At 31.4% G+C, this 240,803-nt stretch overlaps 7 protein-coding genes across 14 annotated transcripts; 2 read left to right on the forward strand and 5 right to left on the reverse strand.

The window, feature by feature from the left end:
• Positions 1-4,541: 4,541 nt before the first annotated feature.
• On the reverse strand, positions 4,542-26,527 carry LOC132737749 (protein bark beetle-like). The gene is made up of 18 exons (XM_060725086.1): positions 26,473-26,527; positions 25,882-26,334; positions 24,201-24,382; positions 23,409-23,599; positions 22,581-22,931; positions 21,965-22,218; positions 20,639-20,936; positions 18,836-20,158; positions 18,186-18,346; positions 17,677-17,914; positions 16,649-17,392; positions 13,115-15,616; positions 11,964-12,636; positions 11,453-11,625; positions 10,871-10,965; positions 9,836-10,043; positions 8,510-8,817; positions 4,542-8,110 (listed from the first exon to the last, which is right to left on the reverse strand). The coding sequence occupies exons 2-18, from the start codon at positions 26,254-26,256 to the stop codon at positions 6,428-6,430; spliced, it is 9,759 nt and encodes a 3,252-aa protein (XP_060581069.1). The 5' UTR covers positions 26,257-26,334; positions 26,473-26,527; the 3' UTR covers positions 4,542-6,427.
• A 1,382-nt stretch (positions 26,528-27,909) lies between these two features.
• LOC132737751 (calcium-independent protein kinase C-like) lies at positions 27,910-47,632 on the forward strand. The gene is made up of 15 exons (XM_060725087.1): positions 27,910-28,478; positions 28,742-28,805; positions 32,961-33,120; positions 38,083-38,114; positions 38,466-38,557; positions 39,156-39,285; positions 39,675-39,808; positions 40,252-40,327; positions 41,804-41,979; positions 42,352-42,525; positions 44,169-44,323; positions 44,878-45,016; positions 45,238-45,426; positions 46,154-46,303; positions 46,863-47,632. Exons 1-15 carry the CDS (start codon positions 28,134-28,136, stop codon positions 47,046-47,048), a joined length of 2,202 nt encoding a protein of 733 aa, XP_060581070.1. The 5' UTR covers positions 27,910-28,133; the 3' UTR covers positions 47,049-47,632.
• An 18,807-nt stretch (positions 47,633-66,439) lies between these two features.
• Positions 66,440-80,396, reverse strand: LOC132737752 (F-box only protein 28-like). The gene is made up of 4 exons (XM_060725088.1): positions 80,232-80,396; positions 72,197-72,445; positions 71,637-71,826; positions 66,440-70,300 (listed from the first exon to the last, which is right to left on the reverse strand). The coding sequence occupies exons 1-4, from the start codon at positions 80,331-80,333 to the stop codon at positions 69,831-69,833; spliced, it is 1,011 nt and encodes a 336-aa protein (XP_060581071.1). The 5' UTR covers positions 80,334-80,396; the 3' UTR covers positions 66,440-69,830.
• A 1,679-nt stretch (positions 80,397-82,075) lies between these two features.
• LOC132737753 (dynein axonemal heavy chain 6-like) lies at positions 82,076-223,759 on the forward strand. The gene is given in 95 exon segments (XM_060725089.1): positions 82,076-82,230; positions 90,148-90,315; positions 90,668-90,712; positions 93,125-93,268; positions 93,800-93,898; positions 94,190-94,362; positions 95,781-95,914; positions 96,610-96,969; positions 99,878-100,014; positions 100,560-100,727; positions 101,154-101,335; positions 101,697-101,964; positions 102,412-102,583; positions 102,868-103,052; positions 105,189-105,248; positions 108,412-108,476; positions 109,708-109,843; positions 110,386-110,602; positions 111,571-111,685; positions 112,748-112,845; positions 113,140-113,372; positions 113,691-113,813; positions 114,232-114,405; positions 114,765-114,983; positions 115,391-115,677; positions 116,060-116,295; positions 116,680-116,870; positions 118,017-118,097; positions 119,349-119,507; positions 119,848-119,969; positions 120,191-120,362; positions 122,005-122,109; positions 124,025-124,143; positions 124,575-124,649; positions 124,981-125,068; positions 125,669-125,919; positions 126,498-126,729; positions 127,048-127,316; positions 127,807-128,073; positions 131,499-131,676; positions 133,927-134,160; positions 134,705-134,929; positions 138,252-138,536; positions 138,940-139,195; positions 141,679-141,717; positions 143,844-144,018; positions 146,279-146,446; positions 147,490-147,731; positions 148,137-148,271; positions 150,581-150,721; positions 151,059-151,414; positions 151,645-151,773; positions 152,529-152,617; positions 153,243-153,462; positions 155,107-155,277; positions 155,696-155,863; positions 158,702-158,728; positions 161,985-162,005; positions 163,447-163,536; positions 166,192-166,389; positions 166,845-167,052; positions 168,948-169,105; positions 169,730-169,911; positions 170,349-170,457; positions 171,592-171,717; positions 172,213-172,467; positions 172,823-172,954; positions 173,545-173,645; positions 174,101-174,185; positions 174,187-174,216; positions 174,218-174,244; positions 174,838-175,039; positions 175,624-175,783; positions 176,189-176,300; positions 191,003-191,124; positions 191,519-191,648; positions 194,747-194,861; positions 197,339-197,475; positions 197,915-198,183; positions 198,854-198,976; positions 201,483-201,700; positions 203,437-203,691; positions 204,127-204,369; positions 204,960-205,170; positions 211,001-211,106; positions 212,333-212,560; positions 214,818-215,015; positions 215,848-215,859; positions 217,862-218,055; positions 218,787-218,980; positions 219,604-219,815; positions 220,275-220,497; positions 220,855-221,009; positions 222,028-222,174; positions 223,166-223,759. Coding segments are annotated over 94 exon segments (15,474 nt in total). The 5' UTR covers positions 82,076-82,230; positions 90,148-90,177; the 3' UTR covers positions 223,415-223,759.
• LOC132737756 (adenosine receptor A2b-like) lies at positions 178,077-179,478 on the reverse strand. Its single transcript, XM_060725098.1, has one exon. It carries the CDS (start codon positions 178,992-178,994, stop codon positions 178,077-178,079), a length of 918 nt encoding a protein of 305 aa, XP_060581081.1. The 5' UTR covers positions 178,995-179,478.
• Positions 185,762-187,640, reverse strand: LOC132737742 (adenosine receptor A3-like). Its single transcript, XM_060725076.1, has 2 exons — positions 186,682-187,640; positions 185,762-186,400 (listed from the first exon to the last, which is right to left on the reverse strand). The coding sequence occupies exons 1-2, from the start codon at positions 187,571-187,573 to the stop codon at positions 186,108-186,110; spliced, it is 1,185 nt and encodes a 394-aa protein (XP_060581059.1). The 5' UTR covers positions 187,574-187,640; the 3' UTR covers positions 185,762-186,107.
• A 5,593-nt stretch (positions 223,760-229,352) lies between the features above and the next one.
• On the reverse strand, positions 229,353-240,221 carry LOC132737754 (uncharacterized). Of its 8 annotated transcripts, none has more exons than XM_060725096.1 (6): positions 240,079-240,221; positions 239,348-239,531; positions 238,718-238,863; positions 236,725-236,763; positions 233,518-233,563; positions 229,902-230,041 (listed from the first exon to the last, which is right to left on the reverse strand). In XM_060725096.1, exons 1-5 carry the CDS (start codon positions 240,118-240,120, stop codon positions 233,528-233,530), a joined length of 447 nt encoding a protein of 148 aa, XP_060581079.1. In that variant the 5' UTR covers positions 240,121-240,221; the 3' UTR covers positions 229,902-230,041; positions 233,518-233,527. The 8 variants fall into 8 exon arrangements, 7 of the variants coding, with proteins under 7 accessions (XP_060581074.1, XP_060581073.1, XP_060581076.1 ...); XM_060725097.1 differs by lacking the exons at positions 233,518-233,563; positions 236,725-236,763 and adding exons at positions 231,734-231,749; positions 233,005-233,034 and having other exon boundaries at positions 229,905-230,041; XR_009626775.1 differs by lacking the exon at positions 236,725-236,763 and adding an exon at positions 237,872-238,065 and having other exon boundaries at positions 229,962-230,041.
• Positions 240,222-240,803: the final 582 nt, after the last annotated feature.

Here is a 240,803-nt window from a genome sequence, read left to right on the forward strand (position 1 = left end):
TGGAAATATTTTTTGGACATTTGTGTACAAATTGATGATGGTCTGGACCAATATTTTTGTGCACAATTTTCAGAATATTCCCTCCCAACGTTATAATAATAATTTTTATTGTGCTTTTATTGTGCAAAATGGCCTAATAATAAAAAAGCCTTGCAACATTTTTCACTCAAATTTTTATATTTATCGGCTAAGAGTCAGACACACAATAAAGCGATTTTTAATTTTACTATAGTATATTTCTTTGTAATCATTTGCAAAGTTTTTTATTTTAAGTGTTTCACTTAATTTTTTTTTAATTTTCAGATTTTATGTTTTAGGCCTTTGGACCTAAGTGAAGTTCGGACCTCAGTGGAGTTCCTTTAACACGGTTAGGATAACATTTTCTTCAAATACTTGCTCTAGTTTTTTTTAAATATGTTTTTGTAAGCACCATGTTATTTTTTATAAGACAATTATATGATCTACTTCTAAATAAATTTATTTGTATTAAGCGATGGCAGTCGGTTTTTGGTAATCTTATTTATAAACTAGATAACAAACATGGAAAATATACCAAATCTGTTATATACTCTTCTTGGATATACCTGCAATGAGACAGAACCAAATTTATTAACACTCACGTAGAAAAAGTCCGGTAGCCTCATGAGCCGCTTGGTTTTGAGAAGTAAATAAATAGCAAACTTTGCGTTGACTTACGACCCATTACTGAAGAACTTGGACTTACTAACATGACTTGTAAGGACAACAATATGCCGATGCAACAACAACATGGTTATTGTCAAAGTTCATTTTATATGTCGATATATTTAAAAAAGTGGAGCACTTTTAGAATCTGTCCGCAGCAAAAGCCATGTTTTAAAATCCTAAAAATCTGGAAACAAAGTGATCCCTCGGAAGCATTAATCACAACAAAATCACAAGAGAATTGCAGACTCGGTTTGATTGAGTCTGTACATGAGGGATAATGAATACGTGCAACATCCCTCACGCCCCCTAGCACCGGCTTGAGCGGTACTCAATTCTCAACACTTAATAGTGCTGGCATCAATGATCCCGAAGGACCAGAAAAATATAACAACACTGAAGTGAAGTACGGGGCAACTTTTTACAGCTGCCACACAGCACTTGACACCTGCTGTTGTGAAGTATAAAAATCTGGAAACAAAGTGATCCCTCGGAAGCATTAATCACAACAAAATCACAAGAGAATTGCAGACTCGGTTTGATTGAGTCTGTACATGAGGGATAATGAATACGTGCAACATCCCTCACGCCCCCTAGCACCGGCTTGAGCGGTACTCAATTCTCAACACTTAATAGTGCTGGCATCAATGATCCCGAAGCCTAACCCATAACCCTCTAACCAAAACACTAACCGCTAACCATATCCATAGAAGTAATCTGAGTGATTTTGTAGAGGAACAAAAATATTTAAAAAATAATATTGGGTAAAATCATAATGTTAAAATAGCTGCGGTTTTTGTATGGTTCTTGGCTGGATACAACGTAACAAGCAATGACTATAAACCGATGTATACTTAACATAGGAATCTTAAAACTCTTTGTCTTTCTTAATGCAAATCTCAAAATGTATCTGTTGTTCTTGCATATCAATACCCCGAAGGACATTATTTTAAACTCACAGGATTCTGAAACTCGGCCTAGCCCTTATGAATAAGCGATTGCCTTGTGTTTGCACTCAACACATCAGGTTGCATAAAATCTGGCACGTCCTAATTTTATATCTTTAAATGCTAAACTTAAGGTGTGTCATACACATGGTGTTTCCCACAGTATTATTCTCACGAAACAGCAGTAGTGTCTCATAAGTGCATATTGTTATGAATATATGACAGAATGTAGTCATGAACTTTAAATAAACCTATGAAACAAAACTAGAATTTAGTCCGTATGACATTGATGTCCCCACATTCCACTGTTTCGTCAGTCTACGGACAGAGACGGACAAAGGCAAATGTATATCCCCTCCCACTTCTGTTGTGGCATAAAATGGCGAGAATAAATGTTTAATTGGTTCCGAAAATGAGTTTGGCAAAGTTGTTTTCAAGTTAAAACGATAAGAATAAAATATTAAGTGATAAATCCATTTTAGCCCTCAAAGCTGCTGAATTGGAGCAAGCTTAAAAACCACTTAACGACGCTATAGAGACCAAGCCTACTGATTGTTCATTCATTGGTCTAAGATTAATGATTAATGACTGATGAATTAAGCTGAAAAAGTTGAGGGATTGTAATTATATTACGGCCAAATTGATATTGTATGACCATATTGCATTTTATCATATACCTGTGCCGCTTTTTAAGCGCATCAATGAAAAGTGAATCTTTTCCACTTTGTTTTGGGTATGTGATAAATAGAATATTATATTCGTAGTTTCATTACTGAATTTTATTGAACTAATTGAATAAAATAATATTATGCTCGCCAGAGGTTCGCATAATATAATTTTATTAAACTCGTTCAATAAATTTAGTATTGAACTTACACACATTCAGTATGTCCTCTATTTCTATCACGGGGAACATTTAAGTAAATGTAAGAAGTTCGGTTTACGTTGAACGCCGAAACATACTGTTTGGTTGTTGTATGCCATATATTGTTCAAACAACGATTTGCCAAAATTAATTAATTATAAAGCTATGCAACCTCTAACATAGTGAAATGAGCTTTCGCACTGGTCAGTCTTGTATATTCATGCAGTCTGACCAAGCTCTGTATTATATTTTAATATTGAAATCCCTTAAACCTTAAAGAGATATTTCCATATTCAAATATAACACAAGTTAGTAGGTTCAGAGTAAATACTACCTAGATCAGAGTTAAACAAGTTAACCATACTTTAATGGTGAAATTTGGTTGAATTACGACACTAGTACTGGGCACACTGTGTTCCAAGTCATGCGCATTTAATTAAAATCACTAAACCAGCAAAATTTAAAAGAAAAAATAGCTTATTCGTGCTGTTAACTGATTTCCACATGAACGCCTATGTCATACTAACATAAATGACAACAGAAGGAAGCTAAAACGTACCATTAAAACTTAAATAAATTTATTTATTTACAAGAAAAGTGCATACTGTTAAATGTATAATAGATTTGAAAACAAGAGCTACACAATGTCAATGACAGGTATTTAATAATGTTTTCAAACGAACAAGTGCAGATAATCTTTGTATATTAAAGAAAGATAAAACTAGTACATTGATAAGGAAATGAATGGATCTCTTAAAGGTCTGCTCGTCCAAATAATTGAACCAGTACATTTCCGTAATTTGAAATTCAGGTGGTTGTTCCCACACATATTTAGCTGCCACACCAGTCACACAGGTCAGTTGATACAGTAACCTTTTGATCACATTAAAATGTCTGTAGAATCCTATGATATATGAATGACAAATTGTTGAAAAATATACAAACTACTAGTAGACATATTAATCTTTAATATTTGTCATGTTGCTTATATGTGTATGTACTGTAGAACCTGATTGTAAATAAAAGTATCTGTATGTCTGTCTGTCTGTCTCATAGTTGTAACCAGAGCCACGCCTGCTGTTTCATTCATTGATCATTCAGGTGTCACTGTTACTAATTTCGGTTGTTATTAAGTGACCTTTTTATCCGCAAGGAGAGCACAGTCAGATACTCATGGGATGTGGAGCTCCAACCACCTTAAATTCGTATAAATTGTATATTTGTCACACATAAACATAATAAAGTCATATACTAATAAAACTCAATATACGCCGTTTTTAATGACAAAACTCATATTTCAACGTCTGTAAGAACGATTATGGATCTGCAGATTATATAATAAGAATCTTACACTGGCTGCCGGTATCTGGAAAATCTAGCTAGAGGGTCGCTGTTTACGGCAGTCAGCGTAAGATTCTTATAATCAAACGCAGGTCTGATATTAAAACTACCTATGCCATATTTTATTTTCAAAGATTTTGTCATTTCCACACAAGGCATGCGTTCATATGAAATGTGAATAATTATTTTTCTAGAACAATCTTACTATGTAGGCAAGGTTATAGAATTTATATTCTTTGTTGATGCTGTCGAGGTGAAAAAGCTGGTCATCATGTTGTACATGTCCTGATGTCAGAAGATAATCCATGTCATAAACCACTTTTGCCATGCAGGTGGATAAAACGATAAACGTAAAAACATTGAAGGAGATTTAATCAAAATGCCGAAGACTCCGATATTGCTGGTGACACTCCATGCTTCTTGGCACAGAATTACATTTAAACTAAAATCATCCGCAGATGCGCTCATACAGTAGTGTGATCTGCCAATCCCCGGAATGTTGTGAGTTAAGTAACGAGTGTAATATAAATGAGAAATAAACGAGACATACATGAAGGGTATGAAGTCTTAAACATATCATTAACCTTGATAAATATGCTAAATAAATATGATCTTCGCATGGAACAATTCAGTGTCCTCAGCAAGATTTAAACTAAAACAGGTTGCCATATGCTATTAAGACAAAGAAAATAACACATAATAAGAATTTTTCAATTTTCATTTATTATTATTGGTAAGAATAAAGTATAAAAATGGAATTTGTATACATAAAACAGGAATGAATGGCGAAGACAGAATGGAATGTAAAAAAAAATATAGACAGAATAAAAATTATACCTATATACAAATATACCTGTACACTATCTGATTATATACATTTAAATCTACTAATTTAATTTACATAATTGCTTGAATCATTAGTTTTATCAAACATTTTCAATAAAAAACCCTAACATTATAATACAATATGTTTATATGAACTTTTAATATATTCAGTGCTTTTTAAGCTACATGTGGTAAAAGGAATGAATAATTATGAACCTATTTTAAAAGCTCTGATATATATAGCATAGAGTATATACTTAAATTGAAACGTTTATTATATACTGAGATATTTCAGTAAAATAAAGCCTATCAACTACTAGTGTATTACATATTGGTTAGAGACTGTTCTTAAGCTGACTTAAGTTCAGATCTACTTACTTACTATAACAGCCTAGTATGGTAAAATGTCAATCAGGCGCCGATTTTAATCACATTGAGTCAAAGCATTTTTTTAACCATGAAAATAATAATATTCATCACATTTCTTCTTTAAAAATCTTTGTACGAATTACTTACATAAAATAAGCAGTTTTATGTTAATTAAAGCTATTTAATAACTCCCTGGATTCAACTTATTTATTTTATAAAATAAACAGATTATGATACATGCATTTCGTTTCAGGCACAAAGCTCAACGTGCATGCATATGCTATGTACATACATAGCACTATTTATAATCTATGATGAAATGTATAATTACAGTACCACAAATAAAACCACGTTACATATATGTAAAATAAATAATTTAACCCGTTGAAGCGGAATATTTTCAATTATTTAAACAATTTTTAGAAAAATATTCTGACAACATCATTTTTAGAAAACAAACTTTCACTAGATGAGTTCCCCTTTTTTCTAAAGAAACAGTTCATGAACAAGATCAACCTTTAAAAAGACAGAGAAAATAAAAAGACAAGGGAAATAAACATGTCAAAATAGTCAAGTAAATATACAGGTTATACACTAAACTGCCCTGTTTTCTCATTAAAACATATATAAAGCTTAAATATATACATCGCAGGAACATTCACATAGTCTGTTTTAACACTGATTATTTTATATCATTATTAATTATTTTATATAATTATTTTATATACATTGATAGCAAGACTTATGGTTAGTGTATGTATGATGTGTAAATAGCTGTACTTTATGATATTCTGATAATGAAGCTACATGTATATTTACTTATGCATTTTTATTGCACATTAATTATTGAGAGAAAAAAAAATAGTTAAAAATAATCTGAAAATTTCAAGTAAATATGGGATACATGTATTTCAAATAACATCAAATACAACTTAACAAAAATATAATAGAAACATGTATTATATTGTAGTCCCCATATGTAAAACAAACACTTGACAAAAGAAGAAAGTTTTTCAATTTGTAATACACAGTGACTGTGAGAGTGACATAAGCAAAACCCGCCAGTCAAATCTAAGGAAAAAAATGAAGATTTTATTTCTTTCAATAATAAAAAGTCATTAAAAGTCACCTAAACTGAGCCCTTTGAACTAAATTTACACATGAATCACCAGTTTGTATAAATAAATCATAAATACATGTATGTGCTACACTACTTACATCACAACCTTGTGTCACAACTGTCTGCTTTAAAACATATATATAGTTTCTATTTACATAAAAAAAATATGTATTAACAAAATGGATCTATAAATATAAAAAATCGCATTTATAAACAAAAATATTAGTTGATATGTAAAAATTTGATATGTTATTATGTCTAACCTGATATAATATTTTAGATTTCTGTTTCTATTGATTTCTGTTGCTTTGGTTTCACAACATCAGTAGAATTTTCTCGCAAATCATTATCATATGACCTTTGACCTGCATTTAAGTACTCCCTGGATCGACTTAAATTTTCTCTAGAACGAGACAGATTTTCCCTTGACCGTGAAATATTTTCACGTGACTTTGACCTATCACCCATTTGTGAGGAAGGACTAAAGTTATTTCTAGGTAAGTAGTCTATTCCACTGCCAAATGACGGGGGAGGAGGCATACTTTCGCTTGCACTGGATGAAGGATAACGAGGTTTGTACGAGTCTGGCTCGTACCTAGCACTGTTGTCATGGTAACTAGGTTTATAAGCTGATGGACTGTGCTGATAACCAGGATCCTGTGTCTGATATGGAGTGTAGGATTGTGGCTGATTGTCTGTATTGTGTTGAGGCACACCCATCATAAACCGACTTTTCATCGGAGTTCTCGTGTCCCTAGGTAAATAGTCAATCCCTGTTGCATCACTGTAATCTGTGTTCTGTGGAGTTTGCCGTCCCATATACTCCACCCCTGGATCAGTTCCCTGATATTGATATGGTCGTCCTGTACCAGAATTTGGTGCCTGATTATACAGATCAGGTTGGTAGATATTTTCACGACTCCTATTTAAGTTTGGGGGTCGATAACTGTCACTGTCTTTTCGTTTAGGAAGCAAATTTTCGCGACTTGTATGAAGAGGGGAGTCCCTTCCTTCATCTACATCTCTTACATTTCTATTATGGCGTGGCAATAAATCCACACCAACACCTAATCCAGTGTCAGTTAAATCTTCACGACTTCTGTTACTTGACTGTTTGTATGGCTCATTAAATGTGTTCAAATTCTCCCTGCTTGGAGCTTTTCTACCACTAAAAACATCATCAAGTCTCTCTCTACTTCCACGGAAATCACTTGCCTCATCTTGACTTAAGTTATTCATTTTTATTTCCCCTAAGTTTTCCTTACTACCAAATGATCTTGCAGAAGGTAATGGTTTCGGTCTTGGTGCCGGAACTGGTTTAGGTTGTGGACGGGTTGCGATGCTTGGTTTAGTTGGGATGTTCATAGGTAATGGAGGTGTTGGTAAATCTCTTCTGTCTATCCCACTACCCTGACTGCTTGCAGTAGAACCTTTATCTTGTGAATCATGAGCACTAAAACTGGACATTGACCTCTGAAGTTGTCTCCCACTCAGATCAACACTGCCAGAGTCATCTTGACGTCTAAACTGTATTGATCCATTGGCATTCATCTGTATGGAATCTAACTCTTTTTCAACATTAGGTTTAAATTTCACTGGTGTAAAACTGCTCCTATTGTCATCCTCGTCATCACTATCTGTCAGTGGTTTCTTCACACAATCATCATCCTCACTGTCACGCTCCGTATAGTCATGACTTTCATCAGAGTTTTTATAGCCTCCATTTGTATGATGTTTATCAGGTCGACCTCTAGCAATGGGTTCATCATCACTGACATCTTCACTATATTCCCGACCTCTCCTACCACCAGCGTTACCATTTCGGAAGTCATGACGATCATATCTAGGTGATTCATTATCTCTCCTTCCACGAGCCATTTCAGCACGCTGCCTCAACTTACGCCGTGCTTCTCTGGGATCAGTTGTTGTTTCATCCTCGGTCACACCACCAAGACTCATCTAAAAACAAAATTTCAAAGCATTAATAATAAGGGTAAAGAATATCATTGCTTTTTAAATAATTAATGACATTACAAGTTATATTTCAAAACATCAATATTATTTTAAATGCCCAAATTAACTCATATTTATGCGCTTTTATTTCTTGGTTTAACAAGAAATGAGAAAAGCTGAAAGGTGTTTAAACAATTTTGATCCAAGGGAGACAACTTGCATTTTATAAACAGAACTAAGCTGTGACATGTTTATAATTAATATTATCTTATCTCTTTTTTCAGTCATTGATATTTTTATCAATACAAAATTAAATTTAAGATGAAACTAAACTGTGAGAAAATATTTTCTTGAATTAAATAGTTAAGATATCAACACAGGTAATTTAATCATTTAATAACATACCTGCGAGGCTCCCAGTGATTTCTGATCATACAAATATTTTGATGACGACAAAGACAACTGATCAAGTCTACGTTTTGAATGACCTTCAGATAACATGCTCATTGTTGACCTTGACTTTATAGTTGACCCTTTAATGGATGACCTTATTGAAGACTGTCGTTCAAATCTTTCCCTCTTGCGGCGCTTGGATTTGACGCACCACATGCAGGCCAGGATTATTATAATAACGACAGCCACACCAAATACTCCAGCTGCTATACCTATTACTGCTGCATATATAGACGAATCTGGAGGAGTGATGTATGGATCTGTAATAATACACATATAACATGTTAAAGTTATACATGTACATGTATATATCAATGCTGATAAAATACCAGAAACATAATGTTCAAGTTCAAAGCATCATACGTATGTTAGAATTTATTATACAGAGTTAGATAACATTATGTATGTACAGTCAACAATGTGGTTTTCATGATCTTAAAAATATGTAGCATTATATTATAAGCAGAGAGTTTCCAAAAAAAACTTTTCAAGCTTCCTACTCAATCCGTACAATTTATTATTTGGCAATTATCATGTTAATGCAATGTTTACAAATAAAATATTGTTTAAACTAAACTAAGAATATTATAAAAACGTTACATTGCCTCTATGTAGGACATTTAACAATTTTTAATCTATCAAACCTGCGATATGAATGCATGTATTTTCTTGACACTCATATCTCAAAAATCAAAAAGGTTGCACTGATCAATCACTTATTCATTTTTTTTACACTTTTTATCTTAAATTGAAATGATATACATTTTTTTCATTTTGATGTTTAATTTCCTGGATGTAACATTTTCTTTCCTTTCCCATATTTATTATGATGCAAGACTTTCTTCCCTTTTCACTAATATGAACATTTTCTCACCTTTCTCACAAATAAAAGACACTCATATTTTCATGTTTCTCACATATAAATAATGTAACATTTTCCCTACTTTTCTCACATATAAAAAGCTGTTATATTTTCTTACATATATATGAAATGATGTCGGATTTCCTTGACTTCACATTATGACATATGAAAAGATGTAACAATTCTTACCTTTTTCACATGTGAAATGATGCAAAATATTTTTACCTTTCTGATATATAAAAGGCTGTTGTATTTGCTCACCTTTCTCACATATGAAATAATGTAATATTGTCTTTACCTTTCTCACAGATGAAAAAAGTGTAACTGTAAACATTGTCTCACTTTTCTCATACAAAAAAAAGGATATGATATTTGCTTACCTTTCTCACATATAAAAGGATATAACATTTGCTTACCTTTCTCACATATAAAAGGATGTAAGACATTATAGCAGTCATATTCCTCTGTGATGTAATTCTTCTCGATGGCACTACACCGTCCAGATGTCACCTCCGAGTATACCCAGACACGCTTATTCTCATTATATACATTCATTGTAAGACGTAATAAATACTTCAAGAATTCAACTCTTCCCTTTGCTTCTGCTAAGAAACCATCATTCTCCTGAAGGAAAAAAAGTACACAATTTGTAATAAAATAAGGTAACTTTTGTTTCATTTTATTGGTTTAAACATATTTTATCCATCACATAAGGACACATTAACATACATGACACTTACAATCAATACAAAAAAGATTAGAAAGGAAGCAACCTAATGCAACCAAACCAGTTTCATTTTATTGATTTTGAATATAAGCTCTTATTCTGCTTGACCTGTAAAATGGACTTACTCGGTTTTATTTTTGAAACTTATCATTGTGTCCGTCAAGAGTTTTAATTTCAAGATGTTACTCTGTATTATTTGCAATGGCAAGTCATTATCAACATAAGCATTTAACTCTTGTCCTGCTGGCAGCATCAGATTGTGCCCATGCAACCAGTGCAAGGCAAAATCAGACATCACATCTATGGCAACTGATCTTGGCTTGCACTGTTAACTATTCAGTCACTTCATATTTTGAATTTTTTCTTAAAAAATTATTAATAATTTTATCCAACCATATTGAAATATGGACAATTACCTTAAAGATATTAGTTTACTCAAATTCATTTTAAGTTAGATTGTGTTAGAAGCTATAAGCTTATTGAAACACTCTCGAATCCGTTCCTGGAACCAACCAGTACTGAACAAAGAATGTAAAGTTTCTTGCTCAAGAAAACAACGGCTTGCCCCTGAAGGGATTTGAACCCATGTGGTCATCAATCCTTAGATTACTAATCTGACGTTTAAACCACTCCGCCACGCCACCAAGATATTAAGTATGGTATGGGTAAAATATAGAAATTAAAGCTTCACTGGACAACAATCATGAGAATGTAGTTTCCTTACTTTACAGAACTGGTTGGCCTCAGCATATGGTAATGCTGCCCCCATGTATTTATAGCATCTATTGTCCTCCAGGAACCATCCTGGTGCACACTTTCCTGAAAAATAAATTGTATTACCTCACAATTAATAATCACACTACAAGTATATCATGGTGTCAAATGGTTAATAGACAAGGATGTTTTGATTTATCACAATCTTTGTTAGTTCAAGACACCAATGCAATTATGAAAAAGTTAAGCGGATCTCTAAACAAAAGTATATCACTCACTTTTTACAATATGTAAACATATTTAAACACACACTATGTTACTTATTGTTTGGAAATAAGACGATGGCTTTTGGATTATCCCTCATGTACAGACTCAATTAAACCGAGTCTGCAATTCTTATGTAATTTTGTTGTAATTAATGCTTCCGAGGGATCACTTTGTTTCCAGATTTTTTTAATCCTTTTGATAGAGAATGAAACTGAAAATCATTGAGAATTTGCAATACCACTATTTCATGTTAATTTATATTTCAAAACCATTAAATTTTATTAAGATAAATCTTCTTTAACTGAAAAAAATAACTGGTACTCACCATAAATAAGTGACTCATTGTTGATTTTCACAGGCATATAGTCTACAGCTACTAGAGAATTATTATCTAATTTGTCCCAGATTTTCCCGTTAACATAGCCAGTACTTTCAGATCCCCACCAGTTCTTTGTGGCATCTATTGGAGAACTGTAAGCTGGTTGACCATTTGACAGTCTAAAATAAAATATGTCAGTGGGACTCATTTCTTATACCCATAGCAACATCTGTTATAAGTTAGTTTTCAATTCATGAAGTTCCTTACATTGTTCAGTTGACCCTATATTTAAACCATAGGAATGTGTTGCAAAATATTAACACCACTTACCGCTCAGAAATCTGATTCAATAGCACAATTCACATTTAAAACATTAATGTCATTTTACAATAGTTCGTGAAAAAAACACGCACATGCATACACACATGGACCATAGTTTAAATAGGAAACAATTAAAGCATGAAGTGTGAAAAAACTTAATAGTTTGCATAAATTGATTAATAGTTATAATAATTACCTATTGACTGGATTTGATTCCAGTTCAAAGTCACATTCTTGATTAACCATGTAGTTATGATTAATTTTTGGGTTTCCACTGCCAACATGAAACAATGCTCTATACAGGGCTGTGGCATTGTTTTTGTTAAACAAGTTACGTGTGTACTCCTGTGTGGCTTCTGTCTGTTCTGTGTTATATAATCGCACAATATAATGTCCCGTGTTTCTGGTGACAGTGTTAAACGTGAAGTTAACGACAACATTTTGAACGTGTATAATGTCACGATAGTCTCCAGCCGTGTTATTATATATGTAGTTTTCATACAGCATAATTTTTTCATAATGGTGTCCTGTCAAATTTAATACTTCGCCATTGGTACCATAGGCAAATACATTATTTGTTATGTTCGCAAGTAGTTTTGTAGCAGCAGACAAAGTTCTTGCTTCAACATACATCCCACCTTTATTTCTACTGACAAAGCTGTTTTGAAAGTTGAACTTCTTAGTAGATTGGAGACCAACATTGATAACTGGAGGAGAGGTAAGATTCAGTATTGCCACACCATTTCCTTCGATCCAACAATGATCTACAAACAGCGATGGGGTAATTTCACCAACATTGTTATACAGTATAGCGCCATCCTGGTTACCTTTCATTATGGTATGCTTAATGTTATGGAAAATAGTGTCATCTGCAAAAGAAAATGTGTGCATAAAGATAATATCACTTTATGATAACATTAGGTTAGAAGTAACAAGAACACTGTTATGGTCACTTGACATTTTTTTAGGTTACCTGGTGAAAATCAACCAAAGGTGCACCTCCATACCTTATTTCGTACAAAAATGTTGAGCCACAAGTCATTGGATAAACTAATAGGATGTTAATTATGACAAGTAACAAGACAGTTTGACTAACATTAATATAGACCATAAACCTAAACAATCACTTTTATTAATGAATGATAAGCAGCCATGTCATCTGAATAAGGCTGAAACAAAGGTACTGCATATATTCTTTCCCTTATACACTACTAAAATCATATAATGATTTGAAATTCTTATGACTATAACAAATTTTTTTCGTTAAGTGAAAACCCAGAAACTTGTTATATTTACCTCATAAAAAACACAAAACATTTAATATGAAATAAAGAGGGTGATAAATACCTGGATATGTGAGTCCTGACAATGGTATAGTGACAACTTCAGCGATGAAACCATAGAAACCATAAGAAGGTGAAGCGTGTACATGTACAGTCAGATAATCGCTACTACTTGTGTACTTCAACTTTATCTGATCCTGTGCACTGTTGGCAGTAAGCTGTGCCAGCATATTATCATCAGAGATATCTTTTCCGTCAAATATCTCGACCATGTTTCTGTAAAAGTCATCGTGGAAAAGACTGAATTGCAAGAAACGTAGAGCAACTGATTTGGCCCCAACACTGCTAAGTCCTCTGATGATTTTTACACAGTCCACAGCTGATTGGGAATATTTGTAAAATAAAATCAACCTGTTGTTGAGTGTTATCTCTTTTTCTCTGCGGCAAATATCTACTAATCCATACAAGTTGTATGGAACTGTGTTTGTGCTCAATGGTATAAATGATGATGTCATCGAAGGCGTTGAATCTCCGTTTAAAACAAGAATGTTGATGGCATAACCTAGATTTCCTGATATGTTTTGGTTTATTATATCAACAGTATGTCTAGGAGCAATGATGTCCATACCATTTAAAATACTTCGCGTAATGTTATTATTGTTCATTATTGGACTGACATATGTTGTCTGGATAGCTCCCACCTTTTCACCATGAAGCATACCAGCGCCATCAATGTCCACGTACTGCAGACGTGAACGATCTTTCTCTCTTATAAATGGATTCAATTCTTCTTCATAATTTGAAGGAGCAAACCTTATATTACCCCAATAGTCCATCGTTTGAGGTAAATTTCTCTCCCCACAATGTATATAGGTATAGTTAGCGGCAAAGATGCAAGAGTTGATATTGTAGTTAATCCTTTTCATACATAAATCAAGATTTTCTTCATTACCTTTGCAATAATATGCATATCCCCAGAATTCCTTTAAGAAATACATAGCTTTTCCATAAACATAATAATCATATAATGTTGTGAATCTGACATCAACATTAACAGTCTCGAGCCCTAAAGAACGGCACACAACTTCAGCTGTTTTCTCATTAAACTGGTTATCACACATAATATTCCATGACTTTGAAGTTGAATTATACAGCTCCAAAAATCCTTCATTATCCTTCTGTCCACTTAACCTTATATCAGAGGCTGCCATGAAATCTGAAGAAGATGAAATCTGTCGCTTCTGTCTCCCAGTGTCAACTGGACCGAACTTGATTCTTGCATTCGGAATCCCACTAGCAACAAGCTGTCCTAAAACAAGAATACCAACATTTGGATAAAACTGGAGCTCAGTACCAGCTTGGAGTGTAAACTTAACTTCAGGCATCACTGTTAGGTCTGAATACACAATGTAAGGCATTCCACGAGCAGGTAAAGTCAAATCTTTCCAAATACGTCCACCCAGGTGATTTAAATCTAACTCGATCTTTATTTCTTGATCATTAGAAATATCGCCGGAAGGGTTTGCTATGGACAGAAAAGGGAAATATTCAGCAATAGCAAAATTATTCCAATCATCAAAGTCAAAAATCCTTTCTTTTATCATATACTGATCTGTGGTGCCCCAGTAATTTTCTCTAACGTCCAAAGTACTGTCTAAAGTAAGTGAAGTTATTCCTGCTACCAGTTCATATTGAAGTTCACGATTTTCAAAAACATTTCTTCGTGCTGTAATATTTTGGACACCTTGAATAGCAACAGCAAATGTTACTGGGGTGTTTGTTGTCCCTAACCCTTGTGTAACATAATTATACCTATTGTTGATAATCACATTATTCCTGAAAAATCCTTCCACATTCTCAGAGTATTCTGAATGGCTCTTCAAATCAAAATCAACGACATACTTGCAGTTATTATTTTCCATCCTGTTGTCATTAAAATTCAAAGATTTCTCCATTCCATCCAATGTCATTAAGCCTTTTCTGCAAATATTATCATAAAAATTGTTGTTGGATATATTAACGACTGCATAGTAACCAAGCACTCCAAACGCAAAATTCTGATTATTAAAAGCTTTAGACTGAGTGAATGAAACAGAGTGAAATTGCCTCTCATACATGTCGTTCACCCTCGGCAGTTCAATCTCAAAGCCGCCACTTTGACACCCGATGATTTCTAAATATGTCACATTCCATTTCCAAACATTGTTCGCAAAATCCACGTGATTATGTTCACCATGAATTCCTTTCTTGTTGTTAATAAATTTTGAAAATTTGATGTTATAAGTGATTGCACCAACTCTCTCAGGCCTCGTCATTTCCTCAAAGGTTGGTATGAAATTTGAATGGTACTTTGTCAAACTTGGTATGAACATTGCTTCTTCTTTACTGTTTTCAATTTTTATAGAATCAAATGATATCTCCTCATGTTTGGCTCGGTGAAATATTTCCATTTTTTCGTTGGATGGGTTATTGTAATGTTTTGTTACAACACCTCGCTCATTGTTTCTTATAGTTGCATTGTATATATGTATCATTGAATGCATTTTCAAAGCTTCTAATGAACCACCTGAAAAAGAAAAAAAAGAAAAACCTGACTATCAATTGTGACAAATAAAATGTAATAATATCTAAGAATTTTTTCTTTTCCTGTGTTGAATTTAAAATCTTTGACTGACTAAAAAATCTCCAAATCAAATTTAGGAAAAATTAGATTTATCAAAATGAAATCTGAATCAGGGCGGGCAAAATGATGGTATTTATGTTCATTTACCATATCGACAGCATTTATTGGTACATTGTATTTACTGGCACTTACTTACCAAGTAAGAGAACAAGTTTATGATATATCCTTGAAAAAAAATCACCAATAATACAGTAGAACTTCTATGTTAGTCAATTTTCTCGATGTGTCAAAGTATAATGAAAGTCCCGATTTTTCCCCCTATATATTCCTTATTAAAACCTATATATGATTCGAAATATTACGTGTCGAATTTTTCGATGTGTCGAACTTTTTGAGAGGTCCTTATAGAATAAATCAAGTACAATTTACCACAAATAAGTCGAAGTCCTTTGCTTATTTTGACAACTTCGATCTCGAGACTTTTTTCACACCTTTTCTAGCTGCGAAGATGATTTCCGATCAACTTGTATGACAGGTGTTAATTACATAGCCTTGTGTTCTAACAGCCTTTGTTTGCGTTTAAATGTGTGATAAAGTGCTTTAATTGTTACCATTCAAATTGCTGTAGTGGTATTTGAAAGTAAACAATAAGAACTACTTTCATTTGAAAACTTCCGTGACCCGGTGTCGCATGATAATCATACGGGGATATTTTTACAATAAGCTGGGATAGTTATCTCCCTTTTGTTTTGTTACGCCTTTTGTAACTTGTTTGTATACATAAACAGCTCGAAATTTTGTCATCAAATTGAGACCTATTTATGAGTCGAAGTTCTGATGTGTCGAAGTTTTTACGCAAGTCCCTTCAACTTTGACTAACCTAAGTTCTACTGAACTATACATTGACAATATTTCACAATAATTTACCATACTTTTTAATAAATTTAGTGTCTCATTCTTTAACAAACTACTTACTTGAAATAACAGCCAGTGCCAAACGTCCTGACCTCAGTCCCCTGACAGTGACCTTCATTGTGATAAATTGACCTTGAGAAACTATAGGGAAGTCAACAAGGTCCTCCTCTATTGTCCATGACTTCAGCTGTTGCCATTCTGACCTTCTCCCATCATAGAAAGTAACTTTTTCAATACTTGTTTGAGGATTATAGTCAAATACTTGCACAACTACTCTGAATGTGTTTGTTTCTGCAAAAATTTCAACCCAGTATGTTGCTTCTTCTTCAGTCTGACTTGCTGGGCAAGTCAGAAACTGCATTTCTCGATTGCCTAGTTTAATCTGAGATACTTGGGTTATAGGCACTGTTCTGTTCCTATATATAAAATTCCTCACACTCAATGCCTCATATTCTGTGAACATCGGATCATAAATGAAACCAGCTTTACCATTGTTTGTTAAAGTTAAATGAGAAAGCTTCAAAAACGGACTTCTGGTTAAAATTCCATTGCCAAGGTTGTTTTCAATAGTAATATGCTCAAACTGGTTTCTGCTGAATGGGTTACTATATTTTATGTTGATCCCGTCCGACACACAGTCTTTCACTGTTATATGAGACATAGAATAGAAATTGTAGTCAATACGGAAACCAGGGGAGTAAGTCATGTCAACGAAGTCTAGAAGACCAGCTTTTTCAATTGTTAGATGGTTGATCCTCGACTCAGCTGTAAGACCGTACCTGGGAATAGCCGGTATTGTTAACCCTGAAAAATGAAATTCTGGTAGTTAAAACTGCATTATGGGAGTTTTTACAACTGGTAATTTCTTATCAATCCTTGAAAGACAAAATATTCCTGAAAAACAAACAATATCAAAGTTCCAAATAAAAAAACTGTCACCTTAGTAATTCTTTGAAACCAGAGTTTAAGTTTAATAAAAGATTTAATGAGATAAAAACTTTGTAACAGATAAAAGAGATCAATATCTTAGTCCATAGAAAGTAGTTCATTTGGGTCTAAAACTGAATATGTTCAAAAAAACTGTTTACCTGACCATGAAGGAGATTGACAGCGTATGAATACATCCATAGTGTGATCACATTCAAACTCGCCAACCTTCCGTGCTTTGCACTCAAATATGTCTACATCTAGGTCATCACAGTCAACGTGACTCAGCAAAATTGTTTGAGAAAGTCCGAACATTTTCTTCAAAGGAACGCCAAAGTTTGGATTGTAGGTCAGTCCCAACTGTTGACAAACTAAAGCTGAGTTCTGAATGCTCCATCCCTGCAAAAAAATCTTTTATCTTACAAGACTGTAAAAAAAGATGAATCGAGTGTCTGTAAATGCTGAACAGTTACAAGAAAACAAACTTATCTTGTGAAAGCATTGATTTTTTTATATCTTACTCTTATTTGTGCAGTAAAAACCAGAGTTCTTTTAAAATTCTTTTTAAATTCAGTCTGTCATTAAAGTTGTAGGCAGCAGGGAAATTCAAGGTCAGCAGAATATCATAGTCAAAAACAAGGTTATCAAATAGAAAAGAAAAATATCAAACCTTATTACAGACTGTGCCAAATTCACCAGTCATGTTGAGTTCAAGTCTACCTTCAAATTCTGTCAAACCTTCAACCAGTCTAATTTTCTCATAGATTGAACGATTTGCGAGCGGAAGGATTTCATCCTCATACAGTTTAAATTTGATTGGAAAAACTGCTCCTGTAAATGATTAAACATTGTGCTGACATGTATTTGCATAAACATTATACTTGTAAAGGTATAGTTTCACTTCAAACAATCGTCAAACACTATAATAATAGTAAAGATTCAATGTTTGAAAATAACACTTGAAAAGTAAAGAGAAATGTTTTACCTACACAATATTTAATAACCAAAAAATTCTAAAAACACATCAAGTCAAAATTGAAATGAAATAATTAAAGAATTTTTAAGTTATAAAGTAATTTGATACACTAAATTTTAACACTCACTGATACTGATGGTTAGGAAACCATATAAATGGTGATTACAAATAAAATACATTATAAAATACTATCTTAAAATATTTGGCCATCATTACCTGAGTTAAGACATTTAAAATTATTGTACAAGTAAGGTAAAATCACTAAAAGGTGATTCAACTGATGTGCAATTGAAATTTTATCAGAATGGTAGAGCAAAATATAAAAACCCATCTTTTTTCCTTACCATCAGCATTCAATCTGCCATGGACAACCATACCGATGGAGGACTCAAATTCAAATATTGTCCCTGGCTCTATATTGAGCACTGCATCTTGCAGCACAAATATATCTCTATCAACAGTGTATCGTTTTATTCTACTATCTGTTGTAAACACACCATCTAAAACACCACCTATCTTCGAACCTCTCTGAAACGTCCATCTATGTTTCGGTTCATCACTTGTATCGTATGTCCCATATAGCCATTCATCTTTAAGGACTGGATAGTATTCCAGTTCAGCTAAATTAAAACGATTCTTTTGGTCGAAAAGTCTTCGATAAATTATTCCATGATCTCTTGTGTTCCACCAATTATAATTTGCTTTTATGATAACTGATGGATCTACCAAATGGGTTGCTATATCACGCACTGATCCCGGATTATATATCCAGTTCCGCTGTACTTCGATGTTACCAGACGATGCAACTATCACTGCGTCTGCCTTACTACGGGGATTCAGATACATAAATGGATCTGTTATATAATTGTCAACTAATTTGTTAAACTTAAAATCCAAAAAGTGATGTGGTCCTGGCTGACTTAAGCGAAAGTTTACGACGTAACGGCCACTATTATCATAAAATAGATTGCCAAATATCTTATACTGAACATCAAACTCTTTATACCAGCGATTCTCAATAAAATCGTAGCCATTATTCATTCTCAGAACTCCTAGTGTATGATTTCTAAATGTGTTATTCGTAAAAGTTCCAACAGTGTTCACAACAGGTGACATAAGGACTGCATGTCGCTTATTATTTTCAAATACATTGAAAGCCATACTGAAGTTAGTATTGTGTAAAGTTGAAATGTTACACGACAGGTACTCAATAGTTTCATGCTTGTTGTGACCAAAATACGTTAAATTGAACAAATATTCCCCGCCACGACAGTAATTACCTATTCTAAATGCTGTCCATTCATTCATTTTAAAAATTGATTTAACTACTTCAATTTTTTGCATAAGTTCAATACGAGTCCTATTTAATCTCAAATATTCAGTAATCACTCCGTAACCATAGTTATTTGAAATTGTTGACATGTTAAACAACTGGTATCCGCCAGAGTACGTAATATTTACACCACACTGTTCATTATATTCTATAATCGTATTATTCACAGCAATTTCTGCTGCTCCTTGGTAAATACGTAAACCGGCACCGTAACGATTATTTGATATAACAGATGCATTGAGAGCAACTTTTGATCTCACATCCTGAACATTTACACCATATCCAGTATTATTGGCCACAGTAGTGTTAATAATCCTAAGCTCAGTGTCTGGACCTACAAAGATATGTAAACATTGTCATTTATATGCTGTTAAGGAATTAATCTAACATGATCATAGCTGTTTAAGTACTAGAATATAAAACTGAAAGAAAAAACTTGAATCTAGAAGGTTCTTGCAACACTGTTTAGGAACAAACAAAAATTAGTGAAGCAATTTACCAACAATGTATCAAGAAATGTTTACTTCTCTGATTTAATAAAATGAATTTTCCTGCTGTCAATATGGAATACTCCATATTATAAGTATAAATAACTGAGCAGCTATCAGCATAAAGTTTCACAATTTATTCTTATTGTCTGAATTATATTCAAGTAAAGCATGCAAAATTAATGATTATCAATTTATTGTTTCTTAGTGATTTCTATATATCTACCCATTCTCAGAAGTGTATAGCTCATTTTAATAACCACATAAAATATACAGTCAAAGAATATTTTAATCAGAAAATAATAATGTTACATTCAATACATTACCAAAATCAGTTGTAAGTTCGAGCATAAATCTAATACAGGCTCTAAGGTGTTTGCATCTTTTTGTCGGATCAACACCACTTGGCGGAGTTGGTGGCAAGGAGTATTCCATTCGGATGAACATTATATTTGTCTTTGTAGTAATAGACTGTGGGAATGTTCCATTATCTATGGGAAAATCTTGGATGATTTTCGAATCTTGTCCGCCATCTCGAATGATGATTCTGCCGGAAGCTTCCGGATCCCTCTCATTTATGATAGTGTGAAGGGTTATCATTTTACCAGGTACTGTTGTATATATCTGAAAAAAACGTTCAAATACATGTATATGACCATCAAAATACTAAGGATATAATTTTGTGTCACATTGACATGGTATAGATATTGTAACAATTTCAATCATACTTTAAGAGAATTAAGAAGATTCAGTTAGCCACTCTCTATCACATGTCAATAAACATAAAGCACCTTTGTAGAACCACCAATCAACAGTAAGCCAGCTTGAATTGCAAAAGTTCCATATTTAACATGAAATTCAAACATGTACATGAAGTTTGAGAGCAAAGAGCATGATTACAGTTCAACTATTATTATTACTATACATGTATATGCAAATACATGGTTATAAATATCATAAGAGTTAGTATCATTCCAATAAAGTGTTTTATAACCACTACTATTTAATGCAATGTAATGGTTTTCACTGTTTAAAGCAGCATGCCCCCAGATTCATGCTCATTTTCATGAAAATTTGAAAATGTATTTAAAAGTAAAATACTGTGAAGTCAACAAAGAAAGTTATATACACATTGCAAACGGCAATTACAATCCACGTAAATAACCAAAGAGGTCAAAATATACATAAATAACTCTTACAGCGTTAGTAATGCAGTAGAATTATATTGATTGATACTGCAAAATCAGCCATTAATCGCACAAAACGTGTAAGTAATTAATTAAATGTTGAATCTTTTTACTTTTCTTAAGATTTTAATACATTTTTCCAAAGATTGAATTTCTTGAACTATTTTGGCTATTCTGGAGGCATGCAGCTTTAAAAAAAAATTCTTTAAAGAAACAAGTTTACATTCAATTGATTTAGCTGGCCTAAAAATTCCAACAATTTATTATCAGTCAGTGTTCCATGTTCCCAGAAGATAAAACTAACCAGCATAAACCAAAATTGAGAAGATTTTCTGCATCAATTATCATACCTCCAAACATATGCGAAAGTGTACAATGCAAAAAGTACAACACAAAAAAGCCATATGCAAAATGACTTTTTATGATTAATTTGATTTTTGTTATACAATAAGGTGCATTAATTACCTTATTACAGTAAGTCCCAAAAGGTTTTTCCCCAGTAGGTGTAATAACATCCTCATACAATATGGCAGGAAACTGCGAGAGAGAAATTGAGGATGGGGTTCTACAGAACGATTCAGACGACGGATAATCCCGATTAAATTCATTAATTGTGTAGTTAGTGATGTACATCTTTACACCATCGCCCCAGTTTTCGAGCACATTTGTCATATTGATCAGGGTTCGTCCAACATGTGACTTGATAAACATTCCGTAACCTGAAATGAGTTGATAAACAGTTAAATAACTGAAACAAATACAGCTAGTAAATAATGCAAAAGAAGATTAGAAAGAAAATTTTACACTCTATAAAAAATGATAAAAAATTTAGGAAGTATTTTCCTTGTAGCCATACTTTACCACACCTTAATAAAATGCAAAAAAAAAAAGTCAAGAAAATGAAATTTAAGAAAATCGTTTCCCAAATATCATATAATAAATATAATTTTAACATTGGCTATACAGGCAGTGTCTGAGAGAGTTTTAGTTTTTTAGTTTATTACATTTTTTTATTATAGGTGTATTCAATATTAAGTATTTAATGCGTTCTTATCTACTTATGATAAGAGACAAACAATACCTCTATTCTTTGCAATGGTAGAGTTGGCTATATGAATCTCCCCTCGAATATCTGTCAGATTCAGACCGTCATAGGCACCATTGGTAATGGTGATATTGTTCATGATTGGCACATATGGGCTCGCGCTGATGCTTCCCATGCCATGGTGAAAACCATCAACCTTGTAAATATCCAGACCAGCATATGAAATATCAAGGTATTCGAGGAAGGAAATTGACGAATTATAGAAAAGGTTTTTCTGATCAAAGATTGTGTCGACTGTAGCATTATAAAACTCTATCCCTCTCCAATGATCTTTGGCAAGATCCGGCCGAAGACCAGCACATTGAAATCCAACAACTTGCTGTCCATCTAATAAAATAAAAGAAGAGAAATATGTAACATTTGCCATTAGAGCCAATAATCTTATACACCATATTTTCAATACAACATGCTTATCATTACTATTTTTATAATAATATGTCATATAACTAGTAACGTCAGAATACAAGGAAATTTATCATAACTGTTTTATATCATTTATTAACATCCAATCGCTGGTCTTTAAATTGTACCATGTGACAATCGAATATATTTCCATATTGGATGCTGCAGAATCAAATATACATGTACTATATAGTTATCCTGTTACTGTATTGGACAATTAAAAGTGTTTGAACTTTTCAATGTTACAATGTCAATGATAAAAGCCATTTACAACAAAATAATCTCAATAAATTGAAAGAATCTTGTTTCATTTCAATGTAATTTAGATATAGAATAAACAGGTTGTTAAACATTGAAAAGGTATAATATGGGAATATATTTGGACATGTATACTATACTTACCACAAACAGTAGGTCCAGATTTTATGTTTATCCTGCCAGGACATTCAAATAAACTGTTTTCTGAACCAAGACAAGCTGGCTTTTCATACACCATATAATCCGTCTCATTCCTTGCAAACGAATGGTAAGTAAAATTGCCATATGCAAAACCAAGGTGCCGACAAGTGACATTCAAATCTATTTCCGTAAAACTGAAAAGAAAGAATAGAAAGATTAATCATCTGGACAAATGTCCTTAGAAAAATAATCAACAGAAAAAGCACAAGAAATATATATATATATTTATTAATATATGTACATAATATAAGTTTAAGAATCCTTATAATGTTACCCTTGGTAAATTGAGGCATTATCATGTTCTTCCGTAATCATGAAGTGAAATTTCGTAATTGATTGCATTTCTTCATAATTCTATTGGACAATTAATGCATAATTATTTTTCTATATGAAAAACCTATCGAACAAGAAACAAAAAGCAATTTTATGTTGAATGCATGACATTCAGTGCAGAAATATTATTATTTTCCAAAGAATGAAAGGATTCAGGCATCGAAAAATATATTTTCAGAGATACTTTTCCTGCAGGATGAATAGCTTCTAAATCTAATGTGCAGGCACCATTATTTTACTTGTCCTGCATCGAGTTCTCTTATATTCTACTCGTAATAACGAGCGAATGAGTGGAATTTTCTATGTCTGGGATTGTTCCAAATATAAAGGCCAGGCCAAATTCATTAAACAAAATCAGCTGAATAATCAGCTGTCTAACTCTAAAAGTAAACAGAAACATACTTGTTATAGTTGGTGCATACACCTCTCCATTTTCCATTATACAGGAGGTCTAGTCTACCATCCCTGGTAGTGTTTCCATCAACCAACCTTGCATCATCCGGCCAAACACCATTAGGACCAACAGAATGAGTGGTATTGGGATGTTTTGTCATCAATATTCTCCCACCTTGTAAATAGCTTCCCTGAAAAAAATATCTCAAATTCTAAATTTTTGACACACATACATAATTACAGTTGAGTTCACACTAAACTTCCCACCCTTGTATATACACTTACACACTTCAAACAGGAAAATGATGAATTTATCCAAAAATAAAAGATGCTTTAAAGCAAGGTAACTCAGTGGGTTACCAGTGTATATAACTCAAATGAAATTGATATTCTGAGCAATTTGTTTAAAGGCAAGGCAAAATCTACACATTAATGTCAAATTTTTAGGGATCAAGATTTACTGCATTTTTAACTGGCACTAAAAGACTATTTCCTGGGTTAAATAACTAGATATTGCACTTGTGTGGATTGGGGAAGCTTTTGATTTTGTTAATTAAATGCATTGGATATTAAATATAAAAAGTACAGATTTAGCACAGCTCTGATTTGAGTAAAATTGCAATAAACCAATGAATAGTGCAAAATGTGGGAATGGCTTAATCTAATGTTGTAACAACTTGTTGCCCAACACTTTTGCATTTTGATATATACTCATTATTTGTATAATATGTTTGTAATCATGTATTTTAAAATGCAATAAAATATGTTTAAACTATAATAGTGCAAAATGGCATTTAAATCAGAACAAGAGCGATCAGTAATCACATGTGTCGCCTCATGATGGCCTGACAGACAAACAGACAGACGGAAAGTGCACAACTAGACTTGGTACTGATCATTCCTGTAAAGTTTGGATAAAATTGCACTAGTAGTTTATGAGGAGTAGTCCGGACAAGCTTTTGCGTATCTGGCAACACACAGAAAAAACACCTTTTATCAAAGGGCCATAACTCGGCCAAAAATCATTCAAACGGAAAACCCGTGCAATATGCGCAAGGACTTGAGCTACAGATCAATCCTGTAAAGTTTCATTGAAATTGCTTTAGTGGTATAAGAGAAGTAGTCCGGACAAACTTTAAAAATAAAAATTATTAAAGGGCCATAACTCTGACAAAAATCATTGAACCGGAAAATGCTGACAATATGCACAACTAGACTTGGTACTGATCATTCCTGTAAAGTTTGGATGAAATTGCACCAGTAGTTTATGAGGAGTAGTCCGTACAAGTTTTGTGATGGACAGACGGACAGACAGACGGACGGACAGACGACGGAGAAGTGATCCCTATATGTCGCCACTACTCCGTAGAGGCGACACAAAAAATAGTCTGAAAGTGATCCATGTCAATCTATTTTATTCTTAAATCTAACAGACATGTTTCTATTTCCAAATTATGAAGCCAACTGTCATTTGTTAATTTGATAATTTCAAGAGTGTCTCTCTCAAAATGCTTACTATGCAACTTTTCACAGACATTTCTGATACAAACCAATCAAATTTAATACTCCTATACTGATTTCAAGTATTCTAAATTTTATGGCAAGACCTCGAGTAATTCTAACTTTATGGTATAAATTTTTTAAAGCACATGTAACTTATTACATATAAAATGGACTGAAATCTACTCACTCTAGCTATTAATGTTCCATTTACAAGGATACCATATCCAGGTCCAAAATACATCTTAGTGCCTGGCATGATTACCAGACATCCCGATGGCGCTATTTCAATATTTCCTTGAATAAAGTAGGGTCCATATTTTTCCATCAGAACCTTTTGGTTTTTTATTACTACTCCTCCACCGCCAAATTCAGATTGTGCCAGCAGATAGGGGTCCACACATTTTGATGGCACATAGTGGAGGTTATACAGTCTCCCGTTGGCTTCTATAGGGTCCCTACCTGGCACAGGTGGTGTTATCAATCCTTGTGAAACTACATTTGTCACAAAATATGACAGAATTACCACTACAATATACGTATACAGTAGTGCACCCATTTTCATTGTTTTTCAACCTAATTAGTCACTTCCGTATCTCCCATATTAAATTTCAGCAACTTCTGAAATTTACCTGTAATTTACCTGTAATACAAAATGATGGGCGAAATCAAATTAACAGTCAAATTCATAGATTCATAATTTAACATATTACATAGAACCTCAAATGTGATAGTGTGAATGAAATACAACAAATACCAAACATAAACGAAGTCAATCTACCTCCTACATTCAAAATGGTTGACTATCATTAAGTCACCTGGTTTGCGACCGGCTTTCTATACAATTTATTGTATAAGGCCAGGTACCAATAAACGGTTGACCTACCTGGGAATACCTTACTGCTGTGTCAACGATATGCGTGTTACTTAAAATAGGACAAGCTGGGAGCTCGGCGCGCCAGCGAGATCTAGGTCTACTGAAAGGATCAAATCCTAGAGTAATTTAAATATTATATTTTACACTAGCTTCTTGTATGAAATAAACAGTATATAAGTTTATTAAACGAAATTTAATGACATACATTTGACTAGGTTTAACTTTGACCTTCCTGCACGTAAACCCTGAGGGCATTAAAATTAGGTAGTGATTTAATTACTGTCAAGTGAAAGGAATGTACAGGTATTCATTTTCGGGAGCGGAGTGTGCAGCGTACTCTTCAATCGTATATATGCAGGCCCGTCGTCACGATTTTGGTATTCGTGCGGCCAATATGGTGGTTCTAGGGGGTATGGGGGCATGCTCCCCCGGATTTTTTTTATTCTACGGATGCTCTCAAGAGCGTTTTCCCGCGACATAGTTTACAGTCTGTCGCAAGTACATATTATTTTGTCATATGTCAATGATTTTTTTCAAAGATCTGTGCGTAGTCAGTTTAAAGAGTGAAAGGTTGACTATCGATGGCATAACGTACATAAAATACGAATATTATATTGAAACACATAACATTTTAAAAGTTTTGCTTGATCTGTACAATTGGTGCATTTAATTATTAACCCTATTATTTTCAATCTAAGGAATACTGTAATGTTTGCATTATTCTTATACTAAAGGTTTATAAGATTAAAGTTTATTTTGCAATTCTGTAGACCTATATAGGTACTAGCTCTAGGCAGAGACGTGATTTAAAATGCATGTATAAAAAGTATATATGCCTCTGCTCTAGGTAGTCACTTAAAGAAAATGTGGATTTATAAAAATCTATAATGGGTGCTTCCCTGGAAGCAATGAAAAACATCAATATGCTATTATATGAAAATTGCAGTCTCGGTTTGATTGAGTCTATGTATAGACAACGTTACTAATTTGAACATTAATTAGTCTGCTGACAATTCATACACAACTTTTTAAATGAAAGTCTTGGTCAATTCTTCGAATAAGAAACGATCTTTATAAGACATTGGCCTAATAGTATTGATATAATTTTAACCTTATATTGCGTTTTCATTGCATTACGCTTGAACTGATAAAAACTAACCGCTAATATGCACTAGTTTACAGTAATAAATAAAATCTATATAAACTAAGTTTCTGGTTAAATTTTTACTGATCGGATAGTGATTCAAGCGATGAATTTACATTTTCTGTTGTTTTTCAACAATTTATACTTAACAAACGGTTTAAGAATATATTGAAATATATAAATATTGAGCGTTTTAAATTCTATGATAATTTGGCCTAAGAAATGACCTTGCCCCAGCCATTGCGCATGCGCAATATGCACTAGACTCTGTTCGACATTGCGACTTCCGCGATTGTTTTCACGATCGTCGATGACTAGTTTGGAGAATTTAGTGCCATAAATAGACGTGATCAGGGGATATACAAGATGAAATGTGATCTTTAATATATCTACGCATTCCATTCCATCATTTAAAGCGATCATGGTGTTCTTTAACGGCTCGATGAAGCTTAAAATCTGCGAGGCAATTGACCTGCGTCCGACGGACTATTCGGCCCGTTTTACTAAGGGGTCCTCAAAGAAAGGAGAGATTGAGCCCGCTTTAGACCCATATATTGCATTTGACGTTGACGAATCACATGTTGCACGAACTACAACCAAAGTAAAAACATCGAAACCTGTTTGGAACGAAGATTTTACAGCAGAAATTCATAATGGACAGTCATTCGGGTTGACCGTTTTTCACGATGCGGCCATTCCCCCAGACGATTTCGTCGCTAATTGTTCACTTTCATTCCAAGACTTGAAGTCTCAGTCGGATATATGGGTAAGTGTTACGAATTTTACGCTTCGCCGCACCCTATTAGCGCCTAATTAGGCCACTAACGTTTGTTGTCGGCGAGATCACAGAACAAGTCGAAAGTAGGACACGCACTATGATGGCGCCTGTATTCGCCAATACATTAACATTTTATACATTTGTAATATTCTGGTTGGTCTATGAATTATTTTTGACTAGAGAATGCCACATTTGCTAAGAGGTTTCCAAATTTTACTGAAAATCAGTCATGCATTTTTTTATATCCTCAGATTGACTTAGAGCCCAGCGGAAAACTGCATGTGATAGTAGAACTCAATGGATCTGCATCGGAGGGTAAGAGTTGTCTATTCATTATCATATTTTTGACCAAAACACATTTTGACAGTTTATGTATGACTATAACCTTAGATTATGCATATTACCATCTCATAATAGGTTCTTGATCTTTGTGCATATGTATTTGACAGTTGATTATCTGGTGTATTGAAAATTAGGTCACACATTCTTATACTAATTAATGGTGGAAATGGTCATACTAGTGGCAAAAATAACTCGCATTATAGCACTCTTATGTTAATGAGATTGTTTTCAGCATTATCTTTTTATACAAGTTGAAAGTAAAATTCACATTCAAATACAAATACCTGTAATGGTTTATCTTGTTTTAAAAATGTTTTTCCATAAGATTCTATGAAAAATATTGTGTCTATTTAAATTTTATTTGAGAAATGTGACAAGTATTGTCAACCATTATTTTACCAAGTCTTAATAATCTTGTAAAGGACTTTTGGTTTCCTTTTCTGATACCTATTTTTTTTAATGCTATTTGATGTATTGTATAATCAATAATCAATGTTTTAACATTTGATATTAATAAAACATAATTTAAATTTATTATAGCAGATAGACTTAATTTATGAAAACATCATCAGAAAGAAACATTTGTCACTAAAATAATTTTTAAACTACTGAGTTGCATTTATTGAATCCAGTACTAGTGATACTAAATAATAATGTTTGATAAAATGTGAAAAGCTCATTTCTGTGAGTATAACTTATCTTAACAATATTGCTAATATAGGGATTATTTATTTGATATACATGTGCTTTTTGATGCTGAATAGTTTCAAAATCTTGCCACATAGCCATTTTTTGTGACTGCTGAAATATATTCAATAACCAAGTGGAACCAAAGTTAATAATTATGGTCAACAGAACATAAGTTCAATATTCATATTTTTATACCACATGATAAATATATTAAATTTGATTGATTATATAAAGACCTTTAACCCTGAAGACAGTAGACTTTTTATTGCAAAATATAAATGGTCCTTACACTTGTGTGTGTATTCTAGGTTTAATAAGGGTCTATCCTCCCTTTCAGGCACTGAGAGTACTATGGACATCGGTCTTTACACTTTATTTTCTTAATTTCTTAAGGCTTCCATTTTTGGAACTGGCCATTATCAATTTTGGAAATATCAGAATTAAATTTCAATTGATCAGCCAACAATATAGAACCTAGTCAGACTGCATGGAACAAAACAGTACAAATACATAATTTGGAATGACACAAATTACAATGTACAAAGATAATGAAATAACATGTGAACAAAGTCAGTAAAGTAAAATCAAATAAAATTGAATGGATGGCAAAAGCTAATAATCACTTTAAATTCCAGCTTAACATGTCGTAAAACTGTATTTCATGTATATTTTTATTTTATTTTTTCTACCCGAATAGCATCTTAAGTTCATTATAATAAGTATTTCAAGTAATTTTTTATGATACTTGTTTGCCTTTTGTCACTTATAAGAGATTTACGTGATATTTTGACAGGAAATATTTCTATTATCAGTGATTATATTCCATAATATTTAACCTGAATAAAAAGTTAACTGGATTATATTATACATAATTGGATAGTTCTATATAATTAATGACAGATTATTATTCTTATTTAAATATTGAATAATAAATATCGAATATGCTATGATGTTTAAATAGAAGTCATTGTATGATCAGACCTTATCGTCACTATACATCACATGATACGATCTGTTACTGAAGATGGACATTGGTCAAAATACGTTAAATGATGCTGTAGGCAGAATTGGACACAAGGATAGTTCAGTTGACTAAAACAAATTGATATTTATCTTAAAGTTATAATTGGAAAGTAATAGTAGATATTCATAATATAAATCCCAAACTCCCTTGTTTATCCATTAATTGTAATAGCGTTATCCCAGAGTGTATGTCTTGAGGCATTTATACATTAATAGTTTTACGTCAATGTATTTGAAAAATTTGCATGTTTATCAGTTTGTTTACACATTTTCAAATAAAGCAACATGTCTACAGATTAAAGTAAAATCAATCTTTCAAAATCTCAAAAAAATCAAACTTTAAGAAAAATATATTTACATTTAAAGGAATGATTAAATATTCACACAAAAAATTAATCCAGGTGCAATATTTTATTTTGAATTTTATGATTTTTTTTCTATTTTACCACTAAATTGACACAAGAACCATAACTAAATTAATAGTGGATAACAAGTGCCTTAGTAACTCACAAGATTTGTACTTATTCATTTAGAACAAATTTTAAATTATCATGAATTTTTGGAGTTGTGTTGCCTGTAGTTATAATACTCCCTAAACTTCTAATATTATAATTACAAGTTGCAGCATATTATTTATGAATACTACAATAATAATGTCCAGAAACTTTACTGTCCTGTTGATACCCTCATAGTTAGATTTTAATATCAAATTTTATAATATTTTGTTATATTAAACACAATCACAGATCAGGAAGAAAAGTTTAATTTTGTCAGTACATATCCAGCTAATCATCTATTTGCAACAACATGTAGTCAGATGATAAATATTATAAAAAAACAAAACTTTTACATAAATTTTGAAAACTTGTTGATATATAAAATGTTAAAGTCTTGCTTTAAACATTCTTTCTTACTTTAAATTTTATTGTACTGAAATGTCAGGTTTATGCAAGTCATTTTAAAAGCGATGTACATTGTAGCATCTTGCTAATTAACGCCAGTTTTTTTTAGCCATTTAAGTAAAGTTAAGCAAATACCGTATAGTGGATCTTTTTGTGAGTACAAAAGATCAAGAAATACACATTTCAATTCATGTGTGAAAATTTCCCTTGCTCTGAAAATCACTTATCCTGGAAGTAAAGTCGTATATTGTTTCTGATTATCTATGTAATATATCGGGTTTTTTTAATTACATCGTTGAACTATTATTGAATTCTTATTATCATTGAATTATTATTATTATTATTATTAGTGCTGATTTGAAAACTGAAATCTGTTATTGAAAGTTAATAGCAATTATCTGTGTATTGGTGTTTGTTTTGACACCTTTCATTAAAAGTAAATATGTCTAATTTAGGGGTTAGAATGATGACATTTTCAATGTATACAGTAAAAAGAGCTGAATTAGGACCTTGAATGAGGAAATTTTTGCTGGCTAATACTGTAGCAATGTTTATGACCATTTCCACCTTACAAACTTTACCACTTGAACAGTATTTGTTTGAATATTGACATTTAAACCTGCTAATGGAAGTAATTACTCAGTAAGAAGGTCTGTTTATTATATGACATGATACTGCATATTGCAGTTTGCAGAACAGTAACTGTTGTTTTGTCTGAAAAAGTTATATTTCATTTCTGTTTTACATTGAGATAGAGAACTACATCTGGCTCCCAAAAACTCCCAATGACAAGATATGTATAGAAAATGTTTATTTTTGTTATGAAGTTGTTCTTTAAGTAATAGTTATAGTATATGAAACGAGCTAGTTACGAGGGTATAACACTGGCTGGGGCAACATCAAGGGGTGTTTCTGCTAAAAAACGGCGAGGCCGTAAGGCCGAGACAATTTTTTTTTTTGCAGAAACATCCCGAGATGATGAACATGATATGCATGAAACAAAGAGAGTTATGACTGCAATTGTTTATGATATTCTTCTAAACAAAATTGGACATTGTTAAGTAATAACTAAATGCAGTGTCTTGTATAACAATAATTTACATTGACAAAAGGCTAGTTCCAGCATGCAAATGATAATAATTCTTAAATTTATATCAATGCTTAATATGTTAAGACTAAGAGCTGCCTTTGTATGTTACTGTTAATAACCAAGTCAAGTTTATTGGGTAACATGCCTTCCTTGATATCTATCTGTTTTGTTTATGTTGCTTTGATATTAGCCTATGATTTACACCTTGTAAAACATAGCGTCAAAAAATAACTTTCTTATGAAACCAGTATAGAGCTTGGCTAACCTTTACTGCTGGTTAGTCTTGCTACCAAGCTTAGTATTTTGAACATTGTATCCCAATGGACAGTATTGAAGTCCACCAAACTTATTTTGTTACTTAAAGGTTTACATGAAACTCATTCAAACAATTAGATTAAAAGTAAAAATTTATTCTGTTTACAGAACAGCCGAAGGAACCGAGAGTGTTCCGGGAGAAGGAGGGACTACTCAACCGTCGACGGGGTGCTATGCGCCGTCGTGTTCACCAAGTTAACGGACATAAGTTTATGGCCACCATGCTTCGTCAACCAACATTTTGCTCATTATGTCGTGATTTTATATGGTAAGATTATTGTCTATAAATCAGATGGCAAAACTTTTAGTTTACACTTTCTGCCCTTAAAACAATCTTTACTTTGGTTACATCAAAATTCTTAAACTTCCCCAATTTTGTGACCTTGAAGTAGACAAGGCCCCCAACGCTTTGGGTCCGAATCCTTACAGGGACTTTGGATTCTTTCATGTGAGGAAGCAATAAGCAATGTACAGAACATCAGGGGTTATATTCTGGTGCCCGTTCGTGCCAGAAAGAATGCATGGAAGGGCACAGGTCTGCCTCCACCAGTAAAGCTGGAAAGTTGCCGTATGATTTAAACATGTATATTGTGCTTGTGTGACGTAAAACCCAACCAAAAAAAAACACAGAAGTAGACTGGACTATAGGGTTAAAAAAAGTATGATGTCCATGTACAGCTGTCTGGTGATGTATATAAAGTTAACTCCCAATATTCTGAAACTTCCCACCTGTATATATTATTGTTGGATGTGTGATATTACATTTTCACAAATCTGTTGACTATGCTCAGTAATTTACAATGGTTGTCATATGAAGCAATCTAGGAAGTATTTAAATGTCATTGTATGATTACAAATAATAATAGTAAAGCCTGATAATGTATTTGTAACAATTATATTATTCCATTATGTATACTTCACAATCAAAAGTTAGCTTGTTATGAAATTGAGTTCAGTTCTACAGTATTGTGTTAACCCTTAAACTGCTGGAACCAAAATTGATTTGCCTGTGTTACCATTATAGAGCCAGGCCAGTGTAGTTTGGCCATGACCTTTTGGTGCTCACTAGGGGAAATATATTCCCATCTTACACTGAACTTAACAAATATTATGCAGAGAAACGTTTAAAAAGACATTTTAAGCTAATACTAAATGAAAACCGCGAACTTCATATACGGTCACGTTATCAAGTTGGTTTCCAGTACTGTGCAAGCTTTTATTTCACTTAAACAACTTCTTGGGCTTAAATTCAAAACAGTGAAAATATCAGTTTTATATTTCACTGATGTATTTCTATAAACCACCTGAAAGCATGTAATAAAAAAAGTTATGTTAAATAAATTGTTTTTAATAAAAACTTTTCTTGTCCGGGACATAACTTTGAAACAACAAGAGGTATCAACATGAAACTTTGTAGGTAGGTAGATCTCATTAAGTAGGTGTGCAGTGCACAAGAACCGTAACTCTGCCTTGCCTAATTTTTGAATAATTCCCCTTTGTTTATTTTTACACTTTGAACTTTGTCCTGGACATAACTCTAAAAGTATAAGAGGTATCAACATGAAACTTTGTAGGTAGATAGATCTCATTGAGTAGAAGTGCAGTTCACAAGAACCGTAACTCTGCCTTGCCTAATTTTTGAATTATTCCCCTTTGTTTATTTTACACTTTGAACTTTGTCCGGGACATAACTCTAAAAGTATAAGAGGTATCAACATGAAACTTTGTAGGTAGATAGATCTCATTGAGTAGAAGTGCAGTGCACAAGAACAGTAACTCTGCCTTGCCTAATTTTTGAATTACCCCCCTTTGTTTATTTTACACTTTGAAATTTGTCCGGGACATAACTCTAAAAGTATAAGAGGTATTAACATGAAACTTTGTAGGTAGATAGATCTCATTGAGTAGAAGTGCAGTGCACAAGAACCGTAACTCTGCCTTGCCTTATTTTTGAATTATCCCCCTTTGTTTATTTTACACTTTGAACTTTGTCAGGGACATAACTCTAAAAGTATAAGAGGTATCAACATGAAACCTTGTAGGTAGATAGATCTCATTGAGTAGGTGTGCAGTGCACAAGAACCGTAACTCTGCCTTGTCTAATTTTTGAATTATCCCCCTTTGTTTATTTTACACTTTGAAATTTGTCCGGGACATAACTCTAAAAGTATAAGAGGTATCAACATGAAACTTTGTAGGTAGATAGATCTCATTGAGTAGGTGTGCAATGCACAAGAACCGTAACTCTGCCTTGTCTAATTTTTGAATTATCCCCCATTGTTTATTTTACACTTTGAACTTTGTCCGGGACATAACTCTAAAAGTATAAGAGGTATCAACATGAAACTTTGTAGGTAGGTAGATCTCATTGAGTAGGTGTGCAGTGAACAAGAACCTTAACTCTGCCTTGCCTAATTTTTGAATTATCCCGATTTGTTTATTTTTACACTTTGAACTTTGTCCGGGACATATTTCTTAACCCTTTACCACATATATACGTGAAACAACGCACTTTCGACCCCCCCCCCTTTTTGGGGCCTCAAATAGTGACAAAAGTCCTATTTTGGGCCCCTTTAAAATAATTTTGGTTTTAGATATGTGCTAAAAAAAATTTACACTTTTTTCGGCGCCCCCCCCCATCCAAAAACATAAAAAACCCCAAGAAGGGGAAAGCCCAAAAAAAAAACCCTGAAAAACTTTTTACCTATCTCAATCCCCTTTAGAAGTTTAGCACTTTTAAATAAAAAATTTTATGGAAAAAAAATTTTGAGCAAAAAGTGATTTTGGCAATTTTGAGATTTCCCCCGTTGCCATGGTAAAGAAATTTTTAAAACACATGTCGTTACAAAGATGGTCCCGTCAAATTTGTGCCAAGTTTTTAGTTTTTGAAGCAAATTTTCAAAAATTTCATAGCAGTTTTAAAATTGTAACAGGAGGGTTTTCAAAATGAAAAAGGGATTTTTACAATATGCTCATGGGGGAAAGGTTAATGTATAAGAGATATCAACATGAAACTTTGTAGGTAGATAGATCTCATTGAGTAAGTTTGCAGTGCACAAGAACTGTAACACTGTCTTGCCTACTTTTGGAGTTATTGCCTTTGTTCATTTTGACACTTTGAACTTTGTCTGGGACATTACTCTAAAATTATAAGAGATATTAACATGAAACTTTGTAGATAGATAGGTCTCATTGGGTGGAAGTGCAGTGCTTAAGAATCATTACTCTGCCTTGCCTTATTTTGAAGTAATTGCCCTTTGTTTATTTTTACTTTTTGACTTTTGTCCTGGACATTACTTTAAAACTATTAGAGATATCAACATGAAACTTTGTAGGTAGCTAGATGTAATTGGATAGAACTGCAACGCTTCAAGAACCTAAACAAAGCCTGGTCTAATTTTGGAGTTATTGCCCTTTGTTCATTTTTTTTATACTTTCCTGTGTCCAGAACCTTCTCGGGGAGCATCACCCGGTTCAACCGGTTCTTGTTTAAAAAAAATTAGAAGGATATACTGTAAATTTTACATTTATATCTGTTTTCTTTTTGTCTAGGATGTTTAAATAAAATAGTCAGTGGTTATGTGGTTTAGATGTTAAGACGGACATTTATACATTTATCTTATTTTAGACCTTTAAGTGGCTAGAAAATCTTTTTTTTCCGTACAATTCTTGTTTTTATGTTGTAAAATGTTCATTTTTCCCAGGACTGGTATTCATGGAATGTAGATAATTATTTATGTGTTTATTGTACATATTTATCAAATATACCCTCAAAAATGTATTAATGGTTACTACATTAATGTTAAGTAGTATAGATTTTGATATTCTGTGGTGTCAATCACTTGTCAATTACATACATGGTCAGCAATTTACATAGGCACTTTATCTTTATAAATATAGATAATGAGATTGATATAGATATTTCTGCATTATTAGTGATAATTATATCTACGTCATTATACTTATATGACCAATATGAAACCTACTTTACTTTAGTAACCAGGTAATTTTTGCCATCTGTTAAAAATTACCATTTACCATATGTCTTTATGGAAATAAATATCTTTTTTTAAGGAAATAATAGACTTTGTCTTCAGTTTTTTTAATTAAATGCCAAAGCACTTAGCTAAGAACTTTAACTTTGTGCCCCTTTCATTGGTCTCACACTGGCTTTGCAAAAATAATAGCATTATAAAAAGTCCATTGGTTATTTAATGATTTGTTGATTAAGCACATAATTGATTCAATAACTAGACATTTTTTTATTTACTTTTTTCCAGTGAATAACAATACTTTTACAAATAATTATATTCTTACATTGTACACAGGTCAAACTTAGCCTTAAAATTAGAGCTTTACATGCAATTCAAGTACCTTTTAGTTTGTAATTTTTCTCCATGCTAGACTGTTTAATGACAATTGTAATCATTAATAATTAGCCATTAATGAATTATGTTTTATTTTGTTGGATCTTCAAAGAAAGTAAGAAAGTATTATCTTTCCATGTAAATATGTTTTTCAACGGAACCTTAAAAATCTCTGAGGGTTTATTTAATTTGTAACTTTTTTCCTATAAGGAGTGTTTAGTTGTAAACAATTTTTTTTTGTTATTTCTAATTTACATATTATGCTAAACAGTTCATTATTAAAGGTGTTTACCAGATTATAGGCTTGTTAATGATGAGAAAGACAACAACAAAAAAATTATACTAACCTTGAAATAACTTTAAAATGTTTAAAAATGTTGAAGAAAGTGTGAAATTTGTTTCTTTCTTATATTTTCCTCAAAATTGTACTAATTTTTAAAGAATGAATTTTTCTTCATGTAAAATTATTACAGGACTTTGATGAAATATTTTTGTAAGCATAGATAAACTGTAATTATATGTCCTTTTTATGATCCACCACTGACTGCATTGAATTTAAGTATATGTTAAAGTTTATTAGTATTAAATTGGTCAGATGCAGCACGGCCACACGACCAATTTTATTTTGTAAATGGGTTCTAATAATTTTAACCAACTTAGTGTTTTAAATTATTTTTATAAACAGTTAATTTACTAGACTGATTAACACTTTGTCTATTTACCAAAGAAAATGTGTTACAATTCATTTGAAATACTGCGATCCTATTGGACAAAAAATAATTTCAAAAACTAATGATGGTTTGGCCCAAAATATTTGTTTCTGTACTAACCAAGCATTGAATTTTATCTTTTATTATTTTCAGGGGTTTGGGAAAGCAAGGGTATCAGTGTCAAGGTAAGATTATTGAAACGTCTTTTTTCTCGCACTTTTCGACTGCCAGTAACTTTATTATGTCTGATAAAAAAGCATCTTTTTGTTTCCCTGAATTTATTCAAAGAAATACAGATAATAATTAATTACTCTATCCCATTTGCATATTTTGCCATAATATTTTCGAAATTCCATTCACAATAAGTTTATATTGCAGAAAAATGTAAATTTCAGTGATATTGAAATGTGAGTTAAACCTCAAATAAATAATTACATTTGTACAAGATGCAGATCTAAATGTTCTTGTAATTAATTTTTCCATTAACTGAGGATTGTTTTAAAGAATGTTTGTATTTAACAATGTTTGTATTATAGTATGTACATGTGTGGTTCACAAGAGGTGCCATCAGCATGTGGTGACAAAATGTCCTGGTATAAAAGACAAGTCAACAGAAGAGACAGAAGAAGTAAGATTTTACAACATATATACTTGAAATAAAATAATAATTAATGTACTAATTCAGGTAGGCATACAATATCGACATTTACACCGTAAGTCTGTGTAACGGTGCGGATATACTGTACCATTTAAGAAAAGAAATGTTTAGTGATAATGGTGTATGTTTCTCCTATCAGGAACTATGTATTAAAAGTTTACAGTCGCAAACAAATTGTACAAACAACATTAAATTTCAGTTATCCTTGTAGGATATTCAGACCATCTTTTCAATTTAATTCAGGATGCTTTGAGTATTATTTACCAAATTTTAAAAAGTTTTATATTGTAATATCCTTATTCACTTAGTTGAATAAAAAAAATTGTACTAGGCTAGAGGAATGCTTTAAAGGGACAGAGTTGGAAATGTTGCAAGTTTGCATTTAACAAGAGGAATTTTTATGCCTTGTGTTATGCTATTGTTCAGAATGTAGATATGAGTGTAATCTATATCTATCTTTGACTCCTGTACAAACAATACCATAATTCTTGGTTAAAAGTCGAGAGATACTTTCATTGGTTTGTAAAATTGATAATTTCTAACCCACTGTAAATGATTTATCTTTCAGGGTGCAGGTACAAGATTTAATATCAATGTTCCACATCGATTTTCTGTTCATAATTGCAAACGGCCAACATTTTGTGACCATTGTGGGTCATTATTGTATGGAATAATTCGACAGGGGCTTCAGTGTGAAGGTAAGTTGGACATTATAAAACCAAAACATTTTTAAACATTCATGAGATTTAAGATTCAGTCTAAATGATTGATAAAGTTTTGAGAACTAGTTCGGAAATAATGCATAAAATATTCTGTTTAAAACAGCTCTTTAAAGACTCTATGGTTTAGTAAGTTGTGAAACTAATATTACAAGTTTCACTGGCTTGTTCATGGTTTATCATATTTTATGAATATTTAGCTGCTTTACATAGCATTATTAGAATGCATTAGAAATTTAAAAAAAAGTATTTAACAGATTTCTATGGTCACGTAACTTATTTCAGTAAAAACAACATATTTCTTTACATTTCAAGTAAAAAGTTTGGTAATAATTGAGTGAATTTGAATGTTGTTTTTTTTTCTCCAGCTTGCAAGATGAATGTACATAAACGTTGTCAGAAAAATGTAGCAAACAATTGTGGAATTAACACACGTGACATGGCACAGATCCTGCAAGAGATTGGTTTAACCACCGATAAACTCACCAAAGGCAGAAAAAAGGTATGTTTTGTACATTTCATCAGAGAGAAAAGAGAAAATAGCTGACATTGTTTTTCCTATTCCACCTTAAAAAGTTAGAAAAAATACTATTAGCCTTAAAAAATTGCAACTTACCAGATAACAAATTATCTGAAGGGAACAAGTTAGTAAAAAGCACAGGTATTAAAAAGCATATACATTCATCTCTGACTGAGATTTGTGTTTGATTAACAAAAACAACCTTTTTGTTTGATACTTAGAATATAAAGTAGCGACAGTTTTCAATCTATATGAGGCGCGTCGCTATCAGTTTCTCTACTTGTTATAGGGTTTGTAAGCGAACAGCATGGATCCTGATCAGACTGCGCGGATGCGCAGGCTGGTCTGGATCCATGTTGGTCGCAAACCCATTATGTTGGTTTTGTCGTGACGCGGCTCATATCTTCTCTATGTTTTTCTTTCAGCCATCAATAAGTGAGAATGATACTACTCAAAAATCTTCGGGCAATGATTTAAACAGATTAGGCCAAATGATACCAGGTAAGTGCGGATATTATATTCTTGTTTCCAATAGATTTTAGCTGATTATCATGATTACATAATGAACAGTGAAAGTAACCAGGTACATAATTGTAAAATCATTATTAGTCCCCTACCGGTTTAACCGGAGGGGACTTTAGGTTTACCCTCCGTCCGTCTGTCTGTCAGTCCGTCAGTCCGTCCGTCCACAAAACTGGATCCCGCGATAACGCAAAAAGTACTGAAAATATTTTTATGAAACTTGATATATGGATAGATGGCAGTATGGAGATTATGCACGTCTTTTTTTTTTCTTCCTATGTTGAAAATTCTGGTTGCTATGGCAACAAATAGTCTGAAAATATGGCAAATTTAACACATAAACTGGATCCAGTGATAACTCAAAAAGTACTGAAAATATTTTTATGAAACTTGAAATATGGGTAGATGGCAGTCTGGAGATTATGCACATCTTTTTCTTTTCTTCCTTTGTTGAAAATTCTGGTTGCTATGGCAACAAATAGCCTGAATTTCAAGATTTCTGATTTAAATTTTTCAGCTTTTTTCACTATATGTTCTTTATTTCTTAACGTGTTTACTTCAAACTTCAAATATAAGTTTCTGGTCATCAACCACATCATATGTGACAAGGTTTATAACTCTAGCACAAAAAATATCAGTATTACCTCCCTTGAACTTAGATTTTTTAGGGGAAAAAATGTTGTCTTTTTTAAATAACTTCTTTATTTCCTAATGTATCTACTTCAAACTTCATATATATGTTTCTTATTATCACTCAACATTTTTGAGAAGGTTAAATACTCTAGCAAGACTATTTCCAGAATTATGTCCCCCTTGAACTTAGATTTTTTTCGAGAAACTGGTATTTCACTCCAACTTCTTCATTCTTTATAGGATTTACTTTAAAATCCCACATCGTAATAATATGACAAGGTTGTATAAACATAATTTCCTTACTAAGCATGGAAACTAAACACATTACTGTGATTTAGACAAACTTATTTTATTATGTTTTGTGGTTGATATTTTCAAATACAGACTTCATCCTCAAATTCATTATAAATGGCAATACACAGGAGTGTATGACAATTAAAGAACTTTTTGAGGGACCGGTAGGGGACTACTGTATTGCCCGCAATACTATCAAATGCTTGTTTAAATGGGTTTTCTTTGTTTGAAAACTTCATTAAAAATTTGCTGATTTTCATAATTACTTATTAAGCAGTGAAATTAAATATTGTTTACTTTGTGATAACTTTGTTATAATAAACCTTATTTGCTTGCTGATAACTCACTTTTGACAGTTTTTAGCAGACAGCTTTATTTATGAGGGGGCATGATTTCAGCATATCTTTTCATCTGGCTAAAACAATTTTAAGTTGTAAATTTATAAATTTGTAAAGTTACTTTACATATGAAAACATATCATTTTTTTTTATTAGACTTATAATTTGTTTCTGTATATTATTTTTGTAGATCAAGATTACTGCCTTGGTGGTAATAGTCCCAACAATAGCTTGACCGTCGGTTCAAGTGAAGATCATGATAGACGTGCACGCAGTCCCTCACAGGAACGGTCACGGAGAAAAGATAAATACACCATACACGATTATAATTTTATAAAAGTTTTAGGAAAAGGAAGTTTTGGCAAGGTAAGTAGAGTTTTTGTCAAACCTAAAAGTTAAAAGTAGATGGACAAATTAGTGTGGGGGCACCCATATCCTATTGACACATTTCTTGTTTTGCTTGATTTGCAATTCTGTAGGTTTTGAAGGATGGTATGAACTATGAAGTACTGTGGTAGCTATATGATATTAATTATGATCCGGCTGAAATTGTTAAATGAACTTTCCATGCCTATAATTTAGAACTCTTACTTATAAATCTAAGAAATTTCAATATGGAAAAACAAAAAATTTAGTCACTAACAGCATATTGGTTGGCGTGATTCTGTAACAGTGACATTAGTTATTACAGATGGCAGCTATCAAGAACAGTAAAATTTATAATGTGTGCACTTCCAGGTAATGATGGCAGAGAGAAAGGGTCATGATGAAGTTTATGCAGTTAAAGTTTTAAAGAAAGATGTTATTATACAAGATGATGATGTAGATTGTACCATGACGGAAAAAAGAATTCTAGCTTTGTCAGCTAAACATCCGTTTTTGACAGCACTTCATTCCTGTTTCCAAACTAAGGTAAGAACTTCAACTTGCTTTACAGTGAAGATTTATAATAAAAATGTTAAGTCAATGGATTTAAGCATTGCACCAATATTTGTTTTGGTTTGTTTTTGTGCCATTTAAACTAATGAACTGTTTTTAGCTCGACTATACGAAGTATATGGAGAGCTGTCCTACTCGCCCCGGCGTCGGCGTCCGCGTCCACGTCCAGATTTTAGATTAAAGTTTTGGTGCAGTAAAATATTTTTCACTATAACTTTGTCATTTCTTAAGGTATCAACTTCAAACTTCAAATATATGTTCCTTATCATCAACCACATCTTATGTGACAAGGTTCATAACTCTAGCACCAATATTTTCAGACTTATCTCCCATTGAACTTAGAATTTTCCTTAAAAAATACTATTTTTTACTGATACTTCTTTATTTCTTAAGGGATCAACCTCATACTTCAAATATATGTACCTTATCATCATCCCCATCTTATGTGATAAGGTTCATAACTAGCACCAATATTTTCAGATTTATCTCCCCTTGAACATAGAATTTTCCTCAAAAAATACTATTTCTTCTTTATTTCTTAAGGGATCAACCTCATACTTCAAATATATTTACGTTATCATCATCCCCATATTATGTGACAAGGTTCATAACTCTAGCACCAATATTTTCAGATTTATCTCCCTTTGAACTTAGAATTTTCCATACAAAATATTATTTTTTACTCTAACTTATTTATTTCTAAAGGGATCAACTTCATACTTCAAATATATTTACGTTATCATCATCCACATCTTATGTGACAAGGTTCATAACTCTAGCACCAATATTGCAAGAATTATCTCCCCATAAACTTAGATTAATTTACTAGAAAAATGTTATTTTTTATTTTAACTTTTATTATTTTTAAAGGTATCTACCTCAAACTTCAAATACTTATTCCTTATCATCAATTACATTTTATGTGACAATGTTCATAACTCTTGAAGCAATATTTACAGATTTATCTCTCTTTGAACTTAGGATTTTCTTTAAGAAATATAATAACTTCTTTATTTTTTAAGGTATCTACTTCAAACTTCAAATATATATTTCTTATCATTACACAAATGTTGTGTGGCAAGGTCCATAACTCTAGCATGACTATTTCTAGAATTATTCCCCTTGATCTTGGAATTTATGTTAACAAATGTTATTTTTTACTATAACTTAATACATAATTATACATAATTGATTTTTCTTTCATAGTTTTGTCCTCCTTACTGCGTCCAGTATTTTATTAGTCGAGCTTCGCTGTCTCCTGTGACAGCTCTTGTTATTGGAAGTTCTTGTAGGAGATAAGGGCATTCTGTATTACTTGTGTAAAATAAACACAGACTTTAAATTTCATATTACGTTTTAGCTAAATTAAGACTCTGTTAATTGAAAATGCAACTTTAAAATATTTATTTTAATCATTATTATCAGTAAAAGAAACATTTGTCTTATTGAACCCTCCAGTGGCAAAACATCAATTAGATTAATAATGTTATCATTCCATTGTAGTTTCCTTTCACATTAGTGAAATAACGATAAATTTGGGAAAACAAAGGTAGTGAATTATTATCAAGTGCATTTCTATTTGTTGAAATAATAATAGAATATATGTTGGATTTCAGGATCGTTTATTTTTTGTGATGGAGTATGTAAACGGCGGTGATCTAATGTTCCAAATTCAACGAGCAAGAAAGTTTGATGAGCCTCGGGCCAGGTTCTACGCTGCTGAAGTCACACTAGCATTAATGTTTCTCCATAAGCACGGTATCATATACAGGTATGAGGTCACACTTGTTATTGTCCTCTTGTACAACATATTTTGGAAAAAAGTGTATAGTTACCAGTTTATTCTTATTTCATGTATCTATGCAATATCAAGTTGTGTAATTTGAAATCCTGAATTGTAGTTTAACACTTATGCCATAATTTGGTGGTCTGATGCCGTAGGGAAGTAAATTCATTATACTTTATAGTTAGTACCCTTTATCATGATACCATTCAACCATTGTCAGGGCCTTTAGGTGAACATATGACCTGAGCCATTTAAAGTTGTGTCTCCTTTTTCTTAAGACTTTAAAAAAGTTAGCATACATGATTTTCACTTTTCCTTCATGTCTGTTCCTTTTATTCATCACAAGATTTCTCTATCCTGAAATATAGTTGAGAAATAATTTAGAAAAAAACTATGTGAAATATTAATGAAGATAGCTGTTACAGTTTGACCGATAGGAATACATCAGATTTAAATAGGAATACCAATTGTACCTTTATACTTTAGACTTTGTTATACTTTACTTGCAGTGTTGTAAAAGTTGTGTTTGTATATTTCAGAGATTTGAAATTAGACAATATTCTACTAGATAGTGAAGGACATTGTAAGATAGCAGACTTTGGTATGTGTAAAGAAGGAATGTATGAAGGCAAGCTTACTCAAACATTCTGTGGCACTCCAGATTATATAGCTCCTGAGGTAAGTGTGTTGGAAACTTTCTATCACATTTATTTGAAACTTTAAAATTTTAGAACTTGAAAAGTTCTATTAAATATGCATTCTTTGATTCTTAATGTTTATTTAAAACAAAGAGAAACATATCAAAACTATCAGTTTTGTCAAACTTGTAAGTTTGTATAAATGTTGTCCAATATTCTAAAAGAATTTTACTAACAATATGAAACATATGATATTTACAGATTCTACAGGAGTTAGAATATGATGCATCCGTAGATTGGTGGGCACTAGGTGTTCTAATGTATGAAATGATGGCAGGTCAGCCTCCATTTGAAGCTGAGAATGAAGATGATTTGTTTGAGTCAATTCTCCACGATGATGTTTTATATCCAGTCTGGCTTAGTAAGGAAGCTGTGTCAGCACTTAAAGGGGTAATTGTATTTATTATCACTGATTCTTTAAACATAATCTATCCTTTCTAGGTTTTGACAGTGTCTTAAATTTTTATCTTCAACAGTGTCTAATATTGCTAATCATATCATTCCTGTGCAACCTTTACGACTTCATAAAAATGGTATAGCATGGCTTTTTGAACAACAACATTTGCATTATTAAATACTGGGCGTAAAATTGTGCTTAATGTGGGAGTTACTTTGAAAAAAATGGTTGTTTTTACTGAAAACAGTTATTAAGATATGTGATAAATAGAGTATTATAATCATGCAAGTTCATTACTAAATTTATGTAAGTTGTGGAATATATAATATCTAGCAGTATATAGCATATAAGAGCGAGCAGTATCATGTTCCATACATTCAGTATTGAATATACACTAATTCAATATCTAAACTGATGTGGCATGTTAAAGGGTCAACAATGTCTATTTTCACTTATCACTTACTATGTTTAAGTTGGTTTTATATAAAAAGGCTAAAACAAAAATGATTTTGATCATTAGGTATCATATATGTTTAGATGTCATAGCAGAAGAGTAAAGTTTTCATTTGCGACTTGTTTGTTGTTTTAAATTTAGAAGGAAACAAAAATGAGAATGAAGTTTTTAAATAATTTTTTACATCATTTTAAAGAGAATAAGCCAATTTTTTTTCAAATGAAAAATTATCAATCAGATATATAGTTTTATGTTGTGTATTACAGTTTATGACTAAAAATCCTGTAAAGCGACTAGGATGTGTAAAGAACCATGGAGCAGAAAAGGCTATACTAGTTCATCCTTTCTTCCATGAAAAAATCAACTGGGAACTTCTTGAACAAAAAGCTGTTAAGCCACCTTTTAAACCAAAAATAGTAAGTGTATTATTCATAGTTGTACACTAAAGTTAAAATATATTATGCAAAATGCAAGAGACCATTTAACAATTTGATTGCATTGACTTAATGTATCATCATCATCAACAACAACAAAATTTTATCTGATATAAGGCCTCTGGCCTAAGCAATGAATATATACAATTTCAAAACATGAACCAAAAATGTATGATTTACAATTTTATTTATAACTTTATTTGTATGGATTGTTTTCTTTTTTCATATGTATAATATAAATACATTGCAACAGACTTTATAAGTTCTTTATTTCTAGTTGACATGGTAATGTTAAATTTTTGTATCTATTTCTATTTAAAAAAAAAATAAACGATTTTGATTGAAGGTATTTACATTGTAAATTAATTTATGAAACTTTTGAATAATTAGTAATGTATTAAAAATAGAAAGAATGTAGACTTTAACAAAGATTTTAAACAGTATAAAGAATTTATGTTTGTTTGTTTTTTTTTGCTTTCTTTTTTGTCAGACTGAAAGTCATTGACTAAAAAAATTGACATTTTTTTTATTGTTGTTACAGAAATCAAAGACAGATGCCAACAATTTTGACAAAGATTTTACAACAGAAGAGCCAACATTAACTCCTATAGATATAACAGTTGTAAAGGCAATTAACCAGGAAGAGTTTAGAGGTTTCTCATTCATAAATCCAGACTATGGCAAGCTTGACCAAAGCGGCGGAGCCACCGGAGCATCGTATCAATGATGAATACCCATATTTTAACACACACACACACAAAAATCCCCCGTCTGCAAATTTAAGATTTTTTAAAACAGCTTCAATTTTTCATAGTTTATTTCATCAATGTGTATTGTGACATGTGACATGTTTTTCTTTTGTAAGTGTTTGTAATCACGAGAGGGGAGAGAGGTAAAAAGAAGACAAACAAAAGAATACCCCCAAAAGTAGAAGAACTGTTGTTTAGCTGCGGAATTCCAGATTGTTTTGATTTTTTTTGGAGGATATTCGTGAAAATACGTGTTTAGATACAGTCTTTCAATTATATTTCATCATCTTAAGGAACATGGATGGAGCAAAGTGAATCTGAGTTTTATATATTATATGATCTTTGAAAAATGTTTTTTTATGAAAGGACGGAAGATTCATGTAGCCGAGCATTTTATTTTTTTTTCGTCATTGTGACTTAGGAAGCAGTTTTTGACTAAGACTTTAATGGTTATAATGCTATTACATCATCAAATGTACAAAGTGAAAGAAAAAGCACTTATTTTCTTCTGAGACGTTGGTGCTTATAGAATATTTTGGATGGACATTTTTTGTTTATAAGGATGTTCTATAGTGTAATGGGAAGACGGACAAAACCCCACCAGTTAAAACCCCACCACTCAAAATTTTATAGAGTGGACAAAACCCCACCACTAAAATTTATAGAGTGGACAAAACCCCACCACTACATTTTACAGAGTGGACAAAACCCCACCACTTCAGTTTTATAGAGTGGACATAACTCCACACTTACCAATTATTGGGCAAGATTTGATGAATTAAAATATATATAATATACACATTTTTTTCACATTTTATTTTTTAATTTCAATATAACATTTGTGTAATATAAGAATGAACAATTTTATTAACAATGCATGTACATCTTGCATGTGCAATATGCAAAAAAGGTGTTACAAACTGTACACAAAAAACTTAATCCAATTCCCTGAAGAACAAAACAGATTATTTATTGATGTTTTGATTGCAAAAAAGGTGTTACAAATTGTACACAAAAAACATCCAAATCCCTAAAGAACAAAACATGATAATTATAGCATATAGCATTTATTCTTTTCAGTTTCTGCTGATGCACAATTGTTTGTTTTTTAACATGTTTACAAGAAAGTTTTGTCCACTCTATAAAACTGAAGTGATGGGGTTTTGTCCACTCTGATAAATATAGTGGTGGGGTTTTGTCCACTCTATAAAATTTAATGGTGGGGTTTTGTCCACTCTATAAAATTTTGAGTGGTGGGGTTTTAACTGGTGGGGTTTTGTCCTACATTCAGTGTAATGGTCTAAAATCTTTCTGACTTACATTGATGAAAAAAAAATTGAATCATTTTATTGTCTGTTCAAGATTTCTTAAAACTTTTTTTCCATTGTTGTTTAATTAAGCTTTTAAACTTTAATTTAAATATAAACTATCCAATTATTGTTTTTGAAACACAAAAATTTTTTAAATTTATGTGAAGGATATGAGATAAGGTATCTGTCTCTGTTTTTGAATCATGAATTTTAGTGCTATATAGATAACAACCAAATTTCCTCATATCTAACCAGTATTGTTATAGTCCAGGAATATAAGGGCAGTCCTGACAACCTGCAGCCTTGATGGACTTTTTGTCAGAATTGTGGAAACAAGAACCTCATTGAACTTTTTTTTATCAAATTTTGCCAAAATAAGTGAGGAAGTCTTGAACAGACTGGCTTACTAGTTTGCATAGTTTTATCATTAATTGTCATTCATAATTTTTAATGAAATAATTTTGAATGTTTACTACAAGTTGTACATTTCATGCTTGTATAGAAAACTTGTCATGGAATTGTTGTTACTATTAATAGATCATGTTATTTCAATTGATATATATGTGACATTTTACATTATTTTAGGTCTGGTCATTTTTTATGTATTTGTTCTCTCAGTGAGACAGGGTGTTTGTCTAGATTTAAAATGAGCCGTGTCATGACAAAACCAACATAGTGCGTTTGAGACCAGCATGGATCCAGACCAGCCTGCGCATCCGCGCAGTCTGATCAGGATCCATGCTGTTCGCTTACAAACTCTATGACAAGTAGAGAATCTGATAGCGAACAGCATGGATCCTGGTCTAGATCCATGCTGGTCGCAAACCCATTATGTTGGTTTTGTCGTGACACGGCTCAAATGTTCCGCTTGATTGTACATAAGTCCTTATACATGGTGAATTTGTCGAACAGAAAATTGAGTAGCTAAATTTTTATTGAAATAGCTTTGTAGGTTGACTTTGTTGGTGACTTTGTTTTAAAATGGCTATTTAATTCAACTTATAAATAGTATTGAAATTCTATAAATATAGTTTATCCTGATGATTTCAGGGTTTATACCAACACTGCCGTAACTAGTTTAATATGTTCATTCAGTTAGGACAGTGTGGTGTTTAACCCTTGGTTTGCTTAAGTTGATGAATTTAGATGGATCTTACAATGAAAATAATTCAAAACTTGTAAAAGTCAATTAATTAAGGTAGCAAGTCAATAGATATGAAAATATTTATTGAGCTTTTTTTTTCAACCTAAAGACATAATTGAAATTTGATTAGGAAAGAAATAAAAGGCATATTTCAAATTTTGATATATATTTTTTGCATGCAAGCTAACGAGGAGATTTTTCTAGTCAGAATATATCTTACATCAAACTATTGCAACTGAATGTGTTCTAAAACTAAAAGCAGAAAATCAAGATTTGAAATAGGGTTAGTTTTTATATCCACTGTTTTATAATTAGTCACAGGGTGTATTTGGAGAATATTTGATATTTTTGAAGAGAATACTTCACTGAGCTAGAGAAGTGAAAAAGTAGAAATTTAATGAAGATAATATGAAGAAAGGGAGTACATGTACACAGAGTATTGAAAAGTTTTTGGAATTGAATTTCCAAAATATATGAATCTAATTTAGATCTTGAATAATAAGAATAATAATTTCTGTGCAACCTGCCATATAGAACTTGGCAACCTGCCAGACTATCACATAGGACTTGGCAACCTGCCAGACTGTCATATAGAACTTGGCAACCTACCAGACTGTCATATAGAACTTGGCAACCTTCCAGACTGTCATATAGAACTTGGCAACCTACCAGACTGTCATATAGAACTTGGCAACCTGCCAGACTGCCAGAACTTGGCAACCTGCCAGACTCATATAGAACTTGGCAACCTGCCAGACTGTCATATAGAACTTGGCAACCTGCCAGACTGTCAGAAAGAACTTGGCAACCTGCCAGACAAATACCTCTTTAACCCATACCATACTAAGTACCTGAAATTGACTTGTTTCAAAACACATATTGACTGAGTAGTTATCCGTGCAGACCATGATCAGATTACATGGACATGCTGGCTGATGTTGGTCTGCACGGGTCACATGGCTTTATTCAGTTGCTGCAAGCAGGCTAAAGGTTTTTAAATGAAATATAAAAATTGAGCCGCCTCACGACAAAACCAACATAATGTGTTTGCGACCAGCATGGATCCGCGCAGTCTGATCAGGATCCATGCTGAGTTTCTCTACTTGTTATAGGGTTTGTAAGCGAACAGCATGGATCCTGATCAGACTGCGCAGATGCGCAGGCTGGTCTGGATCCATGCTGGTCGCAAACCCACTATGTTGGTTTTTGTCGTGACACAGCTCAAATATTTTCTTTGAAATGAAAATTTGTATACTTGTCAAGATTGTTACAACTGGATTTGTTTTTTTACATAAAATGTGTGACAATAAGCTTATATCTCCTCATATTTAATTGGTGACTGTCTGATTTTGTGTATGTGTGCTCATTCCTACAATATTTAAATGTGAAAACAAACAACTTGTGTTTGAATGAAATGTACCTACCTGAAAGAATATAAAAGGAATTTGCAATATTGATGTATTGATGGGAAAAAAAGTTTAAACATGCAAAACTATAATATACATGTGGTTCACACTTCAAAAAAGTTGTTTCTTAAAAAATTGTTTTTGAAATTTAAAATTTTATCATTTCTTTGTATTATTGTTTGAGTTTTGTAACACAATTCTTTTATACTTAAATTTGAACCTGAAGTCTTTTGAAAATTGACAAAAAATGAAACAAGTTTTAAGCTTCATTTTTGATTTTGTAACTTTTTCAGGGGAACAGGGTGTGTTGATTTAGATCTGAAATCTATGTAAGAATTATATTCCAAATGTAATTAGTTGAACAGGGTTATGTAAATTGTCGAAGTTCATAGTACAATTAGGTACGTTTTTGTACTTTTTTCATTGAACTTGTTTTTGTTGTTTTTTTAAGTGGATATTCTTTGAAAAATAAAATCTGATTTTTATTAAATCCCTAGAATAATTTCCTGTCATTTGAATTTGTTAAAATGAATTTAGTCATATTTAAAGTACATGTTATTTGATAGCAGATGATAACTATAGCCTATCATTTATTTGTATATTTATTATGTGTGTTCTTGTGTGTATTTCTTTGTCAAAACAACAATGCAATGTTGTATGAAGATTTAAATGAAATGTTTAAATGTTACTAGGCGTATGTGAACTGACTAATTGTGTGAATTGAAAGGTATCAAGTAGATATTTCAGCTGATCATAAGAAAACCGTCTATTTTTTTGCCCTGTTCTAACATTTCAGTATTTTGGTCTGCAGTCTTTAGTAAATGTAGAATATCTTATTGGAATAACTTGTCTTTTGTGTTCTGGAAGCCTTGGAGCAGAGAAATATCTGTGGCGTGATAATAGGAATACTTTGTCTGCCATACGTCAACATTTTAACACTTAATCTAAAAATAAAATTTCTTTCCAAATTTCATGACAAACTTTTTAGGGAGTTTTTATTTAACTTTTTTTTATACTTTTTAGGGAATTTTTATTTAGCTTTTTTTTTTAATGACAATCTTTGCTAAATTGTATGGAAACATATTATTGTATTTATTTAAAATATGGTAATTGAAGAGCTCCTTTCTGACCTTGTATAAAAAGGTTTAGTCAGTCAGACTTTTACACATAAATTACTGCAAAGATTCATTAAAATTAGTTACCTTCTTTTAACTTGTCAGCTTAAAGTAGGTATGATATATCAAAGATTTCCCTATGAGCAACTACAGGGCCACAATGAGCCTCCTGTTTTTAGCATATGAAACAGATTTATTAAGCCTATTGAAAAGGTCATATGACTATACCTGTAGTACATGTATATAGTTTTTCTTATAAGCAATTACAAGTATAACAACCCTTTAATTTATTGCATTTCAGAAGAAAAACACAAAAACATTCCATAAAATCATTATTCTTGTTTTTTCTGCTTTTTTTGCATTTGAGTTTATAGACTATAGACCATTCTCCTTTACCCTGTATTTCAATGAATGATTGAACATTATTATAGTAAATTCAAGCTTTGAAGTATTTGTTTCAACCAAATATACATAATTATAAGATTGATATCCTTAAAGTTAAAATTTGGCTCGGACTAGCTAATGGTTTGTATATGAAATATAATCATGGTGTTTAATGCTTGTCGGTAGTGCTATGGTTGCAATGCTTTCCTCAATTAATTTATTAATTTATTAGAGCCCTTTTAATAAGGACAGCTTAGTTTATACAAATTTATTTCAGTTTGAAGAGCTTATTGAAACACTCTCGATTCTGTTGCTGGAACTAACCAGTACTTAGCAATGAGTGTAAAGTTTCTTACTTAAGGAAACAATGACTTGCCCCTGACTGGGTTTGAACCACGCGGGCAGCAATCATAAGATTATTAGTGCTACATGTTAACCACTCGGCTTGTTAGGGGACGTCTACAATAGCTTGAAGAGATATGTTTTGTAGAGATTCCTGAAATTATTTCTGAGGTTTGCCACTTATCTCAGCAAATATCTCTCACTTAAATCATGTCAGACGTTAAGGTATTCCTAAACCGAAAAATAAAACCGAATTGGATCTGTTTTATGGATAACATGCATTAAGAGTTAAGATTTAAAAATAATATTTTGGAATGTATGTATAGTAGAAATGATGTTTTCTTTAAGACATAATTAGACCAAGTGATTTATTAAGCAAAACTTTTTATTTTAAAAATAAGAATTGTGCAGTTTAAAGAAAATTATACCGGTCTTGAATCTCAGAAGTTCCTACTACGTGTACATTCAGATGTTTAGTTAATGCTTACTAAAGTTGAATATTTTTGTTTATTGGATGCTATTTCCATTAGTCTGCATGGTTATTTTTTATGTTTATTCAATTATACATTATTTAATAGTTTATTTCTTGACTTGATGGATATATTGTTATTATTTCTTATATTGATCTGTTGATGAACTCTAGTCATGTTAGATTTATTTTTTAATTATATAATCTAGAATGCATTAAAGTAAATATATTGGTCCTTTTATTCTATGTAAATCAATGAAATATTGGATTTTATCAGTGAAAAAATATATGTTTTTATCAGTCGCTGTATATCATCCATTGTGGATAAATATTGTTTTCATGGATTTACATAAAATAAAAAAATCCGTTTGCTTTCAGTGTAATATGGAATATATCTCATTTTAAAGTTATTTTTGTTATATTTAACTTGGGTCTCATGATGGTGAGGATATAAGAAATATCTCACTTCTTGGTGAGAAGTCTATATTTACAGTAAATAAAGAACTACCCGTCATGTTCTGTGTATTGCTTCTTATTTATTTTATAAACCTGACATTTAGTTATTTTTTAATCCGGTGTAGAAAATATTTTATAGATATCATTTAAATATCATTGAAGGCGTGGAATTATTAGTTGCTGGCTGTGGCACATGATTAAATAAAAGCTTGTAACCACAGTATCGGTCAATATCTACAGTTTATAACATTGTATTTGAATGATCAGTTATAGAGGCAAAACATGGCTTAAAAACGACAACCTGCTAAAATGATTGTTGAGATTTTAACTAAGATGAAGTAAATTTCTCTTTCTATCAAAGTCAGATCAATTTTGCTAGATTTTTTGTGGGTTTTATTTGTTGTTTCTTTTCTGTTTTATTCAAAAATTAACCATGGCCATTGCATTTATTTGTTATTTTTTATATTGTTTGTACTTTTTTTGAAGTTTTACTTTAGCCTGTCTCATGTGGGAATTTTGAAGTCATGTACATGTATATCATTATGTTTGTGTTAGTAAGGGTTGTTTTAAAATACAAATTTTAAAACAAATAAAGATAGGTTTGTTACCTATAAAAGAAAATGCATAAGGGATAAGGCAGTCTTTTGTTTTCAATATTTATAATGATATCATGTTTTCATGGATAGTACATTCGCAATTGTGATAAGTGGTGCAAATTTGAAATTGATCGAAAATTTTACAATTCATATATTCATATCAGCTTAAAGTTATTGAGAAGAAGAGATAGAAGTTGTTTTTTCTTGGATGACATAAAGTCATATATAGGAACCTTCTTTGTATATTTTATATTAATATAACATAACAATGTATAGATGAATATTAATTATTTATCAACAATATGTACTAATTATTATCAGGCTTGTATTGTACCTAAAGTAACTGCTTTGCCAAAATGATATTTAAACGTTTTTAGTAAATTGTATTGTAAACAATAGAAATTTTTCTAGACAGATATAAAATGAAGTAATGCTGATGAAATTTAGGGTTAAAGGTTATAGGGAGTTAGATGGAAATTAAGCTTTGACACAATCACATGTTGAATTTTTTAAAGCTTTAAACTTGAATATTTTATTTGCTAATTATTTTTATCAGTCATTGAAAACCCCAATGTAAAAGGTTGTAAGCCACCAATATTTACATATGCTAAAAAATGTAATACTGTATATTGCTTTTCTGTTATAAAATTAGAGAACAATAGAAGTCAGTTTTGATTTCTTCTTTTAATATTTCGTTCTACTGCATATGTGCAATTTATCACTAAGGTTAATCCTTCCATAATATGAATGCATAATTAGTAAAGTCAAGGTCATTCATTAAGGTCATCAAGTGCATATATGTGTAATAGCTTATTTTGAATGTGTTCAAATCATGTAATATTTTTACAAACTACTCTAGGAATGAATTGTTCAGATACCAAAACTGGAATCTCAAGCATAGGTGTGAACCATATTTTAATGCATATTTTTTCATATTTTATATGCCAGATGTCTCGGACTCTTTATCAGATTTTTATGCTTAAAAAAAAATGTTGATGAAGCATATAGTGGCCGGTTTGTCCATCCTTTCATTTGTTCATCTATAAAAATAAATTTTTTATCTTATAGCACCCTCCAATATTTACCAATATTTTACAGATTTGGTGTATTGTTACTCCTGTGGACCTCTATCATGAGGGCCCAGACCAATTGGGTCAAGGTCACTGCGGCTGAAAATAGTTCTCCTATTAATTTTATCTTGTTTTTAGCTTTGTCAAAGTGACATAGGGAGTGTCCATTGGTGTTATTCAATATTCTTATAATATAATCAACAGTTACCCTGCAGAAATAGAAAATGATTAGCCTTTGACGTCAGACCAGAGCCAGACTAACCTACACTTCTTTACAGTGTTAAAGACAAAATAACTCCACAGGTCAAGGGTTGGTCATCCCTATAAATATGAGCACTTATGTTTATATACTTAATATCACAAAAAAAGTATTTTTCACCTTTTTTTAGGCAGCTGTTTGTACTTTCATATTATTTTTTTGTGTCCAACTTTTTGTTTTGTTTTAATATTGATTTTTGACTTTGTATTGAAAGAGGGATTGTGACATTATGCTTTTATTTATAGACTTTAATGAATTAATTAAAAAAGCTCTTAAATTTTTACTTAGATAAAATTTATTCTAAAGCATTTATTATTTTTAAGAAAAAATCCAAATATTAAGACTTTTATTCAGAAATTTATCGTATTAGCTCCAATTCTCATATTAGGTGTTTCTTATTTTTAATGTGACTGAAAAATGATTCATCATTGTAAAGCAAGACTCTTGAGTCAGTTAAACCACTTCCTATGTTGGTTTTAAGTTTTATTTTTAGCTCACCTGAGCATATGCTCAGGGTGAGCTATTAGGATCACTCTTCGTCCGTCGTCTGTCGTCCGTCGTACGTTGTCCGTTCACACTTTTCAAACGACATCTCCTCTGAAACCATAAGGCAGATCATAATGAAACTTCACAGGGATGTTCCTTGTGTGAAGCCTTAACAAAGTTGTTCAAAGAATTCCATTCCATGCAGAACTCTGGTTGCCATGGCAACCAAAAGAAAAAACTTTAAACATCTTCTTCTAAAAAACCCAAAGAGCTAGAGCTTAGATATTTGGCATGAAACATCTTCTAGTGAGTGTCTACCAAGTTTGTTCAAATAAAAGCCCTGGGGTCAAAATTGGCCCCGCCCCAGGGGGTCATTGATTTTCCCTATATGCATATAGTAAAAACTTAAAAAAATCTTCTTTTAAAGAACCCAAAGAGCTAGAGCTAAGATATTTAGCATGAAACATCTTCTAATGGGTGTCTACCAAGTTTGTTCAAATAAAAGCCCTGGGGTCAAAATTGGCCCCGCCCCAGGGGGTCATTGATTTTCCCTATATGCATATAGTAAAAACTTAAAAAATCTTCTTCTAAAAAACCCAAAGAGCTAGAGCTTAGATATTTGGCATGAAACATGTTCTAATGGATGTCTACCAAGTTTGTTCAAATAAAAGCCCTGGGGTCAAAATTGGCCCCGCCCCAGGGGGTCATTGATTTTCCCTATATGCATATAGTAAAAACTTAAAAAAAATTCTTTTAAAGAACCCAAAGAGCTAGAGCTAAGATATTTAGCATGAAACATCTTCTAATGGGTGTCTACCAAGTTTGTTCAAATAAAAGCCCTGGGGTCAAAATTGGCCCCGCCCCGGGGGTCATTGATTTTCCCTATATGCATATAGTAAAAACTTAAACAATTTTCTTTTAAAGAACCCAAAGAGCTAGAGCTAAGATATTTAGCATGAAACATGTTCTAATGGATGTTTACCAAGTTTGTTCAAATAAGAGCCATGGGGTCAAAACTGGCCCTGCCCCAGGTGTGTCATTGTTTTTAACTATATGTGTAAAGAAAAAAACTTGACCAGCTAGACCTTAGATGTTAAGCATGAAATATCTTCTAATGGGTGTCTTTATATGTGTATAGCAAAAACTTAAAAGTATTCTTTGAAAAAACCCAAATAGCTAGAGTTTAGATATTAAGCATGAAACATTTTCTAGTAAGTGTCTACAAAGATTGTTCAAATAAAAGCCCTTGGGTCAAAACTGGCCCTGCCCCAGGTGTGTCATTGTTTTTAACTATATGTGTAAAGAAAAAAACTTGACCAGCTAGACCTTAGATGTTAAGCATGAAATATCTTCTAATGGGTGTCTACCAAGTTTGTTCAAATAAAAGCCTTTGGGTTTAAACTGGCCCCGCTCCGGGGGCCTATATACAGGTGAGCGACTTCAGGGCCATCATGGCCCTCTTGTTTATGGTTTTTATTAACCTGATTTATAGCATATGGTTCAGTATAATGCAAAGTCAGTATTTTTTGTGACGAAGATTGTCAAAACTTTTTTGTCAAAATAAATTATGAAAAAAATTAATCTTAATATTTTAACTTGGAAAAAAATGTTATTTGTTGGAAAAAGGGATTTTATTAATTTCTATGGAATCCAAGAGAGTTTAATGTGATTCAGATTTTTATATCAAAGTTCAGGTTTCTGGTATCATTAGTCAATGCTTTTCTAAAGTTCTTTATTCAAATTAATAAAAAAAAATCTACTTTTATTGTTTCATGAATAGGATTTTTATAGTTTTTAGCTTGACTATTCGATAAGAATAAGTAGAGCTATTGTAGTCACCCGAGCGTCGGCGTCGGCGTAACCACTTATGTTAAAGTTTTTGTAATAGTTTAAATATTTTCAAAGTCCATTGACATATGGCTTTGAAACTTTGCACACTTGTTCACCATCATGACCCCGACCTGTAGACAGGAGGAGGTAACTGTATCAAGCATTTTGACAGAATTATGCCCCTTTTTCGACTTAGAATTTACGTTAAAGTTTTTGTAATAGTTCAAATATTTTCAAAGTCCATTGACATATGGCTTTGAAACTTTGCACACTTGTTCACCATCATGACCCCGACCTGTAGACAGGAGGAGGTAACTGTATCAAGCATTTTGACAGAATTATGCCCCTTTTTCGACTTAGAATTTACGTTAAAGTTTTTGTAATAGTTCAAATATTTTCAAAGTCCATTGACATATGGCTTTGAAACTTTGCACACTTGTTCACCATCATGACCCCAACCTGTAGACAGGAGGAGGTAACTGTATCAAGCATTTTGACAGAATTATGCCCCTTTTTCGACTTAGAATTTACATTAAAGTTTTTGTCATAGTTCAAATATTTTCAAAGTCCATTGACATATGGCTTTGAAACTTTGCACACTTGTTCACCATCATGACCCCAACCTGTAAACAGGAGGAGGTAACTGTATCAAGCATTTTTTTTTTACTATCAAGCACTAAGAATAGTCGAGCGTTGCTGTCCTACCGACAGCTCTTGTTATACGTAAAATAAAAAGGTAAATTTATGGTCACATGAATTGATTTATTATTTTTAAGTACTAGCTCCTGTTGTAGTTACATTTAAAATAAACCTGTAGAAAGGTTTTATTTTAATTTTATTAACAACATTATCTGTTTTTAAAGATATTCATAGTGAAAAACAAAAGAGTTTCTGGCATCCAATATTATCCTCAAGGTGTTGCCTGATTGACAACATTGTATGTTGATGTTAAGTTACGACCTTTGCCAATCATATATAAAGAAATTACTGTAAAGCAAGACTCTTGAGTCAGTTAAACCACTAACTATGTTTTATCAAAGGATGATATACATGTATATATAGCATAGATTACTATAAGTTCATATGAAAAAGGTCTAGGATTGTATGAGAATAAGGCACTTATGCTCTACATATAACTAAACTTGCTGATATTATATCACTTTACTGTTCTAATATCCAAAGATAGATTATGTTTGTACTCAATAATAATAAATGCTGATGTCATTTATAGAAATAGTATCAGAAGATAAGAAGTGATAAATTTAATAAAGTACATGTTATGATGTATATGTTTAGATATCACCTTTTATATCTACCTATGATTATTTCTGCATATTTTGCTGGAAATTGACATGCCATCATTTGTGGATATCATATCAACTCCTGTACAGATATGATGTTATGTTGTCTCCTTTGTGCAGTAACGGGTTAAGTCCTTCTGAATTTAATACCAGTTAACCAGTTATTGCACTAACGTGACAATATGTACAAATATTAGATATTATGTTACATGTGAGATGCAGATTTTTGCACTGTATTGATGTACTATGTTATGGGTTTTTATAAACCATGGTTTCTATGTTATAATTCATGTGGCATTATTCTGAAATTTTTGTGACAATCTTTATTTTTGTAGTATTTAATGTTATGAAGTAGACAATATTTACTTTATATGACAGTTAAAAAATCCATTTTGATATTTTTCAACTCCGTTATAAATAAGATAAAAAATTCTGTTAAAACTGTACTTCTCCTGACTGCTACAAACAAATGACTCATGCCATTTTTGCTGAGTGGAAAATTAGAATGTAAATTTGCAAATCATTATCCGAGATTTTATAAGTTAGATATCTGAAGCCCGCTACAAAAGAAAATTTGCAGGATGATATTTCTCATATGATCATCTTACAATTTTTAGCGTTTCCTAGCATTACACAGCAGATTTTCAAAGTTGTTACTAAAAATAGCTCCCAATTGATTTCTCGGCTGCAAGACGATCAGTGAAATGCTAGAAGTTTCATCTTGGGAATATTTTCAAATTAGCAAATAGTGATTTTTTAGTGATTTTAATTTGTTGTACGACTCTTTGGTAAAAAAGAAGATAACTGACCTTTCTGTCCATAAAGGAAGTGTTGTGTTCTGTATGTGGTTTTTTCCCCGCTTTTTTTTGTTAAAGAGTCAAAAGAAAATAGGTACATGTAAGGGGAAGATAATAGAAACTTGAAGATTCTTTGCATTTTTTTGTTGGTTTAAGAAAATGTCATAAGGTATATTTACAGACTATCAATCTGTTAATATAAGGTGGATAGTAAAGCAGACACAGCTTGTTGTGCTGACAATACTGTGTTATGCTGAAACCTTGAACTTGTTCAGATCATTTCACATTGTAGATTCTCTGCAAAACCTGGCTGCTAAATTGGATTATTTAGGGTTATGGAACTCTGCAGTGCCCCTAATTTATTTAATGGGTTTCAGAATTTAAAAATTAAAATTGGGCTGTCAACAGTATAGAGTCTGGTAAGACTACCTGGATGTGCAGGCTGGCCTGGCTCTATACTGGTGGCATACTTGAGTCATTATCAGTGTTTATTGTATGAGAGGTTTTATTCTAAAATATATCTGATGCCTTTAGTGAATATTATTAACAATATGATAAATTATGGAAAAAAATAGATATCTTTACATAAACATGCTTTTTTAGTTTATTATGTACATGTATATGGTTTGTTACTATTTTTAGTTACATGCAAAACATTGTTAGTACTGTTTAAAAAGTGCTTTTTTGTAAATTCTACAGCAGTGTAGTGCAATTATTTATTCAGAATATTTATGTTTGATACAATCCTATCCCTCGCTGTACATCTATACACATGTATCCAATCTCTCATGATACATCTATACTAGTATAGTCATTCTTTATCTCCTTACATCTATACTGATGTATTCATTATTTATAAAACATGATGAAAGTCTGATGAAAACAATAGTAAACATTTGGTTTTCTTAAATTATATAAGTGAAATAAAATGTCAACTGTAATTAAGCACTGTTGTTAAAAAAGATGTTTGGGTTGAATTTAAACACCAAAATATCTTCATGCCAATGGAAAGTAAACTTTATTTTCTATTGATATATTTTGTATTTTCCTCAAAAATATTATAGTTTAAATAGGTTTTTTGAAATTATTTATTGTTGCTTAAGTGCTTATAAATTATTTTAAGATATTTTAGTAGTAAGAGTATAATAATATTATTATATACAATGTTTCCTATTTCATCTACAAGGAATGAAAGAATATTAGCATAAATAAAATAAGGACTATTTGATATAAATGTATATCCAAGGGTTCAACCTAACACCAGTGTTACATTTGACCCTGGGATTATCACAAAAATTGAAAATATAAAAAAAATCCTGAACCAATATAACAGGTAACCACCAAGGTGTATCAGATCATTTAAGTTTATATAACAAAAAGAATGAGCTTGGAATCAAAATACTGGGTTTTGATTTATTTTGATTTTGTCAACAACAAGTTTACTGTTAATAATCAAGATATGTCTAACATAGTCATTCAGATTGAGTGGTCAAAATGTGTATTAGTGTTTATTTACTAAGATTGATTGTTTTAAGGGATATATGCATTTGTTTCCAGTTGTATTAATTTGTGTGTAGGATAAAATGCCAGAATTATGATTCAGTTCTATTGTACGTGCAATAAATAAATACCAGTTTTCATAAATGATCTTGTTATGTTCTTATTTCATTTTTAGCTCACCTGAGCAAAAATGAGCTTTTGTGATGGCAATGTTTTCATAAGTACATGTATGTGTGTGAGTCTATGCTTTATGAGGCTCCATAAGCATGTAACTTTTACACAGACCCAGAACATGTTACCAGTCATATCCTTAAAGGTTTAATTTTGAGCTCAATATGGTGATAATTTATGTCTTGCATATAAGTCTTCTTGTGTCTAGAGCTTAGATATATGGTATGAATCTGATATGTAGAAATGCTGTAATGACTTCTACAAGTTATATAAGTATCATGCCCCTAAAGTCAAAAAGGGCTGGGTTCTCGTCGTCACTTAGTTTACATAGACTTATACATGTATAGTAAAATATTTACCAAGAGCACAGACATAATTAAAGTACCTTGTGGTTCCTCTACTAAAGCTATATGGAGCATGCCCCTGGGGCCAAAATTAGCCACACCTTTTGAGGTCACTTAGTTTGTTTAGTTTTATATAAAAAATACATTTGTTCTTGTGTGACATTACAATGCTTAGAGCTAAGATATTTGGCATGCAGCTTCGTCTTGTGGACCCTCTGTCAATGGTATACAATTCATGTCTCTAGGCCTTAAAGAGTAAACATGTCTCTTGTAAACTACAATTCCCAGAGTTTATATATATTTGTCATATAGTATCACAATTTGGTACTCTATAAAGCATGCTTCTGGGGTCAAAATTTTGAGGGGGGGGTGTCACTTATCTTTGAAAAAAAATTGATCAGGTAACCAAATTTAGATCTTGTGGCCACAGTTTAAATATTTAGAATGTTGGCATGTATGATCACATTTAGTCCCCTACAATTTACTATACCTTATGGGTCAAAATTAACCTGCCCCTCGAGTCACTTAATTAATGTAGACTTGTATAGGAAAATGATTTAAATATTTAATTAAATAAAACTTTATGCCTGGAGCTTAGATATTTTGACTGTATAATGTCCTAGCAAAGGTGGACAAGTATTTTATAAATTATGCAACTGGTGTCAAAAATGACACACCAAAAGTAAACTACAATGTAATTACTTCCTTCTCTGTAATGAAGAATGATGACCTTCTGTATTGGATCTCAGGTGAGTGAGCTGGGCCACCACAGCCCCCTTGCTATAATAATATAGTAGGACAATTATAATCAAAGGTTATTCATGTAAAATGTTCACAAGTAAAACATTTATGTAACACATATTCACTTGAACTCTGAAAGATTTTGCATGTCATATATATGACAAAGCAAAAACTGATAGCAAATATACCTTATTTTCATCATAGTAGGTTACTATAGTAAACGGATAAATATTGAAGTCATGGCTCTGGCTAAAGTGATATTTACTAAGGCTGACATCATTGCACTTCCTCTTGGTCTGTCGGAAGTTTCAATAAGTTTTTTACATACAGTTTACTAGTTTTACCCTGGACAAGCAAGTAATACATTGTAATAAGCATTGTTAATGATCATTCAGGGAGATAATTGAATTATTTAGCATGTTACAATTATGGTTATTTGACACTGTACTATGTCTCATTGGTTCAATAACTTCAAGACTTTTCCAAGTTTTTCTCTGGACAAGAGTGTGAAAGATGACAGTTGGACATTCTAACAATTTGGGTTTATGGACTTTTCTTTGATCTTTGTGCATATAAACCAGTGAAAATTACCACTTACACCTACAATGTTTGTGGTTTCCTTCTTTGAACAAAATGAAGCTTGTAAACCATTTAATGTTTGCCAATATGGATGGAAAGATGGGCAAGGCAGAGACTATCTGCCCCACCCTCCCATCTCAGGAGCATAATAAAAATCCTTTAAAAGATGCAGCACATGGTACGTTACATACTGGCTGACAGGCTTGGCTCTAATTATTTTACCTGAATCATTCTGAATTAAAGCTGCTTTCCCTTCTGTTGTTTTTTAATTATTAATTAAACATATATTAAATCAATTAAACAAATAAAACGAACAAACTTGTAGTTTTCTGTACCCATTTATTTTCACAGCATTTAGTCTTTTTTGACTATATTAACATATATATGTAATTGTTATAATATAAAAGTAACAACATACAAAGCATTGATATAATTCTACTGACATATAGGACATGTTACTTGTCTTTCATCTAAAGTATATTTTTAATCATCCTCATTAGATAACATGTACATATGATGAATGATATCCATGATGGCGATAATTCATCATGCCATCTGTGTAATCTGTTAGCTTTTTCTAGCCTTTAAAACGGGCTATGAGCTATCTTTACTTTTCTAGACATCAGTTATTTCTACTTTACTAGCCTTTAAGACAAGCAATGAGCTATTTTTAGATAGCAAAAGCAATAGTTCTTGTCTGGTTATTAGTCTCGTTAACCTCTTGTCACCTTTTTTCTCCTCTCATGGACTTGTCCCACTGCATATTTGGGACCACCCATTCTTAATTTCAGGGATTACAATATGTACATGTACTAGTAAAGAATTAGTTAATCATTATCTTGTCTATTATTCCCTGCGGGCCGGAGCCCGCAGGGTATTGGTAGGCGTTTAATTTTTGAGGCATGGAGGAGCACGTGACCTGTTTTCGGTACGTTACGGATTTACCTCTATATACACCGGTCTCTCAAATGACCGGTGTACACAATGCTAGGGAATTGGTCCGAATTACACCTAATTAAGAACATAACACTATTACGTGATATTTCTAATTTTCTATAATTATTTTACCGTTTAAGGTGAAAAAACTGGCATGATGTGTTTGAAAATTATCAATGTATCTGAAATTTTACAAACAATAAATTGTTTATAGTGAAAATCCACAGAATTAAAACATTCGTTTGTGGCATCTGCCATAATAGATAGAGATATTTTCTGCGTAAACTTGTGTGTTTACTTTATTTTATTATTATTTTGCACGGAATTATTCATACAATGGTATTTAATCATTTTCTTGAACAGAAATATTGTTTTATTTTTGACCAAGAACAAAGACCTTCTTCTATTGATCGATTATTGTCAACTATATTCCTGATATAAACGTTAATTTTTTTCTATTTTTTCCCCCAAACAATGTTGAAAATAGTTAAATGAAATATCTTTAAATCATTATAAATGTTCCCCGCAGGAAACCATTTTACTTGTATAAAAAATATATTTTATCTGCATTTTATACACTAACAAGACAAGAACTGTTTTTCTAGATATCTAAAAATAGCTCACTGTTTCTTTTCTTTCTGTCAATTGATAAACATTCCATGACTATCAGATGAAATTTTAAAACTAATAACAAAAATGGAAACAATGCTAATTTCATATTTTCAGTCGTAATTCATAAAATTAACACTTATTTCAAATTTTCAGTTGTAATTCATAAAATTAACACTTATTTCATATTTTCAGTCTTAATTCATGAAGTTAACATAATTTCATATCAATATTTATAATTCATAACACTAGTTTTCATATGTCATATTTCATGAAGTTAACACTAGTTTCATATCAAGTCATAATTCATGAAGTTAACACTAGTTTCATATTAAGTCATAATTTATGAAGTTAACGCTAGTTTCTATATTTTGTCATAATTCATGAAGTAAACACTAATTTCATATTTTCAGTCCTAATTCATAAGTTAAGTAAACACTTATTTCATATTTTCTGTCATAATTCATAAGTAAACACTAATTTCATATTAAAGGACATAATTCATATTATCATATTCATAGTATTATATTAAGTATTAATTCATCAAGATAACACTACTTTCTACTTTCATATTTGGCCATAATTCATTAAGTTAACACTACTTTCATATCAAAAGTCATAATTCATAAAATTAACACTAGTTTCACATAAAATGTCATAATTCATAAAGTTAAGACTAATTTCATATATAGTCATAAATTCACTCTTATCAAAAGTCATTCTTTATGCAGTTAATGATTTTCATAAATATTACCGAGAGCACCCCAATATTTGTTTTTCTGATTTGCATACTTACTTAACTGTAGTATCTAATATCATGATTATTTCAAAGGAAAAATTATAAACAGTTTAACAATTCATACACATTAATATATATTAACCTGCAATACATGTTTTACATGCAAAAAAAAACAACAAATTTATACAAGCAAGTAGTTCTGGTTGTTGCATTTCTCTGGCATGCAATATCCATAGTCTGTACATTACATAAACGAATTAATACAATTTACCTCATATTGAACTAATGCTTTATTGTATTATTAGTGTACAGTCCCTTCAGTTGCAAAACATAACATTTTGATATACCAATGCTGAATTTGAAATATAATCCAGTTTTATGAATCTGTATATTACATCCAGTGTACAGAATACAGTGTTAGATAGGTATTTGGTGTGTACAACAAGTACAGACAATTCTTGTCGATTTATTGTGAAAAAGTTTTTATGTTGATATATAATATTAGTGTGTTCATCTTACAAGTGTGTTTGTAACAAACTGCTCCTAAGGTCATAACCCATTGGATCCATATGAAGACAAGTAATTACATCATTCAAACAATGATTCTAAGAACAGTATTTCTTAAAGAAATTATGCAAGGTAAATAGCCTTATCCAATGAACAACGCTATATACACTCAATTCAAATTAATTACCGTAACATAAGGCATATGGCATAATATACAACAAATCATCCTCTTAAATGCCTTCATACAAATTGTGCATAGTTCAGGTTTTTTGTAGATCAGCGTCTGTAACCCTTAACTTGCTACATTTGTATAGTGAACTTACCCTGGTTTAAATTAAGAGTACTCCAAATAAATCAAGGGACTTTAATATCAAGATTCTGAAATTGAGCTGCCAAAGGAACAGAGTCTGTTGTGAACAGTGATTGTTTTACAAACCAAGTAAACCCTGTTTGTGCAAAAATTGTAAAGTAAGAGAATATCTCATTGTCTCATTAATACCTTATATTTATATATTTTTTTAAAAGTAAAGTAAGAGAATATCTCATTGTCTCATTAATACCTTATATTTATATTATTTTTTTTATAAAAGTAAAGTAAGAGAATATCTCATTGTCTCATTAATACCTTATATTTATATATTTTTTTAAAAGTAAAGTAAGAGAATATCTCATTGTCTCATTAATGCCTTTTATTTAATTTTACCTATGAAATATGGTGCTATATCAGTCAAAAATATTTCATATTTTTTAAAAATTAATATGAAATATAAATATGAAAGTGGGCGGAGTCAAAACTCATATTTATTTTAAGGGACTTCTTTCGCCATTTTGTTTGAAAAATCTGATAAATACAAACAACTTTTTGTTGAATTTCGTTTTGAAAACCATCTAGAATGATAGAAAATGGTCTAACTAAGAAAATTAATCGGAACACCAATATCTTTAATTCAGTCATTAACGCTGTACAGACGTTTTTAGAGTAGTTTACGTGACGTCACAATGTAGCGCTAAATATCGCGTGCAAAACAAGACAATAATTATATCACTGCGCGCTGTACATTGCAGTTGCGTAGCAAGCAATGGGGTTCGTAACCATTTTTCTTTGATAATGAAATTAAATAAAATAAAAAGGTTATTTTTTCGTTTTTGTGAAATATGGTATATATTTTCACTCAACATGATAAAATGCCACATATTTTCACTCGCCGTCCCGGCTCGTGAAAATATGTGGCATTTTATCATGCTTCGTGGAAATATATTCCATATTTCACTCAAACGGAAAAATATCCTCTTAATATTTATATTTTTTAAAAAAAAAGTAAAGTAAGAGAATATCTCATTGTCTCATTAATACCTTATATTTATATTTTTTTTTTAAAAAGTAAAGTAAGAGAATATCTCATTGTCTCATTAATACCTTATATTTATATTTTTTTTTAAAAGTAAAGTAAGAGAATATCTCATTGTCTCATTAATACCTTATTTTTATATTTTTTTTATAAAAGTAAAGTAAGAGAATATCTCATTGTCTCATTAATACCTTATATTTATTTTTTTTTTTTAAAAGTAAAGTAAGAGAATATCTCATTGTCTCATTAATACCTTATATTTATATTTTTTTTTTTAAAGTAAAGTAAGAGAATATCTCATTGTCTCATTAATACCTTATATTTATATTTTTTTTATAAAAGTAAAGTAAGAGAATATCTCATTGTCTCATTAATACCTTATATTTATATTTTTTTTTTAAAGTAAAGTAAGAGAATATCTCATTGTCTCATTAATACCTTATATTTATATTTTTTTTATAAAAAGTAAAGTAAGAGAATATCTCATTGTCTCATTAATACCTTATATTTATATTTTTTTTTTAAAGTAAAGTAAGAGAATATCTCATTGTCTCATTAATACCTTATATTTATATTTTTTTTATAAAAGTAAAGTAAGAGAATATCTCATTGTCTCATTAATACCTTATATTTATTTTTTTTTTTAAAAGTAAAGTAAGAGAATATCTCATTGTCTCATTAATACCTTATATTTATATATTTTTTTAAAAGTAAAGTAAGAGAATATCTCATTGTCTCATTAATACCTTATATTTATATTTTTTTTTTTAAAGTAAAGTAAGAGAATATATCATTGTCTCATTAATACCTTATATTTATATATTTTTTTTTAAAAGTAAAGTAAGAGAATATCTCATTGTCTCATTAATACCTTATATTTATAATTTTTTTTTAAAGTAAAGTAAGAGAATATCTCATTGTCTCATTAATACCTTATATTTATATTTTTTAAAGTACTAATTCCATACAACCAACAGTACCGTTATATAGTCAGGACAGACTGTACACCTATATAGGCTGGACTAGCTCTATAGATGAGTAATACAGGTTGGTTACAAACACACCTAGCATTCAAAAGATTCACAAGTGTACAAAATAACTAACTAACACATGCAGATCCTATTTTTAACAAAAAAGCGGACAAAAAACAACTGCTTTAAGCAATGTTAATGCTTGTCTGTAAATGTGCTTCACTTCACAATAAAATGAATAACTTTGTGATTGTGAGTGGCGGAAGTTTGATAGTTTACCCTTCAAAAAAAAGGTATAACTCTGATCATTTAGTTATGTCCCTTGTCCAACAGATGTGTCTTGTTCCCATTAGCAAGTATGCTAAGAATGAATACAATATCTTTGGTACTTAATCTACTTGTCAAAATTTTCTATCATAACCATTTTTACAAATATTCTTAGTTAAAATGGTGGCTTAACTCCAAAACTGTATCTTTCAGAAAAATGCCCTTTCTCATTATAACTGTTACTGTGCCATCTGAGTATTGGGCTCTATTCAAGTTTTTGCACAATAGGCAACATCTATATTTCCATAGCAATTTCAGAGTTGTTTATTACATGTATTTATAAGGCATATGACATAGTGACCAAAAAGACTTATTACTTTCATAAATGTCATTTCTGTCGCCATGTATATAAACTGATATAAAATTATAAACACCCATTTTCTGACCAAAAAACAAAGAAAAGTTAAAATTAATGCCACTGCATATGAAATCTTAAAATGATAAGAAAAAAACAATATTATAAAAAGTACTACCACAAAAACAAAACTGATAACATAAAGGGTTTTGAACATAACATGGAAATATCACAGTTATAATAATAACAAAACTGTCACAGTACATAAAATGAAATCAGTTCATTTCTACTTATCAACATTCTACATGCATCATGTGAATAGATCTATACTACTTCTAATCTATCATAGTCAATAAAATTCTGGATTCAATCAGTGAAATATAAACAATATCACTCATATCAGTTATGAGAAGTGAGATATAACCTCTTACAAATTAAATTGAGTCTTTTAAATAATTTTATGTTCTTTTAAATCTTTTTCTTAGAACACTACCACAACATAGTTTAACAGATGACTGTTTTGCACAAAGGCAAATAAAAAAATCCCTATTTACATGTCTAATAATAATCAAACATACATGATTGCTAAAACAACTATCTGTATTTGCAAACAAAATAAAATATTGCTATCTGGACAAAATAAAACTGCTTTAGAAATTTCCGTGCTTCACACTTTTCAGATCATTCTCATGGCAATGAATTATACTCTTGCATTCTCAATTTCCGTTTAATTTTTGGATTTTTTCACCCTTGATTCAACGTGCCCACCATTTTTACGTTTTAACCCCTTGTTTCGTGTTACTCTTTCTTTATTTTCACTGCTAGAGTTACCTTTCCTGGCTGTATACTCTTCTTCATGGAGATGTGCAATAGCCTTACTACTCTCTCCTCCTTCTTTAACCTCCTTCAGTTTCTGGAGCTCAGCAGACAAGTCTATGAATTTCTGATTCATATCACTAACTTTTTTCTCCAGTTCACTTATTACCTGCCCTTGTTGTATAATTTTCTTCTCCTGATCAGTCAATCTCTTTTTATTATTTGTATAGCCTATTTTAACTTCAGACACATCCTTCCTCACCTGTTGCATTGTGGTACTCTGTGCTCGAAGCTGGGTACCAAGATTAGTGATTTCTGACCTCATGCTGGGTCCCCGTACAGGAGATGATTGAAATGGGAACAATGTGGATGATGATGAACCTGCAAAAGTTACATTTATTTGACTTTTAAAAATAATGATGCAAAGTGCACCGAAAGGATAGTATTTGTAAATTACAGATTATATGGATGACATGTGTGCAAAGTTACTGAATATTTTGTTGACAATATTTCATCTGTTTTCTTGCAAAATTCTGTGTGAATTATGTAACAGAAACACCTTCGGTATAAATTTTCTTTAGATATAAATATACTAAACAAGAGGGCCATGATGGCCCTGAAATCGCTCACCTGTATATAGGCCCTTGGGGCGGGGCTAATCTTAACCAAGGGGCTTTTTTTTAACCAACTTGGTAGACACCAATTAGAAGATGTTTCATGATGAATATCTAAGCTCTTTGGGGTTTTTAAAAGAAGATTTTTTTTGTTTTTACTATAAACATATAAGGAAAATCAGACCCCCAGGGCCGGGCAAATTTAACCCTGGGGCTTTTATGTGAACAAATTTGGTAGACACTCACTAGAAGATATTTCATGCTTAATATCTAAGCTCTAGCTCTATGTGTTATTTAAAAGAAGGTTTTTTAAGTTTTTACTATAGACATATAAGGAAAATTAGTACCCCTGGGGCGGGGGCAATTTTGATCCCAGGGCTTTCATTTGGACAAATTTGATAGACACTCACCAGAATATGTTTCATGCTTAATATCTAAGCTCTAACTATTTGGGTTTTTTAAAAGTTTTTACTATATACATATAAAGAAAATCAATGACCCCGGGGTGGGGCTAATTATGACCCTAGGGCTTTTATTGAACAAACTTGATAGACCCTCACTAGAAGATGTTTCATGCCAAATATTTAAGCTCTAGCTCTTTTGGTTTTTTAAAAGAAGATTTTTTAAGTTTTTACTATATACATTTAAGGAAAATCAATGACCCACAGGGGCAGGACCAATTTTGACCCCAGGGCTTTTATTTGAACAAACTTGGTAGACACTCGTCAGACAATGTTTCATGCCAAATATATAAGCTCTACCTCTTTGGGTTTTTTAAAAGAAGATATTTTGAGTTTTTCTTTCGGTTGCCATGACAACCAGAGTTCTGCATTGATTTAAATTCTTTGAACAATATTCAAAGGTGACCACCAAAGGACCATTCCTGTGAAGATTGGATGAAATTGGCTTAGTGGTTTATGAGAAGATGTCATTTAAAGTAAAAGTTTAGGGACGCCGGACAAAAAGTGATCACAGAAGCTCACTTTGTCACTTTGTGACAGGTGAGCTAAAAAAAACTGTACAGTTTTTGAAATTCTTACAGAATATTTCGCAAATTACAGCTTTTCATCCTTCAAGACTATACATTGTATTACAATACTTACATGCTTCGGAGAAAGGATAAGGCAGTGTGACTGCAGGAAGTTTGTTCTTCAATCCAGGTACAATTTTCTCATCAAAATGTTCCATTGCCATAGATGAAATATCACGTAGCTCTTGCAGAAACTCATGTGACCTGGGTGGCTGGTCACTGGACTGAAGTTTGTGCAAGATGGCTTGAAGTTCATCTAATACCTGCAAAATATTTATCACTTTTGTCCTTCAATCTTCCTTATTAAAGTGAAAATGTAAATAATGTAATGCAAAAAATCTTACATTAGTGGATTGACCAATCCACAAAAATACCTTGTTGTGGCCAGGTATGAAGACAATACAACAAGAACTTAAAAAGTTATGATCAAGGTACAAGTTTGCGAAAGGCATCAACAAGAGACCAGTTCTGTAAAAGGCATCTTCCCAACTTAAATTTTCTTTAAATTCATAATTTCCAAAAATTGTACCTTACTCACAAAATGGTTCAGGTTAATTACTTAATAAGATTTAGAATTTTATATTATATATCTATACCTACATTTGTAACGTCTTACAAAAATAATCAACTTACTTTGCCAGGAATAAAACAAGATAATCCAGAGTCCATGTACTTCATATATGACATCCCAAGCAAAGAGAGACGAGTTTCAATGGCTGATAAAATATCTACATGCCTAGCAAGCTGGTGGTTCCGTCGCTCAGATTCACGTCGTGGCAACTTGTTCTTCACTTCCTTTTGTATCTGGGCATGTAATTTATCAATTTTTGCAAACCCTTTGTTCAACCTTTGTTGACATAGTTTGTTAAACAGTTTACATACCTGCAATATAAATGGTAAATAATAATACATGTAGAATAATTGCATACAGCTATCTCAATTGAGTCAAACAATTTAGTGGGGGTAAGTATAGAACTGTTCACTAATTAGGTGTGAAAATGTGTACGCTGCCAGATACAATGTAGCTCAGTTGCCAGAGACATAGTATGGTATTTTCTGGGTTGCAGGTTTAAGTCACAGTCAGGCTGCACATTTTCCTCAACCTGTGATACAATAATAAAAAAAATTATATACAAAAGAAATCTCTGTTGCACCTAAAAATATCTCTGTTGTGCCGAGAATATGTCCATTTTGACGGCATATAATTATAACCATCCAAAACTTAAAATTGTACCTTTTAAAATTTAAAACAAATTGTTATTATGATAGTATATTTAATATAAAGAATAAATTTTACTTTGAGAATTTCAATTAATAATCAAACATTACTCTTTATACAAAAAATCTTTGTTGCACCAAAAATATCTCCATTGCGCAGATGTCATTTTAACGGCATATTTAAAGCAGCATGCCTCCAGATTCATGCTAATTTTCATGAAAATTTTGAAAATGAATTTAAAAGAAAAATATTGTGAAGTGAATAGAGAAAGTAATTTGCTTATTGCAAACGGCACTTACAATCCACTTAGATTACCAAAAAGAGGTCAAAATATACATAAATACCTCTTACTGCGTTAGTAACGCTATAGAATTATATTGATTTATACTGCAAAATCAGTCATTAATCGCACATATCATGTAAATAATTAATTAAGTATTGAATCTTTTTACTTTTCTTTAGATCTTAATACATTTTTCTAAAGTTGGAATTTCTTGAAATATTTTGGCTCATCTGGAGGCGTGCAGCTTTAAACCTTCAGAACATTAAAATTAAAAATATTCCTATTAAATTTAGAACAAACTTTCATTATGATACTTTATTCAATATATAGAATAAATTTTGTATAAACATCATTAATTGTGCCCTTTATACAAAAATGTCTTCGTTATGCTGAGAATATGTCCATTAAAAAGGTATGTATATATTCCAAAACATTAAAATAACAAGAACATGTTTGTTTGACACAAATGCCCCCGGCTCCGATTCTTGTCAGTAGCAATATTTAAAGGCTGTATGGGCAAAAATGTAAAAATCTATTTTTAGCACTTGTGACCTTGACCCAACTGACCCCTAAATCCATTCAAAGTAGGAATAACATGCAGGTTATCTTCCTACCACATATGAAATATATCTGTCAATAAATAAAGGCTGTATGGGCAAAAGTGTAAAAATCTATGTTTAGCACTAGTGACCTTGACACACCGATCCCTAACTCAATCAAAAGGAAGAATACCATGCAAGTTATCTTCCTATCAAATATGAAATACACCAAGCCTGTATGTGCAAAAGTGTAAAAATCTATTTTAAGCACAAGTGACCTTGACCCACTGATCCCTACCCCAATCAAAAGAAGGAATACCATGCAAGTTATCTTCCTACCAAATATGAAATATATCTGTCAATAAATAAAGGCTGTATGAGCAAAAGTGTAAAAATCTATTTTTAGCACTGGTGACCTTGACCCAACTGACCACTAACTCCATCAAATTTTATTTTCCTATCAATTATAAATGACATCTGTCTACAGAATATGGTTAATACATCTGTAACAAGAGCTGTCACAGGAGACCGCCAAGCTTGACTAATAAAATACTGGACGCAGTAAGGAAGACAAAACTATGAAAGAAAAATCAATTATGTATAATTATGTATCAAGTTATAGTAAAAAAATAACATTTGTTACCATAAATTCCAAGATCAAGGGAAATAATTCTAGAAATAGTCACGATAGAGTTATGAACCTTGTCACACAACATGTGTGTAATGATAAGAAATATATATTTGAAGTAGATACCTTAAAAAGTAAAGAAGTTATAATATTTCTTAAAGAAAATCCTAAGTTCAAAGAGAGATAAATCTGTAAAAATTGCTTCAAAAGTTATGAACATTGTCACATAAAATGTAATTGATGATAAGGAATAAGTATTTGAAGTTTGAGGTAGATACCTTTAAAACTAAAAAAGTTATAGTAAAAAATAACATTTTTCTAGTAAAAAAAATCTAAGTTTATGGGGAGATAATTCTTGCAATATTGGTGCTATGTTATGACCCTTATTACATAAGTAAAAAATAATATTTTTAAGGAAAATTCTAAGTTCAAGGGGAGATAAATCTGTAACAAGAGCCACCGCCGGGCGGGGGCAACGCTCGACTTTTTACTTTTTCTAAACGCAAACATAGAAAGGTTTGAACATATATTGATGTTTCCTTTTTATAAATTTAGTTGGTCTGTCTTGTCACATTAGTTTTGTTTATATATTTTGTATATATATGAATAGAAACATTAAGCATATTTCTAAAAATAGCAACAGTACGCAATTTCTAAAAATAGCAACAATGACGCAATTTCTAAAAATAGCAACAATGACGCAATTTCTAAAAATAGAAAAAATGACGCAATTTCTAAAAATAGAAAAAAATGACGCAATTTCTAAAAATAGAAACAATGACGCAATTTCTAAAAATAGAGAAAAAAAATGACGCAATTTCTAAAAATAGAAACAATGACGCAATTTCTAAAAATAGGAAAAAAATGACGCAATTACTAAAAATAGCAACAATGACGCAATTTCTAAAAATAGAAAAAAATGACGCAATTTCTAAAAATAGAAAAAAATGACGCAATAACTAAAAATAGCAACAATGACGCAATTTCTAAAAATAGAAAAAATGACGCAATTTCTAAAAATAGAAAAAAAATGACGCAATTTCTAAAAATAGCAACAATGACGCAATTTCTAAAAATAGAAAAATGACGCAATTTCTAAAAATAGGAAAAAAATGACGCAAATTCTAAAAAATAGCAACAATGACGCAATTCCTAAAAATAGAAAAACATGACGCAATTTCTAAAAATAGAAAAAATGACGCAATTTACAGAAAAAGAAAAACATGACGCAATTTCTAAAAATAGAAAAAAAATGAAGCAATTTCTAAAAATAGAAAAAAATGACGCAATTTCTAAAAATAAAAAACATGACGCAATTTCTAAAAATAGAAAAAATGACGCAATTTCTAAAAATAGAAAAAAAAATGACGCAATTTCAAAAAATAGAAAAACATGACGCAATTATATACATGTATATATATATATATATATATATATATATATATATATATATATATATTTGATATATATATATATTTGATATATATATATATATATCTATATATGTATATATATATATATATATATATATATATATATATACCTGCATATATGTATATATATACACACACACATTTATATATATATTTATATATAATACATATACTATACATACACACACACCGATAAATGCACAATCTGAGAAAATTCAGTAATATTACCTTCAAGGTCAAGGTCATTAAAGAGCCCAAGCAAATTTGGGTTTGATAAACAACAAGGTCTGGTCCTAAAGAATGTTCTGTTATAATATGAAGTTTATCCCTTCAAAAATAGCAAAGTTACAGTCAGTTACTGCCAAAACAATGAAAATTTCAATAATTTGACCTTCAAAGGCAATGTCATTAATGAGTGAAGGTCAAGGTCTTTCGGTATATTTTAAACAGTTATCTTTGAAGATTATTATGTTCAAGTTTGAAGACAATCCATTCAAAAATAACAAAGTTACAGCCAATAATAGCCAAAAAAATGAAAATTTCAATAATTTGACCTTCAAAGTCAAGGTCATTGATGAGTGAATGTCAAGGTCTGACTGGTAATTTTCAAGGGATATCCTTAAAGATTATTATGTTCAAGTTTGAAGACAATCCATTCAAAAATAACAAAGTAACAGCCAATAACAGCATGAACAAGCAAAAATTGGACTTTTAACCTTGAAGGTCAAGGTCATTTATGGATGAAGGTCAAGGTTAGTGTGGTCTACTGAAAGGTCTTGTCCCAAGGGTTGTTGTGGCCAAGTATGAAGACAATACACCAAGAAATAAAAAAGTTATGATCCAGGTACAAGTTTTCGGACGGCAACGGCAACGGCAACGGCAACGGAGACGGCAACGGCAACGCCGACCTGACTATAACAATACCTCTACTTTTTTTTCAAAAAAAAAAAAAGTCGAGCTAAAAATTGCTTCAAGAGTTATGAACCTTGTCACATAAAATGGGGATGATGATAAGGTACATATATTTGAAGTATGAGGTTGATCCCTTAAGAAATAAAGAAGTAACAGTAAAAAGTAGTATTTTTTAAGGAAAATTCTAAGTTCAAGGGGAGATAAATCTGAAAATATTGGTGCTAGAGTTATGAACCTTGTCACATAAGATGGGGATGATGATAAGGTACATATATTTGAAGTATGATGTTGATTCCTTAAGAAATAAAGAAGTAACAGTAAAAAAATAGTATTTTTTAAGGAAAATTCTAAGTTCAAGGGAAAATAAATCTTAAAATATTGGTGCTAGAGTTATGAACCTTGTCACATAAGATGTGGTTGATGATAAGGAACATATATTTGAAGTTTGAAGTTGATACCTTATGAAATGACAAAGTTATAGTGAAAAATATTTTACTGCACCAAAACTTTAATCTGAAATCTGGACGCGGACGCCGGGGCGAGTAGGACAGCTCTCCATATACTTCGTATCGTCGAGCTAAAAATGTAAAAATCTATTTTTAACATTGGTGACCTTGACATTGGTGACATTGACCTTGACCCAAATGACCCCTTACTATACCCAAAGAAGGAGGACCTCCCTTGGCATGTTTGTATTAAACATGAAAGACATCAACCAAAAGATAAAGGCTGTATAAGCAAAAATGTTTAAATTTATTTTCTAAACCAGTGACCTTGACTTTGACCCTAGAGACCACTTACTCCACAAAAAATTAGAGGACCATTAAAGGTATCCACCTACCAAATATGCAAGATATCATTAAATAAATTAAGCAATTAAAGAGAAATTTACGATAAATCCAACTTGCCGGAATAGGTTAACCAGACAAGGCCCTATTAGTGAAAAAAGGGAAATAACTGGGAAATATGGATGACACAGTTATATAACTTGGCAATATCATGAACTTTGTATAGATAAGTAAGTGTGGAAATTAAGAAGCCATTAGTATAAATAGAACTTAAGATATTTCCAACTTGCCGTTTTAGGTTAATCATTATTCATTTTCTAAGTGCTGAAAAGGGCAATAACTTGGTAAATATGGAAGCCATAGTTATGTAACTTGACCAGATCATGTACTTTGTATTGATTAGTAAGTGTTAAAACAAAGAAGCCATTGGTACAGGTAGAACTTAAGAAAAATCCAACTTGCCGTTCTAGGTTAACCTCGTACGGACAGACGGACGGATGGACGGTTCAATTACTATATGCCCAGGGGCATAAAAAAAATTCCTATTGAAATTTACAACAAAATTTTATGTTGATATTTCATTTAATATATTATATAATTATTTATATCATTTGTTTTACTTTAATAATTGTTAATTATAACCATACATTGTTCCCTTTATAGAAAAATATCTATGTTGCGCCAAGAATATGTTCATTTCACAGCCATTTTGTTTTTTGCCAGCATAGACTCCTCAAAACAACCTATTGCAACTATTTTACATTTTAAAACAAAGTTACATTTTAACACAGTTAACCTGTTTTATTACTCAAATCTTAATTATTGTCATAAAAATGCATAATTATGTTATGTAAAAAAAATTATGTTGCACCAAAAAATCTCTTTTGCGTATCAGGGCTTGAGCTGGGTCAAAATTTTAGGGAGAAGTGACATCTCTTAGGAGAAGTGAGAAGCTTCAGGGAAAAGTTGGGAGACATGTTTGGCTTCATCTGGAGACATTTTTCGTGACATTTTTTTTTGAATTATACACTAGGAGACTTTATAAACCATAAAAGAATTAAGAAACACCTCTCAAATAAAACAATTCTTTTATAAATCTACTTTTCTTAAATGTATACCAATAAAAAACACACTGTTTACATATAGACATGTAGTGATGTAATTTTTCGTTGGATGAAGATTTGGGCCATTCGACCACAAACTAGGATGTTGGAGACCAGGAGACATTTAATTTTGTATAATATATGCCAGCATGTTAACTTTACAGAGTCAAAATATTAATAAATAATATATACAAATCGCCACATAATTTCTACAGATTTGTGCTCTGATGGTTTTTAAGGATCAAGTTTTTTCTTATATTTACACCTTTAAGATGTTGGGCATTGTCTTACATTTACTTGCCAAAACACCACAACAATTAGCAACAGTTGCGTATATGCCGGTGTCTTTAATCACGTTATCAGCGAAATCTGATTGTGTCAGTCGCCATTTGTATTATTGTCAATTAATACACATAACACGTGTGTCGCTGATTGGTCAATGCTAACTGCTGTAGATACAATGCATGTTCTGATTCGTTTATCGCATGAATATGTAATGTCAGAAAGTTATACATAACCTATACATAGTGAACTTTTGCCTTACGGCGTGTATAAGACTTTGTTGATGTTGACAGGCGCTCTAAACAAGTGGATTAACGGTAATTGGTTGTAATTGAGAAGTTAACAAATAAAAAAAACAGACATAGCCTCGTAAATAGGTATGACAGCTCATAAAAAAATTGGACAACTTCAAAATCGCTTTGAAGTTTGTTTTAGGCAAAGTCATTCATTGGAAGGCAGCTTCTTTGCCCTAGTCGCCCCCTAGCTCAAGCCCTGCGTATTTTATTCATACCCTGTGTTACTATTAAAATCATTTTTGGCTAAAATTTGCACTCCTCTTGGAGGACTAGCTCCACTGGAAAGTAGACTCATCCTGATTTATTAAGCCCTGTTGTTATTTTCTGATACCTCTGTCTAAATTATTATAATTAGCAGGTGAAATAATTTAGTATTAGCTATTATTGCTGAATTTTAGAAATTTAGAAATAAGTAATACGGGGAAGTCAAAGACCGGGCCCGCGAAGCGGGTCCAGGCTTTGGCTTGCCCGGCTATAGACTTCACATGTATATTTAAAAGAAAATCAAATAAAAAACAATTAAAAAAATATATAGAATTCTATACCTATCTGACAATGAAATTTTCAGTGTCAGTTCTAGTCAGGCGCCGCCATTTACAATGTAACTCAATGATAATAGGCGGGGTATTCCGATAACGGAACAAATCTCAACTTTTCGGATAAGTAATTACCGTCAAGTGTTCCGAGTGAAAACGGAAGCGGTGCATGTAATACCGAATGACACCTTTAAAACGGAAAGAATGAAAGGAATTTTTAACGACTTCCCCGTGCATAGGCTTTGCCTAATTTCATATTAAATAACAGTTCTTGATTGGATGTCTGCAATATAAATATCAATAACCTGTCTATAAGAGTGACATATACAGATTACAATATCAACTATTCCTTTGTTATCGCAATCAGCAGCCCCATCATCAGATTATCAATATCATGTCAATTCATGTTATCCAAAGGCAAAGGCAAGAAAGGTATCTTCCCGTATATAAACTAGGTCTGGTAAAATTCAATTTGCTCTTAATTTGTAAAAGTCTTATTAAGTTTCAGTCTACTGGTACCACCTTCTGGAAAATTTCTCAGGTATTTTAAATAGACTGTCTAGCCTTGGCTTACTTGAAACTTATCCGAAAAACAATAACATCCGAAATAACTTCATTCATAAAATTAAATGAGAGAAAAAAAACATACGATTCTAGTTTCACTGCATTCATGGTAAGTTAAATAGGAAACAATGGTTTCAATGATCTCTTCTGGTAAATCAAGCAGATGTAAATGCTGATCTGAAGCCATAATTGCATAAATATTATTCTTGTTTATAACCGGAAGTAAATAATTTTGTTGTTGTTGTTGTTCTTAAGTTGAACACAACTAAATATTTCTCTCCTATCACTCATTGTTTTTTGCTTGTTTTGAATGAAATATTTTGATATAGATTTTTTTATATATATTTAAAGGAACAATAAAAAGTAAAGTGAGAGCTGTGTAAATGTAACTTCTAAACAGTGAATTGGTCATGATTCGCCTTACAGACGATTTGGCTATCAATTATTTGATCAAGGAAAACATACAAATACTTGAAATGATTAAAGTTTAAAGAAATAATAATTTAGATTAAATTCATGCTTTGGTTTATTTTTAGAAATAAAGTGTTATGGTTGATTATCAAAAGAAACAAGTCATTTTAACTTGGTAATTGATATTAAATCTAATCAGATTAGTCTGTTTTGTAAATAAGACTTTGACAAGGTATTACATTTTTCTAATTTTTTTTCCTAAAAGAAAATGAATTTGATTTTATAAATCTCTTTGTAAAGGCTTTTTACATACACAGTGGTTTAAAGATCCTTTAACACAACTTTTGTATGGTTTTAAATCATAAATATGATGATTAAATTAAGATACATCAATATTGTAGGTTCCAAAAAGCATTATTTATAAAGTTATTACCGAATTTAACATTTCATGTAAATAAAAGGACGTAATAAAAAATCTATTTTTTTATAAAGTTTTTAAAAGTGAAATTTTACAATAAAAAATGAATGCATATATTTTAATGATTACATATAATATGCACAAATATTTGCAGTACATATTTTACATATTCTTTGATGTTTGAAAATTGATCTTTAAAATGTTATTAAAAGATAGAAATACATGGCATATTTATACAATAAACATGAAACTAGATTATTAATATGCTTCAGTTTTGTCACTCTTATCTTGCTAGAATTTTATACCATTGCATGAAGCAACAAAAAAAAATGTCCCAAGTTTTAAATTGAAATAAAATTGCAACCTTACAAGCTGGTCCCAGTTTAAATATCTTTACTGATCAGCTGCATCCTTAATATCAGTTTTAAGTCAGTTATGTTTATTTTTATCTTAGTCTAGCGCAGTCTTCTAAACTTGCTTTTATAATACCTGTAAATTTGCGCTTAACACTTTTGCTTTAACAGAGCTCTATTCCCAGACAACTCACCTGCTTAGTGTAATCGCTAACGATTTTGAAGCAGTATTATGTAGATGTAGAGATAATGTACATTATGTACTCTTTGTTTTTATATATATCGTGACCTTAAAAGGGTCCATGTTACAAGGAATCCGTATTTTTATAAATCTGTTTGAAATCAAAACATGTGCATATTTATTTCACACCTCTTTGAAGAAAACAACATTGTTCAAATAAATTTAATTTACAGGTATATTGATGATAACCATGGATAAATTCAAGATATTTTATGTGAAACACTAGTGATTATTTGAAAATGATCATAAACTCTTTTGTGTGAGTAAGTTGTTTTTAAATTTCTGGAGGTTATCATAAAGTATTTATAATGAAATTGCCATATAGGATCCCACGTCATATACACCACTATTTCATGTATACAATAGAGTTCATTTTTATCTGAATTTGCAGCAATTTAGTTTTACTATCTTTTAGTGGTGTTGAGCCATAATTTACAGGGTCGAACTATTTTGAGGACGAAACTTCATTTTTCTCGTGCACCTGTCGGGACAGATGGAATTCTGGGTATTGCCAATGTAAATTAAGATGGCGGCGATCAACAAAACTTGAAATATTTTAATGTGTGTTTATGCTTTATCAGTATGTCATGAGAAAACGATAAAAGCAGAAGTGTCAACAACCCATTTAGGATATTTTGTTGAAATTGTCCGATTGTTTTAAGTAAGTTCATTTTGTTTAATTAATTTCTAATCGTTTATCATTTAAAAAAATGAAAATTTCATTGAAAATTATGCATGAACTGAACGGGTCTCACTAAAAAGCGTCCCGAAGAAATTTAGCGTCCCGAAGCGTCCTGAAGCGTCCCGAAGCATTATTGTTAATTTAAACAGCCAGAAGGGTTATATTTATTGTAAATGAGCTATATTATTATGTCCTGAGGTATTTATGGTAGAAAAAAATAATCTTAATTAACATTTTTTCTATTTATATAAAAAAACCTAACATACCTTTGACTCCAGTTCACTTGCTCAAAAACCACCGTATACCGACAAAGCGTCCGGAAGGTTTAATGTTTATCTAAACCAAAATTATTTTGAAATACTTCGTAATTTTAGTTAATGAAATAGTTATGTAAGTAAAAATAATAAGAAAAATGTTTTCCACACATAAAATTATCTTTATAGCGCCAGAAATCGTACGTCTATCCATGCATAGTTCAAGTCGCGTACTGACTAACATAGCGTCCCGAAACGTATTCATTTTTATCTAAGCAAAGATAAATCGTAATTAAGTTCTTTTACGATATGTGTAAGTGACATAAAGAAAGAAATAAACATTTCATCCACAAAATATTATTATACAGCGCGAAAACTGACGTTTCCGATGTTGTGCTAACAAAGCGTCCCGAAGAAATTTAGCGTCCCGAAATGTCATGAAGCGTCCCGAAGCATTAATTTTAATTTAAACAGTCAGAAGGGTTATATTTATTGTAAATAATGTATATTATTATGTATTGAGGTATTTATGGTAGAAAAAATAATCTTTATTAACATTTTTTTCTATTTTTATGAAAAAAAAACTAACATACCTTCGACTCCAGTTCACTTGCTCAAAAACCATCGTATACCGACAAAGCGTCCACAAGGGTAAATAATTATCTAAATCAAAATTATTTTGAAATACTCTGCAGTTTTATTTAATGAAATAGTTATGTGAGTAACAATAGCGAGAAAAATGTTTTCCATACATAAAATTATCTTTATAACGCCCGAAACCTTACGTCTATCCACGCATATTTCAAGTCGCTATCCGACTGACATAGCGTCCCGAACGTCTTCATGGTTTTTATATCTATCTAAGAAAAGATAAATCTTAATAAAGTTCTTTTATGATTTGTGTAAGTGACATAAAGAAGGAAATAAACTTTTCATCCACAAAATATTATTATTATACAGCACGAAAACTGACGTTTCCCATGTTGCGCCGAGGAAATTTAGCGTCCCGAAATGACAATAGCGTCCCGAACGTCTTCATGGTTTTTATATCTATCTAAGCAAAGATAAATCTTAATAAAGTTCTTTTATGATTTGTGTAAGTGACATAAAGAAGGAAATAAACTTTTCATCCACAAAATAGTATTATACAGCACGAAAACTGACGTTCCGATGTCGCGCTAACAAAGCGCCCCGTAGAAATTTCGCGTCCCGCTGAATTGTTACTATTACTAAAGTCTCTTATAACTCAATATATGAGTGGCAATGTACTTTTTAAATCATGTTATATGTGTTCTATGTATATTGTTGTATGTATGTACATTGATGAGACTAACGTTACATGGGAAAGTCCATTAAAAGGGTAATTCTGCATATTATCCGAAAACGAAAGTGTCAACAACTATATATGAGCCGCGCCATGACAAAGCCAACTTAATGGGTTTGCGACCAGCATGGATCCAGACCAGCCTACGCATCCACATACATGCTGTGCGCTATCAGATTCTCTACTTGTTATAGGGTTTGTAAGCGAACAGCATGGATCCTGATCAGACTGCGCGGATGCCCAGGCTGGTCTGGATCCATGCCCCAGGCTGGTCTGGATCCATGCTGGTCGCAAACGCATTACGTTGGTTTTGTCGTGACGCGGCTCATATAGTTTAATTCTAACATCGTGATAGCTCAGGTGGTAAAACGCTATGTTAGTCAGTTAGCAACTCAGGGCTCCAGATAATTATTTAGGGCAATGAGTATTTACTCATTGATTTTTTTGTGAATGAGTAAAACTTGAAATCTGAAATTTGGCAGGAGCATTTTTACTCCTTAAAATGTATGTAAAAGAGTAAAACATTTATTATGCTTCCATTTTTATTGCATTATCATACTTGTAATACAAGATATGTCAAAGTTATTTCTTTTGCTTTTTGGACTCCCTTGGTTTATAATCTTGCATTTCCAAACGGCACGTTTTATCTGAACCTGAGGCATGTTTCTGTTGCTCATACGTGGCAGCGCTAATTATTTCATTATTTATAACCTTCGCCGATTTTTTTCGGCTGAAAATACGAGTCAATCGTTTTGACAGCGACATTGTACCAGATGTTTATGAAATTGCGTTAATTCCACCACCTTACGATACGATACTATAACATCCGATGATAGTCGGAACTACTCCCGAAGTTACCGTAAGACGTTGCAAAGCATTCATACGAAGTTAATTCCACCACCATACTATACATACGATAACAACCGATGATGGTCGGAACAACAGGAAGTTACCGGTAGACGCTTGCAAAGCGTTCAGACGAAATTAAAAATAAGACAAGTAAAATGGTTTCCTGCGGGGAACATTTTTCATGATATAAAGATATTCCATTTAACTATTTTCAACACCGTTTTGGCAGAGGGGAATAAATAAACGTTTATATCAGGAATATAGTTGACAATAATCGATCAACATAGAAGAAGGTCTTTCGAAACTGGTGACCGTTGATGACCGGAGAAGGTCGAACATAAAACAATTATTTCTTTTTAAGAAAATGATTAAATAGGCCTACCATATTATGAATAATTAAAAGCAAAAAAAAAAAAAAAAAAAATAAAGTAAACACACAAGTTTACGCAGAAAATAATTCTATCTATTATGGCAGATGCCACTACGAATATTTTATTGTTTGTAAAATTTGAGATACATATATTAAAGAAACAATGATAATTTTCAAATAAATCATTCAAGTTTTTCCACCTTAAACGGTAAAATAATTATAGAAAATTAGAAATATCACGTAATAGGTTTTTGTTCTTAATTAGGTTTAATTCTGACTAATTCCTTAGAGGTAATTCCGTAAAGTAACGACAAACGGTATTTAGCCAGGTTATCGAAAAGGTCAATTAACCAATCGTGTACGGTTTACAGATCACATGCTCCTCCATGTACCGAAAACTGGTCACGTGCTCCTCCATGCCTCAAAAGTAAAACTCGTACCAATACCCTGCGGTCTCCGGACCGCAGGGAATAATCACCGAGTTTACTTTCGGTTACGTTTACGCGAAAGAAATGTTGCTCAATGCGTAACCTGAATTTTGTGTGCGTTTTCATACGCTCAAATTTTGTTTTGAATGCGTAAATGTGTTATTTCCATGCGTAATTTACGCGTATAAACATCTTATCTGGAGCCCTGGCAACTTGAAACATGCGTGGATAGACGTACGATTTCGGGCGCTATAAAGATAATTTTATGTATGGAAAACATTTTTCTCGCTATTGTTACTTACATTACTATTTCATTAACTAAAATTACGAAGTATTTCAAAATAATTTTGGTTAAGATAAACATTAAACCTTCCGGACGCTTTGTCGGTATACGGTGGTTTTTGAGCAGGTGAACTGGAGTCGAAGGTATGTTAGTTTTTTTATATAAATAGAAAAAATGATAAGTAAGATTATTTTTTCTACCATAAATACCTTAATACATAATAATATACATCATTTAGAATAAATATAACCTTTTTGATTGTTTAAATTACAAATTGGCCTCGGGACGCTTTCGGACGCTAAATTTCTTCGGGACGCTTTGTTAGCACAACATCGGAAACGTCAGTTTTCGCGCTGTATAATAATATTTGTGGATGAAATGTTTATTCTTTCTTTATGTCACTTTACACATATCGTAAAAGAACTAAATTACGATTTATATTTTGCTTAGATAAAAATAAAAACCATGAATACGTTTCGGGATGCTATGTTAGTCAGTACGCGACTTGAACTATGCATGGATAGACGTACGATTTCTGGCGCTATAAAGATAATTTTATGTATGGAAAACATTTTTCTTATTATTTTTACTTACATAACTATTTCATTAACTAAAATTACGAAGTATTTCAAAATAATTTTGGTCTAGATAAACGTTAAACCTTCCGGACGCTTTGTCGGTATACGGTGGTTTTTGAGCAAGTGAACTGGAGTCAAAGGTATGTTAGGTTTTTTTTATATAAATAGAAAAAAAGTTAATTAAGATTATTTTTTTCTACCATAAATACCTCAGGACATAATAATATAGCTCATTTACAATAAATATAACCCTTCTGGCTGTTTAAATTAACAATAATGCTTCGGGACGCTTCAGGACGCTTCGGGACGCTAAATTTCTTCGGGACGCTTTTTAGTGAGACCGAACTGAACTGCTGAAATACCTTTACATGAAAAATGGCAAAGTCTCAAAGCGAGCTCTCTTGGAGAATTTAATATGAAAAAGGCAAAGCCTTAAAGCGAGCTCGATTTACTTTTACCATGAAATAGTTTAAAATAATTGTTCAGTTTTATTTTACATTTTCCGTTTTAAAACTGTCATTCAGTATTTTATTCACCGCTTCCATTTTATTCTGGTTCCCTTTCCTATTATAGTTCCTATGAAAGTGTGCAGGACACCAGTCTACGCATCCATTTTCAATCAGAATTCTTTGGCATTTATTGTTATCTTATATTTCGCTAAAGTTGCGATGTGTCAGTTTAGTGCTTCTGACGAAAGTTTTCAAAACCATCTCATCCAGGGTTCTCGGGGACGCTTATTTCGGCGTCCTGGTACGCACGTTTATTACAGCTGGACGCAAATATTTCAGAGCAAGGATTCCACGTACGCTTAATTTTGCCTGGGGACGCATAAACATTACCGATTGTTTACAACCACAAATACACAAAATGTCAGCGCGTGTCAGTCTATAGGTAGGCGGTCCTATGCACATCGACCCGTGAAGCGATTAGCCAATCAGCGATAACGCTTCCGATCATTATCACGCAATAGTGATCAGACTAATGTATACATGCGCTGTACATGTAATTACCAGATATAACACAAGGTGATAATTTTATATCTTTGATCAACAGTTGATTGGAAATTAGCAAATTTTACCGACAAAAGGATAAAATTATCGACTATTTACGCTGCAAGTTTAAAGACTGTTTTCTCAAATTACAAATGAGTGTAATTTTGAATGATTGTCGAATATTTTCGGTATGCTTCTAGGCACAATTTTGCTTTAGTTTCATTCTTGCAAAAACGTTCTTTAAGAGTATTCGGTATTAAGAATTTAAGATATTGTGCCGAAATGCCAAGACAACAAACCAAAATACACATACGCTTTTCTTTGATATTTAGATTCTATCCGAAAATTGATCCCGAACATCGGCGATTTCACGTTCGCCAGAAATTCTAAAATTTTCCAAAAATTCATAGTTTCCAATCCAAACATGTGAATGAATTGTTCCTTTATTATTTAATCAACATTAAATTTTTAAATATCGATCTTCAATTTGCCCCCTTTTGAAGATATTTGCTAAAATAATTGTCGATCGGATGAATCTCTTACACACTGTGTGAAGCTGTACAGGATTTTCCTAATCATTCCGTTAAACGCTGCCTATATAAATTTACGTTTTTTTTACAAATTATAAACTTTTTGTCTTTAAAGTGGACTTATTTAACCAGAATAAAATTTGATTTGGTATAAATGTGGAAAAAAAAATGATTTCCATGTGTTGATGCATTATAATGAAATAATTTCATAATAAATATTAACAACAAAACAATAATTATACTATGTAGTTCAGAGTTTTTTTTGAATAACTATAAACTTTGAAAGTCTCTTGAAGATTCAAAATATCAGCAATGCTATTGTGAGCATTGAATGACTAATCTATAAACATATTAATTGCGACGCGCTTTTGGACTCCAACTTTTTCAGGGTTGGGAGTCCATGGACTCCATCTTTTAAAGTCCTAGTGAGAACCCTGCTATCTAGCAGGTACTCGCGTTACTGTAAAGCTTGCTTTGTGAGCAGGCCCTTTGGGCCAGCCCTTCAAGCTTGCTATTATACATATATATAAAACGCTATGTATAATTTACTAAACCCACCAACTGCAAAAGTTTTATATGTCTGCTCACTTGTAGGCAAATAATTCACTCAACACTTCTACACACTATTTTTGTTTGAATAAAATGGTCATTTCATGTTTAATATGATATCTATTTAAACCTACGATTGGAAAACATAACCACTTTAAATCAAATTTCAGTAGTGTGAAATTAGGAAAAGCCTATGAACGGGGAAGTTGGTTAAAACAATCGTTAATTTTTCAAAGGTGTCATTTGGAGTATTTCATGCACCGCTTCCGTTTTCACTTGGAATACTCAACCATTCCTTTTGATCCGAAAAGTTGCAACTTTTTATTATCGGAATACCCCGCCAATTATCATTGAGTTACATTGAAAATGGCAGCACCAAACTAGAATTGACACTGAAAATTTCATTGATAGGTATAGAATTCTATATTCTTTAATTGTTTTTTATTTAATTTTCTTTGAAATATACATGTGTAGTCTATAGCTGGGCAAGCTAAAGCCCGGGCCCGCGGACCTTTGACTTAACTGGTATATAGTCCTATAGATATGACATCGTTATGAATATTTTTGCTTCTGGGCAAAGCAACGTCATACCGAATTTGCTCAAAAACCCATACCTCATTCCGCAAGAAATTCTGGCTGAACAAAAAAAATTAGACAGCGTATATTAACAATAATTTTGACCTATTATGAACAAAACTAAAAAATAAATACTTTTGAACAAAATAATTAAAGTGTCACATCCAAAAAATCCTAATTAAATCCTCTCATTTAATTCTTTATACAGCCGATAAACAAATGGCTGCCATACAGTGCACGAAATCTGATTGGCTAATTCAAATGCAAGCGCTTATGAGTCGGAAGTTTCTAATGGAATATTTTTGAACGAAATAATTGCCCATGCACCGTTCAAAAATTTGGAATCAATCTGTAAAGCCCTTTAATTTGGAATCAATCTGTAAAGCGCTTTACATAACCAGTATGGCCAATAGACAAAAATAGATTGATGTTTATATTTGATTTTAAATTGATAAGTACATTGTTTGAGATTTTTTGTTAATGATTGAGCATGAAATTGAAAGAAAAGAAGATAAGCTTTTGAATAAAGCTTGAAAGGCTTAACAATAGACATTTTTGAATTTTTTATGATGCTACGCATTTATGAGCAATTACTATTAGACATCAGGCTTGACCCATAAACTATAACAAGCCTGTAATGTCTGATATATTGAACTACCCCTTATTAATAATTTAATTTCGGGAAATGGATATCATGAAATAGGAGTCTACTGGAATTTGATATTGACTCTGAGCATCTATGTCTGTTTATTCTATATTTTTTAATAAGTTGGGTTATAAAGGTTTTTATTTTGCCTGTTATTTATCACAAATTGTTCCATATACTTAAATTAGTAAATTTTGTTTGTTTGTTTTACCATCGTTTTTATAAAATGATTGTGAACGTGCTAAGAGTCTGGCATTTTGGGAATGTACTTTCGCAAAACTTGATATTAATATTGATGGTAATCAGCAAGGTTTTCTGAATTTCAGTGTGAATGAGAACCATAATGAGAATGGAAACCGGAAAAACTGTTTCCAGGCCAGCTTCAATAAATTATAGTGCAGGTCACCTGCTGGTACTGATTCCTGGCGTGCTTCAAATATACCACAATGCTAGCTTTAATAATTGTTGTCAGCAGTTAAAGAAAGCATACACTTTACTTCTTATGTTCATTTTGTAGAATAATTATAAAGGAAGCTAGAACAGAATTATGTCTCGTGGGGAATCACAGGCAAGTTTTGCCAGCCAGTCACAGTACTCAGAGTCCACAGTTCTCAATCAGGACCTTGGGGAGCCGGACCTATTTGTACCTGAAGATTCAGCCTTCATAGCTCCTTATCCAACAAAGGTATGAAATTTGTTTAATTAAGGTCAAAGTAATGATTCACGGAGGTTACATTCCACTCCCAATAACAGGCTACAAACACTTTTTTGGAATTTAATGCCACATATATATTTTGAGGTTACATTATATAATTATGTATATTTTTCAAAAGTCTTACATTTTTGATATTGATGAAAAAAATGATTTAACAATTTTATCAGCTATTTTTTAATACAATGTATGTTAAAAATGTTGAAATTAAAAAAAAAAAGCAAAGTATTTACCTTTGTCTTTGTACATAAATACAACCATCATATACAATGTAATATAGAGTAGATTCTGCATATTTAATATGTCATGTTAAATGTTAAACCAGTTAGAAGAGGATCTTATTGAAAGTATAAAATCAGCCAATTCACCGGTATGTATACATGCTAGATAATTCTAAACCAAACCTTTGAAAATACCCAATTTAACACATTAGATTTATGGCACAAATGGTTATTTGCCATCTGTCAATGCCATTTCATTAAATTAACACTTCTGAGTAACATTGATACCTGCCACTTCCGTGAATACAAATATGTATAAGCTAACATCTTAAATTTCTTTATAAATTGTTTCTGTCTAATTAAACCAATTACATTAATATATTTAATTAATTGTATAATATTAACTGCAGTAATATATTATTAATTGCAACTAGGCCTTATTGTTTATCTTCAAAATTACATTTTTCTAGAATACTGGTCACTGAATACTTATTTTTTCTTTAATTATTTTTCGACATTTTTATACATATAGCTTATTGCCTGTTGTGGAGAATCTGTTTTATAAGTACAAATATATTAAGTTATGGCCAATCTTATTTCATTAGCAAAATGTAATGAATAGGTTTTAAAAATACATGTATATGACTGTATTGATATTTCCTGGAAGAGAATGGTTTAGAATCATCTAAAATATTTCTGTCATTAATTAAATGCATGAATCAATACCTGTATAAAACACATTTAACTACTGGTAGTTACTATTTGTTAATTATAATTGTACCTAATAATAGATATATTGGTATTATATGACATCTGATAGCATCATTCCATATTTAAAACATTATAAATGTACATCTAGTTAGATTCACAATTATCATAGTCTGCTAGTATTTATGAAATTATACATCTAAGTAGAAGTGAAAATATGTATTGCATGCAGTTAAAACTTGTTTAAGATAGCGGAGGACTAAGAGAAATCACAAGTCACCACCTAATAGGTTAAAATTATTTATTAAAGTCTACTAGTTTCGATCAACAATAATCTTCATCAGTTAATAAATATTCAAAATATGAGAATTTATATGATTACATGAAATTCGATATATGGGACCTATTGTGTTTTGGCTTTTGGTAGATTATGTAAGATGAGCCTGCATTCTGCACAGACCAGTGTAGGACTATACAAGTAACATATTAAGATAATTCTGTTATAATCCAATTATATCATACAGTATTTTCTTTGTTCACTCAGCTAGGGACTTTTTTTATGTAAATTCAGCTATAATAAACTTTTTTACTACCCTGAAAAGAAGATGAAATATTGTGAATCTATCTAAATACATGTATATAGTAATTTATTAGAACATGGCTAGACATTGGTTGTATTTTGAAATAGAAAGTGATTGTTGCATTTATTTTTGTTACCTGCTATTTATAGAAAATTAGCAATTACTGAAACTGAATGTAGCAAAAAGTAAAATGCAGTCAGTAATAGCTGATATGTTGCTTTGTTAAGTTAAATTTTTATATCTTGATGTATGTATTAAGTATGAATACTTACAAAGGCAAATATTTATATAAAAAAAAATGAAAGATTTACCTTTTAAATAGTGTCTAGCTATGTTAGTATTAATATTAAACAAGGTTGTACCCAGACTGCAAATATAACATGCAAAAAAAATTATGAACTGTTTTCAAGTTTTTTGTCATCTTGGCAAAACATCCGACCATTAAAGCCTGAAATAAAACTACAATGTATTGATATTATGCTAGTTTGCTTTATGCTGAAAATGTTTAAATGACATATTTTGTCAAATAATCATAATAATGCAATTTTGTACGTGTGCATATTTTAGAGAGAAGTACAGCCTTGTTATTCTTTAAATTAATAGTTATTATAATTTATGACAGCATTTTACCAGTACTTACATCACACAAAATCTAATTATAATTCATTATTCTGCATGGAAACTGCATGATCTAATATAATATATAGCTGCATACATATGATTTAATTAATGTATATGACAGTATATGACTAACATGGTAAAATTTACATGTATCAACTTCATTGTCACTGGTATGAAGAAAAAACATTCTACATGTATAATTGGTGGTAAAATGTCAGTGTTGTCTAATTAATATGTCAAAGTGAATGTGTGTTTAAGAACCAAACTTGTGAAAATAAGTAATGTGTACCATTGGTAATTAAACACCATTTTCTATGTTCAGATGTTTTGATATCACACAATGATTAAAACTTGCAGTCATTTATTGTGACTTTTAAAGCTCTACAATTTACAATACTTAAGTATGTCAGTTCATACATTCTTCAGTGTTTTGTTCCGTTAATGTTTCATGAAATGTAAACGTTTATTTTGTATTTGTGTGTCAAAGGAATTGTATTTTGATTGAAAAAATCACTTTTCTTTCCAGCTGAAACTCCACAAAAGTTTCTTTCAATCACAAACTTTTCTATTCCCTTGATAGATATATTACATTTTAATATTTTGTTTATAACAAATAACTAGTAGTCATTTGTTTAATGAATCTTTATATAGGCAGTGAATTTTGCTGGCACACAGCAGCCTGTTGAGAGATCTAAAACAGTAGAACAGATGAGGGTCAAGCTAGGTAAAGGTGACCCAAAGAGTAAGGCAGAAATGTTGATGTCCAGATTGGTGGATAGACCTGCAAACTCTCAGGTATCATACCATGCTGAATTTCCTAACTAGATTACAGCTTCTGTTTTTGAACTAAAATTTCAATTTTTTGAATTTTCAAGATGAATTTTTATTGATTTAAGTTAGTTATCCAGTAATAATGAGCCTTTGTTATATTGCAAGAATGTCCAGACTGGCCTTGCTTTATAATGGTGTAAAGGCTCCATCTATTCAAGGATAAAAAACTTACCCAATATCAGCTTGCAAATATTGTCAGAGATTGTTTCTTGTTATCAATGTATAAGTAAGAATATCCATTTATTTTAACAAACTGTAAGTAGTTTACCATTGCTTCTTTATTATTTTATAATTGAACTTATGTACATTTTATCAATGTACATTCCATTTTGTTTATGAATCTTACATTTACAAACCAAAGAAAATTGCAATTAATTAAATGTATGCTACGAATATTGGTATAGATTATTTTAACATCAATGACCTTATCAATCATTGATATACATGTATATACATGTATTGTCTCTATGTTTAATCTGTTTTGAACTATTTTAGGTTTTGAGAATGGTAAATCCATTGATGCGTAAAACACCACCTATTGGCAGAACTGGAGCAGAAAATGCTAGTTCAGCTAATTTACCCCCTATTGAAAAGGTAAATCTACCTATCGGATATTTTTTATATATAAAGTCAATTATCAAAAAATCAGTTATGTTTTTGGTATAAAAAGTGATGTATCCACAGTCATACTGTCAATGTCATACTGTCAGGCTGGTGTTGGCATTAGGGTATATTTATTTAACTGAATAACCTCTATATATTTTTTTATTTTTTAAGTTTTTTTCCCTAAGTTTCTTGTAACATTTACATAAATTATGTTGAATATTGCTTTTTATTATACCTACCGTAGATTGATTATATTAATGTTTTTGTTTCTATTTTAAGCCACAGTCACCAAATAGTCTTGTCCCTCGACCACCCTCTGGTAGAGAACAGAGCATTCCTGGAAACAGTTTCCGTACAACCATGTTTAAACGAGACTATCAAAGGCGGCAAAATATCATCAAGGCCAAACAGAATAAAGATATTGATGATACTCCAAAATTATCTGTAGGAATGTAAGTATGATATATTTGTATTTTGTGTAATTATACCATTAAATGAATGTTGTTTAAGTTTTTAGCTCGACTTTTCTATGAAAAGGGGAGCTATCCTACTCGCCCCGGCGTCGGCGTCGGCGTTAGCGTTGGCGTCACACCTTGGTTAAGTTTTTCGTACCACCCCACTTTATTTCAGAAGTATTACAAGTATGGCTTTGAAACTTACCATACTTGTTCACCATCATAACCTCCATCTACAGACAAGAGTACATAACTCTGTCAAGGTTTTTGACAGAATTATGGCCCTTTTTTGACTTAGAAAGTGTATTGAGCTTGGTTAAGTTTTTTGTACCACCTCACTTTATTTCAAAACCATTGGAGGTATTGCTTTGAAACTGACCATACTTGTTTACCATCACGACCTTCATCAACAGACAAGAGGACATAACTCTGTCAAGGTTTTTTGACAGAATTATGCCCCTTTTTGACTTAGAAAATACATTGAATATGGGTAAAATCCACTTATTGCCTTAACCCTTTGAGATATTGCTTTGAAACTTTTAATGCTATTTCACATCATTACCCCCATCTGTACGCAAGAGAAGGTAACTCTGTCAGGGATTTGTTTTAAAATTAAGGCCTTTTATTCGACTTAGAATCTTGGTTAAGTTTTTTGTACCAGTCAACTTTTTGACTGAAACTGGTTGAGATATTAAATTGAAAGTTGGAATACTTGTTTACCATCATGGTCCCAAACATGGGCAGGAGAAGGTAATTCTGTTAAGGATTTTATTTGAATTATGGCCCTTTTTGACTTAGAAACTCAGTTAAAATTTTCATTCTTGTCCACTTGTTGACCTAACCATTTGAGATATTACTTTGGAAGTTGGAGTTCTTATGTGCCATCATGAGACCTATCTGTAAGCAAGAGAAGATAACTCTGTGAAAATGTTTCTTGATTTGTACTTAGAAATTCCTAGTTAAAGTCTTGTGTGCCCTTAACTGTCAAAGTTTTGTTTTATAGGCAAGCACTAAAAAAGTCGAGCGCGCTGTCCTTCTGACAGCTCTTGTTATAAAAACTTATAATGAAATATTAACAAAATGTATGTGTTCTTGTATCTGCTTTGCGGCTGTCAAAAGCTTTTTTAATCTTTTGCCTTTTGACAGCAACATATTTTGCCCATGCAACCAGTACAGACCTAGATCTGTTTGCGCATCCTTGCAGTCTGATCATGGTCTGCAATGTTTTCTTTTCAGTCAGTACATATTTTGAAATTTTCCGTAAGAATGATGAATAGGTTTGTCTAGATTATAAGATAGAAAAGTCCATTTAAGATATGTAGCATGGTAAGAGGATTAAAGGTGTTTCATCCATTTTCCTAAAATGATATATTTACCAGTAAGATAAATGATATAAATTTTGTATTGTTGTCAAGGTTACACAAACCAAAGCCTGTAGAGCCACCAAGGTCAGAGATCTCCGAGTCAGAGCAGTCCGATGACAGAGATGATGTATTTGCCGAGCTGGAAGAGTTGATGGGTCCTGACGCTGATACAGTCATACAAACTGGTAAATAATGCATACTTTAATGTACAATGCTCCTGGAACACTGTCTCAAATATATACCAGGTTTGCTTAGTTAGGAGAGTATTATGACTATGGACATAAGATAATAGTGTTGCATGTTTTTCTAAAGCCATCCATCCTCTGTTGCAAACTCAAGTGATGAAATTAATGATGCAAAGAAAGAAATTGGTAATAGCTGATAGTGAAAATTGTTTATATATGTACTGTCAATACTAGGCTTTTGAAAAACTTGCATTTAATCCAATTATAAGTGGCGTCCGTGGTTAAGGTTGTTGACTTCAAACCACTTGCCCCTCACAGCTGTGGGTTCAAATTTCGACAGGGTATTTGGATTCTTTCATGTGAGGAAGCTATCAAGCTAGCTTACGAAACGTCTGTGGTTCTACTTAGGTGCTCATTTGTGCCTGAAAAAATTCACAGAAGGGCACTTGAGGTCTTTCTCCACCAGTAAAGCTGGAACGTCGCCATATGACCTATACTGTGTTGGTGTGATGTAAAACCCAATCAAACAAACAAACAAACAAATAATCCAATTATTACAAATAAAATATGAAAAAAATACATTAACAGATTTGTGCACTGATAATATATGTAGATGAAAGTCTGTTAATCTAATTATCTCTGCTAAACCTTTTTATTACAATCTATGTGATGAAATATTTGTTTTGATGATTCAGATTTTGAGCCTACAGAAAGAACCCCCACTGCAGAAGAATCAGTTTCAGAAGAAAAAATGGTGACGTTCAGTAAACCTCCACCCATATCCCCGTCCACAGACTTACCCCCAATTTCACAGGCTGACACTCGTCAAACTACCAAGATGACCGAGGATGATATAATGAGGGTAACTGGTGAGATACCAATTATAGAACGGAGGGACAGACCTCCATCTGGTCAAAGGTCAAGGCCAACTTCTGGATCAATGCATGGGTCAAGGCCAGGTTCAGCCAGCAAACAATCAATGCCAAAGTCTGGCATGAAGAAAGACTTGTCAAAGATTCTTACACATCTGAAAAAGAATATGTATGATGACACAGGTAAAGAATTTTTTTCTGTGGAAATAATTTTATTAATTAAAATATTAGCTTTAGAAGCAGGAAGTTCCGCTAAAAGAAAGTTTGTAATCCAGAGGAACTAACCATAGTCAAGCAAAGAAGATAAAAAAGATGTAGATGTATTGCAAAACTACCGGTAAACTGAAATATGTAGTGGTTTTTTGTTTGTTTTTTACTTCATAATGCTAGATGAAATTATTAATAAACCTTGTTATTTACACAAACAGGTATGTTATAGAATTATTTTGAAATTCATTGATATTCTATTAAACCATTATCATACATGAAGACTTTTTTCTTTAGGTCTAAATTTACAACATACAATGCTCTTAAATTTGTACATAATAGTAGAGAATCTGTCAAATATTTACTCACATTCCAAATTACATGTAGTATTAAGGTAGATGAGTTAGGAATCTTGCTTTTAAGACTGAGAACAAATATTATGATGGAAAGTATACATTAATATTATTAGAACATTAAATTATTTGTATGGTATAAATTCTATTTAAGATTTTCAACTTTTATTTCAGAAAAATATCTCTATTTAGGCATGTATTGTTTCTTATCTGTCTGTGAATGTTTTGTATTTTGTGTTAGCTATCTTCTTTTTACTGTATTACAATGTTTTATTTGATTTCTATATCATGGACATAGTATAACATATTCCCATCCACAGGGACTTGGAATAAGTTTGTGTTTGATTTATTTTGTAGAAAAAAAAGGAACTAAAATTTTTATTTAACAATTTATTAATTGTTTTTATCAGAGTATTTATAAATAATATTATTTTCTATTGAATTATTATTTTTATTTTATTTTATGTAATGTTTCATTTTAAATAATCTCTAAATCTAATTGTGTCATTTATTTCCAAGTCCCAGTGGAATTTGTACTATATGTTATAGCTTTTTTGTTCATATGATGAAGTGAATTCTTGATTGAGTATTGTTGCATGTTTTAAAAGTAGACAGAGATCAATCCATTTCTTAGCATTTTACCTTGATTGTTTGAAGTGTTCAGTGTGCCATTTTTTGTTGTTTTTGTATTTTTTTGGTTATATATGAATGCACTATTGCAAGTCCAAAATAGTTTGTCTGACCCTTTCTTTGAAAAATGTTGTTTTATTCTTCAAATTTTTCTTACTTTTTTTATGTAGAGAAGAAGTTTAAAATTGAATTACCTTGTCAACAGACATGTTCACTAGCTTAAACCTTACCATCCTAAATGGACTTATTTATCCATCTTTCATTCTGAACAAAAACATCTCCCAATTGTATGGAAAATTTCAAATTACAATAATATATGTACAGACTGAATAGCCAGCAATGCAGACCATGACAAGTCAGTTGAGTCAGTATACATGTGCTGACTGAGCTTTGCCTGCACTGATGACATGGATAGAGTATGTTGCCACTGGCAGGCTGGGGTTTAAACATATATCTGTTAACTTGATTGTGAAACAAGTTATACTAATGTGAATCAGAATCCCAGATTATCTAGAGCTTCTATAATTTAAGGAAACATGACAATAGCCCATGTAGGCCTAAATCCTTAACATATTTCATATTGGTTTTGCAAGTGAATATTTTATGCACATGTATATTATATGTGTGCTTACTTTGGCGTGTGAGGATGCTTACACTGTTTTGTATGCTTGCATGGTGTTAAATGCTGTCGTGTTGCATGTGTATGTTGTATAATGACACACTATGTAATTTTATGATTACTCATATTTCAAAACATTGCATTTTTTTTCTCAATTAAAGAACCAAGTATGCTAAATTGGAGATTTTTTGTTATTGAATGAATGACTTTCTTCTTTGTCTGCTTGCCAGAGAACTCAGTACATTGTATTTTTATAATGGATGAAAAATTAGAATCAGAATAAGATCTTGTTAAAAGGATGGTAGTAGAAAATTTGACATATAAATAAATGGTTAACTAGTCATCAATCTAAGCAACAAGGTCTTTTCCTGGACAAAAAATATTTTTTAATTTATATAGTTTAACTGACCAGTCAAAAAACAAGCTTATTTGGCCAAATGACTTTACTCAAACTGTCAATCTCTTGTGAGAAATCTTAGGGCATCATGTCTTTAGTTTCTTTTCCATTTGAAAGTGTCAAAAGTGTTGCAACAGATATATTTCTCAACAATTTGAGGAAGAAAAAAACACCTAGAGAAAGCCGTTTTTTTATCCAATTAAGTACTTCTGATGCATGCATTAAATATTTTTTGTCCATATATCTTAATTTATATACTGTTATTATTATACTATTTAAACAACAATATACCTTTATGTATATTTTCATTTTTTCATGTAATTCTTCTCTTGTCTAAATATTAGAACATCACTGCTCCCAAAATATTTTTCATTAAACACAAATGATTTCAAATTTCAATGTTTAGTGAAAATTATTATATTATATTATATGCTGATCATATGCCTAAAGAAAGGCTTAAAGGTGTTTCACTTTAAAAATGTTTCTTTGTTTATTTGTGTATATATGTCTGCAAAACAGCTTTATGTACATCAATGTGCAACACCTGCAAAACTTCATCTTCAATTTACACACATCATAAGGTCCTTTTACTTCTGACCTTCCTAGGTTAAGGACCATTTTAACTTGTAAAAAAGCATCAACTTTGATTTCATAGGTTGATGTTAATGATGCTGATAGAAATTATTTACCAAATTAGTCAGTTAAGTTGTACATGTATACATTGACTTAAGGAACTCATTTGTATAATTTTGTACAAGATAATATACATTTAAGATACAATTAACACATCCTTGCCTTGCTAAAATCATTGTTTGATATCATATCGTTCATACGAACATATTCACATATGAATAACATTGAAATATAATATATAAATATTTACAGCCCCAGAAAATGATGATGTAATGTATCATATACATAAACTGAGAGAAAAACTTGGCTGGAAGACAGAGATACCTAGACATGCACCAGGCTGTAAAGAAGCCATGGAAAAACTGAAAAATATTCCAGATAATGAAAAGGTTTGTGAATATATGCTTCCTTTGTTTCTTAGACTTTGATAAATATTTGCTTTGATCAAAAAGAACAATTTTCATTGTAACCAAAGCATAAGTTTTGGATATAATTACCTTCATAAAAAATGTTCCTATGAAGATTTTACTGTACATGTTCATATAAGCTCAACAATGTACAGTTTCTTGAAGAAGTTTGAAACACATAGGTAATACATGTACATTATTTGCAAAGTAAACATTTGTATAAAACAATGTTATTGATAATAGCTGATATGCATTTATCCCATTTTAAGTTTTTATCATAAAATCTGTTTTGAAGAAAAAGTTGAGCTTTTGTCATCATTGTGTAATCATTGTCGTCTGTGTGCAAAAATTTAAATGTAGCCCATTATTCAAATATTGAAAAAGTCATCAACATGAAACTTTGAATACTTGCTTTATACTTGTACCTTTGTATTCAGTTGATATTAACTTGAATAATATTCTTTTTAAAGAAAACTTGAATTATTTCTAGTCAAAAATTATTTTTATTTCCAATTTTAAATTTGAAGGAAGCCAGTAAAATGAAGCAAGATGATGGTGATTTTGTATATTGTCTGCCTCGAAACAGGGTCAATAAAAGAAGCAGGTATGACCCATATGATCTACAAGTTGTTTCACCAAATGAGTCTAGGTCTGAGAAGGTCTATTGGACAGTCAGTGCTTCATTTGTAACAAGGGTAAGTTTGTTTTGTTTGGTTTTATGGCTCACCAATACAGTTAAGGTCATAACCGAAATTAGGCGCCGAAACAGGAAAGAAGATTTGGCTTATCTCGGGTGATACAAACTTTAAGCAACACCAGGGATCAAAACCCCCTCACAACTTGGTCTGTTAATATTATCACAATACTTCCTCAGGTTTAAGATAAATGAAAATAAAATCTGTTTACTTTTTTTCTCTATGTATGTTCAGTGGCATTTTTGGTTCAACTGATTACCCTGAAAAAATTCTCCCTCAATGAATAAGTTTTAGATGTCAACAAATTGACAAGAAAAAGAGTTTGCATATTTTCATATACAGTTTTTTGTGTAAAAAAACGCAATTACGTCCATTGATGAAATATGATCATTTTGTATGTTGTTTTTATTTCATCATGTTTTACAGGTGGTACAAGACAGTACAGATGTAGAGGGTGAGTCATTCAATATACCGGTGTTGTGGTGGCTGTGGGAGAGAAGATATTTCTACAATATAAAGGACATACCTGTGTTTGTCAAGTTTAGAAAATGGAAAACATTCAAAATGTGGAGAAAAGCTATTAGGTTACAGAAGAGTGGTAAAAGCCAGTAAGTATATACATTGCCTGTAAATATCCTAGATTTGAAAGCTAAATCATATACTATTTTCAAGCAGAAAATTGGTTGTGATGAGTTATAGGTCTTTGATTACTGAGCCATGGTTTAGAAATAGAGGAGTGCTTTCATCTTTGTGCTATCAAGTTTTTGGTAATTAAAAGGCCATCTGTAATTCTGACAACATGCTGATGTATGTTCATAAAAATCAGCATAATTATTTCCCAGTTTGACTTAAGGGATATCATTATGTGATCACCTGTCAGTATTTTAACATTTATTTCCCACATTTCACAGACTGAAATTTAATGCCAGATTGATCGTATCTCTGATATGTTATTATATTTTATTTCAGAAATAAGCTTTACAAGCAGCTATTTGTTGCAAATGAAGTCCTGCAGGGATGTCTCATTCACATCAGGAGTTTATGTGAGGCTGCCTCTGGTAGTTTGACTGGTATTGGTAAAGGTGACAGTGCCATCAGTCTCATTAAGTTGGAAAAGTCCATGACCATGACATTGGAAGATTTCAAAGCTGTGCAGCAGACGCAAAATGATGAAGCATGGAAAATGTTGAATACACTGAGAAATAAGATTATAGATATCGCATGGGAGTCTTGTGCTGTAAGATTGTATTCATAGATTGTAGCTTTTTTTTTATTTTAAAGCACACTTTATTTAGGTCACATTATGACCATAGCACTGTTTGACCTTGATTATATACATGTATTTACATATGTAAGTTTCTTTAACATCAAACATGATAAGAAATTTAGTATTTTAAAGTTTTTTTATAGACTACAATGAAAACAATTACTATTTTTATGAAATTAAACTGCCAAATAGATATAACTGAAAATGATAAGTCTTCTGTAATTGGTTGTCATGGCAAGGTTAGTGATAGCTTTGTAGTTTAAGCTTTGTATTTTAAGAAGAACTTGAAATACTTTGCCAATCAATTTCTAAGATCTGAGTTCTGGTATTATGAAAGATGATTTCAAACTTACGGAAATGATTTATTCCATTGCCTATTTCTTGGTTTATGATCACATGACTACTGTGTTTTTCTAGACTGTAGCAGAAATGGAAGGCATTACACATGGGATCCGACCTGGCAGTCCTAGAAAAGTGAAAATCAAAATTCCTGATGAAGAGCCTAAAGAACTCAATAGCAAGGCTCTACGTATACAGGCTAAATATGGGGTCACTCCTCTGGCTGATAAGAAAAAGGATGAACCAAAAAGTAAGACAATTTCTATATAGTTAAAGATGAATTGTGAAAATACAATATGGTTTTATCTTGACTTCTAAAGTTTGTTTTATTATTGTACATGTGATTCTAATAAAAACCTTAGGGAATTTTATAGTGAATGGTATTTGAATTGACCGAAATAGCATTTAGAATGGTCACAACTACCTATGTTTTTTCTTTTATTTAAGTCTTATGCAAATTAGTAACGCTTCAATTTTTACTCCATACATCAGAGACCTTTTACAATGCTAGTAAATTTTTTATCATGGTTACAGGTGACAAACCAACATATGCACAGATAGCAGATTGGCGTAAGATACTGAATCGTCTAGCATCATTCTTGCGTTCTATAGATTACCTGGTACTGGAGATGTTACGTCGTCTAGTTATCACAGCAACACGCCACCTACTGGATCATCTTGTTTCCTCATACAATGTTACGGAGGAGGAAGAAGAAAAGGTACCCCATTGTTTTCTTGACAAATGTCAGATAGATTGTTTATAAAATGTATGTCAACATTCATTTTATGGTATGGGTAGTGGAATTGAATATGCGAAAGGCAAAGCAAATAATAATGTTCCAACTACAAAATATTTTATCTACAATTAAGGTCATTTGTTAAAGTTTCTTTTGGATAAAAATGATATTGTATATTTTTCTTGATCTATACTTAATGTCTTTCCTTTCAGTTGTTTTAAAATTATCATCAAGCATTGTCTGTCAAAGAGAAAGTATCAAACAAAATTGATTGACAATGGCAATAGCGTTTGCCTTTCTTTAATGTCATCTTTTTTGTTGTTGTTGTTGTGTCTGATTGCTTTTTTTACAGGGATAAGTCATTTTAATTTTTAAATAATATTTAATAAATTATCTTCACTCTATCAGGATTCTTGTTCTAAAAGGTTGAAAACAATATTAAGCATTGTGTTTATTGCAATCATTGAGTTATATGTTGCCTGTTCTAGTATGAAAAATGGATGAAAAGTCAAGCTCATTATCAGGTAGAAATGGCAGTTATTTTTAGCGCGCAGCACTTTAATAAACAATATCTTTTGAAGGTAGCAGATTTTCCTTCTCTTCCTTCTCTTTACCGTAAGAAGATTGTATACAATATTTTTTACTGTTAGAGGAATAAAGGCAAATCCATCCTGTATGGAGGGGAAAATCATGTAGTAAGTCCTTGGCTCAAGTAAAAAAAAAGAAGTAAAATAGGGCTGTTGTGTCATTTGTTATTTGATAAATCTCAATTTTTCTGAAGAAGACTAAATGTTGAATGCTAAGGAAAGCATTTGTTTTTATTGGACACATTTATATTGTCTTGGATAACAAATAAAAGTAACATCTTTGATGACTAGGTTACACTTAAGCAAAAAAGGTCTTAAATTTAACTTCACCTTGTGTTTTAAATATTAAAAAAGAAGTTTTAACATGTTCATTTACTTTAATTTTTGAGGGGAAATTTTAGCAGAGAGGAATGGGGCTCATTTTTGGCTTCAAATACTATAAAAATGACTTTCCACCAACACATGTATTATTTTTGAAATGTCAGGAATAAAAATCTGCTATCTTTAAAAGATATTATAGATTTAAAAACACAAGAATTGTTTATATGAAGGCACTGTTACACTCCTGTAACTTTAGAGATCTAATGTCAGTTGTTTCTAACATATTTTTATACCATTTTAACAAATAGTAACAAGTATTGGTATGCCTAAAAGACTTTAGATTAACAGTTTACACATTAAGTGCATTAATTATAGTTATCCCCACACCTATTCTATATTCCAGTGAATTAGGTACATTTTATTTTTATCAATGTATGATACATGTATCTGCAGATTAGCAAATGGAGGCATTTTAGATATAAATCAAACAGGGTATAAGTTTTTCATTTTTAAATTCTGTACATATTATCTTATGTTTTACTGTATTTCTTTATACAATTTATTCCCATTATTATTGTTTTCCGTTGCATTTATCAAAAATTGTATTATTTTATAACTACATATTTTCTGTGGCAACACTTGAAAGAGTGTTTCATGACTTGCATAAAGTGTTGAAGTAAATTTGAATTTTACATTCTGCAGATACTGTTCAGATTTTAGATTTCTTTAATTCAGATAGTCCATGCTGTTAAGCAATATATGACATGACAGCACATTTTTATGCCACACATCAAAAAGAGGGCATTTAATTTTTGCCATGTTTGTCTTCAAGTGAACAAGTTTCACTTGGGCATGATATACTGGTTAATCATGTTCAACTTGAAAGTCAACTTTTCAAAACTTTGGAAATTTAACCTTAGCTGTCTTTATAGTTGCAGATTTGAATTGAAATATTTGTGCTTTACAAACCTGCATAATGGTTTAGTTTCGCAAATATACAAGATCTGTATAATTCACAAATTTACAAAATCTGCATAATAAGTGTAGAAATAATTATCAATTTTACTAAATCAGGCTATAATTTAAGACATGCATTGCATGTTCTATTATATATATATATGAAATATTATAGCTATGCATGCATATACTCCTTATATTTATAGATGTTATTTTTTATTGTTTAATTTATAACTTGTATGATAATTTACAGAGAAAAGCAGTATCAGATACGAGGAAGCTGTATGCACGTGTAGCGGCCAAACTTGCTAATGTATTTGTATTTCAGTGTTGAACTTGTGCTAGCTATTTAGACCAGTGGTCTAGTCACTGCTATATATAGATACTGTAGCCTATATTATATGACTTTTGTGTATGACTTTTGTGTATTGGTATATTAGGCTAAGATGTTCATGTTTTATGCTGGTCTCTTCTTCAACAGTCTTAAGATGTAGAAATGTCTTTAGTCTCTATTTATTAATAATGAAATGTAGAGAAATATATCAAAATTTTTACTATAAGGAAGTAGAAGAATTTGAAAAAAAATCTGAAGGTGTGTTTGGACACAAAGATTCAAATTTTGTGACAAAGTTTTAAAAAAAATATATATAAGATCAAGTTTTTTTGTAGGTCTTTGAACATTATTTACTTCCAGACATCTTGATGTCTTCAGTGTTGATCATTTAAATTTTTATCTAGCACAGTAGCCAAAATAATTGTTGATTGAGCTAGAGTTCTAATGAAATGTTGTGATGGTTATGATGAACCATATGTGATGTGCTATAAAATAAAAAAATAAACAATAGAACAAATAAAGTATAGAAATTGTATTCTGAAAAAAATAATTAAGACTGTACTATTCAATTTTTTGTGACTAAATCTTCTAATTTTGTGTAGGAACAACCATGTCTTTTCAATCAGAATGATATTTCAAGATGTGAATTGTTTGTCAAGTTCTGGCCATGGTTGTGCTAATGATAGAAAATATCTCTTGTTTGTTATTCCTGTACTAACATGATGATTCTTCTCTGTTGGCATGCTACCTGTGAAAATGAAGTAGATCTTTATGTAGATTACTATCTTATAATATATATTACATTGTAAAATAAACATTTGAAAAAATTAATCTTAGGACATATACCCAGTAATGTCTTCCTTGTTTAAATGCCCGTGTCTTTAGTTGATATTGTAGAATAATATATATATATAAAAAACAAAGGGCTAATAAAAAGAATAAGGAAAGTGAAACACATGAAACAAAGTGGGTCAGGTTTCTATAATTTTATTAAAGACCTACGTTTCGGCTATTCAATAGCAAAGGGATAAGATTTTAATATTAGAAAAATAGTTCTGTGTATATGAACAATGTCCGCATCAAAATGGTATAAGTCATCATCAGAAATATTGGCAACTTTCTTTGTGTATTGAAAAAAACCAAACAAAAAAAAACAAAAAAACATCAACTTTTTTAACGACAGCTTTGTTATACTTGCTTAACAATGCTCATGTCAATAAATCTATTGAATACTTATATTTATTATTAAAGATATGACTTGATATGAAATTGTTTTTTTAATTGAAAAATTATCCATTATAAAACAAGTTCACATTATCATGTTATGTTACCGAAATAAGTTTGAAAAACATTATGACTGCTTTTACAGTTTTTGAAGTTTCTCTAAAGATGTGTGCTCATAAAGTTATTTAGGGAACAATTTTTTTTATATGGCCCTATTTTCTATAGAATCAATTCTATAAAAAAAAAATGAATTAATTCAGTTAAAATGTGATTATACTGCCACATTTTGACGAGATATTTTTATCTTTCATTTTACTAGAAGAAACAAAAAGTCCTATGTGCACATGCCGGCTTTCACAGACTAAAATTATAAAACATGTATACCATATAAATAATGGTTTCCATTGCCTTGATATTATGCAATTTTTTGTTAAAACAATGGTCTTAAAATTCTTGATCTCTATTTCTAAGATGACATACTTATATGGTATTCATAATAATGTATTCACTGCTTTGAAAATTTGTTAAAATAACAAACTTTATAGCCAAATGTATTCTCACAGTAAATCAAATATATGTACATTTGTATATCACATGCCTTTGCAGATTAAAACACAGCATACCATATCATGTGATAGAGATATAAACCATTTTTTCTTACAATTATTATGATGATAATATTATGTTATCACTTTTTTCCGTAATTTATAGTAAGTACATTTGCTAAAAGTGCACATTTTGTGATGTTGCTTTTGATTTGATAGTTCTGACGTTTATCTAAACTGTATACACTGCTGCCATCAATTTATGAAGTAATATCTATTTATTAGTAATGGAAGTTTGCTGTATTATAGATTTGTTATAAAGATTTTTTACACATTATATGGCCGTATATAAATGGTTGTTTGCAATTTAACCATTGCCTAGCACCTTGGGTTGCAAACAATTGTTAATATTATTAGGGCCATATAACCTGTCAAAAATCTTTATAACTAATAATATGTGTAAAACTGGATGTATTGATCATATATAAACTTTTTCTTGCATATCAGACTGGCGTTTCCATTAGTTTACCTATGCTGGAAATTTTAACTGGCATATGGGGGGGGGGGGTGCCAGATAAGTTGCATGCTAGACAATGGCATGCTTAGGATGAAGTAATTTTACTGTTATGAATGAAGTTGTAATTTCATACACTGTTGTAAGGAAATAGTTACAGGTTGTTTGACCTAAATTTCCATGGAAAATTGTAAGGTAAAGAATTTAAAATATAATGAAAAATATGCAAGCAAAAATATCTGACATATGTTTGCAGTTCAGACTGGAATATCCGTAGCTTGAGAACCCACCCATGGGCAGTAACTCAGCATGCCTTGTTACAGCCCAATGGGTGGGTTCCCTCGGGACTGATATTCCGGTCTAAACTGCAACATATGACAGATATCATTTATATTGGTTCCATAAAGTAACTGTTTAATTTAAGGGTTTTTATTACACTCAACTTTTTATCAGCATTTATGACCTGTTATGTAATATATATTTGTTTTTTATATAAATTTTATGTTTACAATATACAACAAAGTAGACAATCTGAATTATGCAAGGGATTCTTTAGTATATTAGCTTTCCTGTTATGTATATAAATTTCAATATCTTTCTTCCATGATATTCTGTTTTAAACTGTAGGTTTATACTAGATTTTGGTACAAATGTTTAACGAAAGACAAAAATCAGATTTTGCCAACAAAGACCACTATATCTAAATAATTTCTTTAATTGCCATTACTTAATGTATTAAACTTTGATGCATTGTATATACTTTATGTATAGTTTTTTTTTTAAAAAGGGACATGCACAAGAATTTATATATTATTGGTCCATTAAGATTTAGTAATAAATTTGAAATATTATACTTTAGGATGACCTGGAATCTTTGACAGGGTCAGAGAGTTCTATAACAACAGGAACCACTATCAGATCAAGGTAATGTTTCCTTTTTTATTCAGAAATTAGAAATGACTTTAAAGCTTGAAGATGATTTATTTTTCAGTACATTCTTTTCGAATAATTTTGTACAATGATAACCTGTTAAAGGTTATAATATGGTATAATTTTTTTGGTAAAAATACTACATGTATTTTTTTTTGTGTCATTATAAAATAAATCCACATTATCACATAAACCGCGGCGCAGGAATGTAATAAAGCCATTTAATTGATAGAGGATATTGAATGAGTGTAAGTTCAATACTGAATATATTGCACAAGTTGAATAAAATTATATTATGCGAGCCTCTGGCGAGCATAATATTATTTTATTCAACTAGTGCAATAAATTCAGTAATGAACTTACACGAATTTAATATTCTGTTTATCACATACCCAAAATAAAGACTGTTTTAAGTGAAATAAGAGTCATTGACGCGCCTATAGTATAACGCTAACATTTAGCGCGTCTTTACACTATGTTTGTATAACGCTAATGACGTCACGTCAAAATATATGCACGGCCGGTCGCAAAATCGGCAGGGGTGTGTGATAAAAAAAGATATTACACTAGTCAAGTGTAATAACACTTTGACGTGACGTGACATCATTTGCGCTATATATAATCATAGCGTTAAAGCGCGCTAATGTTAGCATTACACTATAGGCGTGTCATTGAAAAAATACTCATTTTAACAGTATACTGTTCTTATTTAATAATATGTGATAAATAGAATATTATATTCCTGTAGCTTCAATACTAAATTTATTGAACTCGTTGAATTAAACAATATTATGCTCGCCAGAGGCTCGCATAATATGATTTTATTCAACTCGTTCAATAAATTTAGTATTAAACTACACTCATTTAATATCCTCTATATCTATGAACTGAATAGCCATGTTATCAAAGAAGAAACACGAAATTTATTTCCTTTTTAGAATACATGGGAATTAATGAAAATACTATGAAAAATTATTGAGAAGTAATGATAATACTATAAAAGAAGTTATTTGGAAAAGAATTTTCTTGACATCATTCTGTTTATTTATTACATACCTACATTTCATTGGTTCCAATACTTTCTTTGTTTATGTGCTTTACCGAAAAATATTTGAGTGTGTCTGTATTTAATACATGAAAAAACGTAGCTTATTGGAATTGTTAAATTAATTTTATAGAAACATATAATACCTATATGAAAGTTTGATTGATGTATAAATTACAGGCCATTATCACGTGCTAGTTCCACGATGTCCAAGGTTCCGCCACCAACACAAGATGTGACGGCATCCGGATATGTTATCCCCCATTTTGACTTTGATCAAACAGAATTGTACGAGGGACCACCTGATGTTGATGAGGTATCAACAAATTTTTTCTTTCTATTTAAAAACACCCATTATCCCATGTAATATTCTTTTACTGCCAAGTGTGTATTTTCCATAGATTACAATCAAACTTAATTCATAGATTTATATTGTAGCATTTTGTTTACTAGGCCATCATTTCAGACTGTCATGTTAAGTTAAAATATTAGGATTGGACTTTGTTAGAAGAACTTCTTCTTCTTGAACTTGAATGCAGAACATACATATATCAAATTCTATATCAAAGCCAGAAGTTGACTACTTAAAGTTATAGATCACCTTGACAATGGTCCTCATTGAATATAGTCTGTCAATAAACAAATGTAGTCTTAAAGTACCCTGGTGTTTATTATAACTGTATTATAACCATGTTTTAAAGACATTAAAATTCTGTAGGTATTTTATCCTTAATATTTAAGTATTTTTTATTAATCAATAAAACTATTTATATGTGATCTGTTTTGAAATATGTGTTTGTCTCCTATGTAATTTTCATGGCTGAAGTGTTGTTTATATATACACCATCATGTTTGTAGGTGCTGGAGGAGATCAAGCAGCAGGATGTTGTAGAGGAGTTCTCTGCCCCTGTATTAAGTATACAGTTAGTATTGAGTGTACCACATCATGCCAGGGATCATGAGACTTCAGATACTGATATAGTTAAAACAGCCTCATCACAGTCCTCATACCTCAAACAAGCATTCCTCGAGGGCTCCGGTAACAAGAAAACTGTCAAGTTTCAACAAACTTCAGGTATGTCTGGTCATTTACGCATGGTATACAATATCTTTTCTCTTGTTGTCAATTAGGTGTTCTTTATCAGTAATACTGTCATCAAAAAGCTAGCACTTTGTTATGTTTGTTAAGTTTTAGTAAATATGTAGACAAGATTAAGAAAGGATGACAATTAAAACATGTTTCACTTGTTTGATAAATGATATTTCTTGCTTAGATATTTGGAGACTAGTAAGGTAATGAATATGCTTGTAATTTTTGAAGGTAAACTAACGTCATATTTCTTATGATATCTTCCCTATATTACAATTGTTTTAGAAACTGTAATATTGTTTTGTATCAGGTATCGTTAGAGTCTTCAACTGATATTAACTGATATATACATATTTTTTCCAGTTGCTTATTTTATGTATGGTATGTAATAGGGCATGCTTATAACAACAACACTTTTGCATGTAATTTATAAACTATAAGCATTACTACTAAGCATCTTCTGAAAGAATGTAAAATCTAAGATAAACTTACCATACTATGAAAAGACAGTTAGTGTGAAATTTCTAAAAATAATACAACAGGAGCAAGTTGTAACACTTTAATGTTAATATATAATATTAGGTTGTGCATGTATAACACTGTAAACTATAGACATACAATATGGTAATAATAAATAGATCAATTAATTTAATAAAGATGTGGGTATGAAGGATCAGCTGTACTGTTAGTTAGCAGTAAGCTGTGATGTGTGAGACAGTATTATATTTGTTAATCACCTCACCCTTTTATCATGTTTTTTTCTGTTTCTGTCATTTAAGATTTCTGATATCCTGGACATTTATGCAATGAAATTAGGAAATAGATTTTTTTTTCATTTCATAATATTATATATAAAATTGTTTGTGACATAATTTACCTACCAAACAGCACTATTTTACAGTCAGTGTTGCTTTTCTTAGTTTAACTGAATAATTTTTCATGTTTATATATAGATTCAGAATCGGAGAATGATTATAGTGGAGATTCAAGTGGAGAAGGAGAAACTGGGTCTGAAACGGAGGAGGAGAAAACAAGTGGAGATGAACTTGCTTATCCAGATGATAAAAGGTGGGTGCTGGAAAACTTTTATTGTCATTCTTTTCATTCCATAGAAATTAAGGCAAACTTATTGTACATTTAACCCTTTCCCCCATGAGCATATCGTGAAAAATGGCCATTTTAACTGAAAAGCCTCCTCTTACAAGTTCAAACTGCTATGAAACTATGAAAAATGCTTCAATACTAATCAAACTTGGCACAAATGTTGACTGGACCATTGCCTTTGTAACGACATGCTCAGTCTTAAATTTCCTGTTACCATGGCAACGAGGGGACATCTCAAAATTGCCAAAAATCACTATTTTGCCTCGATTTTTTCCATCAAAATTTATTTCAAAGTGCTGCAACTTCTCAATGGATTGAGATAGAGTCAAAGGCTTTTCAGCGTTGGTTACACGTTACTTTATGATCAACCTGGGGTCATTTTAAGCCTCTCACAAGTCCAAAATTTTCTTGGCGATGAGGGGGACTCCGCCCCCCTTAAAACCCCCCAAACAGAAGGGGGCACATCCCCCTTCTGGCAACCCCCTGATGTATTATTTGGATGGGGGACGGCGCCGAAAAAATGGTCACTTTTTTAACAACATTTCTCAAACGAAAAACAGTGTTTGGGGTCTAAATAGGACATTTTTTCACTGTTTGAGGCCTCAAAGGGGGGGGGGCAAAAAGCCGTCGAAACACGCTTATATAAGGGAAAAGGTTAAGAGATAAATCATCTTTTACAATCTTCATGCATTGTTTTCATATTTTTACCCTTGAAATTATTAACTAATATTTCATAAATTCAAAACTGGGAAAGTTCTTTACACACAACAGGTGGTTTTGGTAGAAGTTGATGAGTTAGATTTTATCAGTTATATTATAAAATTGTATTTTTTCAAAGGAAAGTTTTCAAATACAAAATCATTATTATGTTGCAAGATCATTATACCAAAGAAAAAAATATGAAAATAAAATACCTACATAAGCAATGCTAATTGGGCATCAGATATAAAACTTACTTTCATATTGATTTACAGGAAGATTCTTGCTTTACATTTATACAAACCTTACTTTTGTGTTGCTTTACAGGAAAATTCATGGCAAGACATTTGTGAGTTTGTCACCAAATGAGCATGAAGTGAAGATGGGTATTAAACAAATCATTGCAATGTTTGAAGGAACTATAGGTAAGGCAATATTATCAACAGTTCTGTTGCTAAACCAATTACCTGCTACTAAATTAATCCTTGTGATTATCACATATTGAAATTATTTTTCATGCAGTGAGTTATGTAATTTGGGTTAAAAATGCTATGTTGTAACCATATACTACAACCTTAACTAAATTCTTCATTAAATTTCTTAAAAATGATTACATGTATTTTAAAAAATGCATTAAAGCATACTTTTAATGTTTTTGCATTAGAAAAGCTTCTCAAAATTTAATTTTTTTGTCCTATACATATTGTTTAATTTTTCAGCAAAATTCATATCAATGACAAGAGAGCCTCGGCTATTGGTGTTTTGCCGACCTCCTGTATTTGACCTTAAGTTGAACTTTGATGAAGAGGAAGAAGAAGAGAGAATGGAGATGATACGACCTTGGCCTGACCTTGAGTATATATTCGGAGGTGACCCTGAGTATCAGTCCCTTCTTGGAGAACTCAACACATACGTTTCCATGGAGATGGAACTTGTGAAACAGTATTCTGCTGTAAGTATTTAAACTTTGTTTGCCCCAGGAAATATTGATTAAAAGTATTACAAAGAGACATATTTGAATAGAAAAAATTCTTTAAGTTTAAAGGTTTTTTGTTTGTTAATTATTATGTGATTCAAAACATTCAATGGAATCATTTGTTTCATATTTGGACACTTTCAGAGGTATATCTACAACATGTTGATGCATTCTCTAGGTCAGTGTTAGTCTAGTGACCTTTTTAAATTTTGTTTACTTATTTCCAGACAATGAGAGCAGAAAATATTACCAATTCTAATGAGTAAAGTACATGTAAAGTTTGTCTTATTTCAGAATTTTGAGAATTTCTGTTTTATGGTGGACAAGTGTTTGCGATTGAATATTGAAGAGTCTATGCAACGTAGACAATGGTCAACAGATGAATTCAGTACAGTTCTTGCTGCTCATACAGACATGGTTGGTATTTTATTCCCAATTTAATATAGGGGCAGCCTAGGGTAACTTGCATGCAGAAAAATAAAAATTTGTAAAGGAAAAGAATTTTTTGAAATTTCGCTCTGTCAGTGAATAAGAAAATGTTATGGTTTTTGGATGGTTTTAAAATGATGCCCATAATAGTAATGCACATGAATATTTGTATTCTGTGTGAAATCTTTTTTCATTTTTACAAGCCAATGTGTATTGAGTTTGATATATACATGTATATAGTTATACAAAGAGTATGGGTTTGAACCCCAAGCATGGGCAAATGTATTGTGATATTACAAAGACATGAGTTTAACAATCGTTTCTAGAAGATGATATTTTATTTGGAGAATGAATAATTACTGTATTTTACTTTCGTTTAATTTTCTTGATTGTTTAATTTTTACAGATACGTCAGATGAAGAGGATGACAATACTGCGTCGTGTTGCCATGGTGCACGTTTACAGCAAAAATTATCGTGAAACATGTCTGCCATATCCAGATAATATTGTCAGTAAAGTCAGCAAAGCTCTACCTATTATAGCTATTAGAAGAAATGAAGACTTGCTTACTATTATCAAGGTAAATTAAACTTTCTTGTCGAGAGAAAAATTATTTTTCAGCAAAGTCAGTTAGTCATGGAAATTTTTATTTTAAATTGTTTTCTTCAAGCTTTCAACGTTATGTAAGTAGCTGTAGATGTATCATATACAAAGTTTAGCAATAATTTGGTTACAGGTTTAGATAAAAAAAAATTATTTATTATAACATGCAGAATTTTTTAAGTAAATATGCTGCATTTTCTGAGCACAGATATGAGGATCATGCAATTTTTGTTCTTGATGTTTTAAAGTGTATAAACTATTCATTTTCTTTGAGGGATTAAAAAGTATACACTTTGTGATTTGTGTATGTTTCTATATGAATGTTAAATTTTACAGGGAGCATCCAAGAAATTGGATCACTATCCAAAGTCTGTTGAAGAATTTGTTGAGCATTTGTCTTTCCTTGGCAAAATGTCATCAGAGTTACCTGCCCTGGAACGAGAGTTTGAGATTGTAAACAAATTGTTCACCATTGCCAAGGATTATAATGTTCAAGTTACAGATGAAGAATTGGCTCTGTATCAGACTCTTGGACCTGATTTCATCACACTAAAGGTGTCATTTTAATTTACTTATAATCTGTTACCATGTTATACTTTTGTGACCAATTTGTCCAGATTTACATTTTGAATAGTCCAAAATTTGTTTAGGTAATTTCAATATAAAATTGAATGCAATAAACATGGTTAGACTGCCCTGCTCAGGTTGGCCTGGTTCTATTCTGGGGGCCTGTTATTATCACTTGTGTTCGGAAGGTTATTCCAAGAATTCATTTATAAAAATTATTTATATTACTTTATATTTGGAAGAGATATAAACTTTTTTACATGTTTACCTTCATATTTGGCTTGTGAATCATGTGAAATCTGATTGTTATATTGTGTTATCAAACATAATATATTACACAGTTACTTTGTTTTTCATAACACTAAATAATTGTCTGAATATTCTCTACAATTTAGAACATAATTCTGTTCTGTGATGCAAAGAAGGATGAAAATATCAGAAAGTTTAGTCAGGACCTGGACACCCTGATATACCAGATACGTAACAAACTTATGGACCTGATGAACCAGGTTCGAGACCCAGACCTGCTACACATTGACACCAACGCCATGGGAGCTCTCGAGACTCTGAAGTTCCTACAAGAAGAGACGCAGATATTATCTGTAAAGGCCAGGAGTTATGCCAGCTACCAGGAAAGATTTGGTAGTTCCTTGTCACACTCCAAGAGAGGTCTTATTGGAGAGTAAGTGATATCAATTGTTTTCTTGTTCAAACTTTTACATTGTTTGACCTTTATTCAGAATATACATAAAAACCCATGCATTATATATACAATGGGTATAATGTATATATTTTTCATTTGTGAAACGATATGTTTGAAAAACTTGTAGATTAGATTTTTTTTCTCTCCAATTTTTGAAAAATGCATGTTTCTATATTATTGATATATAGCACAGAGACAATAATTTACAGTGTGGTATACGAATACTGTGTTAACAAATTTCATTTTTAAAAATGATAATTTCATAGAAAGGGCTTTAGAATTTATGCAATTTATGTCTTTTTCAATAACTTTCATTTAGTGTCACAAAGAAGCTTATGTGTTGTAATTATCTGAATTGCAGGGAGTACATGTATATGAACATGTCAAAACGAGATGATCACAGTGCCGCAGAGATCCAGGCCGACCTCTCTGAGGTGGAGCGTGATCTCACACTACGCCGTCTGCTGTGGCAGTCACAGGAAGAATGGACTAAACTTGTAGATGAATGGACTGCAACATCTTTTGATGCTTTACCTGTAGAAACATTACAGAAAAATGTGAACAGATACTCACAGACTGTCTTTATGCTGGAGAAAGGTTAAACAATTTTCCAACATGTATTTATTCACTCAAACTGTAATATGTAATGCATAAATAGATATTTCTACAAAAAAATGTTTTTATTCTGATGTTTATGAAATCAAGCATTGTTGAAGTATAAGTTCATTGTTAATGAAATTTTGAAAAAACTTTGTCATATGTTAAAAGTAAAAATATACTTTGAAATCATAAATGAAAAAAGATATTTAACAGGATGAAATAAGCATTTACCTTTAATGTCTCTATTGAAATTTTCCATTCTAAGATTTCTAAAGATCTCTTCCTCAAACTTCTATTAAATTAAGTCTATTTAAGTATGAGTACATTTTACCAGTTTTTGTTTGAGATTTCTGGTTTCTATGTATGTATGTATAATTTTAGGTTTACCCCACAATGAGGTTGTACCCCGGCTGAAGGAGAAAGTGATGGACTTTAAACAGGGTATGCCTGTAATCACTAGTCTTAGGAATCAGTTCTTGAGACCTCGTCATTGGCAGCAGATAGAAAGACTTATTGGTAAATCTATTGGCAAGGACAAATCATTTACCCTAGGCAGTCTATTGGAAATGAACGTAAGATATTATATTGTTGTTGTATTAGTTTGGCATTTACTTCCTACATTGGTAATGTTATACCTTGTTAACTGAAAGAACTTTTTTGTTTCAAGGTTGCTTTTTTTTCAAGGTTTTGACAAGGTTTTAATTTTTGATAAGAGGAATTTAATATTAATTAAGAGGAAGAATTTTTACTAGACTTTGTCATTCTAATTTTTTTTCTTTTCAATATATATTTTGCTTGGTGATATCTTGGAATATGTTTATTAAGAGGATATTTTTTCGTTTGCGTGAAATATGGAATATATTTTCAAGAAACATGATAAAATGCCACATATTTTCACGAGCCGGTACGGCGAGTGAAAATATGTGGCATTTTATCATGTTGAGTGAAAATATATACCATATTTCACGAAAAACGAAAAAATAACCTTTTTATTTAATTTCATTATCAAAGAAAATGGTAACGAATGCCCTTGCTTGCTACCAACTGCAATTGTACGGCGCGCAGTAATTTATGCGTAAGCACGCGCTGTTTGGCGCTACATTGTGACGTCATGTAAACAACTCTTTAAACGTCTGTACAGCGTTAATTACTGAATTAAAGATATTGGTGTTCGGATTAATTTTCTTAGTTAGACCATTTTCTATCATGCTAGATAGTTTTCAAAACAATATTCAAGAAAAAGTTGTTTTGTATTCATCAGATTTTTCAAACAAAACGGCGAAAGAAGTCCCTTAAAATAAATATGAGTTTTGACTCCGCCCTCTTTCATATTTATATTTCATATTTACTTTTAAAAAATATGAAATATATTTGACTGATATAGCACCATATTTCATGGGTAAAATTAAATAAAAGTAAATATTTGTTAATTGAATATTTTGAATATTTTTAGCTTAAGAATAAAACACTGGGAAACAATAGATGAAATCAACTGTTGTTATTTCATAATCTGATAATGCTTTTTGTTGAAAACATCTGGAGGAAATGGACTTGGAATGAAATTAGAATGTAGCAATGATAAATTGTTTGAAAATTAAAAGTGAAGCAAATTTATGTGTGAAGGTTTTGAATTCCATATGTTACTTTTTGTTTGTATTCCATATGTCATAATGTAATATTATTCTCATAGATGTTAATTCATGTGCTTTCTTGACTAGATATTCAAACACAAAGAGAAGATTCAGGATATATCTACCACTGCCAGTAATGAGGCTACTCTAGAAAATATGCTGCAGAAGGTAAAATATGTTGCTTTTTTGCAAAACATCAGCTAGAATTTTTTACAGCAATAATGTAATGCAAAACATGACCAGTTAAGCATTTTGGGTTACTTGAAATTTTATGTAATTGACAAATAAATGCAAGTTCATGAAAATAAAAAGATTATTAAAGTTATAAAGGCAATTGAGAAATGTAGAAAAGGTTTTATGCCCCCACAAAGTGGGAGCATATAGCGTTGCACTTGTCTGTCCGTCCGTCCATCAGTCCGTCCCTACATCCCGAAATCTTGTGAACGCAACTCCTCTTAAACCGGATGGCAGATTTTGTTTAAACTTTTAGGGATGAACAACCTTAATGTGTAGATGGTAGTAAAGGAAGGAATTTTTGCTGCGATCAAATTTAACAGAATTATGGCCCTTTGTTGATTTTTTCACTATATACTATGTAGAAATTTTGTGAACCAAACTCCTCTTAAACCTGATGGCAGATTTTGCTTAAACTTCCAGGGATGAGCAACCTTAATGTGTAGATGGCAGTAAAGGAAGGAATTTTTGCTGCAACCATTTTAACAGAATTATGGCCCTTTGTTGATTTTTTTCACTATATACTATGTAAAAATTTTGTGAACGCAACTCCTCTTGAACCGGATAGCAAATTTTGCTTAAATTTCCAGGGATGAACAACCTTAATGTGTAGATGGTAGTAAAGGAATTTGCTGCGATCAAATTTAACAGAATTATGGCCCTTTGTTGATTTTTTCACTATATACTATGTAGAAATTTTGTGAACGCAACTCCTCTTAAACTGGATGGTAGAATTTGCTTAAACTTCCAGGGATGAACAACCTAAATGTGTAGATGGAAGTAAAGGAAGGAATTTTCGCAGCGATCAAATTTAACAGAATTATGGCCCTTTGTTGATTTTTTCACTATATACTGTGTAGAAATTTTGTGAACGCAACTCCTCTTAAACCGGATGGCAGATTTTGCTTAAACTTCCAAGGATGAACAACCTTAATGTGTAGATTATAGGTAGTAAAGGAACGAATTTTTGCTGCCACTAAATTTAACAGAATTATGGCCCTTTGTTGATTTTTAGTTTTCAACTTGTGGCACATGTAGTCCAAAAAATATTTGACCTAGAGTCATAAGATTGACAGAACAGTGGCATGTGGGGGCATCCATGTCCTATGGACACATTTCTAGTTTTGTGTATTTTTGGTTTATATTTCAAATATTTAATAATATGAAAATGGAAAATTATTTTAGATTGTGGATTTATGGAAGAACACAGATTTCCGATATGTTGCCCATCCTGGTCGAGACACTTTCATTATTGCTGGAGCAGATGACATAATGACCCAGTTAGAAGACAGTCAGGTTACCATAGGAACCATCAGAGGTTCCAGATATGTTGGACCTATCAAGGTTTGGTATTATTTTTATAATTTTTCAGTCAGTGGTCTTATCCCACACACTTTATTTTTGTGAATCCTAATAAAACAACAGGTGAAATCTGGTAATTAACATTTATCAGAATGAAACACTTTACAGTACTTCTGTATAGGGATTTTGCATTCATATACTAGTTTTAATGTTGGGTGGTTTTATTTACCTCTGTGTACTGAGTTACTAAACAGTTCAAACTCTTGTCAATAAAGTTGTAAAAGGTGAATGTTTAGGTAATAAGTTTTGTGTAACATTCATCATTTCTTCCTTGATCTACACATAGCTATGCTATACAAAGTGTTGTTTGTTAATATAATAGCCACAAGTTGAAGAATGGGAGAGAAAGTTGAATATATTTGCAAAGACATTAGAGGAATGGATGGCCTGTCAGAGAAACTGGCTGTATCTAGAACAGATATTCTCTACACCAGATATACAAAAGTAAGTGAACACTGTGCATTTTCTATGTATATAAACTTTATATCAAGTTGATTGTAAATAAACATACTGCATTTTTAAAAATAATTAGAAAAATATCAGCTAAGTAAATACATGTGAAATATAAAGAAATACATAATTGTTATATAAAATGGAAAACAGACATGTGAAAAATAAGATTATTTTTGGTGAATTTTGTTTATTTATATTGTTGTATATTTCAGACAATTGAAACCTGAGTACACAATGTTTTCACAAGTAGACAAGTCATGGAAGGATATAATGAGACAAGTTCAAGATCGACCAAATGCGATGAAGTGTGCTACACAGACAGGCATGCTAGAAACATTACAAGCTTGTAATACCTCCCTAGAGAAAATACAGAAATGTCTTGAGGTTAGTGCATCTATGAAATGATGTTCCAGTATCCAACAAAATTATAAATATTTTTAACCAGGTTTTCCGAAGGAAAAAACTGGTTATTAGATTGAGGTATGTTGGCGGGCGGGCGGATGGGCGGCGGGCGGGCGGGCGCGGGCGTAAACAATTTCTTCTGTGCGCAACTCCTCCTACATTTCTCAACGGATTTTGACCAAACTTTCACAGAAGCTTTGTAATCAAGTGCCCTGGCGCATATTGTCGGGGTTTTGCGATTAGATAATATTTGACCTAATTATGGCCCTTTGTTTTTTTTCCTTATATAAAATATATAGTGAACAATTTCTTCTGTGCGCAACTCCTCCTACATTTCTCAACGGATTTTGACCAAACTTTCACAGAAGCTTTGTCATCAAGTGCCCTGTCACATATTGCCAGGGTTTTTGCAATTGGTATATATTTGACCTAATTATGGCCCTTTGTTTTTTTTCCTTATATAGAATATATAGTGAACAATTTCTTCTGTGCGCAACTCCTCCTACATTTCTCAACGGATTTTGACCAAACTTTCTTAGAAGCTTTGTTATCAAGTGCCTGGCACATATTGTCGGGGTTTTGTGATTGGATAATATTTGACCGAATTATGGCCCTTTGTATATTTTTTCCTTATACAGAATATATAGAGAACAATTTTTTCTGTGCTCAACTCCTCCTACATTTCTCAACGGATTTTGACCAAACTTTCTTAGAAGCTTTGTTATCAAGTGCCTGGCACATATTGTCAGGGTTTTGTGATTGGATAATATTTGACCGAATTATGGCCCTTTGTATATTTTTTCCTTATACAGAATATATAGTGAACAATTTCTACAGTGCGCAACTTCTACATTTTTTAATGGATTTTGACCAAACTTTCACAGAAACTTTGTCATCAAGTGCCCTGGCGCTCACTAAATTCCCATGTTTCTTCCAAGACATCATTCAAGTATTTTTTTAAAATTGTGAACATACTTTTCTTGATATCGCACAAAACACCACACGCCAATATTGTTGACAAAAGAAAATGACAAGAGACGCAAAAATGCAAAAATTAAGCAAAAATAAAGTACTGTTTACCTTTCTAAAATATTTGGGAAAAAAAGGCGAATAGACAACATAAAATTTCTCAATCATTTTTGTTTGAGGAATATTAAAAGAGCCATAATTCCTCCTAAAAGTTCAATTAAAAACAAATGCCCCTTCATGACAAAGCTTCTGTGAAATATTTTGCTGAAAACCTGGTTGCATCGCATTGCGATGTTCCTTGTTTTCAACTTAATTTAAAGAGACTGTTTATCTAAATAGTTTATATAGCAAGAAAATAGTTGTGTGCATTTTCAAAACCTGGCTTTCATTATATGTTATTATTTGCACAGATACTTAATATGTATATTGACATAGACATATGAACTTTTTCAAAACAGCGTATATCAAGTTTTATTGATATATATGATAAGTGTTTGTGATTGGATATATAAATATATAATTTATTTGGATTTTAAGGTGTTTGGAGCTCCACACCCCAAGTGAAGATTTTATTATAATCATTTCTATCATTTTTTTAACTTGATCATTTCTGAAGAGTTAAAGTAATATTTTTTTTTGTCTTTATATTTTGTAGGAGTACCTAGATTCGAAGAGATTGTCATTCCCAAGATTTTACTTCCTCAGTAATGATGAGTTACTGGAAATATTGGGCCAGTCAAAGGAACCAAATGCTGTACAGGTAATGATATATGACCTTGTGTCCTGTCATGTCAGGGTTGATATAACCTGTTTGCACTGTTACACTTGTCTCCTGTTATTTGTCACAATTAATTATTTTGCACTTTAACTTTTTATGTTCTAGTAAAGCATATTTATAATGGATATCTAATTATACATTAATTTGTATGCTATTTGATAATTATCATTTTGTTATGTTATGTACATTTAAGCATGCACCAGATTTTTAACAAAGTTATTAGCTATCCACTTTATTTAAAGCTTTATATAACATTATTTACAATAACATGTATAATGATAACTTGTTAATGGATTAGCATTGAGTAGGTAAATGATATATTTTAATATGAGTTGTACAGGTGATATGGTTGGAATTAATGTCACCAGATTTTAACTACTGAATGTTATATGACCAGTCAGTTGCTTCTTGAAAGGTTATTGTTTTTTCCTAAGTTACCTTAAATAATGTATTGGGGCTCAGTGTCCTACAGTATGCTTAAATATAGGTCAATAGTAAAGTCTTGTTATTCCTAAAGGGGACATTTTGTATTTAATTTCACACTCTCGTATGCCTGTTTTGTAAAGCAATTCCTATGATGAAGTTTTCATTTCCCTTCTGTTAATGTATTCTTATATCTACACTACAATTTAACACATGATTGTTGTGTAAATTTGCATATTATCATTGTTTTTTTTATGTTGAAATCTGAATTGTCTAAGAGAGTTAAAGCCCTTATTTATCGGCAAATAATAGTAATTTAGGAGCAGTGACAGTTGTAAAAGAGGTAAAAATGTACTAATAATTAAGAAATAGGCTCAGAAAGAAGACACAAATTAAGACTGGATAAAACATTGCAATGACCAAAACTGTTGTGTCTAAGTCATATACTGATGCTATTTATATGTTATCTTAGAAGATTTGTTTGATATTTAAACTAAATTACAGAGAGAGTCCTATCACTTTACCATGGTAAGCTTAACCCAGTAGATAGTAAGCTTTCTAATAGTGAAAATAATAATAATTATGTCAGTGAAAAAAGAAACATTGTTAGGAAAAGCACATTAGAAGTGAAACAAAAATATGCATGAAACCTTTAAAAAAAGAAATGGGTAAGGATTTTTTATTTGAAATGCTTTTAGATATGTATATACAGGTAATTTTTTGCTTCTTTTATTAAGAAAATGATAAGAGTTGAAAGTTATATGAACATTAGTTTATTAATATACCGTAACCTTAGTGCAGTAATTGGTTGACTCCTGATACGATAATTTGATAGGAGTTAACTCGTTACTGTACTAAGGTGACAATACATTAATTTCATGGAAAGTGTAGAAATAGAAGTTGTTAGTTCAACCAAGGCTTTTATTATTGTTACATTAGCTGTAATGTCCATAGCATAGAGACTGCATATAGCTCAGAGTTTAACTGGCATTGCTCTGTAACCCTGAGAAAATCGGGGATGAATTTCAACATAGCGGGGGAGTATGTCTTGGTTCAGAACCTTTCATTATTTAGGGGAGAATTTGTGTAAGTACTCGAATAGCTAAGTCGGTAGAGCTGCGGAACAGTATTTCGAGGGTCCCAGGTTCGAGTCCTGGTCAGACTGCCCATTATTCTCACCCTGTGACAATACTGGTTGAAATATGAGATTACAGGGAAAACATGCAGCTGTGTTGTGAGATCCTGGTCTAAAATTATATGCGTAATTAAAAATGATATTTTTTGGACAAAATTTTGTTATTTATTTTGCTTGTATTGTACATTGTATAGTGTTTAAAGTTGTATCTGTAATTCTTTGTTTTTGAAAGGCATCTTTCTCTTGGGAAAAATAATGTCAAAAACTTAGAAATGAAATTTTCACTCAAAGCTGTAATGGATATAAAATTAACATTTTTATGGTTACATGTACTTACAGCCGCATCTAGGTAAATGTTTTGGGAACATCAAATCTCTGGAGATCAAGACGTTACCACGTAACCCACCTGCCGTACATTCTATGATGTCAGCTGAAGGCGAGGTTGTCAACATGACAAGGTCTGTTTACTTCTTCATATCATCACCTATATATCATTCTAAATATATAAACAAGCTTGATTTGATTTATGTGAAACATGATACTAAAAAGTATATATATTGTAATACAGCAATAGGAATGAAGCAAAATCAATCTTACATCCTGCCTGGCTGCATTGTCAAGGTCTTTTCCACCTTGCCTCTATGGGTTTGAATCCTGCTATAGATGTTGATTTTACTCATTTTTCTATAGAAGATCAGTGCCTGAAATAACATTTAGAGGGGCACCTTTATGTAACAGTAAAGGTGAATTTATTAAATTACCTTAATAGTGATTTAAAATCCAACCAAAATATAAAGGAAAATGTTTAGAAGAAAAAGAAAGTACTAGTAAATCTCTACATCATTGTCATATATCTTTTTTTTTAAATGCATATGGATGTATTTTTCAGGAGTGTAAGAGCTAAGGGAGCTGTTGAAATGTGGCTGAGTAATGTAGAAGCTCACATGTTTGAAACTGTTAAAAGGTATAGAGATTTTATCTCAATATTGACATAAATTTGCATTTGTTGGTCATTGTTTCAAAGTGAGGACAATGCATGTTATACAAACATAACAGTAACTGTTATCTCAATTTCATTGTAGAAAAAATTGGGACTTTGAAATGTTGGTATGGTAAATGGCCAAATAAGATTTTTTGTGTATAGACTGTAATGTAATGATCCTTAAATAACATCATGTTCATATCACCTAAAGTGTGATTGCTGGTCTGATAGGCCAGGTCTGATTAGATTTCTGCTTTGCTTCATGTTTCTGTTAAGTTTAGTTATAACAACACATATAATGCATTATTTTCAGGCATTTGAAGCTAGGTTTGGCAGATTGGTTAGGTATCAAGTTACAGGAATGGGTACTGAAACATCCAGGACAGGTTGTTCTCACAGTGGTAAGTGATTAATTTTTGTAATTTTATTGCTCTAAATCTAGTATTTATAGCTGGACTATTCAATGAAGGGGGAGAGCTTTAGTACCCACCCTGGCGTTGCCATTGCCGTCACACTTAAGTTTTTGCTTGTAAGTTGTTTTCTCCAAAACTACTGAATGGTATGGGTTGAAACTTCACACACTCGTTCATATATCTAATTTGATGGACACAGGTACCATAACTCTTAGTGTACTTTGTACAGAGTTATGCCGCTTTTTTAACTGTCAAGCACTGGGAATAGTTAAGCGAGCATTATTTTCTAAAGTCAGTGTGTGACTTCATAGTTCATTTTATGTATTCATTTAGGGAAGCATTACAATACTCAATGAAACACCCTTGTGACAACTTTTTTGAATAGTCAAGCGTAGCTGTCCTCAGACAGCTCTTGTTTGAAAATGGTGTAACACAAAAGCATTCTGCTATTGAAATCTTTTCTAATATCATTTGATAAAATTGTAACTTTGATGTTGTTTCAGAAACTTGCTGTATGTTGGCTTTATAAAATTTTCCTAGACTCTATGTTAATTGTAACTTATGTAAGCTATTATTTTTATCTTATAGGCTCAGATTATGTTCAACAAAGATGTAGTAAGATGTTTTGATCAGAGTGACCCGAAGGTGGCGCTGATTGATGTATTGAACAAGATGGTAGATTCCCTGGGTAATCTGGCAGGTCTGGTATCCACCTCTCTACAACCATACCAGACAATGTGTATAGAGGCACTTCTCACTATTGATGTACATAACAGAGATATACTCTCTAATATGATCAATGCTGGTGTTATCACCAGAGATGATTTTGAGTGGACAAAGTAAGATTCATACTGTTATTATGGAATCAATATTCATTTCTTTATAAAAACATGTAAAAGATTTTTAAGCTACAAACTTAGTCTGTTTCACAGTGATAAAACTATAGTATATCTATTCTACATGTTCAAGTTTCTTAGCAGGCTTACCAAATTTATGTTTTTTGTTTTATCTTTATTGGTTATCCTCATTTTGTTAGATGTGAAGTTTAGAATTTTACCTTTATTTCACAGGAATGTTACTTATTTTGACAAAAAAGGTTTGTTTTTCACTCACTTATTTAGCAGGAAAATGACAACATCTCTTTTTTTGCTAGGTTTAAAGTGAAATGTCACATGCCAGTTTGCAAGTTTCCATCTTTTGCATTTGGTAAGAGACATCAGGTGCATTATTTCAGGCACTATTGGGCACCTGAGTTGAAGCATAGACCTTCTGTGAGCTAGATGTATAGCTTCCTCATATAAAACATTCTACAGCCCCTGGCTTATATCAGCTTGTTATAACTTAAATTTATGCATAGACCAGGTAATATATCATATCCCTCAATATAATTAATGTAAAATATTTATAATGTTTGCAGGCAGTTACGGTATGAGTGGGATGAGACCACAAACAACTGTCAGGTATATCAGAGTAATGCATCTTTCCTGTATGGGTACGAGTATCTGGGATGTTCATCTCGTCTGGTAATTACCCCATTAACTGACAGGTGCTACCTTACACTGACTGGTGCCCTTCATCTACATCTAGGTGGTTCCCCTGCAGGACCTGCAGGAACCGGTAAAACTGAAACTGTCAAAGATCTCGCAAAGGTAAACTAAATTTTAATTTAGCTTACAATGAGTAATAGTAAGCTAGTATGTGTTGTGTATACATGTTATCTTTAAAAAAATTGCAGTATTATCAAAAGTCTGCATACAAATATGTTTTGGTTTAGCACGGCTAAATCTTATTTCTACTTTATAGGTAAAGAATACATATAACGTTCCAATTGTGTTAAGGATTTCATTTTCATTGATTGATTTTGAAAAAGTTTAATTTTGACTTTTTAACAGATTTTTAATAATGGTTTGTTGTTCAATAATGATATTTGATAGGGTTGAATATTTATTACTTTGTCATATTTTCAGGCAATGGGTAAACAGTGTGTTGTATTTAATTGTTCAGAAGGACTTGACTATAAGATGCTGGGCAAGTTTTTCTCTGGTCTCTCTCAGTCTGGTAGTTGGTGTTGTTTTGATGAGTTTAACCGTATTGACTTGGAGGTATTGTCAGTCGTAGCTCAGCAAATTCTTACCATAAAAACAGCTAAAGATGCCGGAGCTCTGAGATTTGTGTTTGAAGGAAAAGAGATTAAACTGAATCATACCTGTGGATATTTTATAACTATGAATCCAACGTAAGTGAAACATTTCCAGTGCTGTGTCTGAGCCAACATATGTAATGTTAGCTAAGGGATATTAACATTATATCTTTATACAACTTTGTTTTTGTCATACATTATTTGTACAGAATAAGTACTAGTAAAACAATAACTTCATCTAAGATCAATTATTGTTAAAATGACAATAAAAAAGTACTGTTATTGTTTGATGAATTAACAAAAAATAAACAAAGTCTTTGTTTAGCATTATCTGATGCCATGTGATTGATACATTGAGGTTTTTTAAAGTGTCAAAAATATTTAAGAATTTTTTATCTGATTTGTGTAATAAGTTAATAAAAAATCATGATAACACATTCTTCAGCTTTAATATATCTTCATCAGAAATCATGCAATCTGTTTAAAACACATGAGAAATGCACACAGCTACTGGAAACTGCTAATCAGTTTAATGTAATGGTAGAATGATCTGATTTATAAGATAATTATATTATAATTTATATAGATATGCTGGTCGTGTAGAACTACCAGACAACTTGAAGTCATTGTTCCGTCCCGTAGCTATGATGGTACCCGACTACTCACAGATTGCTGAAATCATGTTGTTCTCTGAGGGGTTCCGTGATGCTAAATCTCTCTCCGGGAAGATTGTTAATCTGTATCAGTTAGCAAGTAGACAATTATCTCAACAAGATCATTATGACTTTGGTATGAGAGCTATAAAGTCTGTCCTCGTCATGGCAGGGCATGGTCGACTACAGGCACAACAAAAGTAAGAATTTACCTAGTCTGATATTGTTTTACATTTGTACACTTTTCCATTTATGAGGTTTTTTTTTTTTTTTACTTATTATCTTAGAATTTTTCTGTAAGCTGTTTTATCGTTGAATCATGAATTATTATTATGGTTCTTGTAGTTTACTTGGTACTGAACAGATTTTAGTATTTTATGCTTACTTTAAGGGTTAAGGGTGTTTTTTTGTCGTTTAATTTGTAATCAAGTTTGTAATTTCTGTTTTAAAGAAATACCTATGTAAAGTAAACAGTTTGTTTTGCATATATAATGGTACCCATATGTGTAAATTTTGTATTCAGCATTGTGTGTTGTTGTTTGATGTTACTGTAGATAGATTTAACAACATAGCACATTATTATTATATACCTTCAGGATACTTATACATATAACTTTATACTTTGATTAGGTGAAAGATCAGCTTGTTTATTCTACAGTTTAACTTTTATCAAGTTTTAAATTTGCCGATTTCTAATGTACCATTATTTTGTAATCACCAAAGTTTTACAGTGGAAAACATTTTAATCTACATTTCTAAATGTGACCCCAACAGAAACGTAATCAATATTTTGTTTCTGTTAATATAATTGATTCTGGTAAATAAATGAGAAGATCAAGGTTAAGGCAGCATAATTTAATGTGACAAAATTGCCTGTTTCCAATATATCATAAAGAAAAGAAAAAAGTAAGAAAATAATTAAATTTTGAGGACATGCTTGCCAAGACTATTGTTTAAGCTTAGTTTATTATTAAGTAATTAGGTCAAAAGTCAAGGTCATGTTGCAAGCAATATTTGGAGTTATTTCTACTAACAATTTAATATGCTATAATGATAAATGAAAGGTTCAAGTCATGTTATGATAAGGGTTCATTGTGATACATAACTCAGTCTGCTGACAGTAATTGAATCTACCTATATGACCAGTGCAGACCATGATCAGGTGGGGCACAGTGCAGACCATGATCAGGTGACACAGTGCAGACCATGATCAGGTGACACAGTGCAGACCATGATTAGGTGGGGCACAGTGCAGACAGACCATGATCAGGTGACACAGTGCAGACCATGATCTGGTAGGGCAGTGCAAACCATGATCAGGTAGGGCACAGTGCAGACCATGATCGGTGGGGGCACAGTGCAGACCATGATCAGGTGACACAGTGCAGACCATGATTAGGTAGGGCACAGTGCAGACCATGATCAGGTGACACGGTGCAGACCATGATCAGGTAAGGTACAGTGCAGACCATGATCAGGTGGGTCACAGTGCAGACCATGTTCAGGTGACACAGTGCAGACCATGATTAGGTGGGGCACAGTGCAGACAATGATCAGGTGACACAGTGCAGACTATGATCAGGTAGGGCACAGTGCAGACCATGATCAGGGGACACAGTGCAGACCATGATTAGGTGGGGCACAGTGCAGACCATGATCAGGTGACACAGTGCAGACCATGATCAGGTAAGGCACAGTGCAGACCATGATCAGGTGGGGCACAGTGCAGACCATGTTCAGGTGACACAGTGCAGACCATGATTAGGTGGAGCACAGTGCAGACAATGATCAGGTGACACAGTGCAGACTATGATCAGGTAGGGCACAGTGCAGACCATGATCAGGTGGGGGCACATTGCAGACCATGATCAGGTGGGGGCACAGTGCAGACCAAGTTAAGGTGGGGGCACAGTGCAGACCATGATCAGGTGACACAGTGCAGACCATGATCAGGTGGGGCACAATGCAGACCAAGTTAAGGTGGGGGCACAGTGCAGACCATGATCAGGTGACACAGTGCAGACCATGATCAGGTGGGCACAGTGCAGACCATGGCACAAATGTACCAGCTATCCATGCTGGCTGATCATGGCCTGTACTGTCCTATTCACTCAGTATGAATTTAGAATTTTTCCCTTAAAATTATAAATTCTTTTGTCCAAATCGAAAAACTGACAAGTCCATTGAACATGTTTGATTGAGAAAGGGTTAAGTCAATCAGTGTACTAACAGAACAGTCTATGATGATTTGTTGCAATGACGGCTTATTTTGTATAAGAATGTTTGTATTAGTATTGTGTTACCTGTGTTTAAAGGAAGTTGATGGAACAGATGGAGTAAGTTCACAAAAATAACACACTTTAAGATTTTTGTTCTTATTACTTGTAACTATGGAGTCATGTAACTAAGCTGTAGTGTTACAAATACTTGTATATATGGGAATGTTGTTAATTTTGGATCTAATACCACATTTATTTTAAATATTTTCAGAAGTATTTGCTTTCCAAATATTTTCTTTAGTATTCCTGCCCTTTCATCAATACTTGTTGGGTTAGGAATAATTCTAGGTCATTACAAAATTATAAGTTATGTCATCGATAAAGGGGGTTCAGTATATTTTTACTTATTAATAAAGTGTTGCATGTTTTCCAGTGTGCTGGAGGTTTGTCCATAAAGCTTAATTGACAAGTTTGATAATGTCTTTACTCTTAACATGAAATAATATTGTGTTTTTTCTTGAACCTTGAAACAATATCCATGGATGATTTTACTCTGGGTTCTTGTTAAAAATTCACGCCAGTTTGTTTTTTATGTAAGTAAAAGTTACATGACTCCACAGAATTCCCTAAAGACCTTTTTTAACAAAACACAGTGAAAAAAAAAGGATTTAGTGTATTAAGTTTATTCTCTTTCTTTTCATTTTATCTTTTATTTTACATTCATAATAATATAGAAATTAAATCATATAATCTCTATTTATGTCAATAATTATTTCTATGCAGAATTACTAGTTTTGATTTCTTACTATTTTATTTCTATTATGATTTTTCTTTTTCAAAAACAAAAAAAAGCCTTGTGTAACAGTTATTTTTAACAATTTCCTTTTACAAAAATAACAGTTTTTAACCACATGATTTTTGTTTTATTTTATTTTTTCCATTTTGTTTTTAGATACATTTGTATGTTTTTTTGTATTTAAATTTACTGTTTTGTTTGTGTGTGTGTATTTTGTGTGTGTCAAAATTTCAATTTCTTCACTATGTTAACAATGATCATTTTCAATGAAACTTGTAACAGGTGACTTCTTTTAAGTGTCTTTATGTAATTGTTGTATATTATAGACTAGTTAGATAGATAAGAGGATTTATAAACCATTTCTAATTGAAATTTAACAGGTTTTAATTGCCTGGTTTTTAATAGAAATACAGTAGACTTATATAACTATTTGATATTTGTTTTGAAGTTACAATTTATCTTAAAAAGTTCTCTAGATTCTGTACAATTGTTCTTGTTTTGTCGTGTAGGATTTATGATAGTTATACTTATGTTTTCCTGTCTTGTAACTATAGAGATACATTTGTATACTATAGAATGATATTTGTATCTGTGTAATGAATGATTTCAGGGCTGATTTGTCATCTGTCCGACTATCTGAGAAAGATGAAGCTTATATCCTCATTCATTCATTGCGAGATGCCAACCTCCCTAAATTCCTGGCCGAGGATGTTCCATTGTTTGAGAGTATTTTAGATGATTTGTTCCCTGGTATAACACCCCCAGAACCAGATCATGGCATACTTGAGGTAAGATTTTATTACATCACTTATTCACTCATTGAGAGATGCTAACCTCCCTAAGTTTCTGGCCAAGGATGTTCCATTGAGAGTATTTTAGATGATTTGTTCCCTGGTATAACACCACCAGAACCAGATCATGGCATACTTGAGGTAAGATTTTATTACATCACTTGTTTTCATGAGAGATGCCAACCTCCCTAAATTCCTGGCTGAAGATGTTCCATTGTTTGCTAGTATCTTAGATGAATTGTTCCCTGGTATAACACCACCAGAACCAGATCATGGCATACTTGAGGTAAGATTTTATTACATCACTTATTCACTCATTGAGAGATGCTAACCTCCCTAAATTCCTGGCCGAGGATGTTCCATTGAGAGTATTTTAGATGATTTGTTCCCTGGTATAACACCACCAGAACCAGATCATGGCATACTTGAGGTAAGATTTTATTACATCACTTGTTTTCATGAGAGATGCCAACCTCCCTAAATTCCTGGCTGAAGATGTTCCATTGTTTGCTAGTATCTTAGATGAATTGTTCCCTGGTATAACACCACCAGAACCAGATCACGGCATACTTGAGGTAAGATTTTATTACATCACTTGTTCGCTCATTGAGAGATGCTAACTTCCCTAAGTTTCTGGCCGAGGATGTTCCATTGTTTGCGAGTATTTTAGATGATTTGTTCCCTGGTATAACCCCACCAGAACCAGATCATGGCATACTTGAGGTAAGATTTTATTACATCACTTGTTTTCATGAGAGATGCCAACCTCCCTAAATTCCTGGCCGAGGATGTTCCATTGTTTGCGAGTAATTTAGATGATTTGTTCCCTGGTATAACACCTCCAGAACCAGATCACGGCATACTTGAGGTAAGATTTTATTACATCACTTATTCACTCATTGAGAGATGCTAACCTCCCTAAATTCCTGGCCGAGGATGTTCCATTGAGAGTATTTTAGATGATTTGTTCCCTGGTATAACACAACCAGAACCAGATCATGGCATACTTGTGGTTAGGAATTTTGGACATTTACTTAAGTTCACAAAGTGGTGTGCCTTATATAATTTTCAGATGAGAATGTTCCTTTATTTGGATCATTTTTGAACAAATTCACTGGTCTCATTCTTAATATCAATGTTTAAGATATGGCCACAGAATAGTTGAAGCAAAAATCTTTCCATTGCTTTTGAATATGCATTTTTTCTCAGGCCGTTGGTTGCATTGTTTGAAGCTATTCATACTATTCTTTGGTATTTATGTATTTGTTAAATTGAAAACAATAACAACAAAACACATTGACATTTTAATGTCACTTAAAAAAAAAACTTTAGAACTTAAATGCTAAAATTCCAGATTGGTTGGTTTTTTAGCTCGACTTTTCTATGAAAAGGGGAGCTATCCTACTCGCCCCGGCGTCGGCGTCGGCGTCACACCTTGGTTAAGTTTTTCGTACCACCCCACTTATATATTTCAGAAGTATTACAAGTATGGCTTTGAAACTTACCATACTTGTTCACCATCATAACCTCCATCTACAGACAAGAGTACATAACTCTGTCAAGGTTTTTGACAGAATTATGGCCCTTTTTTGACTTAGAAAGTGTATTGAGCTTGGTTAAGTTTTTTGTACCACCTCACTTTATTTCAAAACCATTGGAGGTATTGCTTTGAAACTGACCATACTTGTTTACCATCACGACCTTCATCAACAGACAAGAGGACATAACTCTGTCAAGGTTTTTGACAGAATTATGCCCCTTTTTGACTTAGAAAATACATTGAATATGGGTAAAATCCACTTATTGCCTTAACCCTTTGAGATATTGCTTTGAAACTTTTAATGCTATTTCACATCATTACCCCCATCTGTACGCAAGAGAAGGTAACTCTGTCAAGGATTTGTTTTAAAAATTAAGGCCTTTTATCGACTTAGAATTAAATTTATTTAAGGCTCAACTCAGTTTTTTTTTCTTTCTTACCAGCCCTCTTTTGACTTAAACATTTCAAACTTTGCTGCAGTGTTCAAGGGTATCACACAATTCAGTAAAATAATTCTTCACTAAATATCTTAATGCTCATGGCCATTGTTCACTTTAAAAATACAGAGATTCTTGTATTGCCTTTTACTGCAAAAACTTTTTTTATTGGCAAGCAATAAAAAAGTCGAGCGCGCTGTCTTACGGACAGCTCTTGTTTATTATAGTTTTTATTGAAAAAATGTTAATGATTGTTCTTTTAAATTGTAGAAAGCCATTTCAATGTCAACAAGAGACCAAGGATTACAGGTATGGCCCCACCAGATTGATAAAGTGAAGCAGTTGTATAACCAGATACTGGTGCGTCATGGAGTAATGTTGGTGGGACCGACTGGTGGAGGGAAGACTACTGTAAGGTCTATACTACAGAAAGCCTTGGTTCTTCTTCCAACAATACAACCCCAGGAAGATAAGGAAGATGGGAAAAAGGGCGTGTCTTATGTGGTAACTGAATATTTAATCAAAATATGTTCACTTTTAGTGTATCTATGTAATAGTTATGAAAATTTAAGTAAAATGTTAAAAGAAACAAACATTAAAAACATATTGATAAATATATTGATTAGAAATGGTTTGGACCACCTGTCAAATGCATACTTTTTTATGATGCTGAAATATTTCTTAAATAATTGAATTGGCTCTCTCCTCATGCTGTTGTTTTACAAATCCTGCCTGGGACATTCATATCTCCTTCTTAGCATACAGGAAGTCTCTGGTTTTACTTGAGTGCTATCTCATAACTAGAGAAATGCAAACATTACACCCAGAAACTTGTCCTATGACCTCTACTGTTTGGTTAATTAACACCAAAAAATCAGCCTTATTTATAGCACTTATTACAAAAAGCTTTCAGGTTTTCAAATACATGTGATCTGAAAGAATACTTTCATTCTTTGTATTTCACATAAGTATGAAACGGGTACATTTTAAGCAGTACAATTAGATTGTGGAAGGTGTATTTAAATAAGTTGATTATGAAAATTTTCAGCACAATAGAGCCAAGAAGGGTCATTGTGATGTGTTTACTGTAAACCCAAAATGTGTAAAGCTGGGAGAACTTTATGGTGAAACAGATCCTAACACATATGACTGGACAGATGGATTGATCGCAATGTGTGTGAGAAAATTTACCAAAGAACTTACTAAAATGGACCTTCCAGGAGTTGATGGCCGTCCAAGTACCAGTGCCTCTTCTGTACCAGATACATCTAGGGTATGTTATCAAATCTGATTGTCATTATTTGCTGTTGTTAAATTAATCAGTGTTGTGCAAATCTTGATAAAAGATGAATATTTTGTTAAACCAGTCTTAATATAATTATAAACACTTCTTAATGGCCACTGTTTTATTATGAATGTTTTTTTTTGTTTGCTTTTTTTTCAAATTCACACATGTGTCTGGATGTTTGATTCTTATTATGCCCAAATTTGAAAAGGAAAAATATGAATTTTAACATGGAGGTTAGCAGTGAATCATTTAGTCGGGATATGTTTTAATGTTTATAAATAACAAATAAATCAAACAGCGAGTTTTGAAAGTGTGCATCAGCTCTTTAAATGTCCAAGATGTAATATGTCTACTTTAGAATCAATAGAATTTAAATGGTGATATTTCAAGAAAGGATTCTGAATTCAAGTGACATTTCTGTTTTGAAGTTGATATTAAGAACTGGTTTTGCTATTTGTTTTATTTGCAATATGTTGTGTTTGCCATTGGTTTGCAGTTCTATGAAATTGTATAAACAATGTCTTTAATTGAAATGTACTGTCTTATCTATAGATAACAGTGATATAATAATAATAACTTTTTATGACTTTTTTCCTTTAAAAAGAGGTTTATAAGCAAAGTGAAAAAGTTTGTTACAATTTTAAATGTAAGTATTTTTCACAGGAAATTGGACGAAGAATTATCATTTTATATTCGAAACATTTCCGGTGGTGGATTTTTAATGGAGATTTACATTTTTTTTTCATCAGATTTTTTACCTCACCTTACGTAGTAGTTTTTACAGGTGTTGCATGGTTATAAAGCACAAATATTTATTTTGTCTGTGGTAAAGAAATTTAAATAGTTTTTGGTACTGCTGGCAAGTTTTAGCACATTTTATGAAGATGGTACTGAAGAATTTGTGGGAAAGTTTTTTTCTGCACCTTATGTATTGTATTGATTATTACATTTAAAAAAAAAAATTAAACTCATTAATTTGATATGCTTACTGTTGTAACTCCTTTTAAAGGGAAATGACTGATACCAAATTATAGTTTGATGATTTTACATAAATTTATGTAGTTATGAATATGCATTGTACATTGTTAGTGGTGTTTTGCTAGCTTTGAAAAGATTTTGAACAGAGTTTGGTTTTGAGTTTTGTTTTGAGTTTTGTATGTAAACAGGTTTTTTTGTTTTTGTTTTGTTTTTTGGTGTTTGTTGTTTGATTTTGTATCTGTTTGCAAAGAGTTATAATTTTGCAATAAATACAGAATTTATGGAGAGCTTTCTTTGTAAGTATTGAGAATGCTTCAACCTGCTTATCTAGCAATACAATTATATGTATATATTGACATACTTTACTGTTGTAAATATTTTCTACCATATAAAACCCATTAAACCAATTCTAAAATGTCAGAAATTTGTGACATTAGTTCACATGTATAGCAAGTGCAGTCTATACATTTGTAAAGTTTGTTCAGGCTCTACATTGTTTTGTTGATCAATTTTAATATTTTAATCTTGAATTTTCGTGAATTAGCAATGGAGAGGACAGTTGCCAAGCTTGTTGTGAAAAATTGACAGTGTTAGAATAATGTTTTTAGTTACAGAAGTCCTAACTCTTAGAGCACAGTTATAAATTATGTAAACCATTCAATTACTAGAATTTAACTTATTATTTACATTATTCAGTATTATTTATTCAAAATTCTGCCACTTCAGTAGAGGGAAATTGGGTCATAGCTATATTTAGCAGTTTAATAGTTTTTTCACTGGACTGGTATAGAAATATTACAATTGTAGATTGTACAATTTTTAAATGGTAGAAAATGTTTACAATTAGATTGAATCTACAATATAATAACTTATTATTCTGTAAATGATTTATATTTATATGATATGATAATTACCGTAACAAGGTAGCACAGTTAAATTGATGATTCCTTTGAAAATAGTTAAGTTACTATTTTTCAAAAAACACCAAAACTATTGGAATATTTTTGACTGCCCTACCTTGTGGTAAAGAAACATGATCATTTCAGAGATGCTAGCTATTTTTCTATAACTATATAACTATTTTCCAGATCAATACATGCATGGCAAAACTTAAAGTGATACAGATACTGCACTATATCAAGGTGTTTTGAAATATCTGAAGAAGAAAAAATAAAGAAAACCAACATGCTTTAAATTTGTGTTACAGTATTTCTTAATTTCGTAGCTATATTTTCATGAAATTGCTTTCTGAAAGATAAAGTGTATTTTAATTATTTGCTATTTTGTAACTTTTGTCAAAAAAAAAATGTGTCTTAAAATAGAAACATCATATGACTGTGCAGTTTCTGTATACTATCCATATTTACTCTGTGTGTGTTTTATATACATCCTCTATTTTATGATATAAGAGAGGCTTGCTTTTATCTTCATTTGTGTAAGCCCTTTCTGATGTATGTTCATAATAAAGATGCCGGTCAAAAACAATATGTCCTTTCGGCTTTCCCCCAATAAGTATTGCAATGGAACACATTTGTTAGTAACACTCAAATGTGTCTGAAATTCAATAAAAATGAAAAGTTTAATTTCCAATATTTCTTTCAATTTTGTGAAAATGAACTTATGATAGTTAAAAATTCATATTAAACAAATATGTGTTGTAGACTCATAAAATAAGATTTAGTTAGCAATTGAAATTAAAGATGTTAAAATTAAAAAATTTAAAATTGAATGATAGTAATAGACAGGATAGCATGCAGTGTCAGTTTAGTTAGAGAAATAATGCATGTACATTTGTTTACTATAGAAAATAGTTAAAATTGTATCTAAACAGGTACTTAAGCATGAAAATAACAATGAACACAAGGGTTAAAAGTAATTTTTTGTTGACTTGTATAAAAAATGTAACATGCTAAGAATTATTATTTATTCCTTTTCCATAATTCTTTTTTGTTCTCTTGTGTGCAGTGAGACTGACTTTCTATATTTTATCAAGCATTCATCATTTCTTTTGCACATTTGTTGTTTTTTTACTTCATTTTGTAAATAGCTACCAAATCATATTTGCATTTTACTATAAGAAGGTGGAAACAATGCTAAAATACCAGTGCAAGAATTATGAATCCTATACATGTTTATTGGGAGATACAAATGTATTGATATCTGATTGATGTTGTTATTGTAAACATACTGTCTTTTAATAATAGAATGAGAAACTCCATTCCTAAGAAAGATGGTCTATACCCATCATGTTGGTTTTGTTATTTTACAGTGTGTAATACTTTTATTTGTAGATTTTATAATATTTATTTTTTTTATAAAATTAATGCAGCCCAACACTGGTATGACAAATGAAGTAGCTATAGATAATGATGGTAACCTGGAGAAGGAATATAGTGGTGGTGTACTCACTGACTGGCGTTGGCTCGTACTTGATGGTCCCGTAGACACGTTGTGGGTGGAAAATCTGAACACTGTACTAGACGACTCTAAGGTTCTGTGTCTGGCCAGCGGAGAGAGAATCAGTCTGGCGCCCGGCATGAGACTTATATTTGAGGTGGACAATCTGTCACAGGCTAGCCCGGCAACCATCAGTAGATGTGCCATGGTGTATATGGTAAGTGAACTAATATTACAACAGTGCAATATCATAGTATCTGCTTATCTTTAAAACATAAGTTCTGTCTTTTTGCAGGACATTCTAAATTTCATGTCTCACCTGACGTACCATTTTGTCAGGTTTAGTAATATGATGTTCTTTGCTGTAACAGTTTACAGTCTAGATTCAAAGCCTCTACCCCTCATTTTAAAAATGTAAAGTAACAGCCTTTTGTTGAGAAGAAAAGAGGTTTAATATAGAAGTTACTTTGTGTGTTGTTTTATAAACATTCGATGGTATCCAACCCAAACAAACTCATTGATGTGGTGGCATAGAAGTGTATGCCAGTATCATTATATAAATCATACTAGTAACTTTCCCACATGGCACTCAGCATTAAAATTTTCATTGTTTATACTAGGATCCGGTGGATCTAGGATGGAGACCTTTTGTGAAGACATGGCTGCAGAGACTACCTCGTGAAATGCCAGATAGTGGAAAGCGCCATCTGCAGGCTTTATTTGACTACAGTATAGACAAGGGACTTAAGTTCTTTCAGAAACATCACAAGTACCAATGTGTTCCGGCCCCTGATATGAATCTGGTCTCCTGTTTATGTCATATACTGTCTGCATTCATTGACTTTATGAGTAAACATGGAGGATTTGGAAATGCAGGTAACAAATTTAATCCATTTAAAGTCAACTTATTTAAAAGATTTTATGATGCCATTCAATATAGAGAGACAGATAACTGAGATTTTTTTAAATAAATTATATTCAAAGCTTTAGTTGCAGTGATGAAAATATATTTTAAATGAATGCTGTTGTTTTCAGACAAAGTTACTGTGCCTAAAGAAGGTATTAAAATGTTTTAACAGTGCATATATAAATATCTATACTTATACGCATATAATATATACACTATACAGTTATGCTTTCTGTTCTGTAAACATGAAGATGTACATATACATATAATTATATACAAAATTAAACAGTCTCTGTCAAAATATATGCACTTGACCTGCTGTTGATTTTTTTTAAGATGGTAGGAAATAAAAAAAAGTTCATTACTGCTAACATGCCTTAAAAATCAGCACTATTGTTTTTATACTTTTTGAATTGTGTGAAAGATAAATTATCAGAAGGAATATTGTATATGTACCGTACATGTTTACAATTGTTTGAATGGCTAGTGCCAGACTTAGCTGTTTGCTTTTTGTTACAGAAAAATACTTTTAGTTGAAGAAACAAATCAGTGAACAAGTGTTATCCCATTTTTGAATTATAAAAAGTGAATGTAAAAACAATGTGAAACAAGTGATCATAATAAGATTAAATACATGTACAGATGTAACAAAAATGACAACTCTGCATGCGACTAAAAAAATGAGATAAGGGAAGCTCCCTTGAAAGCAGTAAAAGGCAAAATTCTCAGTTTGGTTGAGTCTATTTATGATAGGTACTGAAAGGTGTCTGATCAGACAGTAGACTGTTTTTGCTGCAAAATTTTCACTTTTTTTATAAAAAATACTATTTGACTATTATTTGACTATATATTTACTATCTGGCCATTTGACAGTTTCATATACAAAAACAAGACAATTTCAGAATACAAATTTGGCATGATGAGCTGTTAGCAAAAAAGACTTTTCACTGGTTCATGTTGTTTTGTTGTTGTTGTTTTGGGTTAAGTCTGTATTGAATGGAGACACATATAGCTTGCTTACAGACAATATAAGGGTTCAATACACCACAAACATAACTTGTTCTTTACATCAATTTAACTTTATCTTTTAACCTTATGGAAACAAATTGATTTGCCTTTGCCACCAGTATACAGTCAGGTCAGACTGAACATCATTCTGTTCAGTCTGACCAGGCCTTATACTGTTGGTTGTGTAATTTTAAATTTTCATCTTGATATCCTCCAAAATAGAATAATGGACAATTCCAAAAATGGAAGCTGGACAAGTCCATTAAAAAATCAGCAGGTTAAGGGTTAATACAGGTGTGTGTTGAACCCTTGTATCACATATTTGTCTGTAATAGAAGACAACAAATATATATAATCATATAGAGTATAATATTCTAAAGTTGTTTAACAGTGTTGTGTACAATATAGAAATACATGGAACCAAGCTTAAATTGGATGACCTGACATGCAAATTTAAAACATTGTACTATTTTACCAGGCTACATTTCCAGATATATTCAGTAATGTACAGAACACTTTTAAATAACCTTTATATTCTATACCTATTTTATATATTGTTAGCATTTGTACATGTAATTATTGCATTAATCATGAAAACACTTGAAAACATGTATTTGTCAAATGAATGGGTAATATTTAGAGCATATACTTGAGTCTAATTGTTTCTTTTGGAACTTTTTCATGGATTTTGGACTTTATGCTTGTGGTTAATGTGGCAAATATGAAAAGTGCAGGATTTTTGTATACATACATTATGCACAGCAGTACTGCAATTTATTTGTACAGTTTTATATTGCAAAGAAACCTTGCAATTGGTTTCAACCCTTATCGTACTTAATATTTTAAATGGACTTGTGGACATAGCCATTTCTGGACATAGCCATTCATCATTTTTAGGGAAAATTTCAAAATCGGTACAAACTTAACAGTGAACAGTGAAGACCATGATCAGATTGCATAAATGTGTCGGCTGATCTTGGTCTGCACTGCTAGAATGGAGATGTTTAGTTGCTAGCTGTCAGCAGGCTAGAGGGTAAATAAAATAGGTATAGAATAAAATGATATGTATATATATAGTGTGCAACTTACAGGAATATCTATTGGATATGTGTATTATATAATCATTTAGAATTATAATCCTATATATCATTCTCCTAAGTACTTTCTTTTATACATTATACTGTATTTATTGGAAAGAATTTTTTATGAACATACCAAAGGACTTAGATGTATGACTTGTATGTGTCAGTCATGAAAATATATGTTGCTAAACTGATAAAGATTTGATTTAAAAGGTCAACTTAGATTTATGGTATTGAAATCTGTCTGTTTTCTTCTTGATGAATAAATGTTCTATTCATAATGCAGAATATCTAAACTTTTCTGTGCAAACTAAATAAATATAGATGAAAATAAATGACTAGATAATACCATATATTGACAGACAAAGGGGCGTATCTACTGCGGAGACATAGGAGAAGAGGTGTATACAATTTTCCTCCAGTATAAATCTGACACTCCTCCTCTAGATGTGTCTGTCTTATTCACTGCTGATTTTTGTTTACAAGCTTTATTTATGTTGTAAACCTGACAGATAAGGTCAGGAGGTAGAGATTTTGTCCACTGACCATGGCTTTAGTTTAAACTATTCCTATTTAATTTTAAATTTAGTATGAAGGTAGCTTAATTTTTTGTTTTATTTTTAGCTTTTATTCCACTTTGTATAAAAACCAGTATTTGTGCATTGTGAGAAAATTTTACCATTACCACAGTAGTACTCAAACTTATAACCTGAGAACTGCATGGCTACTGCAGACCATCTTTGTAGCTGGACATGAAACATTCTCTTTGAGTAACTGGAGTCTATGCATCTCTTTGGCTCCACCAGGTGAGGTGGTTTTGACTCCTGGTGTTGCATTGAAGTTTGTAAAAATCAAGGTTAGAAAAAATCATCTTTCCTGTTTCAGCGCCATATCATTTTTTCACCTTTTCCCTGCTTTTTGGAAAACAGCCTTAAAATCCCTACTTTTTAGGATGCCATGCTGTCGAAATGGGTCCATTTTTTTTCCTTATGTGTGTATTTTGTTTAGTTTTTTTGTGTATTTTTAGCTCACCTGAGCACGGTGTGCTCATGGTGAGCTTTTGTGATCCCCCTATATCTGTCCTCCTGCATAGTCAACAATTTCTTTAAACAAAATCTACTCTGAAACCAGTGACTGCAAATTAACCAAAACTAGTGTATTTCTTGCTCTTTTACGTACAGCTATGGAATTTTGACCATGTGCACAGTTTCAGGTGTGGATTTCATTCTATAATCAGATGACCTAAATAATTGACCTAGTGACCTCCTTTTTTATTTACAGCTATAAAATTTGAACCATGGGTACAGTTTTAGATGTAAAATTGAAATTTAAAATCAGCTGACATAAATCATGACCTAGTGACCTACTTTCTTGGTTTATATGTACAGCTATGGAATTTGTGTATGTACAGTTTTAGGGGTAGAATTAAAATCTGTTATAAGATGACTTTAATCATGATCTAGTGGCCTGTTTTCTTGTTTTCTGATGTACAGCTATGAAATTTGAACCATGTGCATAGTTTTAGATGTATTTTTTTATTTTTACTTTTTTTTGTATAATCAGCATTATGAAATTAGGACCATGTTTAAAGTAAAAATCTAAAAATATATTTTCCATGAAGTATGGTCTGTCTAGTGACCAACATCATTCAAATTCTTGTAATAAACACAAGCATTCACAGCCTTTTACACAATAAGCAGGAAGGTGAGCATCTTGGGGACAATTGCCCTGTTGTTATTTGACGTCTTATTAGTTTTGTCTTTGTGTCATTTGTTCATTCTCTTATTTGCTTCTTGAATTATGTTTCTATTTTTAGCTCAACTCTTATTAGCTTGTCAGTTTCGAAGAAAGAGTTGAGCTATTTTGATCGCTGCGTTGTCATCGTTGTCTTAATCCTGCTAAAACTTTAATGTAGCCCATTACTCAAACAATTTTAAAAGTATCAATATGAAACTTGGAATACTTGATGCAGTTGTAAGACAAGAGGCATAATTCTGAAATAAATATTTTTAGAGTAATGGTATTTTCTAACTTAGAATTTTTGTTAAAAGTGGTTATTTTAACAGAGAAACATTAACACAGCATGTGGTGCTCTTGTTATTCAGATGTTTAAATGTTATAGGAGAAATATTGAGTTGACTGAAATGTAATTTTTTTTAATATGCATGTTCCATTATAAAACATATATTACATTCTAAATAAATGCACATTAGCTACAGTATGAAAAATATACATTAAAGTTCTTCAACAGTAACTTGTTAAGGTTACTGTAATATATATATAATATCTATAATATGGATAAATAGACATATCCAAGGTTAGCCAAAATCTAAAAATTGATTTAAGTGTCTAGCGTTTGCACCTTAGTGCAATAACTGGTTAACTCCTATTAAATTTAGAAGGATTTAACCTGTTACTGCACTAAGGTGACAAATTATGTAAGATTTTGTGTATACTACATTACATTTTCTATGTCTTAAAACATGCTGAGATATTTTTAAAAATTGATATTTTGATGTTATAAAAGATAAAGAAGAGGGTCATACGGACGCAGCTGGGGATAGATCCGAGAGCAGAACTTCAAGCAGAAGCTCTGGTAGAACTTCAAGGTCAAAAGGTCGTAGAAGAAACATGAAAAGACCACAAAAGATCAAGGAGGAGATGGGGACAATACAAGAATCTCTACCAGCTAAAACTTCAAGGTAAATCATTTCTTAAAATTATCATATGAATATAATCTTTTATCTTTATTTGTAGAACTTGTTGACAAAGCATTAAATTGAACCTTATCTTTAGATACAGCTTGTCAACTCAAGGATAGGTTTTTAGATATTTTTTTCCATGTTAATTTCATTTTGAAAATCCCCTTGTGCAAAGATTATAGTATCTTTCTGTTTTCATGTAGTTTCATTTTGAAAAATTATATTGAGCTGTAGATTGACACATTGTTTAGTGAGGAGCATTATGATTTGAGATTATGTTTTTTTTCCTGCAATATTTAAGCACTAGAGTAAAGTGTTATACAGAAACAGTTGTTACACAGTTAATCAGGTATTATTAGACAGTAAATATCTTATCATAATATGGGCAGGAAATTGGTATATATTTTATATTAAAATCACATTGTTAGATATTTATAATCTACTGTGGGATTCTTATTTATTCACCCATGTAATATATTACATACATGAATATAAATCACCATGGAAATATTATGTGTTTATCAGGCATCAAGACATTGTACACTGAAATGGGTTTGAAAATGCATCAATTTAAATGCTGTTGACTTCATGTATGTTCATTCAGTAAATTTTTTGTAATCTTTAGACATCTAGCATTTGCTGTGTAATCAGCAATCAAAATTTACTTAAGTATCTAGCATTTGCTATGTAATCAGCATTCAAAATTTACTTTATCATCTGAGATGTGCATTACCAAAACATTTCAGTGGATATCAGTATTTTGTGTAATTGTTTTAGTACCATGTTAGTATTAATTTTAAGTATATATAATGTGTTATCATGTTATGATATGTCTGAACAGCTCTATAAGCACAGATAATCTAATTCTGGAGATGCAGGAAAGTCAACGGTAGGAATGTGTACAAAGTGTGATGACACAAATCTCTACAAATCTCTACTTATCACAATACTTATAGTATCTTTTTATGTGTGCATCAGTTATTACACTACTGCTGGCAGGGAATATTTGTGATATTCTATGGGGGTTTTTTGTGATATTCTGTGGTTCATTCTATAAAAATATTACATTTTATGCTATATATCACATATTATACTGTATTATACTATCCATTTTAGTGTGTAAGTGTAAGTTCATTTCCTATAACAGGGACTTGGCTTGATATTGAGTAAGTCAAAAATACATTGTATCTTCACCACATTCTTAATGTCAGATGTGAGTTCATATCCATCTGTTACTATATCAATGGCAGGGAATAAGTGTGATACTTCTTTGGCTATAAGCTGGAACTCCCAAATTAAACTTAAAATGAAGTATCTTTTTTGTACCAGTATTGCTCATATCAAAACAGGTCATCACAGGTGTGATATTATTTGGTACAAAACCAAAACTTATAATAGATCCCTCTATTATAGAAGTAGGGCAGAAGAATGATATTGTTTGCTTTAAGCCATATACCGGGTACATGATATGTACTGTATCTCATATCAAGGTGTATGTATCACTCTAGAAGTAGAGGAAATAATTGTGATTTTCTATGACAGAAAAACCCCAAACTGTAATTTGCTCTTACACAAAACATATGCATCAAAATACACTGGAAGCAGGGACTAGATGCATATTTTATGACAAAAAAGCCAACCTCTTCTTAATTCTTACAGTTGTGTGTGTATTCTGAGTAATTAAAATTCTTGGTGATGTTTGTATGATATATGGCAAAAAAAACCAACATGTATTTATCACATACTTAGTTATATTCTTGTGTGAATCTTTTATTACACCTTTGTCTGGGAATAAGTGTGATTTGCATTAGATTATAGCTGAATCTATTATATTCATCACATACTGTACAGTACTTTGTGTGCTTTTATTTTAGAAAAGAATAGATATGATGATAATGATATTAAATGACTTTTTTCCAAAATTATATCACATACTGTATAATATTTGTGTCATGTATTAAACTTGTAACATTGAATAAATCTAATATTTCACGACTGAAAAATGTCCTGATGTTAGGTCCCAGAACAAGAATGACATGTTAAGTTTCAGTCATGTCAACGTCATTAACCTCTTCTTGAAGGACCCCCTTTATACATTAGTAAGTCGTCACCTTAGTGATGTAATGGGTTAAGTCCTTCTAAATTTAATAGGAATTAACCAGTTATTGCACTAAGGTAACAAATTTAGTGTAAACAAGATACATGCCGTTGAAAAGACTGTCGTAAAATATTTACTTGTTGTATTGCTTTAATACATCAGTGTACATGAGAGAATAACACCAAGTCCCCGTTTAGTGCATGTTGCTAAATATGCCATGAAATGGAAATCAGCGGATGTTTCAGCACTACATCAAATACAAACATTTGATGATTATATGGACTCAGTCATTTCTGACATTGGCTCAAAATTTTATAAAATTTGGTCTAGGTATGAATTTGGAAGTTAAAACACTCACAGTTTAGTCAAAGTTAAGTTTTGTTGTTGAAGTTTATAAAGCTTGTGTTTGAACGGAAATGTTTTCTGTTGTTCTTTATTTAAAATTCAAATGCTGTTCATGTTGACTTTTTTTTTTTATTGTTGTTTTTTTTTTTATAAAACCAAATTAAAAAGTAAAAGAAATCGAAAGAATCAACAAAAATAACTTTATGAACACACAATTTACATACTGATAACCTCTTACAGACTCCAAGGGTTGGATTATCCCTTTAAGAATTAAAACTTTCATATCATAAGTAATGAAATGTCCTTTTAGAATATTTTCAATTCATTTTAGTTCATAAGATAGTTTTTACAGTAATAAGTTATCTTGAATTTCTTCTTGATCTTCCTTTATTGTTAAAATTTTGTTTTGCAGCCTTTGTAATTTGACACTGTTGTACATACAGTAATCTAGCAGACTATTCTGTTTTCCTAAAATTTGTATAGAAATCAAATGAATTAATATTAAGATTTTATTTGGATCCAGGTTAATATTATTGAAGAATATTATTATTGCCTCCGCGCAGTCTGATCAGGATCCATGCTGTTCGCTATCAGTTTCTCTATTTGTTATTGGGTTGGTAAGCGAACAGCATGGATCCTGATCAGACTGCACGGATGCCCAGGCTGGTCTGGATCCATGCTGGTAGCAAACCCATTATGTTGGTTTTGTCGTGACGCGGCTCAAATATCTTTCTTAACATATTGATCATTCTTACAATATGTCATTTTAGGATGAGTATTTTAAATAGGTAAGATTTCCATATAAATTGTGAACTCATTTAAGGCACTAGTGGCAATTTATGCAGGCATTCATAACCAGATACAGTAAGGCTGGTATGGGACTAATTGTCTTGCCGGCTGCTTAATTGTATGTTTAAATGTGTAAATCTGTGAAGTCAACTATTTTAAAGGTTCTTAGCTAGACATGACCTTTGCATAAATTGAGTATATAAAAGGGTTAATACATTATGTTTTGTTCTTTTGTACAGTAATGTTGGTATGAAGCAATACTATCTACATAAGAATCCGAACAATTTGCTGAACCTTCTAGGCAAGTTATACGTGTTTGCATACACATGGAGTGTTGGCGGAAACTTTCGACGTCAAGAAGACATGGATGAGGATGACATGGGGTCACGTAGAGGTCAAGAAAAGGCTGAAAAAGAACTGAACATATGTAATGAGTTTGACAACTTTATGAGAGAGATGTTTGAAGTTGAACCACCTCTTGGTAATTATCATTTCTTAGAGATTCTAGTTGCTTATTATGTATATTTATATAAATGTACAATTTGTTTAGTCTTCAAAAAACAACAACAAAAAAGCTACAGCTAAAAGAAACAACATAAACTACCAACTGCATCTAACATGTAACAAACAAAAAATGAACTTGCTTTTACTGAGTCAATTCAAAATTTTACACCAACACAGGGTCAAAGAGTGTGAAATAACTTATGTATCATTATGTATCAAATCATTTATGTGCAAGGAACAGAAAAATATTCACTTTAAAGGAACTCCACTGAGGTCCCAAAACCTAAAAACATAAATTTGATTTTCTTGGTGCACATAAAACAGAAAGATATGCAAAAGATATTTAAGAAATTTACTAAGATATAATTTTGTATTATTTCAGGTGTAAGATTACCTACAGGTAACAGAACAATCTACAGCTATTTTGTAGACATGGAATCAGGTGGTTTTGTACCTTGGGATGCTCTTGTACCATCTACTAAATCTCTTATTGAGAAAGGAGCAATTATAACCATTGGTAGGTTGTTTACTTCATATAAAGTTATTTTATATCAGTAATTTTGTAATCCTTAACCTGTTGGGTTTGTGTAATGGACTTGTCCAGTTTCCATTTTTGGAACTGCCCATTATCAGTTTTTGGGGTAATCAAGATGAAAATTTAAGGTTGGTCTATCAACATTGTTGAGCCTGATCAGACTGTCATTCTTAATAGATAGTGTAAAACATAGAGGAATTATAGGAATGGCCTCATCTGTCAGTCTGTCCTTAACAGTGTCTGTTTTATAATTTTAAACTAATGTAAAGTTTTTAAAAATAAAATGGAACAAATGATCACTGTTATGAGACGTTGTGCAGAGTGCAACAATCAGGTCCCTACCCACCCCCACCCCCAAGGTCAAGGTTTCTCTTAAATGTCAAATGTAAACAAGTTAGCATTTTGTCTCTACTCTATATCTTTATACATTGTACTAACGAACAGTTTTGTTTTACAAATAACTTGTAGCAAATGGTCACCATTCTGAGATGTTGTGTAGAGTGCAACAATCAGGTCCTTACCCCTAAGGTCAAGGTCTCTCTTAAAAGTAAAAAATTTAACATTTTTATGTCTGCTCCATAACTTTTAAAGGGAGACACAGGCAAAATTTTCATTTCTTCGTTACAGTCACAGGAACAAAACTTTTCTCCTTATAGAGAATAAAATGGGGGTTCCCATGTGGGTCAGGTTAGAGTGTTAAGTAATAGTTGTCACAGAGAACTCTTGAAACGTTAAAGAACATGTCAAATGAATGATTTAGGTTTGTCTTAATCATACAATATTCACAATATCTGTTAATGTAACTTCCAGGGTTTGTTCAAGTCAAGTGACTAATCACTTGTTTTAAAACTACTCGGTGATTCTGTCAGCTTCAAAATTTCGTTCAACATAATTATATAGATATATTTACGCTTCAAACCCAAAACATATAGAATTTATACAGAAATTCATAATGGGACTTTAACAAAATGTCATTTTAGTGTGATTTGTGTACATAAGATAGTTTTGATATTTTGTCATTAATTTGCCTGAGTAAACCAATGAACAGATTTTTAGCTCGACTATTCGATAAGAATAAGTAGAGCTATTGCAGTCACCCGAGCGTCGGCGTCAGTGTCGGCGTCTGCGTCGGCGTAACCACTTATGTTAAAGTTTTTGTAATAGTTCATTGAAACTTTGCACACTTGTTCACCATCATGACCCCAACTTGTAGACAGGAGGAGGTAACTCTATCAAGCATTTTGACAGAATTATGCCCCTTTTTAGCTCGACTATTCAATAAGAATAAGTAGAGCTATTGTAGTCACCCGAGCATCGGCGTAGGTGTCGGCGTCTGCGTCGGCGTAACCACTTAAGTTAAAGTTTTTGTAATAGTTCAAATATTTTCAAAAGTCCATTGACATATGGCTTTGAAACTTTGCACACTTGTTCACCATCATTACCCCAACCTGTAAACAGCAGGAGGTAACTGTATCAAGCATTTTGACAGAATTATGCCCCTTTTTCGACCTAGAATTTACGTTAAAGTTTTTGTAATAGTTCAAATATTTTCAAAGTCCATTGACATATGGCTTTGAAACTTTGCACACTTGTTCACCATCATGACCCCAACCTGTAAACAGGAGGAGGTATCTGTATCAAGCATTTTTTTTACTATCAAGCACTAAGAATAGTCGAGCGTTGCTGTCCTACCGACAGCTCTTGTTATAAAACTTGGCCATATGATCATATTTTAAGGCCTAAACTCTCTTCACACTTGTTATCCATTCCAATGGTCTTCTGCGACAGGGGATATAGGTGACAACTAGACTGCCTTGTTAATTTTGTTATTATGCTCCCCTAAGGGAGAGCATGTAGTCGCCGCTTTGTCAGTCCGTCTGTCCGTCCGCTTTTCTTGTCGGCCAGCAAGAGGTATCAACATGAAACTTTGTAAGTAGATAGATGTTATTGGGTAGATGTGCAGTGCACAATAACCATAACTCTGCCTTGCCTAATTTTGGAGTTATTGCCCTTTGTTCATTTTTACACTTTGAACTTTGTCTGGGACATAACTCTGAAACTGTAAGAGATATTAACATGGAACTTTGTAGGTAGATAGATCTTATTAGGTAGAAGTGCATTGCTAAAAACAATAACTCTGCATTGCCTAACTTTGGAATCATTGCACTTTGAACTTTGTCTGAGACATAACTCTGAAACTACAAAAGGCATCACCCTGCTCAACCAGTTCTTGTTGTTGTTGTTTTTTTTTTAATAAAATCAATTTTTGAGGATATTATTTGTATATACAGGTGAGACTATGGGTGTATCATCAATGGATCAGAAGAAGACAGGAGGTGATGAGAGTGATATAGTACCTACTGTTGATGTGATACGTTTCTCCTTCCTTACTAGTCTACTTATACTTCATAAACATCCAGTTCTCATAACAGGTACATAGTACTTAAAACATAAATACCTTTTCTCCCTTACAGTTAAGCTTCCACTAGGGGTCACCTGATAATTATGTTCATCTTTAAAAAAATTACTTGTAAATTCTGCAATATGAAATTTTCTTTTAAATAAATAACATGTATTATAAAATATTTTGAAAAATAAATTAATTTTTGGAGACAATCAGTTGATGAAAACAATACAACTTACTATACTTTCTTACACTTGTTGTTTTAGACAAGTCTAACAGTTTCATTTCTAATTTAAATGATTTAAGATTCTAATTTCCACATACAACTTGTTAATACATTATGCATACCTGTCAATGCAATGCAGGTGAATCTGGAGTGGGCAAGTCAGCAGTTATCAACTATGCCCTAAAGAGATTGAGTAAAGATGGCGGTACATCATTAAAATCAGGCACCATTCTCGGTAGCATTCTAAACTACTCGGACAAGGGTGCCTCCCTGCTGGAGAACATCAGTAATCTCACAAAGTGGGGCCAGGAAGATGACGATGATAAGGTTGGTATGGATATACTGCTGGGCGCGAAACCCAAGACGTCAACAGGTATAATGAGCTCGATGATTCAGTTCTCAGCACAGACCACATCGGCCAGGCTACAGGCTCAGATTAAACATAACCTCATACAAAAGGGTAGAAACACACTAGGTGCTCCAAAAGGTAGAAAGGTAAGTGAAATCGCATTCACTGAAAAATATCTTTTTAAAATTATTTTCTTTTGAAAAATAATTACTCTTTGAATATTTAACACTTCATTTAGATGTTCTAACCAAATTAACAAGTAGATTTATTTAAAACTGTATGGACACCTATATCAAAATAATATACAATTTCTTTAAATTCATGACAATATAAAGTTAACTTTATAAATTATTATTAAATGTATATTTTTTCCCAGGTTGTAATGTTTGTTGATGACTTGAACATGCCTGCCCCTGAAGCATATGGTGCTCAACCCCCTCTAGAACTTCTTAGACAGTTCCTGGAACTTAATGGCTTCTATCATACAGAGAAAAACTCTTGGAAGGTAAAAAAAAACATTTTTAGATGTTGTCATCCATGAAAACAGTTTGAAAAAATCTTTATATGTAGTGAAAAAAATATTTTATTACATGCTTTTCGGTGGTTTATAGAAATATATCAGTGATATAAAACTGGTAATTTCACTGTTTGAAACAGTGAAATTACCACTTTGATAATTTCACTGTTTTGAATTTAAGCCCCTTTCGTTGTTTCAGTGAAATACCAGCGTGCACAGAACTGGGTACCAACTTAATGACGTGACGTCGAAAATGACGTCACGTTGTATTAATTTTTAGCGCGCTTTTCATTCAGTATTAGGTTTAATGTCTTTTTAAAACGTTTCTTTGCATATAATAAAAAGAAAATTTGTTTAGTTTAGTGTAAGATCGAAATATATTTCACCTTGTGAACACCAAAAGTTCATATTTCACGAGTGGCGCAGCCACGACCTTTTGGTGCTCACTCGGTGAAATATATTCCGATCTTACACTGAACTAAACAAATATCCTCTATTTCATCTCTTAAATTGAAGTATTTCATAAGTTATTTATATTTATGGTATTGGCCATTTGAGACTGAAAAATTGATGTCAGTTGAGAATTGACTGTTGAAATCTACATGTAAATGATAATTTTTGCAGATATACTCTAAGGCTTTACATTTTACAATTTATTTTCTAGTAAGAATATTTTAGCGTTTTAAGTTATTCAAAGGGTCAGAATATCCAATGATATACCATAAGAATTGTTTCTCTTATAGGAAATCATGGATGTTACGGTGGTAGCAGCATGTGGTCCCCCAGGAGGTGGCCGGAACCCAGTCAGTCCAAGACTTCTCAAAAACTTCTGGTATGTCATTTATCCTTGTGTTTAATTTTAAGCTATATTCATCTTTGAAGATTTTATAGTGCAAATGTGTCTCATAAACCATACAAAATATTTTTATATGTATCAATTTGACTCTTGGAAGAAATGCTCTGTAATAAAAAATGTTAAAATAGAGAAAATAAGATTCCCTAAAGAAATTAAAAAAAAATGAAAATGTTGCAGGCTTGCTTTGATTGAGCTTGTTCATGGACGGTGCTGTCAAGTGCAAACTACTGTCTGTGCCCCCTAGTACTGGCTTAAGCAGAATTCAACATTTAATCATGGAAATGGTGAAATTTTGAATTTAGAAACATCGGCAGATGTGTTCATATGGTGGTTATCATGGAATCTTCAATGTGAAAAGTTAGTGCCATTCCATGAAAAGCAGCGTATTGTCCCCAGTTTAAAGAATCCATGTGCCCTAAACAGGAAAACAAAATCTCTAACTTTTACCTTATATGTGTATCTAAGTGCTCGCAATTTCATTTTACTTGGACAATGATGTGTGTGTATAGCTTACTTCACTTTTACAAGCAATTGATGAGCAATCTTTGATTTTATTTTGTTTTTCTAATGACATACTTTACATCATTTTGATTTATTTTAGTATGTTTGCATTCCCACAACCTTCAACTAGATCACTGCAGCATATTTATCAGGTCCAGCTTGGACGATTTCTACAGGACGGAGATTTTGCACAGGAAGTTACGGAGTGTTTATCTCCCCTTGTTAATGTGTCAATCTCCCTGTACTACTGCATGTGTCGTAACATGTTACCTACACCAGCAAAATCTCACTACACTTTCAATGTTAGAGATCTCAGTAAGGTAAGAGGATACAGTGATTATGTCCCTTTCTGAATGTGATGAACTATTTGTTCTATTTCTTGCTTTATAGCATGCTGCTTGTGAGAATTAATTTTTTGTGACAGGGTGAGCTTTTGTGATCGCTTTTCGTCCGGCGTCCGTCCGTCCGTCGTCCGTAAACTTTTACTTTAAATGACATCTCCTCATAAACCACTAAGCCAATTTCAACCAAACTTCACAGGAATGTTCCTTTGGTGGTCACCTTTGAAAATTGTTCAAAGAATTTAATTCCATGTAGAACTCTGGTTGCCATGGCAACCAAAAGAAAAAACTTTAATTATCTTCTTCTAAATAACCCAAAGAGATAGAGCTTAGATATTTGGCATGGAACATCTTCTAGTGAGTGTCTACCAAGTTTGTTCAAATAAAAGCCCTGGGGTCAAAATTGGCCCCGCCCCAGGGGGTCATTGATTTTCCCTATATGTATATAGTAAAAATTAAAAAATCTTCTTTTAAAGAACCAAAAGAGCTAGAGCTATGATATTTAAGATGAAACATCTTCTAATGGGTGTCTACCAAGTTTGTTCAAATAAAGGCCCTGGGGTCAAAATTGGCCCCGCCCCAGGGGGTCATTGATTTTTCCTATATGCATATAGTAAAAACTTAATAATCTTCTTTTAAAGAACCCAAAGAGCTAGAGCTAAGATATTTAGCATGAAACATGTTCTAATGGATGTCTAACAAGTTTGTTCAAATAAGAGCCCTGGGGTCAAAATTGGTCCCGCCCTGGGGGACATTGATTTTCCTTATATGTGTATAGCAAAAACTTAAAAATCTTCTTCGAAAAAACCCGAATAGCTAGAGTTTAGATATTAGGCATGAAACATCTTCCAGGAAGTGTCTACAAAGATTGTTCAAATAAAAGCCCTGGGGTCAAAACTGGCCCTGCCCCAGGGGTGTCATTGTTTTTAAATATATGTGTAAAGAAAAAACTTAAAAAATCTTCCTTTAAAAAACCCAACAAGCTAGACCTTAGATGTTTAGCATGAAACATCTTCTAATGGATGTCTACCAAGTTTGTTCAAGTAAAAGCCCTGGGGTTTAAACTGGCCCCGCTCCGGGGGCCTATATACAAGTGAGTGACTTCAGGGCCATCATGGCCCTCTTGTTTATATAAAAAAGATCTTTAACCATTGATATATAGGATGGTTCCTTTCTTTCCGCACATGATATTAGTCAATATGGTTGAACCTTTTAAACAAGTAGGCCTTCATGCTTCAAGTCCTTTTTGTTACAATAAATAGGTAGATTTTTCCTTAACATTTCATCACTAAGATGGCATAAGGGAGGAAAAGTCAACCTCTCATATACCTTTAGTGTCATACAATCTACATGTATGAACTAATAAATAAGCCCCTGATCTTAAAGCAGTCTCATTAATGTCAGATCATTGCTTTTTTGCTCAATTACTGTTTGCTACCTAGCAAGGATATTGGAGCAACATTTAGGACTGCCTGCCCTTCCACTTCTTTGTTGAGATCAGCCGATACATGTATAATTTTACTTTTTAAAACTTCATTAAAAATAAAAATTATTTTAAATTATAATAACAGTGCTTCTTATAGATCACATATCAATAGCAATATTTTTATTTCTATTTTTCAGGTAATACAAGGAATGTTGCAAGCACATAATACCGTAGTGGTCAGTAAAGACAACTGTGCCCAGCTGTTTGCCCATGAGGCTACAAGGGTGTTCCATGACAGGCTTGTATGTGCTGAAGATAGAAATTTATTCTACCAGTTCTTAGCTGACAATCTTCATGACTATTTTAAGGTTAGTGATATTTTCAATACTCAGAATTTTTTTTATTGAGGTCTGTTTGGGAATTTTTTGGAAACCATAAAAAATTTGATAATGTTTCAATTATAAACAGAAGGGTAGTTATTTAAGCTGATCTGGCCAGCTTAGATAAGGACAGTTGTTAAACTATGGTGCCTTATTTTATTAATGAGAGATACTTTATGTATTTCTTCCACCTATAACAGCTAAAACTTGCCATATTGCCATGTCACACAATCCCTCAGTTATGATTTGAACACATTTTAGCTGTTGTAATAGAGGAGACGATTAAAACAAACCTATTTGTAATTATTTTCTATTATTTCTAGTTAGTAAAATGATTATTTGTCAAGTTTTCTTTCCATTTTATTCCTCATATCCCTCAATATAACACTATATTTCATCCCTATAGGTGAAATGGACACCGGAACAGTTGATACAGGAACATGTTATATTCGGAGATTTCTTTGATATAGATGATCAAGCACATGCTCGTATTTATCGTCCAATCACAGATCAGAACAAGATACGACAAACCCTAGAGGAGTTCTACATGAGAATGAACTTTGGAAACACCAAGGTAAATCTAAATATTTAAAAAATGGAAGTTATACAGGTGTATTTAATGTTCTGTTAGAAGTTATGTTTATAGTATGCAGTATACAGGGCCTGAAGGCATTAAGTTATGATTTACCTAACAAGCGTAGGTTATATTTAAAGTAATGTTTCTTTATAAGTCTTATTTACATTTATGACTTATAGATAAACAAAACTTGGAAGAAGAATTACATGTTTTGTTCTTGTATTTAAAGGTACTATAGAAATCATACATGTGTGTTAACAGTTTACTTCAAAAGAAATTTTTTTTTTTTCAAATTCATAATCTACATAAACAAATTTTTACACTATAAGTAATAGTTCTTGAGTGTTATATAGTTGTAAGCTAGCAAAGTAAAGTTGTGTACTAAGCTAGTTAGGGGTTCAGATGAGCCTATGGATAAATTTATGTTATAAAAAAGGGGAAGTGTATTTTAAAAGAAATTTTTTATATCTCTGTTATAATTAAGAAAAAAAATTGTTATCCAGAATAGTAATAATAAAAACACAATATATTTTATTATGGTACAAGGAAGAAACTTTATTATGTTAATATCTCTTCTGGTCAAGGTTTAAATATATTCTTGACAGGCAATTTAAATGCAAGGAATTTTTTTTTTTTAAATCATTTACAGAAATATCACTTATTCTCAGGAAAGGGTATTGTTGTTGCAAGCTAAAAATAACCAAATACTTTGATTCATCAAAGTTTATTTACATGTACATGTATTTTGTTTCTTTCATGTTTACATTATTTAGTAAAACTTTTAGATTAAATTTAAATGAATCGTTTTTGCAGGATGGAAGAAAGGTAGATTCAGCTGTCAGTTTTATGTCTGCTTTACAACGATAATTATTACCTATGCTTTATATAAGGTTTTTTGAAAATGACCTTTTGCAGTATTTCATGTGTTTTTCAGAAATTTCTTAACCTTTGTTTGTGAAAAAAAGAGCAAATTTTTGCTGTGTATTCATTTTTTACAAAAGAGCTTTGAACTTGTTTGATTTTCAGTATGAATTGACAAAAATTGCTTTTTTATGCAGATAAAAAAAATGAGTGTGTTTTATGTAAAATGTCAATATGTTTTGTTTTTATGTGTCCATGTTTTCCCGAATATTGCTTTTTAACAACTATTGCTTTTTAATGTTTAAACTACCTAAAGGCAGATTACTTGTTGCAATTTTAGAAAATTTTCGATGTGGACATTGTTCATTGTTAACATTTTCCATTGTACCATCCTTTATTACATGACTGTATAAGTCATAATTTTGGGGGGAGGGGGTGATGATTGGTACTTGTTGTGTTTGTGCTTTTAACAAAGTCAGTGTTCAAAAAAGTTGTGTGAATAATAAAAAAAACTGTCAGTGGGGTGTCCGTGGCCGAGTGGTAAAGGTTGTTGAGTTCAAACTACTTGCCCCTCACTGCTGTGGGTTTTAATCCTGCCTGTGACTGGATCATTTCATGTGAGAAAGGTATCCAGCAAGCTTATCGAATGTCGATGGTTCTACTCAGGTGCTTTTTCGTGCCTGAAATAATGCACGGAGGGGCATCTGGGGGTCTTCCTCCACCTTTTAAGCTTGAAAGTCGCCATATGACCTATACTGAGTTGGTGTGATGTTAAACCAACAACAACAAAAATATCAGTGTTTACAGGTACCAAAAGTATGTTAAAATTGTTCTTTATCATTTTGGTTCATCCTTTTTTGAATGATGTTTGTGTATTTGTACAAGGATACCATAAATAATTAATAATTCATTTAATGTATGTTTTGACCACCTAGTATACAAGGTTATATAAGTAAATCAAATGGATATCTTTCCAAGATAACTGTTTTCATCCTTAGTCTGATAGCAACAAATAGTATCTCTACCACCAGTTTACAGCCTTGCAAGCCTGTAATATTGGCAGTAAAATTTTATCATTATACGCCCGTTTGAAAAACGGGACGTATTATGGGAACGCCCCTGGCGGGCGGGCAGGCGGCGTCCAATTTTGTCCGGAGCATATCTCCTACATGCTTGCTAGATAACACTTATCCATAATGCCCCCATCTCCATCTAAAGCCTTCGTAAATGGGCGTATTTTGTGACTATGGCACCCTTGTTTTTATATTGAAATCCCCCACATATGAAGGTATAATGGCCAGCAAAAAATTTCAAACAGGACGAAAATATTCTTGTAGACTGTTTTTCATTGGCTCGTATTCCAATAATATCTGTTACAGACAGTGTATAGATACATGTATCAGCATAGCAATACTACAACTTTTATGCTATTATTTTTTTCTAAATTGTTAGAGTAAGCATTGTTGTTTTATGTTTTATAACATTAAAGTTGAATGTTTTGTTTTAATGTTTAACACTGTAAGAGTTAAAGCTACTAGCTTTTTTAATAGTGCTTAAAATATTGTACTTTTTACAGAACTTTGATGTTGAAGTGGAAAACTATTATTCCTGGATGGTACCAATAAATAATTGACAACTTTTTATTTATTCTTATTCATTTACGCACTAATTCCTTTAATGCACATTAACTTGAGGGCATGTGCGACCCTGCTTAAATTGAAGTTTTTTATCTAGCTTTTGTGAAGGTTTTTCTTATCGTTTTTCTTATTTTATTTAGTAAATAGAGCAGTTTATGAGACTAACATCTACATTTTACTGAATAATAATAGGCCTCTTGTAAAGGTAAAAAGATATATTTAACTGATTATAGTGAAAAGTCATATGTAACAAACCTTTTTAGCAAGTTACCAGTATGGATTTTTATAAAGATTAAGTTATTTTTGCAGGTCTTTAATTAATTATCTTGATTTTCAGAGTGTAGAATTTGAGAATGAGCAAGGGGTATGAAGATGTGCAGTTTTATAATGACATGATGTTATATCATATCTTTCCTTCATTGTCTATACATGTTGAAAATGAAAAAGAAATGGTCAGTAAAAATTCTTGGAAACCAGTTAACCTTGTCAGCAAGAACCACCATTATCAGTGTGTAGAAACACATCTACATATGAGCCGCGTCATGACAAAACCAACATAATGGGTTTGCGACCAGCATGGATCCAGACCAGCCTGCGCATCCGCGCAGTCTGATCAGGATATATGCTGTTCGCTATCAGTTTCTGTACTTGTAATATGGTTTGTAAGCGAACAGCATGGATCCTGATCAGACTGTGCGGATGTACAGGCTGGTCTGGATCCATGCTGGTCGCAAACCCATTATGTTGGTTTTGTTGTGATGTGGCTCATATGTATTATCCTGTTATCGATATAACTCATAGGCATTGAAATGTATTGGCTCTCAGTAAATGATACTGTGATTCTGTTTCTACACTGTGAAGAAAATTGTCTATGTACCATACTTAAAGTAACGCAATTATAAATTTAAGTTAAAAATGTGTGTGTGAAATCAGGTTTAATGAAAGATTATGAAGAAAATGGTCTTGGGATAAAAATGTCCTTGGCTGTACTGCAAAGATAAGTTATTCTCATAGAATAGTACATAGAATTTTTTGGTATCAACCTTTAACTTACTGAATTTATTAATTTAGATAAAAAAATTAGTCAACAGCAAAGTGTCTGGTCAGACTACATGGATGTACAGACTGGCTTGACTTCATGCTGGTGGCAAAGGCTAATCAAATATAAATATAAATACAAATCACTTTCCTTTCCAGCTGGTTTAGGGTTAAAATCCCATAAACTAATAATGGATATACCTTGTATGTAAATTCAAAGCAAGATAAGACCATGTTTCAAAATTATCATCGTTTTGGTTAAGAAATTGGCAACATTTTTTTTAGTGGTTCTGTACTCGAGGTTGACAATTTAAAGTTAATTGGTTATAGGAAATTTCATTTTTAGGGGGGGGGGGGGGGGCTGGGGAATTGGCAATATTGAAGGAAAGACATGATGTTGTTATTGAAATGTTTCTAACACTGGGTATGATAGTGATCGTAGTGACCACAATAGTTTATATAGGGACAATGGTGTGTCTGGTTGGTAGTGTTGTTTTTACATGATGCACATGTAGCACTATGTTACCATGGTTTCATATTATGTTTTTTATGTGAATTTGTTTGATAATAACTGGTGAATGTGTAATATGATAGAAAATGTTTCGTGTAAGATTGTTGTTTGATATGTCTAGTTATATATACATATAATAAGCTTGAAAAGGAAAAAAACAACCAACACCAATTATAAGAATGTTTTTTATTTACAAATACAGGCATTAAATAAATTTGGTGTATTGGCACTCAAGGTATGGTTTGGTGTGACTATAGACAAAAAAACACATTTTCCTTGTGTGATTTAGAAAAAGGAAATGTGGTTTCTCAGACTCTGGTGTATAAATGAACATTCTTTATTAAAAAAAAAAATATTTATATTGCGTTTACCCTGGTGATATGATAAGATCCTAATAGTTTAATATGATGTCTGGGATCAGTCTGTTTTCATGGTATAATGGCCACTATACACTAATTTCTTTCTTAATACAATATGATGTAAAAGAAGGGATGACTTTAATTACTAGATACCTCTAAACATTAGTTAACTATATTTCTTTAAGTTAAAATGAGTTATTGGTGGTAGATATGTTATTTTTTCTCTATATATTTCACCTATGATATGATGTAAGATGGAAAAGTGATGCCAAAGATTTGTTTAATGAACCCATTACTTTATCGACACCACTTGTAAATATTTCTTTACTTCATACAAATCGCTCTGTGAACTCCTAGATAAACACATTTTTAATATAAATGAAAAATCATAATGACAAATTTTGAAAGAGTTACCATACTGTAATCATATAGATAAGACTGATTTTTCTAATATTAAGATGGTAACTGATACATGTATAATAATTGAGTTACCTAAATACAGCAATTTGCAGACCTCTTAGGATAACTATTGACAGAGTTACCATACTAAGATCATGTACATGTAGACAGGTTCCTCTAAATTTTATGATGGTAACTGATAATTTTGTTATCCTTAATACAACAATGTGGAGAACTCTTGTTCAGAGTGTATGAGGATAACTATTGATAGAGTTACCATACTAAGATCATACAGAGAGTCCCATTGAACAGGTTAATAGTGATAAATAATGACACCAAGAAAAGGTCAGAATTCTCATAATATATACTGGTAATCACTTCAAGAATCAGAGCTTAATAATGTGCTTTGCTAAAACTTCAACAAAAACAATGTTCTTTCATTAGGATATTCATGTTTTAGTTAAAAAGATACTTAGCCATTACTTTCACAAATATTTTGTAGATGTTTAAGAAATGTAGATAAAAATATTTGAGTCAAGAATATGTCAGTTTGTTTCAGTTGTTTGTTATTTTCAAGTACTAGTGTATTTGTTGGTGTTTTTTTTTTAACAGAAAAAAGTCTAATTTGTGCTTTTAGGATTTTATTTTCTTCTTTTTATGTTTTTATTTTAATTGATCTCTTTACATTTGTTTCTTTTAAATAAATTTTGTAAAGCTTAGAATTCTGGAAAGTTTCTCAATTTCTTTTGATGAATAATACCAATTGTTCCTTACTGACAACAATAGCTGACGGTAACAACTTTTTAAAGGCATAGTTTACTTTTGAATAGTATAGAAATTTCCCAGTTTCAAATTTTATTTCAAATCACTTTTAAAGCCAATTTTCCCTTTGTCTGTTATTGTCAGTTGTCTGTTATGGACCACAGTCATTTTTTAGAACTGATATTATGGTGATAGTTTGTTGAAATGCCATTTAATAGACAGGTTTGTATGCATAAAGTAAACTTAAAAATCATGTGTGTGCATGAAAGAAAATTGAAATATGTATATCAGAAACATGTTTTGATTGAACTTTAACAAATTTAGGTGGTTCCACTGTTGATTAAAATGAATATGGAAGAAAGCCCAGTTTCTTTCTATTATTACATACATGTAGTTGTTTGTTTAAAATATTAAAACATGGATAGCTTATTCTTTGTCTGTTATATATAAAAACATATAAATGAAGTTATTCCATATGTATGTTATTCCATATGTATATACATGTATTATTATGATAGTAAGACATAAAGTGATTTTGTCGTCTGCTACAGTACGATATGGAGAGAACATCGGTGAGGTTTTCAGCTGCTTACAGTTCTTATATATAACATGTTTACGTTGCAAAACAAAGCACCATTGTAACATTGATCTCAGTGATTTGTTGTTTTATTGTTGTTTATCAACTAATGCACTTACATGTTAAAAGCATGACTGGTTTTAAAAAAAAGATCACATTTGCATGCATCCCTTTTTTTAACCCCAATCCACATTAATTAAAACCCAGCAATGTTGTTTTCTAAAAAAATTGGTAATCATGTACTTTGATGTTATAGTAAAATAAAAGTTTCATGCTAAGTTAGAATAATGATGTTTTAATGATTTTAAAATGAACATTGAAAGAGAAAATAGCTCTTAGAACGGTTAACAACTGATTACCTCCCTTTTGTAGTAGAGATGTAATAAAATCATAATGTGTGTAAAAAATAATATTTCTTTTATTATGTAACTTAAAAGGCACTGCCAACATTAATTTAATCAAAACCTGACTGTTACCTTTTCAAGTATTGATTTATAAATACTTATTATCACATACCTGAAAATGACTCTTATTTCACTTTTAACTGTCTTTATTTTGAGTATGTGATAAATAGAATACTATATTCATGTAGGTTCATTACTGTATTCATTGAGCTTGTTGAATAAAATAATATTTTGCTCGCAAGAGTCGCGCATAATATAATTCTATTTAACTCGTACAGTAAATACAGTATAACCTACACTCATTCAATATCTTTTATTTAGGGAAAAATAAGTTAACAAGGCAAAGAAGTTTACGATGTCATGTTGTCTGGGACAAGCTATGTGCAGTCCTGTTCCAGATATGTTCTGCATTTAGCAAGAAAATAATTAAAAAGCTTTATATTTTGTCTTTATTGTGTTACCATTGGTAAAGGGAATTTTTCTTTTATTTCTTTTTGTGTTACCTATTTTTCTATCTAACAATTATAAAATAGATTTATTTACAGTGCATTTTTTTATTCATTTATATGGTATGGCATGTCTTGTTAATTATAAGATAATTTTAGAATTTAATTTCTATCAGATTAATTTGTTAGTAACATAGAAACTTTAATAAACATGCATGAGACTTAAATAAGCTTAATACCTTGATATAATTTCATAATGATGAAGAAAAAACAATTTCAGTAATACTTTTTGCATTATGAGTACCAACATGAACATTCATTAAAATTTTAATGTAAGTTTTGTGTTTTCCTTTAAAGTTCATTTCATTTACGTATGACAATCATATTCATTCACTGACTATTCAACATTGTCTTAAGAAAAAGTTTGTAAAATTAATTGTCTCTGTTTGTTTTGAATATTTCAGTTACTCACAACTTGTATAGTATATGATTTAAGCCTCAGTACATGCCATATGCAGTTGGTAGAACAGTTCCTTGTATGATAATGAGATGCATATTCTATAAATAGATTGTATGTATATTACAGGCTTCACAGATGGTGTTTTTCCGCGATGCTGTTGACCATATTTGTAGAGCTGCTAGAATCTTCTGTCAACCCGGTGGACACATGCTATTGGTTTGTTTAGTATTATTTCTAGGACTTAAATTCTTTGAATCATCAAGGGAGATGTTGAATAATTGAAATGTTTGTTTTGATTTAATTATAAAACTGATATCATACTGTTTAGATACATAAATGTAGTTGATAAATTATGTTTTACAAGTATACGAAAATCTAGAATATATGAATTATGAATATTGAAAATTATTTTGAAAATGTTCTACAAAATATTGAACAGTAAGATTATTTTTTTAGTGGCCGAAACTACTAGTAGAAGTCAACACATATTATTTGTTTAAATTTATTTAAGGTGTTCATTTGCAAATGTAAATGCATTTTTTCAATATCAATAGTTATACAAATTCAACATTTTAACATAATTTCAATTTTTGGCTAGGAAATAGAGCCAATGGTTTATTTCTACAATAATGACTTACAAGTTCATTAAACCCAATCCTCCTAAAAAATTATATTTATTAGTCCCCTACCGGTTTACCGGAGGGGACTTTAGGTTTACCCTCCGTCCGTCTGTCCGTCCGTCCGTCAGTCCGTCCGTCCACAAAACTGGATCCCGCGATAACGCAAAAAGTACTGAAAATATTTTAATGAAACTTGATATATGGATAGATGGCAGTATGGAGATTATGCACGTCTTTTTCTTTTCTTCCTATGTTGAAAATTCTGGTTGCTATGGCAACAAATAGACTGAAAATATGGCAAATTTTACACATAACCTGGATCCAGTGATAACGCAAAAAGTACTGAAAATATTTTTATGAAACTTGATATATGGATAGATGGCAGTATGGAGATTATGCACGTCTTTTTCTTTTCTTCCTATGTTGAAAATTCTGGTTGCTATGGCAACAAATAGACTGAAAATATGGCAAATTTTACACATAACCTGGATCCAGTGATAACACAAAAAGTACTGAAAATATGTTTATGAAACTTGACATATGGGTAGATGGCAGTATGGAAATTATGCACATCCTTTTTAGCTCGACTTTTCTATGAAAAGGGGAGCTATCCTACTCGCCCCGGCGTCGGCGTTGGCGTCACACCTTGGTTAAGTTTTTTCGTACCACCCCACTTTATTTCAGAAGTATTACAAGTATGGCTTTGAAACTTACCATACTTGTTCACCATCATAACCTCCATCTACAGACAAGAGTACATAACTCTGTCAAGGTTTTTGACAGAATTATGGCCCTTTTTTGACTTAGAAAGTGTATTGAGCTTGGTTAAGTTTTTTGTACCACCTCACTTTATTTCAAAACCATTGGAGGTATTGCTTTGAAACTGACCATACTTGTTTACCATCACGACCTTCATCAACAGACAAGAGGACATAACTCTCTCAAGGTTTTTGACAGAATTATGCCCCTTTTTGACTTAGAAAATACATTGAATATGGGTAAAATCCACTTATTGCCTTAACCCTTTGAGATATTGCTTTGAAACTTTTAATGCTATTTCACATCATTACCCCCATCTGTACGCAAGAGAAGGTAACTCTGTCAAGGATTTGTTTTAAAAATTAAGGCCTTTTATCGACTTAGAATCTTGGTTAAGTTTTTAGTACCAGTCCACTTTTTGACTGAACTGTTTATATTATAAGGTAACTATAATACTTTCACATACAAAGTCAAATCTATATATTATGCTGATTGTACAAAAATATACTGCTTCCTTGGCATAGATTTCTTGAAAAATTATGTTATTATGTCATTTACCAAGGTGTTCTGAGTGACGTAAAAATACCTTATTCTCTCAAAGTGGGTTTAATACTATTAAATTTATTTAAGGCTCAACTCAGTTTTTTTTTCTTTCTTACCAGCCCTCTTTTGACTTAAACATTTCAAACTTTGCTGCAGTGTTCAAGGGTATCACACAATTCAGTAAAATAATTCTTCACTAAATATCTTAATGCTCATGGCCATTGTTCACTTTAAAAATACAGAGATTCTTGTATTGCCTTTTACTGCAAAAACTTTTTTTATTGGCAAGCAATAAAAAAGTCGAGCGCGCTGTCTTACGGACAGCTCTTGTTTATCTTCCTATGTTGAAAATTCTGGTTGCTATGGCAACAAATAGACTGAATTTCAAGATTTCTGATTCTAGTTTTTAAGTTTTTTCACTATAAGTTCTTTATTTCTTAAGGTATTTTCTTCAAACTTTAAATATAAGTTGCTTGTCATCAACCACATCATATGTGACAAGGTTTACAACTCTAGCACAAATTTTTTCAGAATTACCTCCCTTGAACTTAAAATTTTCATGAAAAAAACATTGTTTTTTTTTAATAACTTCTTTTTCTGAATGTATCTACTTCAAACTTCATATAAATGTTTCTTATTGTCACTCAACATTTGTGAGTGTTCAATACTCTAGCAAGACTATTTCCAGAATTATGCCCCTTTTGAACTTAACAGGGATGTTTAAAAAATCACTTAAGAGTGTCCTTCAGTCCGTCTGTCTATACATAAAAACTGTTTCCTTTGATCACTTTTTAAGAACTTTTTCAACAAATTTACTTAAGAATAGGAACATAAGTGAATGGCCAATGGCCCTTCAGAATGTTGCTTGGGCTCTTACCGGTAGGGGACTTATGGATTGCTTGCAATACTATGATAATTGCTTGTTTGTATATTATTTTCTATATTTCAGGTTGGTTTAGATGGCTGTGGCAAGTCTACCATAGCACACCTGGCTAGTTTTATAGCTGGGTGCGAGCTTTTCAAACTAACGTTACAGAGAGGATATGGTATGGTAGAGTTTAGGGATGACCTCAAGAAAGTTTTCCTCGAGACTGGTGTGAAGGGAGAGAAAATGATCTTCCTTCTCACTGATGCTGATATTGTCAAGGTTAGTTAATTATTCTGATATTGGGATGTTTTTAGCTCTATTATTAAAAGAATAATGAAGCAGTACTGCACCCTGTTGCATCATTGCGAGCATAAATTTTTACTTAATTATCCCCCTTTGTAAAAACTCCAGCATGTTTGTTTAGGCAATGAGAATATTTAAGTATGCTTCTTTTCTGACATCTATTACAAATAGGGCTTACCTTGCTGGATCAATATGTGATTAACCTTTGTCAAAACAATATATCCAGGCCAACCTGTATTACCATTCAGTCTGACCAAGCTATATAAACTGTTTGTACATGTAGTTCATTTTAAAGTTGATATAGAAATCCCGTTTGTTTCTAGAGATTTGAATAATTGATTATAGCTCTACAAAATATCTTTCAGAAAAAAATAATCTGGTGTACATAAATTGAAATTATCATTATAAGAATAATGAACTTTGATTTATAGGAGAGTTTTCTGGAAGATATCAACTGTATATTAAACTCTGGTGAGGTGCCGGACTTGTTTGACAATGAGGAGGTGGATGGTATAACGATGGACCTGAAACAATCAGCCACACAGGCTGATATACCAGATACGAGACAGGCCGTGTATAACTACTTTATACAACGTGTCAGGCAAAACCTACATGTTGTCCTAGCACTTAGTCCCGCTGGTATATTTGAATTTTCACTTCTTATTCAATATTAAAAATTTATTTTTCTGTCAGTGTTTGAATACAGTATTGATACTGGATAAGTGGTAAATGATTAACTTTTTTAATTAATTTATAAAGATTCTTACGGTTTTCTGTTGGTTTAGCACAGAATATTCATTGAAATTATCAGTTTTTTATTATCATAGATATGCTCTGTTATTGGCCATATATGGGAACCCTCTTCTCTAGCTTTCTTGCTGTTTAAAAGTGAGAAAAATCTTTATTAAAATAGACGTCAAATAAAGACAAGAGCAATAAATTTTGTAAAACAGAAATTGAAATTTTTTATTTCTTGTTTGATATTCTGCATTGAAAATAAAGAGTTGACACACTTTTTATGCCCCCGCCATGTAATGGCCGGGGCATATAGTGTTACCCTGTTCCGTCATTCCGTCCTTCCGTCATTCTGTCATTCTGTCATTCCGTCATCATCAGTTTCCGTTCATTACCTTAAGAACGGTTGCACACATTCAACTCAAATTTGACATATGGATATGTCATGTGAAAATACAGGTCAAGTTCGAATTTGGTCATGGTTCTATAATTTTTGGCAGAGTTATGCCCTTTTTACTTTGAAAATAATATGAAATTTTCAGTTTCCGTTCATTATCTCCCAAACGGTACAACAGATTCAACTCAAACTTGACATATGGATATGTCATGAGAAAATACAGGTCAAGTTCGAATTTGGTCATGGTTCGATGATTTTTGGCACAGTTATGCCCCTTTCACTTTGAAAATAATATGAAATTTTCAGTTTCCGTTTATTATCTCCCCAACAGTAGAACACATTCAACTCAAATTTGACATATGGATATGTTTTTGGTATGCCCAGGCCAAGTTCGAATTTGGTCATGGTTCAATGATTTTTGGCAGAGAAATGCCCCTTTCACTTTGAAAATAATATGAAATTTACAGTTTCTGTTCATTATCTACCCAAGAGTATTACATATTCAACTCAAATTTGACATATGGATATGTAAAAGGAATGGGCAGGTCAAGTTGGAATTTGGTCATGGTTTGATGATTTTTTGGCAGAGTTATGTCCCTTTCACTTTGAAAATAATATAGATACATCTTATGAATATGCAGTTTAAGTTTGAATTTGGTCGTGGTTCAATGATTTTGGACAAACTTATCTTTCCTGAATGTTGGAAAAATTTTGAACTTTCAGTTTCAGCACTCATACTTTTGTGGAAATGTATTAAGCCATTATTTTGGCTACAAATATGCAATATGCTATTTTTAAAAGGTTAAGACTGAATAATTTCAGTGCCTTGAACATTGTGTGAAAATGGTTTGTGTTAACATTAAAAAGTTTTAACGGCTTTGAACTTAAAATGAAAAAAAATAATTTGTGCAAACAAATTTGGAACTAAATATTATAACATCTGAAATTTTAGCCGCATGCAGGGGCATCCGTGGCATGATGACACATTTCTAGTTTCCAATTAATTTCCCATGAGTAGTCATTTCATTTCTAAAATATGATCACATTGCCTGTTTTTAGTGATTTATACCACTACGATTTTTTTTCATGATTCACTTGAAAAAGATGTAGTTTCCAAAGGAAATCTTGTAACGAAAAAATAATTGAGCCGCGCCATGACAAAACCAACATAATTGGTTTGCGACCAGCATGGATCCAGACCAGCCTGCGCATCCACCCCGTCTGATCAGGATCCGTGCTGTTCGCTTACCAACCCTTTTACAAGTTGAGAAACTGATAGCAAACAGCATGGATCCTGATCAGACTGCAGGGATGTGCAGGCTGGTCTGGATCTATGCTGGTCCTAAACACACTATGTTGGTTTTGTCGTGACACGGCTCATTAATGATGTAATATATTATAGGTGGTCGGTTCCGTCAGAGATGTAGAATGAACCCTGCATTAATCAACTGTTGTACAATAGACTGGTATGATGAATGGGACGAGGAAGCTATGTTAAGTGTGGCCCAAGTCTTCTTTGAGAATGCCGAGTTTATAGCTGACAAAGATACAGATATTCTGGTAGGTGGATCACATCTGATGATTTAAACATTCCCTCAGAACATAAGGTTTTGATTGAATAGTAGAAGTTTGAAGCTTGGTGACAAGTAGTGTGATTGACAAACAGGCTAACATATTAGTAGTTGTTAAGGCAGTACTTTCTGTTTTCACTGGCATAAAATAGTTGGCAATATTTGTTTGGCAATACATGATAGTTGAAAAAACACTTATTTTAAAAACACTTATTTAAAGCTGTATGCCTCCAGATGAGCCAAAATATTCCAAGAAAGTCAAACGTGAGAAAAATGTACTAAGATTTTAAGAAGAGTAAAAAGGTTAAAGTAATTTACATGTTTTGTGTGATTATTAACTGATTTTGCAGTATTTATCATCATATTTTATGAAAGCTATGTTTGCATATGTTGACCTCATTTTTTTTTTTTTTTTGGTAATTTACATGGATTGTAAGTACCATTTACTTTATGTAAATTACTTTGTTTATTGTACAAAATTTTATTTTTAAATACATTTTCAAATCTGCTGTAATGGTTGTTTTATTATCATTATTTTTATGAGATAGAGCTTTCTTATTATTATTATTCCCTTACAAATGTTAACATTTTCACTGTTTACTATGTTGTTTAGGAGCTGAAGAGTAAAGTAGGAGCGATGTGTGTGGACATTCACAAGAGTATAAATGTAATGGCAGTGAAATATTGGGACGAGATGAGACGTCATTATTACTCTACCCCCAGTAGCTACATGGAACTTATACGATTATATTCCAAGTTATTGCGAGAAAATAAAACAGAGTTCATGAATAACAAGTTAGTTTTGATATATTTATTTCCAGCTTTCTGTTGAAGTATACACATTCCTTCAGTAGCAAAAATAAGTTAAATTACACATTTCCTCAATAGCTTAGATAAGTTGAATTACGCATTTATTCAGAAGCCTAGATCATTTGAATTACAAATTTCTTCAAGAGCCTAGATAAATTACAATTACAAATTTCTTCATGATCCTACATAAATTGAATAACAGATTCCTTCAGTAGCTTACCTAAGTTGAAATGCACATTCCTTAAGTTTAATTTGTATTGCAAATAAGTAATAACTTTATATTGTTAATTTGCTATTATTACCTTTGACACATAAATTGTTATAATTTTTGAAAAATATTTTCAAGGTCAAATGCTTTAAAGTTAATACATATACTTCTAAGTAAAGAAAATATCAACAATGGTTATTATTTTGTGTTTCAGGAATCGACTGTTAGTTGGTTTGTTTAAACTGTCAGAAGCCAACTCACTGGTTGGTACCATGCAAGATGAGCTGGTGCAGATAGGCCCTCAGTTGGTACAGAAACAAAAGGTATATCACTTTATAATGTTGAGATATTGGTTACAAAAAAAAACAATAAAAATAATGGAAAAAAACTAGTAGAATTTTTTAGCTCGACTTTTTGCAGAATAATCGAGCTAATGCAGTCACCCATTTGTCGGCGTCCCTGTGGTCAAGTATCTCCAAAACTACTAAAGGAATTGGGTTGAAACTTCATACACTTGTTCTCTTTGATTATCTAACATGATTGGCACAAGTCCCATAACTCTGATTTGCTTTTTTGCATATTAATGCCCCTTTTTTGACTTAGAAATTCTTGGTTAAGTTTTTGCTTGTAAGATGGTATCTCCATAATTACTGAAGGGAATGGATTGAAACTTCACACATTTGACACTTGTTCTCTGTGATTATCTAACATGATTGGCTCAAGTCCCATAACTCTGATTTGCTTTTTTGCATAATTATGCCCCTTTTTCGACTAAGAAATCCTTGATTAAGTTTTTGCTTGTAAGCTGGTATCTCCATAACTACTGAAGGGAATGGATTGAAACTTAAAACACTTGTTCTCTGTGATTATCTTACATGATTGGCACAAGTCCCATAACTCTGATTTGCTTTTTGCATAATTATGCCCTATTTTCGGCTCAGGAATTCTTGGTTAAGTTTTTGCTTGTAAGCTGGTATCTCCATAACTACTGAAGGGTTTGTGCTTTTTTGGGACAATTTTATGCATTCATAATAATAAAGCAGTGATTTACTCGATAAAACATCTTAATAACAAGCCTTTGTACCTTTTCGGACAATTTTATGTATTCATATAGGTAAGCATTTATTATACTCAATGAAACACCCTTGTGACAACTTTTTCAAATAGTCGAGCATCGCTATCCTCCGACAGTTCTTGTTTTTTAAATTCTCAGAAAATTTTATCTTTAACTGTACAAGACACAAAACAGACATAGTATAAGAAGTCTTAATCTATAAATATTTAACAGAACTAATGTGCTTGAGGCCAATATTCATTAAGCGGCCCATCATCACTTTTCAGCCTTACCCAGTCATGTATTGATTAACCTCTTAATAAAAGATACAGGTGTAACTCTGAAACATAAAATACAGGTTTTGTAGATGTTAAAACAGATTTGTGTTTGTGTTATGCAACAGGATACAGAGGTATTACTAGAACAGCTAGAAAGAGACAGAGAGGCTGTAAATGAAGTAAGAGCTATTGTAGAACATGAAGAGGCTATCATGAAGAAAGAGACGCAGATTGTACAAGATTACTCCGAGGTATAAACCTTTACTCTTTCCTATGTTTTTCTTGATTTTATTGCTGTTGGTTGTAAAATAAACATTTATTTATGATGAGGGAATGGAAGCTTGGTTGTAAATATACTTTAAGTTTTAATGATGTAACTTTCCTTTTTTCCAAGCAGTGTTTTATTCTTTGTTCAGTTATTTATGAAATTAGAAATTATTTTCAATATTTCTCTTAAATTTCTAGTTTCAAAATATTGCTGATCATATATTGATAGAACCAAAACTGGTGGAGAATAAATAACCTGAACAAGCACTGGTGTTGATGTGTTGTATTTCATCATTTTCCCCTTATTTTTATTACATGTATTGACACATTACTTAATCTGATGATGTCAGTTCATAAGATTATTTTATCTTAAAAAAAATCATGATGGACGCTTTTTCAAGACATTTATATGAAATCAGAAAAAAAATATGTGTGATTGGTGCTGTAGATTAAAGCCGGTATTTTTTCTTTATTTTCAGGAGTGTCAAAGAGATCTGGAGTCAGTCATTCCAGCACTGAAAATGGCCGTGGCTTCATTAGAGACACTGGATAAGGCTTCGATATCCGAGATCAGAGTGTACATCAACCCCCCATATCTCGTATCCACAGTCCTACATGCTGTCTGTCTACTCTTCCAGAAAAAACCAGACTGGCCTACTGCTAAAATGATGTTGGGAGATCCAAACTTTCTCAGGAAATTGTTACAGTTTGATAAAAATAGCCTTCCTGATAAGGTAGGTTCTAGGTTTTAGAAAATATTAAATGGTTTAAAAAGAATAAAAACACAGATTGTGTGACATAATATATGTTGGAAAAAATCCATTGTATATAACACTAAATAAAAAAAGTGTGCTAAATTTTGATCTTTTCTATGGGGCCATCCGAATTTTATATGTAAAATGTATATACTGGAAAAAAATTGTTTAATGATGTCATCTCTAATTGACATGGATGATTTTTGGATTACATTTTTCAGTGGATACATTGATTTTATGTCAACTACCTGTTGATATACTTTCGGCATTGATTGAAAATAATCAAAATATGATATTGAAGAAAACTAAACAATATCATGCTTATATATTTCAGGTATTTCACAAGTTAAAGAAGTATACAAAACACCCAGACTTTAATCCTGAAGCTGTAGGTAAAGTGTCACTTGCCTGTATGTCTATCTGTCAGTGGGTTCTAGCATTAGAACATTACAATGAGGTTCATAAGGTGAGCTAGTCTCTTTATACATTAACACTTTATTCTCTTTAAGGGGTATCCATGGTCGAGTGGTTGTGGTTAACTTCAAACCATTTGCTCCTCACCATAGTGGGTTCAAATCCTGGGAGGGACTTTGGATTCTTTCATGTCAGGAAGCTATCTAACTAGATCATTGAACATTGATGATTCTACTCAGGTGTGCCTGAAATAATGCTCAGAAGGGCGAATGAGGTCTTCCTCCAACAGAAAAGCTGAAAAGTCACAAACTACCTCTTCTGTGTTTGGTGTGACACAAAACCCAACCTTCAAAAATATTCTGTTTAACTTTTGCTTTATTACAATCTAAAATTATGGTTATTATTCAACAGGTCAATCTTGAGAATAATGCATTTTCTAAAATGAAGATTGTGATGAATGAAGATATTTTTAAGACTACATGTACATTCATAACATATCTACGATAAATTTGAAAGGTTCTGCTGTTGTAGTTGCTGTACAAAGGGAAAATTTAAATATTCAAATAGTATTTGGATCTCATGTTTCAATACAAACTTGCATGATATACAAATCGTAATATGTATCTAAATTTGTGATTACAGATGGTTAAACCAAAGCAGAAAAGAGTACAGGAAGCAAAAGAAGCCTTGAAGTTGGCCCAGAATAGTCTGGCCACAAAACCCAAAGCTAGTTCTGAAATAAGGTAACAGTTCACTTTTATATACAATCAGGGCCGCTGCACATTGTATACGGCCAAACCACCCGTTCAATTTACACCATTTTAGAAATGAAAAATGATGGGTTAATAGGGCACTGGGGGGCTTTTTTTTTTGGGCCCCAAGGGGTTGATACACCCAAAATTTTTTAAACCCTGAAAAATAAAAGGAAAGAAAAAAGGAAAATTATAAAAAAAATGAAAGGGAACTATTTAAAAATAAATTAAGTGGCATTTCATCCCAAGGAAAATTTTTCTTTTTTTTTTTTCCCTTTTAAAATTTTTCTTTCTATTTTTTTTTGCTTTTTAACTTCTTAAAATTTTTTCTAGAATTCATTTAAAAGCCTGAAGAAAATTTTTAATTTGTGTTTTTCCATAAACCTGTCATTTTAAAATTAGGGGGTGACATTAAAAATTAAATTTTTTAAATGTATGAATTATAGATTCAAGGACATTTTAGACACATTGACAGACAAGTATCAGGAAAGTGTGGACCAAAGAGAAGCTCTGATAAAACACCAGGAAACAAACAACTCTTCGTCTGAAAAGAGCAGGTATTTCTGATCGGAGCTCTCGCTGATGAAAAGGTAACACAGATTTCTCATTTCTTTATTCCTAGCAGTATTGTAGTGTTCAAAATTGACTAACAAAAATTATAAGAAAGCCCATCTCATTTAAAAGGCTTTAGTCTAGCACATTTTTTTAGTTTTCCTATATTAAAAAACAATGATAGCTCAAAGATGCCTGATTGGAGACACGAAATGTCAATATGACCATAGCTGGTTTCATACAAGTGTTTGAACTGATCATTTTGAGATATTGTTAAAGACATTTTCTTTAAATGATGTTAATGCAACATTTAAAGAAAACAGTAGTTTAAATTAAAGAGTGAAATTTATTTTTGTGTTAAAATTTATTTTACACTGCATAAATTGAAGATGAATGATGTGTCCATGCCAATACTGTCATGTTATTCTTGGACTGGAGGTAACAACATGGACACCATTGTGTTAATCTTTAATGTAAAACTGAGTTGTTATCCTTCATTATCATTAATGATCAACAAATATCAAATTTTTATTGCTATTAACCACTATATCCCCCGGATCATTGATGCATTTATCATTTGTCAATAGTTATAATGCATAAAATATTATTGTATTCTTGTATATTTTAACAGGTGAGATGGGCGGAGTCTGTTAATGAACTTGATTTCAAGTTACAAGGTCTTGTTGGAGATACACTAGTGGCTGCTGCAAGTGTGTGTTATATAGGACCATTCACGGCCAAATACCGCAAACAGCTCATCAATGAGTGGGTGGGGAAATGTAAAGATTCTAACATACCTATAACCAAAGATTTTGACCTGATAAAAAATCCCAGTGGATGCTCACCATTACTTTTAAAAAAGGACCCTTTGGGGAAAAATTTTACCTTAAGGTTTTTTGAATTTTTTGAAAATTAAAAATAGATATTTTCTTGCTGTTTTGCAAAAGGGTTTATTTATAGAAAGCATTTTTAAATGTACGTAACTCCTTATTACTTTATATATTTTCATCATCTTTTTTTATGAACAATACCATTGCAATGAGGAAAAAAAAATCATACTGTAAAATTTTTTATATGGTTTATTTATAGTAGCATTATAAATGTACATAACTCTTTATTACTTTATATATTTTCATAATCTTTTTTTTATGAACAATAACATTTTAATGAGGAAAAAAAATCATACTGGAAAATTAACATTAGCATGTTTTCATTTAAAATTTTAATATAATTTATTCATTTCTTATCAAACATTTACAGTAAAAATACATATGAACCTGTAGGTATTACTAAACATGTAATATGGAAAAAAGGACAATGGACAAGACATTTAACCTTTCATAAAACAAACACATTATACAGTTAATATTTTGTCAATGTTAAAAGTTTATTTTATCAGTATTATTGTTCAAAATAGATAATTGTAAGTACATTATGATTTTATTTTTATAATAACAGATTCTACTTTGGCAAAATGAGGGGCTTCCATTGGACACACACTCTACTGCTAATGCAATCATGGTGAAGAAGGGTAACAAATGGCCTCTTCTGATTGACCCACAGGGTCAGGCTGCAGCGTATGTATACACTATTTATATATTATTATATTTGTATAAGTCTAGTTTAGTTGTATTTGTTTTTCTGTTGTTTTTTATGCTAATTTCATTACAGTTTTGGTCAAATCTCTGTGATCAGACTTGTTTGTTTAAATATGTTGATTTATTTAGAGTTAAGGGGATGCTTCTCTCCAAGGAGGTATATAAATTAGCCATTGTGGATTCTTGACCAGGAAAGTCCATACATATATCAATCATATTTCCTTGTTTTGTCAGACTACTGTATTTTGATTATGGTCGTTTTAGATAATTTTGAGTTGGTACTATTATCTGTATAGGAAATCTGAAAAAAAGAATGAAATCTTAATAAAGAAATGTTGAAATTTTAGAATGTTAGAAATGATTATCTTATATTGTATTTTACAGATGGATTCAACTAATGGAAGGCTCCAAATTGAAAGTTGTCACGGCAACAGATCCAAACTTTATCAGGACACTAGAGTCATCAATCAGAGTTGGTGAAGCCATGCTTCTGAAGGTCAGTCAAGATATTTATTTAATCTTTTAACTTGCAAGTGGCAACTGAATCCATCCATGTGACCAGTGCAGACCAAGATCTGCCAGCATATCTGTGCCATCTGATCATTGGCTGTTTTGTTTGCTATTCAGTCAGTAAATATTTTAATTTTCCTCTAAAAATTATGAATGATTTAATATCTTTAGTTTCATTGTTTTACAGTGGTTTAGATCAGTAAACAAGCTTTAAAATATATTAAGAAAAAATCTAGGAAATGTGTAGAATTTAAGTGACACTGTGCATTTGATATTTCAACATATATATTTTAAACATTATAATTACAGATAAACAGTCTTCTAGTTCATAAAATTTATTATAGACAAGCTTTACAGATAAACACTCTTCTAGTTCATAAAGTTTATAAATAATAAAGTAATACGGATTAGCAGTTGTCTTATTTATAAAGTTACTTAAAACAAGAATTACAGGTAAACAGTTTTTCTGGTTCATAAATTTTATAAAAAAGTATTACAGATTAACAGTCATCTATTTCATAAAGTTTATAAACAAGTATTACAGATAAACAATATTCTAGTTCATAAAGTTTATAAACAAGTATTATTGATAAACAGCCTTCTAGTTCATAAAGTTTATAAACAAGTATTACAGATAAACAATATTCTAGTTCATAAAGTTTATAAACAAGCATTTAAACCTGAATTAAGTGTCTTATTCATAGACAAAAACATTAAACCGTAATTGATTTTAAACTTCATGAACAAAAAACATTTGTCATGAGCAAAAAACTTTTAAAGGTCAATTTTGGGCAAAAAATTGATTTAAAATTTAGAGAAAAAAAATTGTGTCTATTAAAAAATTCCGAGAATTTTTTCAAATTTTTGAAAAACCTTTTTAAAATTTTGAAGATTGCCTAGATGGGATTGCTTAAATTCTATTTCCCAGGAGCTGGCAACATAACACTGACAAAAATCTTCTCTTAACCCTTTCCCCCCCAAATTTTTCCCGCTAAAATGAGTGGGTTTTAAACAAGGAGTTCAAGAAGAAAAGCCAAAACCCCCAGAAGTTTTCAGGTCTCCTTTTGGTCTCAATCGGGCATTTTTTGAATTTCCCGATCAAAACCCCCGGGTATGTAAAAACAATCACAAACCCCTGGAAATAAAAAGTGGGACATTTGTATAAATACAGATTATTTAACAGTTTAATTTATATATTTAACAGTTAAAATACAGAAAATGAAAATACACATTTTATTTCATCTATATTTCTCAATATTTCATTTATAGGTGTATAATAAAGTCAGCTAAAGATGAGAAATTGTCTGTTCATGGTTGATATTACTGTATACACAAAGTTTTCTTTTGTTAGTACTTATTTGCTTATATAAATGGCACAATCTAGAAAAATATTAGGCATTTTTCTGTAAAAGAAAGAAAAGAAATGCTAAGACAAGTTATTTTGGTTAAAGGAAACTGAAACAAAATTAATGTATTTTGTACCTAGATTTTTTTAATCAATGACTGGATTATGCTTAAATTAATGCTTTGATTAGTTATACACAGGTTGAAAATTACATAATCTCTAGTTTTTATATCTTTTAAACTTTAGGAAACAAATTTTTTTAAATAATTATGTGAAAAAGCCCTTTACAATTGGGGAAAGCTTTCTAAGAATCAAACCATAATCTGCTGTGGGTAAGAAACACTATAGTACAGAACTTTTAACATGTCTGGTAAGTGGCTTGCAAATCATTGCATAAATTAATCTGAACAAAAATATTCAAACTGTACAATATGTTTTTTGTAAGAATGCTATCAAATCATTCTTACCTCCAGGAAGCCAGCACAAGTTTGAGACAATTACAATGAAAGCAACAGTTTTCACAAGTCTCCATTTCTGGTCATCAAAATTAGGTTTTGATAACTCATATCCATCCAAAAGGTGTTTCATTCTGCGTTGTTGCTTCACTGCTGTGTATATGATACACGCATACATGGACAACATTGCAATTGAAGTAAGCAGACTGGTTATAAAGTTGGCAATAAAATATCCATCAGGCAGCACTCCAAAAAATCGACAGACTGTGTCATCGCTATTGCTTGGTTTGAAATGCTTTTGCCAGACAAATAAAGGGAGCAGTCCAATGCTCATTGAGAAGATCCAAATAATAGTTGAAGTAATGATCACTGTCTTTTTAGTGATCAAGGAATAATAACGGAACGGACATATGATTTTTACAAATCTGTCGAATGTTATTGCGAGAATGTGAGTAAAGGAGCTTTGTCCAATGCCATATGTCAATCCGAATCGAAAAAGACATTCCCAGTAATTTTGGTACTGGAAAATACTGTATGAAGTTACATACAGTAACAGTATGCCAGTGAAGAGATCAGCTAGGGATAACGCGGATACGAAATAGTCGGTCACTTCACTATGTAACTTTTGACATATCAGTGTCTGGATAACTAATCCATTTAAGTATATAATCCATAGAGCTAGTATTAAAGTCAATATACAAACAACAAAATATCCAAACGTAATTTGTGCTCCAGAAGATGTCACAAATAAAACAGTCTCGAAATAAGCTGGTACATCATCTGGTATTGCTTCAACTTTGTGTGTAGTTGCATTGGTTAGATTGTTAAACAAAGATGAATTTTTAGAATTATTAACACTATAGGCAAAACTTTTTTCCATATTCTTTCCAGCATTTAATAACTCTTTAATTTATTTATTTTTTAAATATAATTAATATCTTAACATTTAGGAGAAATGTTTTCTAATCCTGAGTTCCTTTCACCTACATTTTGTATAGTAAAATTTAGAGGATTTGTTCATATCTTGTTACACATAATTAGATTTTAAAGTTATTGTGTGACAATATCAGTTCAGAAGAAACCTCAGAAAAGTCGGTTAATATCCTGTATCTCTCCTTGTCAAATCCAATTTTCCTCTGTCAGCTTTCCGCTTTTGTCACTATTATATATACAGTTGTATTTAATACACACACATTTTTTTGTCATTTACTGTTATGTCTTTGTAACGTACGAAACAAATACAACATATGTAGGTGTCATATCTATATAGATATATATGAAATATCTTGCAATTGAATCGATGATGATCACATGGTAAAAGTTCCTGTCAATTCATGTTCTATACGAAGACTAGAATATTCTAGAGCTTGTTAAAGGCAAGCAAAGCAAACATTTCCATATTCTCTGCTTAGAGAACCTCTTGGGTAATAGTTTAATTTATTATTACACGGCATCGTGTCACGTATCTTATTTATACAAACGGCGGTCTCTGAAGTGTTTCGCGCATGAAAGAAATATGTCCCCGAACATTAACAATGTCCCTTCCATCCCCTTAAAATGTCACCCCTTTTTTTTTCAAAAAATTTTGTGATTATTTGGACCCCATTTAAAAAATTTCCACGAAATTCTTCTCTTATTTTTTTGATTTTCATTAAAAATTTAAAAGTCATTTAAGGAAAAATTTTTTTTGACCTTTCTTATGCTTTAAAGTTTTTTGAAATCTTTAAAATGTAAAAAAAAACTTTAAACAGAAAGGGTTTTTAAATTAAATTCCCAAAATTTGATAATGCTATTTTTCAAAAATGAAAGCTGGACAAATTCTTTAAAGAAATTCAGCATGCAAGAAAAAATTCAAAATTATATGAATTGGTTAGAAAATTAAAACTACCCCTGTAAAATTAAAATCTTTGAAATGAAAAAGATATATCCAAAATGAAATTAGGGACTTAATGAACTTCATTGTAACAGATCAATGTAAAATTAACCAGATTTATGTCTTAGACTTTAGTGAAAAGTTTCATATTCTTTGTAGACAGATTCAAAACCAGGTGTAGATTTTCATGAAACAAGTGAAGAACTGAGAGAGAAAAATGTAATCAAAACAAAAAGCAGGAACTTTTTTTACATAACTTTTTCTTTTAATGAACTTTAAGGTTCTTTTGTGAATTTGAATTTTAAATGACAGAGTAAAAATTTCAGTAGAATTCCATTAGTTTAGAATCATATTGTAAATATTAATCACCATGGTGACAAGAGTATGGAATTGAGATCACCAGTTGTGCCGTCTTTTTATGATGATTGACTATGAATACCAGCAATTTTGATGTTAACATATTTTGTTGAAAATTAATGTTAACAAGTTGAAATTAAGATATAATCATTTGATTTTACTTATATTTGTAAGTAGGTGTAAATTAATCAAAATATACAATATATTCATGCTGTCGTTTATAAAGCATTACAATACAAATGTTAAAAAATAATATCAATGAAATGTTTTAATCTTGTGTAATTAAACGTAATATGTATTAAAGGCACATTATGCCCCAGAAACAAATAGTTTTTCCCTTCTCTAGAGACTGGTCTAGCATCAGTTTTATAAAATAACATAAAAAAAATCGTGTAGGAGCATGTTAGATGGTGATAATTTTAAGAATGTATAGCGCTGAAAGTGAAATGATTTGTCGTAAATGTAGCAAAATGTAAACAAAGTAGTATTTTGACTTCCATACAAAATACTAAATCACTATAACTGTATTAGTATCCAGCTACCAACAGAACCAAACTATTATTAAAATTATTAGCAAATGACTAACATTTTGGATACTATAAAAGTACATGTACACTAAAATGAAAATTTTTAAAGAAATAAAAATAACACCTGTTCTGAACCATAATGGGCCTTTAAAGATTTGAAATACAATGTATAAGTTACTGATTTAATGTTCAGTAATCATGATTATCTGTAAATTTCTAAAATGTTTGTGATGATTATAATAATTGTAAATATTACAATATCTAAATTCATTATGTAATAAGCTCAGATGTAAATGATTATTAAATACTTTTTTTAAAGCAGTTTAGTGGGATAATATGTATCACTATAATATGCATGCGTAAACCTTAGTCACAAAGGAAATCATGGTTGCGAGCAATTACAATATTATGATCAACATTTTAAATAATACATTAATTCAGAATGAAAGAATCACCTACTATGACTTTTCTGACATTTCCAAGGTTAAATGGCTGCATGGGTCACCTGTCATCTTCCTCCACAAGTAAAACTGGAAAGTCACTATAAATACTGGTATGACTTTTTCAGTGTTGGGTATGTGACTCCATGGCCGAATGGTTAAGGCCCTTACTTGAGAAACAAAGTCCATCAATGAGTGTAGGTTTCGTATACTCGGTTAATTCTATCATTTGTCTTTGTCAATAATTGATCAGTTACTATAATCATAGTCAATCTTTTGATATATATATAGACTTAAGATTAATTTGAAAACTAAAGATGAAGCAAAATGTCATGTTACATCACTTGTCTGATTGTAGGAAGTCTTTTACTTGTGCCTTAAGTAAAAGGTAGAGAGAATCTGTGGTAATCCTGCTCCAAGTAAAGCTTGATTGTCAACTCAAGACAGAGTCACTTTTATGTAACTGCCCTTAAAATAATGATCAGTTGCTTACTTAGTTCAGGTATGCCCCTTTTAAAATCGGAAGTTGTATTGAACCTGGCCTGTCTACTCAAGTGGCCTCTTGCCTGCTTCATTAAGTAGCTATTATAAAGCAGCATATGCCCTTTGTAAAATATCAACATTCATGAGTACTGAAGAAATATGATGGCATTGGTGGACATCAATGTATATACATGTATAGATATTTCTTAATAATTTTGGATTTTGAAAATAAATCAAGCTCCTCTCAAAATAATGACATTGTAGACAATGCTATACCACATGTTGTCTGTCATGTGACCACTTAAGACATACATTATACAACTTCAGCATTTAAAAAAGTTATACCCAATAACATATCTTGGTGTGCACAGATTATTGTGTTGTCAACAAAAATGAGAATGAAAAAGGGTGATCAGTTCCATCCAAAACTTTGATCAATTACTTAAAGGAAGTAAACTTGTATTCAAATACTTGAGGCCTACTTCTTGTACTTTAGTGTTTGGTGCTGTATAACCAATAGTTTGTCAGTGTTGCCGTTAAATCCAAAGAAACAAACAAAGTGTGACATTACTAACCTCCTGGTCAGGTTTAACATCTTTCATATTTCAAAAGCCATGTTATAAGGCAAGCTTTCCTGAAAAATTGTCTGGATATTGACAGGCAACTTTTATTTTCGAAAGAATTTCACTTTCCATTTATGCAAACTTTATGAAAAATTAAATATCATCGACATGCCCTCAGTGCCAGCCTGTCTGTACTTTCATTAAAAATCTATTCCTAAAATTCCTAAAGTCGGTCATGGAACTTATAGTAGTAAATTAATCCTTTATCCATAGACTACCTCTCCAGGATAGATATGTTTTCTCTTTGTTTTCATTTATAAAATCTGATGATAATACTTCACAGTCTGTTTACATTTATATCATAAGTTTATAATAACTGTATAGGAGATGATTTATCTGGCAGGAATCGATCTGCATTCTTATTCTCCAGGGAGGTCACTGGCCAAAAGATAACTGACCCACAAGATTGTTTGTAATGTTTTTATTTAATCTTAGCAATTACAAAAGAATGTTCCTGTATTTCTTACATATCTGAAATGTTTGACAACACTTTGTATTTGATTATAATATTGATCAGGCCAAAAACATGTCTGTTTTCATGTTCTACTTCAACATTTAACTTTTTATTACATATTTAAATAATCGTCAAAGAAGCAAAACTAGAACCACATTATTTCTGTATTAGGAAATAAGAGAAGAAATGCCTAGCCATATGACCTATTTGAAGTGCAGACAAGAAAAACAAGCATAATTCTCTTGGCCTTATGGCTATTGAAGAGATAATTCTTTAATAACATTTGAACATACAATATATAAGTTACAATAAATTATCACAGATTGAGCTATATCACAGTTAATTTGATAACATTAATCTTCTCTTTATCTTCTATATAGATAGTCAAATGTCACTGACACCAGCTACTTTATATATCCCATCTCTCTACAGGTTTACATTCAAAGAGACATTTATCTATTTTAATGTCTTCTTCAAAATTATCCTCTTTAAGTATGAGTTTATTGACCATTTAAATGCTCACCTCAAAAAGACTTTTCCAGAATTAAGGACATTTTGGGTTTTTCTAGCTTATCCAGGGGTACAAAGTTACAACTTATAAATAAGCAGAACAGGGTGAGAATTCTATTGTGAATGGTAGTGCACCCTGAAACTACAATGGAAATATAGTTTTGATTGTCCTTGGGGATTACCTGGAAATATTCACATTTGCTAAGTTCCGGACAACAAACTATTAGCTTGGCTTATATTAGTAATATATAACAAAACCATATTGCACATTCTTGCAGTCTGACCAGTCTGTATACTATTGATTATTTTAAATTTTAGCAGTTTTAATATTGATATCTGTCTATTGGCAGTTCCCTATTCAAAGGCTAAAGACATAGATTGAGGACAGGAAAGATTAGATCAATGTATATTATACATTTTAGTTCAAAATAATTATATCTTTTCCATTTTTATGCCCCCGCCATATAATGGCAGGGGCATATAGTGTTACCCTGTTCCGTCATTCCGTCATTCTGTCATTCCGTCATTCCGTCCTTCCGTCATCATCAGTTTCCGTTCATTATCTTAATAACCGTTGCACATATTGAACTCAAATTTGACATATAGATATGTCATGAGAAAATACAGGTCAAGTTCGAAATTGGTCATGGTTCAATGATTTTTGGCAGAGTTATGCCCCTTTTACTTTGAAAATAATATGAAATTTGCAGTTTCCATTCATTATCTCCCCAACAGTACAACACATTCAACTCAAACTTGACATATGGATATGTCATGAAAAAATACAGGTCAAGTTCAAATTTGGTCATGGTTCGATGATTTTTGGCAGAGTTATGCCCCTTTTACTTTGAAAATAATATGAAATTTTCAGTTTCCGTTCATTTACTCCCCAATGGTACAACAAATGCAACTCAAACTTGACATATGGATACGTCAAAGGAATGTGCAGGTCAAGTTTAAATTTGGTCATGGTTCAATGATTTTTGGCAGAGTTATGCCCCTTTCACTTTGAAAATAATATGAAATTTTCAGTTTCCATTTATTATCTCCCCAATGGTGCAACACATTCAACTCAAACTTGACATATGGATACTTCAAAAGAATGTGCAGGTCAAGTTTCGAATTTGGTCATGGTTCAATGATTTTTGGCAGAGTTATGCACCTTTTACTTTGAAAATAATATAAAATTTTCAGTTTCCGTTTATTATCTCCCCAACAGTATTACACATTCAACTCAAATTTGACATATGGATATGATTTTGGAATGCGCAGGCCAAGTTCGAATTTAATCATGGTTCAATGATTTTTGGCAGAGTAATGCCCCTTTCACTTTGAAAATGATATGAAATTTACAGTTTCTGTTCATTATCAACCCAACAGTGTTACATATTCAACTCAAAATTGACATATGGATATATCAAAGGAATGTGCAGGTCAAGTTGGAATTTGGTCATGGTTCGATGATTTTTTGGCAGAGTTATGTCCCTTTCACTTTGAAAATAATATAGATACATCTTAGGAATAAGCAGTTTAAGTTTGAATTTGGTCGTCGTTCAATGATTTTGGACAAACTTATCTTTCTTGAATGTTGGAAAAATTTTGAACTTTCAGTTTCAGCACTCATACTTTTGTGGAAATGTATATAGCCATTATTTTGGCTACAAATATGCAATATGCTATTTTCAAAAGGTTAAGACTAATTTCAGTGCCTTGAACATTGTATAAAAATGGTTTGTGTTAACATTGAAAAGTTTTAAGGGCTTTGAACTTAGAATGAAAAAAATAATTTGTACAAACAAATTTGGAACAAAATATTATAACATTTGAAATTTTGGCTGCATGCGGGGGCATCCGTGGCATGATGACACATTTCTAGTTACCAACTGTTTTTAAATCTCCCATCCTAAAAGTTGTGCTATCAAAGATTTTTTTTTACTTGAAACATATTACTGTTATTGTACCTGTCAATTTTTAAAAATCATTTAGACAGAAATTATTCCAAACAATACTTGAGTTTTGAGATTTCAATACAAAGTACAGAGGTTTTATGTTCAAAAAACTTAATTAAAAAAAATTCAAGTCAGTAACTTCCCATTTGGAGAGGGTAATCAAGGGTTAGGTTACTGCCCTTTAAATAAATTTTGTTATTACATAACTTTATTATGTGCAGAGATTTTTGTTTGGATGTGTTTAACTTTAATAAACAAGCGTAGAACCCTTACTAACATCAAACCCAAATTTGCAAATATGTTATAATGGCACAACAAAAATAAATGTATGTTATGTTCATATGAAACAGTGACAGTGATTGCAATACATTGTTGTGATATTGCAACACATATTGTACATAAGCACAGATCTGCTTGATTTTTTTCATTTCTGTTCTTTTAAAGTCATCATTTTCATAATGTTTTTCACTTTAGCTAAGAATGAAGTTCAACAAGCCAAACTATCTTTAGATTGCACATCTATGGGGGTTTCCTTATCAGATACTTCAAGCCAGTAAACTTTGAACACAATAATTTGTTATTTGGCAAGCACTTTTTTACAAAAAGTATTTCAGTTTTTCATTATTTTGACTCCAAGCATCGCAGTGAATTACACGTCTTTGGCCTTTCAGTAAATGCTGGTCAATTTATTTGAATTCAGCAGCCAAGTCCTTAAACGCTTGTTATTTTGCAAGCACCTTTTTGCTTTGATTGATATTTATCGCAGCTTTTCTTCAGCTAAGTCAATGAGTCGATTCCTTGTAAATCTATGCTTGATTTATTTCTATTATCGCATGACACCATATTTTCAGTTGTAAAAACAACAGTATGTAATGATTGTCTTCGTTGTTGGTTACAACAAAAGACTTGAGAGAAACGCTGTTTGACGCAAGGTATTTTTGTGGCATATATGATAGGGTTGAAGAGACTGTTAAGAAAGCCGACAGCTGTCGTGAATGTGAGAATGTTTCCCTGCGTTGTATAGTTCAGATAATTGATGGAACCAGACAGTTGTATCATGAAGTATACTCCTGAAATTAAGAAAATTTATATCATTTTAAGGAATATTTTCCCTTGTAAATTGTGCAATATAAATAGTGATTGAGTTGAACCATTTTAATCAAAGCTATAAGAATAAAAATTGCTGTTATGAAAAGTGTTCCAAGAACAAGATATCATAAGACAATAAAGTTTTTTCTAAGAACAAAAAATCTATTAGGCTTTTTTTCATTACCAAAACATAAGAAAGTTTTTTGATTATATCCTATTCTAGATTGTTTGCAAAATAGACTTATAATAAGTGATACTCTACCTGTTGGAAGCCAGCAAAAGAAGTAAACTCCAATAACTATGAATATTGTCTTTGTTAGTCGCCATGATCGACTTTCAAATATCTTTACTGATTTTCTAGATAGCACTTGTTCTTGAGCACTTATCACTCTTGAATGATGACATGTTATTTTTGCCACATGTGAATACATTACAATCATTAATATCAATGGAATCCAGTATAATGTAACATTTAATAGAATATACCCTGGTTGCATTATTCCAAAATATCGGCATGCTGTATGACTCTCATCTAATTCTGTCGGCACGTATTCTTTATTCCAGCCTGCAAGAGGTGTTAGACCCACTCCTGCAGAAATGCACCATATACTTACAGATAATAAAATTATCCGCCATTTTTTGAAAATATTAGTGTATTGGAAAGGTCGTGTAATTTTAATGTATCTATTTATAGTTAACATTGATATGAATCCGGTAGAGTTCATTAACATTGTATGAATTAGTCCGAAGCGAATCAGGCACTCGTATCTGTTTTGAAAGTTGACAATGTTGTACGCAGAGTTATATAGTATAAGGAAACCGACAGCGGTGTCCGTCACCGCCAGGCTGTGAATAAACATGTCTGTCACTTCAAGTTGTGCTCGGCACTTCACGAGAGTGTGTATGAGTAGTAAATTTAGCACAATAATCCAGATTCCCAGAATTACCATAACTATGGCAACTAAGAGATTTTGCAAATCCACATGGTAACCGTGCATAGTAACAAATAGTGTTGTAGTTTGTTCAGTTGCCATGGCAACAGTGTTATTAATATTATTATTTGAATTTAAAATTATCGTCACAATATCCAATGTGGAACTGTTGTTTGATACACCGAAACTGATGTAGGGTGACATATTTGAAGTTTCATTCATTTTAATTCATTTAAATATAAGCAATGTGAATTATTCATCTTTGGAGACTTTTGGAACTTCACCATACTTTACTGAAATAGATATCATATTCAATCAATGGAATGATTTGTGTACTTCATCAATGAATAGAAATTAAATTCACTTGATGAATATATTAAAATTCATAAAACAGCTTCATAGTGTTTACAAAATAATTGAAATTAATACAGGTGACATAAATAGTTTTTATCCCTTCTTTTGAATATTGAAACTTAATTTAAACGTTGAAAGATTTATGAAAATATATGTGACAAGTATGGTACACAGCAGGAAATAATTTGGTCATTGAATTACCTGACTAGCATATATAATATAATATACATATAATGAGCAAAAGTCTAAATTTAAACCGAATTAATAATATTCAAATTAAGGATTTAGATTTAAATATTCTATTTTATTTTATGTTGAGTGATGATGTAGTAATTGAAATATAAAAAATATTTATTAGTTAGATAAAATTCTAAAATAAAGATTTTTTTCTCCTTATTTTTTTTTTTTTAAATAGTATGTATTTTTACCTTTTTATTTTATAATCCATTATTATTTAGAAATTAAATTAAGTTTAAAAGAATCCTTACAAATTGTCATTAAGCTTGTTTTGTCCATGATTGAACTTATCAGGCTACCATGACTGTTTTATCTCGTATATTACTGACAGGTAGTTATTGACACGAGAGTAAGGTGTTATCTCTAGAAATACTTCCCATAATCAAACCTAAAGGTCCCACTTTGTTTTAATATCGGTATTTCTTTTGTTTAAAACATATCATAAATAGGAGATGTTACTATCCTATAGACCAAAACTTCCTGTATTTGTCTTCTGTAGAAATACCTTTTAGCCGATTATTTTGTTTGTAGTATGTTATTCTTAATAATTCTGTCGCCATCTTCCTCATGGCTTGCAGAAGTTTTGGGGCAGTCTGCTGATTGCCTGTATAAATGCATTGTGAGGCAGGCACCTAAAGTATAAGTCTCACACCTGAAAGGTCATCATGTAATATCAACAGTTATTATATGATCTAAATATAGCTGCAATCTCATTGGTCCAAACAGTAGTCAACAGAACTTTTTATAAAATCATATTTACTGGGTGTAGTATCATATTCACTGGCTGAATAGGATTTTCCCAGTCTAAAAATAGATTGAGACTCATATTCAATGATCATACACCGTAGACTGTTAAATACGCGTGTTACTTAAAAAATAATTGTTGCTTTTTGTTCTTTATGGCATATTTTTCGATTAAAATATCAATACATTACCATTTTACTTAAAGGCTACACCGCAATGATGAGTATAAACTTGAATTACTTTTGTATGCGCAGCGTTTGCGAAGTCGTTGCACGCCTAACACGTGCGTCTTTTTTCCCGCGCTTCAACGAGGCAAAATTTGTACATGTATATAAGGTTGTACTATTCGTGATTTTTTTATTTCTTAGCTTATTCATATAATAAAACAATTATTGACTAGTGAGCCATTGAATATGATGTGATATTCACCGGCAGAAAGTCATATTGACCTCGGCTATCGCCTCGGTCAATATGACATCTGCCGATGAATATCACATCATATTCAATGGCTCACTAGTCAATAATTGTATATTATTGCACTATAAAATATTCTCTGTTGAAAAATTAAAAAAAAAACAACTTGGGTACTATCAAATATTTGTAGTTTTGTACTTAATTACTCTTTGAACTTAAGCAGTAATTAAAGTAAACCTATGCTGTCAGGACAGAGTCAGGACAGTCTGCACGCCTGTGTGGTCTGACTAGATGTCAAGCTCATTTTGTCATTACTGGCAATTAACTAATTAACTGCCAATTAATGCTGCATAATTATAAATTGGAAACAATAAAGATTTGATATTTCAAATAAGAATTAAAAATTTTAGGTCAGTTTTTTTTCTCAAGTACAGGTTAAATTCATGTCAGCGTTCAATAACTACTTCTATATGATATTGATTAGTTTTAAATTGGGAAACGGAATTAAGTAATGTCAAATCTAAAGATTTTGTAATCAAGGTCTATTTGTCGTAAGGTCAACCAAAACAAGATAACCTAAATCAGTATTTTATCTTTCCTTAGGTAAATGTAGCTAAATATTTGAATACAAATGTATTTATAATTTTACTTTATTGAATTAGTGGTGATTAATGAAAATGTGTACTTGTTGACAGTATAAGGGTTACCCTTAAAAATAAAGAATGAAAATAACCTGCACAAGCTCACTCTATTCCATGGTTACGTACAGACAAACAAATCTATAGCATATTGAAAAATAATCAAATTTTTCAAATTAAGGACAAAAATGTGTATGGTGACACCAAATTCTTTTTGTACTTGAACTGTTTCTGATTTCATATTATAAGAATATGAAGAGGTCAAAGAAAATGTATAATGTAATTTTCATTCTGCAATATGCTTACATTTACCCTAGCGTATGTGTTTAACCCTTATGTAGCTAAATATCTTAAATAGAATTGTCTATATTTCAATCTGGACAAAACCATTTATCACTTAATAGAAAATTTTAAAATACATATAATTGTACCAACTGAATAGCAAACAGTGAAAACCAGGGTAAAACAGCATGTATATGCCAGCTTAACTTGGTCTGCACAAGCAGCTGGCTAAAATATATAATTATAGCAGCATTTCCCTTCACCATATTGTTTCATTTGAATTGTATGCTTCTTATTATAACATTTGTTAAAAAGGTGGTACAGATGTTTCTCCTAACTTTTTAAGATTTCATTTTAATATGTAATGGACTTGCCTAGCTTTGAATGCAGAATTTTCAATTTGTTAGTTTACAGGATTTTGGTGTCATTAATTAGGGTAGATTTCTATTTGAAAGATCCTGCATTAATGTAATAGAATTAAACGGCCAATAATATAGAGCCTGGTAAGATTCACCTGGCTTGCCAGGAACACTATGTTCATTTCTTGCATATCAGACAGGATTGTCTACCATTTACACCAGTGCTAGAAAACTTTGTCTTACACCCCCCATGAAAGACAAGTCACATGCTTTTAATGACATCATTGCCGCGCGCTTTTTATGAATGATTTGCGTTCATAGGATGGCGTCATTTACCGTTATTGAATGAAGTTGTAAATTCATACGCTATAAGAAAAAGTGCTAATCGAATATATTAGTTTTCATATTTCTTTTCAAATTATCGTTCATTTGTAATATGCAAGAAAAAGAATCAAACTCTGGCTGTCGTAACAGACGGGAATATCTAGCTCTCGGGTAACTTTTTAGCGAAGCCTCGTTACTGCCATAAACAGTTACCCTCTAGCTAGATATTCCGGTCTGTACCGGCAGCCAGTGTAAGATACTTACAGTATATAACCAAGGATATTTTGATATATTTTCAGGATGTATCAGAGACATTAGACCCGGCACTACGTCCAGTTCTGATGCATGAAACATTTAGACGAGGAGGTCTGCTTGTTATAAAACTTGGAGATACTGAAATTGAATACAATCAAAACTTCAGGTCAGAATTCAATTGCATTTGAAATTACGAAATGTATTAAATTTTGTATATTAACCTTCTTGGACTTGGCTTACTTCTGAACAAGAGCTTTATTTTGTTGTATTGAAATACTACTATGCCCTGATTTGAGAAAGGCAGATTGTGTTTTGAAAAAACATCATCTTTTTATTTAATTCTGTGTTTTCTATATTGTTTACTGCAATGAAATATGAAAAAAGTCAATTTATAACATAAAGTAGTACTAGTATAATAAAATAAGAAATGGTGTAGATTAATTTTCATTTATCTTCAATTGCACTTACTGATACATCTTCTGAAGGCTCAACCAGAAGATAAGTAAATATTACCCGGTAATTACATATATGATCCTATATTACCAATATTACATTTTCAGGTTGTATATGACAACATCAATGTCTAACCCTCATTATCTACCAGCAGTATATATACAGGCTAACATTATCAACTTTACCGTCACATTTGAGGGGCTACAAGAACAACTTCTCTCTGCTGTTGTCAAACAGGTCTGTTTTCATATATCCATAAAATTATTTCCCTTTTTTCCTAGAAAAAAAATACTGGCTGAAGAAAACTCTCAGATGGCCTTCTGTGAATTAGTTCATGACCTGACCGTCCCTGAGTAGAACCATCAACGTTTTGTAAGCTAGCTGGATAGCTCGCTCAAATGAAAGAATTCCAAGCCTCAGGAAGGATTCGAACCTACAGTGGTATGGGGCAAATGGTTTTATGTTAATGACCATACCCAAGTGGTCACAGATGCCCAATCCAATTTGTATTCATGTTTCCATCAAGTTTACAGTAATATTTTTCACAAAATAGAATTTCATGTAGCTTACAAAATATTTGAGATTGGTGGTTGTACTCAAATGCCTGTTTATGCAAGAAAAAATGCAATGTCTTCCTTAAAATGTAAAGCAGGAAAATGGCTATATGATACTTATGTGTCAGTGCATTTGAAACTTAACACAAATATATAGATTTTAATATTTTAGGCTTCCTTTGCTTTAAGGATTCATATTGTTTCAAGTACCTTTCGAATTGATTTGATAGCATAAGACATTGATGAAATGTCAACCTTTATGATAATAATTATGAGTCAAATCAGTTTGCAAATATTGGCTAGATTTTCATACTTCAGAAATTCTAATACAAAGATACTAGCTTGATCAAAAGATTTATGACTTGTTTGTTGTTGTTTTTTTTGGGAATGTGTGTGGAAAAATTTCTTTTAACAAAGAATAAATTAGTAAGGCCGACTATTAAATCTTTGTGCACTTAGTAATACAGTGTGAGCAGATTCATTATTGCCAGGTGCTCAACTTACCCATGTTGAACCACTTTTGTATTTTGAGCCTCTGTCATATTTTTAACTTTCAAAGTTTCCTTAACAATACATTACATGACAAATTTGATTCTTCATAGAGTTTTTACTCAGTAAACAGTTTGACAACTAGTAGGGGCAGGTTTTTTTTAACACATTGTATATAGAATTATATGAATATCAAGAAAATATTAGTGTTAACCTTTTACACCATGAGCATATTTTGAAAAAACGGCTGTTTTTATTGAAAAGCCTCCTGTTACAAGTTCAAACTGCTATGAAACTATGAAAAATGCTTCAATACTGATGAAACTTGACACAAATGTTGATTTGACCACAGCCTCTGTAACAGCATGCTCAAACGTAAATTTCCTGTTACCATGGCAATGGGGGTATGTCTCAAAAATCACTATTTTGCATTGTTTTTTTCCATCAAAACTGTTTTCAAAGTACTGCAACTACTCAATGAATTGAGATAGATTAAAAGGCTTTTCAGCGTCAGTTACTATTTACCCTAAGATTGACCTGAGGCCATTTTAAGCCTGTCACAAATGTTGATTTGACCACAGCCTCTGTAACAGCATGCTCAAACGTAAATTTCCTGTTACCATGGCAATGGGGGTATGTCTCAAAAATCACTATTTTGCATTGTTTTTTTCCATCAAAACTGTTTTCAAAGTACTGCAACTCCTCAATGAATTGAGATAGATTAAAAGGCTTTTCAGCGTCAGTTACTATTTACCCTAAGATTGACCTGAGGCCATTTTAAGCCTGTCACACGTCCAGAATTTTCTTGGCAATGAGGGAGACTACCGCCCCCCTTCAAACCCACCAATCAGAAGGGGGCACATCCCCCTTCTGGCAACCCCTGATAAAACATTTGGATGGGGAGTGGCCTGAAAAAGTGGTCACTTTTTTTAACAACATTTCAACGAAAAACAGTGTATGGGGCCTAAATAGGGCATTTTTTCACTGTTTGAGGCCTCAAAAAGGGGGGGGGGGCAACAAGCCGTCAAAACACGTCTATATGAGGTAAAAGGTTAATGTCAGAGATAAGATAAAGTCATATCCTGTTTCTGTAATCAAATCATGAACAAACATCATATACCATTGGCTTTAATTTTATGTCATTAGTCTGAATTTAGGTACTTTGATACAATTTGGCCGATATTTTCAGCTTTCTGTTGAAGTCATAATTGATGATGCATTACTAAAAGGCAGTAGACTGAACATTGTTTGTAACGAGGATGTAAGAGTTAAAGAAGTTGGAGAAAATTGTTTACATTGTTTTTGACTTTGTACAATTTTTATTGGGTTTAATTGAATTTGTTGCTTCTTACTGATTTTTGAAATGTTCATATATTTTTTTTGTTTTTATGTTTTTATTTGGTTAATTTTGTGTTGTTGTTTTTTTTTTGTCATTGTTGATTAATGTTATGTTAATGCCTCTTATAAATTGCCTGCACAACATTTACCAGTAAAGATGTTTCCATGTACCAAAGTAAGTAAAAGAAATCGATGTTATCTAATATCATAATTATGTATTAAAATTTTTAAATTAAAAGGTCCATAAGTCCATGCATAGCAAAAATATAAAAAAAGGTAAGTAGAAACACTACAGGAAAAATGATATTTTTTACTGTATTATTTTTTGTATGTATGCAACATAAAAAAATAAATAAGGAGGGATGTCCGTGATATGTTTTTGGACTGAAATAACAATTCAGTTAAATTTGTGTGAAGGTAAATTTAGTCTAGTAAGCTCATTGTTAGCTTATTGCTGTTATGAAAATTAAATAGGATTCAGTTTTCTTTTGTAAATTGTCTATTCTTAGCCAAAATGCCCATTTGTACCTGAAATTTTAAAAAAAAAAATCAGTTTTTATCTGCATGTACTTGCTCTATGACCTTGGTATTGTTTGATATATACCAGTATTGCTTTTAAACAGCAACAGTGGGTTTTCTTACTAAATTGGGAAGAGGCCTTAGTCTCTTGATTTTGGAAAAAATTATCGCTAAAATTGTTAATTAAGGAATTAAAAAAGCTGGTGTAAGTTCAATTTTTTTGGAAAACTGCAGGATTTTAAAGAATTGTTTTATTGGGAAGTGGCCTTTAATAGGCCTCTATGATAATAAGATAAAAATCACTGAATAACAACAAAATTCCATAGGTTGCCTCCTTCGATCTTCCCCCACCTATAAATATGAATTTTTGCATGTTAAAGTGACTCCAAAAATATATTTAAAAAAAATTTCAGTCTATGTTTATTTATATTTCAGGAACGACCTCAGCTTGAGGCTCAGAGGTCAGAATTATTAGAGAGTATCACCAATGATTTACAATTCCTCCGTGATCTTGAGGATAAGTCATTGGGACTTCTACAGAAATCTGAAGGTAAAACATTATAATATTCTAGATTAACTGTTTTGATTTTTTGATGAAGTACATGTAATACTTATGACTTGACTTGTCACTTTTATTTTGTGGTTTCTGAAACCACTTTAAATATTTATTACATGTAGTTAATTTGTTATGTTAATATCAGCTCATAGAAGCTTACGTCTCTACTCACTTGAAATAGATTTAGTTTTTTAGGACAGATATAAAATTATGTGGTACTTGCAAACTTGTATTGTTATTTTGTTTGATATGATTTAAAGAACAAAACATTTACTGTTCTCATGTCTTTTTGTTATTCCTTTACCTGCTGAAACTGAGTGATCAGCATTTGTCACCAGTATGATAGGGCCAGGGCAGCCGACACATTAGTGCATTACCTGATACCTGCCAAGAGTTATCTGTCTTAAAGTAGAAAGAATACAAAAATGTCACCAAACTGTCATGCCCCGACTGATAATATAGTTCTATAATAATGTCTTAAAGGTTAAGAGATAAAGGGTTACTATTTCTGATAGTATGGCATCATCACATTATCACGTCACTTTATCACACATCATATTGTCATGGCAACAGGTGTTACTGTCAGCACACAAACACTTGTTTATCATGAGAACTGACACAGCCATGAAGTCAAGTCTTTAAGATGTTCTTGAAACAGGACATGATTGCCTCTGTTGTAATGGAGAACAAATTTAAATACAAGATCTGTGGTTAATGGATGTCTGTTATTTCCAGAACAAATAAGATATTTGTTTAAGTTACAAAAACAATTTATGATTGACAATATCTCATATCAGTTTTAATACAAGGAAGAATATGTGGTCAAATATGTTCTGGAAAAAAAATGAACTGAATGATAAAGTCAAAATGTATAACAATCTTTTTAACCTTTAGCCTGTTACCACTGTGGCAACTGAATCTACCCATGTGACCAGTACAGACCATGATCAGCCGGCACATTCATACTGTCTGGTCATGGTCTGTTCTGTCAGTAAATATTTAGAATTTTTTCCCTTAATACAATAAATGGTCTTGTCCAGACTGAAAGATTGACAAATCCATTTAAGATATTAGGTGTGGTAAGGGTCAAAGACATCATGCTCATATTACCTGCACAGTCACATGTTTGACTCCCAAGATAATAGATTATTTATAAAGATTGATAAGTTAGAAAGTCATTTTGTATTAAATTTTTTGTTGTTGTCATACAAGATAAAAAAAAGTACTTTCATTATATCAACCTTGATCGCTAGAAATGACAGACTTTACTCTTATACTACCATTAATTGTGATCAGCCAGTTTGCATACTTGTTCCATTGACCATTCAGTGTCAGCAATTTTAAATGAAATCCCTTAAATCAGCAATGTCCAGTTCCAAAATTTAAAGCACGGAAAAAAGTACATTACACAAGTTCAGTAGGGTAAGAGTTAAACTATGACAAATTTTCATGCAAGATTAGATATCGATATAATACTGATAAAGTTTGAATATTTTCAAATATCAGCGTTTTTTTTATTTCATATAATGTTCTGATGACTTATATCTATATAAAAAGGTCATGGTAGTATATGTAGGTCATAATTATTATAAAATATAGGTTATGATATCATAGTTTAAATGAAAAATACCAAGATTTACATAAATGTATATTCAACTTCATTAAAATTCATTTTAAACTGTTATGTGATTTTAGTCCATGTTTATTTATGAGTGAAGACTGTATAAAATCAATTTTTACAATTTAAAGTATATGATATATGGACATAATATTCAATTTACCAGCATTACTTCCTTTTTGAATTAATTAATCAATTAATTGCATGATTTCTCATTGTTTTCTATTTACATTTAAATGAACCTATATGATTAACTGTATGGAGAATTGTTATGATAACAATATAAACATTATTTGTAATTCTGTCATGTGATTGTACTTTATATTCATCTCAAATTTCTGCCAATATTTTTATTAACTATTCAAACATAGATTTTGTATAAATTATTTCTTTATTAATAAATGATTGAGATGCTTCTATTTTTGAACTACATGATTTATCTACTTCCTTTAATATTACAACTTATTTCATGGGATATTTACAAAAGTCCTCAGTTTGTCTTGATTTTTATAATAACTTTTTTAACATAGCCAAAATACTTTTTAAATACACAACCAAAGTGCTTTTTGAATACATAACCAAATTACTTTTTAATACATTACCAAATTACTTTTTGAATACATAACCAAATAATTATTTTTAATTCATACAAATCTAGGTCATCAAAAATATGACCTCTCATACTCTTGATGACCTATATTTTGATATATTTTATATCAAGTCAAAAAGTAAGTTTACTAGATGAGTATGTACATGTATCATATTTCTTATTACCTAGATCTTCATATATATTTATAGGTTATATTTTTTGATAATCTAGGTTCATATAATTACAATTTATGTACTTTTACAGGTCATATCTTGGATGACCAAGATTTGGTAGAGACTTTACAAAAGAGTAAAGGCATGGCAGGAGAAATTTATGAAAGAGTTAAACAATCTGAGGAAATGGAGAAAAAACTTAACCTAGCCAGGAAAAGATATCTGCCGGTATTATTTTATAGAAATAATCATAAAGTTTTTATGTCTGCAGGTTCAAGTCCCTATGTTTGCAGGTTCCATTTCTTGTATATGTAGAAAGAGCATAATATTTCTGAATAAAATCAAAACCTTCCTTTGCTGAATTTAAGATATCAGCTATTACAAGAAATTAATGGCTTTTATGTTTTTACATTTTTTATGTTCTTTGTTGTACTTTGATAAGCATCATTGTAGCTTTCATCTTATAAGGAAAAGCTTTCCTCATATGCAAAATAATAAAGTGTTTGTAAAAGCCCAGTTTGATAAAGAATTTCCAGTCTGCATTGTTTAATTATTAACTCATAAAGTTTGAAATATGAAAATGAAAAATGTATTAAGTAATGTTGTTTTGAATGTACATTTATATATTATTTATTACATGAATACAATGTAAAATATTGTTATTTAGGTTGCCACTAGAGGTTCAACATTATATTTTGTACTAGCTGACCTCTCTGGTATAGATGTGATGTACCAGTTCTCGTTAGACTGGTTCCAAGACATGTTTACGGCAGCCATCAGTGGTAACATGTCGATCAAAGATCAACAGAGAAGAAGGTCCTCTGTTACCGTGCCATTGGTTGGAACACCACGTAGAACCAGTATACAGCATCCTGCTAGAAAATCTTCAATCGAGTCAGCTGATGTCCCTGTCAGGAGACCTAGTGTTGACAGAAGGTCAGTATAGTTAAATACAATACTGTCTTAATAGGGCAGATATTGTGGTCTGGTGGTTATATTGTGTGACAACAAAGCCAGGTATCAATATCAGTATAACTCCCTGACTATACAAAATATGTTTGTGAATATGCATAATATGTTCTAAGCAGATATTATGCATATTCAAGAAGTTCTTGAATATGCATAATATGTGCTTGAATTTGATAAATAGGTCATTGTATATGCACATGTCCTTGAATTTGATGAATATGCATAATATGTCCTTGAATTTGATAAATATGTACCTGAATATGCATAAGATGTCCTTGAATTTGATATATGACCTTGAACATGCATAATATGTCCTTGAATTTGATAAAATTAATATGACCTTGAATATGCATAAGATGACCATATGACCCAGAATATGTCTACCATAGTCCCAAATATGTATAATATTTTCTTGTGGCCCTAAATATGTTGAAAATGGCATTAAAAAGTTCTTTTAAGTAAACATTATGAATTGATTAAACATGAATTTCAACTTCACATTACACAAGACATTGCAACATGTCATAATAATAGATGCTTTATCAAAAGCTTAACTTCATGTATACATGTGTTTGAATATTAAAAAATGGTGTTTAAGTTTATCTAATTTCTTATTATTATGAATTTTATTTTCTAGAATGCAAGACGATAATCGACGTCCAAGTGTACAGAGAAGGAAATCTATTGTAATAGAGAAGGAACCAGCCAAACCTGAAAACCCACTAGAACTAAAGAAACATATGCTTCAGATGATTAATATGTATGTATACATTGAAATATCAATGGGTTTATTATCAGTTGTGTTTAAAGATGGTTTATAATTGCCTTTGAATGATTTACCTTATTATGGTTTATGATAGTTTATGAATGCCTTTAAATGAATTATCTTATCATCATCTTAGACATCAATCTTCACTGGCAAGCATAATGTGTACAATATGAATTCTCTCAATATTATTTAACTATGCAAGCTAACATATTATTTGACTGATAAATTTAAGTTATTTTACGTCTTGTAGTATCCAATGACATTTGTAGCAAACTTTTGACAGATTTTACAGAAACTTATATTGTCATCTTAGTGCAATAATGGGTTAAGGTGACAACGGAGTCAATTATCACTGAAAATACCTAAAATGAGATTTTTTGCTAAGTAGATTTATCAACCTTTTCTGAACACATTCGTGATTTAATTTTGGAAGCAGTTAGTCCAAAAAATGTGCTTTTAAACGATTTATAACGGTACCTATACTATTTGTATCTGCTATTCGCGTAACCTGTCGATTATCGATAACGCTCCGCCCCCTGTTGAGGCATCAATGAGGGAAATCGGTAGTTCCATATATCCGTGAATTACAGGTCCATACTGGTCCATACTTCTCGTAATACATGTATCGTTCATCTACCGTACATCTTTTATGAATATCTCAACATTTAGCCTTTTTTATAAATTAAGAAATTGTCGACCAATGTACGTAACATAATGTATGAAACATAAATAATTAAGCATAGCGGCAAATCGCACGACCACGGGGTTGATTAAAATGTAGTTGCTAAAATATCCATAATGTGTGAAAATAATTTGTCTGTCCCGTTAATCTGATATATATTACATTGAGTTGATAGACTTTTGTACGGATTCAAGGGCTTACTTTACATTCAACCTCGTTTTCTAACAATGTCAAGTAAAACAACAACAGACGACATTTTTTATGTGAACGCTTATATGACTTCTGGTAAGGTGTCCCTGACAACTTTTTCTAAACCATTTTAGATTGTCTAAGGATGATTATTTCTCTATGAATAAAAAAGATATTAAAATAAATTCTCAGTGAAAATAAATTATTCGCCAGTAAATCCGACACAGTACTAATAAATCTGGGACAAAGTTTGAAATTAATTGTCTATCCCGGTAGAAACTGGATCTCTATGCCGTGCATAGATGATATTCATGATAATAGAAGTCAAGAAGGCCACATAATAATGATCGAGTAATACCTTTTATTTCTATTAAGATATGTGAAGCATTATCAATTTTGTGGAAAAAATATATACTATCCCGTTCTTATTTGTACATCTACCATGGACTTTAAAAGACTGTCAGAAGCTCAGTTTTTTTGTTATTTTATTATATATTTTAACGGAATTTCATACACGAATACACAGGCAGAGTGACACTGGTATAATACAATAATAATGCTGATGATAATAATAATAAACTTCAAATAGGAAACAATTAAATACCCCTCTAGCGGTGCGCAAATGCGTTCCATTTGCCCCCACTGAGTGCCTCAAATTTTACCGATAGTCACGTGACATGTGCGACAGATACCAGACGGGCAGTAAATCACGTTAAGAATTTAAGAAATTTCGGCTATAAACTGATATTAATCAGCAGCTTTTTAATTGGTCAGATGTCACTGGGTCATAAAATGTTGTTAGAGTATGTTACCGCAACTTGTGACCCTCCCTGGTGCGATATTTGTGTATTATGCAATTATTTAGCGTGAAACGTAGGGGTCCGAGAGAGAACAGCCGATTTATGACACTTCGTTTGATGCGGGTCGGACTAACTTTGAATCGGCATAACTTTTTTAATAATCAAGCAATTAACATGCGGTTTAAAGCACATGAAAGGAAATTCATTTACGGAGGGAACCGTGTCAGGGATTTTTGTTTGCTCAATCAGCGACTTAATTATCTTTAATTACGTAATATGTATGGTGAAAAAAGTCGCATAAAATGTTTGACGTTACGTAATATTTTTTTGAGAAAAGATATAAAAAATTTGAGACACGGTTCCCCAGATAATATAAGTATGGTTATTTTCCAAAAGTTTGATGACAAAAAAAAATAAAAAATGACTTTGATATGACGATTTAAAATTTTAGGATTTTTAATCAAAATCAATCATTTACAAAGGCATTTTTTCAAATATGTTATTTTTTATGATGATCAACGACAATTAATGCACAAAGATTAAATGAATAACAATTATTACAAAAATAACTTGGTTTAAATGACATTTATGTGAGTACCACGGAAAGTGTCCGTTGTCACCTTAAGTCCTTAATTTAATAGGAGTTAACCAGTTATTGCACAAATATGTGATGGACCGTTTTGTTTTCATAGAAATCAAGATGAGTTAAGTGAAATCATATTGAAAGACATTTCTCATCAAGCTATGTTATGTTTTGAGAATAGATGTGAATAAATCTTATTATTATATAAGTAATGATAGGCATATTTATGTTTCTTTACTACAGGTTGACATTCAGCATATACCGTGTAGTATCCGTGGCGTTATTCTCCCGTCACCAGCTTACATTCAGTACCATGTTAGCTACAAGTATAATGCGAGCCAATGACAAGTATGATGATATAGCTAACGTTGGCACTATCTCGGGATTTGAGTGGATGGTTTTCCTACAGGGAAATGTCCTCGCCAATATGATGGATGAAAAACAGCTAGAAGAACATGATGGTATGTTGTTTTCAGAATAATTTATTCCTGAAAAATAAAATTTGCCATATTTCAAGTGTTAATATATAATTATATGACCCATTTTATTCACTGGTTCCACTACCTGGTGTTGAAGATTGAAATACCACTTAAGCAGGTGCTTGGTGCACAAGAGATGTTGGACCTTTCATTATCTCTCAGGAACTAAATAAAACAGAGTCTGAAATTTTCTCCTTTAATTCTTTAAGGATTTCACATTTTATCTTGTGAGAATCAACAAGTAATTTTGTGTCTTTAATTTAAAGCCTAAATACTATCAGAAGAAATTGATGCTAAAGTTTTGAATCATTAATGAAATAATGATATTTGCCATCTTACTGCAATATATGTTCTTACAGTATTTAAATATCTTAATATATTTACTATAGAATATGCACTGCACACTTGTTGGTTAAAATAAAAAAGATAGTAAATAATAATATTGTGACATCATCGTTACTACATTATCATATATAAAAATATTTGTTTATCAGGGATATTTGTAAAAATTGAGAAATTTATTTGTATTTAAAAAAATAAATGATAAAAATTACAATAATTTACTTTATTTATTTGATAATATTGACATCTTCAAATAATTATAAACATTTTCTATGTATTGTACAACTACATAATATTACCATGCCAATTCATCCTGATAACTAGCAATACTTGTCAACATTATCACATGTATTTAATTAATGTACATGTCCACAATGAAACATGTGACTTTCTATGTTGTTGTATTCTATTCTACATATTGTTGTATTTCAGCATCAGACCTGGGTATTATTGATACTGTTTAGGTTTATCCTATGTCACATTCCTCCATCGTTCATTACAACTGACATTTTGTATTATTATTTATTTTCAAGTTATTTTCCAGATTTCTCCAATCAGCTGTTCTTATGTATCCATCTCCTTGCATAATGGGCATGCTCCATGTCGGGTCATAACTTATTGTACGGATCATAAAATTCTGCAGACCCCTTTTTCACTGGGTCAGTGTTACTCAAGGCATATGCCCAGTCTCGGGTCAAGAGGACCCTCTGCGCATGTCTCAGGTCAAATTTAACACTAAGCTAAACTTCATTAGCGATCCAGGTTTCCTAGAGAGCAGCTACGCTCTGTTGACTCTCAGATATTTCAATATTTCTCTAATTCTTTTAATTGTTATTCTCTCCTTAAATAGATAAACTTGTTGAGAACCAAGTACTTTTTGTTATTTGCCAATCGATCGTGACATGCGCTTACCTGCTACCAGGGAAGAGTCTTTAGTCTACCCGCTACCAAGGAAATATTGATGCCTGACTATGTCAAGAAATAATTAAATTAGTCCAGGATAGTCAGCCCTGTTAATATATATATAAAGACTTAGTCTTTGCCCCACTTGCGTGCACATTGCAATAAGTTTATTATAAAGTGTACATTTATGTATATATAGAGGATGAGTTTGGGTTCATTTCTAAATTTTTTGAATGAGTTGAATAAAATCATATTATGTGAGCCTCTGGTGAGCCTAATATTGTTTTATTCAACAAATTCATTGAACCCCTGTAAATATAATATTCTATTTATCCATACCCATATAAAGATTCACTTTTTCATTGATGCAATACAATGTACCATTTTAACGGAGTCGCACAAGTGGCACGGGTATGTGATAAACATGTTATCTCAACCAAGCAATTATTACCAGCTGAAAATCATTATTGTAGGTCTAAGTCCAATGGAAAGATTAGAGTCTCAGGCACAGAGTGGAAACAAAGATTCTGTGAAGCATCGGAGTCCACCACGCTGGATCTCTGAATCTATGTGGCGACAATGTCAACATTTAGATGCTACAGTAGAGGCATTTGACAAACTGTGCCGCAGTATCATGTCCAATTATAAACAGTGGAAATTGTTTGAAACCTGTGAACAGCCATATGATGTCATGAAAACAGAATTTGATCCAGCATCATTTGTGTTAGGTAAATAACCTTGATGCATGTTTTTCAAGTCTTCTATAAAATCTCAGAAATAATTTTTAGGTTTACTATACTTAGTTTAGTTGGCACATATTTATTTAAGCTTGATTGTGTTTTTCCAAGTTTCATTAATATTAACCAGTACTGGTGTCATTTGAGGAACCATGATCATGACTGAGTAAGGCTTAAACCCAAGATACCTAGGTTGAGAGGCACACACTGTAATCACAATGGTACCTTTCCCCTTTTATGAAATCTATTTTAAAGAAGTAGTACCAAAGTTTGATGAATGATTCATTAATTGATGGTTATATCGAGAATACTGGTATTTCAAGCGTTAAATGCAACCTAACAATGGTCATTGATCTAAGAACATGACTTGCACAATTACATGTTACATTTTGTTAATTGAAAAAAAAAAAAACAATTTTGTTTCAGATGATGATGACAAGCACAAGGCAGACGACGATCATGGAATAACTTTACATTGGGAAGAGCTCTCTTTATTCCAGCGTTTAATATTGATAAAAATTCTACGTCCTGATGTCCTCACAGCCTCATGTAATCAGTTTGTTAAGGACAGTATCGGAGTGAAATATCTCTCTGCTGGCTCGTTTGATCTGAAAGAAATCTATGAGGAATCTTCTGCTAAAACACCACTCATATTTATCTTGTCACCAAGTGAGTTTAAAAAATAAAAAAATTTGAAGTGTAAAATATTTGCAAGCACTAAGCTTGAAACATGTGACTTTCTGAAGTTCAACCATTCAGCAGTACACCCTAGTGTCTTTTCTTGATTCAAAAATATTATTCAGCTGGGTTAATTTTGTGGTTTCTTTTATAAAGACAGTCATATAAGTTTCCATTGGATATGTAATCTCGTATTTTTAAGTAGGGAAACCCTATATAATAAAGGTTATTTCATTAATTTACACTATTTGAAGATAATGGTTTAAGGCACTGTAAGATTGCATATCAAAGTATGTATCATGATTAAGTCATAATGTTATTCAATGAAATAAAACAAAAGGTACAGGATAGATTCTTACAAAGCCCTTTAAACTGCTCTTTTTTCAATTGGTTGGTTTGTAATAATGAAATTAATATTTTGAAAGTATAATGAACAAGAAAAAATGATAAAATTATTTGGTTTATTTTTATTAGCAAAACAAAAAAACTGTTGTGCTGAATGAATTGTATTAATATGATTGACATGATGTAACATCAACAACAAAAAACTAGATATTGACAAATAATTTTGTTTGAAACAGGTTGTGACCCAGGTGCCCAGCTTCTTCGATTTGCTAAAGAACTGCGTGGAAGCACTTTGCATTTAGATATGATCTCATTAGGGCGTGGTCAAGGCCCCAAGGCTGAGGAACTTATAGCAAAAGCTCAGATATTGAAGGGACGCTGGGTGTTTCTACAGAATTGTCATTTAGCTGCCTCCTGGATGCCTAGGCTGCAGTCTCTTGTAGAAAAGTAAGTTAAAAAATAATTATGACTTACTTGTAGGGTTTTCATTTTGCTGATATATATGATTTTGTTTATTTAAGTTTGATTACTTTGTAGTGGCAGTGCAGTGGATTTTTTTTTTTTGATAAAAGGCAAATGTGGAATGTTATAAAATTTGTAAACAGTATCATTATGAATATGGCAATAGAAAAGTAGTGTTTTTTTTATAAAAAAAAGTTTTTCAAAAAGTCTTCTTATTTATGTACAAAATGTACTTTGTAATTTATCAAATCTCCTGTATTAAAACGGTGTATAATTCATACATGTATCAGTATAATATGTTGATGCCAGGAATCATTATAACAGATGAAAGTTACCATTAATAGAGATACTCCAGAACATGGCACAAAAGTGGGTTTTTCCAATCTAGTTCCCAGCATACAAACAAACTTTTACAATTACAACTTGGTAATATATGTAAAATAAGCACAACTAGTGATTGCATACATGTGAACTCTCCCACTTTTAGCGGGAGACTCTCACTTTCTGCAGCCATATTTTCAAAGATTTTTCTTAGAAATAAGGGGTATTTTCACAAATTAAAGAAATCTCCTTATTTTTGATGTCAAAACTTCCTTTATTGTTTATATAAAATTCTAAAATCTCCCTCTTTTTGAAGATAAGTCTCCCACGTGATCATCAAAAAAGTTCACAACTAGTGATTGCTGTGTTATGAATGGTAAGGCTCCATGAAGCGATATTGTTAAAAAGTTTGTTTGCACTCCAGGATTTGATTGGCAAAAACCCACATTTGCCATTTTCCATATACTTAAGCTTATATGTGCTTATATAAATTTTTTAAACAAAAACTATTGAAACAACAAAATATTTATGGATTCTAATTAATGCAATTAAACCCTTTCATATTTGCCTCAAAGACTTATATTGGGTATAAAATGCAAATATGACAGGTATTATTTTCAAATAAAATTAGTGGTCTTTAAGAAAGTTATTGAAGGGATAATGGTCTTTATAAAAAGTTTGATTGTTTTCATTTTTATATGACAGTAAACATGTACTATTTTATGAATTGTATTGTTTTCAGAAAGTAAGCATGCATTGTTCAGTAAAAGGTATTTTTGTAATCCAGAAAAAAAAAACAGCTAGTAAATTTATACATGTATATAGCAATATTTAATTAACAACAAGGAATGATAATCTATTTTATGTTTTATAATAGAATTATGTATCATATATGGCAGAGGTTTCCATTAAACATTCTGTTTTCCATATTTGAGCCGGATCACGACAAAATCAACATAATGGGTTTGCGACCAGCATGGATCCAGACCAGCCTGAGCATCCGCGCAGTCTGATCAGGATCCATGCTGTTCGCTTACCAACCCTATTACAAATAGAGAAACTGATAGCGAACAGCATGGATCCTGATCAGACTGTGCGGAAGCGCAGGCTGGTCTGGATCCATGCTGGTCGCAAACGCACTATGTTGGTTTTGTCATGACACGGCTCATTTATCCCTTTTATGGTGAGGTTGAAACAATTTCATGTGTTAAGTTTATGATTGTATATTACCCCTTTTAATCTACCTTATTACCCATATCAAATATATTTGTAACAAAAGTTCTGCAGATTTAAAAAAAAATTATTTTTTTTAAAAAATGAATGAAAAACTTATATTTTGATATAGGGAATATTGGGGATACAAAAAAGGGAGAGAAAAAAATCACTACTTCTGTTTAACTAATATCGAGTTTTTGCAACAACTAAGACAATTATTTGAATCTGTCTTGAATATTTAGTATAATTTTTTTATTTATTAAGTAATATTGTATATAACTTCAGACATTTAAAAATCATCACATTAGTAAGGAGGATGGCGGATAATTTTCTGAAAAAGAAAGGGTACTAATGTTTCAAAGTTGAAATTTTATTGATGTTCCATTTTCTTGATTATTTTTCAGGTTAATTTTAATTGTTAGTTTGTTTTCTTTTTTTCTGTAAGACTGACCTTTGTTACACCATGAAAACAGTTTTTCACAATGGTCAAGAATATTTTAATCACACAATAGCAAGGAAATTTGTTATATCAATTATTTAAAGATAACTGTTTTTGAAAATACAATGTAATTAAGCAGCTTATATTCAGGTATGAAGAAATAAGAAAAAAAAATTAAAAAGATCACTGAATATTTTATTTGTTAAGGTTTTAGTATATGGTACATTTAATTCTAAAAAGATACAGAGATAAAAGTAAGGGAGGAAAAACAAGTTTGTATTCAATTTTGAATATCTTTGTTTGAGTCTTGTGTTTTGAAGTCTTCCGGAAAGGCTATTATTAAGATAAACTGACCGTCTGATTTATGATGAATTATTCAAAAAGTTATTTCAAAAATGATTTCTGTTGGTCAGTCAATTACAGAGATACATTGTATATGTTTTTTTCATAAATGTTGATTTTTCAGTTTCTTAGCCAGATTTACACAGCCACCACGCCCCAAAAGTAGTAGCAAGCAAGTAGCTTTGTCACGACTGGGAATAATAAAATATTTTAGAATACTTACTGCATAAAATAAACTTAATTTAAGAATACTTACTGCTTTAATATGCACATGCTTCATGGAATATAAAAAGTTTAAAATACTAAACTTGCTTAGCATGACAAGAGAAACTAATTCATTCATTCATTTGTTCATTTGTTTGTTCATTCATTCATTCATTCAACTTCATTCCCACATCCATCCATTCATTCATTCATTCAATTTCATCCCCACATTCATCCATCCATTCAATTATCCATTCATTCATTCATTCATTCATTCATCCATCCATCCATCCATCCATCCATCTATTCATTCATTCATTCATCCATCCTTTCGTTCATTCATTCATTCATTCATTTAGTTTCACTTATATAATTTATACAATTTGATTCCACATAAAAGCTTTTGAAAGACTTAATTGATCAGCTTCCTATTTAGTATGCAAATATTTATTTTTTTAATTAAAACAAAGGTGGAGTTATATTTGGTTGAAATTCACTGATTTATGGTATGCCCATCACAGGCAAATGTGTGTTAAATAAAAGATTTCTTTGTTTTGAACTTGGAAATATTTATTGTTTGAAATTAGTACATTCATTATTATTATTTGAAGTGAATAATATTAAAACACTGGTCATGTCATTGATAAATACCAGTTACTGCCCTTTAATTTTTATGCAGTTAATGGCCTTTAATGGAATATTATTTTATGTAAATCTTTTTGTTAATGTGCTAGTACATTATTGAAATGATATCATATCATTTAAAGATGAACTGCTATGATCTGTATACCTTTTGGCTACTGACACAGGTTGCCCGACTATAGTTTTAATTTTTTTTTAATTCTTAACACAACCTATGGGTTTATGTAGGATAAAGTATTATATGAAAAACAATATGTAAAAAATATATATAGGAAATTTTTTATTGTCAGATCATTCAAATTCCATTTAAGATCAAGGAAAGCATATTGCCACAGATTATATATATGACACAGTTTCAATTTGCAATAGCTCTTTTTATGTTTGTTCTTATTTCTTTGCATTTGTGTGTGAAATATTTACTCATTAAGATTATTATACATAAAAATCAACATTTTATGTACTGTGTAATCTAGGATTCAGTTGTCAGATGACACAGGGAGGTAAGTTTTCTTATACACACATATGTCATATATGTGTAACACATATGTATAACATATACATGTGTTTTCAGTGCTTGTATGTAGACTCAATCGGGTTGATGGGCATATATTATGTGTGCTTTCATTATGTAGTACAATTTGAATGTGATTACCTCCCCTTAGTCATTATATGACACATAATTATATTTGTGTCAACTAGGTATTTTATAGAAGTGACAGAATATGAATTCAATGTCAATTAAACACTGTTTTAGGTGTAAAATCTTTTATATATTTATATAAGCAAATAGTTTTTACCATCCATATAAAGCATTATTATATGATAAAAATACAAGAGATTTTTTATGAACTTAACATAGAGAGCTGCAGGTAATTTTTTTAAAGAATCTGCCTTTTAAGTTTTGCAGAAATAATGGTATGACTAAAAGTTTTCTATGTATAGAGGAAAATTACCGTAGATAAAAAGATATTTGTACAACTAAATCTGCATTAAATTTTGTTCAATGTATTATCTGTATTGTAACTATTGTTACTGTAATTCTATTGAATTTACAGTACACAAAAATTGCCTTTAACTTTTTATATAATTCTGTAAGACATATTTGGTAAAAAATGAATTTTATTTCCTGTAAAGAATAAAGTATCATCTCAAGGTTACACATTTTCATGCATAAAAAGGAAAAGTGATTGCACAAGTTTGATTACAGCACAATAATATCAAATACAGTGTCAGCTGGGGTATTTTTCTTTTTATTCAAAATTTGGAAATATGTAAAAATGAGTAAGCTAGGTCATTTATAGCTTAATCTAGTGGATTTATATCTATTTGAAGTCATTTATTGATAGCTTACCTTTCTGAGTAATTTATTTTGTCCTTGAATGGACATGTGTATTTGTATTTTTTATGCCTCATATACATGATAGTGTTACCAATGTTCTTGTCTTGCAATATAATGTTATGAGAAAACTATTTGCACTGAAGTCTGTAATGGCACATTGGTTATAATAGGAGTCCTTTCTTTACATTTCTTGTTATACAATAATATAAGGGATACAATATCAAGGATAAAGTATAAAGGATACACTATTTAAGTCTGTATTACACATGTGAAAATCCTTTCTTCATTCATTACCTTTATTGTCATATATTATAATACTGCACATTTGTAACGTTGCTTTTCATTGGATAATCGTGACGTTTATATAGTTTTATATACACGGCTACTGTCGATTCATGAAGAAATCTTACCTTTTCTCTAAAAAATGATGCGTGCTGTATTATAAATTCATTATAAAGATTGTTGACTGGATATATGGCCTGACGGCTCGGGTTATATTTACAAATAACCGTTTATATAGGGCCATATAACCTGCCAACGATATTTATAACTAATAATATATGGAATCTTGTATACATGGAGTCTGATATTGCAAATCATTTAAATATCAAATGAAACAATATAATAGTATATAGGACACTACAAACACTGTGTTTGTTTTGTAAAATAAAAGTCCTATCTTAAGTTTGACATTCTTGTCAAACTATGCACACTAACACTGCTGTTGCAAATTGTATATAAAAAATGAAAGTTCTGTCTTAATTGTTCATCTTTCTTATATATATGATATATGGGAAACTATCATACACTATGTCTGTTATTGCACATTGTATATCAAAATGTATTACACAGTTGTTGTTGCCTTGTCTATTTGTTATACATCATGATATATCAGGACCAATAATCATTCAATATCTCTCCTGCATGTTTTATATAAAGCACACCAAACAATCAACTGAACCTAGTAGATAGAACTATGATTTTTTCTTAAAATTTGCATGCTAGAATAGATATCAATAGACCATTATTACTTGTATTGTACATATAAACTTTCATTTAGATTTTTTTTCAATATTGGTGATAATTTGAAGAAGAAAAAAATAAATTTCACTTTGTTATTATTAAACAAAATTAATATAAAGTTAATAGTTTATTCATTACCCTATCATTATATTGCTAAAATTTATTAATGTTTTTCTTATAATCAGATCTATTACATCCTTACTATCATTACTATTGTATTTATAGGGATATACACTATATGATTTATTATATAACATGCATAATTTTATAACTATATATATATATTACAGTTTTAACCGGCCAAATAATGATGATATAGATCCACAATTCAGACTGTGGCTGAGTTCTAAACCAGATCCGAGCTTCCCCATCTCTATACTTCAAACTGGAATGAAGGTAATGATATACATTCAAACTAGATTCAAGTTATAATAATACTAGGTATCTTTGGGAATTATGCACAAAAACTGACATTGTACTCTTTTAGTTGATAGTTATAATATGTAGAGCCTCATGTTTTTGATAGAATAAATGTGAAATTAATCACAAATTGACGTCACTTTAATCATGTCACATCATAATAATAATCTTTATTTCACAAAGCCAGTCCATGAGGCAACATATTTACAATATATACAATTACATAGGTCACATGACATCAATTGCAAAATTAACATACTCAAACACAAATAAGCCTTGAAACAGACTGTACATTTTAAAAGATATACTTATTTGCATAATAACAATTGAAAAGGACTATACATATTTAATATATCATATATATATATGGTATATATTTTGCAGCATCCATCCTTCTGTTGGTTCTTCCATCCCAAATTTCTGTCTGTTCCATAACTTCATTTATTGATAAATTTTAAAATGATTTGTATAAATGTGTAGCACATTCAAACAATGTGTTGCATGCAAGATCTTGGTCTGTAGCTCAAAGGTCAAGGTCACACATTGACTTCAAAGGAAATTTTTACTGAAAATGCACTGATGTGTGTGTTTCTGGTAAAAATTATGTCAATCTTGGATAAATTAAAAAATAACTATGCATAAATGTGTTGTACTTTATCATGACAATGTGTCAGTGTGTCACATGCAAGAAGCAGTTCCCTAACCCAAAAAGCAAGTTCACACTTATTGAACCAAGGTCATTATATGAATTTTTATAAAAGTGCATGGTCAACAATTCTGTCATTCCTGGATGGACTTAAGCACTATTATGCATAAAATGTTGGACATGATGACAAGATGTTACACATGCGAATCAGGTCCCTAGCTTAAAGGTCAAGGTCACACTTGTATTCCAAAGTCATAACATGAATTTTTTATAAAACTGTTCTGTTGATGATCATCATTTCCAGATGGAATTTAAAATTACTTGGCTAAAGTGTGTTGGACATATTGACAGTGTTCCATGCAAGAATCAGGTCTCCAGCTCAAAGGTCACACTTGTGTTGCAAACTCATGATATGATTTTTTTTTAAAGTGCAATGATGGCCTTGTCCTGTCAACAATTTTCTTTCCTGGATGGATTTTAAAATAGCTTAGCATAAATGTGTTGGTTGTAAATGTTCATTACCCTGTGTTATAACAAGTCATGTTTGTTATTTCAGATGACAGTAGAGCCTCCACATGGCCTCAAGTCAAACATGTTGAGAGCATATGGTAGTGGAGGTACCGGTGTAATCAGTGAGAAAATGTTTGAAGACATGAGTAAAGGTCATGCCTGGAAGAAGTTGTTGTTTGGTCTATGTCTGTTTAACAGTGTTATACATGAGAGGAAGAAATATGGAGCTCTTGGATGGAACATTGCTTACGAGTTTAATGACTCTGATCTGGAGGTATTCTATACAGAAAATTTAATATAATATGTGTTAGATATTTTACATTTTAAACAAAAACAAAAGGTTGAAAAATCATGACTCAGTAGGAAGTGAGGATAAATATCGATATCAGTGGTTTTCAGGAATCAGTTCAGTGGTTTGAGCCCAATTAGGGTCACCACCATGCTTCCTTGTGTTACAATCTATCCTGATAAGTTTCAAGATCAAATAATTATGCCCCCATTTCAAAGAAGAGGGGGTTTATTGCTTTGCACTTGTCGGTCCATCAGTCTCTAGACCAAATGGTTTCCAAGCGATAACTAAAGAACCCTTTGGCTTAGGAACTTCAAACTTGATATGGTGATAAGTCATGACTAGCAGATGACCCCTATAGATTTGGGGGTCAAGGAGTCAAAGGTCAAGGTCACATTGACCTTGTAGGTAAAAACGGTTTCCGATCAATAACTAAAGAACTCTTAGGCCTAGGAACTTCAAACTTGGTATGGTGATTGGACATGGCCAGCAGATGACCCCTATTGATTTTGGGGTCAAGGGGTCAAAGGTCACATTGACCTTAAAGGTAAAAACCGTTTCCGATCAATAACTAAAGAACCCTTAGGCCTAGGTACTTCAAACTTGGTATGATGATTGGTCATGACATCAGATGACCCCAAATGATTTTTGGGTCAAGGGGTCAAAGGTCAAGGTCACATTGACCTTGTAGATTAAAATGGTTTCCGATCAATAAATAAAGAACACTTAGCCTAGGTACTTCAAACTTGGCATGATGATTGGTCATGACCAGTAGATGACCCCTATTGATTTTGGGGTCAAGGGGTCAATGTGATAGTGACCTCGTACTTCATGACCATTTCTGACCAATAACTCAACAACTCAAGTTGCCTTGGTTGATATTTTTATGTGCTTTTTGTATACACATTTGAAGGTTTTATGTAATATAACAACTTGGCTGTCATTAATGAGGCCTATGTGATTCATTAAATTTATGTATATATTATTTGATAAGATTTTTAATAACTTTAATTGCTGCACACAACCTATGGGGTCACAATAATTATTACCTTGTGACTAGTCATGACCAGTAGATACTAGATAGCCCTTATTAATTGTTTGTTCACTGGGTCAGAAGTCATGCATAATAACCTGATCACATGACAAATTGGCTGCCGATAGGGGGCATACATGTTTTACAATCATATCTTGTTAATATTAATACTTGTATATAATGGTAATATAAAAATAGATTGTACTGTTGTGGAGAAAATTTGTTTTTGAATATTATTGTTAATATCAGTTCTTTGATAGAATTTTAGATTTTTTTTATTATTTATTTTTTTTTATTATTATTATTTTTTGGTTTGTTCGAAGAAGCAAAGAACAGTTCTAGTAAACATATAATTTTCTTTGCTCTCAAGCATAAATACTTGTTGATTATGTTTGAACTATAAACTCATAACTCATAAACTGCATTAAACCCAAGATGCAAGACTGGAATTTTTTTTTTTAATGTTAATTATAATTTCCAAATATGAACACATTATCTAGCTAGGGAGTGAGATAAATTTCTTGACATGAATCTTGGCTTTTAGATGGTTAGTTCAAACACTAGTTATATTTAAAAACAATCAATCTCAGATTTCTGCATTAGATTGGTTTGCTTGAATCACATACTTGAATCACATACTTGTGTCACATACTTGTGTTCTGATGAAAAATCAAGATTAAGTACCATTAAGTAGTTGATACTCTATGACCTAGGACTTTATATTATTGAATTCATATTCATCATGATTATCTTTGACACTTCTCCATAAATACGCTGCCAACCTGTAATACTGTGTCCCTTTATAGAATATTTTAACTCGGGGGGAAAAAAAGAAAAAAAGTATCATTCATATGACTAGTGCAGACCAAGACCAGTTTGGACTTATGTACTGTCTGATCATGGTCTATACTGTTTGCTATTCAGTCAGTATATAAATTAAATTTTTCTTTGAAATAGAAAATGGTTTTGTCTAGATTGAAAGATTAACTGGTTCATTCATAATATTTAGCATGATACAGATTAATTAAATTTTGTAGATTGCAGAGCAGCGAACATAAACATAGTAACATTACTACATGTATTACTATTATCTTCAAACTAAATGTGACTTATTACAAAGTAAAGTAAAACAACCATCATGCTAAAGTAAATGATAAGAGATTCATTATTTCTCTACAGATACAAATGTAAGTTCTATATATGTTTCAGGTATCTATTTTACAACTAGAAATGTTGTTATCTGAACACAAGACTATACCATGGGAGGCCCTGTCATACCTGATAGGCGGAGTAACATATGGTGGGCGTGTCACAGATGAATGGGATTACAGGTGTTTACATGCTTTACTGGGCAGGTTTTTCTGTCCTGAATCTCTGGAACCAGACTACAGTTACTCTCCAAATAAGGTAATACAGTCGGACATGTTCTGTTAGTAGCTACAATGTATATTGGTTGGACTGTATAACATGTTGTTTCTGTAATTAACAATTTTTGCTCAACATCCTTGTTTAAACTCTGCATTCCTTAAGAACATATCCAGATCACTTTAATCTGATAAACTGTCTAAGGCCCAATTTAAATGCCCCCTCCCCTCAATTATTGCTCCTCCTCCTTGAATTTTTCATATGATTGAAATTGAATTAATTCATCATTGTAGAAAATAGTAATCAAACACTATGTAATCTTGAATAACTTGAGTCAGTGTTTTATATTAATTTGTTAAATTGCATGGTTAAAGTGTATAAACTAAAAGCTGTATATACAGCAATGTAGTTTACAAAATTTTTGATTTACTTTTGACAAAGAATAATAATGAAAGATACATATTTGTTAGAAATTTTCTTTTAGAGCCAATGCTTAAGCATGTAAAAAGCCATGCTACTGACTCTTAAAAGGTTGGTTTTCGGAAATATAACAACAAGCCAAATATAATTGTAATATTAATTCATAAATTTGTTTTTGATTTGAAATTTGATAATGAAAATGTTTTATAAAATTTTTAAGTTACCTATTTTGTCAATTCTTATTAAGCCTAATATAGGAGATGAGTGTTGTTTTTTTTTTATATATTAATTTTTTTAACAATTGTTTTGCCTTAAGAAAAGTATTGGCTATATTTAAATTCTGCATTAAAAATGGAATACTATTTTAAAGTAGAATCATTATGATATACATGTCATAACACCTGTTTGATTCCCACTTGGTTGTGTTTTAACAGTATTATATTAATATTTAAAGGTTGTATTGAAGGTAAGGTTCACAAAATTGTAACCATCATGTCACTTTATGTTATTGTATTGTAAAAGTCATACCATGCTTCACTCTTGGGGAACATAATTTATCATGACTTTTGGTTATATAACATACTTGGTTATATGGCATTTGTTTATATAAATCAATAATCATTAGTTTGTGTTTCCTGAAGGAATATGCATCTGGAGTAAAATTGAATATTTGTTGTTTTAAATTTGTTAAAACGTGGCCTTCCTTTGATTGATTGATTGATTTGATTAATTAATTAATTGTCAATTAATTCATCAAGTCTCTTGTGTTTTGTCTATAATCACCATTTAAATGATTACAAAGAAATTTAAATGCATTTATAATAAAACAATTAAAATAATGTCCATCCCTTTTGTTAATTGATAGCGGAATCATTTAAAGAGAAATAGATTTAGAGATTGTCCCATTAACATTTACAATGCTTTCTGTTCTAAAAATTTCCTGGTGACACCTGCCTGTAAGGTCAGGCTGGGTGCATATCTGTACTGGCTGACAAGACTTTGTACTGTTAATTGCTTGAATGAGACTTTGATGTTGAAACCCCTTTAAAAAGTCATTGATCAATATTAAGAACAAGCCAAGCTCATTATTGAAAAGGTGAATGATTAAATTTTAGCACACTTAAAAAGTAAGTTGTGATAAGCTATGTTCCCCATTTATTGCCATTTATTGTACATTTGTCTGAAACATGGAAGATTATGTTCAACTTAAGTATATAAATGATAAATATATGTTCATGTAATATTTGCTAACTAAAGGGGTTTATTTTTGAAGCTGTGGTTCCAAACATAAACCTGGACTTCAGTTGATAGTATTACATGGACAACACATTATTCTGGCATAAAATCCAAAATAAATATTTTAAGAAATAAAAGAAAACTTTACATATCATTCATGAAAAAGGTCAATAATGGCTTTTGTTGTATACCTGTGCATAAGTATATGATATATTTAATGCTTGAATCACATGGAAATATATAACCAGACTGGAAGTAAATGGATATTGTATATAAGTGGGATGACCACAACAATATTTAACTGGTGTAATAACATTATGTTGAGATGATTATATAGCTTAAATCAAAAGTGGTATACATAATAAGTTGAAAGGGATATGATCTTTGTTTCTCTTTGATTTTACTAGAAAGGATCACATTTTAAAAAGTATCAGGTTTTTATATTGGTACAATACCATTTTGTTTGAAATGTATAGTACTGGGTTACTGTAACTTTTCTCATTACAATAAACAAAGGTAGTTTTTTATGCCAGAATAAAAAAAAATTCTGTAAAAAAAAAACAACTTTATAAATTGCTTTTTATTGCAGTGGTGAAAATTTTAGATAGTTTTGCTTTTTCCAGTATACAATGTAGATTTTTTTCATAGATGTTGAAATGTCCCATTTTTGATATTTTTTCCCTTTCAAATATTTGTTTCTGTTTGTTTTTACACATGTATGTTAAATGTTTCAAATCACCCTTTTAATATTGTATATTTCACTTGATACTATTCTTGTTTCAGCAACTGAAAAATATGCATGTTTCACTTTTTGCAGCTTCTCTGTTTAAAATGTTGCACATTATCATACATTATTTTGTAAAAACGAACTTTTCTTAACGGTATTTGAATAAACAAGCATCATTTAGACCTTTGCTGGTCATGTATGAGACTTTAACAGAACAATGGATGGGAGAGAAAGGGATATATTTTTCAAATCTCTAAATATCAGATACTTTTTAAAAGACATTGTACAGCCTGACTAATGTACACATTAATTTTCTGTTGTCAGACAAATTTATAGACGTTCTATTTTATTAGCTGACTTACTTCTTGATACATGTATCTCCAAAATTGATAATGGACTGTTCCAAAATTGGAAGCTAGATGAGTCCTTTATAAGAAATTCAGAAGAAAAACTGGTGATGAAATTTTATTCCAGTTTATTAATCAAGATTTGTACATAATTTCAGATATACCAGCCAGTAAAGGACTCTATGGCATTTAGCGATGTGGTAACATATGTGGAGTCACTACCTAACTATGACTCTCCAGATATATTTGGTATGACAGACAATGCTGAGAAAGCTTGTAGAGAAATACAAGCCAAGGAGTTGATCAATACCATTGTTAGTGTACAGCCTAGACTCTCCATGAATGTTATGGGGTAAGTCACCCTGATATTTTCATGTCTATGTGGTGATTGTTTAAAAAGACAAACAAATAAAAAACATGTTCCTGCTTAAATGTTGTTAATATAAAAAACAAACAAACAAAAAACATGTTCCTGTTTGACTGTTGCTAAAACTTAAAGACAAAGGTCTAACTTGTTGAAGTGGCGGCATGGCTGAGTGGTTAAAGTTTCAGACTAAATTGCCAAAGAAAGGCTAGCCTCATTGGTTAAACTCCCATCATTGGCAAGTCTTTGTTTCCTTGAGCTTGTAGCTACACAATCAAACTTAAAAATTCTGTATTCACTAAACTATTGATATGATTCACTAATAAACTAAGAGCTGTATTTGTGCCAAATAAATAGTTAAAAGTTTAAAATCTTCTAATTGTTTTTGTTCTCTTTTAGAATTTGGCCTATATTGTGTAAGGAATAACTTTATTGATTAATTAATGAAAGTTAAATTATGCTATGAATTGATTTAAAAATCTAAAACACATATCCAGGATTAAATTTGGATATTAAATTCTGACACTAAGAGTGTAAATAGTTATTGAATTATAATGGAAGAACTTTTTTAGAAGGTACAATATAATTTTCTTGAAATATTTTCAGATGATCCTATAACACAGGTTTTGTCATGTACATTTATGACTCATTTTAGAAATTTGGTTTATCATGTTTCTATTTTAATTAAATTACTATATAGATATATGATTGTCTTACAGTTCCGAGAAGAGTAGTGACGATATAGTTAGAGATCTAGCCAATGAGATTATCCGACAGTTACCGGAGACAGTCGAGGAGCTAGCAGAGGGAGATGTCCGGGCTAGTAGTACTGGTTCCTCGATGTTCCAGATACAAGTCAAACATATACTTACCCGAGAACTACCTGACTTTAGAGATAAAGAGAAAAATAGATGTAAGATTTAATTCAAAGAAGATAGTATCTTATTTAGACCACTAGAAACAAATATAATGTAAAAAGTTATATATTGAGACTTGTGTGTGGGTATATCTAATGAATGGATAGAAAAAAATGGTCAACTTGGGGCCAAGAAATTTTTACTTTCTTAATGTACCGGTACATACAACATCTGAAGAAACCTGACTTTAGGATATATTTTTTAGTAAAATCTAAATAGATCCAACAGTGTATTTTATGTCCTGTTTATTTGGAAACTGTAAAATGACACCAAAAATTAAAAAGTTTTGAAAAATAAACATGAAGGGATTTACATGTTTAATCAAATAATGTAGAGTTTAAACACTAAAGTTTCAACTTGAACCATATTTCATCATTTGCTATCAGCACATATTACTCCCAGATGAGGACTCAATATAAGTTGTAAATCAGTTGTAATAGCTTTGTTCAGATTTAAGTAATAAGCCATTTTGATTTTTTTGCTGATACATTTTACTTGTATATTTCACAGATATATTTTATTGGTATATTTCACTAGTGTATTTCACTGGTATATTTCACTGATATATTTTATAAGTATATTTAACTAGTATATTTCACTGATATATTAATTATTACAGTGTTGAAAGCTGCAGTGGATGCTGTGATGGGTAACTCTGCCCTTGTGACTGTGTTACGTCAGGAAATTGACCGTTTTAACAATCTTCTCACAGTCATACATGCTACAATGAAATCTCTCATCTTGGCTATCAAAGGGGAGGTAATCATGTCAGAACCTCTGGAAGAGGCTTACAATGCCCTCCTGTCACAGGGAGTGCCTCAAAAATGGAAGGTTGGTCTAAATATTGTTTGTCTGACTTCAAATTATAATAAATGTATATGAATTTCAAATTTTTTTCTTAATGTCATTTCAATTAAAAGACAAAGGGTTCATGACATTGAGTTGTTTAGTTCTTTTATCATAATTAAGAATTTGAATTATATAAATAATTTGTTTAAAGGTGATTGTAAAACAAGGTATAAAATCTCAGCACTTAGCTTAATTGTAAATACATCTACACACTAAAATTATGAACTGATTGAATTTAGACAGACATGTTAATATGATAAAGATAAAGTTTTCTTCTTTTCTGTAAGCATTGATTGTTAATATGAACAAGGATAAAGTTTTCATCTTTGCTGTAAGCATTGATTTGTAATTCAAGCCTTATTTTATGCAGTTACAAATTATAGATTTTATTTCAAACAAAATATGAAATTAGATTGATATTATTATCTTTATCTCATATAGGTTGCATCTTACGAGTCCAGAAAGCCTCTAGGGTCTTGGATTCAGAACTTGTACATGAGAGTGGATTTCTTTGCCCAGTGGGCTGAGATGATGCTGAACACTGTTGAGAAACTTATGAAACCAGTACTGGGGTCTAAGAACCCAACAACGGAGGTAGACCTACAGGAAGTGCCAAGGTGTCAGCCGTACAGTTACTGGTTATCAGGATTTTTCTTCCCACAAGGTAAACAGTCTTTGATTATACCATCTTATTGATATAGATATTTATTTATAGCATATTAATTCTCACCCCAGGAAAAAATTTGCAGGATCAAAATATTCACCATTTAATGTAGCATTAGCATACTTAAAATTATGATATATTTAGAAAATAGTTGTTTGATTTATCTTCTTTTTTTTGTGGATTTAATCATGATCATGTTTGTAAATTTGGCAGTTTAAGGTCCTTATTTTGAATTAAATTTAATTATATTAAAAACTTAAGATGGAAGTTTTTTCTTCTATATAAAAGCTGTTATTCTGTGATTTCACTTGCTATCCTATAAACATTGCTATTGTCTGGTCTTTTAATTTTTGATAGGTTTTTTGACTGGAGTTCTTCAAAGTCATGCAAGAAAACTTGGTATCCCAGTTGATTCCTTACAGTTTGAGTTTACAGTACAGAAAACCAATGATACACTAGAGTCACTAAGTGACTTAAAGGAGAAAATTAATATCAAAGATGTTGCATTTAAGGTAGGAAAACAATAACTATTAGAATGCTCATATGAACAATGATCTGTTTCTGTCACCAGTATATAGTCAGTCACCCTGCATGTCTATACTTTGGGGTCCATACTCTCAGTGCATGAAAGGTTGGATGGACCCTTGTTAAGCATAGACAACCTGCATGTCTATACTTTGGGGTCCATACTCTCAGTGCATGAAAGGTTGGATTGGACCATTGTTAAGCCTAGACAAGCTGCATGTCTATACTTTGGGGTCCATACTCTCAGTGCATGAAAGGTTGGATGGACCATTGTTAAGCCTAGACAAGCTGCATGTCTATACTTTGGGGTCCATACTCTCAGTGCATGAAAGGTTGGATGGACCATTGTTAAGCATAGACAAGCTGCATGTCTATACTTTGGGGTCCATACTCTCAGTGCATGAAAGGTTGGATGGACCATTGTTAAGCATAGACAAGCTGCATGTCTATACTTTGGGGTCCATACTCTCAGTGCATGAAAGGTTGGATGGACCATTGTTAAGCATAGACAACCTGCATGTTTATACTTTGGGGTCCATACTCTCAGTGCATGAAAGGTTGGATGGACCATTGTTAAGCATAGACAACCTGCATGTCTATACTTTGGGGTTCATACTCTCAGTGCATGAAAGGTTGGATGGACCCGCATTAAGCCCAAACACACCTGTCTATACTGTCTTACCAGGCTTAATGATGTTGCTTGTTTTACTTTATCAATTCATTGAAATTATATTTGATCTTTGGTTTTGCTCCATATGATAAGGGAAAGTTATAATGGTTTTTTTTGTAATACATGTTTTCTTGGACTCAGATAGGTTGATGTAACAGTAAAAATTGTTTTCAATTTATATTTAATACTGTTTTCCTAACAATATTGTCAGCAAATTCATTGCAGATACATTAAATTCATAGAATATGATCAAAGATTTTACCTTTATATACATGTATTTAGTACAATATGATTACAATTAGAATTATTTTGAAAGAAAATTTTAATCTGTTTAGGGTAACATGCCACCAGAAGATGGAGTAGTGATCTTTGGATTATTTATTGATGGTGCCAGATGGGACTTGAACTCAGGTTGTCTCAATGATTCACTACCAGGACAGAGGTTCTCTAAGCTGCCACAGATACATTTCAAACCTGTACAGGTAAATTTAGAAATCATTATGTCATCTAAGTCCATAATTATAGTCCCATAACTTCGAACGTCTACGATATTTATTAATTTCAATTACCAAGTTAACAAGAATGCATAAATATATAAACCTTGTGCCTTATGCTGCTGCTATAGATTTAAATTAATAATAAAATTTGAAATTAACATTTTTAACTTAATAAACAGTCATGCAACATGCTAGTTTACACAAGTCAGAAGTTTCCCATTAATTCCTAATTTAATGTCGTTTTGGCTTTTCTGACTGAAAATACAATAATTACTTCCTTAAATACTGGTAAAAATTAATCCATAGCAGTTGTATTTGTTACATGCCCACTTAGCTAATTGGAGTAAGCTTCAGATTTGTAAATCAGGGGCTGATACTTCGATCCTAGACTAGTAGATTCTAGATGGCCGAAATATTATCATTAATATGTTAAAATTGACATAAAAACAAGATAAACAAACATATATTAAAATAACTCCAATCCATGTTGTGAAAAAATGTGATAACTAGCTAGTTCAGGTCGGCATAATGTACATTGTACCTGTCACTTAATATCAGCAATTTTAACTGATTTACATTCTTTCAATTGGTCAACATCACTATGTTGTATTTTGACTCTTATGAGAAATGTTATATTGAGTAAATATTGGGAAGTGGGATACTTTAAATATTCAGATAAAATTGTTTGCAAAATTGCCCATCCCCAGGGGTAATTAAATCGGAGTAGAAGTTATATACTAAGGTTCATTCACACTTGTGCACGGAGAAGCCCATGGCTTCCTCATATTAGTAAAAGCTTTAAAAGCCAATATTTGATATTCATTAAGCTGATACGACTTGAAAACCAACTAAAGATGCTGGAAGTAAACAAAGCAGTACTTACACTGTACTCCCTTATTTTATTAATGACATTAATTTAATAATGACAATACAGACTTGAAAACTATGATAAACTGGAGTTTAATTAATTTTTCAGAAACAGGCATCTAGATCTACAACACAATGTGATTATCAACAAACCAATCAAGAAAGGGTATCAGAAAGCAGTGATAAACCTGCGTTTGTGTACGAGTGTCCGTTATATAGGACATCAGAACGGGCAGGAACACTCTCATCTACCGGACATTCTACAAACTTTGTTACCGCTGTAAACCTACCATCACAACATGATCCACACTTCTGGGTGATGAGGGGCGTGGCTTTACTCTGTCAACCTGATGAATAATTTCATATTCAATATTCCTACGTCAAAAACTTTATTTTTATATTCTGCTGGATTTACAAAAATTCATCGGTGCTTCAAAAATTCAGTGATGTTTTACAGTTATCATTAAAGGTATGGAATTGTCATCTTTACTCCAACAGTATAGCAAATACATGGACCTGAATTGGCTAGAATAGAGTTTGGAGTTTTACTTCACTGATGACATTAACATTTTATGTGTTTTTTGTTGGTTTGTTTTTAAGTGAAGATGTGCCTGTAAAGTATTATCTCTGTATATAGTGTCTGGACATCTTTCAGCCAGTATTCCTGCACAAAGCTTTTGTTTTTATAAATTTCTTTTTGAAGTTCTTTTTGAAGTTCATTCACTTAATATTGCCTAAAAAAGTTTGTATAAGTCTGTCTTTGTTTAAGTAATCTTACAGGTTATTTAAAGTGTTTTATTAAAATATTTTTCTATTGATATTGAAGAATAAGAAATAAAAACATGCATGTATGTATTTTACAAAATTCTTCAGACTATACTGTGTAAATTATTATACATTGTACCAGGTATTTTGGCACAACTGTGATATTAGTGCAACTTTCTCCTTAAAATAAAAGTATTTATAAAACATGTAAGTTAATGATTTGTCTTTAATCAAAACCGTCCATGAATACCTATTTATTTAATTAACATGTTTACCCTGTGATACTTTATACATTCCTTGTCCAAAAATGTCTTCTGTTTTTTTTTAAAGATTTATATAAAATTATTTAAAATTTAAATTGTACATTGATGCCGTCCATGAATTATTTTTGTATGTGTTAATATTTTTATTTTACATTCCAAAAAAAAAAATGCTGAAACTTAACTGCTGTTGAATACATGTATTTATTATATACTTTTAAATGAAATATTGAGAAATATTGATGAAATAAAATGCGTATTTTCATTTTCCGTATTTTCACTGTAAAAATTTATTTTTCACTGCAGTGAAACATATTTTCCGTATTTTCACTGGTGTCTTGCCGGACTACTTTCTTTTAAATTCTGCCAGTACTCAAAATTTAAGGGAAAGTCTTGCAAATTTTAACGCCAGAAAGAGAAAAAGGTATATAATAAACAGAAAATTCAAGTTGTTTCTATAAATACATGATTTATTTTCATCTTGTGGCATGAAAATTACCATATTTCACTCGTGGCTTCGCCACTCATGAAATATTTATTTTCATACCACTCGATGAAAATAAATCATGTATTTATAGAAAAAACTTGAATATCCTCTATATATTATATTCTATTATATACTTATAAATGAAATATTGAGAAATATTGATGAAATAAAATGCGTATTTTCATTTTCCGTATTTTCACTGTAAAAATTTAATTTTCACTGCAGTGAAACGTATTTTCCGTATTTTCACTGGTGTCTTGCCGGACTACTTTCTTGTAAATTCTGCCAATTCCCCAAATTTAAGGGATGTCTTTTAAATTTTAATGTCAAAAAAGAGAAAAATGTATATAATAAACAGAAAATTAAAGTTTTTTATATAAATACATGATTTATTTTCATCTTGTGGCATGAAAACTACCATATTTCACTTGTGGCTACCGCCACTCATGAAATATTTATTTTCATACCACTCGATGAAAATAAATCATGTATTTATAGAAAAAACTTGAATATCCTCTATGTATTGTTTATTGTTTTCAGTATTCATTTATTGATTGCTTATTGTGGAAATGAACTGCTGATTTTTTATACCAAGAGTACCATATATATACTATAGTTATATTTATGATTTTTTTTATTGTTTCATTGTAAAAGACTGCTGTTACTGATATTTTATAAATAAAATAAATTTGTTTCACTTATATACTGATTTGTTATGTTTTACTTATACATGTAAATGATGTTGCAAAAACAAAAATTTAATAACCCAGTGACCGTAATTAGTTTAGAACTATTTCTAGTGCCATATAGTACATGTTTTGATAAATGAAGGTCAGAAATCAGTAAAATAAAAGTTTTTAATGGAAGTCATGTATTTCTTGACTTATCCTGTCTTCCTTACAGTTGTTGCTTAATTTGAAAGCCTCTTGAAACTTGCTGTTTATAAAGGTACAGCCAAATTTATAAGATAAAACATGCATATATTTGTTTGTTAGATTGAGTTTTACGTCACACCGACACAGTATAGGTCATATGGCAGTTTTCCAGCTTTAGTGGTGGAGGAAGACCTTGGGGTGCCTTCCGTGCATTATTTCAGATTCTAATGCTAGTAGATTTGTCTTATATAAACAAAGAAGGCCTGAAGCGTGATATATTACACAACAATGCACTCTCCATTTTTATTCCCCTAAGAAATGGCCTAAGAAAATAAATCTGAACACCAATATCTTTAATTTAGTGTAATGTTGTACAGACGTTTAAAATGTTGTTTACATGACATCACAATGTGGCACAAAATTAACAGCACATGCAAAATAATCAAAACAAGAACCCTATTTCAATGTCGCAAATGAGTCAAACTTCACATTTATTTCATTATAAATATTACTTTATATTTCGCTTGAAAAATATAGTGTGATTTATATTTTATTAAAGGAAACAAAACTTTATAAGCGTTTTCAAAATTTGTTGTTCTCAAAATGTTTCTACACATGGTAGACTTAACAACAGTTTTTTTTTTCAAACAACTGGAACGGTCTTTAAAGAACATTTCTATTGGAAACTTCTGGAGAGAAAACAAATTTAACCACCAAACAAAGTCCAACTATATAATAATTATTATATTTTTTTATGACATGTTAGAATGTAAATAGATATTAATTCTTCGTGCATTACAATATAATAATGCATGGTTTTTCGTTCAAATGCTTTGTAATTAATCACTCGGGCCTATCGGCCTTCGTGATTATATTACTTCGCATTTGAACTCAAATATTACTACGCATTTGAATTCAAACCATGCATTATTCTAAAACGATCAGAATTGATACCTATTTCCTAAACATGCATATAAGAACATTCTGGAGGTCCATTGTAGACTTAAAACATTACAGTACAAATTTTAATGTAACTTGCTGAGGGAAATGTTGTTTCTTAATTTATAAGTAAAACTTATTCAAAAACACTTATTTCAGATTTTGAGCATGATTTTAAAGGCTAAAAGAAAGTTTTGTTGTTCTGTATTGTAAGGTTTAAAGTGGTAGAAATAATTGTATTGAAACTGTTAAAGAAATTGTGCTTGAATCCAGAGTATTACCTGCTATTGATAGAGCAAATTAAGTGAAAGACCTTGTCCATGCTTACAAAGGCTAAAAATTTACAAACATTTTGATGAGCATCTTTTTATCATTTAGTTTTAATATATTTGATTTAGCTTTATTGTGGTGAAGACTAGAGAGCTTAATTGAACCAATTTTGAGTCTGCTTTCCTGGAAACTAACCAGTGCTGGTGTCATACAAGGGAACATGCTCATGACCACAGTAGGGCTTGAAAGTATTGAGTCCAGAAGTGAGAGGTAAACAACTTGTTTGTTTTTTTGATTGGGTTTTACATCACACCGACACAGTATAGGTCATTTGGCTACGCTCCAGCTTTACTAGTGGAGGAAGACCTCAGGTGCCCTTCTGTGCATTATTTTAGGCACGAACGTGCACCTGAGTAGAACCACCAACGTTGCGTAAGCTAGCTTGATAGCTTCCTCACTTGAAAGAATCCAAAGTCCCTGCCAAGATTCGAACCCACAGCGGTGAGGGGCAAGTGGTTTGAAGTCAACAACCTTAACCACTCAGCCATGGACGTCGCTAGGCAAACAACTTAACCACTAGACCATCAAAAAAGCTCTTTAATACACACCATGACTTTACATTTATATACATTGTGATCATTTAATGTGATCATAATGAACCTATGCATTTAGTTTATAGCTAGGTATGCCTCATATATTGTCATCTGCTCAAAGGTAACTTTGTAACATTAAAATATAACAGATCTTTCTGTTTCAAAAATGTAGCAGGAAAAGGAAAGAAATCATGAAACCATCAAATGTAATATATGTAAGATTTTTATCACTCTTCATGAAGATGATAAAATTATGAGAGACTTATCTTTAGCATATAATATACTGGGAATGACCCAAAAAAATGGCGGGCAGGGGAGATAATAATTTCTGATAATAATGTAAATGAGCCGCGTCACAACAAAACCATCATACTGTGTTTGCGACCAGCATTGATTCAGACCAGCCTGCGCATCCGCGCAGTCTGATCAGGATCCATGCTGTTTGCTATCAGTTTCTCTACTTGTAATAGGGTTTGTAAGCCCTGATCAGACTGCGTGGATGTGCAGGCTGGTCTGGATCCATGCTGGTTGCAAACGCACTGTTGGTTTTGTCATGAGGCGGCTCAAATGAATTTTAGGCTTTGTCTCCAAATAAACTTTAATGGCATGACAAAGCATAACACAGGAATGAGTATTCACACTTTTTTATTGTGAAAGTTTTATGTAAAAAATAACATCATTCAGAAAAAAAGTTTAAATGTACATACATGTATACAATAAAATGTTCACATCATCTCTAAAATTTTAATAAAACAATAACTGTGCTCTAATAATTGAAAAAACTTATCAATGAACGAAAATGAATAAATGAAAAATGTACTCTCAAAATATTCTGACACATTAGATGCATAACCATTACAACCACATGTAAGTAAAGCTGTAGATACAATGATTTTGCACTGAAGATAGAAAATGTATAATAGCACTTTCAGATTAACCATTGGTTTTAACATAACAAACACTGCCATAAATGAAGAGTAAGTCATCAGTCAGGCAAGACCCCTTTACTGTTGCCTAAGTATATTTCCCCTACAAATTTAAATCAATGTTTCCAAATTTAAATCATAAGTCCCTAACTTACTATGCTTACTTTTCTTAAATAGACTTCTTCTTCTTTCAATCTGGGCTAATCCATTCATCACTTTTAGGAAAAATTTCAAAATATATACTGAGTAAATAGCAGTGTTGACTCATGAAAAGACAACACTAATAATGGTCTGCACTAGTTGAATTTGGTTGTATGGGTAGAATCAATTGCCAGATTAAACATATCCAGTATAATATGGGTTATTAAACAAGAAAATGTTGGTCATACTTAAATTGGTCCAAACATTAACAACCAATACAAAAAATGGTATTAATGTAAACAAACAAGACATGGAAAGCGATTTCATCATAAAAAATAAATATTTAATGTTAAACAAATTACATAATTATTAAAAATGCTCCAAAAACTTTATAATTATATCACAGATTCAGCTAGTAGTCATTAATAAAGCAAATATACCCTGAATTATTATGTTACAACTAAACAAATAAAAATAAAAAAAATAAAAATACTTTAATATTCCATGATAAGAGTACAACAAATAATCATTATTTTGTAAGGCATAAGAATTATGCTAATTGGAATATATGACATTTCCTAGAAATACATTAGTATCACAGTGAGCTTTGAAATAATAATTTAAATATGAAATATATCTGTAACATTCTTATAAATATCTAAAAAAAATATAATTTTAAGTTATACAAACACATGTATTCAATTAGGTTTTTTAAGCAGATATTTAGTATGTTTATTAATTCAGAAGAACACTTTCTTATAATGAATAATAAAAAAAAGTTAATAAATGTATGAGAGGGAAAATAAAAATCAGGCTGTTGACATGAAGAATCTAGTATGTTGATGAAATTGATTTAAACAAACATCTACATATTTAAAATATAACAGCTGATAGTTTATATTGAATGCCAATAATTATATTTTGCTCCAACTAACAATTATTAGATTATAAATTTAACATTGTGGCTTTCAATTGTGGCAGATGACATTTTCAGATTTTGACAATGTGTTTATGACAAATTTCAAATCAAACAGAATGATGTTCAGTACATGTACCAATGTATTATACAACTGTTTTCGGTTGCAGCATATGACAGTTATACAGACTTAGTATTAAAACAGCATTTCAGAAGCAAGCATTTTAGTATATCCCTGTCTTCTGTAGTGACAGACTAAAATTTTCATTTCCAGCAGATGTCGATAAATTATACAGAGAATCAGAATTTCTTTATTGTATCATGTCTTATATTGCTGCAGATGGAAGCAAGACAGTCTTTCATAATGTAGTTGACATTTGCAGACGACAGTTTTTAGATTTAAAGACAACAGTTTTCAGATTTGCAGACAACAGTTTTTTTAGATTTGCAGACAACAGTTCTCAGATTTGCAGACAACAGTTTTCAGATTTGTAGATGACAGTTCTCAGATTTGCAGACAACAGTTCTCAGATTTGCAGACAACAATTTTCAGATTTGTAGATGACAGTTTTCAGATTTGTAGATGACAGTTTTCATTGTTGTAAGACAACATAAAACATTAGGCATAAATAAATTTGTCTGGTATCACGATTTGGCTGATAATGAGCTGTTCTCTTTCTTTGACGAGGTGCTACTTGGGTTGTTCACTGAACTAATGCTGGCACGGTTTTTACTCAGTATGTCTGTTTTACTGCCTCGGGTACTCGAGTCCATCACATATGCTAAATTATTTTCCTCTCCTTGTGTCAGCTCCTGTAAAATATTTATCAAGTTTTAAATTTGTTCACAATAAAATCAAAATAATCTCTCAGTGCCATTACTGTACTAATAATTGTTAATGTTATTGTACTTATAATATCAACAAGTTTGACAAAGACAGAGAAAAAAACTTTCCATGTAGAAGAACTAAAAAGTAAAATTTAACCACAATTTTCATGTATATATTTAAAATAGACCTAAGAATTGCTTTAAGAATAATTATATCAGTTACTTATTTAATTATAATAAATAATAAGCATTTATAGCCAAGCATGAGGTATCCATGGTTACATGATGCTTGATAATGTTACATAGCAACATAAATATTTGCAGGTATATACTGTAAGCTACTAGGATATTATACATATTCTATTCAGTTTGCCTTACATGCTTCTAAAATACATCTGTTCCATCAACTCATTTTTAACATAATGAACAAAATAAACAATATTTCTATAACCTAATTGTAGCACAGAGGCTGATGTGATTTCATTATAGAGTCAAAGCTAAATAATTTAAGTTAATGTTTATTTTTTTAACTATATAAATATCAGTTTGTAAATCAAAGTAAATAATATCACATGAAGCTAAAATGAGAAGCAATGTTCCAATTTTTCTGTTATAAATGTATAATGCCTAACTGATGAGAAGCCATCACCTATACATATTCTTTTTGAAGATCCAATATCTAAGAAAACCTTCTTCCATATACAAATAATAAATTTTTACATGCTTGCAAACAGAACATGATGAAATTTACAAAAAAGGTTGTTTGTATACAGAATGGATATTGAACTTTTGAGCAAATTAGTGAAGAAATTTATTCTATTTCTAATTACTGTTATGTATATCCCTTTGAAGAAATACTAGTAAAATTTGTTCCTACCCACTTTGTAAATTTATATTTACATGTAAACATGAGTTAAATATAATCATCCATGAGAAATGAGTTGAATTAGCAGTTCTTTACATTCAAGTACTTAATATTCAAGTATATGTATTTTGAATATCCATATCATCCCAATTAACAATTTGCTCAGAAAATGCTTTACCAGTGATAAAGGGAAGAAAGATTTGAGAAAAAGTAAGAAAGATAGAAAGAAGTTCTATATAATACACTATGTAACTTCAACGACCCTTTAGCATTATCAAATGTTTTATTTTCATAAATAGTCATATGAAAAGGAAGCATTCAATCCAAACCCTTTACATAAATCTTTTGAACATGACATTTTTATTTTTAGAATATGATTTAGTCAAATAAGTTGCAGTTTATAATCAGACACCATAAATTATATAATCGATTTCGATGTTTGAAGAAAAAAAATTTTTTTCATAAATTTCTCAATCTTTGTTTCGTTTGATTTTACAGTGCACAAACAAAATTTAGGTCATATGGCGCCAAAATGAGAAAGATTATATCTGAACCTGAAAAGGGCAGAAAAACAACTAATCCATTTCTAGAGAAGTGACAAAGAAAATTGCCAAGAGATAGGTGGAAGATATATAATTTACACACAGTGTCCACTAATGTCCTTTATACCATGATATATTGTCACATATATGATCACATGACCAGGTATACAAAATCACATGACCAAACTAGAGTATCACATGATCAAAACTAAAAGTATCACATGACCAAACTAGAGTATCACATGACTAGAGTATGCAACTTATACTCACCTTGTTATATTATTCACTAGGAAATATCAAAAATTTAAATACATTATATTTTATACAATATTCATTCAATGTCAGACAATATAATGATAAATTTAGATTAAAAACCTAAATCATTTAACCAACAATACTTATTTAAAATAAAGGTACTAAATTGTTTTAACAAATAAAAATACTTTTTCCACAGAGTTCTAAACTGCTTCTTTCTTATATGGTTTTAACTTTAACATTAATTTTATATAACATGACTATGACAAGAAATGTGCATTTTGTAAAAATTGAAAATTGAATTACCCATACTAAAGACAAGAAGATATATTCTTAATCTAAACATAATATTACAACATATCACCCATTCTGATATTTTCGCTTTACAGAAATTCACAACAACAGAGGAAGGAAAGCTGAACACCCCCAGGAAGACTACAATCCCAGGAAAGCAATACCCAAAATCAACCCAATTCAGTCATGACAAGACAGAAATAATTATTGTTGTAAAATGTAAGAAAAATATCTTTGTGAAGAAATTGAATAAAAAAAACATAACTTTGCACAAAAACAGACAGTTCATGTTTGAATAGCCAATAACCTGCTGGAAGTGATTAGCCTCTGCCACCAATAAAGACCCCTGCAAGCTTGCAAATCTATGCTAGGTATACTGTTGGTAATTCAATTTTTGTATTTTAATATTGCAATCCCTTTAACTTTGAATGGATTGTTCTAAATTCAAAGCAGGGCAAGTTCATTACATAAATTTAGCAGGTTTAGGGCTAGGCTCCATCTAACCTCCAAAGTGACAAAGTTTAAGTTTGTAAAAATAATGACCTGTCATCAGTCATAACCTTTAATCCAGATAGTTTTGAAGCAAAGTTCTGATGAAAGTATGTTGCTTTATGCAGCTAGTATGACATTAATGTACAGTATTTTATATAAGAGACAAGGAAAAAAAACCTGAGGATGACCTGAAGCTTCCTGTGATTAGAACTATGCCCGTTAGCTAGGATACTGTATGTGCTGTATTTGTGCATACGTAGACCACAAAAGTGACAGAGTTCTCATGTAAAGCTATTATACTATTTTATACTAAAATAAAAACAACTGTACATAAACACAAAAGTAACTTCTTTTAACTGATTTTACTACATTATTTTACAGCACTAGTTCAGAACCTTGGGGATTTTTCTAAAAATAGAACTAAGGGAGGTAATTGCTAAAGTTTTCCCTAATCCACAATAAGTACTCCACCAATATAGGATAATATAAATATAGCGTACATGTGATATATCCGACGCTGTATCTGAATGCTGCAAATTATAATACATAAAACAATTACATACCTGATACTCTAAACAAGATTTCAAGTATGCAAACAAGTCAATTAATTAACTTTTACTGCTACAATATTTTCTATTCCATTCTTTAGATTTAAGCTGCATATTTAGATTGCTGTGAATACATAGTTAAATAATACTTTATAATCTATTGGAATTAATCTAAAAGCATTTGACAGGTAAGAAAGCATTTAATGACAATAAGCCATATAATTGTCATATTTCAAGCACTGTGCATTTTAAATAAAACATTTACGATTGTCAGTACAGCAATGCTGCATGCTTCATGATGTGAGAAAGCATGATGATGAAAGTTACTACAAAGACCTTGACCTTTTTGTTTATGACCTTGACCTTTGGTGTATGACAATGACCTTTGAAATGTTATTTAGTGACATTGACCTTATTGCAAGTTAGTGACAAGCACATATTGACATAGTCTGAGCAGTTTATTACCCATGATGCTCTACCAAACTCGGCCATTTTCCATGAATGAATCTTCCTGTTTGGTAAACAAAATATTCAATTACTGACACAGTGTAAACCCTAAAACCTAACTATTCTATAATGCTTTTCTTGTAAACAAAACAAAGAAACTTTGTTTCACAAAACATGTCATCAAGAAACTGAAATTAACAACTCAGTGCTTTACAACTCACCCAATAATCCTGTATGCATTTAATAGAAAAGTAAATATAATGTAGGAAAGGTAATATAAATAGATATAATATAGATATATAAACATGTACATGTATATAAAGTGATTAAAATAACTACATGAGAAATTTCATAACCAGTAATGCACTTATCAGTTGTAACCAGGGCACTGCCATCCCTACAGAATAGCAGGGATTGTGACTTTTGGATCTCAAAAGCCTGCATAGACAGCCAGATTGTAAAATCCCATTAAAAGTCCAGCACTGCAATTTGGATATATTCCCCTGGCCATTTTGGCACCAAAACAAAACCATAAAATTTCAAACTTTGCTCATTTTCCCTGCTGTCTTAAGCGTTGTTGGTGGGCTATGGTTACAACTAACTGGAGCATTATAAGTCCTAATAAATGACGAATTTCTAGATTATTATAACAGTTTATGTGTTACTATGCATCTGCAACTGACCTGCACTATGAATAAAATACAAAACTTATATGTATACATCTATTTATCATTATCTTTAATGAAACAGCACTGACTTCTGATAGCACTTGATTTTTTTACAGGTTTGACAAAGCATATTTCTGATAATAAACTATTAAGACATGGTAAAATAGGGATACACTGGAACTCAGCAAATGTGCGTTTTCCCAGTTAATCCTGGGGTACAAGCAAACTTTTACTGTAACAACTTGGAATATATATTGATTTTAAGTGTAATACTCTTTATTGTGAATGGTTCTGCACTGTGAAGCTAATACATATAATTAAAAAAAGCTTGTTTGTACCCCTTGTACCCTCTGATAAGATAGGAAAAATTCATGATTGCCAATTTCAGATAACATCTATTATCCTTAATTTAATTTCTAAAAACCCTTTTTAACATTTAGATATGGATACATAACAAGCACTTTTTACTATGATTAGAAAATATGAAAGGAATCATTCTTTTTCTAATGTTTTATCCTACAAATTGTACATCAATAACTAGGTAAATACAATGTAATAAACTATTTAGTTTATGTTAGCTTCAAATAAGATTTTACAATGTACTTAATTTTTCTTCCACCATATTTTATCCCCTTTCACTAGTACATTTTTGCATACATCATTATTAACTTTTTGTCAACACTGTATTGCCAGGAAGCCTTGCCATTGAGAATTCTACACTAATGACTTCTTAAGAATTAGTAACCTAACTAAAATGAAATAGGGGAACCTAGATAAAGTGAATAAATAAATATTATTACATTCCAGTGGTAGAAAAAATTCAATGCAAGCAATAAGATATTTTGAATCTTTTTTTCCTTTACTTTGCAATTCAATTTCAAAAGCAATAAAATTTCACACCAAACTCAAAATCTTATCTGATTAAAACAATAAACACACAATACAATTATTGTTTTATAAATATAACTTACATTTCAACAATAGCAAGGCATTTATAGTTATAAAATCAAAACTTAATGGAACTAAGGGAAAATTAAAATATTGTTCCTCAAAGCTCTGCTCTAAACAATCTTGATGAGCTTTCACTTTTACTGAGATGTAAAACATTTTATCTCTGAAATATGTCTAGCAAACCCAAAACCAAAGCTGGAATACAGGAGGTCAGTATACAATAAGTATAAAATAGGTCAGATTAAAAAAAGAACAATATTAAAACAGTATACAAATAAAATCATGAAATATACATGTATATACTTACAGCATCTTCCTATAAGTTAACAAGTCAGAAAATATTAGTTGTAAATAGTGTCATTTTTTGAGATCGTTCCTTTAATTGATGATTAAATTGAAAACTTGTTATTTGCACTGTCTATATATCAAAATGCTGGTCTATGTATGTCTATGTATTCATTGCAACAGTCAACTGCAACCCTGAACATCATCCCCTCTTTCCCTGGGTATTGCAAGAACATTATCATTTAGAAATTAAAAAGCACCATCAGATTATAATATCCTTGCTAAATGCCCCCTGTCTCCAATTGAAATATCCCACACTCTTTTACTTCCAAAATAAAGCATGCTGTGTGTGGACAAAAAGGAGGTAAAATAAAAGGGAAACTCATACCTAACTTCCTCTACTTTTCTGGGGGTTGGGATGGTACAATATTTCAACTGACTGATGCATAACTTACTATATGCTTCATGTTGATTATCATTCAGAAATATACATCTACATAAAGTTATATTTAATCTGCATGTTCTCTTTACCCATTAACACTATAGACCCAAAATGTCAATTAAAATAGAATATTTAAATAGTACGATGTATTTGTTTTACAAGAGACAATTTTATTTTTTTTTTCATAATTTAGGAACTGGAAAACATAAAGTATAAAAGATCTGCAGAAAAGTTCAGCTATTGCTCAGAAATTTAGGGATTCAAGTTTACCACAGCTTTAAAAAGCTTAGCATACAATAGAGCAATAATTATTGATTTTCGTGATAGTAACAGTACAGGTTCAGAAAGAAGTAGAGACTTTTTTTCATATTTGTAAATATTATTTTTAGTTGTACAAAATTCATTTTAGTCATTAATTTTGAAATAAAAAAAAATTATGATGTCTAGTCAATAAAAGATAAGCATAAATAGAGATAAAACAAAAATCAAAACAAACTATCTAAATTAATTATCATTTGTTACCAGGTATAAGAATTTTCAAAGTAGATTAAAAGTAAGTATCTTAAAACAAAACAGGAGAAAAATGAGATTGCACTTTTAAGCAATTAATCTGAACTCCATAACCTGCTTGAACTATAAGTGGTCAGCCTTTGCCACCAGTGTAGAGCCCGGCCAGCCTGCATGTCCATGCTGTCTGACCAAACTCTATACCGTTTGTTGCATAATTTTTGTATTTTGATATTGAAAACCCCGAATTTTCAAATGGATTGTTTCAAAAAAATAGACTGGGCACAAATTCAGCAGATTATGGGTTTAAACAAAGGAGTAGAGACTATTTTGTTGACTGACAGACTAGTGAGAGAGACATAGAGCTGGTACCTGGTATCCATCATCACTTAAACCATCTCTCTCTAGATACTGGCAAATATATCATACATAGTTATATTAACTGTACATTATAATGGTACCATATGGTGAACACGATTTGACCCCCTGTAAGCATTTTTTACATTGCAAGTCCTTTACTACCAGTATATACAAAATATATTTCTACGTGTTCACAGAAATCTGCCAATTCATAAAATTAACTTTGATGTCAAAATATCCCATTGTGTTCTAGCCTGATCCAATGTGATTTAAATAAATATGTAGTCAAATCAAGAACATGGCTTAATCCTTGACACCTGACTTATATATGATTAAACTATTGAATCATCATCTCTCTTTTCTTTCCTTAGTTTCTTAATCATACATAAAAAATCACTAACATTTAGAAATCTAGGATATCAGTTTGAAAAACTTGCTTTAATTTGATATAAATAAAAGTATGTTTTCTGATCACTTTGCAAACTCTCTGAATCAAATCTTATATTAAAAATCTATTTTCCTCTTTTTGTATATTATGCAAAAAACTTATAAAATTGATCATCAAAAAGTTCTTTTATGCTGTTTTGTTGAATGTTTCAAATATATCATGTTAGATATACATGTATATAAAGTATACCTCATAAATGCTCATAATTATTCAATATTATTCATAATAGCAATTCTAAACAAAATACAAGCAACATTCAAAATCACACAAAACAAGTAGCTGTCACCCTAAATCAATTATTCTAACATCTTGGTATACTGGTTAATATACTACAGATTGTTCAGATTACATCAAATTACTTTTTGACTTGTATAAATACCTTTTGTGGGTTCAGTGTGAAATGGTTGTAACTGATATTACATAAAGTAGGACCTTACAACCATAAAGCACCCAACCCCTTGAATTAGTATGTCAAGTATTTGGTGCATAAAGGTTATACCTTTAAACAAATATATATATATAATGTAGGTATAACTGTACTGAATAAAGCTCTCAATGTGTTCTATTTACAATTCAGTGTTTAAAAGCATGTATACAATTTTATTTTTAGCATGGTCTACAAAACACAACTACTATCTTGCAAACAATTAAGTTCTGGGTGCATTAATTTGGCTCTATGTTTATCATATTTTGCTTTCTGCTTACACTCACCACAAATCTTAACAACTTAGGCTCTCAGAACTCTTGGTTCTGGCCCTAGCTAAGTTAGGCAAGGATTGCCTCATACCAGCAAATCCTCGGTTTGAGCTCATACTTGCGACACTAGATTTACGCCTGCCCCGACCGTGAGACACGGCCATACTACGTTCTGAGCCCTGATCAGATAAAGACAGGGCAGACACTGGCTGAAACATGATATCATTGTGAAATATTTGTGATATCTAAAAATTATGATATCAAAAACACAACATTTGTAATATTTAATTTCTTTGTTGCTTTTGTATGAAAAAAAAATTGTGATATGATATCTAAAGATACTGATATCAAAATTCTATATTTGTAATACATGTATCTAATTTCTTCAGTACTTGTGTATTGTGCTTGTGACAGCTAAAAGTCATGATATCAATGTAAATTACAGCCAAATGAAGCAATGATAACAGGAAGACCGTCAAGTATTCAAATTTCTAAATTACATTTGTACAATGTATATTAAACCTACCAATTAAGAAATTACATTAACCTCATTTTCTACTACAGGATTGATCATATTTATATCTTCATGTTGCCTTGCACACAAAAATTTTATACAACTCATTTCAGGTACGCTTTAGTTTACATTGATATAAAATTCCGAAGATTAATAAACAAAACATGAATATCAAAAGAAGGAGAACACATTAGGTGGATATAATATTTCTGACATCATTATTACATCACCTCTAGTAATTTTACATGCAAGTTAAAAAAAGAAACAGCTAAGAAAACATTTTAAGGGACCAGAATAAAGGAATCAAACAAGTGAATACATATATATGTATATAAAATAATATTTACCCTCAATTTCACACCGTCTGACAATGAGAAAGTGAAGGCCGCTATGGCGCCCTCTGGTATGGATGGCAGTTGAAACTCGTTTGGTGGGATGACATAGTTATCTATAGATTCCATACGCTTCTTTAACATCTTCTGATATTTGGTGACTGTAACATAAATGTTTTAATTTATACATAAAATAATTCTTTTTAATATTATTAACAGCAAACATTTTTCTAAAAATGATAGTTTTTCATGTTATTTTACAACTAATGTACATACAAAATGTAAAATGTCACTAAAAATGAAATTGCTCTTCAAGATAACTTTTACAATCGCTTCTATAAATTTCACAACATTTTACACTTACATGTAATTAAGATTAGAATTCTTCATGCATATTTAAATGATTTCATCCTAGAGTATTGTTACATTTGAGACTTGAAATGTAAGACTAAGACTGTGAGATTTTGTTACATGTATTTTCTTTGTATCACTGTAAATAATTAAAACACAATTTGCATATTTTACACTAAATCCTGCCTCCAGTTGAAGAAAGCTCTTCTAAAAGTAAACATACCAACTAATAATTTTACAAGAATTACAGTAAATTTTTCTCCGATTTAATATCAATTAACATGATAAATTTACCAGGTTTTTTATTGGGATCATCAGGAGGGGAGTATGTTTTCCTGAAACCAGCCCAGTACGGCAGCAACTCCTTAAATACACTCAGCTGAGCCTCATCAAATATGTTAGAGAATACTTCTTTCCCAGAGAGGTACCTCTGTGCAGATCGTACCGTCTTCTGTTGTAACTCTCCATTAATATCAATCTGAAAATAAATCATCATGCTAGCATAAATTTACAACTAGAAATGTATTGGCAGGACATAAATGCCACAACATTCCACAGTCAGTCAATGGGCGGACGGTGTGATAGGTCAACAATGGCAAATCTATATACCCCAACCCCTTTAGCAGGGGCATATAAAATAACATGCCCCCATTCTCTACAGTATACAATAAGGAATATATTCTTAGTTTTTAACACCAGTAATTATATAATGGATAGAAGATAATGCTACATTAAAAATTTATTAGCAGTTACAAAACAAAGTTAGTTTTAGAAGAAATCTGTGGTCTCTTTGTTAAGTTTATTGCTGGTCAACAATATGACCACAACTTAAGCCTGCATTTGGTCTTACACAACCTCTACAACAGTATGTACCAGAAGAAGACTCTCTGGTAATTTAATGGCTGTGCAGTCTGGACTGTATTTTTTAGAGAAGATCTAATGTTTTACAGAATTATGTTCAGTTGCATTATATACAAAATACTCAGACTTTTTTCATTGAAATAACAATACTTGCACAATGATACCTGTAGTGTAGGTGTTGTGAAAGACTCAAGGAAACAATCCATCAGGGATTGAACCTTTCTCCGTAATAATTCTTCATCCGAGAACTGATGACTACATTCCTGAAATAGAAATATATGTACATTTGTACATGTATATGAAATAATTATGCATGAATTTTCTTTGTTTTAATTCAATTATTTTATTTGTAACTTATCCTATGAATTGAGCAATTGCAAAACTAGAATTACTAGGATGTTTGTGTAAACTCTTTTATTACATGCTTTTCGGTGGTTTATAGAAATATATCAGTGATATAAAACTGATAATTTCACTGTTTGAAACAGTGAAATTACCACTTTGATAATTTCACTGTTTTGAATTTAAGCCCCTTACGTTGTTTCAGTGAAATACCAGCGTGCACAGTACTGGGTACCAACTTAATGACGTGACGTCGTAAATGACGTCACGTTGTATAATTTTTTGGCGCGCTTTTCATTCAGTATGAGGTTTAATGTCTTTTTAAAACGTTTCTTTGCATATAATAAAAAGAAAATTTGTTTAGTTTAGTGTAAGATCGAAATATATTTCACCTTGTGAACACCAAAAGTTCATATTTCACTCGTGGCTGCGCCACTCGTGAAATATACCTTTTGGTGCTCACTCGGTGAAATATATTCCGATCTTACACTGAACTAAACAAATATCCTCTATGTATTCATAAAATCTTTGTTTTGTTGTTGGGATT

The sequence above is a fragment of the Ruditapes philippinarum genome, unplaced genomic scaffold (genome assembly GCF_026571515.1).
Source record: "Ruditapes philippinarum isolate M1 unplaced genomic scaffold, ASM2657151v2 ctg1792_1_1_1_1, whole genome shotgun sequence".
Taxonomy (NCBI): Eukaryota; Metazoa; Mollusca; class Bivalvia; order Venerida; family Veneridae; genus Ruditapes; species Ruditapes philippinarum.

Bases quoted from the DNA above. Each gene is read 5' to 3' on its own strand.
- LOC132737749 (XM_060725086.1), bottom strand. From the start codon at position 26,256: ATGAAAATGGGTGCACTACTGTATACGTATATTGTAGTGGTAATTCTG. The intron at 18,347-18,835 runs GTAAGGAAAAAA...AATCATTTACAG, and splicing joins TGGCAGATTGAATGCTGATG to GAGCAGTTTTTCCAATCAAA. The intron at 17,393-17,676 runs GTAAACAGTTTT...TTCATTTTTCAG, and splicing joins TCAATCTCCTTCATGGTCAG to GGTTAACAATACCGGCTATT.
- LOC132737751 (XM_060725087.1), top strand. From the start codon at position 28,134: ATGGTGTTCTTTAACGGCTCGATGAAGCTTAAAATCTGCGAGGCAATT. The intron at 33,121-38,082 runs GTAAGATTATTG...TATTATTTTCAG, and splicing joins TTATGTCGTGATTTTATATG to GGGTTTGGGAAAGCAAGGGT. The intron at 39,286-39,674 runs GTAAGTTGGACA...TTTTTTCTCCAG, and splicing joins ACAGGGGCTTCAGTGTGAAG to CTTGCAAGATGAATGTACAT.
- LOC132737752 (XM_060725088.1), bottom strand. From the start codon at position 80,333: ATGGCTTCAGATCAGCATTTACATCTGCTTGATTTACCAGAAGAGATC. The intron at 72,446-80,231 runs GTATGTTTTTTT...TTTATATTGCAG, and splicing joins AATGCAGTGAAACTAGAATC to GTATGTAAACTGTTTAACAA. The intron at 70,301-71,636 runs GTAAGTATTGTA...TAACTTTTGCAG, and splicing joins TTATCCTTTCTCCGAAGCAT to GTTCATCATCATCCACATTG.
- LOC132737756 (XM_060725098.1), bottom strand. From the start codon at position 178,994: ATGGAAAAAAGTTTTGCCTATAGTGTTAATAATTCTAAAAATTCATCT.
- LOC132737742 (XM_060725076.1), bottom strand. From the start codon at position 187,573: ATGAATGAAACTTCAAATATGTCACCCTACATCAGTTTCGGTGTATCA. The intron at 186,401-186,681 runs GTAGAGTATCAC...TCTTAATTTCAG, and splicing joins CTTTTGCTGGCTTCCAACAG to GAGTATACTTCATGATACAA.
- LOC132737754 (XM_060725090.1), bottom strand. From the start codon at position 240,120: ATGGATTGTTTCCTTGAGTCTTTCACAACACCTACACTACAG. The intron at 238,864-239,347 runs GTAAATTTATCA...TTTATGTTACAG, and splicing joins TGATCCCAATAAAAAACCTG to TCACCAAATATCAGAAGATG. The intron at 236,764-238,717 runs GTAAATATTATT...TATATTTGCCAG, and splicing joins CAGACGGTGTGAAATTGAGG to TATCTAGAGAGAGATGGTTT.